Raw genomic sequence first — 288,358 nt, 5'->3', positions numbered from 1 at the left:
AGGCGGTCTCAGAGATATTTTACTTGCCTTAAGCTATCTTTCTGTTCTGGTTGCTGGCGGGAGAAGTCCCAATGAGCTCCAAAGTCGGGCTGGAATCATGGCAGATACAGGGCCGGCGGACAGGGTCTAGCCAGTTGGGCCGAGATGCTGTGACTGAAGGGGCTTCTCCTAATCCCTGTCTGGGGAGATTGTCACCTATGGTGCCACCCAGTTCGCTGATGTGGTTCATTCAGCAACATCTGCTTGGCATGGGCTGGGAATGTCCGGTCGTGCCCTTAAAGACCAGATGGTCTTGTTGTGGTCCCCAACATGTGGGTTTTGCCAAGGTGGCAATGACTTGGGATCATTTTCTGGGAGCTTGACAGTGGTTGTCAAGCCCGTGAGGACCTTTTGGTCCAAACTCTGGGGCCCAAGTATATGTTGATTGGGCTGTACTCCTCTGAGTAGCATAGGCTACCTGTTATCCACTAGAACTGTAATTGGTGAACCTGGAGGGGATTTGGACAGCATCATAAGCACACTGAGCATAGGATTCTGCCCGTGACTCTACAGAGCCGACGGTCCTTGTTTTCAGAAGACGAGATCTAGCAGGGTATTAATGCACCACCCCAGATCAGGTTGACAGGCCATGACTCTACTGAGCCAATGGCATTCTCCTTTAGGGAATGGAATACCACTCTTTCGTTGGGACCTGCAGAGGTTCCTGCATGAGCTGGTGCAGGTTGAGGGGGGAGTTGGGGGGCCAAGATTGAGATCTGACACCCCCCTCCGTGGCACGTTAGGGATGGAAATGGGCAGTAGGAGCAACTGCGCATTCTCCTTTTGGGCATTTTTTCTATTATTATTATTATTATTATTATTATTATTATTATTATTATTATTATTAAATTAAATTTGTATGCTGCCCCTCTCTGTAGACTCGGGATGGGCCACCTCTCCCCACGAACTATAGGTTTGTACAACTTCGGGGATAGGAGGGGGATGTCCATGGGACTCACCTTATCCAATTTCCCAAGGGGATTGGAGAATGAGCTCCTCCCAGCTCTTGTCTCCGCGTTGTTATTCCGCTTCCAACACAATTGCTGCTGCTGCTGCTGCTGCTGCTGCTGCTATTACTACTACTACTACTACTACTACTACTACTACTACTACTACTACTGTATGAGTTTGACCTGGCTTTAGAATCAAGCCCAGTGTCATTTCTATTTTCTATGCCTCACTTTTCATTTCAAAAATATGTCTTTCAATATTTGATTATTTTTATCGCTTTTTGGACTTGTTATTCCATTCATGTGTTGAATGGCTAATTCTGTGTTCAGAATTGGGAAACATAACATTAATTCCACAGGGAAATGGAAATTTAAGGGTTGCACTTTTCCTCCTCCTTCCTTTATAACTATCAAAAATATTATTAACTTTGTTGTTCTCAAAACCCTTATGAACAAAGTATGTTTACTTGGAAAAATGAGCAATCATTGCTAATGACAGTTTAAATTCTTCATATGTTTTGAAAAAAACTTGTTCTTAGACTTCATGAGAAGGTAAGATCATTATAGGCATGACAGATAAGAATGCTATTTTATTTAAAGTTTAGAACAAATGGAAGTTTTATGAGAAACAAAGTATTTATTTTAATCTTAACTATACAGTACTTGGATAATCATAAGCATTACATGGAATAGTAGAAACCTTGTCAGTGGGTCATGATGATATTGATTCTTCTCCTATTATTATTATCATATGTATCTAGTAATGCCCAACCAGTGATATGCAGAATTCAAGACCCCATCCCAATTTTTCACAAATATGTTCAAGCAGGTGATTTCATCGTTGGTGGTATTACATCTTTTGTCTTCATAAGCAGAAATGTAGAAAACTTTGAGGAAGTCCCAAAGCATTTTGATGTTGGTGGATCACAGTAAGATATCATTGTATTATTTACTGGTAGCATTGCATCAATCTAGACAAAAATATTTTATAAATTTATCCTATGAGTCACAATTTTATCAAATATTGCACCTATAAATTTTAAAATATAAATATAAAACTGAAGTAATATTTTTCAATAAATATGTTTTATTGTGTTTTCTAAAGAAAATCAATAGTGTTCCTTAAAGCAAAGCAAATAATAAAAGTAACTATTTAGACCTTCCTTATTCTGAGATTCAATACAAATTGGGAATTACAATTTCAGCTTCTAAAACTGCTTCTCCAAGGAAAAGAAAGTCTTATTTAACCATATGAACAGTACTATAAAGTAAAAAATGCAGTATACTTTATCTCCAATAGACAGAGATGTCTCTGTGTTGATACAGAATGCTGAAACCTTTTGGAGTAGGGAAAAAAAGAAATACATGTTCTCGGGATGATTTAATAGTAAAAGTCTTATTCTATTTTTGTAACTTTCTTTTAAAAGATTGGTTTTACTAATATATAAAGTTCTTATAGCAAAAACAATGAAGGCATTAATGCTAAGTTTTGCTATTGTTCTTCAAATAGAAAAACCTTTAATATTGCTTAAAATTAAACCGACTGGCATATTTTGGGATTTATATAATAAAAATTGTTTAATAAGCCCTTTAGAAAAATTCTACCAATGATTCCATTGAAAACTAAATATTTACTAATTAATCAATTAACAAATCTTATGGAGCTCAATTTCATTGCCATTTTTAGATACAGAATTTCATTTGATGTAGAATCTAATTGCCATTGCAGAGTCCTGATCAAGTATTATCAGCATATTTTGAGTTTGATATTTGCTGTGAAGAAGATCAATGAAGACCTCCAACTCTTATCTAACATCACATTGGGCTTCAGAATATATGATGCTTATGGTGGAGAGTACACATATCATGCCACAATGGAAGTTCTTTGCAATCAAAACCTATTCATTCCCAACTATAAATGTAGCATTCTGAACAAACTTGTATCAGTTGTTGGGACTTTTGATCCTGCAATTTCTTTTGACATGGCAGATATTTTAAGCATTTATAAGGTCCCACAGGTAAGATTCGTTAATAGCAAGTTGTTCATACATTGCTTTATATTTTCAGATGGATTGATTGCAAGACATTCAGATATATTTAATTTAATAGACATTTAACCATGAAGTATATTTAAAAACATAGGTTAGATATATTTTTCATCAATTTTCATCATTTTTCTCCTGTCTGCAGACAAGGACATATGCTCTCTGGTTCTACCTTGTAATATGAATACTTTTCGTAGACAGAATTATTCCTGTTCATGAAGAAGTGGCAGGAATGTGTAAATTAAGTAGAAAGAGAAGGAAAAATCAGAGTCATACAACGCTGCACTTGGTACAACAGTTATGTACTATCTTGTTTCTCAAATATTTCATGCACCTAAATAGCATGAGAGCATATTCTGGGACATTTTAGAATTCTTTATTTACAGAAGATACATATTGCTTTTATTAATAATTTTCCTGGTTTTTTTTTTTTTTAGTTCCTATATGGCCCTCCTCCAAGCATGCATGGTAAAACTGAGATCCCCTTCTACTACCACATGGTTCCAGATGAAGAATTCCATTTCAGGGGGATTCTTCAGCTACTTCTGCACTTTAAATGGACCTGGATTGGGATACTTGTGAAAGGATATGGTGGAGCAAAATTTGAACAACTAATTTTTTCATGGTTGTCTCTACATGGTATATGCATTGCTTTCTTAGAGCAACTCCAAACAATTCATATCAATAATGTGGATGATGGACTGAAATGGCTTGTGGAGACATTTTATGTTTTTACTAACAGCAAAGCTAATGTTGTAATAATTAATGATAAGTATGTTTTACATTTGAGGTGGCTGTTATATCTACCTGAAATGGAAATGGTTTCTATAAAGCCAAAAGGCAAGGTATGGATCATTGCTTCTCAAATGACTCTTGCATCATATTTTTATCAGAAGAGCTGGGACATCCAAGTTCTCCATGGTGCACTGTCCTTTGCAGCTTTTTCAAATGAAGTTGAAGGATTCCAGCATTTTCTCCAGGCAAGAAATCATTTCTTATTCTCTCGTCAAGATGGATTCATAAAAGATATGTGGGAGCAAGCATTTGGCTGTGAATTTGCAGACCAATCTGCAAATGTGGAAACTGAGGGTATCTGCACTGGGAAAGAAAAACTGGAAACCCTTCCTGGGGCTTTTTTTGAAATGCGGATGACCAGTCCCAGTTACAGTATATATAATGCAGTGTATGCTGTGGCACATGCTTTACATAACTTACAAGTGCATCAACAACAATATATAAGAAGGTTGAGTGGCAAGAAACCTAATTTTCAGGATGTACAGCCATGGCAGGTAATTTTATAAGTAATCAAATAAGCTGGGGATGAGACATCAATTCCATGCTTTACATGCCATACAAATGACTCAGCAATCACCTAACAAAAATTTGAGTGGCAAGAAACTTAATCTTCAGCCATGGCAGGTAATTTTCTCAGTACTCAAATATGTTAGAAATAAGATGTGAATTGCAAATCAGAAGATCAGTAAGGTGCAGATAAAAAAATTGAGGAAATTCTTGTGTGTTTTTTCTTTATCCCTCCAAATCTTCCAGTTATGCTAGCCATTGTCACTTCAACTCTGGTCAAAACTTCCAACAAAGACATGTAATCATCATAACTCTCAACCCACAATGAAAGAATAATGCACATTTGTTGTAGTTCAGAAAATATAAACTCTTTTTCTTGTAGCTCTTGCAAAGTCTTTTTCATCAAGAGCTAACATATCACCACCTTTCTTCAAACGGGTTCTGAAAGTTTTCATGTGAGATGGATGTGCGCTCCCAAGCTATCACAAACATAAATCTGTTTCAAAATGTCCCAACAGCTAGCAGCCAGGTTCTCACTACAGATATGAACCAGCTGTTTGTCAATCCATTCAAGCTAAAAGCTTTTTCATTGTCCCATTTAAAGTCATCTATTTTCTTTGCATCTTCATCATTGGCAGGATCCAAGGCTGTTATATCTGGTTAGTTAATTACCACATTTCAGAGTCCTTCACAGAGTAAGAGCATACTGCATTTTGTAGACTAGGAACCATAATTCGTTCCATTCAACTGGGTTGTGGTGAATAAGCAATATCTCACTGTGAATATCACACTGGAAATATCCACACTAAAAAACCTCACACTAGAAACCTAACTCTAGGAACAACAACACTATGAACCTCACACTGGGCCCATAACAAATGTGAAGTGTCAAGGATTGTGCAGAGCAGGGGTGGGCTGCTGCCCAGGGGGGGGATGCAGTGGGGTAGCAAAAATGGAGCTCCATCCCAGAGCACCCAATTTGCATGAAAGATGTTAAAAGAAAATGCATGGCATCCTGCATAAGCCACACCCACAGTGTGGTAGGAAAAAAAATTGGTACCCCTTCACTGGTGCAGAATGACCCTTCTGTTACCAAGGATGAATAGAGGAAACATGGAGGTAGCAGATATCCAGCTGATAGCACAGAGATACAAGTAGTAATTCAGATAACCAGATTCATTAAGTATACAGTATAAACATTATTTACTTTGGCAAATAGCATAGTCAAGAACAATCCTAGTCATACACAATTACATCAGTCAATACTCTCAATACATCTACAATATTATAAACCTCTCTAAATACATGTACAATACTATAAGCCTTACTTACAAACAGTGAAGGGCTACCAGAATTTTTACAACCACACTTGAACACACAGTTCTACAGCATAGTTACACAGGCAAACCAGAAATAACAGGGAGTAATCAGAGAGAGATGGGGAGAGGAAGAGAGAGAGAGAGAGAAACCCTTCTAGCTCCCTCTTATAGATAACCGCAACACTAATTCTTTAAGCTATAGTGTTATAATTTATTTTTTAATAATTTATTCGACTTCTATGCTGCCCAATTCCGAAGGACTCAGGGCTTACAATAATAATATAAGTAGAAATACAAATAGATACAGAACAATAAAAAGAAGTTGAATATAATCTAAAACTATAAAACGCCATATTAAAAAAACCAATTAATTATAAAGCAGTCATAATCCCATAGATACATACCATTCATACAGTGTGGCCTTGTCAGTTGTTAGTTCATGGGACCCAGGCCTGCTGGCAAAGCCATGTCTTTGTGGCCTTATGGATGGCCAGTAGAGTTGGAGCAGTACGGACATCTGGGGGTAGTTGGGTCCATAGAGCCGGGGTGGCCACAGAAAGGCCCTTCCCCGCGGTCCTGCCAACCTGCATTGCTTCGTCATTTAAACATACATTGATAGTTTATTTATATATTGCCAAACCTAACCATTTATGTACATAGTAATAACACTGACCCTCCCTGTGATGGCAAAGTTAGCAAATAAAGTCTCATTAGTAGTTTATAGTGTCCTTATTACCATCTCAGAGTTAATTGATCCAGAGCACCAGAAGGCCGGACAAGGAACAATGGCTGGAAGCTGACCAAGGAGAGTTTCAACCTAGAAGAACTTCCTGATGGTCAGAGCGATCAACCAGTGGAACAATCTGCCTGAGGAGGTTGTGAACTCCCCAACTCTGGACACTTTCAAGAGGAGATTGGACTGCCATTTGGCTGGAGTGCTTTAGGATTCCTGCTCAGGCAGGGGGTTGGACTTGATGACCTGCATGGTCCCTTTCAACTCTAACAATAAATAGATAGATAGATAGATAGATAGATAGATATAGATAGATAGATAGATAGATAGATAGATAGACAGACAGACAGACAGACAGACAGACAGACAGACAGACAGACAGACAGACAAAAGAGATTTCTTAGAGATTACTATATAGGAAAAGCTCCAATACTTCCTTTTGATTTTCCTATAGAGACCAAGTACCCAGTGCTGCTCATAATAAATTGCAAATTAGAATAAATGGCTGCTACATACCTGCCCACTCCATTCTACTCCACTGTCTTCCTTTGGTTGCTAATAATAGCCTGATATTTCACTTTCCTCCCCATTGAATGAGACATAATTAGACATCCCAATCATGGGTAGCTACCACCTCTGCAAAAATTAATCAGGCTCAATTGTTTTGAAAGGCAACTGCTTGACATCCAAATGATCTGCCTAAAGTTATCCCTGAGTTTACGGAGAAGGGTGGCATAGAAATCTAACCAACCAACCAAACAGACAAACAAGCTGGATTTATATCCCATCCCTTTCCAAGGACAAATCCCTCTAACCTGGAAATTTGGTTTGTATTTGCTAGAGATCTCTGCTTTACTGACCTCCTCATTCACCATGACAACACATTGATCCAGGAAAGATGAACTGTGGATGAACTGCTACTTAATGAATTCCAGGGGCATGTTCTAGGGACATGTTCTCTTATGCCAAGACCCTGGAATTTATGTTTAAATCACTTTCCAATCCAGCTCTAGTTAAAATGCTCCATTCAAAATAAATATACCAAGATACATTACCAATCAGTTTACTATGACATCTGCCGTGTCTCTTGGAGAAATATGACTTCCTTACTCAAGAGCTCTACTAGTATGTAACTGTAACAACAATGCATCCTTGAGGCAATAATATTTATGTTATTTATTTATTTATTATTTGGACTTGTATGCCGCCCCTCTCCGAAGACTCGGGGCGGCTCACAACAAGTAAAACAATCATGATAATCCAATTAATTAAAATATTTAAAGATTTAAGAACAACCCCATATACTAACAGACACACACACAAGCATACCATGTATAAATTAAACGTGCCCAGGGGAGATGTAATAGTACTACTACAAGCTTTGATTTGACAAGTTATTTCTGTAAACTGTTTGAGCTGTCATATACTTCTATATCTTAACTATGATAACTCTTTCTGCTTTTTTATTTTTCACAAATATATTAAATTATTTCTCAACTCAGCTTCACTTCTTTCTGAAAAGAATTGCATTTAATAACAGCATTGGGAATGAAATTTCTTTCCACGAGAATGGAGAACTTGTTACAGGACTGGATATTGAGAATTGGGTCACATTTCCCAATCAATCAATTCATCGAGTGAAAGTTGGGAAGCTGGATCCATGGGCTGCTGAAGACCAAATGTTCACCATTCATGAGGAAGTCATCACTTGGCCCAGCACTTTCAATCAAGTGGGTTTTGAATATAGGTAGTTTTCTTTGAAAGACTAGATGATATGTGTAGTCCTCATTTCACTTGAAATTGATCTCGCTAGAATTGGGAAGAATTATAAGCAATATAAAAATTACAAATTTCTTAAAATCTGTAGAATCTAATCCACTACACAAATTATTATTGAATTTCCATGCATATGTTGCAGTAAAATTTAAAATTCATTAGAGATATAAAGTATTTATTCATACATTATTTTAATACATAATTATTCATACATTATTCCAAATTTTTAATTTATTTTTTGCTCAATGTTCTTTCTAAGCCTAATTTATCTCTGTCAAATTCCATCAGAGTCATTTTAGCTGACAGATATTTATTACAAATGGTAATAATGTTCAATATTTATTATTTAGAAACAGAGAATGAGATGACAATTGATTGTGCATCTGACAATTACATAAGCTTACTGTGGTGCCCTAGAAATATGTATTGATTCCATTGGTGGCCATGGAGTCCATACTGAAACCCACTGCTTTAATGGGAAGGATAACAAGTTTAGGCTTTTGCACATGTGCAGGAGCTGAATCTCACACGAAAACACACACGATTTCTTGGTTTTTGCTTCTGTGCAGTTTTGCTCCATCAGCTCGCCCCTCCATCACACTGTGAGCCCCTGCCACTGCCACTAGAGAACTGTCAGCTCTGTTGAGAGAAGCATCACCATCAGCTCGCCCCTCCATCATGCTGCAAGCCTCCGCTGCTGCTACTAGCAGCCGGTTAGCTCTGTTGTGAGTGGCAGCTCCATCGGCTCGCCCCTCAACGGCGCCGCAAACCCCTGCAAGCCCCCGCCATGCTGCCCATACCACGCCACCCTCATTGTGCTGTCCCTGCCGTCCTGTCCCCCTACCCCCTGGTGCTACTGCGAGCGGCAGCTCTGTCTGTTCGCCCCTCCACTGCACCACAGGCCTTACCTTGCTCTCAATCTCCTGCTGGTCGATGGGCCATGGCATGGGTAGCAGGCATGGCAGCCAATGTTCCCTCTATTTTTTTTTCAGTGTGGGTGGAAAAGTATAACGTATGAGCAACACATTTTCATGACTGGGCATGGATCGATTAGAAACTCGGTCGTTAAGCGAATCTGGCTTCTCTGCCCCCTCCCCCATTGTCTTTACTTGTGAAACAGTCACAAAAGGGGGTCATGTGACCTCAAGACACAGCAAAGGTCATAAATATGAAATGGTGGCCAGGCTTTGATCACATGATCGTGGGGCTGCTGTGAAGGTCATGTGTGAAAAAGGGGCATGAGTCACTTTTTTCAAGGCCATTGCAACTTTGCACGGTCAGTAAATGAACTGTTGTGAGTTGAGGACAACCTGCCTTTCCCCCTAGATGTTTTCTGTGGAGCTTCAAAATGGACTCCTGATCTGCTTCTAAAAGAGTGCACTGGTCAGACAGATAATCCTCAACTTCTGTTCTGACATCAATGGAGGCCAACGTTTCTATGTCCTGAGTAAGACAGTTATTAAGTGAATTCTGCCTCACTTTACCATCTTTCTTGCCACAGTTGTTAAGTGAATCCCTGCAGTTGCTTGTCAGAAGATCCCAAAAGATGTTCACATAACGCTGAGACATTGTCACCATCATAACTAACTTGTCAAGTGTACAAAGTTTGATCCCTTTATTTTAACCCCTTTATTTTTCTAACAAAGTCCTTCCTTCCAAGAAGGAAGAATAGAAAGAATAAAATGGAAAAGGGTATTAAAAGTGGATACAAAAAAGAAAAAAGAAAAGGGGTTGGTTCAAAGTTTTGCTCAGATTAAAGAAATTGGAGTTTGAGAAGGGTTGATTAAGCTTGGGGTATTGTTTTCTTTGCTCTTTTTAAAACTTTAATTATTTTTCTATTTAGATATATGAATTTAGGAATTGCTGATCTGTTTTAATAAAGTTAGAAGTATTAATTATAATAAGATATGTAGTAGGTGATGCTGATTTGGATTAACACATAAATGGAATTGAATTTAGAATTGTTGGGGAGATTAATGATGTTAATGACTTTTAATTGATTGAAAAGAGAGAATATTTAGATTTTTCTTCCCTTTTTTCTTTTTCTCAAATTGACTCAAATTTAAGACTAATAATTAAGTAAGAAATGTAGATATGTATTAATTGGCTAAATGTTAGATGGGTTGAAATAATTTTTAAATGTAGGATTAGGTAAATGTGCTATTATCCTTCCCTCCTTCCTTTCTCTCCACTTCTCTTTCCCTCCCTCTCTTTCCCTTTTCTTCCTTTCTCTCTCTCTTTTCCCTCTTTTCCCTCTATTTCTCATTCTTTCCCTCCAGGTCTCTCTCATTTCTGTGTCTCTCCCCCCCTTTTCTCTCTCATTAGTTTCTCCTCCCTTTTTGCTCTCATTTCATTCACCTTAATTTCTGTTTCTCTCTCTCTTTCCTCCCCCTTTTTCTTTATCTCGTCATAATCCAGAAGCTGCAGGACCCAGAGGGAGGCGCGGGAAAAGGCAGGCTCTCTTCGGGGGGGGGGGTGCAGTTGTAGTAGCAGGCAAAGAGCCATTTCCTCCTCTGTGGGGGAGGCTGAGCATGAGCTATAAAAAGTAAGGTGGAAGTAGGGCAAGGCAAGAGCTCCGGTTTGGGCAGCGCCATCACCCGAGCAATGGGAGTGACTGCCCCTTTTCCTGCACAGGATACACACACTCCTGCAGCGCTGCCCAAGCCGGAGCTCTTGCCTTGCCCTCCCTCTGCCTTTCTCTTTAAAGCTCATGGCAGAACACTCAGCTTCCTCCCCCCACTGGCACATGGTGGGGTGCAAAAGTTTGCCCTGAGGCAGAAAGCCCACGGGGGTTTCTCCCTGACCAACTGCTTGGGAGGGGCAGATCAGCTGTTGGGTGGGGAAAAACTGCACTGGCTCTAATGCGTGGGGTAAAAACCCCGTGCAGCATTTGGTTTTTGCCTGTGCGGCTGTGCGCCTGTGCACGCTAGAGAAAACATTGATGGCAGCCCTGAGCTGAAGCCGTGCAGCCTTCTGTGTGTTATCTTGAGTGCGCTGAGCAGGAGAGCAGAAAGCAGGACATACTGCCAGAGATTCGGCTGCTGCGCATGTGTAGCAGCTGAAATCTCATGCGTACATCCTTGTGGCAGCGAGATTTGGGCAAAATTTGCTGATTTCTGTGCTTCTGTGTATGCCCAGAAACAAAAAACCTGGTAATTTTTACTGGAATCATGTCAGTTGTGCCTACACAGTGTGTGCATGCCCAGCGACGATGGAGCAAGTGTACGTGCCCCATGTCCGCCAACGGAATGGCGTTCCTGCCATTCCAGATAGTAGTCCATCCCTGATATATTAGTACATTGTACTTGATTAAATTTATACATAATGGCAAATTATTCTGCAACTTTTAAAAAACGTATTATATTTTACTTCTGAACGTATGCGTACGTCATTGAGTGCAAAGGTATGTATTGAAGTACTATATTACGCTTAAAAGAGCTGATTTAATATAATCCAATCCCTAAAGTAAATTCATAATTAATAATCAATCCCAACTTAGTTGCAGCTAATCAGATCTGTTGGCTGCAAAGTTCTTCACATATTTTATTGTTCTGGTACTTTATCTAGCATTATTAGAATAATTGTTGTATTTCTTATTGAAATTTCACTCTATTTATCAAGAAGGTAGGAGGTGGGTGGTAGACTGGAATTACATGAGGCAAAGCGTTTGCTGAACAATTATAAAAATATTATAACTAATATTTTTCCATTATTATTTTTTTGAATTTGAAATAATAGGTTCTGTAAACAGAAGGAAAAAGTATTCTTTTCCCTTTTTTCACTCAGTCTCTCTTGAAAAGCTTATCTCAGCAATAGCTCCTGATGAAGGAGCAGCACAGTATGAAAGAGTGGCTTCACAGGAGAATGAAGCAGAAGCATTTGTTTGGGTTACATTGTGTGTTGAGAGATGGGATTGAAAATAATTTTGACTATAAAATTCTGGTCTGGGAATGTTTATTATTTAGGTGGCTTAAAATACACTTAAAAGTGCATATCATGCAGTAGAAATAAGGTAGTATAGAAATAAGTATGGGCCACACTGTGCACCAATAGTAAAATGGGAGATGCGCGCGCAGGTTCAGCTTGCTGGCATATGTGTGTGTAGGCATCCCAGTGAGATTTTGCCTCTGCGCATACGCAGGAAGAAAAATCTTGCAAGGAGATGCATCTGTGAGATTTTGACAATTTTTTGCTTCTAACTATGCAGTAAGTATCAACCCCATGTCCATAACTTGTGGCACCACCTTTGGAAGCAATAACTTGAAGTAATTGTTTTCTGTATAATTTTATCTGTCTTTCTCATTATTGAGGAAGAATTTTGTCTCAATTTTTCTTTACAACATTGCTTCTGTTCAATGAGATTTTGGGGCATTTCTTTATGCACAGCTCTCTTGAGGTCCCACCACACCATTTCAATCCAATCAAAGTCTAGACTTTGACTGAGCATTGCAACATCTTGATTCTTTTCTTTTTCACCCATTCTATTATAGATTTGTTAGTGTGCTTGGGATCAGTGTCCTTTTTCATGGCCCAATATTGGTCAAACTTCATCAGTTAGACAGATGGCCACAGTTTTTACCCTAGAATACTTTGATATACAGAAGTTTGTGATTGATTCAATGACTTACAAGATGCCTAGGACTAATGGCTGTGTCATAGTTGTCTCACTACACAGCCTGCTCACAACGAGACAACAGTAATGGGAAGGGAAAGGATTGGAATGTGCAGGTGGTTTGGGAGGGAAACTCTAAAATGCAGGTGAGACAGTTCCACCCAAAGGTCATCAACTCTGAAAATGTCCAAGGTAGACAGATCATTCTCAAAGCACCCCAGGTATAACTGATTGGTGGACAAATGTGTTCCAGGTAGGGAAAGAGAAAGTTTTTTTATGCTTTTTATCAGTAATGGGCAGCCAAAATTTTTACTGCCACATTGTTGGTGTGGCTTATTTTGTTGGTGTGTCTTCATGGTCATGTGATTGGGTAGCAGTGGTTTGCTGGCCATGTGTTCAGGTGGGAGTTGCTTGAACGATCATCATTGTTCAAGGGAACTGTTAAGTCCTCGACTTACAATCTCACCAGTGTCGCTCTCTGGAGTGACAATTTGCTTCATGTTCCCTGCGCTCTCCTTCCCGGGTCTCCCCTTGCCTCAGGCTGGATAGCTAGGCGAATGGGTGCCGATCAGCTGTTGAGAAAAGAGGGGGTAGGAAATGCCCCCCCTGCAACTCCTGCCTGTGCTGGTCTCCTTGCCGCTTTCTGAGGAGGAGGCGGGGCGAGGGGGGGATAGTCAGCTGGAGCTGGACACACAGCTTCATTTCCACCGGTGGAACTGCATTCCACCCAGTCCTGCCTGCTTCCCACCCCTACTTTTTATTCATGAAATGTTATAACCTCTGTATCCATATGTCTTCTTAGTAAAGTATATTCTTGGAAATTTAAAAAAAAGTCTCAGGACTTTCTTTTGCTAGTTAACATATTGGGACAGTTGACAGATTGCAAAACAAACCCAAATAATCACCTCTCCACACCATGCTTCACTGTTAGCATAGTTCCCTCTAAGCTGAGCAGTGAGCAATAGCTCACTTAAAAATCATCATCAACTCAGAGTTTTCCAAACCTGCCCAGAAGCCGAGAGGGAAAGAGTGAGAGGGAAGGAGAGAGAGAGGAAGAGAGAGAAACAGATAGAAAAAAGAGAGGAAGGAAAAGAAAAAGAAAAAGAATGGGAGTAAGGAAGAGAGAAAGAAAATCAAAATCTAGTTTGGAACTAGCTCAACTATTTAAGTGGCATTTTGATATTGATAGAGTTGCCCTATTATGAGCTCACTGTTATAGACGCACAGTACAGTATTTTATTTTGAAATCCTCTGAGGCAAAACAGGGTGGGTTTTTTGTTTGTTTGTTTGTTTGTTTGCTTGCTTGCTTGCTTGCTTGCTTGCTTGCTTGCTTGCTTGCTTGCTTGCTTGCTTGCTTGCTTGCTTGCTTGCTTGCTTGTTGATGATGATCATGGTGGTGATGATAAAGAAAAAGAAACAAAGATGGAATTAGCCTTCATTATTTGCCAAATATTAAAATGCCACAAATTTTCTATTTTTTCCCCAAGTACTTGACAGAATGCTAACATTTCCCTTTTTATTTCACTTATTGGGCAGGGGATTCCTATTTCAATGTGTACTGAGAGCTGCCTGCCTGGATATTTCAAAAGAAAGCAGGAAGGAAAACCGTTTTGCTGTTATGATTGTCATCAATGTCCCAAAGAGACAATGTCCAGCCAGAAAGGTGAGAAGCTTCATGAATTACATTCTGTTATGACTGTACAGGAAGCTGAGTTTTAGTTGTTACAGTTGAATTTTCACATCTCTTAGATTATTGTACTCTTCCAAAAAGAAGAATCACTTTTCCAATTGGAAAACCTCAAATAAACAATAAAGAATTTAAAATTGACGTTTTTGTTTAACAAAAAAAAAATCAAGCAAATAATATAATTGGTAGTGATGGGCAAACCGAACTCGCACAATTCGGGTCCGCACCAAATTTTGCGGTGTTCGGTATGCCGAACCCGAAGTCAAAATTTTTTGAAACTTTGGGCAAAGTTCGGGGTCATGTTCAGCGTTCGGAGCTTTGACATCACTGGCAGGTTGCTAAGGACGCCAAGGTGATCACTTCCTGGATTCCATAGAATCCAGGAAGTGATCACCTTGGCGTCCTTAGCAACCTGCCAGTGACGTCAAAGCTCCACCCCCAAAATCTCTTTGTGGGAGGGATTCCCCAGCTCCTTCAAAGGGAGGTCTTCACATAAAAATAAACATTGTTATTTTTACAAAAAAGGACACCACAGTGGCGCTACAAGCAAAGGGCGGTCCTTTCATGTAAAAATAAACATGTTTATTTTTACATGAAAGGACAGCCCTTTTCTTGCAGCGCTGGCAGGATGGCATCCTTAGGATGTCAAAGATCCACCCCCGGAATCTCTTTGTGGGAGAGATTCTCCAGCTCCTTCAAAGGGAGGTCTTCACGTAAAAATAAAAATTGTTATTTTTACAAAAAAGGATGCCGAAGCGGTGCTGCAAGCAAAGGGCGGTCCTTTCATGTAAAAATAAACATGTTTATTTCCTCCCTACCTCTCTCCCTCCAGCCTCCTCCTCCACCTCCGTCCTCCTCCTCCTCTTTTTCGCCTCCTTCGTTCCCACCCTCAGTCTCTTCTCCTGCGGCTGGCCTTTCTATCTCACTCTGTCTGTTGCTCTCTCTCTTTCTCTGTCTGTCAGCGAAGCGGCTGTGAGAGCGCTTTCTTGGAGCGCTTCAGGAATGCCTGCCCAGCCTTTCCTGCAGCCTCTTCGCTGGCAGTACAGGACAAAAGTGCTCCCAGCAAAGGGGCTGTGGGGGGCCATTCCCGAAGCACTCCGAGAAAGTGCTCTTTCAGCCCCCTCGCTGGGCACGCAGATGATGATGAGGAGAAGCCACCACTGCCTCCACCGCTGCGGGAGGAGCCACACCCCAAGATGGCAGGCGGCAGAGGAGAAAACCGGAGAGAAGGGCGGATTGGGGATCCTTCCTTCCCCGATCTGCCCCTCTCTCCAGTTTTCTCCTCCTCTGCCTGCCGTCTTGGGGTGTGGCTCCTCCTGCAGCGGCGGCGGCTGTGGCTTCTCCTCCTCCTCATCTGCATCCCACTTTCGTCCCGGGCTGTCAGCAAAGAGGCTGCAGGAGTGGCTGGGCAGACATTTCTGAAGCGCTCCGAGAAAGCGCTCTCACAGCCGCTTCTCTGACAGACAGAGAAAGAAAGAGAGCAACAGACAGAGCGAGATAGAAGGGAAGAGAGAGAGAGAGAGAAAGTGAGAAAGAGACAGTGAGAGAAAGAGGGGAAGAGAGAGAGAACAAGAGAGATAGCAAGAGAGAGAGAGAGAAAAAGTGAGAGAGAGAGAGAAGAGAGGAAGGGAGAGAGAGAGAGAAAGCAAGAGGGAGAGAAAGAAAGAAAGAAAGAGAGAGAGAGAAGGGAGAGAGAGAGGAAGAAAGCAAGAGAGAGAGAGAGAAGAGAGGAAGGAAGAGAGAGAGAAATGATAGAAAAAAGGGGAGAAAAAAGAGAAATGTTTAGTTTTAATAGTAATAGATTTTGGTTTTGTTTTATTATTAATTTCTTTTAATAAAAAGAAGGGATTTTCCCATTTATTTATTTATTTATTTATTTATTTATTTATTTATTTATACTTCTATGCCACCCAGTCCAAAAGGGACTGCTGCTCAGACACTATACTTTTCCGCCCACACACAAAAAAAATAGAGGGAACATTGCTGGGGTCAACTTCTCATATCTATATCTATGCATTATTCTCTCATAACATCTCTGCCAATGAATATATGGAAAAGTGTTGATATGTGCATTCCCCAGAAAATTCAATGCAACTTTTAAATTAGAGAAATAGAGCTAAATGCACACAATTAAAAATACTAAATAGAAACCCTTAAAAATCCAACAATAAACAATAAAAAATCAGATTAACAATGTTAATGCCAATCTTACTATTTAGAAAAGCAAATCACATGTTTTTGCTGAATTTCTAAAATTAAGGGACAGTAGGATAGCACTATTTTGGGCTTGTTCTGGCCTCATCAGCTAGCCATACCCTAACTGGAATTTGATACCAGGATGATTCAACACAAAAAACATGTAACCCTTCTGTATGTATTCTGATACATACAGAATATAGTTTGTTGGCTGTGAATAAATTAACTGCCTTGAAATGGCCCTGGGCTGGGCTTAGAGGCAGAAAGGAAATGTGACACACCTTCAATATACCAGTGTGATCTGACAGAAAAAAACATATAGACCTTCCCTGGTACAAAGCTGAAGGTATCAGATCCTGTGGCCTAGAGGTTAATTCTCTGCCTTACAAGGCACAAGCTACAGAATCAAATCCCAGGGTAATCCGACAGAAACACACACACACACATATATATAGGTGATTTTTTTTGTCGAATCCCAGTAAAAAGGATGTGGCTACCTGATGAAGGCTAATAAGCTTGAAATAGATCTATAGTAGTCTCCCTTCCTTTTCATTATTAGCAAAAATATGTTACATTTATATATACATGTTTTTGCTGAATTTGAAAATTAAGGGAAACTGGGATAGATCTATTTCGGCCTTGTTCTGGCCTCATCAGCTAGCCATAGCCTCATTAGGACTTGAACTTGCAGCCTTTGCCTTGTAAAGCAGAGAATTAACATCTAGGCTACAGTATCCAATCCCTTGAGCTCTGTACCAGGGAAGAGTTACATGCTTTTTGTGTTGTATCATCTTTGTATATTGAAAGAGCATCACAGCTTCCTTTTTGCCTCTCGGCAAAATTTATATATATTTAATATATATATATTTAAATTTCAGACATGGATAATTGTATGAAATGCCCAGAAGGTCAATATCCAAATAAGGATCAAGATTCATGTCTTCCCAAAAGAGTATCATTCCTATCCTATGAGGAACCAACAGGAATAAGTCTAGTGATTCTGGCAATTTTCCTTTTTCTCTGCACGTCTGTGGTGCTGGCAACATTTTTGAAGTATCACCATACTCCCATTGTCAAAGCTAACAACCGGAATCTCACCTATGTTCTTCTCACCTCCCTCCTCCTCTGCTTTCTTTGCTCACTGCAGTTTGTTGTCGCACCATGCAATATAATATGTCTCTTCCGACAAATTAGCTTTGGCATCATCTTCTCAGTGGCTGTATCTTGTGTGCTGGCAAAAACTATCACTGTAGTTCTGGCTTTCATGGCCACTAAGCCAGGGTCCAGAATGAGGAACTGGGTGGGAAGAGGACTGGCCACCTCCATTGTTCTTTCTGGGTCTCTGATTCAAGTAGGCATTTGTACAGTGTGGCTGTTCACATATCCCCCTTTTCCTGACATTGACACTCATTCAGAAATAGAGGAAACCATATTGCAATGCAATGAAGGCTCATCTACCATGTTCTATTGTGTCTTGGGCTACATGGGCTTTCTGGCATCTGTCAGTTTCACAGTAGCATTTTTCTCCAGGAATCTCCCCAGCAGTTTCAACGAGGCCAAATGTCTCACATTTAGCATGCTGATCTTCTGTAGTGTATGGCTCTCCTTTGTTCCATCCTACCTGAGCACCAAAGGGAAATACATGGTGGCTGTGGAGGTTTTCTCCATTTTTGCCTCCAGTGCAGGTTTGCTTGTCTGTATATATTTCCCCAAATGTTACATAATTATTTGTAAACCACAACTAAACAATAGGGAGCAACTCATTAAGAGAAAAAGTTCATAAAATATAAACCAAATTTTCCTATAATCATTTCTCTATTTTACAAGTATTTGTTCAAAGCTGTGGTAAATTCACCACTGAATTTGAAGAGATAAAAATGTTTGGGTAAGTTTTCGATGTAGGAGTAAAAGCCAGTCAAATTATTAGTTAAATTATTAATAAGTTTAAATTGTCAGAGTATACCACTTTATGTTTCATTGTTTAAATATAATCATGTAGAAACAGCAATCCCTAAACAGCAGTCCCTAAATTAGCAGTCCCTAAACCTGGGTCATCCAGAAAGCTGAACGATCTGATTTCAGAACTTCACAATGCTCCAGTTTCATACCATCTCAAAGCTTATAGGAAAAGTCTCATCATTCAGCTTTCTGGAAGATCCAGGTATAGAAACTACTAATTCCTATGGAAGGATATCCCAAAGTATAAGGATGAAGTTAAGGACGCTGCTAAATCTAGAAGCAAATGTCAAAGACAATTTTAAAAGTTTTTCCAAGACATAAACAATAAAAAATAACCAAAGAAATAGTCGGTCCATTAAAAAGAGATGATGGCAAAGAAATAACAGACAAAAGAGACAAAGAGAACTACTCAACACATTCTTCACATCTGTCTTCACTCACAAAGAAACTATAAACCAACAAACCTGTTAATACAGCTGCAGGAAATAGAGTTGGAACTCAACTCCACATCAACAAAACACAGTAAGAGACCACCTGTTGGAACTCAATGAGTACAAATTGCCAGGAGAAGATGGACTATATCCAGCAGTGGGCTACCATTTTCACCACTACTGGAATGGGCCATGAGCACGGAAGGTGTGTGCTCCGGGCGCATGCATGCCCCCAACGCAGAAGCCAAATCACATGCGATGATGTGCGTGCATGATTTTCAGGGATGTTTTTGCTTCCGCGCATGCACAGAAGCAAAAAAAGCCCAGAAAATGGTAAATAACAGCCATTCACACACCCCCGCCATTTCCCCCACCTGCTGCACCCCTTGCCCTGCAGGGGCCATTGTATAGGGAGCATGCACAGAAGCAAAAAAACCAGTATTTTTTACTGGAATCGCTCTGGTTGCGAGTGCACGGTGTGTGCATGCCTGACAACAACCACAACTGGAGCGAGCCTACACACTCCATTTTTCCCAGAGGAACAGACATTCCAGACATCCTGCCTGGGGCCCCTGGCTGATTACATCCCATAGATTCAGAAAGCTGTTAAACCTAGCTTTTCTGGCAGGCCTGGAATTAAGATTGTTAGCAAGTATGGTTTTATGATACATGTGATTTTACCGATGTTTTTATTGTTTTTACTTGTATTGTATTTATAACTATTGTTAGCCGCTCAGAGCCCATTTGAAGTGAGCAACATATAAATGCAATGAATGAATGAATGAATGAATGAATGAATGAATGAATGAATAAATAAATAAATAAATAGTCCCAATGACTATCAGAGGTCATTGCCAAAGCACTTTACCACATCTTCCAAAGATCATGGCTCACAGGAGAACTACCAGACAATTGGAAATATGCCAACAGGGCCCACATCTATAAAAAACAGCAACCCCCACCCAAAACTCTGACCCAGGAAACTACAGATCAATCAGCCTAACATCAATACCCGGGAAAATACTAAAAAAATAATAATCAAGGAACAGATCTGCCACAACCTAGAGACAAATAACATAATAACCAACAGCCAACATGGGTGTGTCAGGAACAAATCATGCCAAGCCAATCTCATTTCATTCTTCAATACTGTGACCCAATTGACCAGTGCAATGCAGTGGACATAGTATACCTGGACTTCAGTAAAGCATTCAATAAGGTCAACTACAATCTATTATTCCACAAACTAAAGAAAAGTGGGATAGACAGCAACATCAACAGGTGGATTGACAACTGGCTAAGCAACCACACCCAATGAGTAGTCCTAAATGGATCCATGTCCACATGGAAAGAAGTAAGCAGCGGGGTACCACAAGGATCAATCCTAACCCCAGTACTCTTTAACATATTCATTAATGACTTAGATGAGGGAGTAGATGGAAAACTAATTAAATTTCCAAACGACAGTAAGCTGTGAGGAGTGGCCAACACCCTAGAGAATAGGCTCAAGATACAGAGAGATCTAGACAGACTAGTGCAATGGTCCCAAGCAAATAAAATGAAGTTCAACACAGAGAAAAGTGGAATCCCATACCTAGGTAAGAAAAACCCAAAACATACATACAAACTGGGTGAAAACACATTCAACAGCAGTGAATGTATGAGAGATCTTGGAGTCTTGGTGGACAACCACCTAAACATGAGCCAGTAATGTGCAGCAGAAGCTTTAAAATCCAGAACTGCATAAACAGAGGGATACACTCCAAGGCAAGGGAGGTACTAATGCCACTCTATATTGCCCTAGTTAGATCATACTGAGAGTACTGCATCCAATTTTAGTCACTACACTACAAAAGATACATTGAAACTCTAGAGAAAGTGCAGAAGAGAGTAAGCAGAATGATAAAGATACCAGAAACTAAAATAATGAGGAAAGGTTAGAGGAACTAATCATGGATAGTCTAGCAAAGAGGAGGTCCAGGAGAGACATGATAGCAGTCTTCAAATACTTGAGGGGCTGCCACAGAGAGGAGTGGGTTATTTTCCAAAGCACCAGAGGACCAGACAGGGAGCAATGGATGGAAGTTGACCAAGAAGAGATTCAACCTGGAAATAAGGAATAATTTTTTAACTGTGAGAGCAATCAACCAGTGAAACAGCTTGCCTGCAGAGGTGGTGAATGCTCCAACACTAGAGACTTTCAAGAAAAGATTGGACTGCTATTTGTCTGGGATGATGTAGGGTCTCCTCCACTAGCAGGAAGTTGGACTAGAAGACCTGTAAGGTCCCTTCCAACTCAAACAAACAAACAAACAAACAAACAAACAAACAAACAGACAGGCAAACAAACAAACAAACAGACAGGCAAACAAACAAACAAACAAACAAACAATCTTATGGAAGGGTATCCCAAATGATGAGGCTGCCATTGAAAGGCTTGAACTTTCTAAGACAGGAAAGGACATAACTAGTATAAAATTCACACTGTACAGGGAACAACTGTCACTTGTTTCTCAAGCAGTCACAAATCAAGGAGTATGCCCTCATTATACACCATGTCTGTCTAGGTCAATGATGGCATGGGTGCCACAGGTGGCATATGGAGCCATATCTGCTGGCACATGATCTGTTACCCTAGCTCAGCTCTAATGTGCATGTGCATGTGCATGCCAGTCAGCTGATTTTTGGCTCACCCTGATGCTCTGGGAGGGCATTTTTGGCTTCCAGAGAGTCTCCCAGAAGTGGTGGAGGAAAACATTTCTGCCTTCCCCAGGCTCCAGGGAAAGCCTCTGGAGCCTAGGAAGGGCAAAGGGCCCCTCAGAGATTGGAAAATGGGTTGTTTCAGACCTCCAGAAAGTCTCAGGTTGGGGTGGCAGCAGAGGCCATTTTCGCCATCCCCAGGCATTGAATTATGGGTGCAGGCACTTGCGCATGTGTGATAGCACATGCACATGTGCTTTTGTCACCCAAGGAAATGGGTTGGATTCAGTTTTAATCTGTTTTTCCCTATCTGGATCCCAATTGCCTCTAAATATCAAGAAAGAATAGTTGTAACAGGACTTAACACACATGGGCAGATATGTGCAATAGAAGATAATCGGTGTTGGCGGGGGGTGTGTGTCAGCGGTCAGCTCCTAGGTCCCTCCCTTGTGGGGTTCCTCAGGGGTCAGTCCTCTCTCCCCTGCTTTTTAATAGCTACATTAAAATCATTGGGTGAGATCATCCAATGACACTGAGTGAGTTACCATCAGTACGCAGATGACACCCAGCTATATATCTTCACCTCATATCCACTCCGTGAAGCAGTGGAAGTGATGTCCCAGGGTCTAGAAACTGTGAAGGTCTGGATGGGTGTTAACAGGCTCAAGCTCAATCCTGACATGACAGATGGGCTGTGGGCTTTGCCTCCCAACGACAATTCCACCTGTCCATCAATTATCCTGGGGAGCAGCTCTTGCCCTCCTCAGAGGGGGCCCACAACTTGGGTATCCTCCTCGATCCACAGCTGAGCTAGAACACAATCTTTCAGCTGTGATGAGGGGACGTTTGCACAGGTTTGCCTGGTGCACCAGTTACTGCCCTATTTGGAAAGGGAGTCTCTTCTCACTCATACTTTCATCACCTCGAGGTTCAATTACTGCCAGGCTCCCTACATGGCGCTACCTTTGAAGAACATTTGGAGGCTGCGGGTAGTACAAAATGCAGCCATGTGAGCTATCATGGGCCTTCCAAGAAATGCCCATGTTTAGCCATCACTCGATGAGCTGCATTGGCTGCCTATTGGTATCTGAACACAATTCAAAGTGTTGGTTATGACCTATAAAGCCCTACATGGCTTAGGACCAGATTATGTATGGGACCACTTTCTTTCTCATGTATCCCAGTGATCTATTAGGTCCCAAAGAGTTGGCCTTCTCCAGATTCCGTCAACTAGGCAATGACACTTGATGGGGACTAGGCAAAGAGCCTTCTCTGTGGCAGTCCAGGTCCTCTGGAATCAACTCCCTCCAGGTATTCATACCACCCCTCCCTCTTGGACTTCCGCAAGGCTTTAAAAACTCACATTTGCCAGCAGTTTTGAGGCTATTGAGTGTTACACCTAGCTCTGACCATTGGCTGGAATGTATATGGGATGAACGTGGATTATTGTTTTTAATGTATTGGGGTTTTAGATCTAATTTTAAATTTAGATTTTTATATATTGTATTGTCGTATTTATTTTCTTGTGAGCTGTCCTGAGTCTGCGGAGAAGGGTAGCATAGAAATCTAATAAGTAAGTAAATAAGTAAGTACTGGGTGAGATCATCCAAGGGCATGGGGTGAGGTATCATCAGTATGCTGATAATATCCCACTTTACATCTCCACCCCATGTCCAGTCAGCGAAGCAGTGGAATGATATGCCGGTGCCTGGAGGCTGTTAGGGTCTGGATGGGTGTCAACAGACTCAAACTCAACCCTGACAAGACAGAGTGGCTGTGGGTTTTGCCTCCCAAGGACAATTCCATCTATCCGTCCATTACCCTGGTGGTGGGGAACTATTGACCCCCTCAGAGAGGGTCCGCAACTTGGGCATCCTCCTCGAACCACAGCTAACATTAGACTGCCCACGAGCATTTATCTGGTTTTATGCGGAGACCCGTTTCTTGGAATTTTGTTAACACTTGTCGGATTCTTTCCCATAATTGGGAGGCTGATGTTGCAGAAATAAGTACGTCGTCGAAATATGGCACCACCCCAGGGATTTTGTTTAATAGGCGCTCCATTAGGCTTTAACAAAATTCCAGGAAACGGGTCTCCACATAAAACCAGAGAAATGCTCGTGGGCAGTCCCCAGTGTTGAATTTTTAGGGTTCTCTATAGACAAGAAAGGCATCCATCCAACAGAAGAAAAAGTCCTAGCAATAAAAATGCCCCTGTCCTGACAAACAAGGCTGAACTACAATCATTCCTGGGCTTACTAAACTTCTATTCCATATTTCTCAAACAGAAAGCCATGGTAGTGGAGCCTCTCCATCGTCTACTTAAACAAGGCACAGTCTGGACATGGGGACCCACCAAACACAAACGCCTTTCAAGCCATTAAAAAATTATTATCATCTGACAGTGTTCTTGTACAGTATAATATTACTATGCCTGTAACCTTAACATGCGATGCTTCCCCCTTCAGGATAGGAGCCGTCCTTAGTCATACATTTCCAGACTGCGCCGATGCTCCCATTGCATTCTATTCAAAAACCCTGGCTCTGGCAGAAAGGAACTATTCCCAATTAGACAAAGAAGCGCTAGCATTGGTTGCAGGTGTTAAAAAATTCCATGGATATTTGTTCGGCCGCTCATTTACCTTAATCATGGACCATAAACCCCTATTGGGAATTTTAGCGGGAGATAGACAGACCCCCACATTTCTCTCCCCAAGGATGACCCATTGGACAATTTTCTTAGCGGCTTAGCACAGGGGAGGGAAGGAAATTGGCCATGCGGATGCCCTGAGCAGATGCCCCCAGGAAGACTTGGTAAAGAACCCAGCCCCAGCCTCAGATGTATTACTGATTGAAATGCAGGAAAACCCAATAATAACCGCAGACGAAATAGCCAGAGAAACAAATATAGACCCCGTGTTGTCCCGAGTCAAACAATGGGTTTTAAAGGGGTGGCTGGAAGAAATACCAAAAGAATCTTGTCAGGCATTCAAAAATAGACAAATGGAATAAAGTGTGTTAAGGGATTGCATATTGTGGGGTGACCGGGTAATAGTCCCGAAACAATTACAAAAGAAAGCATTAAAATTGCTACATCAGGGTCACCCAGGCATGGTAAGAATGAAAAGCCTGGCTAGGAGCCATCTATGATGGCTAGGGTTGGATTAGGAAATAGAAACATGGGTAGCAACTTGTAATCCATGCCAACAAACTTGCCCAGACCTGCCCAAGACCAAGCCTACGGAGTGGGAAACGCCAAAAGGACCATGGTCTCGCATCCATATAGACTTTGCAGGCCCATTAGCGGGGCAATCATTCCTAATCATAGTGGACGCGTACTCAAAATGGCTGGAGGTTATTTTAATGACCTCAACTACAATGGCAGCTACAATAAAGGCACTTCAGAAAATCTTCGCAACGCATGGACTGTCAGACGTCCTGGTCTCCGACAATGGCCCACAACTGACTTCCAGACAAATGGAAGTCTTCCTAGCCGAACGGGGGATCCGCCACGCATTAACATCACCCCAATTCGTGGCTACTAACAGCCGGGCTGAACGCATGGTGAGGTCCACTAAAGAAGCCCTTCACCGATCGACACCTGGAGATTGGCAGCAGCAGCTGGACAAGTTCCTGATGGCCCAACACATTACCCCTTCGGCCAGCACCAAGAAAAGTCCAGCAGAGTTTCTTATAGGAAGAAAACTCCGTTCCCAGCTGGACAGACTTCACCCGGAATACACCAAAGAAAAAGACAAACCAATGGGGGAGCCCGAAAGGACTTTTAAAACGGGTGACCCAGTGTATGCCAAAGACTTTGACTCCAACTTCCACTGGAGGGAAGGGACCATAGAACATAGAACCGGTCCCAAATCATATACAATCCTCCTCTACAATGGCAGGATTTGGCGAAGACACGTCGACCAAATCAGAAAGCGACATCCCAGAGAGTTACCCCAAAATAACAGTGACATTCTCCCCACAGATTACACTACAAGAAACCAGCAGGAACAACCGTTCTACTCACCACAACATCTTCAGGGATCCAGCGATGGCTGTACTGGAACCCTGGCGGCTGGCATTGGTGAGGCTGCATCGACGTCCATAGGCCAAGGCAACCTTTACCCGGACGGAGCTGCACAGGAGCCAGCCTTCCAGGAGGACAACTCCCAGCAAACTGGACTGCGCAGGTCTGGGCGAGCAACCAAACCACCAATCAGGTTACAGGATTACGTAACCTACCTAAATGACTGACAGTCATGTTGACCTATGGGGGGAGGGGTGTTATGTTTGCAAGTTGTTAAAATAAATGTGATCACTGATTGGAGCAGGCGCGACCAATGAGAAGCCCGCAAGCGCAACCAATTTGGAAGCCAAGGCGCAACCAATAAGGAATCTCCGGGTGCAACCAATAGGAAACCCCGGCGCGAAGCCTTGAAACATTGTCACCAATCCCCAGCGCTGGTAACAAAGTATAAAAAGTGCGGGTTTGACTGCTTGTCTTTAAGTCACTACCTGCCTGCGAGCTGGTCACTTTTAATGTTCCTGATTATTGAATAAAGAGCTGTTACCCTCTTCCTCAGCCTCCAGCCTCTGATTTAACACTGCCAGCTCACTTCCTTTTTCTTCATTCCTCATTCTCTTCTCTTCCTATCCTCCATTATGTAAAGACGTATATTTGAGTTGTCCCTTGAGACATGTTTTATTTCTGTTTTTTACAATAAATATATCTTGTTTTGAACAAATGACTAAGGCTTTTATCCATCGACTCCATGGAGTTAAGGTCCTAACAGACTTTAATCACTCACAAACCACGACACAAGTACTTGACTCAAATGACCTTTTAATACCTAAAAAAACACTTGCAGAGATTGACCTCAACTTAGACTGGTATCAATATATACAATTACATAATATTTATACTAAACACAAAAAAACCTTTGGATTCCCCAAAAATATTCCAATAGATAAGATCCTATTTGGCCCAAAAAAGAAAATAATATCTAATTTATATACAGTGCTCCCTCGATTTTCGTGGGTTCAAACTTCGCGAATAGCCTATACCACGGTTTTTCAAAAAATATTAATTAAAAAATACTTCACGGTTTTTTTCCTATACCACGGTTTTTCCCACCCAATGACGTCATATGTCATCGCCAAACTAATAATTTTTGCAAATAAATAACAAAAAAAATAATTATTGTTAATAAATAATTATGTTTATAAATATCAGGATCACTAAGTGTCTTATTCCATGGTGAGTACCAGTAATAATGGTGAGTAAATGGTTGTTAATGGAATGGGAAATGGTAATTTAGGGGTTTAAAGTGTTAAGGGAAGGCTTGTGATACTGTCCATAGCCAAAAATGGTGTATTTACTTCCGCATCTCTACTTCGCGGAAATTTGACTTTCGCGGGCGGTCTCGGAACGCATCCCCCGCGGAAATCGAGGGAACACTGTAATATCTTCTTACAACAATATACGATAGAAGAAACAGTTAAAACAACGATGATTGCCTGGGGCCAAAATTTATAACATCTACCTTAACGAATGGGAAAGAATATGGACAAAATATTATAAATGTACAATCGCCACCACCCAGAAAGAAAACCAATATAAAATGTTTTATAGATGGCACCTCCCTCCAGCAAGACTTGCTAAAATCTATCCAAATATGTCTCCAAAATGCTGAAAGTGCAATGAAAAAATTAACAAATATTACCATATGTAGTGGACCTGTGAAACTGCAAAAGCCTATTGGTTAAAAGTAAAAAAAATAATAGATCAAATTACTTCTATAAATATATCCCTAAAACCAGAACTTTTCCTCCTAGGAATAATAAGACAAAAGATTAACAAAGATGATTACTATATTATAATTCAAATCCTTGCCGCAGCGAGAATTCTCTACACCCAATATTGGAAACAGGAATAAACACCCACTATTTTAAACCTCCTAATTAAAATCTGGAGTTTAGTTTAGACATTTCTGGACTACGCAGAGATGTCTAAACTGACCATGGAACTACAAAATCGAGATGACATGGTCTTTTACCAAGGCTGGGGCAAATGGTATGAATGGCTAAGGAAAAAAAATTGCTCAAATAATCCAAAAAGAAAATAACCCAACAAAATAATGCATTAACGAATGATAAATCTTTTAAAAAACACTTCAATCAATATAAGGTATAAGATACAAGCCACTGGAAGAACTTACACTCATAACCCTAAACCAACCAATAGAATCCATCAACTACTCTAAGAAAGGGATAATGTACTAACGATAAATGCGGACTCAATGTAGTATGAAAACGATGTACCAGCCTTTCGCTGGCTCCCTCCTATCTTTCTTCTATTTTACTTTCTCTTTTTTCTCTCTTACTATATTGTTTCATTCTTTTCTTCTTTTCCTTTCTTTCTTATACTTCTTTCCCATTCACCTTTCTCTTTTTTTCTGTTTTCCATCCCTCCTTCTCCTTTCCCTTTCCTTTCTTCGCCTGAACCAAAACTTAACCAAAACTGAATTAAAAAATAGGAAAGTACGATGACTGACTATATAAGATTCATTCAGAGATGAAATTGATATAATTGATTAATCTATTAAGAATCAACCCTACATATGTAATGAGAAAGCTTTAAATGACTAAACTAAACTAAATGTACTTTTATTATGTATTTACTATGCACCGTTATAGAAATTGTACTCCTTTCTTTATTACCTTATTTGAACTGTTAGCGTTTTTCTATTTTGTTTTGATTAATGTTTTTTTTTCCATCCTTTTTAAAAATTTATATTTAATAAAGATTATTTTTCAAAATAAAAAATAAAAACCAAGATATAAAAGTAGTTTTTAATGAATGCAAAAGATACAGGTTGGGCCTGGCTTTAAAATTGATCACACATTTATTTATGGTAATTTATGTCCCTCACTTTTCATCTCACATATTGTGCAATATTTTAGGACTGTTGTCATGTCTGAATCCTGTAGTTTTGATTAATTGATGGAATTGCTAATACTATGTTCAGAATAGAGAAGCATATGCATAGAAGCATAGTCTACGGAGAGGGGCGGCATACAAATCTAATAAATAAATAAATGCTTAATTCTATAGCATAATGGCAATTTCAAGGCTGTACTTTTCTTCATCTTCTCCCCTTATAATTATCAAAAAGATTATTATTGACCTTATTCTTTCAAAAAGTCTTCAAAGATAAACAGTTTAATTATTTCATATGTTTTGAAAAACATGTATTTAGAGTTTGGGGACAGGTAAGATCATTATTGGAATGATGTGACAGAATGATTTTTATTATAAATTCAGAACCTAATGGAAATTATGTGAGGAATAGACAAATTATTTTTTGTTTATTCTTGGAAGTTCTTAAGCAGTACATGAAATGATAGAAAGCTTGTAAACTAGGCCATGGTGATATTGATTCTTTTCCTATTATTGAGACATATGTCTTGCAAACCTCAAACTATAACATGCAGAATCCAAACCACTATCCCAATTGTTCACAAATATTTTCAGGCAGGTGACCTCATCATTGGTGGTATTACTTCATTCATCTTCATAAATAGAGTTGTAGAACACTATGAGGAGGTTCCAAAGCATTCTACTGTGGGTGAACCATTGTAAGACATTATTATCATTATTGTTGTTGTTGTTGTTGTTGTTGTTGTTGTATAGTCAATCAGTTGCTCAGACTGGATTTTGCATTTTTGTACACCTATTAAATCATTCCCAAGGACTGTGATAGACAGATGTTTGATGGTGTTAGAAGCATTGCTTCAGAATGTAAGTTGTTCCAAGTTAATCTTCCTTTTGTTATTATTACTACTATACTATTATTTTCTTTTTATTATTATACCAATATACTTGAAATTATTTTATATGCCTATTCTATGAGTTATAGTTAATCCCAATGTTGCATATACATTTTTAAAAATAAATGAAGTAATACTTTTCAACTCATATATGTTTTCATTTTAAAGTGCTTATTAAATTATTTAGTGTGTGTGTATGTGTATATGTATATGTATATGTATATGTATATGTATATGTATATGTATATGTATATGTATATGCATGTATGTATGTATTTATGTGTACGTGTGTGTGTGTGTGTGTGTGTGTGTGTGTGTATGAAGGTCTTGGCATATTCGGGTTTCTTCCCATATAAGTTTCAGAGATTCCTGGTGATGTTTCAATGAGGTCCCACTCATCCTCTTCAGACTGGTTCTGTATATATATATATTTGTTTATTTCTACCCATACACACACACACACACACACACACACACACACACACACACACACTCAAAATATTACACGGGGTAAAACCCAAACTCAGAACAATCTACATACATACATATATATATATATATATATATATATATATATATATATATATATATATATATATATAATGAACTACAACCTATTTTTTACCTAATAATGTGTTGCTGCTAAAAGAATAATAATTTTTGTAGATTCTGGAACAGGACCTATATACTCTCCTAAGAAAAGGTAACAGAAACCAAAAGCAACATCAACAATGTTTCTTTTTGCTCAGTATCATATAATGAATAGTAACTAATTAATCAGTTAACATTATTCTTATGGAATTCAATTTAACTGCCCTTTTAAGACACCTGACTTTATTTGATACAGCATCAAATTGCCATTGCAGAGTTCTGATCAAGTTTTATCAGCATATTTTGAGCTTGATATTTGCTGTGAAGAAGATCAATAAAGACCTCCAGCTCTTACCTAATAGCACCTTGGGCTTCAGAATATATGATAGTTATGGTGGAGAGTACTCATATCATGCCACAATGGAACTTTTCTCCAGTCAGAAACAATTAATTCCCAACTATAAACGTGGCAACCTGAATAAACTCATATCTGTTGTTGGAACTCTAGAACCTGAATATTCTTTTACCATTCAAGACATTTTAGGCATTTACAAGGTTCCCCAGGTAAGAATCATTAATAATAAGTTATCCATACATTGCTTAATATTTTCAGATGGATTGATTGCAAGACATTCAGATATATTTATTTTAGTAGACATTTAACTATGAAGTATATTTAAGAAAATTTATTTATCAAAGCAGAAAGCAAAGTTAATTTAATTTCAGAATTTGATATGAAAGGTCAATTTCAAAAATTAATAATAATTAAACATTCCCTGCTGCATAGGAGCTTTGGTTTCCCTCTCAGGGAATTTGCTATTGTGATGAATAAAAAAAAAGATTTAAGGTTTCTGGATTGTGTTTATTCATGTTGCATTCAGATGTTCATGGAGTTACACATAGTGTTTTTCCCATATTTCTCTCTAACTACAAGTGTGAAAGAGCATGAAGTGCCCAAAGTTACACAGTAGGATCCTTTAGCTAAGACTAAACTTCATCTATCCATAATTACCATTTCCTGACATTGACTTGAACCTGGGTATTATTTTTATTGTTAAAGGATTAGAAATAATCTGCAAGTTCAATAGAAAAAGGATAGAGAGAATCATTCAGTTGGGCAGATGACAGGGAACTCAACAATCATTTACTGCAAACTTACTCTCAAAATATTTCATACACATAAATAGTGTGAAAGCATATCCTGAAACATATCTTGAACAATTGCAGAAGATGCACATCAGTTTTGTTAACAAGTTTTCTGTCTATTTTTTGTTCCTACAGTTCCTATATGGCCCCCCTCCAAGTATAAATGGTAAAACTGATATCCCCTTCTATTATCACATGGTTCCAGGTGAAGACTTAATTTTTAGGGGAATTCTTCATCTACTTGTCCATTTCAGGTGGACCTGGGTTGGGATTCTTGTGAAAGGAGAAGTTGGAGGAAAATTTGAACAATTGATATTTTCATGGTTTTCTCTCCATGGGATCTGTATTGCCTTCTTAGAGAAGCTCGGGACAATTTATATCAGTAATTTGGAAGCTGGCCTGAAATGGTTTGTGAAGACATTTCATCTTTTTACTAGCAGCAAAGCTAATGTTGTGATCATCAGTGATAAATATGTTGTACATTTAAGATGGTTGTTATATCTACCTGAAATGGAAATTGTTTCTATAAAGCCAAAGGGTACAGTATGGATTATGGCTTCCCAAATTGGTATTGCATCATACTTTTATCAGAAAAGCTGGGACATACAAGTTCTCCATGGTACACTGACCTTTGCAGCTTACTCAAATGAGGTTGAAGGATTCCAACATTTTCTTCAGAGAAGAAACCATTTTTTACTCTCTCATCAAGATGGTTTCATTAAAGATGTATGGGAACATGCATTTGGCTGTGTGTATCCAGACCCATTTGTGAATCAGGAAACTGAGGGTATCTGCACTGGGAAGGAGAAATTGGAGAGCCTTCCTGGATCTTTTTTTGAAATGAGGATGACCAGTCCCAGTTACAGTATATATAATGCAGTTTATGCTGTGGCATATGCTTTACATTCCATGCAGATGGCTCAACAACTATATAGGAGAATGTTGAGAGATAGGAAACCTAATCTTCAGGATGTACAGCCATGGCAGGTAATTTTCTCAAGTGTTAAATAATGAGGGAAATGGGACATGAATTTTAAATTAGAAGTGACATTATGTGAATAGAAAGTTAGGAACTTTCTTGTGTTCTTTATTTAGGGTTTTTTTTTTAATTCTTGGGAAAATTGCTAAACTCAGAGTACTTTGCTCCTGTCCTTCCCACCTCTCTTCTTCTTTAAGTCCATTCCTGAGCAATTTTCTCCTTAGATTTTTATTCTTCATATATACCCTAAAATAGCTTCTGTCAAAAACAGTTAGCTAAGAAAATATTGCTAGTGGATATGAAGAAACCCTTAGCATATCAAAATTGTCTTTTAATTTTCTCATGGAAACCAATTTTCCAGGTCTGCTTCTTCACCATCACTCACCTAATAAATGTTATTCCAATATTTGATCCATTTCACTTCCATCCTTTCAGTGCAAATAACACCATGGTACCCTACTCTCCATCACTTAGAGACACAATTACAATTCCAGCCATAAATTAATGGAAAGCTACCACTCTTGCAAAAATTACCTTTATAGGTCCTGGTATGGATGGCAACTGCTTGAAACTTAAGTAACCAGCAAAAAGTCACCCTTCTAACCTTAAAATCAGGTTGGTGAGAAATATCTATTGGTAGTATTTTTTTAAAAAAAAACCTGATACTTGATGGATTACATTAATATATAGTTGAGATATTACCAGCACTGAAGAGAAAAAAGTGATCTGGAGTTCTGTTCTCCACTATTTGTGTCTGAATGGTCAAACATCTGGCAACATCAAATCTCAATCAATTTTTTTTTCTGTCCTACACATTAGCAAAAGGAATCTCTACATCAAATAGGAGCTGAATAAACAAGACCTCACTCTGTAAAAGACCTTAGAATACTGATATCAAATGACCTAAGTGCCAAAGCCCACTGCAATAACATCACCAAAAAGGCTTTAAGAGTTGTTAACCTAACCCTACATAGCTTCTGGTCCAGTAATCTCGCACTACTAACTAGAGCATACAAAACTTTCGCCAGACCAATCCTTGAATACAGCTCATCTGTCTGGAACCCACACTGCATTTAGGACATAAACACTCTACAAAATGTCCAGAGATACTTTATTGGAAGAGCCTTCCATTCCTGTACTCGCAACAGAATACCCTATGCAACTAGACTTACAATCCTAGGGTTAGAAAGCTTAGAACTATGTCATTTAAACATGATCTAAGCATAGCCCATAAAATCATCTGCTACAATGTCCTTCCTGTCAACAACTATGTCAGCTTTCACCACAACAGCATTTGAGCACACAACATATACAAACTTAAAGTATACCACTCTAAACTCAACTGCAGGAAATACAACTTTAATAATCAAGTAATTGATTCATGGAACTCACTACCAAACTCTGTTGTATCATGACCTAACCCCCAAAACTTTACCCTTAGACTATCCACTGTTGACCTCTCCCAATTCCTAAAAAGTCAGTAAGGGACGTGCATAAGTGCACCAGAGTGCCTTCTGTCCCCTGTCCTAATGATTCTCTTTTACTAGTATCATGTATATAAATATTATTATATCTTTGCATACCACCAATACGCACTTGACAAAATAATTAAAATAAATAAATAAATATTCTATAAGTCATATCTATGTCCCTCTCCTCATTCAAGCTGTATTATGTTAACCCAATCTAACTACTATGCCCTTTTGATAATAAAAGCTTTAATGCTCCCAATGAGGCAGAAATCCCAGATTAGAAGCAGGTGGGAATGAATTGGTAACTTAAGTTCTTAAATTCTTAATGGGGGTCTGAATCCTAATGACCATAATCCTAATGACCATAATCCTCTAGGCATGGCACAAATATCTCCTTCCAGCCCTGAGGCCAAATAATCCCTACTTATCTATTGTCAAAAATCAGAAATCAATAATTGCAAAAGTGTGCCTGGCTACTAACTATGTAATAATCTTCAGAGACCTTCCTTTTGTAAAGATTCTAGTAATATGACATCAATCACCCTCAATCCAATAAAATGGTTCATTCAAGAGACACATACTGATGACTCATTTTCTGCGAAGCCAAGTCATCTAAATCAAATGATAACTGAGCTATTTCAGATCTCTGACATAAGCTAATTCTCCTGATGCACTCATGGAAAATTATATCATCCTTACCCAAGGATGTATCCCATAATAATAATAATGTAGTTTCAGGCAACTATTGCACAGTTCTATTGTGTCACTAGATCAGTGGTGTCAAACTCGCATTCTCATGGCATCATCACATGATGTATCATGACATTTTTGCCCTTCAGGTAAACCATGCATTTGACAGGCTTGCACTAGACATTTGTTAACATCAGAAACACCTTTTGCCACCACTTACCAATTTTAAGTATTTGCTGAAGAAAAAGTATCAACACCTGCTTAAATGCAAGAAAAGGGAAGTAATTTCAAACAGTCAGTTCCAATGATTCAACCTCATTCATAATTCTGACATATCACTAAAATACTTGGTGCTCTTTTTCTTTTAGGGTTATAAAAATTCAGTCAACCACTAGATAGCAGCAAAAAGCCTTTTCCGTGTATCTCTGTTGCCACCAAGTGACTGGTTAGATTTTTTTTCCCAGACATCCAAATATGGAATGCAGCAAATTACAATTATAACTGCCATAATTGTGTCTAATATATTATTTGTAGATCTAGAATTTTGTATCTGAATCATCTCTCATTTGTATATAGCTGGGCAGAATTTCTACTTAGTGCTTACAAAATAATAGTACAAACTTTACCATTTTTATATGATAAATAACATCTGCCTACCAAATTAGGTATACTTCTAAGAATTAAATTCTCCTAGATTTACTGCAGTAAGATGGGATATGGGTGTTAGATTTCTTTTATTATTAAATAGTTGTACTCCAGTGATGAGATTCAAAGGTTTTTTTGCTACCAGGTCCGTGGGCATGGCTTTGTGGGCATGGTGTGGCTTGGTGGCTGTGGCTCCATGGGCGTGGCAAGGGAATGCTAATATAAAATCTCCATTCTCACCTCACTCCAGGGGAAGATTACTGCAAAATAATTGGAGATTTTACAATATCCTTCCCCTGGAGTGGGGTAGGAATGGAGGTTTCATCCTGATCAGCTTGGACTCAGGAGGCAGAGAATAGATAAGGGTGGGCCAGTCAGAGGTGGCATTTATCAATTATCTTAACCACTCAAAATTTTCAGAAGTGGTCATAACCTGCTGAATACCAGCTCTATGGTAGACTACAGTAAAATATATTTTTTATCAATAATGCCATGTAAGCAAATATATCTGGTGGACCACCAGAACATTACACATAATCCCCCTCGTTGTTTTGATCTGTCACAAATATGTACAATTGTTTCTATATACAGCTTCATTTCTTTTTGAAAAGAATTGTATTTAACAACAGTGCTGGGGATGAAATTTCCTTTGATGAAGAAGGAAAACTGGTTACAGGACTGGATATTGAGAACTGGGTCACATTTCCCAATCAGTCATTGCATCGAGTGAAAGTTGGGAAGCTGGATCCCTGGGCTACTGAAGATCAAATATTCAGCATTCATGAGGAAACCATCACTTGGCCCAGTACATTCAACCAAGTAAGTTCTGAATGTAGATGATTTTGTTTGGATGTCTGGGATAATACTTTCTTACCATCCATAATTGGAGCCAGCAATTTTGTCGTCAAGTCATAAAATTACTACACTGATTTACCCTTTCAGTTGCAACTGTGATCATTAGTAAATCACCCATTTTTATCAAGGAGGACATTGCATGACCACAATGAGAAAGAAGATAAAAGTCTGATTCTTTCAGTTGATATGTCTATAACTGCAAAGAATTAAAGGCAATATAAACCTTAGATGCATGAAAAACAGTAAACTTTAATGGTCAGATGGGTCAGATGTTAGTGTGTCAAGTGATGACCTTGTAATATGTTTTGTAATGGGGAGGTTATGTCAGGCGTTCATTACTGGGAGGGGCGGCATACAAATAAATGAATGAATGAATGAATGAATGAATGAATAAATGAATGAATGAATGAATAAATGAATAAATAAATGAATAAATGAATAAATAAATGAATAAATGAATAAATAAATAAATAAATGCTGGTTGGGTGGGCGTTTTTTAAAACCCACCCAACCAGCATTTATTTTTAAGACCCATCACAAGACCCTCTCTTGACACATCCACATCTGATCCATCAAAAGACCTACTGAACACACAAAGCAATTATAAGCAGAAAAATCCAGACATCCTCTCAACTATGCTGCAGATGTTACCAAGCATGGTAATGAAATATTCATAAACCAAATCCATAAGGTCAGAGAATGAACCCCACCCTCATCAAGAGATCTTTGTGAGGGAAGGAGGATTTGTATGATCATTCACAGGACCATTACACCTGATGGATAAAGTCTCTCAGATCCATTCTCAATTTGAGAACAGGCATGGTGCAGAACCATTAGATATGTCCATGGAATGGACTTACCTGATTTTCTGGGAGATGATTTTCATATGAAAAAGAGTTGAAAGGGCCATATGAATTAGAATTCATAGAATTAGAGGTGGCCTTGGACTTCCAAATTTTTATTTATACTATCAAGCAGAGATCTTAAGTATGTTAAGAGACTGGGTGACTCTTAAAAACAGAAGATTGCTAACCATTGAAGGCTTTGACCTTCAATCCAGATGGCATTCATTATTAATGATGGACTCCAATAAAATACCTAAATACTTTAAACACCACTACCTATGAAAAACCCTAATAACAATTTGGCACCTTATAAAGAGAAATCACTACAATTCAGTACTGAAATGGTTATCACCGAATGAACTAATTATCTACCCTAATCTTTTCTCCCCTGCCAAATTACTAACATACCAACATCTACTAGATAATAACAACATTCTTTTATCAAAACATCAATTACAAAACATAGGGATAAATTTAGATTGGCTAACGTATTTACAAATCAATTCAAAATATAATGAAGACACACAAAAATTTGGATTTCAAAAAAATAATGCAATAGATTCAATCTTTTTCGACCCAACATCAAAAATGATTTCTAAATTATATAAATATTTACTAATGTATGACAATTTCGAAGAGCAAGTTAAAGGGTGTATGATTGCCTGGATCCAGAATTTCGGCTATACGATTAATTTAATAGAATGGGACATGGACCACAAATTACAAGATAACTATTCATTCAAGAGACACATACTGATGACTCATTTTCTGCGAAGCCAAGTCATCTAAATCAAATGATAACTGAGCTATTTCAGATCTCTGACATAAGCTAATTCTCCTGATGCACTCATGGAAAATTATATCATCCTTACCCAAGGATGTATCCCATAATATACACACACACATAGAAAAATACATGATGAAGGTTATAGAGGAGATACTCACAGTAAAATATATCTAAGAAAGAATAGAAAAGAAGATATAGTAATAGAACATATCAATGAAAGAATAGAAGAAGAGATATAGGAATAGAAGAAAGGTATAGGAGAGCAATAGGACTGGGGACGGAAGGCACTCTAGTGCACTTGTACTCGCACCTTACTGACCTCTTAGGAATCTGGATAGGTCAACCATAGATAATCTAAGGGTAAATTGTTGGGGGTTTGGGGATGACACTATGGAGTCCGGTAATGAGTTCCACGCTTTGACAACTCGGTTACTGAAGTCATATTTTTTACAGTCAAGTTTGGAGCGGTTAATATTAAGTTTAAATCTGTTATGTGCTCTTGTGTTGTTGTGGTTATTTTTGATGACTATCAGAACTTGGTTCTGCTGTTGTTCTGGGGTTCCAAGTAGAGTGCTCACTACAAGAGATAGTTGATGGGGACAAGACAAACTTCTCTCCTGCCTTGGTTTTGGTGTTCATGTACTTTTTAAAATTTTAACTGATTTTATATTTGTCTTTTATTATTTGCAAGCCACATAGTCACTTTATCAATGAGATGCATTGCCTATGAATGAATGAATGAATGAATGAATGAATGAATTAATTAATTAATATTAAGCGATCATGATTTTTAAAATCTTCTTTTCAAACACCAGAGTGAACAGTAATATTTCCCTTCCCATTTTACTTATTGGGTAGACACTACCTATTTCAGTGTGTACTGAGAGTTGCTCCCCAGGTAATTACAAAAGAAAGCAGGAAGCGAAGCCGTTTTGCTGTTATGATTGTCACCCATGTCCGAAAGAGAAAATATCAAGCCAGAAGGGTAAGAGGCATTATGTTACCACCTGAAAGGAAGACTTAAGGCAAAGAGTTAAGCATTTAACTATCCCTCTGCTTTAAGAAATAAACAATTATCAGAATGATTAACCCTGCTGCTCCGTTCAAAACCACTATATACTTGTACTGTTAAGTGAGTCTGTGTGACTCGCACCAAAAATTTTTTATTTTAAGTGCTTATATTTGGTCAATTTGAAAACTTCTTTACCTTGGAAACTAGGTTGTGCATTTCTGCACACAATGAAATGAAAATTGAAATTAAAAAATAATGCTTATTGGTTTATTTTGCTCATAAAAGCCCACCTTCCATTTTTGTGATTTTTATTTCAATTTATAGATAGTTTTGCCTGCAAACAATGTACAATTTTACTAAATTTGGTGTGGAATTACTAAATTTGGTGTGGAATTTGAACATTTCTGAACATAATGATATGAAAATTGAACTGAAAGAAATGATGCTTATTTGTTTATTTTACTCATAAAAGGGCCACCCCCCCATTTTTTCAAGCATGTCACTTTATAAATTTTTCTAGGCCCCTAATTCCAAATATTTTCAATAACTTTGGTATTGAATTACCAGTTTGAACATTTCTGAACATAATGAAATGAAAATTGAACTGAAAACATTGATGCTTGTTTGTTTATTTTGCACATAATGTCCCCCCTGCTGTGTTCAATTGTTTCAATTTATATAAAAATTAAATACTTGTTTTTAGTAAAATGGATTTCTTTCATAAAATTAGTTGTTTGCTATCATGTGCTTGCTTTTCAAAAGGATATTCCCAATATTTCTAGCCAAATCTATATAAAAAGTGAAAATAATGGCACACAGCAAGGCCGAGGGGGGTGGCCCTTTTGTGACCAAAATAAACAAATAAACATCATTTGTTTCAGTTCATTTCTATTTTTCTTTGATCAGGAATGTTCAATTTAGTATATCAAAGCTTTTGGAGGAAATTTCTTAGAGATTTGTAGCTTAAAAAATATAAACTGACACAAAATGCTCAAAAAATAGGGGGCGGTCTTTTGATCAAAATAAAAATATAAGCATCAATTTGTTTCAGTTCAATTTTCATATCATTATGTTCAGAAATGTTCAAACTAGCTTTCCAGTGAAAAAAGTTTTCAAAAAGACCAAAGTTAAGTCCTTAAAAAAATCTTTTTGTTCCTGGTCATATATGACCAGAAACAGACTCAACGTGAGGTTGATCCAGAAAAAACAAAACCAAAACGAAAAGGATAGTAAAAAATATGAATAATATACAAAAAACAACTCTCGCCAAAAATTAAATTTACAAATAACTAAAAAGATTAAATACTTGGCAACTGCTATGGAGTAGGAACTACAGATTAACTTTGGCAACGTCCTATAAAGAAAATCTAATCAAAATGTTTTACAGATGGCACATCACGCCAATTAAACCAGCAAAAATTAACAAAAAATCATCACCGCTTTGCTGGAAGTGTAAAAAAGAATACGGATCATACTACCACATATGGTGGCAATGTGAAAAAGCCCAGATTTTCTGGAAAAAAATTGGGATGTGGATTGATGAAATATTAGAGATAAATCTAGAAAACTCCACAATGCTCCTTATTAGGGATTATTCATCAACAGTTTAATCAAAATTACATTTATCTGATTATTCATATCACTACTGCGGCAAGACTAGCTTTTGCCCAAATGTGGAAAAAAGAAGAAATCCCACGAGAAGAGTTAGTATTAGAAAAAATAACTCAAAGCGCAGAAATGTCTAAATTGACCCTTGAAATCAAAGGCAAAGAAGAATCACAGTTTTATAATTGTTGGAATTTACTCTACCATTGGTTAGATAATAGAATTTTTTTTTGTTAAATACACCGTGAACACTCAAATATGTAAAAAATTATATCTGATGAAAGCCTAATAGAGCTAATAAGATAAAGTTATGAATTATTAAATTAGACTATTATATGTTTTCCATGTTATATGTTTTGCTTCTATTTTTCTGTGTTATCTAAAAGAGATAAATTGATTTTTGATAATAACTATAACTGGGCTAAAAAAAATTTACACAATTTCGGAAGAATACATAGACTAATTTTGTACTCACCTATATTTTATCATGTGTTTTTGATGTAATGTGTTTTGTGTTTTTTTTCTTTCCTTTCTGTATTATAATTGTAAATAAAACTTTTTCAAAAATTAAAAAAGCACATTTCTATTATGTTTATGTTTATATTATTATTATTCACCATAATAATCAGTAAGCACTTACAAAATTTGACAGTGCTATACAGCCCTGTCTAAACAGTTTACAAAGTCAGCCTATTGGTTCCAACAATCTGGATTCTTATTTTACCCACCTTGGAAGGGTGAAAGGCTGAGTTAATACTGTTAAAAATATATTGTAGCAGGTTGTTTCTCATAAAGTTAAGATACAATTGTGTAACCAGACAAATATATCGCTAATACATACAATAGATAAGAGGCACTAATAACAGTAGAAATATTAAGTACAATCCTTTGGAGATAATTGCCTCAAAATATGACTGGTAAGTCAGATGAATAATGTCAATGCCATTTTTGTTGAAAGACAATTGAATATGTCATAATTATATTTATAGAATAATCACAAAACGCAAGCAGAATTTTCAATATATATACACAAATGAATGTATGCTTACATGTAATATATATTTAAATTCCAGACATGGATGACTGTTCCAAATGTCCAGATGGTCAATATACAAATAAGAACCAAGATTCATGTCTTCCCAAGAGAATTTCATTCTTATCCTTGGAGGAACCAGTGGGAATAACTCTAGTGATTCTGGCACTTATCTTTTCTGCCTGCACAGTTGTGGTTCTGGCAACATTTTTGAAATATCACCATACTCCCATTGTCAAAGCCAATAACAGAAATCTCAGCTATTTTCTACTCATCTCCCTCTTCCTCTGCTTCCTTTGCTCATTGCAGTTTCTCGTTGCACCTGGAAAGATTATATGTCTTCTCCGACAAATTAGTTTTGGCATCATTTTCTCAGTGGCTGTGTCTTCTGTGTTGGCAAAAACTATCACTGTAGTTCTGGCTTTCATGGCCACCAAGCCAGGATCCAGGCTGAGGAACTGGATGGGAAGAGGATTGGCCACCTCCATTGTTCTTTCTGGTTCCCTGATTCAAACAGGAATCTGCGCGGTGTGGCTATTAACATTTCCTCCTTTCCCTGATGTTGACACCAATTCAGAAGTTGAGACAATCATTCTGCAGTGCAACGAAGGCTCAGATATTATGTTCTACTGTGTCTTGGGCTATATGGGCTTACTGGCAGTTGCCAGTTTCACTGTAGCTTTTTTCTCCAGGAATCTTCCCAGCAGTTTCAATGAGGCCAAATGTCTCACATTCAGCATGCTGATCTTTTGCAGTGTATGGCTCTCTTTTGTTCCATCTTATGTAAGCACCAAAGGAAAATATGTGATAGCTGTGGAGGTTTTCTCTATTTTGGCCTCTAGCATTGGGTTGCTGGGTTGCATATATTTCCCAAAATGTTATATAATAATTATTAGGCCAAACCTGAACAACAGAGAACAACTGATTAAGAGAAAATAATAATAGTAAATAACACAAAAACTCATATTTTCAATATTTCTTTTTCTTGACTATTTTGAAACTATGGTTATTTTCAATAATTTATATTTATGCCTTCATATGTAAGAAGTACATAAAGGAGGCATAATGTGCCTATCATGCCTGTCATTGGATTCTTATTTTATTCTTGTTTTTTTTTCTGTTTGACAAATTACAATAAATACAAATAAAATAAATATTTACGCCTTATGAATATTTTTGTGAGGTGAAGAATGAATGGAACATTGTTAAAATCAGAAATATTCCATCTTAGAATATATACAGTACATTCAGAAAGTATTCAGACCCCTTTATCATTTTTTAATGCTAAGCCTAATTCTACAATTCTTGAAATTCATTTTCCCTCATTAATCTACATTCAGTACCCCATAAGGAAAATATGAAAACAGAATTTTACAAAGTTTGTAAATTATTTTTTTAAAAAACATCTTAAAAATCACATTTGTTGCTATATCTTCCTAAAATGTCAGTCCTTTACAATGTACTCCAGTTAAGTTCCTGGTTTTCAGCAATTTGTTTAGGCAAGGAATTATTTCTTATCTGAAGTAAATGGCATTATCAAAGATAGATCGCTACATACCTTTGATTGTGACTTTCTCGGTTCATTGGTGAATGAGAAAAATAGAGTGACATTTTTACTCTAGGACAGAAACTGGAGGACCGTCCAGGGACTTTTTTAAAAAAATAATTAATTGTTGACTGGCGGTTGATTGTTGGACACTGGGTTAAGATGGGTCCTGTCAGTCAAACAATGCCAACTGGCAGGACCATGGTGAAGAGCCTTCTCTGTTGTGGTCCCAATCTCTGGAACCAACTCCCCCCAGAGATTCGTACTGCCCCCACTCTCCCCGGCTTCTGAAAGGCATTGAAAACACACTTATCCAGGAGACCTGGGGCCATTGAGCAATAGTCATTCACTCCGACTAATAGTATAAATGTGTGATGTCTATATGCTGTTATATTGGGTTTCAGTTTTTATATGTTTTCATTCTATTATTGGGTTTTTTAAAATTTCTAATTATTTTATTGTTGCAAGCCGCCCTGAATCTGCTAGGAGAAAAGCAGCCTATAAATTTGAAAGGTTTTTCTGGAAGCAAAACATTTCAAATAAATTGGTGTCCTGTGTAAACAAATAAGAATCCATCTTTCTCCTAAATTTATAGTTTTTTCATGTGTTTGCTATTATGAGAAATTATGCCAATTACTACGATGAAAATTAAAAATGCTGTTTGCTTTTTTTTTTAAGCTGAAATTAGATCGCATTGATCTAATATACATTATCTCCAGGAGACTGCCTTCTTATGAGATTTGGATCATTAGTCATTAGGCAGGCAGGCAGTCAAAATATGCTGATGTTTTGCAGTGTGTGGATCTTTTATGTTTCATCCTATCTAAGCACCAAAGGCAAATATATGATAGCTGTGGAGGTTTTCTCTATTTTGGCCTCTAGCATTGGGTTCTTGGGCTGCATATATTTCCTAAAATGTTATGTTATCATTATTTTGCCAGAGCCTAAGAATAGAGAACAGCTAATTAAGAAAAAATAATAATATACAACTAAACACTTCTTTAATTATTTCTGTCTTTTGACAGCCTTTGTTTAAAGCTGTAATAATTTTTTCACTAATTTTGGAGAAGTAGAAATTATTAGGTGAGTTCTCAGTATGGAAGCAAAGTCTGGTCATATTAGCCCTCTTTTAGTTTTAAATCTGATAAATTTAAAAACAAGCCTGATTCCTGTTAAGTTTACAATTTGCATTCCATAGACAAATTTATTTTATTCAGGTTGTTTAAGTCAACGAAGCAGTGGAAGTGATGTGCCAGTGTCTGGAGGTTGTTGGGGTCTGGATGGGTGTCAACAAGCTCAAACTCAACCCAGACAAGACGGAGTGGCTGTGGGTTTTGCCTCCCGAGGACAATTCCATCTGTCAGTCCATTACCTTGTGGGGGGGATTATTGACCCACTCAGAGACAGTTCGCAACTTGGGCATCCTCCTCGATCCACAGCTAACATTGGAATACTATCTTTCGGCTGTGGCGAGGAGGGCATTTGCCCAGGTTCGCCTGGTGCACCAGTTGCGGCCCTATTTGGACAGGGAGTCATTGCTCACAGTAGCTCATGCCCTCATTACCTTGAGGTTCGATTACTGCAATGCTCCCTACATGGGGCTACCTTTGAAAAGTGTTTGGAAACTTCAGATTGTGCAGATTGCGGCTGCGAGAGCCATCGTGGGGCTTGCCAGATTCGCCCACATTTCTACAACACTTCGTGGCCTGCACTGGTTGCCGATCAGTTTCCGGTCACAATTCAAACTGTTGGTTATGACCTTTAAAGCCCTACATGGCACTGGACCAGAGTACCTCCGGAACTGCCTGCTACTGTACAAATCCCAGCAACCGATAAGGTCCCACAGAGTTGGCCTTCTCCGGGTCCCATCAACTAAACAATGTCGTTTGGCGAGCCACAGGGGAAGAGTCTTCTCTGTGGCGGCCCCGGCCCTCTGGAATCAACTTCCCCCGGAGATTAGAACTGCCCCCACCCTCCTTGTCTTTCGTAAGCTACTCAAGACCCACCTATATTTCCAGGCATGGGGGAACTGAGACACCTTCCCCAGGCTTTTATACTTTATGTTTGGTATGTATGTGTTGTTTGGTTTTAAATGATAGGGTTTTATATGTCTTTTTTTTCTTTTAATATTAGATTTGTTCCACTGTAACATTGTTTTGATTATTATTGTGAGACGCCCCGAGTCTTTGGAGAGGGGCGGCATACAAATCTAATGAATTATTATTATTAATTATTATTATTAAGTGACTAAAATTGAATAGAAAAAAAAAACATACTTTGAATAAATTTCCCATAGCCTATAATATGAAAGCATGGAAATTCCTTGCTTCGTATCAGTTTTTGGAAAGAGGGAATTCTTTTTTCACATTATTTTAAAGTTATTTTTCTATATCTCTCTGTGTTTTTGCCAATACAGAATTCCAGTCCAATTCATCTTGAAAACAAGAATTTTAGAAATTATGTATATAATTGCATATAACTATGCAATTTATATACATAATTTCTAATATTCTTGTTTTCACGATGCATATAACTATGCAATTTAGTAACAACACAACTGAATCAATAAGTACAATAATAAATGATAAATGTTTGGCATTTGAGATCATTATATGTACTTTCCATAAAGCCAAAAGAGTAAGGTATTGCTAATCTCAAAGTACTTTCTTCCTTCGTTTTCAAACTCATTTCTTGCCTAAATCCTTTCCTGAGCATTTTTTTTACTGAAGAACTAAGCAAGTTGAGATCTGGATTTTGCCTGTGTCTGTCCTCCTACACAAACCCAGCATGTGTAATGTAATTAACATTATTTCTATTAGACTCAGAAGAACTACTTGCTCAATTTAGATTCCTACTCTTTTGGATCACACTCAAAAGCATTTCGGTCAAAAACATTATGAGTTCTAAGCAGTAGTGGGATTCAAATTAATTAACAATTGGTTCATCCAGATTCAGTCCAAACCTGACTAAGTCAAGGTTTAACTCAGCTGCCTTATCTTAATACTAAAACAGGAATACTGTTACATTTCAGATTATACTTGTACAGACTTGTAAGAACAAGGTCCAGTTATCTCAGAGATCCAACCTGCAAAGACTTGAATGGGGTTGGATTTGCCAATTTCATGAGCAGGTTCATACGTAGGAGGCATACGATCTAACCTTGTGCAAATATGCCGGCCCATGAGAGACTCAGTGGGACTTCTGTTTGTGATGGGACAGAGAGTTCAATATTGGGCTAGCAGGTAGATATTTATTTTATTCTGTCAATATGACCCCCTTAAACAGCCCAGGACTTCTTTGGCTGACCTCACTGCCTTTCCAGTTGGCCATTGCTGCTGGGGTGCCAGGGGGCTGTTAAAACTTGCCTTATGCTGTAAGATGCTAAAAATAATTGGAATTGGGAGGATGTGAATTGTGGACCATTATCACTGTATTGGGAAGTCCATGGGTTGCGAAATGTCTTTACAAAGTGTTGATTATGTGATTGGTGGTGGTAGACCCTAGGACATCCACCGCAAACCATCCAGAATAGGTGTCTATGAGTACCATAAACTGGTGGCTGTGGAATGGGACTAGGTCAATGTGGACCCTGGACCCTCTCACAACCTCAGGACTGCTGCAGGTGGCATGAGCCTAGAGTTTTGGCAGTCTGGGCAATGATTTACCCAGGTATGGATGGACGGTCTAACCCTGGCCACCAGACATATCTCCAGGCCATGCACAGAATTCCAGGGTGGCATTCATGAAAAAGGCACAAGACTGAGTCTTGGAGTGTGAATCGGACAACTATTCTTGCTCCCCATAGGAAACACCCTCAGTGGGTTGAGAGCTCGCACTGGCAAGCTTTGAATGGAGTTAAATCACTGGATAGAGAACTTGTAGGCCATCCTCTTTTTACTCAGTCAATGACTTGGTAAATAACGTTGTCCTTGGATGAGTGAGCTGCAATGTCAGAAGCAGATAAAGTGTTGTTGACCAAAAAAAAGGATGAGAGAAAAAAAGTGAACAAAAAACCTCAAGAGTCGGAGGATGTAAGAAGGGTGGCGGTGGCTCCAGAAATTGCCGAAGTGGCAGAAACGATGGCGATGGGGCAGGAATGGCAGAGGTGGCCTCAGGAATGGCAGGAGCGGTAGCAACATCGGTGGTCACCCCAGATACAGTAGTGGTGGCAGGAAATGGCAATGGTTGTGACAAAAGAAGCAGCATCAATGCCAGGGTCAGCAACGGTAGTGGCAAAAATGGCGATGGTGGTAGAAGTGGCACTGGCAGCCCCAGAAACAATAGCGGTGGCAGGAAACAGCAGCAGATGTGGCAAGATAGTGGCAGTGAGGGCAAGAATACCAATGACAGTGGCAAAAACGTTGGCGGCAGTCCCAGAAGTGGAGGTGATGGCAGGAATGGCAGCGGCAGTGATAAAATTGTGGCGGTGGTCCCAGAAGGGCAGCGGTGTCACTCGGAAGAAAAAAGAGCAGGAGCAAGCATGAACATGGCAAAACCCTCATAACCAGTGTTAAATTCTCTTGAAGGGAAAAAGACACCAGGCCAATGAAGGAAACCATCTATTTATTGAAGAACAGCAACTGGACAAAGAACACAGGAATCAACTGGTAGCAACAAATAACCCAGGCTACGCCTGGCAGCTATTTATACACCCCACTGCCATATTTTTCCTGCCTGAAAAACCCAGGACATAACATTGTAGATTTTAATTTCCATCATTCTCCAGCCAGCTTTGCTGGCTAAGGCACTCTGATATTTGAAGTCCACAAGTCTTAAAGTTGTCAAGTTTGAAGATCTCTGCTCTAGAGGGTCTCCTTTCCTTCTCCCCATGTTGGGACTCTGCAGATGTCAAAAATGCAAGGTTCACTTTCAGCACTCATCCCCTCCCACCCACCCATTTACAGACTTTCTCTTTCACTGCCAATTGATCCAGGATGCCTGGATCAATCTGTCTAATCTAATCTGATCTGATCTGATCTGATCTGATCTAATCTATCGCCCCTTCTCTCTCCTTCTCCCTCTCCCTGCGTTCTCTGCTTTCTTCCCTCTTCCCTCCAGTGGGGGCAGGTTAAAAAACAAGTGATGGGGGGCCCTCCCTTGTGTTCTTTTAGTTTTCGGATGACTTTGCCCCCCTCCCTTTATCCTTTGTGGCAGGATCAGATTCAACATTATCACTTTTTAATAAAGGAAAAATACTCACTTTTGCTCACCAATCTCTTGTCTTCCTGTGATTGCAAGAATCTCCCTTTTAAAGACTAGCTATCTGAAGGAAACCTGGAATCAGCTGCCCTGGTTTCATCCTTGCTGTTTCTGTTTAATATTTGGTAGTGACTATTTGTCTTGCAGTGCCTTGCAGCTATGCCACAAAGCCAGATCACCTTCTTATTAAACTTGTCATTATACGGCAGAGGTGGAGACAACCCTCCTCCATGGGTGCACATCAAAGCTAAGTTCTGAGACCTCCCCCCACTCCTTCCCAGTGTGCAAATTGGCTGCCTGGATGTCTGTTTTAAATATTCCACACAACTAAATGGCCATGTTCTATCAGATGCTGGCTGGTAGCAGGAGGTGGCCCCTGGCCTGGAAAGCTTCTAGCCAGGCTATCCTCTCCTCCCTGTTCCCACACACTTCAGGAGATGCTGACTGATGGTGGGATGGGTCCACCAGCCTGGAAAGTTTCTAGCTGGGCTGCCCTACCCTCCTCCATCCCTGCAGCCTTTGGGAGATGCTGGCTGATGGTAGAATTGGACTGCTGGCCTGGAAAACTTCTAATCAACACACAAAGATTGCTGGGCTGCCCTGTCCCCCCCATCCCTATCCCCACTGGCCAGGACAGGCTACATTGCTATGAAACTGGCCCAGCTGCCTCCTATCCCCACTGCAACGGCAATGCAGTGGCCTGGCAGGGAAGGGGGATAGGCTAGCACAAATGCTTACCCATGTGGAGGCAGGAGGAGTTAGTTCTGTGGATACACATGGCAAAGGGAAGGCAGGGCAAGCTGTGGGTGGGGCAAAAACAGTGGGCAAGTGGTGTGGGCAAGTGAGTAGCAATGTGGGGGGAATGGTCATGGCATGGCCAGCTGGCCATTGCTGCCAGTTTGGTGACCAAGGGGAAATTCCCACTACCAGTTCTATAGAACCAATCTGAGCCTGCAGGAATTCACCTCTGGAACCTAGATATTGATATAAAATATCTAAAATGTCAGAAATGTCTGACTCCAAGACAAATTGCTTAGGTACTGAGTTTGTTTTCTAGGCTTCAGCCACTGAGAGCAGGAAAAAGAAGAAAGAAAAGCCACATGATTCAAGGAGAATCTAATCTCATTTTTCCAATCGCTGCAAAAAAGAGATTTAAGAAAGTGAAATATGAAAAAAAGAACTGACAGGTGTGGGTGATGGACTGCAAGTTCTCCTTCAAATGTTTTTTTTCCTTCCATGTTGCTTTTTTGTTGCAACAATTATAGAGGACTCACTTATCAGGATTGTTAAAGACAGCATTCAGAAAGTAAACTGATACATAAGAAAGAAACCACTATGTAAAAAATACACTATAGGACACAGATGGCAAACCTTTTTTTCCCCCTTGGATGCCGAAAGAGGGTGCACATATGCTATCATGCATACGTGAGTGCCCACACCCATAATTCAATGCCTGGGGAGGACAGAAACAGCTCCCCACCGGAGACCCTCTGAAGGCTGGAAACAGCATGTTTCCCAACTTCTGGTAGACCCAGGAGGCTCATGTTTCACCTTCTCAGGCTCCAAAAGGTTCCCTGGAGCCAGGGAAGGGTAAAAACACTCTCCCCCATCCCCCAGAGGCTCTTTAGAAGCCAAAAATGCCCTCCCAGAGCCTCTATGTAGGCCCAAAATCAGTTGGCCAGCACAAACGTACACTTTGGAGTTGAGCTAGGGCAACGGCTCGTGTGCCAGCAGATATGGCGCTGTCTGCCACCTGTGGCAGCCATGTCATAGGTTTGCCATCACTGCTATAGGACATGAAAGCATGCAGGGAGGTTTTTACTCAGAAAGTTCATGATTTGCAGATGGATATAAAATTTTCTAATACCCCTTTCCTCAAAAGTTTGGGTTGGTGGGTTTAGGGATTTTTTTGCCTTTTTTTCTTTTTTTTGCAATCTATTGATTTCTATCTCATTGGCTCATTTAAAATTGATGTCATTTTTTGTCATATGTGGTGTATAGGTGAGAAAAAGCTTCCATTATCACAGAGAAATGGAAATGTAATTCACCCTGGGATCTGTAATTATCAAAACTACTGTTATTAATTTTACTGTTGTACTGACATTGCTTTGGCAAACATATAACCAACAAGGATTGGGATGCTTTGAAAAATATCAGTATTACCTGATATGAGAAATATTACCTCCTCACCTATAGCTTGAGAGTAAAAACAGATGAAATCCTATCAGGTTTATTTTAAATAATGTGAATTCATGGTTTCAGAATATTTGTGAATAGTGTGGTGGTGGAGTAGTCAGGCTCCAAAAATAATAGTATATTTTTGGATATTTTTAATCATCAGTAGACAAATTCTGCTGTAGATATACTGTACATTTGACATAATAATCATGATAATCTTCCTTTTGCTTTTATCTCGTATAGTTTGGATATGTGACATGGAAAAATGCAATATCGGTGATCCTCTCCCTATTTCTCACAACTATTTCCAACCTGGTGATTTCATCATTGGTGGCATTACTTCCCTTATGTTCATGCCTACAGAATTAGAAGGCTTTTTGGAAGATCCCCATCTTTCATTTAACGGTGAAGTCATGTAAGTATCTTTAAAAAAAATAATAATTAATTTTTAACAAATTTAATATACACACAACATAAAACAGTGCATAGTGAAATGTGCCCAACACCCCGACACACACAGATACCCCACCACCAATCGGGGTTGTTTCTTATATAATCCACTTTGACCAAAGAGCAATATATCGATTTACATATTATAGAGTGATTCCAATTTATTTCTTATAGCTTGGTCTTGGATTCTACTCATCATATATCATCTTACCTTGTCCCACCATCCCATCAGTTATCTCAATTTAGTTTCATTATCCAAATTTATCCTTTTATCCATAATTTCAAATTATCTCTATTTATTACAAAAAGCACCATGTGATGTAAGAGATTCCAGATTATATCTGGAAATCATAGGTGGACCAAAACTAGCTACAATGACAAAAACATATTATTTGTCTAGTTCAAATATTTCATCCTGTTTAATTTCTATGGAATCCTTAAAAGAATAAGAAAGAATTGCTTCAATTTGTCATAGAAATCAGTGTTCAGTTGTTCAGTGAAGCAACATTTTTAGTAGGGAACAAATAAAATAAAATGATATTTAAAGAATACATATTTCTACAGGAATATTTCTAGGAGATACTGAGATTTTAGGGCATTTTTATTATTGTTATTTTGATTTTCTTTTTAGGTTAATTGATTTCTTCATAGAATGTATATTATTTTTTATCAGTGAAGTCAGAAATCTGTACTTCTTACAACTAGGCGAGATTATGGAGGGGGAGGGAGTATGGTCAGAAGCTGTATTTTCTATTCAGGAAGTATAACAGATTAACACAGTTGGAAGGAACCTTGCAGGTTACTTAGTCCAAAACGCTGCCCAAACAAGGGACCCTATATCTGCCTCTATCTTGGATTGAACTCACAACTGCCTGATTGTGAGGCAAGAGTTCCTCTAGGCCACAGTAGCTGGGCAATCTACAGTATATACCATACCTTGCACATAATACATGACACATGGTTTATTGATTTCAAGAACAACATATTTGGATGAAATGTGTGTGTGTGCGTGCGTGCGTGTGTGTGTTGCAACTTTTTTGTTAAGTATAACAAGTTACTTTTATAACCTATAATTTTTATTCCAGAGTCCAGACTAAGTTTTATCAGCATATTTTGGCTTTGATATTTGCTGTAAAGGAGATAAATGAAAACCCACAGATCTTGCCCAATATAACTTTGGGCATCAATATTTTTGACAATTATGGTAGAAAATGGATTTATCATGCTACAATGGAGCTTTTTTCATCTCTGAAGAGAATGATCCCCAATTATAAATGTGGAATTAAGAACAACTTAGTCTCAGTTATTGGGGCTCTTTATTCTGAAATCTCCATTGATATGGCAGATCTCCTGAGGATCTACAAACTTCCACAGGTATGTTATGTTGTGAGCTGTGATTTCTTATGAGGTCATCATGATTTTAATGAACTTTTTACATCTGTGTAATTTGGAAACATGGTAGTTTGTTTGATATGAGCCTAGCTTGCATTAATTCACTGCATGAAGAAAGCCAATGTATTAAAACTTGAGAAAATATGGATAATGAATTATAAAAATAATAGACTGGTTCTAAGGTTGATAAGAAAGGTTATGCTGAAAGTTAATTTATCAATCTCTAAAGAGCTTTATTTCAAAAAAGTAAAAAATGGAAAATGGAGAACATTATTTAGAGAACACCAGCATACCAAGTTGAAATTCAAGCATGTCTAAAATAAAGTATCATTAATAGCATGTATGTTGTATGAAGAATAGAAAACAAAATTTTTGTTCTTATAAGCCTGCTACAATAAGTTCTAACATAAACCAACATTTGCTAGATGCTTGAGGATTAACTCTCAAATTAAAGCAGCTTTGGTATGGCTGCTATTTTATTAAATATTTTTTTCCATTTCTTCCCCTTCTGTAAGTTACTAATAGTTTTCTTACTCCTGTAGTTTATATATGGGTCCCATCCAGAGATGCTGGATCAAAGTGAGTCATATTCCTTCTACCAGATGGTCCCAGATGAAAACAAGATATATCAAGGTCTTCTTCAGCTGTTTGCTCATTTCAAGTGGTCTTGGATTGGGATCCTTGTGAGAGAGGATGATGATGGAAGATTTGTTAGGATGGCCTTTTCAACTTTTCCTCTTCACGGCATTTGCATTGCCTTTTTTAAAAGAATGAGACCATTTTATATCAGTACATTATTCAAGGAGCTGACATGGCTAGTAGAAACATTTTATGCTTCTATGAACAGCAAAGCCAATGTAGTAATTGTATATGAAAAAACACTTATGCTTCTTAGATTGTTATTACATCTTCCTAAAATGGAAGATTTGTCTATGGAGCCAAAAGGTAAAGTGTGGATCATTCCCTCCCAAATGGATCTTGTATCAGTATTTTACCAAAGGAGCTGGGATATTCAAGATATCCATGGTTCCTTATCCTTTTCACTTCACTCCAATGAAATGCTTGGCTTTCAGTGCTTTGTTGAGGCGAGGGACCATTTCTCATCAAAAGAAGATGGCTTTATCAAAGATGTGTGGGTACATGCATTTGACTGCTCCTTTCCCAGTCCCTTGTTGAATGACAAAGATGATGATGTCTGCACTCTGAAGGAGAAATTGGAAAATGTTCCAGGTGCTTTTTTTGAAATGAGAATGACTGGACATAGTTACAATATATATAATGCAGTTTATGCTGTAGCTCATGCTTTACATGACATGCAGATTGAACAAAAACACAATGGAATGCCTAATGATAGGAAAGTGAGTATCCAGGAACAGCAGCCATGGCAGGTACTGAACCTTTTTTTGTCTCTCAAAATTCAACCACCATGAATAAGCAATGTACCTTTTTCATATAAATCACAGTAAACCAAAATAAAGAAGGGACGAAGATATAATACAAATGAAAAATAGAAGTAAATTGAGTTTACATCTATTGTATGGTCTTTAAAACCAAGCCCATAAATTTCTCTGTTCATGATTTTCTAATTTTCCCTTTTCTCTCATTTCATTCACTACTTAATAAACTTTTCCTGTAATTCAATTCTCATTTGTTCTCAATGGTTCAACTTATCTCTATTTTCATGTCCTAACTGGTATTTCATTCATGTTCTTGATCCTTTATTCTTGACTCTTTCATGTGTTTCACAAATTTTCATTTTTGTATGCTTTTTCTTAATTCAACCATCTGCTCTATTTGTTTATTTATAATTTATACATGACTTGTAACTGTTCATGCCATTTCGTTAGTCAAAGACATGTTTTGCAGCCTTTGTTACATCAGATTTTCTTTATTACATTTTCAGATTCCTATTCTGTTTGCATTTTACAAGCTACATTTCAAATGCAGGAAATCAGGAATCTGGAAAAATCAAAAGTTAGGTGTAATGCATGCTAGAGATCTCTACAAAAATCTGAACACCAATAGCCAAAGCAAATATGTGATAGATAAGAAGCATAGATATAGATCTCTTGTGAAAGGACTTGAGACTGATGGCACATATGACCCATCATTTATTTTTATTTTATTTATTTATTTTGTCCAATACAAATTGAAAGTTAAAGAGAATAAAAACATGTAAGTAGTATATCAGGAAAAGGATAGAAGAAAAGATATGAGAATAGAATACATCAATGAAGAGTAGAGGAAAGGATATATGAATGTGATCAAAGATATATAAAATATAGGAGAGACAACTGGACAGGGGACAGAAGGCACACTAGTGCACTTATGCACTGTTTATTTAAATACAGATGGACAAACTAATTTTCCTGCAAAAAAATATTATTATCCCACTTATTATGTGGGCTCAAACTGTCCACCTCTTATATCATCCACCCCTTCATCTTGGCTTCCTTCTTCTTCCATGATGCTGGTTTTCCCCTACTGCTTTGATTCTTTGAAGTTCCAGTTGTCATAGGAACTTGGCAAAAATAAGGGCAAAATTGACTCTTTTCATACATTTTAAAAACCAAGGATAATCCTACATAGTTTCAGGCTGATTGAATTTGTTCAATTTTAAGTAATATTGACTACTGATAGTAATATTTGCTAGATAAGAAATGTGGTTTTCTCATATGACAGGAAATTATATTCTTTTTTTCATTTAGCCACTCAACTCTATTGGCTTTACAGTTTTATAGTTTGTATTGTTTAGGTTGTTTTTAGACACCATGTTTTAGCTTGAGCAAATTTGGGGCCATGTTGAATTCGTTATCCTTTTAAATTAAACTGGGACATAAAGATGGTGAAGCTTCTGCAGGGAAATTAGTTTGTCCATGTGTATTGAAATTGTATAATGGGATAGAAGTAATGAATTAAATGCTGAGGACAAATAAAATATCTGCAAAAGTTGTTGCAGCAGTTGCAAATAAATTATGTAACTGCTAACAAAAATAGCTCATTAATTATTGATTATATTTTCTTCTGTTTGTGCATTCATTAATATTCAGCTCCACCAGTTTCTAAAAGAGATCTCTTTTAATAACAGTGCTGGGGATAAAATTCAGTTTGATGAGAGGAGGGAAATGATAGTTGGATTTGATATTACAAACTGGGTCACATTCGCAAATCAATCCTTCAATAGAGTAAAAGTGGGGAAGATGGATCCCTGGGTTCAAGAGAAAAAAATTACTATTCATGATGAAGCCATCACCTGGCACAGCTCATTCAATGAAGTAAGTTCTGAACATTTTTGCTTGCATGACTACACGTCATGTCATTTAATATAGAAATAATGTCATTGTCAGGCCAAAAGCCTAAATTACCTGACCAAGCCTAATAGTCTCCATGGGGAAGGTAGAAGGGTCTAAAAGCGATCCTAACCCCTATGTGTTTTATTCTGTTATTTTAGGAGATAGTTCTTTTGCAAAGGGGGGGGGCACCTGTCAGCCCAAAAGTCATCATGTGGAGGCTTTGGCCTGCCACAGTAGCACAGGAGAGGGGAGAATATTCTAGATTTAGTTTTGACGAATGGGAATTGGGTTTCAGAGGAGGTGGAAGAAAATTTAGGTTGCAGTGACCACCTATGTTTGTGGTTTGATGTAAAAACTGATTGTGAGCAGTATTGGATTGTAAGCAGTACTGCAACCAAAGTATTGCATTTCAGAAAAACAAATTTTAATGCAATGGGGGGATATTTAAATAATGAATTAAAGGGGGGGATAAAATGGCAGGAGTGAGCACCCAGTAGACTGTAGTAAAAAAGGCCATCTTAAAAACCACTGGACTGTATGTAAGGCAAATAACTAAAGGTAAAAGGAAGAAGAAACTGCTATGGTTTAGCAATTATGTAAGGGCTATAGTCAATGAAAAAAAGGCTGCCTATAGGAGGCATAAAGAGTCTGGAAGTATAGCTGACAGATAGGTGTATAAAATGGACAGAAGGAGGCAAAACAGATAATATATGCTGCTAAAGCCTCAAAACAGGAAGAAATTGCCAAATCTGTAAAGAAGGGGGATAAAATCTCCTTCAGATATATTAGTGATAGGAAGAAGAAAAACTGCAGCATCACGAAGCTTAGTACCGGGAATAATACATACATTGATGGGAATAAGGAGGTCGCTGACCATTTTAATAGCTACTTCTGTTCAGTTTTCTCAAAAGACACCTTACAATATAATACTATAGATGGATATAGCATTGCTTCCAGCTGTACGGATTCAGCTCCAGTGATCTTAGGGACCCATGTCTTAGAAGAACTTGAACGATTAAAGATAAATAAGGCAATGGGTCCAGATGGCATCTACCCCAGAGTTCTTAAAGAACTCAGATTTGTCATTGCTACCACGGTGACTGATTTGTTTAAACAATCCCTGTTAACAGGAGATGTTCCTGAGGATTGGAGAATGGCCAGTGTTGTGCCTATTCACAAGAAGGGCAGTAGAGAAGAAGCTGGTAACTACAGGCCAGTTAGCTGTAGCTGTAGTTGTAGTTAAAATGATGGAGACTCTACTCACAAAGAGGATAAATCAGCACCTAAAAGCCAATAATGTATTGGACCCAAACCAGTATATCTTTACTGAAGGCAAATCATGTCAGACTAATCTCATTGATTTCTTTGACTATGTCACAAAGGTGTTGGATGAAGGTGGTGCCAATCTGGACTTCACATAAAGAACTGATAAATAAATTAGTGAAGATTGGACTTAACCTCTGGATAGTTCAGTGGATTTGCAGCTGGCTGAAGCATAGACAGGCATGGGGGAATTGATTCTTCGGGCCATTTCATTTTATGTATGGTTTGTTTTTATAGTAAGGGTTTTAAACTGTCCTTTTTAGCCATTAGATTTGTACTACATATTGTTGTTGTAAGCTGCTCGGAGTCTCCGGAGAGGGGCGGCATACAAATCTAATAAATAATAATAAATAATAATAATAATAATGAGGGAAAGTAATTTGTGGTGAAACGTAGTTCTCTCCTCATTCAATAATCCCTCCCAACTCTCCAAATCATAGAAACATAGAATATGGTCCATCTAGTCTGCCCTTATACTATTTCCTGTATTTTATCTTAGGATGGATATATGTTTATCCCAGACATGTTTAAATTCAGTTAGTGTGGATTTACCAGCCACGTCTGCTGGAAGTTTGTTCCAAGCATCTACTACTCTTTCAGTAAAATAATATTTTCTCATGTTGCTTCTGATCTTTCCCCCAACTATTCTCAGATTGTGTCCCCTTGTTCCTGTGTTCATTTTCCTATTAAGAATACTTTCCTCCTGAACCTTATTTAACCCTTTAATATATTTAAATATTTAATATATTTAAATGTTTCTATCATGTCCCCCCTTTTCCTTCTGTCCTCAAAACTATACAGATTGAGATCAGTAAGTCTTTCCTGATAAGTTTTATGCTTAAAACCTTCCACCGTCTTTGGACCCGTTCAATTTTGTCAATATTTTTTTGTAGGTGAGGTCTCCAGAACTGAACACAGTATTCCAAATGTGGTCTCACCAGCGCTCTATATATTGGGATCACAATCTCCCTCTTCCTGCTTGTTATACCTCTAACTCATGCCCTCATCACCTCGAGGCTCGGCTACTGTAATGCTCTCTACATGGGACTATCTTTGAAGAGTGTTCGAAAACTTCAGATTGTGCAAAATGAAGCTGTGAGAGCAATCATGGGCCTCCCTAGGTATGGCCATGTAACACCAACACTCCACAGTCTGCATTGGTTGCCGATCAGTTTCCGGTCACAATTCAAAGTGTTGGTTATGACCTATAAAGCCCTTTATGGCATCGGACCAAAATATCTCCAAGACCACCTTCTGCCGCACAAATCATAGCGACCGGTTACGACTCACAGATTTAGCCTTCTCCGGATCCCGTCGACTAAACAATGTCATCTGGAGGGACCCAGGGGAAGAGCCTTCTCTGTAGTGTCCCCGACCCTCTGGAACCAGCTCCCCCTGGAGATTAGGATTGCCCCCACGCTCCTTGCTTTTCTCAAACTTCTTAAAACTCACCTTTGCCGACAGGCATGGGGAAGCTGAGACATCTCCCCCAGGCCATTATAGTTTATGTATGGTATGCTTGTGCTGTATGTTTCTTTTTTAAAATAATGGGTTTTTAGATATTTTTTAAATATTAGATTTGTTTATTGCATACTGTTTTATTGTTGTTGTAAGCCACCCCGAGCCACCAGCCAGAAGCCTACAGATACTTGGGCATCCTGCAACTGGATAATATCAAGCATGTTCATGTGAAAACTATGATCAGCAAAGAGTACATCCAGAGGACCAGAAAAATTTTGAAGAGCAAACTGAATGGTGGCAACACTATCAAGGCTATAAATACTTGGACCATACCTGTCATTAGATACACAGCTGACATAGTCAACTGGACTGAAGCAGAGCTGGACAACTTGGACAGGAAAATCAGAAAATTAATGACGATCCATCATGCACTACACCCTTGAAGTGATGTTGACAGGCTGTATTTACCAAGGAAAATAGGTGGCAGAGGATTTCTGCAAGTGAAGCAGACAGTAGAAGAAGAGAAGCATGCATTAGCTGACTATGTGAAGGAGAGCAAAGAGTCAGCGTTGATGGAGGTCAACAATAGGAAGCTTCTCAAGGTGAAGCAAACCAAGGACCAGTATAGAAAAACTGTAACTCAATGTCATATGGGCAGTTGGCGGAACAAAGCATTGCATGGCCAGTTCTTGGAGAAGATTGAAGGCAAAGTGGAAAAAGAAAAGACCTGGTCATGGCTTACAAGTGGAACACTCAAAAAGGAGACAGAAGGACTAATACTGGCTGCACAAGAACCAGCCATTAGAACAAATGTTGTCAAATCCAGAACTGAAAAATCAACAAATGATCCAAAGTGCAGACTCTGTAAAGAAACAGATGAAACAATCGATCACATACTCAGCTGCTGCAAAAAAGATCGCACAGACTGATTACAAGTATAGACATGATGCTGTGGCACAGATGATCCACTGGAACTTGTACTGGAACTACCATTTACCAGTGGCAAAGAACTGGTGGGATCATAAGCCTGAAAAAGTGGTGGAAAATGAGCAAGCAAAACTACTGTGGGACTTCCGACTTCAGACTGACCGAATTCTGAAGCATAACACACCAGACATCCTGATTGTGGAGAAAAAGAAAGTATGGATCATCGACATCACAATCCCATGGGACAGCAGAATTGAGGAGAAGCAGCTAGAGAAATTAGTGAAATACGAAGATCTAAAAATCGAGCTGCAACGACTCTGGCATAAGCCAGTGAAAGTGGTCCCAGTGGTACTTGGCATGCTGGGCGCAGTGCCAAAGGATCTCAGCGGACATTTGAAAACCATCTGAATTGACAAAATCTCCATCTGTCAATTGCAAAAGGCCACTTTACTGGAATCGGCAAACATAATTCGCTGCTACATCACGCTGTGTTGTATTGACATAAAAATAATAAAAATAAAAATAAAAATAAAAATAAAAATAAAAATAAAAATAAAAATAAAAATAAAAATAAAAATAAAAATAAAAATAAAAATAAAAACAATAAAAAAATAAAAAAAAAATTAAAAAAAATAAAAATAAAAATAAAAATAAAAATAATAAAAAATAGCCCTACATGGCATCAGACCAGACTACTTATGGGACCGCTTCCTGCTGCATGAGCCCCAGTGACCGATCAGGGTCAGCCCCAGTGACCCACAGAGTCAGCAATCTCCAGGTCCCATAAACTAGTTAAAAACTGAAGTAATCATATATATGGTATAATAAATAGCAGTCATATATAGTATAAGAAATGTTAGTTATAAAAACAACAAAGAAATGTAAAAATGTATAAATTCCTCCAAAATCATCAACAATAACTTCTTATAAAAATGGGCTTGTGACTAATAGCTGTTGTATGTCTGTGTTTGTTTTTCTGTATTATAATAAATAAAAAATCCACCCCCACCCCCACAATATGTTAAGTGACTAGAAAAAATACTTACATTTTTATGAATCCCTCTGAATTAACTTCAACAGGGTTTGAGCCGAATATATTTCCCAGTTTGGAAGAAGAGTACAGAAAAGAGCAACAAAAATGTATAGGGGACAGGACACTAAAACATATGAAGAATGGTTGCTAGAATTGAGTCTATTTAGTCTAGTGAAAAGAAGAACTGGGGTGATATGAAACATTTTTCCTATATTTGAGGGGATGCCACAAAGAAGAGGGGGTCGAACTATTTTCTAAAGCACCTAAAGGCAAGACAAGTAGCAATGGATGGAAACAATGAAAACAATTAACCAGTAAAATGGCTTGCCTTCAGAAATTGTGAGTGCTCCATCACTGGAGGCTTTAGAGCCTGGAGAGCCATTTCTCTAGCATGGTATAGGACAATGACAGGTGGCATGTGGAGCCATATCTGCTGGCATGCAAGCTGTTGCCCTAGCTCAGTTTCAGTGTGCATGTGTGTGCTGGCCAACTGATTTTTGGCTCACACAGAGGCTCTGGGGGAGGCGTTTTTGGCTTCCAGAGAGCCTCTGAGGGGATGGGGGAAAGCATTTTTACCCTCCCCCTGCTCCACGGAAGCCTTTGGATCCTGGGGGAGGGAGGGAGAAACACAAGCCTACTGGGCCCACCAGAAGTTGGGAAACAAACTGTTTCCAGGCTCCAGAGGGCCTTTGGGGGTGCAGGGGAAGCTGTTTTCGCCCTCCCCAGGCATTGAATCATGGGTGTGGGCACTCATGCGTGCATGATAGCATGCATGCATGCTCTTTCAGCACCTGAGGAAAATAAAGTTCGCCATCACTGGTATAAGATCTCCTGTTTGTGCAGGGGGTTGGACTTCAAGACTTCCATGGTCTCTTACAACCCTGTTATTGTGTTCTATTCTACTTATACCTATATGTTTACTATTAGTGAGACAGGGAAACAGCCCATTCTTGGAGAGCTTTGATGATGGCATTGATGAGAAAGAAGAAAATATTAATAATTATCACTCTAATTTGAAAATTATTAATCGATTAAGATATTTAAGTTCTTTTTCAAACACCAGATTGAATGCTAACATTTTCCTTCTTACTTACTGGGTAGACCTTACCTATTTCACTTTGCACTGAGAGTTGCCTTCCTGGTTATTTCAAGAAAAAGCAGGAGGGGAAGCCATTTTGCTGCTATGATTGTTTTCCATGCCCTGAAGAAAAAATTTCAAGCCAGAAGGGTAAGAAGCATTATAATCAGATACTGTAGCCTACATAGTAGAGTACTGTACATATCAAAGTAAGAAGCGTTTACATGATCCATTTAGGTTTGAGCATAAATGTTCCTATATATTAAAATTTATCTTGATCTGGTTTACATAATCCAAGCATTTACAGGATTTGATCAAAATAATACTAATTATTTCAGTCACTCTTAGTTGTGGTCTGCCAGCGGTGTCTGGTAGCAGAGTCAGACAGCGAAGAGGCTGGGGAAGAACATTGGCTAGGCCTGGAGTCTGGAGAAAGCTCTGTGTTGGAGCCAGAGATGTGGCCCAGACCATCTGGAAGTTCTGTGCTGACATGAGCGAGGCAGAGGAACAGAGGGAGCCTGTTTCCAACATGCACATTGGCAGAGTTGCCAGAAGACAAGAAATGTTGAGGAATAAAAGGTCTACTTTGGAGTAAGGCTTGGAGATAATTGGCCCCTCCCATAGAACATAAAAGAGGGGTAAATGGATGTGCTCATTGCAGAAAGCAACTTGGTTCAATTCTGTTCGGTATAATTCAACAACTCCATTCTGACTCTATGTTCTGTTTGGTCTTGCAAAGCTCCTTGGTGTTTCACAGCATGTCAAGAGAGATAAAGCTTGGTGCTTATCAGCCTTCTTCTAAAAGACTGTGGCAGACATCTGTTGGACTAATTAACACTGTTTATTATGGCTATGAATGAACATTATTAACAGCCATTGAAATAAAAAGAGGGTTTGGGGGATTATGTTTGTGCTTTATGATTTATCAGGCAGTCTAGGTCAAAACACACACTCTCTCTTTCCTTTGTTTAACAGTGTATCAAATTATCCACTATAAGATCTGTTGTACTTGTGTCTATGCACATTTATTTAATTTTATCTTATGACATATTTATTTTATTCTATTGTATTAATTTATAAAATTATATGTCAACTATCTTATACAAGAATATTTGTGGCTGAAAGTAATGCTAAATAAAAACAGAATAAATAAAGCAAACAAATAGCAAAACATCATCACATATTCCAAATGGAATGGTATATTACAGATACCCTTTGGCAATAGTATTAATTGAGCTCACTTCTGTCCTAGTCAAAGTGTGATTGAAGAGGTCTTAGAAAATTCACAAAATCAAAAGAAATGAGCTGATAGTAAGAGTCCACTACATTGATTTTTTTTTAATAAGAATGATTTTATTTTCAATAATAGTATCTAGAAAATCACAGTGAACTCTACCTGTATAAAACATGACAAAAAAATAAAAAAATAGGGACATAATAAAACTATGAAAAAAGTCTGTTAAAAGAAAGAAAAATCGCTTAATTTCCTTATTAAATCATAAATGCAACAGGAGAAAGTGAATTGAACAATAGGAATTTGGATATCAAATAATACCACCACTATTTTTTACTTTGTTCTGATATATCATTGTCACATTTTAAAAAGCATTGTCATGCACCTTTATTCATAATATATGTGTAGGAGAAGAGCAGGCACATAAGAAGGTGGAGTTAAAAATGGCATCAGTTTGCAGTCATTGCATTGCCATAAGAGACCCAAGTTTTCCTCTCCTCCAATTTGATTGGCCCTAATTACTCTGTTAGTTGATTCTTATGTACAGGTTGCAATAATAAACTTCTGTGGTTGGATTCAAATGAATGATCCTGATTATTTGCAATTGAAAATATGTATTTCTATCATAATTATTTTTCTGTTATGTTCTCGTTTTCTGTTCTTGTTGTTATTTTGAAAGTAATAAAATAAATACCCGTATATACTCACGTATAAGTTGACCTGATTATAAGCCAAGGCACCTACTTTTGCCAAAAAAACCTGGGAAAATTAATTGACTCGAAAATAAGTCGAGGGTGGAAAATGCAGTGGCTACTGGTAACTTATAAAAATGGAAACTAATAAAACTACATCAATTGAAGCAATTTGCTTAACAACCAAAATTTTGGGCTCAATTGTAGTCATAGATCTTTCTTTCTTTGTTTCTTTCTGTCTGCCTCTCTCCTTCCTTCTTCCCTCCCCCTTTCTTTTTCTGTTTGCCTGTCTTCCTTCCTTTCTTTTTCTTTCCTTCTTCCATCCCTTCCCTCCCTCCTTTCCTTTTTTGTCTGTCTTCCTTGCTTCTTACCTACCATCTTTCTTTGCCTCTCTCTTCCTTCCTACCATCTTTTTCTGCCTGCCTTCCTGCTTGCCTTCCTACCATCTTTCTTTTTCTTTCTTTCTGTCTTCCTTCCTTCCTAACATCTTTCCTTCTTCCTTCCTTCCTTCCTTCCTTTCATTCTCTCTCTCTCCCCCACTTCCTTCCTCCCTTCCTCCCTTCCTTTCTTCCTTTCCTCTCTGTCTTTCTTTCTTTCTTTCTTTCTTTCTTTTCTGTCTGTCTTTCTTTCTTTTTTCCTTCTTCCTTCCTAGCATTTTTCTCTCCCCCTCCTTGGGTAAATTACACAGTCAATACTGTACTGGTTTTTATTTAAGGTTACAAAGCAAATGAAGAATCATTTTGAGTATTCTCTAAAATTTCTTCAGTGGGATCCATAGCTGGCAAAAGATTTTTCACCTGACAGGAGCCTCAGCATGGGGTAGGCAGAAAGTGAAATCTCAGCATATGGGTGGCTGGTGAGGACCACGCACTCCCATCCGCCTTTTGCTCTGGCCATTTCAGAGGACCCCAGCTGGGATTGCAGCAAGGAATCCCAGAGTGGGTGGGGGAGGTGCCTCCACGGACACAGTCGCCTTCCTTTGTGATTGCTGCCTGCTTGGAGCTCCCACCCCCAAAACAGGCAGGTCACGATTTGGCAGTAGTGGTGACGGTGGGAGCCTAGGGTGTGGATGTGACATTCCCTGGAAGAATAAGGTGGCGGCGGCAGCAGCAGCTGCTTAGGCTTTTCTTAGAGAAGCAGCAGCACCGGGAATGTCATGTTCATGTCCCAGGCCCCCACCACCGCCACTGCTGCCGAATTTCGAGGCTGAGGAGGTTCGCCAACAGGCCCTGAAGGGGCAGAGCCATCACCTGCACCAGCATCCTGTTCTTGGGGGTCCCTGTAGCATCAGCTGAAACCGGAGCTGCAGGGTGGAGCTCAGCCAGAGATTCGCCAGGACTGGCTAACTCGGGCTGTGTGCCTAGGAGGAACAAGGTTCTGCCACACACTTCTGTGGCAGTACTCAAACTGGAGGTCTTGCCTTGCACTCTCTCGGCCTTCCTCTTTAAAGCTCGCAGCGGAGCGCTCAGTGACATTTAGAAGAAAAAACCTTCGCAGCTAGAAGATTTCCCTGCACTTTCTTTGCCGCTCCACTCCCCCCAACTCTGGTGCCCGGCTCCATCGGCAAAACAGTTCCATGGCAGGTCCAGCCTATCCCTGCTGCCAGTGCTCGGGACATTACAGCGCCCGTGCGCCATCAGTGACTCGAGTATAAGTCGAGGTCAGATTTTTCAGCACATTTTTGGTGCTGAAAAATTCAACTTATACTCGAGTACATACGGTACATAAAAATAATCAGACAATACAAAAGCATTTCAAATCTCATCACCGGCTCAAGGTTGACTCAGCCTTCCATCCTTCTGAGGTGGGTAAAATGAGGACCTGGATTGTGGGGGCAATATGATGGCTCTGTTAAGAAGTGCTATTGCTAACATGTTGTAAGCCACCCTGAGTCTAAGGAGAAGGGCGGCATAAAAATTGAATAAATAAATAAATAAATTTGCTAAGGATTTTTGTTGGTAACTTTTCAATTCTTTCTTTTTTTGTTATTATTTAAAAATAAAAAATCAATAAAGCTATTAATAATATAATCATAGAAAAATTATATACTTAATTTCCAGACATTTGTTCTGAATATCCCGAAGACCAATATCCAAGCAAGGAAAAAGACTCATGTCTCCCCAAGAAAATATCTTTTTTGTCTTATGAAGAACTAATAGGAATAACACTAGTCATTCTGACATTTTTTCTTTCTTCCTGAACACAATATATACACAAATGCATGTATGCTTATATGTAATATATATTTAAATTCCAGACATGGATGACTGTTCCAAATGTCCAGATGGTCAATATACAAATAAGAACCAAGATTCATGTCTTCCCAAGAGAATTTCATTCTTATCCTTGGAGGAACCAGTGGGAATAACTCTAGTGATTCTGGCACTTATCTTTTCTGCCTGCACAGTTGTGGTTCTGGCAACATTTTTTAAATATCACCATACTCCCATTGTCAAAGCCAATAACAGAAATCTCAGCTATGTTCTACTCATCTCCCTCTTCCTCTGCTTCCTTTGCTCATTGCAGTTTCTCATTGCACCTGGAAAGATTATATGTCTTCTCCGACAAATTAGTTTTGGCATCATTTTCTCAGTGGCTGTGTCTTCTGTGTTGGCAAAAAGTATCACTGTAGTTCTGGCTTTCATGGCCACCAAGCCAGGATCCAGGCTGAGGAACTGGATGGGAAGAGGATTGGCCACCTCCATTGTTCTTTCTGGTTCCCTGATTCAAACAGGCATCTGCATGGTGTGGCTATTAACATTTCCTCCATTCCCTGATATTAACACCAATTCAGAAGTTGAGACTATCATTCTGCAGTGCAATGAAGGCTCAGATATTATGTTCTACTGTGTCTTGGGCTATATGGGCTTACTGGCAGTTGCCAGTTTCACTGTAGCTTTTTTCTCCAGGAATCTTCCCAGCAGTTTCAATGAGGCCAAATGTCTTACACTTAGCATGCTGATCTTTTGCAGTGTATGGCTCTCTTTTGTTCCATCCTATCTAAGCACCAAAGGAAAATATATGATAGCTGTGGAAGTTTTCTCCATTTTGGCCTCTAGCATTGGGTTGCTGGGCTGCATATATTTCCCAAAATGTTATATAATAATTATTAGGCCAGACCTAAACAACAGAGAACAACTGATTAAGAGAAAATAATAATAGTAAATAACACAAAAACTCACATTTTCAATATTTTTTTTTATTGACTCTTTTGAAATTATGGTTGTTTATAAATGTCTTCATATGTAAGAGGTCCATAGTGAAGGCATACATAAGTGCACTAATGTGCCTATCATTCCTATCATTGTATTCTTATTTTATTATTGTTTTTGTTTCTGTTTGACAAATTACAATAAATAATAATAAAATAAACATTTATGCCTTATGAATTTTTTTGTGAGGTGAAGAATGAATGGAACATACTTAAAACCAGAAGTTTTCCATGTTAGAATATATACAGTATATTCAGAAAGTATTCAGACCTCTTTATCATTTTTTAAAAGCTAAGCCTGATTCTACATTTTTCCCTCATTAATCTACATTCAGTATCCCATAAGGAAAATATGAAAACAGAAATCTGTAAATTTATTAAAAAGAAAAAAAAACCTTAAAATCACATTTGTTGCTATGTCTTCCTAAAATGTCAGTCCTTTACAATATATTCCAGTTAAGTTCCTGGTTTTCAGCAATTTGTTTAGGCAAGGGACTATTTTTTATCCAAAGTAAATGGCATTATCAAAGATGCTTCGGTACATACCTTTGATTGTGACTTTCTCAGTTCCTTGGTGAATGAGAAGAATAGTGACATTAATACTCTAGGACAGAAACTGGAGGACCTTCCAAGGACTCAGTTTTCTGGAACCAACTCCCCCCAGAGATTAATACTGCCCCCACTCTCCTCGGCTTCCAAAAGGCATTGAAAACACACTTACGCCAGCCGGCCTGGGGCCATTGAGCGATAGTCCTTTGCTTTGGTCAATAGTATAAATGTATGATGACTATATGTTGTTATGTTGGGTTTTAATTCTTATATGTTTTTATTCTATTACTGGGGTATTTTAAATTTGTAATTATTTTATTGTTGTAAGCTGCCCTGAGTCCGTTAGGAGAAAGATGGTCTATAAATTTGAAAAATAAAACAAAATAAAATAATCACCAAAAGTTTTTCTGGAAGCAAAACATTTCAAATAAATTATTGAACTGTGTAAACAAATAAGAATCCATCCTTTTCCTAAATTGATAGTTTTTTCATGTGATTGCTATTATGAGAAATTATGCCAATTACTATGATGAAAATTTAAAATCCTGTTTTGCTTTTTTTTTTTTTTAGCTCAAATTAGATCACATTGATCTAATATACATTAGCTCCATCTTATGAGATTTGGATCATTAGGCAGTAAGCAGTAAGCCACTTTGCTCTCCCCAAATTACCTTTATCTTCTTTTTCCCAAATTCATAAATTATCTACTATCCTTAATAATAAACAATCAGCATTCCAATGAAAGGAAGATCCAGATGTTAGTAAAATTAATTTTGCTATTTACAAAGGAACCTTAATTAGAAAAAAATATTAACTGTTTTTTACCGTAAGTATTGTTTCCTTCATATAGAGGCAATTATTCCTATCATCTGTAATTATCAAAATACTGTTATTATTTCTGCCTGTTGTTAAAGCCTTTCTGGCAAATTTATATCCAATGAGGACTCAAAGCTTACAATTAGTATAAATATTTCCTAGCTGTCATAATGCATAGATTGAATGATCTGCATTCAAAGTTTCAGAATAATTGTGTGAGAATGGCTTGGTAAGGCAAACAAAGTTAATATATTTTTGAACATTCTAAAATATTATCATGCAAACTGTTCTATAGATATACATTTAGCATAATGACTTTGATTATTTTACTCTTGCTTTTAACTCATATGGTTTGGAAATGTGATTTCAAAAATTGCATCATTAGTGATCCTCTTCCTATTTCTCACAACTATTTCCAACCTGGTGATTTCATCATTGGTGCCATTACTTCTTTCATGTCCATGCCTACAGAAGTAGAAAACTTCATAGAAGATCCCCATCTTTCATTTATTGGTGAACCCATGTAAGTGTCACCACCTTGCAATGTATCATATCCATTTTACATTTATATATGTGACAATATTTTACAGACCAAAATAAATATTAAAGTGATAAAATATATTTTGGTCTAGTTCAAATTTTCCATTCTTCATTAATTTCCTTGGATTCTTAAAGGAATTAAAACAGACTGCTTTAATATACATAGAGAAAATGAAAGGATTCTGACAATGTGACAGAAATCCTGATTGATTTCTGGAGGATTTAAGATTGATTTCAGGAGGATTTAAGACACCATATCCATTATGGTGAACCTATGGCACGTGCACCAGAGTTGGCACAAGAAGTCATATCTGAGGGCATGCAAGCCATTGCCCTATGTCAACACCAGCATGCATGCACATGCTGACCAGCTGATTTTTGGTCTTCTTTTTGGCCATTTTCATTCTCCCCAGGCTTCAGGAATGCCTCCTGAACCCTGAGGATGGTAAAAAATGGCTCAACCAGCCAAACAGAAGTTTGGAAAAGAAATTCTGGCTTGGCTGCTGAGCTGTTCTTTGCCAATCCCAAGTTTCAGGATTCAGGAAAGCCTCCTGAAACCTGGGGATGGCAAAAATGGAAGTCTGGAGGCTTCAGTGCACATGGAGGAGGCAGCGTGGAGGAGTTGTGCACAGGCATGGGGGGACAGTGCATGGGTTGTGCACATATAGGTGGGAGGGCATTGCATTATGAGTATGGGCACATGTGCACCCTATCTCACATGCTCGCACCCTTTTGGCACCAAGCCAAAAAATCTTCGCCTTTACTACACTAGATGCTTGGGGGTTTTGTTGTTGTTCTTGTTCAAAGTTATGTGAAGGTAAACCATATGCCACATTTAATACACAATGCATGACACTGAGGTTATTGCTTTAAGAAGAAAAATATTTATATATATTTGCTGCATTTTTTTCTCTTAAATACGATATGCTCTTTTATCACATACAATTATTATTCCAGAGTCCAGACTAAGTTTTATCAGCATATTTTGGCTTTGATATTTGCTGTAAAAGAAATCAATGAAAGCCCTCACATCTTGCCCAATGTCACCTTGGGCATTCATATTTTTGACAGCTATGGTAGAAAATGTATTTATCATGCCACAATGGAACTTTTTTCATCACTGAAGAGAATGATTCCCAATTATAAGTGTGGCATCCAAACCAATTTAGTATCAGTCATTGGGGCTCTTTATTCTGAAATATCTATTGACCTGGCACATATTTTGGAGATCTACCAACTTCCACAGGTAAGTAATGTGGTGAATTGTGAGAAGCTATGAATCAATTATATTTTTCTTTTTGATCTTTTTGTAAATTGGAAACCTGGTAGTGATCGTTTCAGTTTACATTAATTAATAAAACCTATAAAGAAACCCAATTGAATAATGCTGAGACAATGTGGAAAATATGAATTGGAATAGTGTATTGAATAAACAAGAGAAAATTATAAGTCATATTCAAATAAAGATGATGTTCAGTCACGACAAGCTAGACAGTGATCTCCCAAATCAATAAGCTTTGTTATTGCTTATTTGTACCCTATGACAATCATTAAGTGTTGTACCTCATGATTATTGACAAATGTATTTCTTTTCTTTTATATATACTGGGAGCATATGCACCAAAAGACAAAAAAAATTTGTGTCCAGTCACACTTGACCAATAAAGAATTCTATTCTATTATGAAAGGCTTATCACTTTGCTTTCTTCAAGTTAGGTGATTGAGTGCTGTCCCATGAGATGATTTTCAACTGAAAGCAAGTTAAATTTTAATCTACCAATAAATCATTCAACTTAGACCTCTATTGCAAAAATTCCTGGAAAATTTCCTGGAAAACAATATTCTGAGAAAGCAATTGACTTGATTTAAAATGTAGATTTATAACTAAAATGTGACATTATCAATTACAAGAATACCACAAATCTATCCTCTGAATAGTTGAACAGAAAAGAATATTTGACACTTATAAGGCTGCTAAATTGAATTGAGTTTATTATATTTCAGGATGACTCCTAAATTAGAGGAGATTTGTTGACAGTTGCTAACAATGACAACTATTTCTTCATTTCTTTCCCTTCTGTTTTTTCTATTAATTTTCTTAACCCTGTAGCTAATATATGGGTCACATCCAGAGACAATGGATGAAATTAAATCTTTTTCCTTCTACCACATGGTCCCAGATGAAAATTTTATATACCAAGGACTTCTTCAACTGCTTGTGTATTTCAAATGGATCTGGGTTGGTATCCTTGTGCGTGATGAAAGTGAAAGATTTGTGAGAATGGCCATTTCAACTTTCCCTCTTCATGGGATTTGTATTGCTTTTTTAAAAAGAATTAAACCCATTTATATCAATAACTTATTCGAGGAAATAGAGGGGATGATAGAAATCTTTTATTTCACTATGAATAATAAAGCCAATGTGGTAATTGTCTATGAAAAAACTCTTCTGCATCTGCGGTTGTTGCTATATCTTCCAAAAATGGAAACAGTATCTGTAGAATCAAAAGGTAAAGTATGGGTCGTACCCTCCCAAATGGATGTTGCATCAATATTTTACCAAAGGAGCTGGGATATTCAAGATATCCATGGTTCCCTGTCCTTTTCAGTTCATTCCAATGAAATTCCAGGTTTTCAGCACTTTGTTCAGGCAAGGGACCATTTCTTATCAAAAGAAGATGGCTTTATCAAAGATGTGTGGGCACATGCATTTGAATGTGCCTTTCCCAGTCCCTTGATCAATTTGAAAGAGAGTGACCTCTGCACTTTGGAAGAAAAATTGGAGAAGCTTCCAGGAGCTTTTTTTGAAATGAGAATGACTGGCCACAGTTATAATATATACAATGCCGTTTATGCTATAGCTCATGCTTTACATTACATGCAGTTTGAACAAAAAGACAGTGGAATGCCAAATGGAAGGAAACTGAACATTCAGAAGGAACAGCTATGGCAGGTACTGAACAGACTCAGCATACAAACCATTATGGTGGCACAGTGGTTAGAATGCAGTACTGCAGGCTATTTCTGCCAATCACCAGCTGCCAGCAGTTTGGCAGATCGAATGTCACCAGGTTCAAGGTGGACTCATTCTTCCAAGGTCAACAAAATGAGGACCCAGATTATTGGGGATAATATGCTGATTCTGTAAACCGCTTAGAGAGGGTTGTAAAGCACTGTGAAGTGGTGTATAAGTCTAAGTGCTATTGCTAAATATTATTTGCACCTTCTGTATAACTTTCTATCTTTCAAACCATTCTAGCTTTTCCCAGGATCATGTACTGCTTCATGCACTGCTTGTTTCCCTTCAACTCTCTTTAGCTCTCTTTTTAAGTATCTTACAACTTTCTCCGTAAAATTTTCAGTGTTCACCTGTCCTCTCTATTCAGTCTTCTTTAATACATACATTCTGCAACTTAACTCTCATTTGTCCTAAATCTGTCACATTATCACTGTTTCTGAAAATATATGTAACCCTTCCCTGGTACAGAGCTGGAGGGATTGGATACTGTAGCCTAGAGGTTAATTCTCTGCCTTATAAGGCAAAAGTTGCAGGTTCAAGTCCCAGTGAGGGTATGGCTAGCTGATGAGGCCAAGATAAGGCCAAAATAGATCTATCCTAGTCTCCCTTAATTTTCAAATTCAGCAAAAACATGTGACACACACATATATACAGTATGTGTATATGTATATATGTATATATACACACACATACACACACACACATATGTGTAAGTATTACTTCATTTATTTTTTTAAAAATATATGCAACATTGGGACTAACTATAACTCATAGAATAGGTATATAAAAGAATTTCAGGTATATTGCTATAATAACAAAAAGAGATACTGTATATGTGTATGTTTGTGTGTTGTGTTTGTGTGCATGCATGTGTATATGTATATATGTATTCAATATGTATTTTTTTGCTGAATTTGAAAATTAAGGGAGACTAGGATAGATCTATTTCGCCCTTATTTTGGCCTCATCAGCTAGCCATACCCCCACTGGGAATGAACCTGCAACCTTTGCCTTGAAAGGCAGAGAATTAACCTCTAGGCTACAGTATCCAATCCCTTCAGCTCTGCACCAGGGAAGGGTTACATATTTTTGTGATTGGATACGTGGGGCAAAACCCGAACTCAGAACAATCTACATACATATACCCATGAAAATCTACGAATATATATATATATATATATATATATATATATATATATATATATATATATATTCTGAGAACAAGGACAGAAACACCAGCCTGAAGATGATGAGTGGGACCTCATCGAAACGTCGCCAGAAATTTCCAAATCCTACACGGGAAGAAACCCGAATATACCAAGAGGCAAAAAAGGAGCTGTGATATTCCTTCAATATACCAGGGTGATTCGACACAAAATGTAACCCTTCCCTGGTACAGAGCTGAAGGGATTGGATACTGTAGCCTAGAAGATAATTCTCTGCCTTACAAGGCAAAGGTTGCAGGTTCAAGTCCCAGTGGGTATGGCTAGCTGATGAGGCCAAAATGAGGCCGAAATAGATCTATCCTAGTCTCCCTTAATTTTCAAATTCAGCTTAAACATTTGACACATACAGATAGAAATGTCGGCTATCAATAAAATTAACTGCCTTGAAAATGGCCCTGGGTTGGGCCGAGAGGCAAAAAAGGAGCTGTGATGTTCCTTCAATATACCAGGGTGATTCGACACAAAATGTAACCCTTCCCTGGTACAGAGCTGAAGGGATTGGATACTGTAGCCTAGAGGATAATTCTCTGCCTTACAAGGCAAAGGTTGCAGGTTCAAGTCCCAGTGGGTATGGCTAGCTGATGAGGCCAAAATGAGGCCGAAATAGATCTATCCTAGTCTCCCTTAATTTTCAAATTCAGCTTAAACATTTGACACACACACACACACACACACACACACACACACACATATATATATATATATATATATATGTAGATTGTTCTGAGTTCGGGTTTTGCCCTGTGTAATATTTTGCATGTCTATGCGACGTTTCGGTGAAATCACATTCACCATCATCAGGCTGAAGTTCCAAGCTTATATATATATATATATATATATATATATATATATATATATATATATATATATATATAGCTGAATTTGAAAATTATTCAATATATATATTGAATAACCTGCATAAGTAATATATATATATATTGAATAATTTGCATAAGTAAAATATTTCTAAATTCATTTACCTGGGTTCATTATCCATCCATTTATTATGCACTTTTAAAACTAAAGTTATCCAGTCTAACATACTGTAGTTGCCATGACTATACTAATTTTCAGATTCATATTTTCTTTTCATTTTATAATCTTACCAATATTTTCCACAAATAATTTGGGTTTTTATTAAAAAAAACCCCACAACATTGTGTCCATACAAAATTATCTATTTTTGTAGCATTTTATTAGATTAAGGGCAATTTTTTTCTAGACTGATATGAAAGCGAAGTGTATGGAGAATCCCATAATGTTTGCCAAATGGTGAAAACAATAAGAATAAAGAGAAGAAACAGTCTATAACTATTGCCTGTCATCTCCAACCTAGAAAGTTGAAGTAGGCATCCTGATGTTCATCCTTTGCAAGAGACTTTTGGGGAAATAGTATCTTTGGTCTTGGATGAGAAAACCATCCATGTATAACTTGGAAGTATCATGGACTCAGGGCTCCTGATCAAAAAACATAAGGTGGCTATGGCCAGGATGGTCTTTTTTAAAACTCTATATTATGAGGTTACATACTCAGTCATTCATGCACTGGCCATTTCAGACTTTTGCGATGAGCTCTACATGGAATATATATGAAGGCTTCAGGTGGTGCAGAGTGCAACTACACAAATGTAAGAGTTGCAATAGAAGGGTATATACAGTGATCCCTCGAGTTTCGCGATCTCGAGTATTGCGAAACGCTATATCGCGAGTTTTCAACCCGGAAGTAAACTCCACCATCTGCGCATGCGTGCCCTTCCACGCATGCGTAGATGGTGGAGTTTCCCCGCCGGGCAGAGGCTTCCCTGGGTCTTCCCCCACTTGCCCCGGTAAGACAGCGGTGGTGCGAGCAACGGGGCGGGCGGGCGGCACGCGCGCGGGAAACCCCTGCTCCGCTTTTCAGCAGGGAAGCGGCCCCAGCAACGGTGTGGGCGGGCGGGCGGCGCGCGCGCGCTTTGGGACACCCCCAGCTCCGCTTCTCAGCTGGGAAGCGGAACTGGCAATGGCAGGTGGCGCGCGCGCGGGCGGGGATACCCCAGCTCTGCTTCCCAGCTGAGAAGCGGAGCTAGGGTGTCCGCAAGCGCGCGCGCGCTTCGGGACACCCCCAGCTCCGCTTCTCAGCTGGGAAGCGGAGCTGGCAATGGCGGGCGGCGCGCGCGGGCGCGGGGATACCCCAGCTCTGCTTCCCAGCTGAGAAGCGGAGCTAGGGTGTCCGCAAGCGCGCGCGCGCTTCGGGACACCCCCAGCTCTGCTTCTCAGCTGGGAAGTGGAGCTGGCAATGGCGGGCGGCGCGCGCGCGCGCGCGGTGATACCCCAGCTCTGCTTCCCAGCTGAGAAGTGGAGCTAGGGTGTCCGCAAGCGCGCGCGCGCTTCGGGACACCCCCAGCTCTGCTTCTCAGCTGGGAAGCGGAGCTGGCAATGGCGGGCGGCGCGCACGAGCGCGGGGATACCCCAGCTCTGCTTCCCAGCTGAGAAGCGGAGCTAGGGTGTCCGCAAGCACGCGCGCGCTTCGGGACACCCCCAGCTCTGCTTCTCAGCTGGGAAGCGGAGCTGGTAATGGCGGGCGGCGCGCACGAGCGCGGGGATACCCCAGCTCTGCTTCCCAGCTGAGAAGCGGAGCTAGGGTGTCCGCAAGCGCGCGCGCTCTTCGGGACACCCCCAGCTCCGCTTCTCAGCTGGGAAGCGGAGCTGGCAATGGCGGGCGGCGCGCGCGGGCGCGGGGATACCCCAGCTCTGCTTCCCAGCTGAGAAGCGGAGCTAGGGTGTCCGCAAGCGCGCGCGCGCTTCGGGACACCCCCAGCTCTGCTTCTCAGCTGGGAAGTGGAGCTGGCAATGGCGGGCGGCGCGCGCGCGCGCGCGGTGATACCCCAGCTCTGCTTCCCAGCTGAGAAATGGAGCTAGGGTGTCCGCAAGCGCGCGCGCGCTTCGGGACACCCCCAGCTCTGCTTCTCAGCTGGGAAGCGGAGCTGGCAATGGCGGGCGGCGCGCACGAGCGCGGGGATACCCCAGCTCTGCTTCCCAGCTGAGAAGCGGAGCTAGGGTGTCCGCAAGCACGCGCGCGCTTCGGGACACCCCCAGCTCTGCTTCTCAGCTGGGAAGCGGAGCTGGTAATGGCGGGCGGCGCGCGCGAGCGCGGGGATACCCCAGCTCTGCTTCCCAGCTGAGAAGCGGAGCTAGGGTGTCCGCAAGCGCGCGCGCTCTTCGGGACACCCCCAGCTCCGCTTCTCAGCTGGGAAGCGGAGCTGGCAATGGCGGGCGAAGGGCGGGCGGCGGTGGAAGTAAAAACACCATCTGCGCATGCGCAGATGGTGTTTTTACTTCCGCACCGCTACTTCGCGAGAAATCGATCATCGCGAGGGGTCCTGGAACGGAACCCTCGCGATGATCGAGGGATCACTTTATAACACCCTTGCACTATGAACTGCCTTGGGTACCAGTGTGCTTCTGGGTCCAGTTCAAGCTGTTTCATCATCATCAATAAAATCCTACATGGCATAGTGTCAAATTACATACACAACTGTTTTTACCCCATCTCATCAGCCTGTCTTACTTGATCAAACAGGGAAGATAGCTGAAAACTCAGTCAAATAATTTTGTCTGGAAGGGTGTAAGAAGAGAGCCTTCTTTGCTGTTGTCCCCGCATTAAGCAATGTATTGTCCCTACACGTGAGGAAGCTCTCCACACTCTGGTCTTCTGCAAAGGGATAAAAAACTAGAAGTGCATCCTTATTCAGGGATTATATTAGTCTTCCTCCCTACCTGTAATAATCAACATTAAATGGCCTTTTGGGGATGATTACACTTTTGAATTTTTAATGACATTATTCTATGCTAATTTTTTAAAATTCTAACTTTATTTTAATTATTACGTTAATTGTATACATTGTTTTGTTTATAAATTATATTATATTTAACAGCCCCCTTTTGAGGGAATTGGCAGTTTAGAAATCTGCAATATAAATAATAAATAAAAGTTGCTGCAGCATTTGATTAAAATAGTGAATTAATTACTGATTATTCTCTTACTGTTTACATATTCATTGATAATCAGCTCCACCAGTTTCTAAAAGGGATCTCATTTAATAACAGTGCTGGAGATAGGGTTCAGTTCAATCAGAGGAGAGAATTGATATCCGGATTTGATATTATAAATTGGGTCACCTTCCCAAACCAATCATTCAATCGAGTAAAAGTAGGGAAGCTGGATCTCTGGAATAAAGAGAAAAAATTCACTATTCATGATGAAGTCATTACCTGGCACAGCAGTTTCAACCAAGTAAGATTTTAATTTTCTTCTTCTGTCCCTGGAATGTTGTTCAAAATTAATTCTATGTCAATAAACACAGAAAGAATATGTATGTGTTTATATATAGATATAGTTCTGATACAGGGTATTTGAAATATCCTTATTTATTTGTTTGTTTGTTTATTTTAATTTATTTATTTTATTTATTTTGTCAAATACACAATGAGGCAAAAAAAGGAGCTGTGATGTTCCTTCAATATACCAGGGTGATTCGCCACAAAAATGTAACCCTTCCCTGGTACAGAGCTGAAGGGATTGGATACTGTAGCCTAGAGGATAATTCTCTGCCTTACAAGGCAAAGGTTGCAGGTTCAAGTCCCAGTGGGTATGGCTAGCTGATGAGGCCAAAATAAGGCCGAAATAGATCTATCCTAGTCTCCCTTAATTTTCAAATTCAGCTTAAACATGTGACATATATATATATATATATATATATATATATATATATATATATATATATATATATATGACGGTCTTGGTATATTCGGGTTTCTTCCCGTGTAGGATTTGGAAATTTCTGGCGACGTTTCGATGAGGTCCCACTCATCATCTTCAGGCTGGTGTTTCTGTCCTTGTTCTCAGACGAACACTGCGAGACCTGAGCTGCCTTCCTTCTATAAATACTGGTGGCTGGGTGTGGTTTGATGGCTCAGCAATTGCCTGCTGTGTAGAAACTTCCTGGTGAGTCAGAGGGGTAACAATTGGGGTCGTTGATGTAGCTGAGGTATGCTGATTAGTTAATGGTTGTAGATTAGGCGTGATGTCCTGAGTAGTTAGAACTTGCAGGCTGCTTGATTGCTTTACAATGTGTGTCCTGAGTCTGGTTTCTGTGGCTGGGATATGTTTGAGGGCTGGTTTCCAGATGTCTGGTAAGCGAGAGGTATCATCCCGCTTGTTCATATTTTGGGGACATCCCCAAAATATGAACAAGCGGGATGATACCTCTCGCTTACCAGACATCTGGTTTCCAGATGTCTGGTAAGCGAGAGGTATCATCCCGCTTGTCTGAGAACAAGGACAGAAACACCAGCCTGAAGATGATGAGTGGGACCTCATCGAAACGTCGCCAGAAATTTCCAAATCCTACACGGGAAGAAACCCGAATATCATGATATTTTAATTCTTTTATTTAAAAAAACTGATTGAATGCTAACTTTATTTCACCTTTCGGGCAGACACTACCTGTTTCTGTGTGTACGGAGAGCTGCCTTCCTGGTTATTTCAAGAAAAAACAAGAAGGGAAGCCATTTTGTTGCTATGATTGTTTCCCATGCCCCAAAGAGAAAATTTCAAGAGAGAAGGGTAAGAGACATTGTGTCAAAAATTCATCTTAACATTGTGAAACCACACCAGAATTTAATCTATACTAGGTTATTAATTTATTTAGACTTTACATTGAATCCAGTTTTGGTCACCAAAATATAATATGTTGAGACTCTAGAAGTCTCAGCAGAAGGGACCGCCTTCTGCTGCACAAATTCCAGTGACCGATTAGGTCCCAGAAAGTTGGCCTTCTCGGGACCCAGGGGAAGAGCCTTCTCTGTGGCGGCCCCAACCCTCTGGAATCAACTCCCCATGGAAATTAGGACTGCCCCCACCCTCCTTGCATTTTGCAAACTGTTAAAAACCCACCTCTGCTGCCAAGCATGGGGAAATTGATTCCCCTGGCCTTTTTGTTTTATGTATGGTTTTCGTTTGGGATGTATGACTGTTTTTATACTAAAGGTTTTAACTGTTCTTTTTAACTATTGGATTTGTACTGTGCTTTACTGTTGTGCATCACTCCAAGTCTCCAGAGAGGGGAAGCATACAAATCTAATAGATGGATAGATAGATAGATAGATAGATAGATAGATAGATAGATGGATGGATGGATGGATGGATGGATGGATGGACGGACGGACGGACGGACGGACGGACAGACAGACAGATAGATAGATAAATAGATAAATAAATGTACACACAAGAGTAACAAAGATGATTAGGGAGCTGGAGTCTAAAACATATGAAGAATGGGTTCAGGAACTGGATATATCTAACTTGATGGAAAGCAATACATATGACATGATAGAATATTATTTGCTGGCCAAGTATGATTGGTTACACAAAGAATTTGTCTCTTGGTGCCTAAGCTCTCCGTGATAGCAGTATTCCAATCTCCAAGAGACTGCCACAGAGATGAGATGGTCAACCTATTCTCAAAAGCACTTGAATGGAGAATAAGAAGCAATGGATGGAAACTAATAAATCAAAGAAGATATAAGGATATAAGATGAAAATTTGTGGCAGAATAAATAATTAATTGATAATTAATCACTGAAATGGTTTGCTGTCAGAAATTGTGGGTGCTCCAACACAAGATTTTTAAGAAGAGACCACTTGCCAGAAATATTTGAGGAAAGGGTTGGAATGGAAGACCTCAAAGATTTCTTCCAATTCTGTTAGAAGAATATTTTCCAAGCCCTAAGTCTTTACAGGGTTTTTTTCCATTGCTCTATTTGCTCCGACTGTTTCTTTCCAGGTGCTAATGATGTTCCCAGCTCTTACTGGCTTGCAAGCTCTTGCATTGTTACTCTCTCAGAATAAAGATTTTTTAAAGCCTTTAATCAGGGGATAAAATAATGTGTTGAAGGTGATCAGACTAAGGATGCTACGTGGTAAGCAGATTCTTTCCCCTATTTTCCTCCCCAAAAATTAAGGTGTGTCTTATACTCTGGTTCATCTATGCGCCAAAAAATATGGTAAATACTAATTTGATCTAATTTACAAAATAATGTGAACAATTAATAGATTTGGCCAAAATAACACTAGTGGCTTCTCTTCTTTTTTAAAATTATGGTAGAAATTACCAACTATAAACTCTGTGTCAGGCCGAAGTCTTCATGTGGAGTTAGAGAGTACAGCCTGACACAAGGGGGGATGGGAGGGTAGTGAGTAGTCAGAGGGGAAAGTTACTAGACACAACCAAAGATTCCTTTCTCCATGCCAAGGGCACCGTTTGTTCTGCCTCAACTTAAGAGAAGAGGAAGTTGATAAGCTCCTGCACACAGACTGGCTCTCGTGACGAACAAAGCCCTTCATGGCACCGGACCAGAATATCTTCGGGACCGCCTCCTGCCGCACGAATCCCAGTGACCGGTTAGGTCCCACAGAGTCGGCCTTCTCCGGGTCCCGTCGACCAAACAATGCCGTCTGGCGGGACCCAGGGGAAGAGCCTTCTCTGTGGGGGGCCCGACCCTCTGGAACCAGCTCCCCCCTGAGATTAGGATTGCCCCCACTCCTTAAGACCCACCTCTGCCGTCAGGCATGGGGGAACTAAACATCTCCCCCTTGCCCATGTTGTTTTGCCATTGATTGATTGACTGTGTGTCTGTTTTTATATACATTGGGATTGTTTTATGAATTTATTAATTTTAAACTGTAATTAGATTGGTGGGCATTGGATTTGTTATTATGTACTGTTTTTATTGTTGTTGTGAGCTGCCCCGAGTTTGCGGAGAGGGGCGGCATATAAATCCAATAAATCTAATCTAATCTAATCTTGTGGGTGTGGGAGATGTAAGATGAACCTTAACCTAGGTGGGAATCGGAATGACAATGGCGTAGTTAACATGGTTCTGTTAATAAATCAAGCTCTGATTGAGAGAAATGGACTGGGACTTGTTTTATTTCTCAGATGCTATTTAGAACGCTAACACTCTGTTTTACTTGTGAATATTAATATTCATATGGTTTTATTCTATTTTATTTATTTAGAAGGTTACATGGTCATCTGTCTTATATTAGATAATGCTTTCTGGCACAATGTAATATTAAATTTAAACCAAAAAAGAATAAATAAAGCATTAATCCCTTAACAACCCACATGTATTCCAACCACAGAGATCCAAGATCCATATACTTCCTAAATTAAAATATTAGCTAGGCTCAATGACAATCATGTAGCAAATTTTATGTCAGTTGAATAGAATAAACAATAGGACAGAACACCATAATAACAATGAAACCCCTTTAAAAGAAGAAAAGGCATTTTCTGAACTGTCTCAGTCTAATCTTCTAAGTAAAAATTATCCTTAATTCCATTTGGTGAAAAAGGTATAGCTTACTAGAAGTCAAGAGATTTCTAGTACATTACCCCAGTGCAGGATTTTCAGAACTGAAAGTCATGTAGAAAACCTTTCAAGACAAACAATTCCTTTCCTTAGATGCTTCCCCCACACTGGGTTTCCTATCCAATGGAATTTTTAAAAAAGATGTTTTTAAAATGGACATTTCAAGTAGAGATTGATATGCATCTATTTCCCATACATCCAAATTTGAGAGCTGAGCCTCAGGAGATACATTGAGTTTCATAGCTCTCCCCCCAACTTTATGGCAATTTGGCACAAAGCAATAGTAAAACAAGCATGAAGTGGCAGCTGACAACTATTCTAAATTCTCCTTACTAAGTCATTAATGGCACAGTAGAAAATAAAATACACAATAGCAGTATAGGGTATCAAAGTAAATTGTAATATCATGACTATTTTACCATGTCCTGTTGTTCTTTGTATTTTACTATCATTCTCATTCTTCAAAATAATTTGTTATGTATTTTTGTTGATATTGTATTTCTATTTTGACTGTACAGTGATACCTCATCTTAGGAACCCCTCGTCATATGAACTTTTCAAGATATGAACCCGGGGTTTAAGATTTTTTGCCTCTTCTTCTGAACTATTTTTACCCTACAAACTCAAGCCGCCGCCGCTGGGATGCCCCACCTCCGGACTTCCATTGCCAGCCAAAGGCTCCCTTTGCTGGGAAACCCCACCTCCAGACTTTCATTGCCAGCGAAGCATTCATGTTTGCGCTGCTGGGATTTCCCTGAGACTCCCCTCCACGGGAACCCCCACCTCGGGACTTCTGTGTTTTTGAGATGCTGCAGAGGAATACCAGCAGCGCAAAAATGGGTGCTTTGCTGGCAACAGAAGTCCAGAGTTGGGGTTTCCCAGTGAGGGGAGCCTCAGCAAAATCGCAACATCACAAAAACACGGAAGTCTAGAGGTGGGGTTTCGAGGACTTCTGTGTTTTTACAATGCTGTGATTTTGCTGAGGCTCCCCTCACTGGGAAAACCCATGTCCGGACTTCCATTGCCAGTGAAGCACCCATTTTTGTGCTGCTGGGATTCCCCTGCTGGGGTTCCCTGCAGCATCACAAAAACACGGATGTCCAGAGGTGGGGTTTCCCATGGAGGGGAGCCATCTCAGCTGTGAAAACACGGGTGCTTCGGCTGGCAAAAGGAGTGAATTTTGGGCTTGCATGCATTAATCTTTTTTCCATTGATTCCCATGGGAAACATTGTTTCGTCTTACGAACTTTTCACCTTATGAACCTCGTTCCAGAACCAATTAAATTCGTAAGACAAGGTATCACTGTATTTCTGTTTGGTTCATTTTTTCTTTATTATATTACAAAGATAAAACAATAAATAGATGTGTATATACAGTATATTGATCAATGAAAAATTATATTCTTAAATTTCAGACATGCAGGATTGTTCTAAATGCCCAGAAGAACAGTATCCAAATAAGGACAAAAATTCATGCCTTCCCAAGAAAATATCTTTCTTATCATATGAAGAACCAATGGGGATAACCTTAGTCACTCTGGCACTTTCTCTTTGTTTTGGCACTTTAGGAGTACTGGCAACTTTTTTGAAATATCACCATACTCCCATTGTCAAGGCCAATAACCGAAACCTCACTTATGTTCTACTCATCTCCCTTCTCTTATGCTTCCTTTGCTCACTTCAATTCCTTGTTGTGCCTGGCAATATAATATGTCTCCTCCGACAAATTACCTTTGGAATCATCTTCTCCGTGGCTGTGTCTTCTGTGCTGGCAAAAACTATCACTGTGGTTCTTGCTTTCATGGCCACCAAGCCAGGATCCAAGCTGAAGAAATGGGTTGGAAGAGGCTTGGCCCCCTGCATTGTTCTTACTTGTTCCCTGATTCAGACAGGCATCTGTACAGTATGGCTCATCACATTTCCCCCTTTCCCTGAAATTGACACTCATTCAGAAATTGAAGAGATTTTACTACAATGCAATGAAGGTTCAGCTACCATGTTCTACTGTGTCCTGGGATACATGGGGTTCCTTGCAGCTGCTAGTTTCACAGTAGCTTTTTTCTCCAGGAAGCTCCCCAGCAGTTTCAATGAGGCCAAATGTCTCACATTCAGCACGTTGATCTTCTGCAGTGTATGGCTCTCCTTTGTTCCATCCTACCTGAGCACCAAAGGCAAATACATGGTGGCTGTGGAGGTTTTCTCCATTTTGACCTCAAGTGCTGGGTTTCTGATTTGTATTTATTTTCCAAAATGTTATGTAATCCTTATTAAACCAGAGTTAAATAATAGAGAGCAACTTATTAAGCGAAAAAGATAGTAATAAATGCACAAGATTACTTTTAATATTTCTCTCATTTATTATTCCTTGTTTGATATATGAATTATTTGTATCACTTATATTCATATCTCATGTATTATTTTGTGAGATAATAAATAAATGGAAAATGTGAAAACTGGAATTATTCTGTGATAAAAAATATGCTCATAATCTGTGAATCAGACTTCATTGCGCTGGACAGGGAATGAAAACTCGAACACAAGAGCTGGATGAAAATGGGTCACTTTATTGATTACGGTAATAGACCTGCAGTGGGAGCTAAATGGGGTGGAATACCTGAGCAGAACATACCTGGGCAACCAATGGGCGAACTCCTTGCTTGATAAGAGTGAAGCGTGGCCTGCCTTCACCCAAATGGAACAGCCATGCACAGCGTGTGGGAGGGGCTCACCTCCATGACCCAGAACCGGAAGTGACGTAGATGAGCCCCAAGTGCTCCTCCTTCCTACCGCTCCATCCGTGGAGGAAGCATGAGTTGTGAGACGAAGGAGCCCATAATCTTTTAAAAGATGCCCAAGGGAGAACACACAGTTGCTACTGCCACCCTTTGCGTCCTGTTTTTGCCACAGCTGGGGGTCAGATCTCTATCTTGCCCCCCCGCTCCCCCTTAAGCCTGCACCAGCTCCAGCAGGCCCCTCTGCAGGTCTGTCAAGAAGATGTCATTGCCAATATCTGTCAAGTGTACCCCATCTGGATGGTAGAGATCAGGAATATGAATGTGAATGTCTAGCTGCCTAATTATGAATCCCACTTCGGCCAAAACTAATTTTCCAATTTCTTTGTTAACCTGGATCCTTTGTTTGTCAATTGCTCTTGGATGCTGTGCAAACCTCCAAACCTTGTGAGGCAGGATCCAAGACCACACCAGCCACATGCTGGGCCACCACTTCCTCATGACCCTAAGATCCTCATCGACTTGGGCCACGAGCGCCAAGCCCTTCAGCAGTCCAAGGTCGTTGCCACCCAAGTGCAACACCAACACACTAGGTCCAGCCCTTCCACGGCTCCAGCTTCTCAGCAGTGGGAGGAGTCCATCCCAACACAACCCTCTGCGTCCCAGCCACTTCACCTTTGCATGGCGACTTAATGCCAACTGTGTTCCCCAATGGGATGTTGCAGCTCTTCTGCCAGACCAGAAAATCATTCTGTGTCCACACATCAGTATTGTGGGTGGACTCACCGGCATTTCCTTCACACATCGCACAACACACAGTGGAGCCAGACCAGGACCTAGAACAATGAGAAACAAAGCAGGTTAGTTACTGGGCAAGGCGGGTGTTTCCACTGCTGTCCTTATGTATCCTTTGAAAGCCGAAGATTTGCACCTGCCTATGTCCTGGATCTGGCTCGCCGGGAGCCCCAACCTAGCTGCTGTTGATGCGGCCCCAATCCGGAAGGAGTGTATCCCAAATAGCAGGGGGTCCAAACCAATACCCGATAGGGCCTTCTTGGTGATGGTCCAGAACTGATATCTCATTATCTCTTCTGGTGACAAAAAAGGTAGCCTTCCTTGTCTCTTCTTAAAGCTTATTAAAGTTGAGAGAGGACATATTTCCTTAACTCCGGCCGCCGAGAAGTTGACCACCTTGCCTTTACCCAGTTGGTCCGTTTTGGAGAATCTCAAGTGTAGTGACACCATATTGTTGGAAATAGACAGGTCCTTAGCCTGAAATGTTCTTAAGGATGCATCATTGCAGGAAGAGGCAAGGGCCTTGCTACCTCCAAAAGCCCCGAAAAACAATGTGGAAGCTACTGCCTGAAATAGACGTGCTTTGTAACCTGAGGAACATATCAACCTCCACTGTTCAGAAATCCTCATTAACTGGGCAACAGAAAGTGGATTCCTTTGGTTGACCTTCCTTGGCACCTATTCCCTGGACCATCTTTCTAACTCTGAACTCCCTGATTGTATCTAGGAAGCCACTAGCTTTTGCTAGAAATGCCAAACCAGCCAATTTACCACGTATTGTCCTGGGAGCACACCTTGCTTGGTGCTTCTCGACACAGAATTCCAGCAGGTGTTCTACTGGAATGGGCCAGTTCTATGTGCGTCCTCTGCTATGCCTGAAAGCCCACAACTCCTCACCTGCTTTGAAATATGCTTGTCTGGTGCAGGGAGCCACCGACATGCTTACCGCATTGTTGACCTCAAGTTACCAAGCTGCCATAGGTGAGGTGGGACCTTGTGCGAAGACTGCTGTGCATCCGGTGCCATCTCCTGAAACCTGGCCAGCTCTCCCCATGATAGAGCATCAGCTAGGCCGTTCTCCACACCCAGGACGTGACGGGCCATGAATAAAACATTGATTTCAAGGCACCTGCTAACAAAGTGGCAAACTAGACACATCACGCGTTCACTCTTAGATGACAATGAGTTAATGACGTGCACTACAGCTAGATTGTCACACCAGAACAAGACTGTTTTATTCCTAAACTCTTCCCCCGAAATCTCAACAGCCACGATAATGGGGAAAAACTCCAGAAATGTCAAATCCCTGCAAATGCCTTTCTCCCACCATTCCTGAGGCCAGGAGGCTTGGCACCATCAGTTTGACAGGACCACCCCGAAACTGACACCCCCTGCAGCATCCAAATGGACTTGTAGTTCGGCTTACAACCTGCGTTCCTCCCTCCAAAAAGAAACCCTGTTGTGCTGGTCAAGGAATTTTTCCCACACTCGCAAGTCTCTCTTGGCTCCCCGGCTGAGTCTGGTCCTATGGTGTGGCTTCTTAAGCCCCTTGGCTGCTGAAAAAATTCTCCTGGCGAAGACCCTACTCGGGGCTACCACCCTACATGCGAAATTCAACAAACCCAAGATTTTCTGTAATTGTTTCAATGTCACTTTTCTAGCTGTCAATACTCCAGATATCCTATCCTATAAATTAGTCAATTTATCCCGGGAAAGCCTGCAAGTTTGGGCCACTGAGTCTATTTCAATACCAAGGAAGGTAATAACAGGGAAGGGCCCCTCCGTCTTTTCGTCCGCAAGGGGTACACCCAGATCAGTACACAGAGCCCTAAAAGCATCCATTAACCATTTACATTAGGTGCTCTCAGCCGGGCCGGTCATCATAAAGTCATCTAGGTAGTGGACGATGGAATCAGAGCCCATCCACTGCTTGTACACCCATTCAAAAAATGAACTAAAACACTCAGAGGGAACATGAGATTGAACAGCCCATGGGGAGGGCCCTATCGATATAGTATCCACCTTCGAAGTAAAACCCCAGTAGATCAAAATTGTCAGGGTGGATGGGTAACAGACGAAAAGCGGATTTGATGTCACATTTGCCCATCAAAGTACCTATCCCACAACGACGTTGTATTTTACCAAAGACATTGCTTCTGGAATGAAGTCATTTACTGACTCACCTGGGGGAATGACAGATGATGAATCAGTCTGAACTCGCCTTTGGCTTTCTTGAGCACTACCCCTAGTGGGGACACTCTGAGATTCTTCAATGGGGGACACGGGAATGGGCCAATTACTCGACCCTCTTTTACTTCCTTGCATATTTTATTGCAGACTACGTGTTCCAAACCCCTAACAGACCTTAAATTATCTGCCAGAAAATCTTTCCTGGGGCCCTGGTATGGAATCCTGACCCCCTCTTTAAAACCCAAAATTAACTCGTTTGCATGATCCCTAAAACCGTACCCCTGTAGCCAGAGTGCAAAGCATGACAATTTAATTGGGCTGGGTCCCTTTTCCTTGATTTTGCGGGTTAGCTCTGGGTCCAGCTGACCTGTCCTGATTAAGCTTCCCTGACTTACTTCTGGAACATGCATATGTTACATGCCATCCCCCGCAGTTGGCGCATGCATGGTGATATTTGCACTGGTTCCGGTTTCAAACACCATTGGCACTGAATTCGTAGCAAAGCAGGGGTGTCTGAACCCCCTGCCCCGCCCAGTGGTGGGGTGTTGCCAATATGTTAATTTTTGCCAGCATAAGATGCCTGCTCTCCATGCGCTCACCCTTGCGGGGGGGCATGAATGTGTTACATGGGTCCATCCCAGGTGTTACCCCAATGACTCACCAGGAAGTTTCTACACAGCAGGCAATTGCTGAGCCATCAAACCACACCCAGCCACCAGTATTTATAGAAGGAAGTCAGCTCGGATCTCGCTGTGTTCGCCCCAGAACAAGGACAGAAACACCAGCCTGAAGATGACGAGTGGGACCTCGTAGAAATGTCGCCAGAAATTTCCAAATCCTACACGGGAAGAAACCAAGACCGTCATACCTGTACCTGTGAAAATCTACGAATATATATATATACACACACACATACATACACAGGGTGATTCTTTTTTATTTATTTATTTATTTTATTTTTAAAAATATTTTTATTGATTTTTAACAATTTAACATCACACAACATAAGGTAAGACGATATATGACGAGCAGAATCCGAGACCAAGCTACAAGAAATAAATTGGAATCACTCTATAATATGTAAACAAATATATTGCTCTTGGGTTAAGTGGATTATACAAGAAATACCCCCAATTTGGTGGTGGGGAATGTGTGTATGTCGGGGTGGTGGGCACAATTCACTATACACTGTTTTATGTTGTGTTATGTTACACACCAGGGTGATTCGACCCAAAAATATGTAACCCGTCCCTGGTGCAGAGCTGAAGGGATTGGATACTGTAGCCTAGAGGATAATTCTCTGCCTTACAAGACAAAGGTTGCAGGTTCAAGTCCCAGTGGGTATGGCTAGCTGATGAGGCCAAAATAAGGTCGAAGTAGATCTATCCTAGTCTCCCTTAATTTTCAAATTCAGCAAAAAAAAACCAAACATGTGACACACACACACACATATTTCACATGTTTTTTTACTGAATTTGAAAATTAAGAGAGACTAGGATAGATCTATTTCGGCCTTATTGCGGTAAAAGCACTATGAAGCGGTATATAAGTCTAAATGCTATTGCTATTGCTATCTCAGGGGTTGTCCATATATACTATTATTAATTTAATTTTCTTTTATTTTCTTGTGTTTTCTTTTTTTAAAGTGGAAAATTAAGAAAAACATTTTTTTTAAAAAAGAAGAGGGAGTCAAGCTATTTTCAAAGCACCTGAAGGTAGGATGCGATTCAATGGGTGGAAACTAATGAAGGAGAGAAGCAACCTAGAACTGAGAAGAAAATTCCTGAAAGTTAGAACAATTAACAAGTGGAACAACATTTCTACAGAAGTTGTAAAGTCTCCAACACTGGAAGTTTTCAAGAAGAGATTGGACAAACATTTGTCTGAAATTGTACAAGTGTCAGGGTTCCAAATGGCATAAAAAATTAAATCAGAGACTGAGAGAAAGTATTCCTCAGATTCCCAGTTTATTAATACAGCCATATTAGTACATCTGGGTGAAGTTCTCTGGGTTTCACCACCCAGTTGAAAGTTCAAGTTCTTGCCCCCACACCCATAAATACATTATGTTGTCCAATTTTCATTTGCCATGCTGGCAGAGTCCCCATCTCCTTCTGTGCAGGTACAGAGGAGCAGAGACAAAGGATGACCTTGGTTTTCTACAAAGAATTTTAATGGCTACATGCTAACAACCTCATACAACCCCTCTTCCCATTTTCCCACAGTAGAAAATGTATAGTAGTATAGTATAAAGTGTAGCAAGCCAAAGATCCCAAATAAAATGGCTTCAGCCTAAAATGGTTTCCTGCCTGAGTAGGAAGTTGGACTAGAAGACCTCCAAGGTCCTTTCCAACTCTGTCATTCTATTTTTTTTATATTTAATAATTTTTAAGGTGTTAAATGCCAACAATACATCATTTCATATAAGCATTTCTTTCAATTTGTAAGTCAATGCAAATTATCTATATATTTTCCAATTGGTCTAGCATCCATTTTTCCAAAATATTTCCCCATTTAATCATAGTGTTTAATATATTCATTTTCTTGATTCATTGCCAATGAAAGCTTATATGTTTTAACAATCAGATGTTCATCATAGGTAAATAAATCTTTTTTTTCAAATTTTTAGAACATTGGCTCATTCCAAACTGACATATCCTTTGTTGTTCTATTAACCTGGTAGCAAATATATGTATGTAAACAAGAGAAAACTCATTCTTCACATGACAGAGAGAAATAAAAATCTAAAAAACATTTCTTTCTATTATCTATAATTATAAAAAATGCTGTTATTAACACTAAGGGGTTCCCTAGCAATTTATAGCCAACAAGAATTGAGGGTTTAAGAATAATATCAGTAATCTTTGACCATTCTCATCTGTAACTTGAATCTAAAAACAGATGATGTTTGTAAGGTTTATTCCTGATAAGGAGAAGTCAAGGTTTATGAATACTGTGTACAAACTTCTGATTAATGTGAGGGTACGTAAGGCAAATCATACTAGTATATTTTTAAAGATTTTAAACAATTATTAAACAAACTCTGCTACAGATATACAATTGACATACAGAACATGATTATTTTATTCTTATTTTTATCTCATTTGGTTTGGAAATGTGAAATGATATATTGCATTATTTATGATCCTGTCCCTATTTCTCATAATTATTTCAAATCTGGTGAATTCATCATTGGTGCCATTACTTCTCTTATGTTCATGCCTACAGAATTAGAAAATTTCTTGGACAATCCCCATCTTTCATTTACGGGTGAAGTCATGTAAGTGTCTCTATCTATTCCATCATTTGGTGTAAGAGATTATAAATTATATATTTTTTTTTAGTCCCTTTCTTTGTTTAGAGACTTGACATTCTCTTTTTAAATATTTTTTTAAAAAAAATATTCTTCCCACTTAGGCTAAATTACTAATAACAAATTTTATAATAATATTTATAATAATAATAGCAGAGTTGGAAAGGACGTTGGGCACCTTCTAGTCCAAACCCTTGCTTGGGCAAGAAACCATACACTACTTCAGACAAATACATGTAGTTGTCACAATTTACCACATTGTGATTTTGCAGATTAGGAAATCTTCAAATCTTTATTAAATTGAAAAGCATTTAAGATTTTGAGAAGTTTGTATTTTTTGTTCAAAAGCTATGCACAATACCTAGCACACAATGTATGACACTATATTATTACTTTCAAAGACAAAATAGTTGGATGGGCCATATATTTGTTAGAATATTTCTCTTATGTATATTATGCTTCTTTTATCACCTATAATTGTTATTCCAGTGTCCAGACTAAATTTTATCAGCATATTTTGGCTTTAATATTTGCTGTGAAAGAAATAAATGAAAATCCTCAGATCTTGCCCAATGTTACCCTGGGCATCAATATTTTTGACAATTATGATAGAAGATGGATTTATCATGCAACAATGGAACTTTTCTCACCTCTGAAGAAAATGGTCCCCAATTATGAATGTGGCTTCCAGAACACCCTGGTCGCAATCATTGGGGCCCTTTATTCTGAAATCTCTGTTGACATGGCAGATATCTTGAGGTTATACAAACTTCCACAGGTAGGATGTCTAGTGAATGCTGAGTTCTTATGAAATCAGGTGGATTTTTCTGAATTTATTGCATCTATGTAAATTATACACATGCTAATCTGTACTTGATATTTACTCAGTTTACCTTGATTAATAAGGCATATAAAGAAAACAAATTATTAAAGCTTGAGGCAATGTGAATAATAAATTTGGTTTTATAGAATGATTGTAAGGAAAGGTTAATGATTTTTTGCTAAAGTGCCCCAAGGAAATTAGAAAAAAATGTTTTAGATGGAACCAAATTACATCAGAGCTTTAATAAACATTTAATTTGGAATTCACTTTTGAAAATTTGGAAAGAAATTAGGGAAAAAAGCTATATAAAAATTCCTAAATGCTTATCAATAATGGAGGCAATGATTTATCCTAACTTAATTGAAGTGAGCAAAACATACAAATATAGTATTTTATTAGATTTGACTGGAAAATTGAAAAGGTAAGAAAAATTAGCGGAACAAAATATAATGATTGGTAGTCTTATTATACAAAATTGAGGTATAAGAAAGATATCGAGGATACAGGCATAGAAATGGAAACACAACAATTGGATAAAATTTTGCTTGGCCTAGAACAAAAAATAATATCCAAATTAATTAAATATTTACTTGAATTTGAAAGAATAGAGAATGTAGTTAAAGATCCATGATAGTGTGGGCAAAGAATGTATGTCATAATATACATCTGTCTGACTGGGAGCAGATATGGAATAGAAATTGCAAAATAACAAACTCAGTTGCATTTAAAGAAAATTATAATAAAATGTTTTATAGGTGGCATCTAGCGCCATCAAGATTGGCTAAAATATATTCAAACACAAATTTGACTTGTTGGAAATGTAAAAAGGTCATAGGTACCTTCTTTCATATGTGGTGGTTGTGCCCCAAAGCAAAAAGTTACTGGAAAAAGATTCATGATTAGTTACAACAGAAAGATAAATAGAATATACTTCGGAATTCTTTCTATTAGGATTAATAAGAAAACAACAACCAAGGGATATGCAATATCTATCATTACATATCATCATGGCAGCAAGAATTGCTTATGCTCAATATTGGAAAGATGACAAAACTCTGTTGGAAAATGTATTGATTGATAAAAGGAAAAAACGATTCAGATTATTATAAAGTCTGGACTAAATCATACAACTGGATTAAAAAGAGTGAGAGAAAGACTGTGAGACAATGTGGAAAAAAGACCCAAAAAATGGGACAATGAAAATATATGAAGTATTATAAATAGTATGAGATTTGGATGTAGATCTGTGTAAAAATGATAAAAATAAAAGAAATGTAGATCTGTATTTAAAATGATAACAATAAAATAAAGAAAAAGAAGGTTTTAGTAATAGGGAATTTTATTGCAATATGAATCAGAAAAGATTATGATAAACCATTTGAAGAAACGTGATATTCAATGAAAGAGAGCAATAAAGTCATCTTCTAACTCAGTAAGCTTCACCATATATAGTTTTTCATTTTCCTTTTTCTGAAGTATGTGATTGAGAGCTATCCTTGAAGATGGTTTCCAATTGAAATCAAGTTAAATTTTGATTTCAATTAAACCACTAAAATACTAGATTATAGAGAAAAAAGCCCACTCCTTACTAGCACTGGTGAGATTAGGTAGTCTAGATATTTAAAGGTCAGACAGCACCTGGGATCTCTCTAGTTAAATTTTAATTAACCAATTTTAATTAATTAACCAACCAACTAACCAACAACCAACCAACCAACCAGACAGACATCCAGACACCCTACCAATTCAAATGTATTTCAAAAAGTTGCCAGAAAACATTATTCTGCAAATCCTAATGCACCAATTTGAAATGCAAGCATGTTATTGAAATGTAATACTATCAATTATATAGCATGAGAATATCATAAATCTATCTTCTGCTGAATAAAAAATAATGCTTTTATTCTTATAAAACTGCTAAAACAAGTCATACACAATCTGAAATTTGCTAGATGCTTGAAAAATATCTCCCAAAGTAGAGCAGCATATAGCGCACCTACTATTTTTGCAAACATGTCTTCATTTCTTTCTGTTCTCTAAATTTCTATTAATTTTCTTATTCCTGTAGTTAATCTATGGATCACACCCAGAGATGCCAGATCAAAATGAATCACTTTTTTTCTATCACATGGTGCCAAATGAAAATATTATATACCAAGGATTTCTTCAGTTGCTTGTTTATTTCAAATGGATCTGGGTTGGGATCCTTGTGAGAGATGATGATGATGAACTATTTGTGCGGATGATTTTTTCACGTTTTCCTCTTCATGGTATTTGCATTGCATTTTTAAAGATAATTAAACAACTGAACATCAGTAATGTATTTGTAGAACTGGAGTGGTTTGTGGAAACATTTTATCTCACTATGAAAAGTAAAGCCAATGCAGTAATTGTCTATGAAAAAACTCTTTTGCATCTGAGATTGTTATTAAATCTTCCTAAAATTGAATCCATTTCTATGGCGCCAAAAGGTAAAGTGTGGATCATACCCTGTCAAATGGATCTTGCAACAGTAATTTATCAAAGGACCTGGGATATTCAAGATATCCATGGTGCCCTGTCCTTTTCAGTTTACTCCAAAGAAGTTCCAGGATTTCAACAATTTGTTCAGGGAAGAGACCATTTCTTATCAAAAGAAGATGGCTTTATTAAAGATGTGTGGATGCATGCGTTTCAGTGTAGTTTTCCCAGTTCCTTGGTTAATGGGAGAAAGAGTGACATTTGCACTATGAAGGAGAAATTGGAGGATCTTCCTGGGGCTCTTTTTGAAATGAGCATGACTGGTCATAGCTACAATATATACAATGCAGTGTATGTTGTAAGTCATGCTTTACATGCAATGCACATGGAACAAAACCACAATGGAAAGTTGCATGGTCGAAAACTGAACATTCAGGAGAAAACAACATGGCAGGTACTGAACATTTATGCCTTTTCCTCTTTCTTTACACAAACATGTATGCATCCACAATCTATTTTTCATACAAATCACACAAAACCAAAGAAATAAAATGTTGTGATAAAATATAAATGGGGGACATTGGTAAATCTAATTTATACTCAGTATATTTCTCCATAACTTACTATCCTCCAAATACTCTAGTTTTCACCCTTACCAATGCATTGCTGCTTGTTTTTCAACTACATTAGTTCTCTCTTTTATGGATCTCATTAATTCTCTTCATTAATTTCTCAGTCTTGTTCTTTCTATTACCCAATTCATTTTCTTTAATAAATATGGTCTGTAATTCATTTCTCATTGATTTTCACTGTCAGATTATCCCAAATTTCTTGCTTTGTACTGGTATTTAATAGATATTCATTCATACTGTTCTTCCTTGTCTCTTCCTTATGTTTCAGCATACATATTTCATTCCCCTTTCCAGGTAAAAACCAGGGATGCATTTCTACATACACATTTTGTTTCTCTCAATAAATATTTAGGCTACACATAACAGATTGAAGGGATGTACCAAATGTTGAGGACTAGCAATTGATGTGAAAAGTTTATTTATTACTGATTCTATATTAATATCAATTGTCCGGTCTTCGTTGATATTCAGTTCCACCAATTTCTGAAAGGAATCTCATTTAATAACAGTGCTGGCGATAGAATTCAGTTCAATCAGAGGAGGGAATTGATATCTGGATTTGATATTATAAACTGGGTCACCTTCCCAAACCAATCTTTCCATCGAGTAAAAGTGGGGAAGCTGGATCCTTGGGTGAAAGAGGAAAAATTCACAATGCATGATGAAGCCATTACCTGGCATAACAGTTTCAATCAAGTAAGTTCAGAATTTTTTTGCTTGCATGACTGGGATGATATCCAAAATAATTTGTGTATCATTTAACACTAAAAACAATATTGCAGACTTTATTTTATAAAGACTGTTAGCATTTAGTTGTGATACAGCAATTTGAAATATTCCTCAGAGACAGAATAAAAAAGATCACAGAAACCTCAGAGACAAGTATTTCAGGAATAAATTATTTATCTTTATTAAAAAGTTTTAAAACAATAATGTTTAGAAAAACAAAAATATAAGATTTTTTTAAAAAAATTGACAGACTACCAAAATGAGTTAGTTAGTTAGTTAGTTAGTTAGTTAGTTAGTTAGTTGGTTGGTTGGTTGGTTGGTTGGTTGGTTGGTTGGTTGGTTGGTTAGTTAGCTAGCTAGCTAGCTAGTTAGTTTGTTTGTTCGTTTACATACAGACTGCCCTCATGCAGTTCCCCCTCCCAAATTCCTACAGTAAATAATGCACATTAAAATACTATAAAGTGTGGCAGGCCAAAGATCCCAACAAAAATGGCTTCAGTCTGATATCTTGACTTACAACTGTTCCTTTAGTGACTGTCCGAAATTACAACGGTACTGAAAAAAGTGACTTGTGACCACTTTTCACACTTAAGAACATCACCACGCCCCCGTGGTCATATAATTTGCATTTGGATGCTTGACAACTGGTTCCTGTTTATGGCAAATACAGCGTCCCGGGTTCATATGATAATCTTTTGTGATCTTCTGATAAACAAAGGCAAAGAGAAAGCCTGACATATTTAACAATGATGCTACTTATTTAAAAACTGCAGTGTTCTACAGAAAATTAGTAAAATGAAGCAAAGGTATAAAATTTGAAGTCAATTGTGGTCATAAATTGAGTCTATTTGATAGTGATTATTTGGTTTTGGAGTTTGCTTGGCTTACAATTTAGGACACTTGCATTTTTTTTCACAGTTTACAATTCTTTTTGAGTATAGGTAGTCCCCAATTTATGACTATTTCTTTAAATAACTATTTTGTTTGAAGTTATGATAGTACTGGGAAAAATGACTTATGACTGGATCTCATACTTATGATGGTTGCAATGTCATGTGGTCACATAATTGCCATTTGCTACCTTCCCATCCAACTTCCCAAAAGCAAAGTCAAAGGTGGCAAAAAAAAAGTCATAAATTTGCATGCATCTCAATTAATGACATCTCATTTAGTGATGCAAATCCCAGCCCCAGTTGCAGTTATAAGTCAAGAAGCACCTGTATGTCATTTTTTAGATCTAACATCTTCACCTGTTATAAATTGTTTCATTCCAGTTTGAAAGAAAGAAAGTTACTTATACTGTAGTTTTATCGTATTCCTGATTAAATGTTAACATTTTTCTTCTTTATTTATTTGGAAGACCCCGCCTGTTTCATTCTGTTCTGAGAGCTGTCTCCCTGGTTATTTTAAAAGAAAGCAGGAGGGAAAGCCATTTTGTTGCTATAATTGCCTTCCATGCCCTAAAGAGAAAATTTCAGTTGAAAAAGGTAAGAAGTACCATGTTCATCTTTGTAAAACCACACTACAATTTTGCATGGATAACAGACCACATATTGCAATGAACATTTACTTCTTTATTGATCCATTTAGACTTCAATATACCTCAATTTATCATTACAAAAACTATTGATGTGATTTACAAAATAATTCAATCAATTAATAAATTGGGTGAAAATAACACTATTCTTCAAATGTGTATCAAATTATCTACTATGTACTCTGTTGTGTTTGCAAATATGAACATTCATTTGATTTTATCCTGAGATGTCTCTACTATCCTACCCTACTGTACCCTGCCCTACCCTATCCTATCCTGCCCTACCCTACCTTACCCTCCTACCCTACCCTACTCCACTCCAGTCTGCTCCACTTTACTGCATTCAATTCCACTCTATCTTTCCTTAGTTAGATGCAACAGTAGAAAGTGATATTGCAATAGCAACTTAGAATACCAAAGTATTACTGTATCATGATCATTTTTATTTTTATTTTTTCATTTTTAAAACATTTGTTATACATTTTATTTGATAATTTACTGATTTCTTACATGATTATCCTGCCGTTTTGCTCCTTTTTTTCATTCTTTATTAATTTAAAAATAATAAATACATTATGATAGGTTGCACAGACAGTCAGATATTTACACTGGATTTTACATTTTTTAGCCATAAATAAGCACATAAAAGTGCTTTCCAAGATCCTTGGCTGTGGATATTTATGGTGTTACAGATACATCTTACATCCTGTAAGATTTAAAAAATATCAAATCCAGTCTGATGGCTGACTGTGTAACTGAGCCTAACAATGAAAACACAATGGCCACAGAAAATGATACAGAACAATTATATGCTTAAATTCCAGATATGCAAGTTTGTTCAGAATGTCCAGAGGACCAACATCCAAGCAAAGAAAGGGATTCATGTCTTGCTAAGAAAATATCTTTCTTATCCTATGAAGAACCAATAGGAATGAGTCTGCTTAGTCTGGCACTTTTTTTTTCTTTCTGCACGGTTGGTGTGCTGGCAATATTTCTGAAGTATCATCATACTCCCATTGTCAAGGCCAATAACCGAAATCTCACCTACATTCTACTCATTTCACTTTTTCTCTGCTTCCTTTGCTCACTTCAGTTTCTCATTATACCAGGCAATATAATATGTCTCCTTCGACAAATTAGCTTTGGTGTTATCTTCTCAGTGGCTGTGTCTTCTGTGCTGGCAAAAACCATCACTGTGGTTATGGCTTTCATGGCCACCAAGCCAGGATCCAGGATGAAGAACTGGGTAGGAAAAGGACTGGGCGCTTCCATTGTTCTCTCTGGTTCCTTGATTCAAGCAGGCATCTGTACAGTGTGGCTGTTCACATTTCCCCCTTTCCCTGACATGGACACTCATTCAGAAATAGAGGAAATCATACTCCAGTGCAACGAAGGCTCCCCTACCATGTTCTATTGTGTCTTGGGATACATGGGATTTCTGGCATCTGCCAGTTTCACTGTAGCATTTTTCTCCAGGAAGCTCCCCAGCAGTTTCAATGAAGCCAAATGTCTCACATTCAGCATGCTGATTTTCTGTAGTGTGTGGCTCTCCTTTGTCCCATCATATCTGAGCAGCAAAGGCAAATACATGGTGGCTGTGGAGATTTTCTCTATCTTGGTCTCGAGTGTTGGGTTGCTAGGCTGCCTATATTTTCCCAAATGTTACATAATTATTGTTAGACCAGAACTAAACAATAGGGAACAACTTATTAAGCGAAAAAGATAGTAATATATGCATAAAACATTTCTCTTATTTTTAAATCTGTAATACATTAATCAAACTAGAGTATTTGTTCTACTTAGTGGAATAGGTAATTATTAAATGGAAAAGATTTAGAAACTGATCTGTTTTCACACATAGGTACAGTATGAAATGAATTGTGAAATATTATTTTTACATGTTAGGTTATATTTGAATAAATGTCAATAACATTTCTGGGAGCCACAAATGAATTTGAATAGACTTTTTAATGAATGTAGTTAATGCAACTCATTTTTAAAAATTATTTTCTAACTTTAGTGATGTAAAGCTTTTCCAGTTATTGTAAAATTAAAGCTTTCCTAATGTTGACAAATTGCAAAACACATTGAATTATTATATATAAAAATATGAAAAATGTTTTGATTTTGTAGCTTAAGTTTTCCACATCATACTCATAACTGATTATCCATTTAAACAATGGTAGAATAATATTTATAAGTTCATATGGTAAGGGAAAAAACAAGAATTAGATATAAGCTACTGCAAGATGTTAAGGAAAGAGGTCATTTGTTTACCAGATATGAAACTGTATTTTGAAGCATGCTGTCTGACCTGGTCAAAGGAATGGGTACACCTCCAGAATAAGGTGCTTCTTGAACTAGAGGACATTGACTAAGGTCTGGATGGCATGACTACCTATGATATCATAAATGTAATGTTGAATTTAACAATCATTTTGTTAGATGTACCATACTAAGAGTTTGGAACAAATATAAAACAAGGCTCTCTACGAAGCTGCCTATTTGGATGTCCCACTAGGAAGCTTCCTTTAGAAAAGAAATGGTGACAAAGCCAAACTGGTCGATGTGGTAACTCAGGTCATCCAATATTAAAGCCAAACAAAGAACTTGAATCAGAAGGTTATACTGTGGTACCTCATGATACGAACCCCTCGTCTTACAAACAACCCGAGATACGAACCCGGGGTTCAGAATTTTTTTGCCTCTTCTTACAAACTTTTTCCTTCTTACGAACCTGCCACTGCCGCCACCACCGCTGAGAAGCCCCGCCGCCTGGCTGTCGCTTTTTGAAACAGCCGGGGGGGCTTTTCAGCATCCTCCTGAACCTGAACGCCAAACCCGAACTTCCAGGTTTGGCATTCGGGAGGCCGCTGAGAAGCCCCCCAGCTGTTTCAAAAGGTGACAGCTGGGCGGCGGGGCTTCTCAGCAAAAGTTCGGGTTCGGGAGGCCACTTTGGGTTTTTGACAGGGGGGGGGAGGCAGGAGGTCCGGCCTGACACCCCCACCCCAGCGCTTCACCTTCCCCCCCAGCCACAAACCCAAAGGTCCCCACCACAGCACCCGCTGCAGGTGACCTAGCATCCCGATCCTCCCCACCCCTCACCCGTGGCCTCTTTTGCCCGATGGGAAGCGAAGCGCTGGGGTGGGGGGTGTCCTGACAACTCCCACCCCAGTGCTTTGCCTCCCACTGGGCAAGACCGCTCTTCTGCCGGCCACGGGTGAGGGGCGGGGTGAGGGGCGAGGGAGCCTCCTGCGGCGGAGACATTTGGGTTTTTGGCTGGGGGAAAGGCAGGAGGTCCGGCGCTTCACCTGCCCTCCCAGCCAAAAGGCAAAGCCACGCAGCTCCCCAGCCGCCGAAGGAGACTTAACCCCGCCCCTCTGTCCCACCCATCGCCCGTGGCCGGCAGAAGAGCGGGGGCAGGCAGGAGGCAGTTCTGCCGGATACGGGTGGTGGGTGGGTTTAAGCCTCCTTCAGCAGCTGGGGAGCTGCGCGGCTTTGCCTTTTGGCTGGGAGGGCAGGTGAAGCGTCGGATGGCCTGCCTTTCCCCCAGCCACATTCGCCTTCCTTCACCGCCAGCGGCATCCAGCTCCTCCTCTTCTCGCTTCTTTACAAGATGACAGCTGGGCGGCGGCACGGAGGCTGGTGTGTGTGGAAGAGGTCTGCAGGAGAACTGGGGGGAGCTGCGGTGCCTAGACACCTGCCTGCAGCAAAGGCACCCCGCGACCACCACCTTTGCCCCCAGAGGAAAGACTCCAGCCCACGCCTGCTGCTTGCTCTCCTGGGGCCCCCCGCAAAGATCACCTTTGGGAGCTTCCCAGCCAGGTCCCTTCCATGGGGCAGTGGCCATGGCTCCCCCCAGTTCTCCCACGGACCTCTTCCACACACCCCCACCACCCCCAGCCTCCACACCGCTGCCCAGCTGTCATTTTGTAGAGAAGCAAGAAGAGGAGGAGGAGCTGGATGCTGGTGGTGGCGGAGGAAGGCGAATGTGGCCCAGAGGCTGGGAGGGAGGCGGAATACGGGAGGAGGAGGGAGGCAGCCTCCACGCTTTTCTTTCGAAGGAGCTAAGTGGCCAGAGAAAGGAATCAATGTAAAAGCGCCGCTGGGCTGGGAACGTCTTTGGCCAATTAGCTCCTCCGAAAGAAAAGTGTGGAGGCGGCCTCATCAGGCGAGCCTCTTCCCACGGTCCAGATGAGCCAAGTACACTCAATCACCACACACAGCTGCCCTCACTTGTCCAGGTGGTCATGCCCCCAGCACCAATTGGTATGGGGTTCATGTCTGCTGCCACCTGCAACCAGGTTTGGGCAGTCTCTTCTCCACCCACCTCAGTTGCGGCTCCCAGCGGTATGACACTTACAGGGGCAGATGCCGGACCCCCACAGGAGGTGGTGGTTTCACCTGATTCTCTGGGTGCCATTAGGCCATGCACCATCCCTTGGGGAGTTGTCTTCCATCCCCCTGGGTTTCCACTTACAGCCATCTGTGAGGGAACGAGTGTGGAAGGGAGAGTATGTGGATATACTTTCCCTGCTGAATTGTGAGATTCCCAAAAAGGACAAGGAGGAGGAGGCCAAAGAAAGTCAAGGTAAACCTGTGTTCCAGTTCTTGGCTTTATGCCTTTCTCACATATATGTCAATAGTGATTGAGAAGGGCCTCTGCTATGCTAGAGTATATTGATCTCATTGCCTGGGCTCACTACAAGTATGAGGGCAATTCATGGTCACAGTATGACGAGACCTTTCAAATGAGAGTGGCTTTCAAAGCAATCTGCCATGGGACATGGTAGTACCAGATTTATGGTTTTATGCCATGCAGCTTTCACGGGCTGCTGGTGGTGAAAGGTCCGACAGTGGTCATTTCATGAAGGCCAAGGCTGCCCCTTCTGCAGCCATGTACACTGGGACGGCCACAGGGACAAGGCTGCCTCCTCCTTGTCATGAGTTCGCTGCCAGAGGGATGTGTTTTCGTCCCTTGTGCAAGTTTAAACATGCCTGCGGCAGTTGCAGGGGCATGTATGCCATGCAATTCTGCCCTCGAACCAAAGGTTCTAAAAATGGGAAAGAGGCAGCTGGGCAGTCCAAACATCAGCCCTCCCCTCAGGGAAAAGAGCCCCAGTCCAGTTAACATGGACATGTTGCAATACCTGCTCTTAGATTATCACCTGCGCAGAAGTGCAGCGGCACTCTTATGGGGTTTTCAGGAGGGTTTTAGGATCCCTTATGTAGGGCCTAGGAGGGCCTTCACCTCCAACAATCTCAAATCAGTTATTGGACATTGTGAGGTTAAAGATTCAGAAGGAGCTATAGGAAGGCAGGGTTCGGGGGCCCTTTGCAGCCCCACCTTTCCCCACACTTCGAGTGTCTCCACTGGGAGTGATCCCCAAGAAGGCCAGTGGTGAATTTCATTTGATTCACCATCTGTCTTTTCCCAGGGGCAAATCGGTGAATGATTTCATTCCCGAGGAACTTTGTTCCGTGTGCTATGCGTCCTTTGATGCTGCTGTAGATATAGTGAGGAAGACATCAGTGCGCTGATGGGTAAATGCGACATCAAGTCTGTATTTAGGCTCTTGCCCATTCATCTGGATGATTTCGAGCACCTGGGTTTCCATTTCGAGAGAGGATTTTATTTCAAACGAGTACTGCCGATGGGCTGCTTGGTGTCTTGCGCACTCTTTGAGAGCTTTAGTACCTTCCTCGAGTGGGCATTCAGGAGACAGTCTGGTTCAGGATTGGTCATTCATTACCTGGATGATTTCCTCGTGGCAGGGCCTTCTCATTCTGGGCATTGTTCTGCCCTGATGGCGACTTTTGGCACCTTGTGTGCCCAGTTGGGCATTCCCCTGGCCCCAGAAAAGACCAAGGGCCCTGCCACCAGGATCACTTTTCTCGGTATTGAACTAGACTCAGTGAAGCAATTGTGTCGATTACCAGTAGAGAAGTTGGTTAAGATTAGGGACAAGCTGAAGCAGGTTCAGGCTCACCATAAGGTTACCCTCCACCAGCTCCAGGAGTTGGCGAGGTTACTCAACTTTGTCTGCCATGTGGCACCAGGCAGGGCCTTTCTGCACCATTTATGCACAGCAACGAAGGGGCTTTGGTTACCTCACCAAAGAACATGCCTACGTGTGGGGGGTCAAGAGCGACCTCTGCATGTGGCACAGTTTTTTAGAACACTTTAATGGTCTCTCCTTTTGGAGACAAGAGCTCCTTTTGGAAGTGGAACTGCAACTTTTCTCTGATGCCATGGGGACCCGCAGCTTCGGGGTTATTTTAGGGGATCACTGGTGTTATGCTATGTGGCCTCCAGATTGGGTGGCCTCTTCTGTTGTGAGAGACCTTACCTTTTTAGAACTTTTTCCACTGGTAGTGGCAGTGGAGCTTTGGGGAGACCAATTTAAAGATAAAACCGTGAACTTTTGGTGTGACAACCTGGCTGTTGTGCATGTTGTTAACTCCCTCACCTCTAAAAGTGAGAGAGTCATGCACCTGGTTTGCCATTTTGTGCGAAGGGCATTGACACTGAATACACTGTTCTTGACCCACCATGTTCCGGGGCTCGAGAATGGAATGGCTGATGCCTTGTCGCGTGGTCAGTTGTCCAAGTTCCAGATGCTGGCTCCGGGGGCTCGAGAGGCATCAGATTCATTTCTATAGCATTTATGGAGCCTGGGTGGGCTTCCAAATACTGGAGGATCGAGGCAGGTAGGGCCATGACCCTCTCATTAGCTTCTAGCACTCAATGGGCCTACCAAAACTCAGGGAAAGAGTTTCAGGACTTTCATATCACACAGGGCTATGCCCACACATGGTCCATCCCAGTGGACCACATCATTGAATTCTGCATGCTGTTTAAGCAGTGAGGCCTGTCAGTAAAGACTATTCATAGCAGGTTAGCAGGGTTGTCATTTATCGCCAAATCTCAGGGTTTTCCTGATTCTTCAAGGTATTTCCGCATTAGGAAGATGCTAGATGTTTGGGTGAGAGAGCAATTAGTACCACCCATCAATGGCAGGCAAGCATTACAGCAACTCGCTGACCTTAGTAAGATGTGGGCTGCATTGTGCTCTTCTGAATTTGAGGCTCACTTTTTTCATGCAGCGGCTACAGTTATGTTTTGGGGGGCATTTCGCGTGAGTGAGGCCCTCACATCCTGCCACTCTGATGAGTCATTCTGTGCCCTGCAATTCACTGACATCACATTTGAAGTGGCTAGGGTCTCTCTGTTAGTCAGGCAGTCCAAGACAGATCAGTTAGGCAAAGGAATTAGGCTTGTCTTTGCTGCTGCTGCTGCAGATTGTTCAGTGTGTCCTGTAGCTGCACCCTCTTCTTTCTGTTCCCTGTGGGGTGTGGGTCAGGGATACCTATTTAGTCAGATGGTCCCCCCCTGACTAGATACCAATTTTGGGCTATTACAGCTAGGGCTCTGGCTGTGATCGGGCTAGTTCCATCTTTATATGGAACTCACTCATTCTGAATTGGCGCTGCTACCACAGCGGCTGTATCAGGTTTTAGCATGCCAGAATCCAGGCAATAGGCCGTTGGTGGTCCTCTCTCTTTATAACTTATGTATAGGCCCCTGTTCACAGGGACTCGGGCAATGAGCTGTCTTTGGACCATTGGGTCAACATTTTGCTTGGAAGGAGAGGCCTGCATTGGGAGGGGCTCCTTCCATTTCTCTTGGGCGGGCGCCAAAATGTGGTTGCACCCAAATGGTTGGTCTTGCACATTAGGGCCAATGATCTTTGTATTTTGTGGGGACTGGCATTGATTTGTCAGGGCTGTGAGGACCTGTGGGCTCTCTCGCTTGCTTGGCCATCCACAAAAGTGTTCTGGTCTGATATCCTTCCAAGGATCATTTGGAGGGATGCCATTACCCCAAGGGCTATTCACAGGGTACGTAGGAAGGTGAATAAGGCTATAGCCAAAATTGTTTTAGAGTTGAGTGTTGTAGTTGTACCCCACCCCCATATTTCTGTTGACAAGCCATGGCTTTATCGTGCCAGTGGTGTTCACCTGTCTGAGCAAAGAAACGCCATATTTTTACAGGACCTGCAGAGGTCCCTGCGAGAGCTGGCGCAGGTTGAGGGGGGAGTCAGGGGGTCAAGATAGTCCCCTCCGTGGCAGGTTAGGGGCGGAAATTGGGAGGTGTTTAGCAACTGTGTGTTCTTCTTTGTGCATCTTTGGAGATGAGGAGCAGACTTTCTCCAAGAGCTCATGGTGTCACTACTGGCCTGAGCGATTGGGGAGGGGGTGCCCCAGCCAATTCCCACCCAGGGATTGGACGGCGAGCCTCCCCACATGTGTAGTATGGCTGAGTTCCAGGTGAGGGCATGATCCCTTCACCTGGATCAGCAGTTGCCCAGGAAGTTTATTTAACGTCATTTCCACCCCAAATTGTTAGTGATTTCTGCAGGTCCCTATTATTATTAATGAATGAATGATGCATTTAATTAATTTATGTTAATTAATAAAGTGACCCAATTTTAAACCCAGCTTCTGTCTCTGTGTGATCACTCCGCTTCATTAGTTCACTAACAACTATAACTCTTGAAGAATTTAAGTTTTAATTTATGAATTCTGAGGAAGTGAACAAGTTAAATTTGAAACACTTGTCAAACATAGCTAATATCCATGGCAATATCAAATATGTTGCCGAATATTTGCTTCTAGTCCAAATGTTCATTACTAACTTCTTCTGGGTTACCGCAACACCTTTATGTAGGGCTTCCTTGGCAGGTAATGTGAAAATGTGAAGATCTGATAACATTTCTTTTTTTTTCTGAGGTTATTTGGAGAAACATTATTTTGATAGACAGCTACTTTGCCTGATTGTTAACGTTTTCTATACAGGGATACAAAAACATGTGACAAAACATATGTCCAGAGGTGAGCTACTGCGTGGACGGGGGTGGGTGGGGAATGCAGTGGGGTAGCAAAAATAGAGCTCAACCTCAGAGCACCCAATTTGCACTGAAAGATGTTGAAAGAAAATGCATGGTGTCCTGCATAAGCCACACCCACAATGTGGTAGTAAAATTTTTAGTAGCCCGTCACTGTTTATGTCACATGTTTTTGCTGAATTTGAAAGTTAAGGAATACTAGGATAGGCCTTGTTCTGGCCTCATCAACTAGCCATACCCTCACTGGGATTTGAACTTGCAGCCTTTGCCTTGTAAGGCAGAGAATTAATCTCTAGGCTACACTATCTAATCCCTATAGATTTGTACCAGAGGGAAATGTTATATGTTTTTCTGTCAAATCACCCTGGTATACCCAGAAAAAACATATCTATATCTATATCCAGGAGTGGGCTACTGCCCGGAAGTGGGGAGACAAAGTGGGGTATCAAAAATGGAGCTTCACCCCCGAGTACCCAATTTGCACTAAAAGATGTTGAAAGAAAATGCAGGGTGTCCTGCATAAGCCACACTCACAATGTGGTAGTAAAATTTTGGTAGCCCTTCACTGACTATATCTATATCATCTACATCTATACCTATGTATCTCTGTCTCTCTGCCTCTGCCTCTGCCTCTGCCTCTGCCTCTGCCTCTGCCTCTCCCTCTGCCTCTCCCTCTCCCTCTCCCTCTCCCTACCTACCTACCAACCTACCTACCTATCTATCTATCTATCTATCTTTCTATCTATCTTTCTATCTGCCATGTTGTCAAATGACATTTACCTTTATTATCTGGTGAAAAATTATGTGACTCATTCCAACCTTGCCATTTCATTAATGGATGAAATTGCAAGTATTGTCTTTAGACTAAAGCTTAAACATATGCTTAATTCCACAGAGACATTAAAATTTAAAGATTACAATTTGATCTCCTCTTATAATTATCCAAAAGGCTATTGTTAATTTTGCTGCTTCTTAAAGACAAGATTGCCAATTTATTTCTCAAAGAATGTAGAGGTGGATGGACAGATTAAATATTTCATGGTTTTTTAAAAATACTGTTCTTTAGGTGTTGATAACATCACTATCAACAATTTTATTCTAAAGTTCAGAACAAAATGGGAAGAACCCAGAATGATTCAGTTCAAATTATTTCTATTGAGACTGAAATATTTTGTAGAAATGAGAGAAACTTGATTAACATTATTGTATTGAATATGCTGTTACTTTTTTTGCCACATATGACGTGCCGAATCAGAAATCCTATCCCAATTGTTCATAATTATTTTCAACCAGGTGACTTAATCATTGGTGGCATTAGTTCTTTTATCTTCATGCCTAAAGATGTACAAAACTTTGAAGAAGATCCTCATCATTCAACTGTCGGTGAGCCCCTGTAAGAGATGATGATGATGATAATGATGGCTCTATCATACTAGATACATATTATGATATTTCATGTTTCATATTTCATGTTATGAATCACAAATAGCTGTATTAATACAAATACAGTATTGGTACTGTTCAAATAATTATATTTATGTGCTCTATAAAGGAAACTCACAGCTATTATGCATATTCCTTAAATCAAGAGGGGGAATTCAAAATAAACATTCAACTTTTTATAATAAGTAGATCTTGATAATATAGAAGCTCTCCTCCTCCCTTTGAGGTGAGAGTTATAAAATAATCATACATAATCATAAGAATAAAACTATTAATTTTGAGAAATAATTTGCAAGTACAAGATAACGCTCTCGGGGTGGGTGGGTGATATCTTCTTCTTAGTGTTACTAAGTAAAAACTAAATTCTAAAAAGTAGAATGCATTATTTTCTTCCTAAATTTTCCTTCCAGTAAGTTTAGTAATTTAAACTTGGGAAAGCATATTTATACCACCACAAGCAATTATTCATTCAGTTTGATACACTTGTGATGCTGTAAATTTCAATGTTGCTGTGGCTTCAGCAAGATATAGACAATCTTGGAGGAGATGATAAAAGTAAGATTCTCCTATCTTGTCATGTCCTGATATTGGGGGCAATGCTCATCTCTAATTTTTAGCTGATGGAACCAATACTGCATGGAGACATTTCTGTGCTCATCTGGCTAGCATGGCTATACCACAAGGCACATGGAATGGTATCACCAAAGTGGTACCTATTTAACTTCTAGCATTTTTGTGCTTTTCAATTGCTAGGTGGGAAGAAGCCAGAGCAAGTAATGAGAGCACACCCTATCATGCGACACTTGGATCTTGAATCCAAGCTGTCAGTTTTCCAGATAACAAGCTCAACATCTTTATTCACTAAACGTGCATGCCTCCAGTGGAGAAGCTAAATAAGGCTAAATTCAAAATGACCCCCCCCTTTCCCCAATTCATTCATTAAAATGAAGCTTTCTCCAAAGAAAATAAAACTAATCCAATTGTACTCCTCAATATATGTATTTTACATGTAAGATAATCATTATGTTCAGTTTCATATGTCCAAATTTTTTTAAGATAGTGAATTGCACCCAAAATAATCCAAGAAAGACCCATTACACCTTTGGGACAACCATGTGGTGGATGGCAGAGAATCTCTACAAACTGAAGCCAAGAAAGCTCAGTGATTTTTCCATGGAAAATAATATCTAAACTAAATGACAATGCATTAATTAGTTTATATAAAAGAGTGATTATTTCTGTCTAAGACAATTTTGAGGAAAGTGAGTTTTACTGCCTTTTTTAGGTGTAGAATATAATTTGATATAACTCCCATTGCAGAATCCTTACAAAGTATTATCAGCATATTTTGGCCTTGATATTTGCTGTGGAGAAGATCAATGAAGACTTCCAGCTATTATCTAACATCACTTTGGGCTTCAGAATCTTTGAGAGTTATGGTGGGGAGTACACATATCATGCCACAATGGAACTTTTCTCCAGGCAGAACCAATTCATTCCCAACTACAAGTGTGGCATCATGAACAAACTCATATCAGTTGTTGGGGCTATTGAGCCTGCAATATCTTTCGATATGGCAGATATTTTAGGCATGTACAAAGTTCCACAGGTAAGATGAATTAATGACAAATTGTCCACATTTTGCTTTGTATTTTTGGGAGAGAGGATTTCAAGACCTTTTAAACCAAAATTTCATATACATATCTCTGAAAAGTATATTTAATAACATGTATTTATGAAGCATAAATCAATGTGAATTCAGTTTCAGAAAATGATCGATCAGTTTCAAAACTTAATCATTAGTAAGCCCTGAAATTTGGATTTCTGTAGTTCTCCCATTCAAGTTGGAAAAAAGCTTCAACATTTTGTAATCAATCTTCATTCATAAACATTGCATTTAATTAGGATAACAAATAATTACAGTATATATTTGTTCTAAAATATCTGAAAGGGATTTAAAAAGACACCACCACTGAGTCCTTGGAGAGGGGTGGCATTTAAATCCAATAAATAAATATTGTACAAACTTAAAAACTATTTAATTGTGGTAAAGGAAATAAAATCAGATTGATCTGATAATATCAATTTAAGATTAAAACAAATCTGAATAACCAGGTTATTTAATAAAGATTTCTAGCAAATATTTGCTAAAATGGGGCAATAAAGAATAATATATTCAATTATGACAATTATTCTATTCCTCTATCCCATGGACAAAAGGGGTGTTTTGGTAACTCTCTCCCAATGGTTGTTAGAAGGCATTGAATGAGGATAAGGATAAAGCCCCTACTACATTCTCAGATTCTCATCTCTCTCCACAAAGATCTCACCAAAAAATTGAATGAAAAAAGGACAAATTCAAAAAATGGGAAAGGGATGCATAACTAAGGCAGGTTATCACGAGACAGTCAGAATCTGTAAAGAAAAAATCAGGACAGTAAACAAACAAAGACTTGCAACAGAAGTCAAGGATAATAATTAAAAAAAAGTTTCTTCCAACACATAAACAAGAAGAAAAAAATCAAAGAAACAGTTGGTCCAATAAAGGAAGAAGATGGCAAAAAATCAACAGGAAACACAGAGAAGACAGAGCTGCTTAACTCATTCTTTCCATTGGTCTTCACATGGAAAAACAAAACAAAACTGCAGCCCAACTAAACAGAAACACAACTGCAAAAAAACAGATTGGAAGAAAAGTTAACATAAGCAAAAAAAACAGTAAGAGATCTGAACCCTGTCTGAACTTGAATACAAATTAGCAAGACCGGATGGATTATGTACATCCCAGAGTCCTAAAGGAGTTATCAAATGTCATCTCAGAACCACTGAACCATATCTTCCAAAAATCCTGGAACATAGATGAACTATCTGAGGACTGGAAAAGAGTTGATGTGGTTCCCATCTTCAAAGGAAAAATAGACCCAGGAAACTACAGACCAATCAGCCTAACATCAATACTCGGGAAATACTGGAAAAGATAATGCCATCACCTAGAAACAAGGAAAGTAATAACCAGCAGCCAACCTGGTTTTTTTTAAGAACAAATCATGCCAAACCAATCTCATTTCATTCTTCAATATTATGACTAAATTATTAGATGAGTGAAATACTGTGGACATAATATACTTAGACTTCAGCAAAGCATTTGACAAAGTAGAACACAACCTACTTCTTCATAAACTATAAAAAAGTGGGATAGACATCTACACCACCAGATGGATACAAAACTGGCTGACTAATCATATTCAATGAGTAGTCCTCAAGGGTCTAATTGTACATGGAAAAAAGTAAGCAGTGGGGTACCAGTACTTAGGCCCAGTACTCTTTAATATCTTCATAAATGACCTATATGAGGGAATAGAAGGGGAACCAACCAACTCTATAGATGATACATAAGATGGCAAGATGGCAACGCCCCAAATAGCATCTGAAAAATAAAGAATAGCTAACATTCCAGAGCACAGGCTCAAGATCCAGATGGGTCTTCTTAGACTCGAGTGCTGGGCCTTATTTAATAAAATGAAATTCAATGGAAAGAACAGTAAAGTCCTACACTTAGGTAAGAAAAGCTAAAAATATACATACAAACTGGATGAAACCACACTTAATAGCAGTGACTGTGAGAGGGATCTTGGAGTCTTAGTAGACCAGGGGTACTCAAACTTGGCAACTTTAAGAATTGTGTACTTCAACTCCCAGAATTCTCCAGCCAGCATAGTCTTAAAGTTGCTAAGTTAGAGGAACCTTGTAGTAGACAACCAGCTAAACATGAGTCAGCAGGGTACAGCTGCAGCCAAAAAAGTCAATACAATTCTAAACTGCATTAATAGAGAGATATAATCTACATCTAGGGAGATACTAATATCACTCTATGAAATCCTAGTAAGACCACACCTAGAGTATTGCATCCAGTTTTAGTCACCACACTATGAAAAAGATGTTGAAACTCTAGAAAAAGTGCAGAGGAGAGCAGCCAGGAGGATTGGACTAGATGACCTACAAGTTCCATTCCAATTCTGTTACTGTTACTCTACCAGTTTGGAATTTTTAATGTTCCAAACTTACTAGAAAATATTGAAAACAGAGTACTTTTACAATATATACTTCAGTCTTTCTATATAATCTTATAAAACTTGCTGTGTTGTTTACATAGTTTCTTTTTAAAAAATGATGTCATTATTTATTATTATGCTATATTTCCTTGGGCCATACTGTCAAAGGGAGGAAGGGAGGGAGGGAGGGAAGGAAGGAGCCAAGCTTAAATCTTACTTTTAGGAACTTCATAAAAGCAAGTTAGGAAGATAATACTACACCAAGAAAGCACATTGTTTGATATTTCGTCCTCATTAGAAAGATTCATACAGAAATTGTTCATCAGTGCAGACAAATTTGAAAAAATGAGCTTATAAATTCTATATTGTTAAAAAACATATTTTCACAGAAACATTATTTCCATTATAGAGGAAAGAGGAATATTCAGTTTAAGGGAGAAAGTGATTAGAATTCATAAAATTGTACAATTGTGCAGTAATTAGGAAGCACAAGTACCAGCTAGTTCAGCCCTGATTTCAGAAATATAGTGTGCACAAAATAATGAGATATTTCATAATTCTTATATTTAAGAATAGTAGGAACACATTTTCTTTTGTTAGACAATTTGTTCTCTTTTCCATGTTTTCATCTAATTTTTATTTCTATAGTTCCTATATGGTCCTACTCCAAGTATGGATGGTAAAACTGATATCCCTTTCTATTACCATATGGTTCCAGATGAAGAGTTCAGTTTTAGAGGAATTCTTGAAATACTTTTGCACTTCCAGTGGACTTGGGTTGGGATCCTAGTAAAGGGACATGGTGGACCAAATTTTGAGAAATTAATTTTTTCAGAGTTTTCTCTCCATGGCATCTGCATTGCCTTCTTAGAGCAACTCAGGCAAATTAATATCAACAGTGTGTCTGATGGCATGAAATGGCTTGTGGAAACCTTCTATATTTTTAATAACAGCAAAGCTAATGCTGTGATAATCAATGATAACTATGTTCTACATTTGAGATGGTTGTTATATGTACCTGAAATGGAATCATTATCTATAAAGCCTAAAGGTAAGGTGTGGATTGTGACCAATCAAATGGGTCTTGCCTCATTCTTTTATCAGAGGACCTGGGATATCCAAAACCTCCAAGGTACTCTGTCCTTTGCAACTTCTTCAAATGAAGTTGAAGGATTTCAGCATTTTCTTCAGACAAGAAATCATTCTTTATTCTTTCATCAAGATGGTTTCATAAAAGATATTTGGGAGCATGCCTTTGGCTGTGTATTTTCAAAATCTTCTTTGAATGAGGAAACTGATGGTATCTGTACTGGGAAAGAGAAACTGGAAACCCTTCCTGGGGCTTTTTTTGAAATGAGGATGACTAGTCATAGTTACAGTATATACAATGCAGTGTATGCTGTGGCACATGCTTTACATGCCATACAGCTGGCCCAACAACCATACAGGATAAAATTGAATGGCAGGACACCGCATCTCCATGATTCACAACCATCCCAGGTAACTTTGTTAAACATAGAAAACGTTAGGACTTAATTTCCAATGACATTGAATGTAAACAGATACCTGTTGACCTTTACAGATGGTTATATTTATTTTTTGATATTTGGTGAGCAAACAAAAAAATCAAAGTACATGTATGAATTATTTGTAAGTAATATATGTACTGGGAACCTGGGATTAGGGCTTCTTGAGGATATAGGTGTTTTAGGTACAGCAGAAAATATGAATGTACAGCAGAAAACATGAATACAGCAAAAAGGAAGAGATTTATATCAGCCTAGAGCAGTATTGGTGAATCTATTGCATGGGTGTCACAGATGGCACGTGGAGTCATATCTGATGGCATATGAGCCATTGCCTTAGCTCAGCTCCAATGTGCATGTATGTACCACCCAGCTGATTTTTGGCTCACACAGAGGCTCTGGCAGAGTATTTTTGTCTTCCAGAGAGCCTCCAGGGAATTGAGGGAGGGTGTGTTTACCCCCAGCTCCAGGGAAGCCTTTGGAGCCTGGGGAGGGAGAAAAACGAGCCTACTGGGCAATGTTCCCTCTAATTTTTTTTTTGGTGTGGGCGGAAAAGTATAGTGTCTGAGTGGCAGTCACTTTGGGACTGGGCGGCATAGAAAAATAGATAGATAGATAGATAGATAGATAGATAGATAGATAGATAGATAGATAGATAGATAAATAGGAAAAAAATTCTGGGTACCTCTCCTATCTCTTCCCCTTTTCTCTCTCATTTCTCCCTCTTCCTCGCTTTTTCTCTCATTCCTTCCCTCTCTCCTCTCTTTTTCCATCCCTGTCTCTTCCTTCCTTGTGTGTGTGTGTGTGTGTGTGTGTGTGAACTCTTGAACCATTTCCAAAAACAGGTGAGGGCTGGGGTTTTTTTCCTCTGTTATTATTTGAGTGCTTTTTACCATATGCTTTAAATCAAGAGTCACTTCTCTCTGGAAGCAGTGGAAGTGATGTGCCGGTGCCTGGAGGCTGTTGGGGTCTGGATGGGTGTCAACAGACTCAAGCTCAACCCGGATAAGACGGAGTGGCTGTGGGTTTTGCCTCCCATGGACAATTCCATCTGTCTGTCCATCAGCCTGGGGGGGGGGTCACTAACCCCCTCAGAGAGGGTTCGCAACTTGGGCGTCCTCCTTGATCCACAGTTCACATTAGAGAAACATCTTTCAGCTGTGGCGAGGGGGGCGTTTGCCCAGGTTCGCCTGGTGCACCAGTTGCGGCCCTATTTGGACCGGGAGTCACTGCTCACAGTCACTCATGCCCTCATCACCTCGAGGCTCGACTACTGTAATGCTCTCTACATGGGGCTACCTTTGAAAAGTGTTCGGAAACTTCAGATTGTGCAGAATGCAGCTGCGAGAGCCATCATGGGCTTTCCTAAATATGCCCATGTCACACCAACACTCCGCAGTCTGCATTGGTTGCCGATCAGTTTCCGGTCACAATTCAAAGTGTTGGTTATGACCTATAAAGCCCTTCATGGCACTGGACCAGAATATCTCCGGGACCGCCTTCTGCCGCACGAATCCCAGACCAGTTAGGTCCCACAGAGTTGGCCTTCTCCGGGTCCCGTCAACTAAACAATGTCGTTTGGCGGGACCCAGGGGAAGAGCCTTCTCTGTGGCGGCCCTGACCCTTTGGGACCAACTCCCCCCAGATATCAGAGTTGCCCCCACCCTCCTAGTCTTTCGTAAGCTCCTTAAAACCCACCTCTGTCGTCAGGCATGGGGGAATTGACATGTTCCCTCCCCCGAGGCTTATAAAATTTATGCATGGTACGCTAGTATGTATGATTGGTTTAATTTGCAGGGTTTTTTTTTAAATTAACTTAAATATTAGATTAGATTTGTTTTTACATTGTGTTGTTGTTGCTGTGAGCTGCCCCGAGTCTGCGGAGAGGGGCGGCATACAAATCTGATTAAACTAAACTTAACTAAACTAACTCTCTCTTTTGTTTCTCTCTCTTTCCTCTAATTCTCTGCCTCAATCATTTTCTCATTTCTCTTTTTTCTTCCCTTTTTGCTCTCATTTCTCTCTCTCTCTCTCTCTCTTTCTTCCTTCCTCTCTTCTCTCTCTCTCTTGCTTTCTTTCTCTCTCTCCCCCTTCTTTCTCTCTCCCCCTTCTTGCCCCCTCCTTCTCTTCCCCCCCCTCTTCCTACCTGTTTAATGGTGGCCAGCTCTGTCTTGACGTGGGCTGCCACCGTCTTGTACTGGGATTGGGTGGTAGGGGACCCGTCGGCAGTGGGCAGCTCCCAGCATGGCAGCGGAAGAGGAGATGAAGCTCGTGCTTCTGCCACACCGGGGCCGAGTGGCCCATTGCCCCCAGCTCCAGGGGGCAGCCCCAGCGCAGCAGCGGAGATGGAGGAGGTGAAGCTGGCTGCCTGGGGAAGTAGCGCATTTGAAAAACACTGCTTTTCAAACACGCGACTTTTCAAATGTGCAATTTCCCCAGGCAGCCGGTTTCTCATCCTCCTCCCTTGCTGCCCCAAGTCTACAGAGAGAGTGGCATACAAATCCAATCCAATCAAATCAAATCAATTTAGTAACAATGAATTGAAGAGGAATTATAAAATAACTATATAAGACCAATTATGAAATGTAAAAGTGTTAAACAATATGAATAACTGCATAAGATTTGATAAGAAACAATTAGGATTGGCACATTTAAGAGAGAAATAAGATATTTCTCTCTTTTAAAATGGTATTGTTTCTGTTTTTTGTTTTTGATTTTGTTTGCTTTGTTTTTTTGCCTGTTTTTTTAATTTCTTTTTTTTTACTTGCTTGCCTATTATTACTACCATTATTATGATTATATACTGTATACTGTAAGTTATTTTTGTAAATACATTACATATTACATATACATTATGTAATACATTACAAATGTAATGTAAATACACTACATATTACATATACATATTACACTACATATGTATATATTACATAATTATAGATTAATATGTATACATTACATTTGTAAAATTTATTAAAAATCAAAATAAGAAGAATAAGAATATTCAATCTAGTTACCTTCCCTTTTTATGCAGACCACCAGTGCTCTGTGCCTGCCATGTTTATAAAGTAACACTCACAGGTGAATCAGTGCTGAGTTAGGGAGAGAATCCCTTCTTTCGCCAGATAGCTGCCACCCACCACGGCGATTCCTAGGATGCCTCTCTTCTTCCTGCATAGTCCTTCAGACTTCCCATGCCTCTAAGGATCCGCCAGCCACTGCTCTGTTCTGATTACAAAGACAAGCCCATCATTTGCCTCCTACCTTGCTCGGTGGCAATAATGGAAGTCTCAGTTTCCTTATTTCTTCACAAAATGGGGGGGGAGGCTTTTATCAGCAAAATAAACATATAAGCATTATTTTTTATTTCAATTTTCATTTCATTATGTGCAGAAATGTTCAACCTAGTTTCCAAGGGAAAGAAGTTTTCAAATTGACCAAATATAAGCACTTAAAATAAATAATTTTTGGTTCGAGTCACAAAGACTCGAAAACAGTACAGGTGTGACTTTTTTTGCCCAGCAAAAACTAAGCCCCCCCCACCTCCCAAAACATTCTCATAGAGAGAACCCCTGAAATGATGAAAAGTCATGAAATTTCAAGTTTCAGAAATGCAGACTCGAAACATAACAGCAGTGTTAAGTGAGATATCCAGAAAATCATGTTCAGGCAACTCATATATCACTATAAATTTCTATGCCACTCTGGAGAAGGGCGGCTTAGAAATCTGATTAAACAAACAAACAATTGTTGGTAATTGTTCCTTATTAACCACATAGTTGGTTAGATTAAGTCCTGGTTTGAACCAAAGGAATGCATGCAGTATCAACTGCTTCTATATATTAACTGTAGTCACATTTTTAAAAAAAAATTATTTCCATATTTTTTCTATATTCAGCTTCACTTCTTTTTGAAAAGGCTCTCTTTTAACAATAATGTTGGAGACAAAATTTCTTTTGATCAAAATGGACAATTGATTTCAGGACTGGATATTGAGAACTGGGTTACTTTCCCCAACCAGTCCATTCATCGAGTGAAAGTGGGGAAGTTGGATCCCTGGGCTGCTAAAGGCCAAATGTTCACCATCTATGAGAAAGCCATCACCTGGCACAGCACTTTCAATCAAGTAGGTTCTGAATGTAGATAATTTTGCTTGGTGATATCAAGATAATAGCCATATTTAATTTAACATAGAAATAACATTGTAGACTTTCAGAATTATATAAATTGATGTGCATATCTATAGAAATGCGAATAATTTAGATATATGAGAATATTTGTAGTGCAGGGTTGAAATGAGGTATTCTTGTTTTCTTGCAGATGTTTCATTACCAAACTATATAATATCATAAGTTTTATTTTTATACATACATTGTTGTAATGTTCAGTGTAATTTATCTTATTTATTTTAGTGTTATTAGCATTGATTGAAAATACTGTACATGCTAAGTACATTTGTATCTGATAGCAAATTATTTTGCAAAGTATTATATATTCAATGCATTTTACTTCTTAGGTTACACATATGAGTCTGCGGAGATGGGCGGCATACAAATCTAATAAATAAATAAATAAAAAGATGCAGAGCAAAAATATGTTCATTATCTTAATTTTTATTTCCCTAAAATGTTACATGAAGATTATGAGGATGCAGAGTTTAGAAGGATTGTCTTATCTGATTGAACCTAATTTATGAAATAGAAACAAAACCCCAAACCACAATAAATTCATTAATTTTGTTTATAATATCCATATAAACCAAAAATAAGAAATGTCTGGAGGTTTGGTGAGTTCCACTGAAATATGTATAGAATTGATTCATGGTCTGAATTTAAATTTTTTCATAAACTATAAGTAACCTGTTATTTAAACAAGTTGTTAATCAGCAGATATAATCCAATCTTTCGTGGTTTTGATATTTATGATTATGAAGAACAAGAAAATATCTTTAGAATAAACTTATATTTGCTAAATATCACCATGGCTTTTAAAAAAAATATTGGATTGAATGCTAATACTTTCTTTTGTATTTTTTTTATTGGGCAGACATTACCTATTTCAGTGTGTACTGAGAGTTGCCTCCCTGGTTATTTCAGGAAAAAACAGGAGGGGAAGCCATTTTGCTGCTATGATTGCCTTCCATGCCCTGAAGAGAAAATTTCAAAGCAGAAGGGTAATAGATACATGAAAGCAATTAATCTTATGGTTATGAAGGACATAGCAGGCAGACAGATCCATAAAGTATAAGTATGTTAACTAAATTATATACTTCCATTTTTATCAGAATATCAGTAGAATAAGAAATTCCCAGTTGTATGAAAGGGATTTTTAAACGTAATGAGTTAAGGATTTAAAACCTGATCTCATAAAAATAGAACAAAACCACCTTGATGTTATGTGTGTTTGTGTGTGTATATGTGTATGATGTTATATATACATTCATATTATATGTATGTATGTATGTATGTATGCATGTGTATATATAAAAGAAACCATTAAAACCCAACAAGCATTCATAAAAAGTATTGAATCAAGACTCTCATCCATGGAGAAAAATATTCAAACACTGATTAATCCAAATCCACCTGACAAAATACCACTCACCACTCCACCACCCCAACCTCAACCACTTCCAATACTTCAAAAACCCTCTAATTCTACCACTGATATCTCTACCCTAGTCAAGGATGCCATGGAACGTGAACAAAAACGCCAGAATGCTATCCTCTTTGGTCTTGAAGAAAGCCATGAATCAGATATAACAAGAATAAGAAATATCATCCATGTTCATCACTCATATGCACAAACAATCGCTCAAGAAGACATTTTGGAAGTTACCAGAATTGGACCTGAGCACAAGTATAATGATGGCTCAATAGCCCCCTGCTTCTGCAAAAGTAGTATGCAAAAATGAACAAACAAAACAGCAATTCATCAAGACCATTAACCACATTGCCAGAAATAACAAGTCCTTCAACAAACTCAGATCCAGACCAGATCTTTCTCTCCTCCAGTGTATTCGCTCTCACGAACTATGGGCAGAACTCAAGAGAACTTGGTGAAACAAACCTTTACATAGATTACCGCACGGAAAGCATCAAACCCAAAACCCATAATCCTCCCCACATCTTCCGGTCTAACTTTCAACCTACCATCTCACAACATCAAACTGACACCTGCCAGACCACCATCCCACAACAACAAATGGACACCCTTACCACCTCAAACCAAGAATAGGAAAGCGTGCCCCTTACTTCCTCTAACCACCCCAAAATCAATGCCCAACACAAGACCAATCTCAAATGTAAACTATTAAATGCTAGAAGTTTAGTCAACAAGATATCTGAATTCCTCCTTCTACTTGACACCTCCAACTTTGATATAATTTTTATATGCAAAACATGGCTAAATGCTTCCTACCCAGACTCCATTATCACATAAAAAACTACCATGTTTTCCGCTCAGACCATGAATCCCACAGAGAAGGCGGAGTAGCTATATTCTACAAAAAATCGCTAAACCTAAAAATCCTCAAAGTTGCACAGGATTTATTGGTAGCTGAAACTATTGTCTGTGATTTATCCCTAAATACCATAATTCGCTTCTTACTCTGCTACAGAGCCCCGGACTACGACATTGAACGTGCTAACAAATTATCCACATTACTAATGTGGGCAATCAACTGCCCATACCCGATTATCTTCCCCAGAGACCTCAACCTATCACACATTAACTGGTCCTTAAATGAATGCACCACAGAACCCATCCATTCTACTATATATAATACCGTTACCTATCTGGGACTCGACCAACTAGTAACTAACAATACCAGACTTGATAACTGTCTGGATCTCATCTTCTGCAACAGCAAAAGTGCAATATATGGCTTACAAATAACAGAACCATTTCCCAACAGCGACCACAGCATGATAAACTTCAGTCTCAACCTAAGCCACACTATGATCCACCCAAATAATACAACACCAAAATTCAATTTCAAAAAAGCAAACTATGAACTCATTGAAGCCCACCTCTCAACATTAAACTGGAAAACTCTATTCTTTGAATGCTACACTAATGATGACCTCTGCAACACATTCCTACTCGAAATGAAATTATCATCTCAATAAGAAAATTACAAACAAAGAAAAAAATCTCTCTGGAGGAAAAACAAAAAAGGACAAGTTTCCAACTTCAAAAGCCGATATAAAAGCATTTGCAATCAAATAAAAACAGAACGCCTTAACTACTACAGCAAGCAAGAGGAAAACCTCCTACGCGCAAAATCTAATAGAGCTTTCTACAACTTTGTCAACAATAAACTCAAAGACTCTAGACCTATCCCACCTCTCAAAGGACCCAACAACAAAGAATACCATGATGATTCATCCAAAGCCAACCTCCTCAACTCTTTCTTTGGCTTTGTCTTTGTTAACAGCAATGGCTCATCCCCCAATTTCCTCAATCGCACCTCAAACTCCCTCAACAACTTAACCCAAGTTCAGACTTCACTGAAGACTGAGTTGAAAAAGCATTATGTGACCTTAAACCTTCTCTATCAGTCGGACCAGATGGTCTATGTGCTTACTTCCTAAAAAAGCTCTCTTCTTCCATAGCTGAACCACTAAGCATAATTTTTGAAAAATCCTTCAGAACCAGCACATTTCCTTAGCTATGGTCAAAAGCAATAGTCATCCCCATCTTCAAAAAAGGAGACTCCACTCTTGTCGATAACTACAGACCAATTTCACTATACTGCATTCCATGCAAAGTCATGGAATCAATTATAAACAAATCAATTACTCTCCATCTAGAAACTAATAATTTACTCTTTAACAAACAATTTGGTTTCAGAAAAAAATTATCCTGCAACCTGCAACTCCTCCCCCGCAAAAATATATGGACAATTCATGTAGATCAAGGGAAATCTATAGATGCAATTTATATCGACTTCTGCAAAGTCTTTGATTCAGTGGTCCACGACAAACTACTCCTAAAACTCAAATCCTATGGCATCTCAGGATCCCACCATAGCTGGATTACAGCATTCCTGTCAAACAGACAAGTGGTTAAAATAGGAAGCACTATATCCACCCCGTCCCAGTTAAAAGTTAAATATCTCAAATATGAAATATAAAAAAGAAATATATTATAATTCACATTTTAGTTGCGGCAAGGATCATATTTGTGCAGAAATGGAAAGAAAAGGAAATACCAAAAGATGAAGAAGTATTTTAAAAAATCATGGAATGTGCAGAATTAGACATGATGACAAGACACTTGAACAATCAAGCAGAAACAAAATTTTATAAAATATGGGACAAAGTGTACAAATGGTGGAATTTTAAAAAATAGTTTTAAAAATTATATAAAAATTTGTAATCATTTGAATTTATGAAATTGAGTATATATATGGTAGAGTATTAAGAAATCAAAAGGATAAGGTTTTTTGTTTTTTAAATTGAATAAGTGATTTTAATTATTATAAAATATTGTTATGATAGATATAAAGTAATAGATTAAAAATAGTATAATGATAGAGTATTTTTAATAGTAATAACTTTAAATGCTTTTTTATTATTTGTTTAATTAATTTTAATTAGTTTAATTATATTATCAAAATGATATTTTATAGACAGGAGAACTTATATGAGTTATATGAATTATAACATAAAAATGGAAATACAGAGGTAAATTTAAAAAGAATGTACAAATATTAAAAATTGTATTCCTGTATTGATCTGACCATAGTTAGACTTTTTTTTTGGTATTAGTTAGACTTCTAAGACAAGCGGAGTAATGGTAGCTCCTTTAAATGTTAAATGTTGTCTGTCTTGTGTGTTTAAAGACAATTAATAAAAATATTTTTTTAAAAATAAAAATAAAAGCGGTATTCCACAAGGTAGTGTACTGGGACCAACACTCTTCATTCTCTACATCAATGACGTTTGCGATTACATCACAAGCAACTGTATCCTCTTCGCCGATGATGTAAAACTCTTCAACACCACTGATAACACAACTACTCTCCACAAAGACCTTGACGCTATTTCTGAGTGGTCTAACACATGGCAACTCCAAATCTCAACTAGCAAATGCTCTGTCCTACACATTGGGAAGAAGAATCTAAACTCCAAAAACGAACTGAATAATCAAATTATCACAGATAATCCCCACTCGGTTAAAGACCTTGGTATATTAATAACAAAAGATTTAAATGCCAAAGCCCACTGCAACAATATAGCCAAGAAGGCTTCAAGAGTTATAAACCTAATCCTACGTAGCTTCTGCTCTGGCAATCTCACACTACTTACCAGTGCTTACAAAACTTTTGCCAGACCCATTCTCGAATACAGCTCATCTGTTTGGAACCCATATCACATCTCAGACATTAACACCCTTGAAAATGTCCAAAGATACTTCACCAGAAGAACCTTTCACTCCTCCACTCGAAATAGAATACCCTACGAGACTAGACTTTCATTCCTGGGCCTAGAAAGTTTAGAACTAAGATGCCTTAAACAAGATCTAAGTATTGCCCACAAGATCATATGCTGCAACATCCTGCCTGTCGGCAACTACTTCAGCTTCAACCACAACAACACAAGAGCACACAACAGATTTAAACTTAATATTAACCGCTCCAAACGAGTAAAAAATCATATTTTTTACTGTAAAAAATATGATTTCAGTAACCGAGTTGTCGAAGCGTGGAATTCATAATGTCAACCCCAAACCCCCAATACTTTACCCTTAGATTATCTATGGTTGACCTATCCAGATTCCTAAGAGGTCAGTAAGGGGTGAGTACAAGTGCACTAGAGTGCCTTCCATCCCCTGTCCTATTGCTCTCCTATATCTCCTATACCTTTCTTCTATTCCTATATCTCTTCTTCTATTCTTTCATTGATATGTTCTATTACTATATCTTCTTTTCTATTATTTCTTAGATATATTTTACTATGAGTATCTCTTCTATAACCTTCATCATGTATTTTACTTTGTGTATATAGATATATACCCACTAAAACCCTCATTGTGTATTGGACAAAATAAATAAAAATAAATAAATAAATAAACATATGTACTCAACACAAAGATATGTAGCCCTTCCCTGGTGCAGAGCTGAAGGGATTGGATACTGTAGCCTAGAGGATAATTCTCTGCCTTGCAGGGCAAAGGTTGCAGGTTCCGGTCCTGGTGGGTGTAGCTAGCTGATGAGGCCAAAGTGGGGCCGGGGTAGATCTGTTCTGGTCTCCCTTAATTTTCAAGTTCAGCAAAAAAACATGTGAGATATATATATATATATGTATGTATGTATGCATGTATACACACACACATACATGCATACATACATACATACAAGTAATAGACTTAACTGAAATAAATAAAGTCCTAGTAATTACTCTTTTATCCATTATTTCAATTATTTTCAAACTTGGCAACTTTAGGATATATAGATTTTGTCACCCAGCTTTTCCCAGGCAGCATCCATATATAAGTAATCCTCGACTTACGACCACAACTGAGCCCAAAATTTCTGTTCTAAGCAAGACAGTTAAGTGAATTTTGCCCCATTCTATAATCTTTCTTGCCACAGTTGTTAAGTGAATCACAGCAGCTGTTAAATTAACAACATGGTTAAGTACCAGTAAATCTGGCTTCTCCATTAACTTTGCTTGTTGAAAGTTCTCAGAAGACACCGGGACACTGCAATAATTATAAATATGCATAGTTGTCTAGCATCTGAATTTTGATTATGTGACCATCGGATGCTACAATGGTTGTAAGTATGAAAAACTTTATAACTATGAATGTCATTAAATGCACTGCTGTGAGTTGAAGACTATCTGAACCAACAAATCTAAAGGTTTCTCAACTACATAATATTCATTTGTTAAAGATAAATGTTAGAATGTAAATATTTATTCTTTCAAAAAGTAGATACTTATGAACACAAATATTCAATAGAAAATGAACATAATTAGATATAAATGAAAAGAAAACAACACAATTTATTTCTATTAAAAATATTAATTACACATGATACAGCAGCAAAACCAAATATATATTGTATATGCATATTTATATTACAGACATGGACAGCTGCTCCAAATGCCCAGAAGATAAATATCCAAGTAAGGACCAAGATTCATGTCTTTCCAAAAAAATATCTTTTCTGTCCTATGAAGAACCAATGGGGATAGGTTTAGTCATTCTGGCACTTGTCTTTGTTCTCTGCACAATTGTGGTACTTGCCATATTTTTGAAGTATCATCATACTCCCATTGTCAAAGCCAATAACCAAAACCTCACCTACATTCTACTTGTCTCCCTCCTCCTCTGTTTTCTTTGCTCACTGCAATTCCTCATTGTACCTGGTAATATAATATGTCTCTTCAGACAAATTAGCTTTGGCATCATCTTCTCAGTGGCTGTATCTTGTGTGCTAGCAAAGACCATCACTGTGGTTTTGGCTTTCATGGCCACCAAGCCAGGATCCAGGATGAGGAAATGGGTGGGAAGAAGACTGGCCACTTCCATTATTCTTTCTTGTTCCTTGATTCAAACAAGCATCTGTATGATCTGGTTGCTCACATTTCCCCCTTTTCCTGATGTGGACACCTATTCAGAAATAGAGGAAATCATACTCCAGTGCAACGAAGGTTCATCTACCATGTTCTACTGTGTCCTGGGCTACATAGGCTTTCTTGCAGCTGCCAGTTTCACAGTAGCATTTTTCTCCAGGAATCTCCCCAGCAATTTTAATGAAGCCAAATGTCTGACATTCAGCATGCTGATCTTCTGCAGTGTGTGGCTGTCCTTTGTATCATCCTACCAGAGCACCAAAGGCAAATATATGGTGGCTGTGGAGATTTTCTCTATTTTAGCCTCCAGTGCTGGATTGCTGGGATGCATATATTTCCCCAAATGTTTCATAATTATTTTTAAGCCAATGCTAAACAACAGAGAACAACTTATTAAGAGAAACTCTTAATAAATGAAACCTTTGTTTCTTTTTTCTTCTTTGAAATTTTTAGCAACTTATTCAGTAGAGTAAAATATTTCTGTTTATTTTTCTTAGTGGAATATGTAATATTAAATACTAAATATGAAACACTAAAAGTAATAGGTTTATTTATCGATCTCTGTCATCCTATACAGATAGAGTATAAACAGGTTGTAAAATAGTATTTCTTTAAAAAAAATAGTTTTATTAATGTTTAAAAGTTAAAAAGAAAAACAGACAAACATACAAACAAAAAAAGAGGAAGAAAAAAAGATGCAATATACATCTACAGAACAAAGGAAAGAAAAATATATATAAAAATTGAAATATATTGATCCATTAAACAAATTCTGTCGGTATAAGAAAAAACATTGTTTTGGTTATTGATTTCTATATATACACCTACTATATTTCCTCCAAATAATATAAAGGCTCAAGTGATTCAAATCATCATCAATTTCAATATATAGCTTAAACAAATTATTATTTTAACATTCTTAAATTTCTGGTTATTTGTAATTTGTAAATTGTTATACTGTGTTTTTAGATTTATTTCCTTTTTTAAATCTATCATAAAATGAGTTCCAAATTTTATAGTATTCTGAGTCTTCTTTGTTTCTTAATTTTAATGTTAACATATATGCCTCAGCACAGTCCATGATTTTCTTTATCACTAATATTTCATCTGGTATTTTAATCTGTTTCCAGTGTTGTGCTATTACAATTTTCTTCCATTTTCTGATCTATAATTCCCAATAGGAATGCCTCTGGGGTTTTGTTTTTTTTCCACTTTAGTCTTATCTGTTAACCACCTTTCATTTTGTTCCATTTTTTTTAAATATGTGGACAAGTCCACCATATATGAAAGTAAGTTCAGTATGGTTTTAATTTGGGGTACATCTGTCACCCCATTCCACCTGTAATACATTTTATATAAATTTTCCCTATAAACTACAGATTTAGTCAATTTATAGTTTTTGTGCCAGATTATATCCCATTTATCTAAATTTACATTGTATCCAAAAAAATTATTCCAGCTATGTATATTTCTTTTTACTATATAGTCTCCCATTTTATAGTTCAGAAGATAGTTGTATAATTTAGATATTTTTTTTATCTTGCCCTAAAATTATTTTATCAAGTTCTGATTTTTCCCTTTGTATTCCTCTCTTTCTTTTATCTTCATCAAATCTTGAATTTATTGGCATAAAATCAATCCACCTTTATTCCTTCTTTTCCTAATTGTATGTTTGTCTTTAATTCTCCTCTTTCATTTAATAGTTCATAATATGTCACCATCTTATTAAGATTGGGATGCATCATGGCTTCTACGCTGGAGAACCCTCCAGGAATTTGGGGATAATGACATTTTTAAAATTTTAATCCAGGTCTCGTAAATTGAACTTCTAATTGTGTTTTCTAAAATATTTATGAATTTTATCTTTCTCATCCCAAAGAAACGCATGCCACCCTGACAATAAATCATGTCCCTCCAATAGAAGTAATCTTTTATTCTTTAAATTAATCCAGTCTCTTAACCAATTTATTATTGATGCATAGTAGTGTAGTTCAAAATCAGGAAGCCCAAAACCCCATTGTTTTCTGTTATCTTGAAGATGTTGCAATCTAATTCTGGGTTTTTTCCCCTCCCATATACATTTGGCTACAATCTTATTCATTTTTTGAAAAAAAAAACTTTTTCCGGGTGATTGGAATCGTTTAGAATAAATATAGCACTTGCAGTAAAATTGACATTTTTATAGCCCATATTCTTCCAATGAATGGAATGGGTAATTTGTTCCATTTTTCTAATTTCCCTTCAATTTTTTTTAGAAATTCTATATAATTATCATCTTTAATTGTTATAGATTTTGCAGATAAATTTATACCTAAATACTTGACCTTTTTTTCTATTTGTATTCCTAATTTATTTACCAAATTTTGATTTTCTTTATCTGTTAATTTTTTTGTTAATATTTTTGTCTTTTTATTTGATTGATTTGATTTATTGGATTTGTATGCCGCCCCTCTCCGGAGACTCGGGGCAGCTAACAACAATAATAAAACAACATACAAAATAATCCAATACTAAAAACGATTAAAAACGCATTAATATAAATACCAAACATACATACAGACATACCATACATAAAATTGTAAAGGCCTAGGGGGAAAGAATATCTCAGTTTCCCCATGCCTGATGGCAGAGGTGGGTTTTAAGTAGCTTATGAAAGGCAAGGAGGGTGGGGGCAATTCTCTCTGGGGGGAGTTGGTTCCAGAGGGCTGGGGCCGCCACAGAGAAGGCTCTTCCCCTGGGTCCCGCCAAGCAGCATTGTTTAGTTGACGGGACCCAGAGAAGACTCACTCTGTGGGACCTAATTGGTGGCTGGGATTCGTGCAGCAAAAGGCGGTCCCTGAGATAATCTGGTACGGTGCCTTGAAGGGCTTTATAGGTCATAACCAACACTTTGAATTGTGACCGGAAACTGATCGGCAACCAATGCAGACTGCGGAGTGTTGGTGTAACATGGGCATATTTGGGAAAGCCCATGATGGCTCTCGCAGCTGCATTCTGCACGATCTGAAGTTTCCGAACACTTTTCAAATGTAGCCCCATGTAGAGAGTGTTACAGTAGTCGAGCCTCGAGGTGATGAGGGCATGAGTGACCGTGAGCAGTGACTCCCGGTCCAAATAGGGTTGCAACTGGTGCACCAGGCGAACCTGGGCAAATGCCCCCCTCACCACAGCTGAAAGATGTTTCTCTAATGTGAGCTGTGGATTGAGGAGGACGCCCAAGTTGCGGACCCTCTCTGAGGGGGTCAATGATTCTCCCCCCAGGGTAATGGACGGACAGATGGAATTGTCCTTGGGAGTCAAGACCCACAGCCACTCCGTCTTGTCTGGGTTGAGTTTGAGTTTGTTGACACCCATCCAGGCCCCAACAGCCCCCAGGCACCAGCACATCATTTCCACTGCTTCGTTGACTGGACATGGGGTGGAGATGTATAACTGGGTATCATCGGCATATTGATGATACCTCACTCCATGCCCTTGGATGATCTCCCCCAGCAGTTTCATGTAGATATTAAATAGCAGGGGGGAGAGGACCAACCCCTGAGGTACGCCACATGGGAGAGACCTAGAGGTCGACCTCTGAACCCCCACTAACACCGACTGCGACCGACCAGAGAGGTAGGAGGAGAACCACTGCAGAACAGTGGGTTTTATTATTATTCTGTTTCTTAATCCTGTTTTCTAACTCTGCGATTATTACGTCTTCTTCCATTCTGTCTGTATTTCTGGTATCTTAGATTGATTTAAGTAGGTTTGCATATTTTACTCCTCTATTTCATCCCTCTCATATATTTTTTGAAAAAAAAATTGCAATCTTTTTTTCTCCCCCAATTCAAATTGTTTATTTTCTAATTCATCTTCTAATTGTCATATGTACTTTTTTTCTTTTTCAGACAACCAGCAACCAGGCTTATTAGCCTGCTCAAAGTAATTTTGTCTTGCCATTTTAATCTTTTGAGCAATTTCATCCTATCAAATTTATTTTATGTTTTAATAATTCTTTCTCTTCTTTTACTTTTAAATTATCTGGATCTTTTTGCATTTTACTTTCCAATTCTCCTATTTCATTCTGAATTTTTTTTTCATTTGAATAGTTCTGATCTTATTTTTTTCTACCTGGAGGCTGTTGGGGTCTGGATGGATGTCAACAGACTCAAATTCAACCCTGATAAGACGAAGTGGCCTCCCAAGGACAATTCCCTCTATCCATCCATCACCCTTGGGGGGGAATTATTGACCCCCTCAGAGAAGGTCCGCAACTTGGGGGTCCTCCTCAATCCACAGCTCACATTAGAGAAACATCTTTCAGCTGTGGCGAGGGGGGCGTTTGCCCAGTTGTGGCCCTATCTGGACTGGGAGTCACTGCTCACAGTCACTCATGCCCTCATCACCTCAAGGTTCGACTACTGTAATGCTCTCTACATGGGGCTACCTTTGAAAAGTGTTCGGAAACTTCAGATCGTGCAAAATGCAGCTGCTAGAGCAATCATGGGCTTCCCTAAGTATGCCCATGTTACACCAACACTCCGCAGTCTGCATTGGTTGCCAATCAGTTTCCACAATTCAAAGTGTTGGTTATGACCTATAAAGCCCTTCATGGCATCGGACCAGAATATCTCCGGGACTGCCTTCTACCACACAAATCCCAGTGACCAGTTAGGTCCCACAGAGTTGGCCTTCTCCGGGTCCCGTCAACTAAACAATGTCATTTGGTGGGACCCAGGGGAAGAGCCTTCTCTGTGGTGGCCCCGGCCCTCTGGAACCAAATCCCCCCAGAGATCAGAATTGCCCCCACCCTCCTCGCCTTTCATAAGCTACTTAAAAACCACCTCTGTCGTCAGGTATGGGGGAATTGAGATATTCCTTCCCCCTAGGCCTATACAATTTATGCTTGGTATGTTTGTGTGTATTTTTAGTTTTTAATAAGGGTTTTTAGTTATTTTAAATATTAGATTTGTTATATGCTGTTTTTATTATTGTTGTTAGCCACCCCGAGTCTACGGAGATGGGTGGCATATAAATCTAATAAATAAATAAATAAATAGAGCCGGGGTGGCAACAGAGAAGGCCCAACCCTGTGGCCCCACCAACCTGCATTGTTTAGTCAATGGGACCTGAAGGAGGCCAACTATTTGTGTTCTTATTGGTCTTTGGGAGGTATGCAGCAAAAGGCGGTCCTGTGAATAGTTTGGCCCTGAGCCATGTAGGGCTTTATAGGTAATAACCAACACCTTGAATTGTGCCCAGAGATAATAGGAAGCCAGTGAGCTCACAGAGTGTAGGTGTTATATGGGTGTACCAAGGTACACCCATGATAGCTCACGCAGCTGCCTTCTGGGCAATTTGGAATGTCCAAACATTCTTCAAGGGTAGCCCCATGTAGAGCATGTTGTAATAATCAAGACAGGAGGTGATAAAGGCTTCTGCGACTGTGCATCCAGATAGGACTGCAGCTGGTAAACCAGGCAACCCTGGGCAAAGATCCCCCTGGCCACAGCTGAGAGATGGTGATCAAGGTTCAGCAGTCTGGATTGAGCTTGTGTCTGCTGGCCCCCATCCAGGCCCTTACAGCTTCCAGGCACTGGCACATCACATCCACCGCTAATTACTCCTATCTCCTGGATATCTGCTGGAATCCCATGCATGTCCTTGATAACTTAACTCTTTAACATTCAGGAGTCAATTTTTTTCTGTCAGAATTCTTTGGGATACCACAGGTACCCCAGACATGACTGACATTAAGCTGGTCACACCCACTCTGGCCCTCTGTGGTCAAATACAACCCTGTTGTGGTCCTCAGCGAAATCAAGTTTGACACACCTACTATAAAATAAAAATAGAAATAAAATTATAATCATTGTCATTTTCTCTGTATATGTAATTAGCAGCACTATTATTAATTCTGGATTCTGGTTGCACTTGGAGCCCAGATATTGGCTATTTATGCAATAGCAAGAACAAAATGTAGTATTATTGTGCAGTACATAATATCTTTGGTTGTTTCCATTTGGGGCTAGAGAGGTTATAGTGAAATGCTATCAGAATATTTGCTGGTATTTAGGAGTTTTCAGAGTTTCAAAAGAAATTAAGCATTGTGAGGAGTGCATAATTTCTTCTTATGTAATCTGAAAGATTTTAAATCTTTATCAAAAAAATTCTATTGTGAATGTATTTTTTGCACAATAGTCTTAATTGTTTTGCTTCTATTCTTGACTGATATGGTTTATTAGTCTGCTATGAAAAAATGCAATGTTAATGATCCTCTCCCTATTCTTCATAATTATTTCCAGCCTAGTGATCTCATCATCGGTGCAATTACTTATCTTGTCTTCATTCCTCAAGATCCAGCTATCTTTTTAAACCCCTCTAGCTATAAATTCCAATTACCAGTTTCATCCCACCAATTTTCTGTAATGGCAACTATATCATATCTTCCCTCATTTACTTAAATTTCTAATTCACCTTGTTTATTCCTCATACTCTGTACATTGGTGTATAGGCATTTAAGTCAATTTTGGTTGACCCTGTGTTTAGTGTCTACATAACTGTCTGCAGTCTTGTGCCTGTCTGCCCCATTTTTATTGCCACCTGATTGATCAGTGCACATGGTATGGCACTCTCTATTAAATCCTAGACTTTGCTTGACAGCAGGGCTGATAAAATTACCCTTATATTTATTGTGTGCCCTGTTAACCCTATCAATATTAGATTGCTGGGAACAGAAATGATCTGAATCAATAAATTCTCTGTCTCCACTGTTCAGTTTAAATGTTTATCCAGGAAATCTGTAAATTTAATACCAAGTGACTCAGTCCTTTTCTTTGATGGATGCAAACCATCTCTTATGTATAGTTTTTCATTGGACCAGCTGCAGACATCATGACTAATATAGTCAAAGCCTTCCCTTTTACACCACTATTTTAGCCACACATTAAACTTTGCTACACATTGGCCTTTCCCTTTTTGTTCCTTATATATTGGTAATATTTCTGAAAAGATAAGCCTACAACTTATACTACTAAGTTCATACCCCAAGCTTGGGAAGTCATTCTGCACACAGAGTACATCTTTTTAGGACAGATTGTTTGTGCTAAAATATATAATAGCATCAACATCACTGGCAATCTTGACTATCTTAAGAATACAGTATATCTCTTGTCTCTGCTGGCAGTAGCACCTGGCAGACATCTGATTTCTTTCAAAACCTTGTTGTCCTTTCCTACAATTGAATCACCAACCAGAAGGTGTCTTCTCTTTTTGTATGCCTTGCTGCTCTTGTGTGACTGATGTGTAATAGATGATTCGCACTTTCTAATTTCCAAGATGCGTTCTTCATCTTGGACCATGATCCCCTGCTTATTTGAGTCATCGGTATCACAACTACTTTGACCTGTTGCTTTAGTGTCCCTATTAAGGTCAGCCAGCACATTATATCTATTATACTGGGACACCACATAAGCATTGTGTTTGTGTTTCACAGCTCTCACCCTGCCCAATCCCACAGTTGTCCATGCTGCTCTTCTCCTGCAGGATCTTTGTGGTACAGTGTTGGCTTGTCTCGGATAGCTATGCTATGAAACCTTCGACAATACCGAGCAGAGAATTTTAATAGAGCGTGGATGTGTGATAAAGCCAAGACACAGACTTAGTTAAATAAGTATTATTTAAATATAAACAAAATATAAACAGTTCAAAATATACACGTAGCAAATACAGAACAAAACAGAATATAGATAACAAGTACAAAGCTAAATATAATATAGATAAAGCATGAAGCTAAAATACAATACAGATAAAGCACGCAGCTTATACAGGCACAGAGCCTGGACACGACTCCCCCGTTTCAGGCAAAAGAAAAAGTAACAAGGAAGTGACCGGGCAGAATCATGAGCTTTTATAACTTCAATGACGACATAGCCTTGAACATTTACTCTGCAATTAAATGTTAACTCTTTGAGTGCACATTAACCCTTTCATTAACAGTTTACACTATGCAGTTTATAATGGCAACCCCTAACACACATGTACCCTGTACTAACATACAGGATGCTGGTAATGTGGCTCATTAGAATGGAATGACTGAATTTTACACCTGATTTCTGCTTGCAAAGCAGAGATTAGGGATTCTAGATAGGTAATATGTCCACGTAGACTAGTACTTTATTTTCAAAAGAGGACAGTATCCAAATTTGAAAGAGTACTTTGAAACACAGCTATAAAACAAGTATAATACTGAACTATTTTTGGTGAATAGAATAGAATAGAATAGAATAGAATTTTTTTGGCCAAGTGTGATTTGTCTCGGTGCATGTGCTCTCAGCGTACATAAAAGAATCATAGTTATATAATTCTAGCTTTCTCTCCTCCTTGTCTCATTAAGTCTCAAAGTCCCAGCCAGGAGCTATTCCCCTACCCTTTGTGAATTGAAAGTGCAATGGTGGATGGCTTTTTCCCTCCTTTCTTTTCCTTCTCAGCCAGTAGTTCCTCCCCCAGCCTAATCTGTGAATGGTCTTGTTTGAATTCAAAGTGCAATGGAATTCAAACAGCAAATGAAAATGGCCCTTTCCCTCCTTTCTCCTCCTTCCAAACAGTAGCTTCTCCCCAATCTCCTTGAATTCAAGCAATAGAAAGTGGCTATCACTGTTTTGGTTGACTTTACATCAATTCTTCTTGCTGTGTGGCCAGCCCATTTCCATTTCAATTCTTTTGCTCACTTTTGCTTCAATTCTTTTGATGATATTACAGTATATACTTTTGTTTGATACCTATACTCACACATACATACAGAATGCAGACATAAAATGGAGAAAAACTAGCCTTAAATAGCAATTGTTATAAAAAGGAAATGCACTTTTGTATTGATTTAGGGAACTCATGTGACTTCTTTTAGTATGTAATGTTGCTCTAAATGTGCCAAGTTGATTATCTAAGTCTATAAACTAAGTCTATAAACTTGGCAACTTTAAAACTTGTGGAACTCTACTCCCAGAATTCTCCATTTAATCTAGAAATCATAACTGTTTATAATGACTACCTGCCTAGCATCTTAAAACTTAGAATTGTTTTTAAGCACATGTGCACATTGAAGGATCCTAAACCTCTACATGCATCAACTTTATTCTGAAATTGCACCCTAATTAAGACAAAGCCATTGCCTTACTTAGAATATTCTGACCTAATACTCAGTATACCAAATGTGCTAATAAGGAAGAAAAGCTTCCTCTTTCCCTAAAAAAAAATGTTCTTTCATTCATAAATTGATTTCTTTAAAGTTGGTTCATTTGAAAATCCCATTTATTAGCCAGATTGTAATAATTATTATTTACACATGAGAATTTTTTTTTCACAATACTATAGAGAAATAAAAATATAATTATTGCCATTTTCTCTCCATATATAATTAGCAGCACTATTATAAATTTTCTATTCTGATTGCACTTAGAGTCCAGATATTGAATATTTATACAATAGTAAGAACAAAATTTAGTGTTTAGTGTATATTGCTCAATAATAATAAGATGGCATAACTCTCTCTCTATAAAAACATAAAATTTCTGGCTGTTCCTATTTTGAGCAGGTGAACTTACAGTGAAATGCTATCAGAATAGTTCTTGGTAATTAGGACTTGTTTTCAGAGTTTCAGAAGAAAATAAGCATATGAGGAATAGATGACTGCATAATTCCTTCATATGTAACCTTGAAGATTCTAAAGCTTTATCCAACAAATTCTATTGTGGACATATATTTGGCATGGTGATATTGATTGATTTGCTCCTACTCTTGACTGATATGGTTTACATGAAAAATTGCAAGGTTGATGATCCTCTCCCTATTCTTCACAATTATTTCCAGTTTGGTGACCTCACCATTGGTGCTATTACTTCTCTTGTCTTTATGCCTCCAGATCCAGCTACCTTTTGTGAAGATCCCCACCATTCATTTATAAGAGAACCCATGTAAGATTTTTATATAATTATGTCTAGTATTCCAGATTGTATTCTGGAAAATAAACCCTAAAGTGATAGATTTAGGTATGGAGTGAAATAAGTAAATTTTCCAGGTTAATCATTAAAGAGATGGTGATTTTTGTTTTAATTTTTTTTTCATTTCCACTGGATTTCTGGGAAGAATTAAATTAGCTGATTTATTATTTCTAACACAGAAATAGATTAAACCATGAGTATTTCTCATTTAACTAAATGATTGGATCTGGGATAGGAATAATGATGTTTAAGAAAACAGTCAGCAATTTTTATCATGGAAAAAGAATTCAAAAGAACCTTGTTTTTCCACAAGGAAGATTGAAGATGTTCTGAAACTTGGGAGGGAAAAACTTGATTAGTTCTAAACATTAAAATCAAGTGGAATTTTTTTCAATTTACACTGTAAACCATCTTGAAAGGCATCTTAGAGATTAAAATATTTATATTTTGTTAAAAATTAAAGTATATTTTTAATATCCTAAGATATATATTCCTTGTCAGATTAATTTAGATTCATATATAGCTCAATAACAATAAGGTGGCATAACTCTCTCTCTATAAAAACATAGGTTAATGATATTATTTGGTATCTTCACATGGCAAAAAAATTTAATTATGTCTCTACCTTTCAAAGCCTTCTCAAAAGTCTTGCAGCCAGCCTTTAACCATTTCAGCGTGCTGAAATCAAAATGACAGAATAGGCAGAAAATCCTTTGGTCATCGAAATGTCTCCCCAGCAACACGGAATGTTCTGACCTGCTGCCACCCCAGAGATTGATGCCTCCTCCCCTCCCGCCTCTCTCTCGTCAGATGGGCCATGCAAATCATTCATATCGTACATATTTACCCCATCCATACCATAATATTAGAATTAAAAAGTTAAATTTTTTAAAAATAATTTAAAAATAATTTAAAAAATCATTAATCAGTAATAGTCAATTTGTCTAAAATCAGTAATAGTCAATTTGTCTAAAATCAGTAATAGTCAATTTGTCTAAAATCAGTAATAGTCAATTTGTCTAAAATCAGTAATAGTCAATTTGTCTAAAATCAGTTCTATATAAAAATATAATCAAACAATTAGTCATTCTAGGTCAGTGATGGCGAACCTATGACATGCGTGTCAGCACTGACATGCGTAGCCATTTTCAGTGACACGCGGGAACCGGTGAGCAAGAGTAGTTGCAATGGTTACCATGGTGATAACACACACACACACATCCCCACAGCACTATTCATCCCCCTCCTCCACTCGAACGCAACTCCCCGTTGCTATGACAGCACCACTGCCAATGGAAAGTCGCATTAGAAGTCCGCCTTGTGGGGCCCACGAGCTGACAAGGGAAGGGTTTCACTGTGCACTAGAGACGGAAGTGGATTCCGTCGAGCTTGGGCCATGGCCGGAAGTGAGGGTGGGAGGGTAGGAAAAATGGAGGCATCGACTGAGAGGCTTGCCAGCTGGTTAGTCAAGCACCTGCCCACCTTGGCTCTGCACGAGTCAGGGGAGGCGACAGCAGCCTTCAACGTGGAGGCGGGGCAGGTCGAGCGGCTCTCGCAAGAATTCCTTTCCCCCAGTCAGGAGGCGGAGAGAGGAACTGGTCCTCCTCCCCTCGCTGCTACCCCTTCCCCCCTCCTCCCCCCTCCTCCCTCTCCAGGAAGAACCTGGGCCCAATACGGGAAGGTGGCGGCGGCCAGAGGCGGCTGCGGCTCCCAGGCTGCAGAAGGGCCCGAGCTGTAGACCCCGATGCGAGGCCGGCGTAGACTGGCGGGCAGCGAGAGGCGGCGGCGGAGGATGAGCCTGCTTTGCGCTCAGTATCTCTGGTGAGGAGGATGGGGGAAATCCTGTTGAGGATGAGAAGCACGCTAAAGAGAGAAAGGGGGGGGAGAGAAAGTGTGTTGTGTGTGCGTGTTGGGGAGGTGGGGTGTGCGGATAAATTCCCATTTTGGGAAAGCTGTATGGGCTGGAGGAGCCGCTAACCCAGGGGTAGGGAACGTTGGCTCTTCTATGACCTTGTGGACTTCAATTCCCAGAGTTCCTGAGCCAATCATGCTAGCTCAGGAATTCTGGGGATTGAAGTCCACATGTCATAGAAGAGCCAACATTCCCTACCTCTGCGCTAACCCAACAGGAAACGAAGGAATAATCCAAAGTCAGCTTTACAAGAGATTTGGAAGAGTCTCCAGTGTGTGAGTGGGATGCTGGGCTGGTCTTTGGAAAGGAAGGTTTCCTGGTGAAGAAGATGAAGGAGCGAGTGACAGGAGGAAAAGAAACATGTTCTCCTGTAGGTTTCTTTTTTTAACACCCCCCCAATTCTCAATTCTAGCATTCATAGTATTAGTTACCTGACGCTTAGCAGCTGTGCATCCAGAGCATGTGTGTGTGTGAAAATCTACCTACCTCCCCCCCCCATTGGTCTTTTTATTTAACGTGAGACATTACAATAATATCGGGTCTGGGATTTGTCTGGTATGTTCTCCTGATTGGTTTTCTTTCGAGCACTATAAATATCACAAAATTATGTGTTTTTTCTCATGGTGACACACCACCCGAGTTATGCTCGTTTTTTTGGCAAATTTTGACACACCAAGCTCAAAAGGTTGCCCATCACTGTTCTAGGTTGATAGATAAACAGTGTCTTCCATAAATCTTTCTTTAGATCTTTAAATCTGCTATATATCAGATCATCCACCAGGGGCACAGTTCCTCAATAATATTCTTCAAAAAGAGTGAGAAGGTGGATGTGGGTGGATTTCTTTCCACATCTTTTAGTGCAAATTGGATGCTCTGGGGTGGAGTTGCATTTTTGCTACCCCACTGTGTTCTGGGCAGCAGCCCACCCCTGTGTAGAACCCAAAAATAGCATGAACCAGAAAATGGGAGTCAGACTTAGAAACAAGACAACATTATAAGAAATGTGAATTGATCTGGAGCCAGTTCACAATGTCACTCACTCTTCGAGTGACATTATTCTGATTTTGTGATCAAGGTTATTCCATTGGCATGATAGATCAAACATTGCATTGAAGAACAGAGTGATTTGCTGAATCACATTTGCTGCAATACTTTTTGTTAGATGCAGAATATCTCATATAATGCTTTTTAATTGCAGGGTCCAGACTAAGTTTTATCAGCATATTTTAGCTTTCATATTTGCTGTAAAGGAGATCAATGAAAATCCTCAGCTCTTGCCCAATATCACCTTGGGCTTCAATATTTTTGACAGCTACGATGGAACATGGACTTATCACGCCACAATGAAACTTTTTTCACCATTGAAGAAACTGATCCCAAGTTATAAATGTGGCTTCCAGAACAACCTGGTGGCAGTCATTGGAGCTCTTTATTCTGAAACTTCTCTTTTAATGGGAGATATCTTGAAAGCCTACAAAGTTCCACAGGTAAGATGTGTGATGAGTCATGAGATTATATTATGCCATATTTGATCTTTTTACATTTCTGTAACTTGGAAACATTATATAGCTATCCTTCATAAAGTAAATAAAGTATATAATTTAATAAAAAATAAAAATTAAATGGTACAGTAGTGCAATCTTAAAAGATAGATTGAATTAAGGATATTTATTTGAAAGTGGAATTATTTACAGTATGCAAGATCAATGAAAAAAGGTTGCAATATCATTTACTTTGCACAGATATAATAAAAAAATTAGAGAGAAGCTAATAAAAAAAATATTTCTTAAACCATAACACCTACAATATTTATCTCATTTTTCCCTTCAAGTTAAAGAATTTTACCTAAAAGTTTAGCCTTCTGTGAATTTTTTATTACAAAAAAGAAGGCTAAAATGCCTATAAAATAGCACAAAATGCTATTTTAATTTTTCTATAAAATGACAACCTTTATATATTTTTGTTTAAATTTTACCACTTTTTAATTATTATTTTCATGGAAAACCACAGTAATTTCTTTCCATTCTCTAAAATTCAAATTATTATTCTTGTAGATTATATATGGGTCATATCCAGAGATGCCAGATCAAAGTGAATCTTTTTCCTTCTATCAAATGATTCCTGATGAAAGTTATGAATACAAAGGTTTGTGTGATCTGCTTTTGCACTTTGGATGGACCTGGGTTGGAATTCTTGTAAAAGAAGATGATGATGATGGAAGATTTGTGAGAAGGACATTTTCAATGTTTCCTCTTCATGGCATTTGTATTGCCTTCCTAAAAAAGATAAGACCAATTTATATCAGCAGCTTTTCTGATGATCTAGAATGGCTAGAAGAAACATATTATCTTTCAATGAACAGCAAAGCCAAGGCAGTGATTGTCTATGAAAGAACACTTCTGCATTTAAGGTTACTACTGCAGCTTCCTAAAATGGAACTAGTGTCCTTAGAGCCCAAAGGTAAGGTTTGGATCATGGCCTCCCAGATGGATCTTGCATCGGTGTTTTACCAAAGGAGTTGGGATATTCAAATTATCCATGGTTCCTTGTCGTTTTCAGTTCACTCCAATGAAATTCCTGGATTTCAGCACTTTGTTCAGGCAAGGGATCATTTCTCATCAAAAGAAGATGGCTTTATCAAAGATGTGTGGGTACATGCATTTGACTGTTCCTTTCCCAGTCATTCCCAGGTGAATGACAAAGATGGTGACATTTGTACTCTGAGAGAGAAACTGGAGGACATCCCAGATGCTTTTTTTGAAATGAGCATGACAGGACACAGTTACAATATATACAATGCAGTGTATGTTGTAGCTCATGCTTTACATGCCCTGCAGATTGAATCAAAACAGGAAAGAAACCTGTGCAGAGGAACACTAAATCTTCAGATTCAACATCCATGGCAGGTATAGACTTGAACATGCATCCTTTAATCTATTAAATATCTTTATATATGCATATAGATTGTCTCATTTAATCAATAAATTAGTATTAGATTTATTATATTTCTGACTTCCAGTACAATTTCCTAGACATACAAATTCACCAAGAATATACCTATAAGAAAAACAGAATAGAATAGAATAGAATAGAATAGAATTCTTCATTAGCCAAGTGTGATTGGACACACAAGGAATTTGTCTTTGGTGCACATGCTCTCACTGTACATAAAAGAAAATATACATTTGTCAAGAATCATAAGGTGCAACAATTAATGATTGTCATAGGGGTCAAATAAGCAATCAGGAAACAATTAATATTAATCTTAAGGATACAAGCAACAAGTTACACTTATACAGTCATAAGTGGGAGGAGATGGGTGATAGGAATGATGAGAAAAAACTAGTAGTATTTTTATTTTATTTATTTATTTATTTTGTCCAATACACAATGAGGGTTTTAGTGCGTTTATATATATATATATATATATATATATATATATATATATATATATATATATATATATACATACACACACACACACACACACACACACACACACACACACACACAGTAAAATACATGATGAAGGTTATAGAGGAGATACTCATAGTAAAATATAACTAAGAAAGAATAGAAAAGAAGATACAGTAATAGAACATATCAACGAAAGAATAGAAGAAGAGATATAGGAATAGAAGAAAGGTATAGGAGATATAGGAGAGCAATAGGACAGGGGACGGAAGGCACTCTAGTGCACTTGTACTCGCCCCTTACTGACCTCTTAGGAGTCTGGATAGGTCAACTGTAGATAATCTAAGGGTAAATTGTTGGGGGTTTGGGGATGACACTATGGAGTACGGTAATGAGTTTCAGGCTTTGATAACTCGGTTACTGAAGTCATATGTTTTACAGTAAAGTTTGGAGCGATTAATATTAAGTTTAAATCTGTTGTGTGCTCTTGAGTTGTTGAGGTTGAAGCTGAAGTAGTCGCCAACAGGCAGGACGTTGCAGCATATGATCTTGTGGGCAATACTTAGATCTTGTTTAAGGCATCATAGTTCTAAGCTTTCTAGGCCCAGGATTGAAAGACTAGTCTCGTAGGGTATTCTATTGCGAGTGGAGGAGTGAAGGGCTCTTCTGGTGAAGTATCTTTCGACATTTTCAAGGGTGTTAATGTCTGAGATGTGATATGGGTTCCAACCAGGTGAGCTGTATTCGAGGATGTGTCTGGCAAAAGTTTTGTAAGGTCTGGTAAGTAGTGTGAGATTGCCAAAGCAGAAGCTATATAGGCTTAGGTTTACAATTCTTGAAGCCTTCTTGGCTATGTTGTTGCAGTGGGCTTTGGCACTTAAATCTTTTGTTATTAGTATACCAAGGTCTTTAACTGAGTGGGGATTATCTGTGATAATTTGATTATACAGTTCGTATTTGGAGTTCAGATTCTTCTTCCAAATGTGTAGGACAGAGCATTTGCTAGTTGAGATTTGGAGTTGCCATGTGTTAGACCACTCAGAAAGAGAGTTTAGGTCTTTTTGGAGGGTAGTTGTGTTATCGGTGATGTTGAAGAGTTTTACATTGTCGGCGAAAAGGACACAGTTGCTTGTGATGTAATCGCAAATGTCATTGATGTAGAGAATGAAGAGCATTGGTCCCAGTACACTACCTTGGGGAACACCACTTTTAACTGGGACGGGGGTGGATATGGAGCTTCCTATTTTGACCACTTGTTGTCTGTTTGACAGGAATGCTGTAATCTATCTATGGAGGGATCCTGAGATGCCATAGAATTTGAGTTTTAGGAGTAGTTTGTCGTGGACCACTGAATCAAAGGCTTTGCAGAAGTCGATATAAATTGCATCGATAGATTTCCCTTAATCTAGATGAGTTGTCCATATATTTTTTCCGGTGGAGGAGCTGCAGGTTGCAGGATATTTTTTTCCTGAAACCAATTTTTTTGTTAGAGAGCAAATTATTAATTTCTAGATGGAGAGTAATTGATTTGTTTATAATTGATTCCATGACTTTGCATGGGACACAGCATAGTGAAGTTGGTCTGTAGTTATCAATAAGAGAGGGGTCTCCTTTTTTGAAGATGGGGATGAACATTGCTTTCGACTATAGCTTAGGAAGTGTGCTGGTTCTGAAGGATTTTTTGAAAATTATGCTTAGTTGTTCAGCTATGGCAGAAGAGATGAATCATCATGGTATTTTTAAAAGATTTCCAACATATTTTACACTTGATGCATTCAAAGATCAGCCAAAAAACTTTTTGGGAATACCCAAGCTAAAACCGTAACCCATTCCCTATATTTATGAATATCTCAGAATTCCATGATGATAGTTCATTCATAATATTAAATTTTTCTAATAGGTATTCATGAAAGGTAAGATCTAATGTATTCTTGATATGCATCGAATTTCCTTAAGCTTCTTCTAATCTTCCATGAAGCTTCTTAGAAAATGGGAAGCCCTTTCAATCCAAGCCCTCCATGCTTTCAGAAATTATTCCAGATAAATGTTTCATTTGATCTTCATTAAATAAAAAGTGGTAGGGAACTATACGAAAATTGCAATGTATTCATTGGAAAATATAAGACTATCAGAATATTTGAAGTTTCTTAATGAGAAGTTTAATTTTATATTTTATTCATTAATGATATTGTGACTAATTTTTTTGTATTATTTGGTATTTAGCTACACCAGTTTCTAAAAAGCATTTCATTTAATAACAGTGTTGGAGATGAGATTTTGTTTGATCAGCAGAGAGAACTGATAGTTGGATTTGATGTTATAAACTGGGTTGCATTCCCCAACCAGTCCTTCCATCGAGTGAAAGTTGGGAAACTGGATCCTCAGACCTCTGAGGGCAAAAAGCTCATCATTTATGATGAAGCAATCACCTGGCACAGAAATTTCAACCAAGTAGGTTCTGAATGCATATAATTACATTTGGATTTTATTCTCTTGCTTAGGTTCCAGTTGTGGTCATAAGACACTTGTATAAATAAATCTTAAAATCTTAAAAATACTCTTAGTGTGTTTTTGCTGATCTGATAAATTTGTGTGTGTGTATGGGAAATGTAAGCAATGTCACTAAGGGAAGAAGAGGCAAGCTCCAAGAGCACTACGGACTCTACAAAACAGAGAGATTTGAACTTATTTAAAATTGTCTGGTTGTGAATTTTATATATATCAAGAATAAAACATGGGTCTTGAGGTTCTCTTTTCCTTTTTCATACAAAGACCCCACTTTATCAGGGTACCTTAATAAACTGCTTTTAAATGATCTTCTGACCCAGTTGCTTATTGGGAAAATAAATGGAGGCAGAACTAGGGCCAGATTTGGCTCTCCGTTGTGGTACTACATGCACCAAGATTGCAAACTCCTGACTGTATTGTTAATTAAAATAAGTTTTTATTTTATTTTATTTTTTATTTTATCACAGAAAATTCCAATTTCAATTGAACAGTGTATTCTCTGGGTTCATCATTGTTTACAACAATATCCATTGCATTAGTTTTAGTTATACAGTAGTCCCTCACCTATCACTGGTGTTACGTTCCCGACCTGGCCGCGATAGGTGAAATCCGCGATGGGGAATTTATCGACTGATAGTAATTATTTAAGTATTTATATTGTAATTGTTTGGTAAGTTTTCATTGTTTTAAGTGTTTATAAATCCTTCCCACACAGTATTTATTTTAGATACAGTATTTAAATACAGTATTTATAATTTTAGATATTATTTTTTTAAAAAAAACCTGCCGATCGAGTTCGGCGGGCTGTTTAAATCTGCCGATCGACTTCCTCAGAAACCCGCGATGAAGTGAAGTCGCAGTAGGTGAAGTGCGGTATAGCGAGGGACTACTGTAATACTATTACTAATCATAGAAACATAGAAACTTAGAAGACTGACGGCAGAAAAAGACCTCATGGTCCATCTAGTCTGCCCTTATACTATTTCCTGTATTTTATCTTACAATGGATATATGTTTATCCCAGGCATGTTTAACTTCGGTTACTGTGGATTTACCAACCACGTCTGCTGGAAGTTTGTTCCAAGGATCTACTACTCTTTCAGTAAAATAATATTTTCTCATGTTGCCTTTGATCTTTCCCCCAAACTAACTTCCGATTGTGTCCCCTTGTTCTTGTGTTCACTTTCCTATTAAAAACACTTCCCTTCTGATCCCTATTTAACCCTTTAACATATTTAAATGTTTCGATCATGTCCCCCCTTTTCCTTCTGTCTTCCAGACTATACAGATTGAGTTCATTAAGTCTTTCCTGATACGTTTTATACTTAAGACCTTCCACCATTCTTGTAGCCCATCTTTGGACCCATTCAATTTTGTCAATATCTTTTTGTAGGTGAGGTCTCCAGAACTGAACACAGTACTCCAAATGTGGTCTCACCAGCACTCTATATAAGTAGCAATAATAATATTGGTTTAACCAATTTAATATACTTTCCTTATATCAATGGTCTTTCCATATATTTCACTGTTTCTAACGCCTATTTTTGTCAGCTGATAAATATAAGTCCCAAGTTTTAAAAAAATCAGGTTCTTTCTTTCCTTAATTGTAAGTGTTAGCCTTTCTGCACATTCTAGTATTTTTAATCACCGTTTCATCTGTTGGGAACTCTTCACAGTAACTGAATTTAAATATGCCTGGAATAAACATATATCCATCCTAAAATAAAATACAGAAAATAGTACAAGGGCAGACTAGATGGACTATGAGATCTTTTTCTGCCATCAGACTTCTATGTTTCTATGTTTCACTTTTCCACTGCTGCACAAATACTATTCTAGCTGCAGTCAGGTACATGCAAAATCAAATATACATTCCCTTTATTATACTTGTTTAGTAAAAGGCATAACGAAAATTAGACAGGTTATTTTACTTATTTAATGGTTTTTAATATTTTTATTGTTTTAAAATGTTTTTAAATTTTAATTGTAATATCCTGTTTTTCCAAAAAGAAAACAACCCCTGATATTAAGCCTAATTGGGCTTTTGAGTGCATGGCAATAAGGTCAAACAGTTATTTCAGGATTCAAAAAATATAAGACAGGATCTTATATTGGGGAAAACATGGATATATGTTATATGAAAAAATGAGTTATTATCTAATTGCAGAGGTGGGTTGCTGTTGGTTTTGACTGGTTCATCCAAACTGATTGTTCCAATTATTCATGATTTGGAGAACTGGCTCCACCCCTACCCAATTTCCAGACCATTTTTGGGTCATTCTCAGGCTACTTTGGGTCATTTCTGGGCATATTTTGGCTGGAAAAACAGCCTGAAAATGATCTGAAAACAGCCCAAAAGCTGGTCAGAAACTGTCCATTTTAAGGTTATTTTGGGGCTCTTTTCATGTGTTTTTTTTCAGCTAAAACCAGCCCCCAAAATGGCCTGAAAATGGTACAAAATGTTCCAAAAATAGCCTGAAGATGCCCCCCCAAAAGGCAGAAAATGGCCCAAAAAGCTGGCTGCGAGAGGAAGAGAAGCCAGATGAGTTGAACTCAGATGTATCCTGGGTTCCTTTATCCCAGAAGCAGCAACCCTGCACTCTTCCTCTCTCTGCTAGCCCCCTTCTTTGCATGGGATCACCCAGCAATGGAGATGGAAACGGAGAAGGGGGCAGCGTTTCTTGGTGCTCCTGTTTCTTTGTAGCACTCTCCTCTCAATGCTACATTGCTGCTTACACTTACAGCAAGATTTCCCAGGTTAGCTTGATGCAGTCTCAGTCTTTCTCTCTCTCCCCCCTCTCTCACGCACTCACAATATGCATACAGATATACAAACAAGTTGGATCTTTCTTTCCTCCCACTCCACCCCCCCACGGGAGACCCCTAGATTCCCTCCCCAACCCTGCCTGTTCCATACAGGTACCACCCAAACAAGTGACACAGAGTTGGCCATGCCCACTTAGTCACATGACCCACCCAGCCACCCAGCCACACCAACCAAACCAGTCATTAGGGCAGAGAATCGGTTGTTAAACAATTTGGAACCCACCACTGCCTAACTGAGTATGTAAATAACTCTAAGAATACAACCAAGTTCCAAGAGCACCATGGACTCCACATTGCAGAAAGATTTGAACTTATTTAAAAGTTGCTTGCTATTGCTTATGAATTTCAGATATATCAATTGCTTGGTAAACTCTTAATTATAGAATCAAGAGCCATGTAATTTCTTTTTTATATGTATTTTTTTTGTATACAAATAAGTCGTAAGAATGCTAATAGATATATTTTTCCCTATTTCTGGTCCAGACATTACCTATTTCTCTATGTACCATGAGATGCCTCCCTGGTAATTTCAGGAGAAAGCAGGAGGGAAAACAATTTTGTTGCTATGATTGTCTTCCATGTCCTAAAAAGAAAATGTCAAGCCTGATTGGTAAGAGACATTATGAAATAAGATATTGTAATTTTGTAGTATGTACCAAGCAGATAATTCAATAAGTAAGTATGAAAATTGGATTATATTCTTTTACAGGTAATCCTTGATTTAGAACCACAATTGAACCCAGCATTTCTGTTGCTCAGTGAGACAGTTGTTAAATTGCACCATGTAACAATTTTCAAAACTTTTTTGTTCCCAGTTGTTAAGTGTGTTTTCCTGATTGTTTGTACTTTAAAATTAAATGAATAGAAAAAAGTTATTATTCCGTATAAACTTTGCTTTTGTGGTCAGCACAATGATATTTTGAAAATGATCTATTTTTAAGGATATTCGCAATATTTCAAGATACTTAAGAAGCTTCTGGAATTGTGAGAACTAGGAAGAAGTTTCTAGAACTGTCCAGAATTATCTAGAACTTTCTGTGACTGTACAGAATTGTAGGTAGCTGTATAACTACAGTTATATAGGGCCACTATAGCCCTTCCCGAGAGAAGGAGAGACAGGATCTAATTGATTGGGATTGCATAGTAAGTGGGCAATGGCCATCACAGACAAAAGGGAATTGATCTAGACAGACAGGTGTGAATTCAATATCTATTCAGATTCTAATAAAAACAGTATTTACACTTCACCCCACACCCATTACAGGAGGAGCTTAGGAATGTAAATGTATATATTGTGTGTTACTCTCGTACCGGGTGATTAATCTTGCTCTACTGAATCCTCAGTAAACTCTTGTACTTTAATACTGCATGGAATAAAGGCCATTTTTATCAGGTTTGGAGAGACATCCTTTTTCCTTACAGCGACTTAGTCAATTTAGATGGCATCAAGAGGTTGCATAAATCCAGCAGACGCATTTTGCTACGTATGTGGCCAGTTTATAAAGACAAGAGCAAAAACGTATTGTGTGGAAGCATCTGCAAAGATGTGTGAGGCCTACAAAGCATACTTTGGCATGCCAGTTGGTGACCAAGACAAACCATGGGCTCCTCATTTCACATGAGAGCACTGCAAGAAAACTCTTAAAGGTAAGTGAATAAATGCTATTCTCTTAAATAGCAGATTAACTGTGTTAATATTGTATTGTTAATGTTGTAAATATCACTAGTCATTAATGTGAAATAGGCCTAAATCAAATTCTCAATCCAAATTTTATTTTTGTTTGCTTATAGATTAGTACAGGGGAGAGAAGAGAGCCATACATTTTGCTATCCCAAGAATTTGGCGTCAACCGACTGATCATTCAACAAATTGCTACTTCTGCATGGTGGACCCTTCCAAACATTGCAGTGGCAAAAATGCACTGCCTGTAACGTATCCTGACATTCCTTCATCTATTGCCCTAGTACCACACTGCCCTGAACCTTCTGTACCAACACCTCCAGACAGAGTTACACCACCTTCAAAAGAAAGCAGCATGTCAGACATCAAGGAAGATGTTGAAGATCACGATTTCTCTTCATATGCAGATGAGGAGCAGAAGCCATACTACCCTAACCAAAAAGACCACAACGATCTGATCAGAGACCTTGGTCTCACCAAGTCCAACACTGAGCTTCTGGCATCAAGGCTCAAGCAATGGAACTTATTAGATGAAAGAGTCCAAGTCACAGATCACAGGAAGCGTTACCAAGCTTTTTCTATCTTCTTCAGTCATCAAGATGGACTGTGTTTCTGCAACAATGCGGCCAGTCTATTTGAGGCTATAGGTATCACCTGTAACCCGAATAAGTGGCGCCTCTTCATAGCTCATGCAAGAGCCTCAAAGCCATGCTGCTTCACAATGGGAACAAGTCCGTCTCTTCCTGTAGCTCACTCAGTGCACCTGAAAGAGGAATACACCAGTGTCAAGATGTTGCTAGGTGCCTTGAAGTATGATGAGTACGGCTGGGAAGTTATCGGAGATTTCAAAATGGTGTCATTCCTGATGGGCCTCCAAGGTGGTTTTAATAAGTATCCTTGCTTTATTTGCCTTTGGGACAGCTGGGATACTGAAGCGCACTACCACAGGTGGGACTGGCCTCAACAGACAGAGCTCACTGTGGGGAAGAACAATGTAAAGTGGGAGCCACTGGTGGACCCACGCAAGGTGCTGATGCCACCACTATACATCAAGTTGGGGCTCATAAAACAATTTGTCAGGGCTCTAAATAAGGAGTCGAGAACTTTCAATTACCTCCAAGATCTTTTCCCTAAGCTATCTGAAGCAAAGATCAAAGCTGGTGTCTTCGTCGGACCACAAATCAAGAAGATCATAGAGTGCAGTGAATTTCCCAAGAAGCTGAATAGGAAGGAGAGAACAGCTTGGAACATTTTTGTCGCAGTGGTTCACGGCTTCCTAGGCAATCATAAAGATGAAAACTATGTACAACTGCCTCAGACTCTGATAAAGAACTATGCTGCAATGGTCAGTAACTACAGGCCAGTTAGCTTGACATCAGTTGTAGTTAAAATGATGGAGACTCTACTCAAAAAGAGGATAAATCAGCACCTAAAAAACAATAACTTATTGGACCCAAATCAGCATGGCTTTACTGAAGGCAAATCATGTCAGACTAATCTCATTGATTTCTTTGACTATGTCACAAAGGTGTTGGATCAAGGTGGTGCCGTGGATATTGCCTATCTGGACTTCAGCAAAGCCTTTGATACGGTTCCACATAAAGAGCTGATAGATAAATTAGTGAAGATTGGACTTAATCCCTGGATAGTTCAGTGGATTTCAAGCTGGCTGAAGCATAGACATCAGAGAGTTATTGTTAATGGCGAGTATTCTGAGCAGAGACAGGTTACAAGTGGTGTGCCACAAGGGTCTGTTCTGGGTCCTATTCTTTTTAATATGTTTGTGAGTGACATAGGGGAAGGTCTGGTAGGGAAGGTTTGCCTATTTGCCAATGACTCTAAAGTGTGCAATAGGGTTGATATTCCTGGAGGGGTCTGTAATATGGTAAATGATTTAGCTTTACTAGATAAATGGTCAAATCAATGGAAACTGCAGTTTAATGTTTCCAAATGTAAAATAATGCACTTGGGGAAAAGGAATCCTCAATCTGAGTATTGCATTGGCAATTCTGTGTTAGCAAAAACTTCAGAAGAGAAGGATTTAGGGGTAGTGATTTCTGACAGTCTCAAAATGGGTGAGCAGTGTGGTCGGGCGGTAGGAAAAGCAAGTAGGATGCTTGGCTGCATAGCTAGAGGTATAACAAGCAGGAAGAGGGAGATTGTGATCCCCTTATATAGAGCGCTGGTGAGACCACATTTGGAGTACTGTGTTCAGTTCTGGAGACCTCACCTACAAAAAGATATTGACAAAATTGAATGGGTCCAAAGACGGGCTACAAGAATGGTTGAAGGTCTTAAGTATAAAACGTATCAGGAAAGACTTAATGAACTCAATCTGTATAGTCTGGAAGACAGAAGGAAAAGGGGGGACATGATCGAAACATTTAAATATGTTAAAGGGTTAAATAGGGTTCAGGAGGGTAGTGCTTTTAATAGGAAAGTGAACACAAGAACAAGGGGACACAATCTGAAGTTAGTTGGGGGAAAGATCAAAGGCAACATGAGAAAATATTACTTTACTGAAAGAGTAGTAGATCCTTGGAACAAACTTCCAGCAGACATGGTTGGTAAATCCACAGTAACTGAATTTAAACATGCCTGGGATAAACATATATCCATCCTAAGATAAAATACAGAAAATAGTATAAGGGCAGACTAGATGGACCATGAGGTCTTTTTCTGCCGTCAGTCTTCTATGTTTCTATGTTTCTATGGTCTGCTCAAAATCCATATCCTTGATGCTCATCTTGATAAGTTCAAAGTGAACATGGGAGCTTATTCAGAGGAGCAAGGCGAGTGCTTTCACCAGGACATTATAAACTTTGAACGCCATTACCAAGGATAATATAACGAAAACATGATGGGTGACTATATTTGGGGATTGATTCATGAAACTGATTTGCAGTATAGTTGTAAATCTCAGAAAACCGCACACTCTGAACAGTTTTTGGTAATCTGTGTAAATTTGCAATTCATATAGTGTTCTTAGTCTGATTGTATAAATGAGAAGATGAAACATTGTCTGTTTCTATAGTAAAAATGCATAATTTTCATTGCTGTGGTCACAAAAGCAAAGTTTATTATGAATATAAGCAATTTTTAATTTGTTTTAGACATAAGCAATTGGAATATAACATTTAAAAGCTGGGAACAAAATTTGTGTTACATAGTGTTATTTTTGTTCCATATTATGAACTTTCTTGCCACAATTGTTAAGAGAATGACTGCATTGTTCAGTTAGTAATCTGGCTTGCAAATTGACTTTACTGCTGCAAAAGTGGATCACATGGCCCTGGAAAATTGCAAGCCATAAATATGAACCAGGAGCCAGGCATCAGAATTTTAATCATGTGTCCATGCAGATGCTGTTACAGTGGTATGTGTGAAAAATGCTCAAATATCACTTTTTTTCAGGGCCATTATAACTTTGAATGGTCACTAAATAAATGGTTGTCAAGGATTACCTACATTTATCAGCAGAATTTCCCCATTGATTTTCTCTTAAAAGGAAAGGAGAAAGAATTTTTAACAGAAATTTAATTTAATTGGATTGTGTTAGCTAAATTGGGCATCTAGGTTTTCTCAATATGTTAACTGATAAAACAGAGCACATCAATTTACCTTTACAACATTTGCTTTAAGGGACTGGAAACACTTCATAGATTTTTCTTTTCAGTAGTTTAATGACAAACCAGTCTTTTTCCTACAGAAAAAAAAATAGTTATTTCTTTGTTTGATTTAGAAAATTTATTTAGAAAATCTACTCTGTATGGCTTAGCAAGACAAAAAATCCAATAAACAATAATAATGTCATCTCCTTGGTGACATCAATCAATCAAATAACTTGATGAAAGCGATTCTCAGGCCAATTGGCAAAACCAATCTCAAAAGGTCCATGCTCCGGACCTAATTGAGTAGTAACAACTCCAGTTGTATGGGTGGGTGATAACTGGGTTTGTTTATTGAGCTAGAGTCAGGCATATAAAAGAAATCCAAAATGCACTGGTCATGAAACAGATGCAATCCAGAAATAAAGTCAGTGCTGAGAGCATGTGTCTCCCAGCACATTTATATAGGCAAGCCACACCCTCTACCTGCACAAGCCTTGCCTGGAAGTCGGCTGTGGCTCTGATCAGTTCTGTGAGACTTCACAGCTTTTTGATGCCTTCACACACACACCAGCTGGTTGTTGGGCATTCCAGTTGCCTCGTGTTGGCCACCACACAGTTGACTGGTGCTTCATATTCGCCGCCTCCCTGTGACAGCTGCCACAAACCTTCCCTCAATCCCAAGGTTTGACAGGTGGCTTCCCTCTCATCGGGGCTGCATCTGGAAGATAATAAGCACATGTAGTGAGGTTACATAGCAAAAGGGTACTATACTTGACCTCTCATATTCTCCCCTGATTTGTGAGGATATGCCCTATGGCAGTGATTTTCAACCTTTTTTGAGCCGCGGCACATTTTTTACATTTACAAAACCATGGGGCACATTGAGTGGGGGGGGGGGGGGCGCTAAAAATAGTTTGGACAAAAAAATTCTCTCTTCCTGCCTTTTGCTCTATTTCTCCCTTCCTCTTTCTCTCCCTTTCTCTTTTTTCTCTCTCTCCATCCCTCTTTCTTTCTCTCTTCCTTTCTTCTTTTTTGCTCTCTTTCTCTCTCCCTCCCTACCTCCCTCTATGTCTTTCTCTCTCCCACCTTCCCTCCCTCTCTTTCTCTCTTGCTTGCTTTCTTTCTCTCTTGTTCTCTTTCTCTCTCTCTTGCTTTCTTTCTCTTGCTTTCTTTCTCTTGCTTTCTTTCTGTCTCTCTTGCTTTCTTTCTGTCTCTCTTGCTTTCTTTCTCTGAGCTTCGCGGCACACCTGACCATGTCTCACGGCACACTAGTGTGCCCCGGCACACTGGTTGAAAAACACTGCCCTATGGTACTTCCTGAAGAGAGGGGCTACCCATATATTTCTACCTGCCACCCAAACATTTCTGTCTTAGAATAGAACAGAACAGAATTCTTTACTGGTCAAGTGTGATTGAACGCACAAGGAATTTGTCTTTGCATATGCTCTCAGTGACATAAAAGAAAATATATATTTGTCAAGGATCATGAGGTACAAAAACAACACCTGATGAGTGTCATAGAGTTCAAATAAGAAAGCAGGAAACAATATTAATATAAATCATAGGGATACAAGCAATACACTCATACAATCATAAGTGAGAGGAGACTGGATTATAGGAATTATAAGAAAAACTAATAGTAATGCAACCTTAGCAATAGTTTGACAAAGGTGAGGGAAAAATTTGTAATATGGCATTCGGGGGGAAAAATGTTCTTGTGTCTAGTTTAGGATAGGAGTTCGAACAATTTATGTTAAATTGTTAATTTTGTTAATAATTTAGGTTAAATCCTAATAAATTACTATTAGGATATCCCTTCCTTTGAACCAAGTACTGCAATTAACCCCTATGCAGTCAGGGGTCTAATATCTGGTCAATCTTGTAATGGGTCTCTTCTCCCATGTCCATGGGACCAGGTAAAGGTAATGGTTGTGGTTGTATGGACTCACTTATAAGCTTAAGCAGGCTACAGTAAAAAAAAAAAGGTAGTTTTATTCTCCATGGTAGGAGGAATTAGCCTGCAAGGATGGATTGACCTTGTGTGTTAGCCAATCAGGATTGAGTATAGAAAAATATAAATAGAACCATCCATCTTAGATTTTCCTCTCTTTCAACTCAGTCTGAGTCCAGGATGTGTGCTGTTGCTTCCCGCGATCCTGTCAAAGAGTCTTGACATCTGTCATTCATCCATCATTCATCCATTCATCTGTCATTCATTGCTGATCATGAGTGTCCTTTCCTTTGTGAGCTGCCCAACATCTGGATTAGCACAGCTGTCAATCGTGTCTCCACCCACAGGCTCGAAATTACCTTAAATGCCAGCATTCAGTTGTGAGAGGGGGAGAGTGGGATAAGGCTATTATAAGCCAGAGGATTCCTAAAGTGGCTGGCAAACTCTTAATGAGGCAGATATTATTTGGGCAGGCTGTTGTGCCTTGCCGCTATTGTCTAGTAGGTTGTAAGCCAGAGGTCCTCTCTTATGATGGCAAGCATTGACATTGAGCTCGAGGAAATGAGGTAATGAGGAGTGCTGGCCAGTGGCAGCTGCCGGCACGAAAGAGATCGCCATACTCAGTGACTTGAATACTCTTACTGACTCTGACTCTGACTTTCTGGAACTTAGCCAACTTAGAGTCTGGCACTATTTTGCTGCTAATTTGCTTAAAGAACTGCTTGTCAATTGTGTTTTTCCCTACATTTTATATATTTTTAACTTTATTAGTGAGTTTTTAACTATTAATTTAATTTAACTTTTAAACTAAATTATTGGGGTTTTTTAATTGATGAATAATTGGGGTGGATGGAGTAATGTGTATGAATGAATGATTGGTATGGGTGGGATGGGAGGGGTGGGTGGGATTATGGTATGGATGAGGTGAATGGGAATGGTATGAATGACTTCCTTGGCCCACCTGCTGGGGAGAGGCAGATATGGAGGGAGCCACGGAGCTAGCCATTCCAGATGAACGAGATATCGCTGCTTAATAGTGATACCCTGTTCCGGCTCCATGAGCTCAACCCAGGGCACTGGTGACAAGTGTAATTCTGGCCCTGGGCTCAGGCTGCTGCTACTCAATGCCAGGTCGGTGGTAAATAAAGCTCTCCTCATCCGGGATTTACTCCTGGAGGAGGAGGCCAACCTGGCATGTGTAACTGAATCCTGGCAGGGCCCAGAGGAAGGAATTCCTCTTTCTGAAATTTGCCCAGACGGGTTTCAGATATGGCATCAGCCTCGACCCCAGGGAAGGGAGGGGAGTGGCTATTATATGCTTACGTAGACTCATTGCTCCAGAGATTGTGGGTTGTGAGTCCCTCCTGGTGAAGTTGGACTTAGGGGTTCAGGTGGGCTTGTTGCTCACGTACCTGCCTCCCAGCTGTGTGTCAACAGCCCTGCCTGTGCTGCTCGAGGAAGTAGCCAGGCTTGCGGTGGGGTTCCCCAGATTTATTGTCTTGGGGGACTCCATGACAGCCATGGTCCTGACTCAAGTAGTACAGGGTCCAACAAATGAGGGAGGGCACGCACACGACATGGAATTCCTCTCTGAGCAACTGAGTAATGGTCTGAGACTAAGGGGCTGGGTGGTTCCACCCCAGATGCCTGATGGACCCAGAGGGCTTTCAAAGGGCACTTGGGGTTATACCAGATGCACTCATCCTCAGTTCGGCAGAGTCTCTTGCCATGGCCTGGAATAAGGCTGCGATGGAGGCTCTTGACCAGATTGCACCATTGTGACACCTGATGAAGTGGACAAAGCCATTGGAGCTTTGAGTTCCACCACCTGTTTACCGGATCTGTGTCCCTCCTGGCTGGTTTCGGCCAGCAGGGAGGTGACACGGAGCTGGTTCCAGGAGATTGTCAATGCTTCTTTGGGGAAGGGGTCCTTCCTGGCTCCCTACAAGGAGGCACTTGTGCATCTACTCCTCAAGAAGCCTTCCCTGGACCCAGCCATTCTCAAAAACTATCGTCCAGTCTCCAACCTTCCCTTTATGGGGAAGGTTGTTGAGAAGGTGGTGGTGCTCCAGCTCCAGTGGTCCTTGGAAGAAGCCAATTATCTAGGCCCTCAATAGTCGGGTTTCAGGCCCGGCTACAGCACGGAAACTGCTTTGGTCGGGTTGATGGATGATCTCTGGCAGGCCTGGGACAGGGGTTTATCCTCTGTCCTGGTGCTTTTTGACCTCTCAGCAGCTTTCGATACCATCGACCATGGTATCCTTCTGCGCCAGCTGGAGGGGTTGGGACTGGGAGTGGAACTCACAGCTCCAATGGCCTTGTCCACTTCATCAGGTGTCACCAGATCAAACTCTTCCCAGACAGGTGGACAAGGACGGGCTCCAGTCACCTCGAATGACTCGTTGTTAGTCGACTCTTTTAGCCAAGGTCGAGGTCCACCTGGATCCGACTGACTTTATCAGCGAAAAATGTGTTAAAATCCTTGGCACTGCTCAGCAAGGGCTCCACATCTCCCCCCCTTGTTGAGTAGAGAGCGGGTCAATCTAAACAGAGTGGCCAGGTGAGATTCTGCTGATGCAATCAAGGTGGCATGATACACACATCTTGCCACCTTGAGCACCACTTTGTAAGACTTAATATGAGCTCTTACAAGTATTCGGTCGGATTCGGACTTACTCTTCCTCCATTGCTTCTCTAGACATCTCTTCTGGTGTTTCAACTCCCAGAGCTCTTCAGTAAACCAAGGAGCTCTTCGGGGTCTAGTGCCACAGAGAGGTTGCTATGGCGCAATCTGGTCAAGAGCCTCCGTTGCAGCCTTATTCCAGGCCACAGCAAGAGACTCTAGTGAACTGTGGATGAGTGCATCTGGTATAACCCCAAACACCCTTTAAAAACCCTCTGGGTTCATCAAGCATCTGCGGGGGAGGATTGGATCCAGGAAGTCAAGCCGCAGTAGAAAATGTAGAAAACTAGGTCTTTCAACAGGCTACTATAGGCCAAGGTGGTCCCAGCCAAATTTAATTGACTGTCTTTGGCATGTCCCATCCTTGGAGATTAACTCCTCCTGCAATGGAGAATGGGCGTTGGTACTCAACTGATATGCCCACTCTCATGTAGGGGAGTTAGCCTCCAAATCCCACTCTTCTTGGGATCTGGTTGGGGGCAATTATTGTATATATATTGTCCTATTTCTCTTTATATATATGTTGTTTTGCTTTTTTCCTTGTGTGTGTGTCTGTGTGTGTGTGTGTATGTATAAACTATACTCAGAGCAGCACAAAGCCAATAACTTCAGCCTGAAAATGGCAAAATGTGATTTCACCAAAACATCTCAAAGACACTCAAAATATTACATAGGAAAAAACCCAAACTCACAACAATCTACATACATATACCCGTGAAAATCTACAAATACATACACACACACACACACATGTGTGTGCATGTATATGTATATGTATATGTATATGTGTGTGTGTGTGTATATATATATATATATATAATCTCTACACTGAGATGCTGTTACTATCAATCTTATTATATAAAGTTCTATTTTTCTGACCAGGAAGTTTGTTTTCATCGTTCATTGAAAGAGGGGTAATCTAAGATGGCGGGCGTTATTTATACTTTTCTAGATTCAGTCCTGATTGGCTAACGGACAAGGTCAAACCATCCTTGGAGGCTAATTCCCCTACATAAGAATGAGCATATCAAGTGAGTACCAGTGCCCTTTTTCACAATTACAGGATTAATTATCCATAGAATGGAAAATGGGCCCACAAATTTTGGACTCAGTGTCTGGCAGGGGACCATTAACTTTATGTATTTAGTCGATAGATATACCATGTCTCTCACCTGAAATGGCTTCTGGAGAGCCCATTTTCACTTTGTCTGTATCATCTGGGTTTCTGCGGGTTTCTGTTGGGCCTTCTTCATGGCTCCCCACACCCTGGCAAAGGTATCTGTTCTGCTTTGAGCCCACCAGATTTAAACAAAGAAGCAAAGGATTCAATTCAAACACTTTTATATATAATTAAAGATGCTTTTTACAGACAAGAGCAGATCATTTAGTTCATGTTGGCAGAGGCCCCACTTAAATTGTCCAAGAGGTAACAAATGGTCTGCAACCAAGAGCCAGAGCCAATTAACATTCTTTCTTGAGATAAGGTCCATAAATCACACACATACCCTCACGATTTTCACTATTTACCCTCATGGTCTCCACTGGGAACAGACCAGATCAAGCTTGCAATGTGGTTTCTCTGAGGACAAATACTTGATGGATAACCAAACTGACAGCCAATGGTGGGGTCTCTTGATGTGAGCAGTCTGCAAATCTCTTGTAGTCATATTTCACTTTATTCAGGTACTGTTTGACCATCTCATGGATGGACTGGAGCTCAGAGAGGAAGTCTTCTGTGATTGGGATGCTGTAGGAGCGTGAGCAGAAAGAATCTGGGATGGCAGCCATAGTTGGCAAAGAACGGAGTGGTCTGAGTGGAAGTGTATTGGGAGTTATTAAACGCAAACTTGCCCATGGAGAGGCATGTTTGTTTGTTTGTTTGCTTGCTTGTTTGTTTGTTTATTAACTAACTACCTATCTACCTACCCAATTTTCATTTATTAAACAGTATCCCAAATATTGAAAGGGCAATAAGAAAATACAAAGACAGGCTGACAGGGAAAAACCATATACAACAAAAAGTATAATGGAATTATAATACATATTTTTTTTAAAAAAAAATCTCTTACAGATTTGGATGATTGTTCTGAATGTCCAGAAGACCAATATCCAAGCAAGAACCAAGATTCATGTATTCCAAAGATAATATCATTCTTATCTTATGAAGAACCAATAGGAAAGAGTTTAGTTATTCTGTCTCTATGTTTTTCTTTTTGCACAATAGTGGTGCTGTCAACATTTTTGAAATATCATCATACTCCCATTGTCAAGGCCAACAACCGAAACCTCACCTACATTCTGCTCATCTCTCTCCTCCTCTGCTTCCTTTGCTCATTGCAGTTCCTTGTTGCACCAAGTCATATAATATGTCTTCTACAACAAATTAGCTTTGGCATCATCTTCTCAGTGGCTGTGTCTTCTGTGCTGGCAAAAACCATCACTGTGGTTCTCGCTTTCATGGCCACCAAGCCAGGATCCAGAATGAGGAATTGGTTGGGGAAAGGACTGGCCATCTCCATTGTTCTTTCTGGTTCCCTGATTCAAACAACCATCTGTATGGTGTGGCTCTTTACATATCCCCCTTTCCCTGAGGTTGATAACCATTCAGAAACTGAAGAAATAATAATGCAATGCAATGAAGGTTCAGCTACCATGTTCTACTGTGTTCTTAGCTATATGGGCTTTCTGGCAGTTGCCAGTTTCATAGTAGCTTTTTTCTCAAGGAAACTTCCTAGCAGTTTCAATGAAACCAAATGTCTCACATTCAGCATGCTAATCTTCTGCAGTGTATGGCTCTCTTTTGTTCCATCCTACCTGAGCACTAAAGGCAAATACATGGTGGCTGTGGAGGTTTTCTCTATTTTGGCTTCTAGTGCTGGATTGCTGGGCTGCATATATTTCCCCAAATGTTACATAATTATTTTTAAGCCACAGTTAAACAACAGGGAACAACTTATGAAGAAAAACTCTTATTAAATGAAACTTTACTTTAATTTTTTTCTTCTCCTTTGATTTGTTTTATTTTTTTAAATAGTTTTTATTGAAAAAAGTAATTCTTATTGGTTTATTTTGCTGATATAATGCATGCCCCCCCCCCCCCGTTTTTGTGAAAGTTTTTTCAATTTATGGATAGTTTTGCTTGTAAAATGCATTCTATTTTACTGGAGTTGGTGTGGGATTGGTAGCTTGAACATTTCTGAATATAAGAAAAATATAAAGGAACTGAAAAAAAAATGATTCTTACTGGGTTTTTAACATCAGAAATAAGGCCTCCCCCCCCAGCTGCTTGCAACCATTTTCACTTTTTATTTTTTTATGCTCCAAATCCGAAATATTCTTTAAAATCTTAGGCATTCATTTACTCAATTTAACAATGCTGATCATCAAAAAATATTTTTGGGGTGGTGGCTAATTGTTTTCTGGGCAAAAAAAAATCATCACTTCGAGTCTGTTTCTGTTCGTATGTGACCGGACCAAAAATAATTTTTTTAGGTACTTGAATTTGATCTTTTTGAAACCTTTTTCAACTGGAAAACTAGTTTGAACATTTATGAACATAATGATATGAAAATTGAACTGGAAAAATTGAGACTTATATTTTTATTTTGATCAAGAAGCCCCTCCCCCCATCCTTTCTGAATTTCGTGTCAATTTCTATTTTTTAAGGCTACAAATTCCTAAGGAATTTCCCCCCAAAAGATTTGATATACTAAATTGAACATTTCTGAATATAAGAAAAATATAAATGAACTGGAAAAAATTGTTCTTATTGGTTTATTTTTGCCACAAAAGGGCTACCCCCCCTCGGCCTTGCTGTGTGCCATTATTGTCACTTTTTATACATATTTGGCTAGAAATATTTGGAATATCCTTTTGAAAATCAACCACATTGTAGCCAGATAACTAATTTTATGAAAGAAATCAATTTTACTAAAAAAAAGTATGTAAGTTTGAAATTAACAGCATAATTGTTATATAAATTGAAATAATTGAGGCATACTTTATGTGCAAAATAAACCAATATGCATCAATTTTTCCAGTTCAATTTTCATATCATTATGTTCAGAAATGTTCAAGCTACCAATCCCACACCAACTTTAGTAAAATAGAATGTATTTTGCTAGCAAAACTATCCATAAAGTGAAGACTATTTAAAAAAAACGGGGGGCGTGCATTTCATCAACAAAATAAACCAATATGCATCAATTTTTCCAGTTCAATTTTCATATCATTATGTTCAGAAATGTTCAAGCTACCAATCCCACACCAAATTTAGTAAAATAGAATGCATTTTGCAGGCATAATTATCAATAAACCTAAAAAAATTTCACAAAAACGGGGGGGAGGCATATTTATGTGCAAAATAAACCAATAAGGATTAATTTCTTCAGTTCAATTTTCATATCATTGTGTGCAGAAATGTTCAGACTACTTTCCAAAGGGAAAAAAGTATTCAAATTGACCAAACATAAGCACTGCAAATGAAGAGTTTTCGGTCCGGGTCAGGGTGACCCGCGAACAGAAGATTTTTAACTTTTTTTAAACAGAACAGCAGGGTTAAAATTAAATCACAAAAACTAGTTGTTTTACATTCCAGAAGCCTGAAAAGAGCTTGTAGGTGTGATCTCTGAACTAAATCTTTCAGAGCTCTTGGAGCATGGGGAAAATGTCAGAGGACTGGAAAAGAGCTGATATGGTTCCAAAAAAGAGAAAAACAGGAGTATTGTGAAATTACAGATCTATCAGCTTGACATCAATACTAGGAAGATCTTTGAAAAGATAATCAAGATAATCAAGAAGCAGATTTGTGAGCTCCTAGAAATGAACAAAACAGTTAATAGAAGCCGGCATGGGTTTGTTAAAACCAGATAATGCCAAACAAGCAAACACTGATTTATATACAACCCCTCTTTCTTGGAGACATCATCTCTGTGCTGGATGCCTCTGAGTTAAATTATTGTAATGGAAGTTACCAATACAAGTCAAACATTGTGTGACTTTATTTATTTTGAAGTAAGTATTCAGGCAATGCCAAATTAACTTCCCATGATTGTCAAGGTAAAATCCAAAATGCTTGTGTTGGCATACAAATGTCTAAATGTGATGAGCCCTATCTATCAAAAAGAATGTTTTTCCTAGGCTAGGCATTGGCTTGTTTCTAATTTTGGTTCCTCTTCAGCAGATCTTTACAGATATTTTGAAAGTGTTAAAATGTGGCAGCTTTAACATATACAGTGTTCCCTCAATTTTCGCGGGTTCGAACTTCGCGGATAGCCTATACCACGGTTTTTCAAAAAATATTAATTAAAAAATACTTGACGGTTTTTTTTCCTATACCACAGTTTTTTCCATCTGATGATGTCATATGTCATCACCAAACTAATAATTTTTGCAAATAAATAACAAAGAAAATAATTATTGTTAATAAATAATTATGTTTATAAATATCAGGATCACTATTCAATGGTGAGTACCGGTAATAATGGTGAGTAAATGGTTGTTAAGGGAATGGGAAATGGTAATTTAGGGGTTTAAAGTGTTAAGGGATGGCTTGGGATATTGTCCATAGCCAAAAATGGTGTATTTACTTCCGCATCTCTACTTCGCGGAAATTCGCCTTTCGTGGGCGGTCTCGGAACGCATCCCCCACGGAAATCGAGGGAACACTGTATTCTACTACTTTTTGGTAAACATACCTTTTAAGGCTTATTAGAGGACAATACCTAAAATCAAAAGACTACCTTATCATCCACATAATAACCGTAGCTAGACTAGTATAAGCACAAATCTGGAAAGATAAAAATTCCTTCCCTTTTTTTTTCTTCCTTCTTCCTCTTTTCTCTTTTCTTTTCTTTCCCCTTACACTTCTTTCCCTTTTTACTTGTATGTTTGCATTGTTTTTTAATGTTTTCTGAATTGTATTGTTGTTTTATTAATGTTCTACTACTAATAGCCTGCTAATTCAATGTAGCTAGTAGCTAAATAGGTGGTATCTATTACTACAATATAGTATCTACATTTTATGGATTAGTCCAAAATAGGTTTCTGGTCTCAGTTTAAAGTGCTAGAGCATCTCATGGCAAACAAGCAAACCCAATATGATTGTATTAATTGCAAACCCTTTTATTCTCCTGGTGAGATTTATTCCTTCTTAATTTCTACAATTTACATCCCTCCCCAAGCATCTGTAAAAAAAGGCATTAAAAACCCTAGCTGATCAGATTATGGAGGCTGAAGCCAAATACCCTGATTCACTGGCCATTATTTTGGGAGATTTAAATAAGGCAAACTTAAGAGATGAGCTACCAAAATACTTTCAACATGTAAATTGTCCCACCAGAGGCAATAATATCTTAGACCATTGTTACACAACTGTAAAAAATGCTTACCGGGCCCTACCAAGAGCAGCTGTGGGCCACTCTGATCATTGCATGATTCACCTTGTACCTGCTTACAAACAAAGATTTAAACCCACAAAACCCACAATTAAATCAGTGAGGACTTGGACGGACGAAGCAAAGTTAAAGCTACAGGCTTGCTTTGACTGCACAGACTGGAATATTTTTAAAGACACCTCTGCAGACCTAGATGAACTCACAGATACTGTAACATCATATGTCAGCTTCTGTGAAGACCTATGTGTACCAACCAGGAACTTGCAAGTATACAGTAACAATAAACCTTGGTTCACAGCCAAACTCAAGCAGTTACGTCATTCCAAAGAGGAAGCCTACAGAAAAGGTGATAGAATGCTGTACAATCAGGCTAGAAATATATTAGCAAGGGAGATCAGAGCAGCAAAAAGGAACTACTCTGAAAAGCTAAAGAATCAATTCTCAACAAATGAACCAGCAAACATGTGGAAAACTCTGAAAAACATCACCTGTTACAGCAAACCACCTTCCCAAGCTGAAGGAGATCAGCAATTGGCAGATGACCTGAATGTGTTCTACTGCAGGTTTGAAAAGAAACCTCAACCACTTATCTGCACAATCTCCATCCCAGACACACCAACAACAGCTAAATCTTCTACAACTGAACCCATCCCATTGGGTTTACAACCCCTAGTGATCACAGAAAAGGAAGTGAAAGATCTATTTCTCAGACAGAAGCCTGGAAAAGCACCAGGCCCAGACAAGATAACTGCTTCTTGCTTAAAAGTCTGCGCTGACCAATTGGCCCACATCTTCACCCAAATCTTCAACAAATCATTAGAGTTGTGCTATGTTCCTTCCTGCTTCAAATGCTCAACTATCATCCCAGTGCCGAAGAAGCCCTCCATCAAGGAACTGAATGACTACAGACCAGTTGCTCTAACATCTGTAGTTATGAAAACCTTTGAAAGGCTAGTGATGTTCCACTTGAAAACCATCACGGATCCACTGTTAGACCCCCTGCAATTTGCATACTGAGCAAATAGACCAACAGATGATGCTGTTAATATGGCTCTACACTACATCCTTCAACATCTTGAATCTCCAATGACTTATGCTAGGGTCATCTTTGTGGACTTCAGTTCAGCATTCAATACCATCGTACCTGACATTCGCTTAACCAAACTAAATCAGCTAGCGGTACCTGAACACACTTGTAAGTGGATCACAAGCTTCCTAACAGCAGGTGAAGCTAGCAAAAATCACATCAGATACATGTACAAATAGCACAGGTGCCCCCCAAGGCTGTGTACTCTCACCACTTCTCTTCTCTCTATACACTAATGACTGCATCTCAAATGATCCATCTGTTAAACTACTGAAGTTTGCAGATGATACAACAGTGATTGGACTCATTCGAGACAATTATGAATCTGCATACAAATGGGAAGTTGAACAACTATCCTTGTGGTGTGACCAGAACAATCTAGATCTGAACAAACTCAAAAACGTAGAAATGGTGGTAGACTTTAGGAGAAATCCTTCCACTCTTCCACCTCTCACAATACTAGACAACACAGTATCAACAGTAGAGACCTTCAAATTTCTAGGTTCTATCATATCTCAAGACCTAAAATGGTCACCTAACATCAAAAACATCATCAAAAAAGCACAACAAAGAATGTTCTTTCTGCACCAGCTCAGGAAGCTCAAACTGCCCAAGGAGCTGCTGATACAGTTCTACAGAGGAATCATTGAGTCTGTCATCTGCACCTCTATAACTGTCTGGTTTGGTGCTGCAACCCAACAGGACCGACACAGACTTCAGAGGACAATCAGAACTGCAGAAAAAGCAATTGCTGCCAACCTGCCTTCCACTGAGGACCTGTATACTGCACGAGTAAAAAAGAGGGCTGGTAAAATATTTACTGACCCCTCACATCCTGGACACAAACTGTTTCAACTCCTACCCTCAAAATGTCGCTACAGAGCACTGCACACCAAGACAATTAGACACAAGAACAGTTTTTTCCCGAACGCATCACTCTACTAAACCAATAATTCCTCAACACTGTCAGACTTTCTACTAAATCTGCACTTCTATTCTACTAGTTTTTCTCATCATTCCTATCACCCATTTCCTCCCATGTTGACTGTATGACTGTAACTTGTTGCTTGTATCATATGATTTTTTTTAATATTGCTTCTTCATTGCTTATTTGACCCCTATGACAATCATTAAGTGTTGTACCACATGATTCTTGACAAATGCATATTTTATTTTATATACGCTGAGAGCATATGCACCAAGACAAATTCCTTGTGTGTCAAATCACACTTGGCCAATAAAATTCTATTCTGTTCTATTCTATTATCTAGTGAGATATTTTATAGAGCCCAAACTTAGTGTTCCACTCCCATTTTGAAGTAAGAGGAAAATGGTCTACAGAATAGATAATTTTGGCCTTTTTGCTATTGTCAAGACCTCATTTTAAATAGGCCATTATGGTCTTCATGTCCAGGGAAGAAATTGGGTTACTTTTATTATTTCTATTTGTATTGATATTTTTTTTATTGTAGTGTTTTTTTCTTATCCTTTCTTGAGACATTAGACTGGGAAGTTATATGAGTGTAGATTTTATATAAGTAAATATTTATAGTCATATTGGCAATACTTATTAGAAAAAAAATGAACAGTATCAATTAATGTTATGCATCTTTACTTCAGATAAATTTTAACTGCAGATTGTACAATTCAAGTTTCAACAATGGGAAGGCTCCTTATTTCAGTCATTGATTAACAAAATCAAGTTTTGAATAAAGGAATACAGCTATGTTTTTGAAAGACCAATATAATCTATTGTCAGGAACAATAACAGCCTCTCATGAACATTCAAGGTCAATAACTGTATTGCATGTTTCACTGTACAAGAATTTCACCATATTGTTTATTTTCCCTTTGGAAATTACCAGATATGTCTTCATGAATCTAGTAAAATTAAACTTATGCCACTTGTAGCTGCACAATTACTGCACATTAGACTCTTGCTTGACCCCATCATCAATAAAAACACATATACTGTAAATAGAATGCATAGATATAATATATGCATGTGAGACTATAGACACACATAGAGCTCTGTTTCCCCTTTCTACTTTATAACCTTTTTTAAAAAATCGAATAAGAGGGTTTTGTCAATTAGTTGGGGAGCTTTCTTATACACATGTGCTTTGTTTTATTACTAGGTGTGATGAAAATATTATTTAACTTTTAGTTTAAATTTATTGGATTTACAGTATATGCCACTCCTCTCTGAGGACTCAGGGCATCTTACAACATATAAAAAAGACAATATATATCGAAATCCAAATAATTAAAATTCAGTTACAACTAAAAAACTTAAAAAAACAATTAAAATACATACATAACCATTCAATCAACAAATACATTATACATTCATCGGCCAGGGGGGAGAATCTAATAACCCTAACCTGGCAGCATAGGTGTGTCTTTAGACTCTTATGAAAGGCGAAGAGGTTGGGGACAGTACGAATCTCAGGGGAGCTGATTCCAGAGGGTTGGGGCCTTCGCAAAGAAGGCTTTTCCCCTAGGTCCCACCAAAAGACATTGGCTAGTTGATGGGACCTGGAGAAGCCCGACTCTGTGGGACCTAACTGGTGATTAGATTAGGTTATTAAAATTTATTGATAAAATGGTCCTCGTAGCATAGAAATAAATTGGAATTTTAAAAATACCTATATTATCTGACTGGTAATTATTTTAAAAGACTGTGATTAATTCTGCTTCCAAAAAACTCTCCTGAAGCTTGGTAAACGTTAGCAAATCTAAGAATTGAGGCAACATAAAATACAGAAGTGTTTACAACTTAGTGGAAAAGTGGTTGGCTGAAAGAAAGTAGTGAATATTTAAATCACATTTGAGCCATAGTGGATAAACATCAGAATAAGAAGAAAACTACATCATTTAGAGATAACTGGGAGCTGAAAAACAATGTTTGTCATCTTGTTCTTACCATGGACAGTATGTATGACTGAAATGACAAAATGTACAAGCAATGAACCACTTGCTATTGTGCATAATTATTTTCAAGCCAGTGATTTGATCATTGGTGGTATAACATCTCTTATCACTATCCCTACAGTTCCTCCTACCTTTGATGAAAATCCTCACTATTCATTTAATGATGACTTTCTGTGAGTAATCTTCTTTTTTCCCCTTCCCTTCTTTTTCTATCGGTATGCATATGTGCAAGTGCTGATATACAGTACTTGATTATTTACTTATTTATTTTATTTATTTATTTATTTTGTCTGAGGGTTTTAGTGGGTATATATATACACACACATAGTAAAATACATGATGAAGGTTATAGAGGAGATACTCATAGTAAAATATATCTAAGAAAGAATAGAAAAGAAGATATAGTAATAGAACATATCAATGAAAGAATAGAAGAAGAGATATAGGAATAGAAGAAAGGTACAGGAGATATAGGAGAGCAATAGGACAGGGGACAGAAGGCACACTAGTACACTTGTACTTGCCCCTTACTGACCTCTTAGAAATCTGGAGTCCAGTAATGAGTTCCACGCTTCGACAACTCAGTTACTGAAGTCATATTTTTTACAGTCAAGTTTGGAGTGGTTAATATTAAGTTTAAATATGTTATGTGCTCTTGTGTTGTGGTTGAAGCTGAAGTAGTCGCCGACAGGCAGGACATTGCAGCATATGATCTTGTGGGCAATACTTAGATCTTGTTTAAGGCATCTTAGTTCTAAGCTTTCTAGGCCCAGGATTGAAAGTCTAGTCTCGTAGGGTATTCTGTTTCGAGTGGAGGAATGAAGGGCTCTTCTGGTGAAGTATCTTTGGACATTTTAAAGGGTGTTGATGTCTGAGATGCGATATGGGTTCCAAATGGATAAGCTGTATTCGAGGATGGATCTGGCAAAAGTTTTGTAAGCTCTGGTAAGTAGTGTGAAATTGCCAGAGCAGAAGCTACGTAGGATTAGGTTTACAACTCTCGAAGCCTTCTTGGCTATGTTGTTGCAGTGGGCTTTGGCACTTAAATCTTTTGTTGTTAGTATACCAAGGTTTTTAACCGAGTGGGGGATTATCTGTGATAATTTGATTATTCAGTTCGTATTTGGAGTTCAGATTCTTTTTCCCAATGTGTAGGACAGAGCATTTGCTAGTTGAGATTTGGAGTTGCCATGTGTTGGACCACTCAGAAACAGAGTTCAGGTCTTTTTGGAGAGTAGTTGTGTTATCGGTGATGTTAACGAGTTTTACATCATCGGAGAAGAGGACACAGTTGCTTGTGATGTAATCGCAAAGGTCATTGATGTAGAAAATGAAGTAGTGGGATAGTTCCCCACTACCTTGGGGAACACCGCTTTTAACTGGGATGGGGGTGGATGTGGTGCTTCCTATTTTGACAACTTGTTGTCTGTTTGACAGGAATGCTGTAATCCAGCTGTTGAGGAATCCTGAGATGCCATAGGATTTGAGTTTTAGGAGTAGTTTGTTGTGGACCACTGAATCAAAGGCTTTGCAGAAGTCGATATAAATTGCATCTATAGATTTCCCTTGATCTAGATGAGTTGTCCATATATTTTTGCAGTGGAGGAGCTGCAGGTTGCAGAATAGTTTTTTATTATATTTTATTTTATATTTTATTATATTAGAACTGCCCCCACCCTCCCTGTCTTTCGTAAATCAGGCATGGGGTAGTTGAGATAGCTCTTCCCCCTAGGCCATTACAAGTTATGCATGGTATGTTTGTGTGTATGTTTGGTTTTATAATAGGGGTTTTTAGTTGTTTTTTATTATTGGATTGTACATGTTGTGTTTATTATTGTTGTTAGCCGCCCCGAGTCTACGGAGCGGGGCGGCATACAAATCCAATAAATTATTATTATTATTATTATTATTATTATTATTATTATTATTATTATTATATTTTGTAGTTTTTTATTATATTTATCATAATTATTGAAAGTAATTCATATTGAAATTATGTACATGAAGTAAATGGTTTTTTTGTATTTCATATGATAGTTGATGGATGAGCTAAAGAAAGAAAACAGTCTAGTAAATCAGTCAATAGTAGTAATTAGGTACTGATTAGTTAAGATTAAATGTGGTTAATGTGGTACTAGACTAAACTTTTTTTGATGTGATTTTTTTAATCATAGGAGTACAAGATAGAAGTATAACTTATTTTCTATTTTAAAAAGGGACAGAGCATTTCCCTTTAACAAAAAATAACTTCAAACTAGCTAAAGGATAACTTGAAGGATTACTTTCAAAATATAGTTAAGATGATGAAAATCTCCTTGCTTTTATTTCACTGAGAATCTTATACAGGTAGATTTACAGCATTTCATTTGGTGGCCATTAAAAGTTACAGTGGCCCTGGAAAAAGTGTCTTATAACAATTTTTCACACTTACAAGTTACAGCCCCATGATCATGTGATCAAAATTCAGATGCTTGGCAACTGGTTCATACTTATGACCATTGCTGTATTGAAAGGTCATATGAGCACCTTTTAAAACCTTTTAGCAAGAAAAAATCAATGGGAAAACCAGATTCAATTAACAATCATGTTTCTAACTCATCAACTGCAATGATTAACTTAGCAACTATGGCAAGAAAGGTTGTAAACTGAGACAAAATTCACTTAATAAATGTCTTAGTTAACAACATAAATTTTGGATTTAATTTGTAGTAATAAATCAAGGAATATCTGTAAAAATAGTCTAAGAAAAGACAATTATAATCCCGCTGAAAAATTATTCTGAGGGTATTCAACATACTCCATATGTGCACCATTTAAATAATGCATGAAATAAAATTTTAAAATAGTTTTGATTGCAATAAAATGATATAATATGGTAAAGCAAGTGTTCAATTCTAAGAATTTCAATGAAGCATACAAATGTTAAAATAACTTTCTTAGATGAAGAACTTTCCTCAATGAATATTTAATTCTATTAACAGTATTCTTACCAAGTACTATCAACATATTTTAGCTCTGGTATTTGCTGTAAAGGAGATCAATGAAACCCCCCATATCTTACCAAACATCACTTTAGGATTCAGAATGTATGATAACTATGCTGGGACATACGCATCATATGCCACAATGAAACTTTTCTCCAGACAGAATAAATTTATCCCCAATTTTAAGTGTGAAATCCAGAACAAACTCATTTCAGTCATTGGAGCACTTTATTCTGGAATCTCTTTCAAGATGGCACGTATTTTGAGCATCTACAAAGTTCCACAGGTGGGAATTTAAGGAAACTTACAGGGATTTAATTATTTGAGTTTTGTAAATCTAGCTATTTTTTTTATGAAGCACAATGAATATAGTCAATTTATTAAAATAAGTAATATATAAAGAAATCCATCTCTAATTATAAATGTGACATCAGAACGAACTCATTTCTCCAATGATGTAAAACTTTTCAACACCACCGCAACAGCACTGCTACCTTTCAAAGAGAGCTTGAATGGTCAGAATATCAGAATGGTCAAACAACTGGCAAATCTCAATCAACAAATGCTCTGTCCTTCACATTGGCAAAAAGAATCAGAACACCAAATACAAGCTGTATAAATAAGACCTTGCAGAAGACCCTGACCCTGACTCTGACAAAGATCTTGGAATACTCATATCAAATGACCTACGTGCCAAAACTTAATTCTGGAATCTCTTTCACTTTGTCATTTATTTTTTGGATCTACAAAGTTTCATTTCTTTTGTGTATCTACAAAATTTCACAGGTAAGAACTATAGGTATCTCACATAATTTGACGATATACTGTTTTAAAACGTATTAACTATCTCACATAAATTGATGAAATACTGCTTTTAAACTTATTAAACTTAATATAGTGACTAGAAGCCAATAAGGTTTTATCTTTCTCTAACCTGTGCCTCTGCTTGTAAATGCCTATGATCCAAATGAAGGTATGCAATTTGTATTCTTATCTCAATTTTTTGACTTTTCTTTGAACAGATCACATATGGTTCTCCTCTACATAAGAATGATAGATCTGAAGAACATTATTTCTATCAGATGTCCCCAAATGAGGCCCACCAATACAAAGCAATCATCCAGCTCCTTGTACACTTCAGGTGGACATGGATTGGAATATTATTTAAAGATGAAGATGGAGAAAAATTTGTGCGTACTATTTCCTCCATGTTTTCTCCTTATAGAATCTGTGTTGCTTTCTTGAAAAGACTTAAGCCGTTTTATCTAAGTACTATTCTTGATGACCTGGATTGGCTAGGGGAAATGTATCTTTTCTTGATGAGAAGTAATGCCAATGTTGTGATAGTTTATGAAAGAAATATGGTGATTTTGAGAGTATTGCTTTATCTGCCACAAATGGAATTAGTGGCTAAAGAACCAAAAGGGAAAGTGTGGATCATGGTGGCTCAGAGTGATCTTGCATCATATTACTACCAAAGGAAGTGGGATATCCAAGTATTTTATGGTGCTCTGTCTTTCACTGTTCATTCAAATGAGGTTCCTGGTTTCCAACAGTTTCTTCAGAATGTAAACCCTTTATCAAGAGATGATGGTTTTATCAAAAATGTGTGGGCACATGCATTTGATTGTGTGTTTCCCAAACTGCCTCCAGCTGAGAAAACCAATGGCCCCTGTAGTGGGCGGGAAAAGCTGGAGACACTTCCTGCAGCTTTTTTTGAAATGACTATGAGTAGTTATAGCTATGGTGTATATAATGCAGTCTATGCAGTAGCACATGCTATACAAGCCATGTGGTCATGCCATTTCAGACAGAGAAAAATTGTAAACAGAGAAAAAGCATTTCTTCAAGATCTTCAGCCATGGAAGGTAATGTAGTATATTGCTCAATTATTTTAGATCTCTCAAAACTCATAACTTTTTATTGGCGTTTCTTGATTAAGATATCTTCAGCTTACTGTGTCCTCTACATAACTATATTTTAATTCTTTTAATTCTTTAATTGCTTATATTAGCATTATTGCATTTAATGAAACCCAGTGGAGAAACTGTTGTTTACTTTTCTGCCATCTATCTTTATGACATATCAAAAGTTTCCTACTAGTGTTGGGTGAACCAAACTTGCATAGTTCAGGTCCATGCAGAACTTTGCGGTGTTCGGCATACCGAATTTGAACTCGGACTTTTAAAAAAGTCCATGGTCAGGTTTGGCACGCACTCAAACACCACGGTGGGCAGGAGGGCTCTTACTCAACGAAGCTGGCTGAGGAACTCTGGGAGTTGAAGTCCACAAAGTCTTAAAGTGAGGTTGGCTGGCTGAGAAACTCTGGGAGTTGAAGTCCACCCGGCACTCTTTGGAAAGGGGAGGGGGTGGTGGCAGGCAGAGGGAAATTGCCCCCCAACTCTCCCAGCCTCCGTGGTGGTGCCTGGCTGTCATTTTCTGAGAAGAGGAGGAGGAGCTGGGTGCCAGTGGTGGCAGAGGAAGGCAAATGCCAGGGAGCTGTTGGCCGGTCGGGAGGTTGGGAGGGAGGTGGGAGATGGGAGGAGGAGGAGGAGGAGAATGGCTTTAAAAGGACAGGGAAAATCCAGACCATTGCAGCACAAGGAGGGAGGGGAGGCGTGGATTTAACACAGATGGTTTTTTTTCCCAAACTGGTGGTTTTCAAATGTGTGTGTGTGTGTGTGAGAGAGAGAGTGTGTGTTGTGTAAATATATGTGTGAAAGTGTGTGTGTGTGTGTGAGAGAGAGAGAGAGAGGGAGAGAAAGTTTTGTGTGAGAGAGGGTGCATGTGTGTTTGTGTGTAGGTGTGTGGTGTGTGTGTGGGAGAGAGACCACGCAGGGAAGGAAGGCTGGCAGGTGACGGGCATCACCCCCCTCTTTTTCCATCTGCTGTGTGCTCCTCACTGGGGAAAGGAGGCAGAGAAAGGGGGGCAGGACCTGTGATGTCAAAGCCCCGCCCCTGGAATCCCATTGTGTGTGGCAAGCAAATGGGATTCCCCACCTCCTTGTGCTTGCAGCGCCATTCCTGAGGCAGGGAAATTTTGGGCTCGGAGGCGGCTCATTGCCCAGGGCAGCCTTAGTCACCCTGGCATTCTTTGGAGTGCAACAGGGGGGAGAGCTGCACCGCCTCCGAGCCCAAAATTTCCCCACCTCGGAATGGCGCTGCAAGCAAAAGGAGTTGGGGAATCCCATTTGCTTGCCGCCCAAAATGGGATTCTGGGGGCAGGGCTTTGACATCATGAAAACCCCTTCTTGGCTGGGGCTGAAACAGGGGAGTTGAGGAAATAAAGCCACAGGCCAAGAAGGAGTCTCCGTGATGTCAAAACCCCACCCCTGGAATCCCATCGTGGGTGGCAAGCAAATAGGATTCCCTGCTTCCTTTTGCTTCCAGCGCCATTCCCGTGGCATGGAAATTTTGAGCTCGGAGGTGGCGCGGCTCTCCCCCCTGTTGTGCCCATTGCCCAGGGCAGCCCGCAGCCACCTGTCTTCTTTTATTTCTTACGGAAAAGGCTCAGCTTGCGGAAGAGACGCGGCTGCAGCGTCTGACCCTTTTCCGTAAGAAATAAAAGGAGACAGGTGGCTGCGGGCTGCTTTGGCGGAAGATGAGAGGGCAGGGCCAGAAGTGTTGGGGTTGGGGTTGGGGTTCGGCGAACTTACCCAAACTCTGCCACAAGTTCGGCTGAACCCGCTGAACCCGAACTTCGATGGGTTCGCCCAACAACATTTCCTACTTCTGTTCTTGACTTTGTTATTGCAGTGGGGATTACTTAGTTATTGCAATGTTATTACTTAGTGATTTGTCCACATGGGAAAGTGTTGAATAGATAATTTAAAATAGCTTATCTTCGATAAAATTTGACAAACATAAGTATCATTAACTGGTGATGCTTTTTTAGCCCATTTCATCTCTTAAATTAAAATAGGTCTTTTTTTTAATTGTGAAATATTCTGCAATCCACTTCAAACAAATGAGGAAAAAACATACATTCTGTGATTTAAGAATTATCTCTGAAATACTTGTATAAACTTTCTTGTTCTTTGACTTGCAGCTCCACTCTTTCTTGAAAAAAATCATATTTAACAATTGTGCAAGTGATCAGATTTCTTTTGATCACAATGGAGAATTGGCAAGTGGATTTGATATTGTAAACTGGGTCACATTCCCAAACCAATCTATTCATCATGACAAAGTTGGAAAGCTAATGTCTTGCTTTTTTTCAAGCAAGATTTTTACTATCAAGGATGATGCCTTTACCTGGCACAGCAGTTTTAACCAGGTGGGCTTAGTAGATGCACATTTTGTACATATTTTTAAATAATTATTTTATATAAATATGTGTACATATGCATACATTTTATTTATCTTTCATACTTTTTTGCATGACTAAAATTCCAATGAATATAAATGAATTTAATATTTCTCAAGCATTATGCATCTTCACTTATTCCAAATATGAGTATTAAATAATCAAGTATATGTTAATGGGATTTTTAAAAACCAAGTAAAACTAAAATAACAGATTTATATATACAGTATCTGATCAATGATCAATTAAGATTTTTATATTTATTCTTGTGATAATACACTTATCCATGCAAGAAGAGAGTGAGGATCTATTTATTGAAACTATTTATAAGGATTTAATACTGAGTAAACCTAAGTGCAATAGTTTTTAGATATGGTTTTTTAAAATTTATTTTGCCAAAGAGCAATTTTAATATACATTTTGTGATATGATCACAGGAGCTGGCAGATATTATCTCAGCACCATTGTCTACGGAGAGGGGCGGCATACAAATCCAATAAATCATTATTATTATTATTATTATTATTATTTCAAAAATCATGGTGCACTGGGAGTATTACTATTGGAAAAGAGCTTATTTGGTTTCTTTCTTCAAAAAAAGTGGGGGAGAACTGATCCGGAAAACTACAGACCATTTGGTATAACAGTTGTATGAACAGAGGCATTGTTTATGAAGTATTAGAATTGCTTTATAAATCCTTAGTAAAATAACTCCTGATAAACTGCATCCAGTTTTGGTTATCACACTACAAAAAATTTGTTGAAACTTTTGTGCAAAGAAGAGAAACTAAGATGATTAAAAATCTGGAGGCAAAAACAAATGATGAATGGTCACAGGAATTGGGTATGGCTAGCCTAGAGAAAAGAAGGACTGGGTGGGTGTGGGGACATGATGGCATTACAATAATCTCACGTTACTTCACGGTTCATCTTTTGTGGATTCACTACTTCAAAGGTTTTCAGAGGAGGCTTAAACCCATTAAATCCATTAAAAATTCATAAAAAACCCGACTGAAAAGGATTTAGATAATCCAAGGACTGCTGGAGTTGGAATGCCACCACTTTCTCAACAAGCTTGCCCAGAAAGGGCAAGTTGGCGACTGGCCTGAAGTTCTTCAATTTGGCTGGATCCAGTGATGGTTTCTTGAGGAGGGGTCGCACAATCACCTCTTTCAGCAGCTATGGAAAAGACCCCTCCCTCAAGAAATCGCTAATCAATGCCTGGTTCCAGCTATGTGTCACCTCCCAGCTGGCTGAAACCACCAGGAGGGGCACCAGTCCAGTATACAGGTGGAGGAACTGACGACTCCCATGGCCTTGTTCACTTCATCAGGAGTTACTAGGTCAAACTTTTCCCAAACAGGACTAAGACCTGACCCTGTCACCTCGGTTTGAATTGCCAAATTAGACTCCAGATCATTCTGAATATGAGCAACTTTATCTGCAGGAAATTAAACAAATTCCTCAGCCCAACTCTGCAAGATCTCCACCATTAACTCCTTATTCGGGAGGGAATGGGTCACCCTAAATAGGGTGGCTGGGCAAGAATCTGCAGATGCAATAAGGGCAGTAACATACACTGACTTTGCCGCATCTATCGCCACAAAGTATGTCCAAATATAGGCTCTTATCCTTGTTTGGTCAGACTCAGAGTTTCTGTCCCTTCATGCTTGCTCAGGCATCTCTTTTGGTGTTTCATCCCCCAGAGTTCCTCAGTAAACCAAGAAGAACCCCAAGGTCTACTGCTTCGTAAAGGTCACATAGGTGCAATCTGGTCCAGGGCCCCCAGTGCGGCCTTATTCCATACTGTCACAAGGGACTTGACCGAGCTGTTGACAGACGAGTTAGGAATTTCCCCTAGCTCCCTCTGCCTCCCTGCGGTGGGAGATTGGCCTGTCAAAGTCCATCCTCAGCAAGGAGTGATCTGACCATGACAAAGGTGTTATGACTATAGCCCTTAAAATCAGATCACTTTTCCACTGCCCTGAGAGAAATACTAGGCCAAGTGTATGTCCTCCCCTATGAATCAAACCCTGAATTACTTGGGTCAGGTCCATGGTGGCCATGGAAGCCATGAACTCATGCGCTGCATCTGAGGAACTGCTGAGTGATAGCAAATTGAAGTCTCCCAGGACCATAAGCCTGGGGAACTCCATTGCCAGCCTGGCAACTGCCTCAAGCAATGCAGGCAGGGCTATTGCAACATAGCTGGGAGGCATGTATGTTAACAGCAAGCCCAACTGAAGCACTAAGTCCAGTCTCAAGAGCTGGGACTCACACCCAATAATCTCAGGGACAGGGATCTGCAAGGGCTTAGAGCCTCTCAGACAATGATAGCCACTCTGCCACCTCTTCCCAGGGGTCACAGCTGATACAAGACCAAAAACCCATCTGGGCACATTTCCAAGAGAGGAACACCTCCCTTGGAACCCAGCCAGGCTTCGGTCACACAAGCCAGGTCAGCCCCTTCATCCAAGAGTAAATCCTGGACCAAGAGGGCTTTGGTGACAACTGATCTGGTATAGAGAATCTTCAGCCTGAGACCAGGGCCCTGATTTCATCTGACACCTGCTATACAGGATGAGTCCAAGAGGCCAGAATGAGGAATCATTTTCAAGCAGAGAATCCTAATTCCCCAAAAGTAGCCTACCCTTCAGCTCTCCCAGTAAGGACTCCCAGTAAGGACCATGATACCCTGGCTCTCCACTCTAACCAAAGCCGGTTTCCCACCTCCACTGGCCTCTTTAGTTCTTGGCAGGCCTGCCCTTCCATACACACCAATTTGTGGGTTTTGGCCAGGACCCCACACACTGTTGTTAACACATTTTCCAAAGCACCAGAAAGCAAGACAAGAAACAAGGCAACTAATAAATGAATCCAATATTGGAAGGACTAGAAGACCTCCAAGGTCTCTTCCTGTTCTATTCTGATTAATCATGTGAATGAAATTGAACAATTTTGAATTTAGTCCAGAATATGTCCAGAATATTTTTACAGATCGTTCTCCTTTTTTTTAAAAAAAATAAGTTTTTATTCACAAATAGAAAAATAATACAATTCAAAAAAAATAGTAAATGACTATTGCAAACATGTAATTAAGAGAAAGAAAAGAAAGGGTAGGGAGAAGAAAAAGAAGGAAAAACCTAGCAAAAGAGAAGAAAGAGAAACAAGAAAGATGGACAAAAGAGGAGTGCAGTCAGCCATGCTGATTGCTTCAGTACTGTGTCAGCCCCAGTAACAGTGGAAGAAGCGAGATTTTTACATTCCTGAATGAATCAGCAAGTAAACAACACAATCTATAGACGTGATTGAAGGTAACTCTGACTGAAAACTCTGAATCTCTTAAAGAGGTGCGTGAACAGTGCTCAAAACAGAGGGGGAAACCCCACATTGCTAATAGCCAATAAGTGGTGAGAGAAACAGAGATAAGATGTCACCGTGTCAGGAAGCGTGAGAATTGTGGCTGGAGGGAGAGAGCTTACCTATTAAAAACTACTTTACACGAAAGTGATTTGAGTGATTTGAGCCTGGAAACGACTGCGGCTCTCAATTTTCTTGCTGGAGAGATTGATCGGAGACATTAAAGTGAGAGGCGACATAAGGATTAAGGAAAGTGTGTATTGCGAGTGAAGCAGAAAAGTGTGTATTGCAAGCAGAGAATAAAGGAATCCCTGGAGGGCGAGTGGAGTGGAGCAGAGCGAAGTAGGAATAGTTTTGGCAGACCAGCGGATGGCTGTGGAGATGGCAGAGACAGAGAAGATAGAGATGGGTGCGATTGGAGAGGTGATGAGGAAGGAGGTGCATAATTGCACTAGTGTGCCTTCCATCCCCTGTCCAATTGTCTCTCCTATATTTTATATATCTTTTCTCCCATCGATATATACTTCCTCTACTCTTCATTGATGTATTCTATTCTCATATCTCTTCTTCTATCCCTTCCCTGATATTTACTGCTACACGTTTTTATTCTCCTTAACTTTCAATTTGTATTGAACAAAATAAATAAATAAATAAATATTGTTAAATCTAACAGCTACAATAACTGAGAATGAGTGGAGCAGAGCGGAGTAAAAGGAAGACCTTTATCAGGCAAGACAGAATAAACCAGAGTAAAAGCAGGGAAGGTGGACAGAGACTGAACTGTTTTGGCTGGTAAAAGGGGATCTTAAACTGTGAAAGTTAAGACTGAGAGAAAGTGGAGAAGAAGAAAGTACTCCCCCTCTCTAAAAGAACATCAGATCCGGCTGATGCAACAGACTCAGTTTGAAACATAATAGAGCATAAGTGTTAAATTGTAACATAAATTAACTAGACTTGTTTAAGCATTCAAATTTCTCTTACTTCTAAAGAAGAATAACAACTGGAAGAAGAATTTAATGGACTACTAAGACTTTGATCCACATATATTAACTAGACTTGTTTAAGCATTTAAACTTTTCCTACTTTTGCTACTACTAAGACTTTGATCTACATAAATTAACTAGACTTGTTTAAGCACTTAAACTTCTCCCCCTTCCAAAGAAGAACAACAACTGGAAGAAGAATTTTGTGGATTATTAAGATTTGATTCCTGGACTAAATAGCATATAAGTATATGAATACCTCAATTGCATAATTATATTAATTTATATTTGAACACATTTAATAGAGAGCTTTGAAATCCTACTATTTGACTTTTTCCTCTTATTCTATTTTCCTCTCTCTGATAGATATTATCTAAATATTATTATAGAATAAGACCATATAGAAAATATAGTAATAATAGTATATTAATGTTATTATTAGAAGTATTAGTAAGGCAAACTTTATATAAGATAATTATATTAATAGATATTATAGAGTTACACAGAGGCATTTGGAGATAAATTGTTGATATTAATTGTTGATATTGTTTTCATTTAAGAAATGCATATCCCCTTTGGATAACCTATTGTATTACTATTAAGTTTTGTACAAACATAACATCATAACCAATTTTTTTCCAAAGAAAGACAAACTTAAGTAGACCTTGCTATAGAAAAGAACAATTTTTATTGTAAATTGAATGGTAGAATTGAGTGACCTCTTTAATATCTTCAAGATGTCTAAAACAGCAACCATTCAAAAACTATCCAAGAAAACAACATCAAACCCAGTTTTATCAACAGCTTCCCCCTCAACCCAAACAAATTTTGGAAAAAAATGAACAAAGGATAGAAGTAGTGGAGAAAAAGACACAACAGACTGAAAAGGCAGTAATAGCAGTAGACCAAAAAATGATGATGCTAAACCACGAACTGGATCTGGAATTAGATTGAGCGGCATTATATCTACGTTTTCAGAACATAATGGAGAACAAAGAAGAAAATTTGGGTGAAATAATGAATGAGATAATAGCAAACATATTAGAGAAGGACAAACAAGAGGTAATGAATGGGCTGGATGAAGTGTGCCGAGTATACACACACTATGCACTAAGAAACAAATTACCAAGGGAGGTACATGTAAGATGCATGAGAAAAGAATTTTGTAATGAAATACTTAAGGCAACAAAAGAAGAGACTATAACCTATAAAAGAAAGGAAATAAGGATTCTGAAGCAAATACCTAAAAGATTGAGAGATAACAGGAGGGACTACCACCCATTGCCTTCCGTCCCCTGTCCAATTGCCTCTCCTTATCTCATTTATCTTTTCTTCCTTTCATATATGTTCTCCTATACTTTTATATCTTTTCTTCTATCCTTTTCTTTATTTATATTACTACATATCTATTCTCTTCAATGTGTATTATGTATTGGACAAAATAAGTAAATAAATAAAAATAAATAAAAATAAATAAAAATAAACCAACTTAACAAATGAAAAATCCTGTTCAGATGGTTGATTCCTGAAGGAATGATGATTACATGGTAGGGAAAGAGATTTAAGATTGAAAACTTAGAAATGGCAAAAGACTTTTATGAACAGCTTATGTCAGAGGAGGGGGAAGAATTGGAAAGTAAAAGTCAAGAAGAACAAATTTTAGAGGACACCGAAACAGAGAAAAGGGAAACTATTGAGGAAAAGGAACAAGAGATAGAAGGCATTAGAACAAGAGCTCAAACAGAAAACAGAATAAATAGTAGGCAGCTACACAAGTAATAACACAAACAATGGATCAATCCAAAAATGGAAAAATGTATTTGCCAAACTTTTGAAACAAAATTTGGACATTGTTTGTTTACAGGAAGTCCATATAAATCACCAAAATGAGAAAATTTTGAAACAAGAAAAATTGGGCCAATTGTTTACTGCCCTGGACAAAAACAAAAAAAAGAGAGGTATTGCTACCTAAATTAAGAGAGAGATAGAAGCAGAAAAAAATTATGTGGATGATAAAGGTAGGATTTTGATTATTTCAATAAGGATTCATTTCACACAGATACTTCTGGTAATAATAAATGCTCCAAATAAAGAACAGGAAATTTTTTTTCAAAACCTTCAGCCAAAAATAATGGAAACAAATTACCAGGATGTGTGCCTAATTGGAGATTTCAATGGGATTGTGTCTTCCAAAAAAAGACTATAAAACAGATAATAAAAAATTACTTTTAAAAAGGACAACTTTATCAAAAACTTTCCATGAAATGTGTTATGAGCTTAATTTAGATGATTGCTGGTGGGAGCATAATCCAGAGGCACAAGAATATACTTTTTTTCTCTTGTCCACAGATCCTGGTCAAGAATTGGCATGGTGTGGGCTAATAAAAAATTACTAAACTTGATAACTACAATAGAAATAGGGACATATGAATGGGCTGACCATAATCCTCTGAAAGTAACTTGGAAAGGAGAAAGAAAAAAAATTTAGAAATTGGACTTTGAATACTAAAATATTAAAAAAACAGAACTACATGAATCAGATTAAAAAAGAAATGGAAATGTTTATCAGAAAAAAACAAAAATCAGGATACAAGTATTCAGAACCTATGGGATATGGCAAAAGCCTTCCAAAGAGGGGTGACAATCTCCTATCTAGCAAAAAGGACCAAAGAGAAAGGACTGCAGTGAAAGAATTTATTAGATAAATTAAAACAAATAGAAAAGAATTACAAAAGTGCCCACAAAATTCAAAATTTATAGCAGAAAAAAATTTGATGAGACATAGACTAAATTTAATGGAGCAAGAAGAAATTGCCAAAAATATTAGATTAATAAAACAGGATTATTTTGAAAATGCAAACAAACCGGATAGTTGGCTGTCCTATAAAATAAAAAAAGACAAAGAGAAAAAAAAATGATACAGCAACTTGAGGATCAGAATAAAAAAATATACCACCAAACGGAAAAGAAGAAAGAAATTATATTAAATTATTTTAGAGATTTATATGCAAAGGATGAAATTAAGATAGAAGAAGTAACAAAATACTTGCAAGACAAGAACCTAAATACAATAGAAAAAGATGACAGTGATATGTTGAATAATATAATAACTAAAGAAGAACTATTATTTGCAGTGTCAAAGCAGAAAAATAATAAAACACCTGGACCGGATGGTTTTCCCGGTGAATTTTATAAGGCCACAATTGATATTATAGGAGATTTGATGTTGGAAGTTTATAATGAAATCCTACAAACAGCAATCTGCCCAATATCCTAGGAAGAAACCTACATCACATTAATTCATAAAAATGATACAGACCCAAATCAAATTAAAAATTATAGACCAATTTCACTATTAAATGTGGATTACAAAATTTTTACGACAATTATTGCAGAAAGGATAAAAAAAATCTTACACAAAGCTATTCATTCTGATCAAAATGGATTTCTACCCACACGACAAATCAGAAATAATGCTAGAATAGTTCTAAACATATTAGAATTTTACGAAGGTAACAGTGATATAGAATTGGCCATGCTTTTTCCAGATGCACAAAAAGCCTTTGACAACTTAAATTGGGACTTTTTAAAACAACAAATTAAAATTATGAAATTTGGTCCTAAATTTGAAAAAGTTATCGATGCAATGTATACTAATCAAAGGATGAGGGTAAATGGTGACTTGACTGATGAACTTAAATTTTGTAAAGTCATAAGAAAAGGCTGCCCTTTATCACCCCTATTATTTATATTATCACTTGAAGTATTACTTAACCAAATTAGAAACAACCCAAATATTAAAGTCACCAAAATTAATAAAGACATTTATAAGTTTATTGATAGTTCTCCTTTTACAACTGTTCATTTAGTGACTTTTCAAATTTACCGTGATCTTGAAAAAAGTAACTTAAAACCATTTTTAACACTTAAACCATTGCAGAATTCCATTAGTTGCATGATTTACATGCAGATGCTTGACAATTGACTCACATTTATGACAGTTGTAATGTCATAATTTAACAAGGGTTTCACTTAGCAACATAAATGCTGAGCTCAATTGTAGTCAAAAGTTGAGGACTACTTGTATATCTAAACCCAAAATGGCAGTGGTTAACTCTCCTTCCTATTCATTTACTAGACCATGCCCATTTCATCATGTACAGAGAGCTGTCTTCCTGGTTATTTCAAACAAAAGCAGGAAGGAAAGCAATTTTGCTGCTATGATTGCTTCTTGTGTCCTGAAGGGAGAATTTCAAGCCAGCATGGTAAGACCTTTAGGTACAAGTGACATTTTTTTAATCTTAATTTGATGTTTCACGTTCTTGATAATTATTGATCAACAAGGAATAATTTCTTAGCTCATAATCATTGCTGAATAAATCATTTCCTCTTTAGTCATTAAAGAGCCGAATGCTGAATAAATCATTTCCTCTCTGTACATTATATAATGCATATAATATGTATACACATTATGCATTATATATATACCTTTCATTATTTAGATGGAATACATTAAATATTTATGCATAGTAGGCAAATACCACAACAGTGGTAATGCATCGGGTATTCTCTCTCCCTATCATTTCCATCTCTATTTTGTTTGTTTGTTTCTTTTGTCAAAACATTTAGAAAATATCAAGGTATTGATATGAACATAAATTTGGTATATTTGGACAATAGGACAGTAAGACAGGCCCAGTAGGCACAATGGTGTGTTGTGCACGCTTCTTACAGACCTCTTAGATCATCTCTAAATCTATCTCTATCATCTCTATATCTCCGTTCTCTATCTCCATCATCTCTATTTCTCTATATAATCTATAACTGTTTATGAATTACATGAGGGATTGGGTTGTTGATAATTACTAATTAAACTGGAATAAATCCTGAGTTGCTAATCAATTTTTCCAGCTGAATCAACCTTTTTTTTAACCTTTAGACATGGATGGCTGCTCTGAATGTCCACAAGATCAATATGCAAGCAAGAAGCGTGACTCATGCATTAGGAAGACAATGACTTTCCTGTCCTATGATGAGCCTTTGGGAATGAGCTTAGCTATATTGGCCATTTCCTTTTCTCTCCTCACTCTTTTAGTATTGGTAACATTTCTGAAACATCACAACACTCCCATTGTCAAAGTCAACAACCGGGATCTCACCTACATGCTCCTTTTCTCTCTATTACTCTGCTTTCTCTGTATATTTCTGTTCCTCATTCCACCTGGGAATATCATTTGTCTCTTCCGACAAATCAGCTTTGCCATTGTTTTCTCTATGGCTGTATCTTGTGTGTTGGCCAAAACCATCATTGTGCTTTTAGCATTCATGGCCACCAAACCAGGATCCAGGGTACGGAAGTGGGTGGGGAGGAAGCTGGCCATCTCCATTGTCTTTTTTTGTTCTCTTATTCAGGCAGCTATTTGTATAATTTGGTTGGCAATATTTCCTCCCTACCCAGAAATGGATCTACATTCAGAAACTACAGAAGTTATATTACAGTGCAATGAAGGTTCAGCTACTATGTTCTACTCTCTCCTTGGTTATATGGGCTTTCTTGCAGTTTTCAGTTTTACAGTGGCTTTTCTTTCTAGGAATCTCCCCAGCAGTTTCAATGAAGCAAAATTTATCACTTTCAGCATGTTGATCTTTTGCAGTGTTTGGATATCTTTTGTTCCAAGCTATTTGAGCACCAAGGGGAAATACATGGTGGCCGTGGAAATATTTTCCATCTTGACCTCAAGTAGTGCACTATTGGGTTGTATCTTTTTCCCAAAATGTTTCTTAATTTTGCTGAGGCCACACTTAAATGTCAGGGAAGAGTTAATAAGAAAAAAACTTTGAAAGAAGATATATTGATTGTTCTCTCTTCTTTCCTAATTATATATTACTTGTAATTATTTCTGGCTGGAATAGCCTTTAAAATCAAACAATTAATCAATACAGGTTTTAAATATTTTGAACTCTGAATACAGTAGAACCTCGACATACGAGCTGCTCTATATACGAGCATTTCGAGATGTGAGCTAGGAGGGGAGAGATATTTTAATTCTACTTATGAGCCCAAATTCGGGGTACGAGCGTTATTTCCGCCGCCGCCAGGCTCCGCCCGGCTGTCATTTTGTAGAGAAGCAAGAAGCGGAGGAAGAGCTGGTGCTGGCAGCGGCGGAGGAAGGCAAATGCGGCTTGGAAGCTGGGAGGGGGGCGGAATATGGGAGGAGAGAGGCAGCCTCCATGCTTTCCTTTCGGAGGTAGAGCTAAGTGGCCAAAGACGTTCCGCCCCCCTCCCAGCTTCCAAGCCGCATCCGCCTTCCTCCGCCGCCGCCAGCCGGAGCGAGCTGCTGGGCTGCACGTGGCGGGAGAAGCCCAGACAACGCCGGAGCGCTGGGCAGCACTACCGCCGCCGCCGCGGGGAGAGGCGGGCATGTGGGCTGGCGGCATTGGGCTTGGTGGAAAGTCCGGGGGCAGCTCCAGCGACTCCCCTCCCGTGGCTGCTGTTGAGGTGGCAGTGAGAAGCCCGGACAACGCTGGAGCACTGGGCAGCACTACCGCCGCCACCACCACCGCGGGGAGAGGCGGGCATGTGGGCTGGCGGCATTGGGCTTGGTGGAAAGTCCGGGGGCAGCTCCAGCGACTCTCCTCCCGTGGCTGCTGTTGAGGCGGCAGCGGCGTCTGCCTCCGGCACGTGGCTTTCTCTCCATTCTTCTCTTTCCCCCTCTCGGGCTCCGAATGCGGCGGCGGGAAGAGGAAACGTGGCGCAAGGCAGCGCATCTGCAGGAACGGGTGGTGTGGCGCCGGTGTTGTCCTCACGGTGCAAAGCCACACAGTCCCAGATCGCTTGCTTACCTGGCCAGCAAGCCGGCTGCCTGGGAAAGCAGCACATTTGAAAAACGCTTTCCCAGGCAGCCGGCTTGCTGGCTGGGGAAGCAAGCGATCCGGGACTGTGTGGCTTTGCACCGTGAGGACAACAACGGCGCCCCACCACCTGCCTTGCGCCTCGTTTCCTTTTCCCGCCGCCGCATTCGGAGCTCGAGAGGGGGAAAGAGAAGAATGGAGAGAGAGCCGTGTGCCGGAGGCGGACGCCGCTGCCGCTTCAACAGCAGCCATGGGAGGGGAGTTGCTGGAGCTGCCCCCGGACTTTCCACCAAGCCCAATGCCACCAGCCCACATACCCGCCTCTCCCCGCAGCGGCGGCGGCGGCGGTAGTGCTGCCCATTTTTTTTGAGGGGAAAAGACATTGGCTGAGGGGTGCCCGGTGCTTCCCGGCGAGGAGGAGGAGGAGCTGGCCTGCTGCGTCAATGGCTTCCCTCGCAAAAGGCTGCGCCCGGTGCTGGCTGTTTGCCCCGCTTAAGCAGCACGCGAGGCTGCGGCAAGAAACAACAGCAGCAGGAAAGGAGAAGGCGGTGGCTCAAGCCCTTCCCCGTGCGCCCCTCCAGAGCCCAGCTCCTCCTCCTCCTCACCGGGAAGCACCGGGCACCCCTCAGCCGACGTCTTTTCCCCTCAAAAAAATGAGGCTTTCCGCCTTACGCCCTGCCTGATCCCACACTTTCCACCCGCAAAGATCAGCCTAGAGGCTTCGCCCTTCCCGCCCGCTCCCCCGGGAAAGAAAAAGCAGCCTGGCTCCCTTTTCCCTGGCCCTTACCTTCACAGCTCAGGCAGCGCTGGACTCCCCGCAGCCGCCGCCGCCACTACCGCCGCCTCAGCCCTCGGGCTTGCACACATTAATCGCTTTTCCATTGTTTCCTATGGGAAACAATGTTTCGTCATACGAGCTTTTCGACGTACGAGCCTCCTTCTGGCACCAATTAATCTTGTAAGTCGGGGTTCTACTGTATAGTCTTTTTGTGTTACTTGAGCTAAAAAAAATTCAATCATTCAAAATGTAACAATATAAAACAATATATTAAACAATATTTGTTTACTTTTGATTTTAGAATTTCTAGGCTATTATTATTTACCAACATTTTAAACTTAGTTAAACTTAGTTGCCATTTATTGATGGATTTTTTATCATCAATCCCTTGACAACTTCTTGACAACTTCAAAGATGGCTTTCCTCTCTGACAATCTGTGCCTAACCTGGCTCTTCATACATTCCTTGTGCATCAATTCTGTCCTCTAGATTAGGAGGCCCCATTTAGTTAGTCAATCATTATTTACTTTATGGTTGTCTATTTCAATAGTTGCAATGTGTGACTGGAGTCGGGACAGAATTCTGTGATGTGAATGAGAACACCTTGTTTCTAGCCAGTGCACTAGGTAGCCCCAAAACTGATTGTGGTGCAAGTGGTACAAAATAAAAATAATCCTAGATTCTAAACTATGCAAAGGGAGAAGACAATACCTGGTGCAATGGGAGGGATATTCAATTCAATTCAATTCAATTTATTAGATTTGTATGCCGCCCCTCTCCGAAGACTCAGGGTAGCTCACAACAATAAAAACAGTATAACAATGGAACAAATCTAATAATGACATTACATTAAAAAAAACCAACAATTTAAAAACCATACAACAGAAACATACCAAACATAAAATATAAGAAAGCCTGGGGGAGAGATATCCATTGTCCAAGGACACCTGAGTAAAATGTTGGGATATAAAACCAGTTAGATTGACTAAGAAATTTCATGATAAATATCCTCAAAGGCAAAAAGCACCTCTTAGGGGAGAGAGAGGTGGTTGAGTGAAGACTAACTTATTTTCCCTTTGAATTCTTCTTACCTTTTCTCAAGATAAGGGGGGAGGGTCCAATTGTCAACTCTGAAGTGAACCTGGCTGAAGCCATCATTTGTTGCCTCATAATTGCCACAATCCCTGAGAGGAGGAAGGGAGAAGGAAAGTAGATAGGCTGGCTAACAGCCAAAACAAAAAGGTTTTCTTGCAGGAACCAAGGTCATCTGAATACATGGTAGTTGAAGGAGGAGAGGACTAACCAAACAAACTGCCAGCTACTTTCATTGGACAATATGACATCTGGGTGGGGAACTATTTGCTCTTTAATAAGGTGCAAGAACTTTTAGAGTTGGTTTTCACCAGCTATGCTGATATGATGTATCCAATAAACATTTTCTTTGAAGAATATACCTGCTTTGGTTGCTGCTTTATTCAGAACACTGACACTAGCAGATAGAGGTTATGAATATATATATATGTAGATTGTTCTGAGTTCGGGTTTTGCCCCGTGTAATATTTTGAGTGTCTATGCGATTTTTCGGTGAAATCACATTCACCATCATCAGGCTGAAGTTTCAAGCTTCGTGCTGTTGTAAATATATATATGAGATGGTCTTGGTATATTTGAGTTTCTTCCCATGTAGGATTTGGAAATTTCTGGTGACGTTTCGACGAGGTCCCACTCGTATTTATAGAAGAAAGGCAGTTCAGTATTTATAGAAGGAAGGCAGCACCAGTATTTATAGAAGGAAGGCAGCTCAGGTCTCTGACAGAAACACCAGCCTGAAGATGACGAGTGGGACTTCGTCGAAATGTCGCCAGAAATTTCCAAATCCTACACGGGAAAAAAACCGAATATACCAAGACCGTCATACCTGTACCCGTGAAAATCTACAAAAAGAAATATATATATCCTGAGTGGCTGGAGCTTGCAGGCTAGTTGGTTGTTTTGCAATGTGTGTTCTGAGTCTGGTTTCAGTTTCTATGGCTGGGATATCTTTGTTAATGAGGGCTGGTTTCCAGATGTATGGTAGGCAGGAGGTATCATCCCACTTGTTCATATTTTGGGGATGTTTTTCTATCTCGATGGCTTCCATGATTATTCTTTTGCTGTAGTGTTCTGTTTTGGAAATTAATTTAGTACTGTCAAAATCAATTTCATGTCCTGTAGTTTTGAAGTGTTGGAAAAGGGAGGAGGTTTTTTCTTTTTTTCTTAATGCATTCTTATGTTTTGCAACACGTGCATTTACTCTCCTGTTAGTTTGTCCAATATATGTGGCTGGGCAGATTTTACATGGTATTTGATAAACTCCCTGATAACTCCCTCCCAGATTTTGATAAATCTGCCCAGCCACTGAGAGGTCAAGAAGCCCCAGGACAGGTATCCTTCTGTGCCGGCTGGTGGGGTTGGCAGTGGGAGGCACTATCCTTCAGTAGTTCTTCTCCGACCTCTCTGGTTGGTCGCAGTGGGTGTTAGTGGGGGGTCAGAGGTCGATCTCTAGATCTCTGCCTTGTGGGGTGCCTCAGGGGTTGGTCCTCTCCCCCCTGCTATTTAATATATACATGAAACCGCTGGGTGAGACCATCCAAGGGCAGGGGGTGAGGTATCATCAATATGCCGATGATACCCAGCTGTACATGTCCACCCCATGTGCAGTCAACAAAGCAGTAGAAGTGATGTGCCAGTGCCTGGAGGATGTTGGGGTCTGGATGGGTGTCAACAGACTCAAACTCAACCCTGATAAGATGGAGTGGCTGTTGGTTTTGGCTCCCAAGGACAATTCCATCTGTCCGTCCATCACCATGATGGGAGAATTATTGACCCCCTTGGAGAGGATTCGCAACTTGGGCATACTCCTCGATCCACAGCTCACATTGGAGAAACATCTTTCATCTGTGGCGAGGGGGGCGCTTGCCCAGGTTCGCCTGGTGCACCAGTTGCGGCCCTATTTGGACCGGGAGTCACTGCTCACAGTCACTCATGCCCTCATCACCTCGAGGTTCGACTACTGTAACGCTCTCTACATGGGGCTATCTTTGAAGAGTGTTCGGAAACTCCAGACCATGCAGAATGCAGCTGCAACCACAATCATGGGCTTCCCTAGGTATGCCCATGTTACACCAACACTCCGCAGTCTGCATTTGTTGCTGATCAGTTTCCGGTCACAATTCAAAGTGTTGGTTATGACCTATAAAGCCCTTCATGGCACCGGACCACAATATCTGCGAGACCGCCTTCTGCCGCACGAATCCCAGTGGCTGGTTAGGTCCCACAGAGTAGGCCTTCTCTGGGTCCCATTGACTAAACAATGTCGGCTGGCGGGACCCAGGGGAAGAGCCGTCTCTGTGGTGGCCCCAACCCTCTGGAACCAGCTCCCCCCAGAGATTAGGATTGCCCCCACCCTCCTTGCCTTTCGTAAACTCCTTAAAACCCACCTCTGCCATCAGGGATGGGGGAACTGAGATATCTCCCCTTGCCTGTGAAGTTTTATGTATGGTATGTTGTATGTATTAGTTTTAAATAATGGGGTTTTTGGACTTTTAATGTTAGATTTATTATTATAGACTTTTAATATTAATATTAATATTAGATTTGTTATTGTATATTGTTTTATCACTGTTGTTAGCCGCCCTGAGTCTGCAGAGAGGGGCGGCATACAAATCTAATAAATAAATAAATAAATAAATAAATTTGAAACCAATTGCCAGCCAATGCAGGCTGCGGAGTGTTGGAGAAACATGGGCATACCTGGGAAGGTGCATGACCGCTCATGCAGCTGCATTCTGAATGATATGTAGCTTTTGAAGCCCCGTGTGGAGAGCATTACAGTAATCGAATCTTGAGGTGATAAGGGCATGGCCAACTGTGAGTAGTGACTCCCTGTCCAGATAGGGCTGCAACTGGTGCACCGGGAAAACATGGTTGAACGCCTCTCTCACCACAGCTGAAAGATGTTTGTCTAATGTCAACGCCCAAGTTGCATACCCTCTCTGAGGGGGTCAGAAGTCCCCCCCCCCAGGGTAACAGGTAGAAAGATGGAATTGTTTTTGGAAGGCAAAACCCATAGACACTCCATCTTGTTGGGGTTAAGTCTAAGCTTGTTAACATCCATCCAAACCCTAACAGCCTCCAAACACCCACACATTACTTTCCCTACTTCACTGAGTAGACATGGGGTGGAAATGTATAGCTGAGTATCATCAGCATACTGATGGTAACTCACCCCATGCCCTTGGATGATCTCACCCAGTAGTTTCATGTAGATAGTAAACAGCAGGGGGGAGAGAACCAACTCATGAGGAACCCCACAAAGGAGAGACCTAGGAGTCAACCTCTGACTCCCTGCTAACATCAACTGCAACCAACCGCAGAGGTCTTATCTCCTCCAGCTGGCACAGAAGGATATCATGGTCGATGGTATCAGTGGTATCGAAAGCCACTGAGAGGTCAAGAAACACTAGGATAGAGAATTGATCCCCATCCCAGGCCCCCTAGGCATACTCGATCAGCATGACCAAATCAATTTCCATACTGTACCTGGGCCTGAATCCTGACTGTTGAGGGCCCAGATAATTGGCTTCATTCAAGGACCATTGGAGCTGGAGCCACTCCACCTTCTCAACCCTATAAAGGAACGTTGGAGACAGGACAATAGTTGTTTAAAACAGCTTTTTGAGGATGGGGCACACATGTGCCTCTTTGGAGGGAGCTGGAAAAGACCCCTCCCTCAAGGAAGCATTGACAATCTCCTGGACCTAGCCCATGTCACTCCCAACTGGCCAAAACCAACTAGGAGGCACACATGTCCAATAAACAGGTAGTGGAGCTCACAGCTCCCATGGTCTTCTCTACTTTATCAGGTGTCACCTTGATTGACTCATTGTCAGTCAACCCTGCATTCCATTTGGAGTCAAGTTCTGTCTGGATCTGGGTGATTTTATCTGCAAAAAACCTTATTAAAATCCTCAGCACTACCCTGTAAGGGTTCGTCAACTACCCCCCCCCCCCCAAATTAAGGAGAGACCAAGTCACCCTGAACAGGGCAGCTGGGTGGGATTCCACAGATGCAATCAGTGTGACAAAATACATGCATTGTGTCACCCCGAGCCCCACTTTGTATGTCTCCATATGAACTCTTAAAAGTGTTCAGTCAGATTCAGCCAGATTTTCCTCCAACACTTCTCTAGACATCTCTTCTGGTGTTTCATTTCCTGGAGTTCCTCAGTAAATCAAGATCTCTGGGGTCTACTGCCACAAAGAGATTGCAATGGTGCAATCTGGTCCAGAGCCCCTACCGCATCCCTATCCCAGGAAGGAAAGGGTCACAAAGGAAGGAAAGGAAAGAAAGGGTCACCTGGGGATGGAGTTTAAAGGAGATGCAGTTGTGAGAGGCATTTGTCAGAAACAAATTCTGAATTCATCTAGTGTTGAAAATTGTGGCCTGCATTCCTTCCTCATAGTGACCCTTAGCTTTCCTCAGTTCAAATAGCTTTGGCTATTTGCTGATATTCTGCTTTAGTTATTTCCCTCTCTTTCTACTTTTTATACTTGCCCTTTTTGTCTTTCAATTTGTAAAAGAGTTCTTCATGCAGCTGTGCTGGTTTCTTTTGAGAGCTAGTATTTTTCTTTTTCATTGATATTGCACTCAGGACCCTTTTATAATCTCACTTTTATAATCTCACTTTTCAAAATTTCCCAACCTTCTTGAGTTGTTCCCTTGAGGATTCTTGTCCATAGACTCCTTCTCAAGCTCTCTCTATGCACAAATGCCCAGCTGGCGACTTACCTCTGGCCCGGATTTGCAGCAGGGCCAGGGAAACGCGGCCCCCAGTGTAGCTGCCATCTTGAATGGCCAGGATCTCATGAGATTTCGGGAGATCCGGGCCATGCCTGTCATTGGTGCCGACCGATGATGTTGTCAGGGCGAGGCCTGCTAGCCCTTTATAAAGGGCTGCGCAGGCTCGGGGCTTCCTTTTTGCCCAAGACAATGAGCACGCGAACATCTGTCCTCCCTCCCTATCTTTCAGTGTACTACAGGGGTCGCCCTTAAGGGGCCGAATAGGAATTTTTGGCGGTCTCGGCATTTTCCTGCAACTGTTTTTTCGCATATTCCACACTGCGGTGCGGTGCAGATGGTTAGGGGGTGTTTCGTTCCCCGATTAGTTCTAATTGGCTTACCTCTGGTCATTGGGTTGGCAGGTTAGGGGCGGAAATTGGGAGGGGTTAGCAACTGTGTGCTCTCCGTTGGGCATCCTTGGGGATGATTGGCAGATTTCTATCCAAGGCCTCATGATGGCTTTTAAACCGGCCTGAGCAATTGGGGAGAACTTGCCTCTGGGTCTCGCCCATTTCAATTCCCTTTCAGCGATTGGACGGCGAGACCCCCCACATTCCTGGCATGGCTGGGATTCAGGTGAGGGTATGGCCCCTTCACCTGGATCAGCATGGAGCTATGCCCCAAGTTGCCCAGGAAGTTTTTATTATGTTATTTCCGCCCAGGATGTTTTCAATTGACCTCTGTGGGTCCATGTTAGGTTGAATTAAATTAATTTTAATTAATTAATAAAAATGACCCAGTTTAAATCCAGCTCTGTGTCCACGTTGTTATTCCACCTCTGCTGCAATGATTTTTTTCAGTGGCCAGAAAGAAAACATTGCAATTAAGGTGGGAAGCTTTATTGAATAAAATAAGAGTAATCATCCCTACAAAATAAATCTGTTTTCTCAGGACAAGGATAGTATGGAAAAATAGATGAATTGATACAATCTATATTCAGGATACTGAATCCAATATTTAAAATTGATGACATTATTTCTACACAACCTTATAAAGTTTCAGGTTATCACTTTGGGTTCAAGTTACTCTTGATTCCTGGGGACTGACTGGACTAGTTCTTGCAGTTTAGTTGGCAAAAATTATACAAAATCCAAAAGAGGTTTGTCTTTGCTTTCTTCTTAGAGCTAAGAGAACTCAAGAATCAAAATCACCAGCTGGCTTTATGTTTAAGGCTGTATTAGAACTCATAACCTCTAATCTGATACCTTAACTGCTACATCAAAGTGACTCAACAAATTTATTCTCTCTATCACCCTCCACAAAATATAGATATTTAAAAGTTTTCCTTTTCTTTCATAAAAAATACCTCTATTATATTTTTACCACTAGTGGATTTCAAGTTGGCATGTTTCTTAATATTAAACTAATTATAGGCAAATTATTTTCCTCATGATATAAGGCAGACAACAAAATATATGCCGCCCCGAGTATTCGGAGAGGGGCAGCATACAAATCTAATAAACTATAATCTATAATCTATAACTATAGCTATAACTATAGCTATAACTATAACTATAACTATAACTATAACTATAACTATAACTATAACTATAACTATAACTATAACTATAACTATAACTATAACTATAACTAACTATAACTATAACTATAACTATAACTAACTATAACTGTATATGTATATGTATATGTATATGTATATGTATATGTATATGTATATGTATATGTATATGTATATATGTCACATGTTTAAGCTGAATTTGAAAATTAAGGGAGACTAGGATAGATCTATTTCGGCCTTATTTTGGCCTCATCAGCTAGCCATATCCACTGGGACTTGAACCTGCAACCTTTGCCTTGTAAGGCAGAGAATTATCCTCTAGGCTACAGTATCCAATCCCTTCAGCTCTGTACCAGGGAAGGGTTACATTTTTGTGTCGAATCACCCTGGTATATTGAAGGAACATCACAGCTCCTTTTTTGCCTCTCGGCCCAACCCAGGACCATTTCCAAGGCAGTTAATTTTATTGATAGCCGACAATTCTATCTATATGTGTCACATGTTTAAGCTGAATTTGAAAATTAAGGGAGACTAGGATAGATCTATTTCGGCCTTATTTTGGCCTCATCAGCTAGCCATACCCACTGGGACTTGAACCTGCAACCTTTGCCTTGTAAGGCAGAGAATTATCCTCTAGGCTACAGTATCCAATCCCTTCAGCTCTGTACCAGGGAAGGGTTACATTTTTGTGTCGAATCACCCTGGTATATTGAAGGAACATCACAGCTCCTTTTTTGCCTCTCGGCCCAACCCAGGACCATTTCCAAGGCAGTTAATTTTATTGATAGCCGACAATTCTATCTATATGTGTCACATGTTTAAGCTGAATTTGAAAATTAAGGGAGACTAGGATAGATCTATTTCGGCCTTATTTTGGCCTCATCAGCTAGCCATACCCACTGGGACTTGAACCTGCAACCTTTGCCTTGTAAGGCAGAGAATTATCCTCTAGGCTACAGTATCCAATCCCTTCATATATATAATCCCGACATATATATAATGTCGGATCACCCTGGTATATTGAAGGAACGTCACAGCTCCTTTTTAAAAAAATTTAAAATTCCAGCTAAAAACATTTGATGCATATATATATATATATATATATATATATATATATATATATATATATAATTATATATTATATATAATTATATATATACTATATATAATTATTATATATTATAATTATTTTTCCTTCCCTGTAATTATTATGAATAATAACAATTCTGCTTCATGGCACAGCCATTCTGGAGAAATACTGATTAGTTTTATTGGGAATTGGGATTTGGTAGATAATATAAATACTCCCAGTAAATTAACATTTTGCATTAGAAACAAAGGAGAGGCAATGAAGTGTAAATGGCCATCTCAAGGATGCTTCAGAGTTGAATAAGACCAACTATTTCAGCACTTAATATAATTTGAGAATGATATTAATTCTTCTTTTGGTGTTGTTTCCTCACATGGCATGCCACAAAGAGATAATACAATGTACTTTAAGTGATCTTCCTATTGCTCATCACAGGTACTTCCAAACTGAAGATGTCATCATTGGTGCCATTACTTCACTTTTTGTAATGGCTACAGATAAGCTTAATTTCGAAGGAAATCCCATTCTTGAATCTTTTGAGGAACCTCTGTAAGTAATAAAGCATTTTCTCATAAATGCATGCTTATTAAAGTTATTTTTGAGCAATTGATAAACTAGATTCAGTAATGAAATTTTTCATTTCCAAAATTTCTATGTGAGATGGGTGGCATGCAAGCCTAATAAATAAATAAAAATTAGAAATATTTCAATGATTGCACAGCAAATACAAATATATTTATTGATAAAATTCTAATTGACAACATTGCTTGTATTAAATCACATCCCAAAGATAGAGCATGGGTTTATATAATAACGTAGGTGCACATTTGAGTTCTGCATTTTTAAATGAATGGATTTTCCTGTTGTATATAATACTGATATTTTTATTTTCATTGTTCTTCCATATTATTTTAATTTTAAATGCTAGACTATTATCGCTAAGAAAAAGAATTAAAATATTTTGCTAACATAAGAGAAAGAATTGCACATGGGATATAATGTTTTGTTAAGGTGGGGATGGGGAATCAAATGTAATTAATTTAAATATAAAAGTGCATTTTTAAATTATTCATTTTTCTATGAACATACCATACCCATGTGCACTAACAAATAATAGAACACAAATTTGCTTCATATAATTGTTGCATTCTCAAAAATGCTGAGAGATATTATTTAAATTATGAATCAATGGTTGACTTCCAAAAAGGAATTTATTTATGAATCACATCTTGTTTGTAATACCTTTTTCAAATGTCTTTTTATAATACACTAATTCTTACAGGGTTCTCGCTAAGCATTACCAACATGTATTGGCATTCATATTTGCTGTGAAAGACATTAATGAAAACCCACAGGTTTTACCTAATATCACTTTGGGCTTCAAAATTCAAGACAAATATAGTGGTAAATGGACCTATCATACCACCATGGAACTTTTTTCCCCTGTAAACAGATTAGTTCCCAATTATAAGTATGGTAGCAAGAACAACCTTATTTCTGTCATTGGGGCTCTGTATCCTGAAATCTCGCTTGATATGTCACATATTTTGGCAATGTACAAAGTTCCACAGGTAGGATATTTTCATGATTTATGAAACTTTGGGGTCACTTATATTCTTCAACATTTTTTATTTCATTACAAAAGTACTGAAGTTTCTATTTATATTTTATTTGGAATAATATTTTAGTAGATAAATGCAGTTTCTTATAGACTGAAGTACTTTAAGTAAAAGTTTTAGTTGAGATAATGACATCTGAATGTCAGCTTTTATTTATTTATTTATTTTATTTTATTTATTTATTTATTTTGTACAATACACAATGAGGGTTTTAGTGGGTATATATCTATATACACATAGCAAAATACATGATGAAGGTTATAGAGGAGATACTCATAGTAAAATATATCTAAGAAATAATAGAAAAGAAGATATAGTAATAGAACATATCAATGAAAGAATAGAAGAAGAGATATACGAATAGAAGAAAGGTATAGGAGATATAGGAGAGCAGTAGGACAGGGGACAGAAGGCACTCTAAATGACCTCTTTACTGACCCGTTAGGAATCTGGATAGGTCAACCATAGATAATATAAGGGTAAAGTGTTGGGGGTTTGGGGATGACACTATGTCATCCCCAATTTTAAATTTTATAATTGAAACAGTTTAAGCATCAGATTTTGTGAGTCAAACAGTATCCCTTTTAATCCTTTCTTCGTAGGCAACTGTCCAAAACAGCCCTAGAACTATGATATAAGCTGAGTCTTCAAATGACATGAGTAGCCTCCTTGACATAAACAATTTCAAGGGAAGAAGAATAGAGTTTTCATTTTTCAAAAAGGCAAAAAGCGATTGTTTTTCTTCTCTCAAGGATTCATGCTGATGTTCTCTAAATTAGCAATTCTGGTCAGAAATCTTCATTGTTTCTCAATTATAATTTATACTTATACTCCAATGGTGTCATTAGAAGGTTCTCAAACATTATTGTTTTCTTTTTCCTTTTCTTTTTTTAATGTAAACATAAAACACATACATAAACAAGACAGACAAACATATATTGGTACAATTCCTCATGTTTACAGTAAGCATCTCTCACTTTGTATCCAACAATATATTTTCCCCTGTACAAATGCACTGCTCAAAAAAATAAAGGGAACACCCAGAAAATATATCCTAGATCTGAATGAATGAAATATTCTCATTGAATAATTAGTTCTGTACAAAGTTGAATGTGCTGACAGCAAAATGAAATTGATTGTCAATCAGTTTGGCTTCCAAAGTGGACAGTTTGATTTCACAGAATTTTGATTTACTTGGAGTTATATTCTGTTGTTTAAGTGTTCCCTTTATTTTTTTCAGTAGTATATATTTATATTTTTATAAATTACTTACTTATTCTTTCTCTCTTCTTTTTTCTTTTACATTATTTTATACAATGATCCATAAAGATTTGATGTTATTCTTGCAAGTATTAATAGTTCTAGTTCATCTTTATCCTTCCTTCCTCCCTCCCTCCCTCTCTCTCTTTCTCTCTTTCTTTCTTTCTTTCTTTCTTTCTTTCTTTCTGCTATTCATATAATTTATTCCATATTGACTAGTATTTGAGTTATTATTATTATTATTATTATTATTATTATTATTATTATTAATTAGATTTGTATGCCGCCCCCTCATTGTCCTAATTAATTAGTCCATTTCAGTGCAATCCAATAATTATTATTATATTTATAATTATATAATAATTATTAATTATATCCTCATATTTTGATGTTTCCTTTTTGTTAAAAAATAGTATGCATATGTGTATAGTCAAGTGGTTTATTTTCTTTTTATATTTTTTGTCAATTATGCCCAATAGAAATAATTCAGGCTTCCACTCTATATCTTCTTTTATTATTTCCATCAACCAGGATCTGATTTTACTCCAATACATTTTTGCCTTTGAGCAAGTCCATCTTAAATGTAATAGGTTCCTGTTTCCTTCTTACATTTCTAGCATACTGAGAATGAATTTGGAAACATCCTGGCATTTCCTAAAGGTGGTAATTGCCACCTATAGAACATCTTATACTGGTTTTCCTTGTGTGCCACCGACACTGTTAATTTCCAATTAGTTGCCCTAATTTTTTCACCATTTCTCCAAATAATCATTGTGAATCTCCTCTTTCATTTTATATCTTATTAGAAATCTATAGATATTGCCTATTAATTTTTAATATTCTATCGTTTACCAATCCCTGTTAACAGGAGATGTTCCTGATGATTGGGGAATGTCCAATGTTGTGCCTATCCATAAGAAAGGCAGTAGAGAAGAAGCTGGTAACTATAGATTAGTTAGCTTGACATCAGTTATAGTTAAAACGATGGAGACTCTACTCAAAAAGAGGATAAATCAGTACCTAAAAGCCAAAAACGTATTGGACCAAAACCAGCATGGCTTTACTGAAGGCAAATCATGAAAGACTAATCTTATTGATTTCTTTGACTATGTCACAAAGGTGTTGGATGAAGGATCTGGTTCCACATAAAGAGCTGATAGATAACCTTTGATATGGTTCTTAATCCCTGGATAGTTCAGTGGATTTGCAGCTGGCTGAAGCATAGATATCAGTGGGTGGTTGTTAATTCTGAGCAGAGACTGGTTACAAGCAGTGTGCCACTAGAGTCTATTCTGGGTCCTATTCTTTATATGTTTGTGAGTGACATAAGGAAAGATTTGGTAGGGAAGGTTTGCCTATTTGCCGATACTCTAAAGTGTGCAATAGGGTTGATATTCCTGGAGGCGTCTGTAATATGGCAAATGATTTAGCTTTACTAGATAAGTGGTCAAAGCAATGAAAATTGCAGTTTAATGTTTCCAAATGTAAAATAATACACTTCAGGGAAAGGAATCCTCAATCTGAGTTTGTATTGACAGTTCTGTGTTAGCAAAAACATCAGAGGAGAAGGATTTAAAGGTAGTGTTTTTTTGCAGTCTCAAAATGGGTGAACAGTGCGGTCAGGCGGTAGGGAAAGCGAGTAGAATGCTTGGCTGCTTATCTAGAGGTATAACAAGCAGGAAGAGGGAGATAACGACCTCGCTGTATAGAGCTCTGGTGTTCAGTTCTGGAGACCTCACCTACAAAAAGATATTGATAAAATTGAATGGATCCAAAGATGGGCTACAAAAATGGTGGAAGGTCTTAAACATAAAACCTATCAGGAAAGACTTAATGAACTCAATCTGTATAGTCTGGAGGACGGAAGGGAAAGGGGGCACATGCTCAAAACATTTAAATATGTTAAAGGGTTAAATAATTTAATAGGAAAGTGAACACAAGAACAAGGGGGAACAATCTGAGGTTAGTTGGGGGAAAGATTAGAAGCAACGTGAGAAAATATTATTTCACTGAAAGAGTAGTAGATTCTTGGAACAAACTTCCAGCAGACGTGGTTGGTAAATCCACAGTAACTGAATTTAAACATGCCTGGGATAAACATATATCCATCCTAAGATAAAACACAGGAAATAGTATAAGGGCAGTCTAGATGGACCATGAGGTCTTTTTCTGCCGTCAGTCTTCTATGTTTCTATGTTTCTATGTTCCATTGTTCCATGCATCGTTGCTCTCAATGTCTCACCACCATCAGCTGGTACCTGGTCATCAAAGTGCTCCATTGTTCTGAGCATCATCACTTTCACAATCTGCATTGTTCCCAGTGTCACAATGCCTATCTGCTCTATCTGTCACCAGCTGCTAGCATTTAGCTGTCATTTTTCGCAGCTCTCCACACTCGAATCTCCAGTCCCTGAGCATTCAATAGCTCTATCTGGGCACCAAGCATCTCTCATGAACAAGCAGGTGAAACCTGGAACAATTACTGGCATGGGCTTAGTGGTATCTTTTGCAGTTTCAGCTGTACTTTGATGTTAAACTAGACAATGTCATTTGGTGGGACCTAGGGGAAGAGCGGGGACCCTGGGGGGTCCTGGCCCTATGGAATTAGCTCCCCCCAGAGATTCACACTGCACCCTACCCTCCACAAAAGTTTAAAGACCTATTTGTGCCACCAGGCTTGGGGCCATTAGACTCTAGCTCCCTAGCCGATGAATGTAGTATGTCTTGCTTGATTTTAGCCACAATCAAAGCCTGCATGCCTATGGCAGGCATTGCAATGGGAAATGGGCAGCAAGTCCAGTGACCATCAGAGATTTGTGAAGCTAAAGTTCAGAGAAGTCATAATGGGGCAGAGCCCCCCAAGTAAACTTATCAGCAATGAACAGGTTTGGATTACCCAAGGGCATGGATTCCAATGGGTGAGTAGATGCCACCTCAGCCTGGCTACTCTCCAGATCATTACTAATTGCTGAGGCAGGCCCCTCTGAGCAACCTTGGCTAGAAGCCTGAAGATCGTGAGAGGAACTGGCAAAAATCTTGTCCACTGCTTTGGCTCTGCACTCTTCATCCCTCTGAGTGGCCTTGGAGAGCTTAACAGAGACAGTAGAGGCCAAAGAATGTTGATGATGGGATTACCCCCTATGGGAGGAAGGTCAAGATGAGGTAGGAGTAGACTCTGAGACCAGGGCTACTGGTAGGTCATATTGGCTCTTGTTAAGGTGCCTTTTATGTTTGCTCTTGCCTGCGCTTGCCATATCTAGACTGGAAGAAGGAACTGGCTGGATTTTCCTTTTTGGATTGTTTGTTTATTTGTCTAATCAAATGGCCATCACTATAATCAATGGGCCAGAGAGGCCTAAAATAATTGCCACATCATTTAAAATGGCCATTGCTAGTGGACTAGGTAATTAAAATGTCTTAAAATGGATTTTAAAAAGGATGTAAAAAGCCACATACCCAAAATGGCTACCGCTGCAACCCAACTGTCAGGGAAATGTAAAGTGGTCATCTTGCAGCCAAGATGTCTGCTGTCCCTCAGAATGGCTATATGAAGATAAATGTGGCCACCATGCCATCTCATTATATGGCCAACAGATGAAGCTTGCTGGTCATGTTGCATTGCATGTCGAGAAAGTATGCTGAGGAGACAGATTGAAACTTATAGTAGGTTCTTACCATGAGGCCAGACAAATGTGACAGCAAAGGAGCAGCCTGAAGGGCTAAACACCTATGCTTGAGTGTCGGTGACAGCTAACCTGGGTCTCCAGAGTAGGGCAGCATAGAAATACAAACAAACAAACAAACAAAAGTGAGAGAGTGCAAATACTCTCCTGGCTGTTGGTCACATGAGCTCAGTCACTCCAGTGGCAGTTGGGAAATTGAGATAGTGAATCAAGAAAATGCTGTCCAGGCCAGGCTGCAACATCTCATTTTGAGCTGGAATAATCAAGTAGAGCAAATATCCTGAGGCTGAAATTGAAGGAAATTCCCCCTTGTTGTTAAAGGCCCTCAGCTCGGTAGGTGGAGATAGCTAAAGCCCTCACTGCACTCAACCTAGCAATTCTGATGACAAGCAAGTCAGCTGGGAAGAACTCACATTTCAAAATCAACGATAGATGAATCAAAGTCACCTCAAAGAATGGGAGCAAGAAACACACGTCCTATTCAGGCCATGGACTGAGTCAAAGATGGGGAATAGAGGTGAAGATAGTAATTAGTCAGACTCAGTCCTCATTGGCTGAAGAGAGGGTATTATTCCACCCACTATGGAGAATGTCCCTGAGAAAATTCTTAATTGTAGTATTCCAAGGCCTTCAAGGTACTCTTTCCTTTGCTGCTAACTCCAATGAATTTATAGGATTTAAACATTTTCAAAGGACTTTGTTATGCCGAATTAATATTTATGTATAGTATATTTTTGACTGTTCTTTTTTTAACTGATGATAGTCAGTACTAAAGGGCAGAAGTTTATCTGCCACTTCAATAGCTTGATTGTCATTTCTAATTTTTTTCTTAGGAATACTGAATTCTATCTCAATAATCACAGATTAAGAGAAGGTACCCTTGCTCCATCTATAAACTTATCTAATATGAATTGTATGAAAAGTAATTGGTAGCAATTTAATATTTTGAACCCTCACAATGTTTTAATTACATTCCTGTCTCTCATTTTTAACCTCCCCTCTAATTGCTATATTTTTAGTTTGTGTATAGCTCCCTTCCAAAAATGGAGAAGAAAATCCAGATAATTTCTCTTTATGAAATGGTCCCAAATCAGGAACACCAGTACAAAGGTATTCGTCTGCTATTGTTGCATTTCAGATGGATCTGGATTGGGATTCTGGTTAAAGAAGATGAGATAGAAGGATTTCAGAAAAACATACTTTCCATGTTTGCTAAATCTGATATTTGTGTTGAATTCTTAAAAAAACTTAAGCCTTTTTTCATGAACACCATTTTTGATGATATGGAACAATTGTTGGAATTGTATGAGATTGTCATGAACAGCAAAACTAATACAGTGATAGTTTATGAACAAAATGTTTTACTTTTGAGGGTGTTGTTATATTTACCTAATATGGAAGAAGTACTTACAAAGCCTAAAGCTAAAGTGTGGATTCTGATTTCTGAACTGGATCTTGCTTCCTTCATATTTCAAAAGGGATGGGATATGCAAGGCCTCCATGGTGCTCTTTCCTTTGCTGCTTACTCCAATGAAGTTCCAGGATTTAAAACTTTCCTTCAAAATAGGAATCATTTATTCATAAAAGAAGATTTATTTGTGAGAGAAGTGTGGGAACAAGCATTTGGTTGTGTTTATTCCACCTCATCTGTGATTGAAGATAGTATTTGCACTGGGAAAGAAAGATTGGAGAGCCTTCCATCATCTCTTTTTGAAATGAGCATGACTGGCCATAGTTACAGTATATACAATTCAGTCTGTACTGTTGCATATGCTCTACATGACATGCAGTCAAGTCTACATAAAATGCGAAAGAAGGGAGGGAAATTGCACCTTCAAAATCAGCAGCCATGGCAGGTAAAGTAGTTTATTTAAAAATAATTAAAAGTATCATGTTTAGGTTAGTTAATTTAAATGTTTAATTATATGTGGCATGAATATATGTACAGCCAAAATTTTATCAATTCATTTTTCTACCTGTCTTTTTTCTCCATTGGGTTAAAAAAATTAGAATGTTATCCAATTTTAATATCTAGACATTAAACAGTTAAATAGTACATCTCTCACCCTTTCCCTCTACCTCCCTCCCCCACTCATTCTTCCTTTTATTTATTTATTTGTTAAATTTATTTGCTTTCCATCTGATTGTGAGACTATTCAGGGTGGCTTACAACAGTGAAAGAAATATAAAATGGAAGCATAAAATAATAAAGCAATAAAATAAAAATACACAAAGTATAAGAATATGAATTAAAAGATTTCTTCATAATAAGGAAATTTTGTTTTTTTTAATAAGCATTCATTCATTCATTCATTCATTCATTCATTCATTCATTCATTCATTCATGTATTTGATGGGCCACCTTTTCTTCGGAAGTTCAAACAGACATGATTAAGAAACTATTTTTGTTTCCATCACAAAATACTAGTGAATACTGGACAGATCTTTAAATAAAATTAAGGCAATGGGATTGAGAATCAATTTGATATAGAATCAGGTTATGGCATCAGGCTAGATACTGGAAAACAGTGAGTTCCAATCCTGATTTAGGCACAAAGCCTAAATAATGTATATTAATGAGGTTGAGAACCAGTTAGGCATAATGATTAAAGAAGCAATCTGAAAATGGAGAGATAGTGAATTCCAGTCTTGCTATAGGTACAAAACCAATTAGGTGATCTGGTCCAGTCATTCTGTCTTTTAGCCTTAGGAAGCAGGTGTATTTCTGAGATCTGGCCAAGAAAGCTCCTGGCAGTTAGCAGGAGTACACAAAGAGACTGAAAAGATTATTCTACTCACATAAGAAAAATTGACATAACATAAAGCAGTTCCTCCAACACCTCTTTTGTGGTGTCCAGAAACTTACAGAAAGTTTCAGTCAATTGAATGGATATTAAAGAGATTAGTCGCTGAATTATAACTGTAATTATAATTGAAGGCAATGATGAAGGCTTTGGGAGGTATTTTATGTTTTTAATAACCCGTCCCATTTATTTGTTGTTTTATCTTTCATGTCCAGCTCCACTCTTTTCTGAAAAGAATCTCATTTAATAACAGCGCTGGAGATGTAATTTCTTTTGATATGAATGGGAAATTGTTAGTTGGATTTGACATTATAAACTGGATAACATTTCCAAACCAATCCTTTAATCGAAGGAAAGTTGGGAAACTCGATCCTTGGGCTTCTGAAGAGAAAATGCTTATGATTAATGATAATGCCATCACTTGGCCTAATAGCACTAACCTGGTAGACTCACATTTTTATCTTCTATGATTTTCAATTGGCAATATTAAATCCCTTGTCATACAACTGTGCACAACTATAAAGATACAAAGATGGCTGACAAAGACTACAGAAAAGCTTTAAAAGAAAGCATTGTTCTTTAAAACTATGATTGAGCTTTTGTATAAAATGAGACCTGTCAGAAAGCTTGTTTACCTACCAGTTCTTATCAACTCAGTTTAAATTCAATATTGACCTGAACTGTTTTGAATATTTGTATATTTAACATTATGTGTTTGTGTATGTGTGTGTATATATGTGTATATATGTCTCATGTTTTTTTTTGCTGAATTTGAAAATTAAGGGAGACTAGGATAGATCTATTTCGGCCTTATTTTGGCCTCATCAGCTAGCCATACCCACTGGGTCTTGAACCTGCAACCTTTGCCTTGTAAGGCTGAGAATTATCCTCTAGGCTACAGTATCCAATCCCTTCAGCTCTGCACCAGGGAAGGGTTACATATTTTTGTGTCAAATCACCCTGGTATATTGAAGGAACATCACAGCTCCTTATTTGCCTCCTGGCCCAACCTAGGGCCATTTCCAAGGCAGTTAATTTTATTGATAGCCGACAATTTTATCTATATGTGTCACATGGGTTTTTTTTGCTGAATTTGAAAATTAAGGGAGACTAGGATAGATCTATTTCAGCCTTATTTTGTCCTCATCAGCTAGCCATACCCACTGGGACTTGAACCTGCAACCTTTGCCTTGTAAGGCAGAGAATATGTGTATATATGTATATATATGTCGGATCACCCTGGTATATTGAAGGAACGTCACAGTTCCTTTTTGCCTCTAGGCCCAATTCTTTACTGGCCAAGTGTGATTGGATACACAAGGAATTTGTCTTTGGTGCATATATATAGAGCTGGGGTGGCACAGCAGGTAGAGTGCTGTACTGCAGGCCACTGAAGCTGACTGTAGATCTGAAGGTCAGCGGTTCAAATCTCATCACCGGCTCAAGGTTGACTCAGCCTTCTATCCTTCCGAGGTGGGTAAAATGAGGACCCAGATTGTGGGGGCAATATGCTGGCTCTGTTAAAAAGTGCTATTGCTAACATGTTGTAAGTCGCCCTGAGTCTAAGGAGAAGGGTGGCATAAAAATTGAATGAATGAATGAATGAATGAATGAAACAAACAAACAAACAAACAAACAAACAAACAAACAAACAAACAAACAAACAAATATGCTCTCAGTGTCAGGGGAGGGCTGCTGCTCGGGCGGGATAGGACATAGTGGGATAATGAAAATGAAGTCCCACCCAAGAGCACCCAAATTGCACTGAAATATGTTGAAGGAAAATGCAGAGCGTCCTGCATAATCCACACCCACAGTGTGGTAGTAAAAAAATTGGCAGCTCTTCACTGCTCAGTGTACATAAAAGAAAATATACATTTGTCAAGAATAATGAGATACAACACTTAATGATTGCCATAAGGCTCAAATAAGCAATCAAGAAACAATCAATAGTAATAAAAATCTTAAGGATACAAGCAACAAGTAACAGTCATACAGTCATAACTGGGGAGAGATGGGAAGAGATGGGTGTTAGGAATGATGTAGTAGCAATAGTAGTGCAGACCTAGTAAATAGTTTGACAGTGTTGGGGAAATTATTTGTTTAGCAGAGTTATGGCATTCTGGAAAAAACTGTTATTGTGTCTAGTTGTCTTGGTGTCCTCTTTAGCGACATTTTGAGAGTAGGAGTTGCAACAGTTTATGTCCAGGATGTGAGGGTCAGTAAACATTTTCACCGCCCACTTTTTGACTCGTGCAGTATACAGGTCCTCAATGGAAGGCAGGTTGACAGCAATTGTTTATGTCATAAGTATGTCCATATCATATTCCAGCTTATATCGAAATGGGCAATTCAGACATTTCTGTAGACTTATCAGTCTTTAAAAATAAAAAATTGTGCTCTTAATGTATTCAAATATTTTTTCCTGATTTGTGAAGCTTTACTTTTTCCCCCTTATGAATTAGACTATACCCATATCTGTTTGTTCTGATAGCTGCCATCCTGGTTATTTCAAGCAACAGAAAGAGGAGAAACCACCATGCTGCTACAACTGTATCATGTGCCCAGAAGGGAAATTTTCAGACAAGATTGGTAAGAGCTCAAAAAGGGTTACTTTGCTTTCCTTCTGTATGGTGATAATAACCATGCATGTACAGTAAGTTGATTTCAGAAATGGAGTGCAATAATTCAAATATTATTTTAATTCAATTCAACTTTTTGGTTTAATATATTCCATTTAATATATTTCATCACAGAATTTTGGAACAAACTTCGTGGTTGGTAAATCCACCGTAACTCAGTTTAAACATGCCAGGGATAGAAACATAGAAGATTGACAGCAGAAAAAGACCTCATGGTTCATTAGTCTGCTCTTATACAAATTTCCTGTATTTTATCTTAGGATGGATATATGTTTATGCCAGGCATGCAGTTACTGTGGCTTTACCAACCACTTCTGCTGGAAGTTTGTTCCAAGCATTTACTACTCTTTCAGTAAAATAATATTTTTTCATGTTGCTTCTGATCTTCCCCCAACTAACATCAGATTATTCTTGTGTTCACTTTCCTATTAAAAACACTTCCCTCCTGAACCTTTAACATATTTAAATGTTTTGATCATGTCCACCCTTTCCCTTCTGTCCTCCAGACTATACAGATTGAGTTCATTAAGTCTTTCCTGATAGGTTTTATGCTTAAGTCCTTCTACCATTTTTGTAGCCTGTCCTTGGACCCATTCAATTTTATCAATATCTTTTTGTAGGCGAGGTCTCCAGAACTGAACACATTATTCCAAATATGGTCTCACCAGCGCTCCATACAGCCAGATCACAATCTCCCTTTTCCTGCGTGTTATACCTCTAGCTATGCAGCCAAGCAGTCTACTCACTTTCCCTACCGCCTGATCGCACTGTTCACCCATTTTGAGACTGTCAGAAATCACTACCCCTAAATCCTTCTCTTCTGAAGTTTTTGCTAGCACAGAACTGCCAATACAATACTCTGATTGAGGATTCCTTTTCCCCAAGTGCATTATTTTACATTTGGAAACATTAAACTGTAGTTTCCATTGCTTTGACCACTTACCTACTAAAGCTAAATCATTTGTCATATTACAGATGCCTCCAGGAATATCAACCCTATTACACACTTTAGAGTCATCAGCAAATAGACAAACCTTCCCTACCAAGCCTTCCACTATGTCAGTCACAAACATATTAAAAAGAATAGGACCCAGAACAAACCCTTGTTGCACACCACTTGTAAGCAGGTTCTGCTCAGAATTAACAACAACCCTCTGATGTCTAAGCTTTAGCCAGCTACAAATCCACTGAATTATCCAGGGATTAAGTCCACTCTTCACTAAATCTATCAGTTCTTTATGTGGAACCATATCAAAGGCTTTGCTAAAGTGCAGATAGACAATATCCATGGCACCACCTTCATCCAACACCTTTGTGACATAGTCAAATAAATCAATAAGATTAGTCTGACATGATTTGCCTTCAGTAAAGCCATGCTGGTTTGGATCCAATAAGTTATTGGGTTTTAGGTTCTGATTTATCCCCTTTTTGAATAGAGTATCCATCATTTTAACTCTAAATGAAGTCAAGCTAACCAGCCTGTAGTTACCAGCTTCTTCTCTACTGTCCTTCTTGTGGATAGGCACAACACTGGCCATTCTCCAATCATCAGGAGCATCTCCTGTTAACAGGGATTGGTTAAATAAATCTGTCAGGGGATTAGCAATCACAGATCTGAGTTGTTTAAGAACTCTGTGGTGGAGGCATCTGGACCCATTGTCTTATTTATCTTTAATCATTCAAGTTCTTCTAAAACATCATCCTCTGAGATCACTGGAGCTGAATCCCAACAGCTGGAAGCAATGCTATAACCATCTATCATATTATATTGTAAGCTGCCTTCTAAAAAAAACTGAACAGAAGTAGTTATTCATCGTCAGCGACCTCTTTATTCCCATCAATGCATGTATTTTCCCCAGTACTAAGGTTTGTGATGCTGCAGTTTTTCTTCTTTCTATCAGTAATATATCTGAAGAAAGTTTTATTCCCCTTCTTTACAGATTTGGCAATTTCTTTCTCTTTTCAGGCTTTAGCAGCATATATTATATGTTTTGCCTCTTTCTGTCTCATTTTATATACCTCTCTGTCAGCTATACTTCCAGACTCTTTATACCACCAATAGACAGACTTTTTTTCATTTACTATAGCCCTTACATCATTATTAAACCATAGCAGTTTCTTCTTCCTTTTCCCTTTAGTTATTGCCTTACATACAGTGGCTTTTAAGATGGCCTTTTTTAATACAGTCCACTGGGCGCTCGCCCTCCCCTTTAATTCATTATTTAAATATTCCCCCATTTCATTGAATTTTTTTTCCTGAAATCCAATACTTTGGTTGTAGTAGGATTGCTCACAATCAGTTTTTACATCAAACCAAAAACATAGGTGGTCATTGCAACCTAAATTTTCTCCCACCTTAACTTCTGAAACCCGATTCCCATTCGTAAAAACTGAATATCTCTAGATATTATGGCCATTAACTCACAGAGCTTGTTGCTCAAGTTTCGAGCATTTGTGCACATTACACAAATAACATTATTATCATTATTGGATAAAGCTATATCCACCCTAAGATAAAATACAGGAAATAGTATAAAAGCAGACTAGATGGACCATGAGATCTTTTCCTGCCACCAATCTTCTGTTTCTACGTTTCTATTTTATTTTGAATGTGAGTGAAACTTTCTACTGATTTTATATCTGATATTCTTATTTAAATATTCTAAAGTATGGATTAAATATAAGAAAGAAAAGTTTAGATTACTTGACATTTTTTTCTCATGATCAAATTATTACAACTGTTAGTATGGTATCATAAATAATTGAATAATTGATCATATGTCATTAAGGAAGAGTCAGCTTCAGCGACCACATAGCTAGGTTTTCTCCAGATTGAACAGTAATAAACTGGATTTAAAACTAAAATATAAATACAATTTTGTACTATTGGGGATAGTGATATCTGTGTAAAAACAATAACAGAATGAGACTCCTCCCCCCCTTCTTTTTAGATGCTAAATACTGTTCAGGATGCCCAGAAGATCAATATGCAAGCAAAGACAAAGTTTCATGTATTCCTAAGACAGTAACTGCCTTGACTTATGAAGAACCTTTGGGACTTGCTTTAACTATTGTGGCCATCTCCTTTTTTTTATTTACAGCTGTGATTTTTGGAATTTTTTTGAAACATCACCACACCCCTATCGTCAAAGCAAACAACCGAGATCTCACTTACACTCTTCTCATTTCTCTCCAGCTCTGCTTCCTTTGTGCATTGCAATTCCTTTTTAGACCTGGGGTTATAATATGCCTCTTTCGACAAATCACTTTTGGACTTATCTTCTCAGTGGCTGTATCATGTGTCTTGGCCAAAACCATAATTGTGGTTTTAGCTTTCCTCGCCACCAAGCCAGGATCCAGGATGAAACAATGGGTTGGGAAACAATTGGCGACCTCCATTGTCTTTTCTTGCTCTCTTCTCCAAGCAGCCATTGGTATATTGTGGCTAGCAAAGGCTCCCCCCTTCCCCGAAGCTGATATGATTTCAGTCACTGAAGAAATTATACTAGAATGCAATGAAGGATCAGTATGCATGTTTTATTGCATCCTGGGCTATATGGGTTTCCTGGCGGTGGCCAGTTTTATAGTGGCTTTTCTGGCCAGAAAACTCCCCAGCACTTTCAATGAAGCCAAACTAATCACCTTCAGCATGTTGGTCTTTTGCAGTGTGTGGTTAGCTTTCATTCCAGCCTATTTGAGCACAAAAGGAAAATATGTGGTAGCTGTGGAGATTTTTTCTATCTTGGCTTCTAGTGCTGGGTTATTGAGTTGCATATTTTTCCCAAAATGCTACATAATTCTCTTGAAACCTGAGTTAAACCACAGGGAACTACTCACGCAGAGAAAACATTAAAAACTATATATTTCATTTAAGATACTGACTATTATTACTTAAACTGTGTCTTATTAGCATGGTTGCAATTACAAAATGTAGATATGATTATTTAAAAAGAATTTCTAGAAATGTTTACTTCTACCAGAGTGATGGCATTAAATGGTGTCAATTATTCATAAGAATATAGTGAAAAATAGGATCTTTAATCCCATGGTATCATACATATTACTTGAGTATAATTTTGAGGATATATTTATTTAATCATACATTGCATTGTTACTCTGTGCAGCCTTTCTCTGTGCATCATAATAAATAAATCAGGTCTTGCTTTTCTAATTAACTCCAGGACATGAGGTGGCAGAGGAGAGTATAGTTGGATGAAGAAAAGAATCTTTCTAAATACAAGTTAAAATTTGTATTCTTGTATACATCATGGTGATAAGAATGCTAAAATATCACACTATTTTTCTGTGCCCATTATGCCATCTCCTAAACAACTGGTGGTCTTGTTTAAATTCAATTAAATGTGATCTAAGTACAGTGATACTTTGTCTTACGAACTTAATTGGTTCTGGGATGAGGTTTGTAAAGTGAAAAGTTTGTAAGATGAAACAATGCTTCCCATAGGAATCAATGGAAAAACGATTAATGCGTGCAAGCCCAAAACTCACCCCATTTGCCAGCCAAAGCGCCTGTTTTTGCACTGCTGATATTCCCCTGAGGCTCCCCTCCATGGGAAACCCACCTCCAGACTTCCATGTTTTTGTGATGCTGCAGGGGAATCCCAGCAGGGGAATCCTAGCAGTGCAAAAACAAGTGCTTCGCTGGCAATGGAAATCCAGAGGTGGGGTTTCCCAGCAAGGGGAGCCTCAGCGAAATTGCAGCATCGCAAAAAACAAGTCCTCAAAACCTCACCTCCAGACTTCCGTGTTTTTGTGATGCTGCGATTTTGCTGAGCCTCCCCTCGCTGGGAAACCCCACATCCGGACTTCCATTGCCAGTGAAGCACCCATTTTTGTGCTTCTGGGATTCCTCTGCAGCATCTCAAAAACACGGAAGTCCGGAGGTGGTGTTTCCCATGGAGGGGAGCCTCAGGGGAATCCCAGCAGTGCAAAAATGGGCACTTCACTGGCAACAGAAGTCCAGAGGCAGGGCATCCCAGTGGCGGCGGCTTCGGTTTGTAAGATGAAAATAGTTTGGAAGAAGAGGCAAAAAAAATCTTAAACCCTGGGTTTGTATCTAGAAAAGTTTGTATGACGAGGGGTTTGTAAGACGAGGTATCACTGTATTCCCCACAAGATTATATGCTGCAATGTCCTGCCTATCAACAACTACTTCAGCTTCAATCACAACAACAAAAGAGCACATAACAGATTCAAGCTCAATATTAACCACTCCAAACTTGACTGTAAAAAATACGACTTTAGTTAATAGAGTTGTTGAAGCATGGAACTCATTACCGGACTCCCTAACCCCCAACATTTTACCCTTAGACTGTTTATGGTTGACCTCTCCAGATTCCTAAGGGGCGTGCATAAGTGCACTAGAGTGCCTTCTGATCCCTGTTCTATTGTCTCTCCTATATCCCATATATCTTCTCTTCTATCTCTATCTCTTTCTTCTATTCTTTCATTGATTATTTTATCTTATACTCTCTCTTCTATTCTTTCTCTAATTCTATTTCCTCGAAGGTGTCCTCTATTAACTTCATTGTGTATTATTGTGTATTGGACAAAATAAATAAATAAAATAAATAAATAAATAAATTGACCCTTTCTTTGCTGTAGAAGGCTTGGCCACAACCTCTTCAGGACTACAGGAAAAATTATGCTCAGATTTAACTTTGGACAGGTCCAGATGAGTGATCTATGCAATTACTTTATCGCAGTGATGGCAAATCTATGGCATGGTGTCACAGATGGCACACAGAGCCATATCTGCTGGCACCTGAGCCACTGCCCTGGTACAGCTCCAATGTGCATGTGTGTGCCAACCACTCATTTTTGGCTCACACAGATGCTCTGGGAGGGTGTTTTGGCTTCCAGGGAGCCTCTGGTGAGATGGGGGGGGGACATTTTTATCCTCCCCTGGCTCCAGGGAAGCCTTTGGAGCCTGAGGATGACAAAGTACGAGGCTACTTGGCCCATCAGAATTTGGGAAATAGGCCATTTCTGGCCTTCAGAGGGCTTCTGGGGAGTGGGGAAAACTATTTCCATCCTCCCCAGGCATTGAATTATGAGTGTGTGGGCACTCACACATGTATGATAGCACACACCCACACTCTTTCGGCACCAGAGGGAAAAAAAAGGTTCACTATCACTGCCTTATGTTAATTATCTTAATGAAGTGAAATATCTTGTAAGATATATCAGGAATCAATGCCTTCATCATGCCTTATCAACACTGATGTTTAGATCATCCTTATTTAAGGGTTTGCATCATTAGCATATGAATGATACCCACAATTGTTCTTTTCAACTCCAAGCTGTGTAGTTGATTCTCTCAACACATCAACTCAGTGTCAAGTGACTATTCAGGTTTGAGTGATTGTAGGCAAGACTTTCTTTCAGACAGCAAGCCCTCATTTCCTGGGAGTAGCCTACCCCATGTCTCTAGTGATATCTGCCTTTCCCCAGCAAGACTGGAATATTCTGGCCCTCTGCCACCCCAGAGATGGGCTCCCCCATTAATCTTGCCTCTGCATCTCCACGTAAACTGAGCCGCGGTGGTGCAGCAGGTAGAGTGCAGGCCACTGAAGCTGACTTGTAGATCTGAAGGTCAGTGGTTCAAATCTCATCACCGGCTCAAGGTTGACTCAGCCTTCCATCCTTCTGAGGTGGGTAAAATGAGGACCCGGATTGTGGGGGCAATACACTGGCTCTGTTAAAAAAGTGCTATTGCTAACATGTTGTAAGCCGCCCCGAGTCTGAGGAGAAGAGCAGCATAAAAATTGAATGAATAAATAAATAAACTGACCCTTCCATTCATAGAATTTACCTCATTCATTTCATATATACCCTCCATCCAGTCCCAGACATCCATCTCTAAAATAACCCCTCTATAAATTAATTAAAAATACAACAGCAAAAAGCACCATACTATAAACAACCAGGCACTTACTCCATTCTCACCATTCTTATTCCTCATCCCATCATAAAAATCCCACCCCAGTTAAACTAACTAAAACCCACCTAATTTAAACTAATCTGAAATTCATTAATTAATTAATTAATTCACTCACTCACTCACTCACTCACTCACTCACTCACTCACTCACTTCTATGCCACCCAATCCTGAAGGACTCAGGGTGGCTTACAATATAAACACAATATAATAAAAAAGAAGTGGAATATAAAATCTAAAACAATAAAACTCTCATTGAAAAACTCATGATAGAACAGTCACAACAACATGCATACATACCATTCATATGATTTGGCCATAATTGTTCTTAGTTTATGGCTGCCAGGCCTGCTGGCAAGGTCTTCATGACCTTATGGAGGGGGGGGGGGGCTTGATTCCATATAGACAAGTTGCATTTATTGTAGAACAAGATGCTCTTCAGATGGTACAATTCAAAGTTCTAGTCACCACTTATAAGGATGTCATGGTATATAACCTGTTTAGTTTCCACTATTTCTGTCAGTCCACTGTGTTCAGAGTTGGTGCACTTCAATTACTCTTAATTAAATGTCCTCTGGTGAGAATGAGGAAAAGAAGCTCTCAGGTGTCTGTATTCCAGCCAACAAAAATTAGGAAACAAGATTATTAATAATAATTTAATATGATAATAATTTATTAGATTTGTGTGCCACCCCTCTCCAAAGACTCAGGGAAGCTAACAAGATAGCTTGTTGCAAGTTTAATGAAGCCTCAATCTGGCACAGATGACTTCCAATAGTTTCAAAACAGTTTCAAAATCAACGCTGGGAGCTACTGCATACCAGCACTGTAAATAGTCATTGCCATAACCATGCCCATGGCCCACCACATCTGGCCTCTCCAGTTTTCCAGTCTCTCTTCTGGATCATTCCAATTGCTTTGATGTGAATAGTGCCGATCATATGTTCTGGCTGTCACATGAGTGAGCTAAACAACTGGTATCCATGCCAGCAAGGCCATTCTGGCCAGCATGCCCTTATTGCAAATCAGCTGTCCATGCTGGTGTGGAGGAAGTAGGTGCCACCAGCCAAGACATATGACACTATCCGCTGGACTTACACCAGTGATGGTGAACCTATGGCACGGGTGCCACAGTTGGCACGTGGAGCCATATCCACTGGCACGTGAGCCATTGCTCTAGTTCAGCTCCAACATGCATGTGTGTTCCAGCCAGCTGATTTTTAGTTCACACAGAGGCTCTGGGGGGGCTTTTTGGCTTCCAGACAGTCTCTGGGGGATGTGGGGGGGGGGGCGTGTTTACCCTCCCATGGCTCCAAAACAGGGCTAAATATGAACCTACTGAGTCCACCAGAAGTTGGGAAACAGACCATTTCTGGCCTCCAGAGAGTTTTGCCCTCCCCAGGCATTGAATTGTGGATGTGGGGACGCAGGCATGCGCGATAAAGCGCACCCATGCTCTTTCGGCACCCAAGGGAAAAAGGTTCGCCATTACTGACCTACACCATTATGCCTTCCCACCTCATCCCTCATGTATGGCAAGCCAACAGGGGCTTGACAGAAACTTTCGTTTTAAATCTCTGCTCTCTGATACAGCATCCCTTTTCCCCAGAGATATCCCTTATTCCCATTCTCCCTGTTACCTGGAAATTGCTTAAGACTAAGTTCTTTTCTGAGATCTAGAGTTGGACTGTTTGTTTCATCAGGCTGGAGAACTATTGTTTTGTTTCAATCAACTATGTGATTTTAGTCTGTTTTTAATCTATGTATTAGAGTTATTGTTAGCTTTCCTGACACTCTTGGTTGGTATTGAATGACTTTAATAAATCAAGTGAATTAGATCAATCAAATAAATTAATAAAATTGAATTGGTATAAATCTTGTTATCATTCAAAGAATCAGCTAAGAATACACAAATGACTGCTAAACAAGTCTTAAATTTTCCAGCAATGTAATGTCATCAGAATAAAGTATAAAGCATTTTTAATTAAAATTTAAAATTTAAAAACTTAGAAACTTTAAAACTTAGAATGTAAAAGTATTTCAGAATGTCATTTATAAGGAATAATATCACAATATCTTGTCTTCAAATCACAGATTGGCAAGGTTTGAAGGATTATGTTTTATGGAGATTCTCAATCATCCAGGTCAGAGTTGTCCCAAAGTTCTGGACTTTCTTGTTTTTTCTTTCCTTTAAAAATGTTTAAATTTTCATTCAAGAAACTGAAGAACTAAACTGAAGAAACTTCTTGAGTGAGAAGCAAAATGCTTTCAGTAGAAAAAAAAAGTAAGAAAATACATTGTTTTTTGGATTTGAAAGACATCTGACTCTGCAAATGATTTCTTAAAAAGGACTATTTGAAGAGCAATGTAAAAGTGCTGGATCATGATATAATATGTTTTAGGTCTGAAACTAAACTTTTATAATACTATGAAATTACATTATTATTGAATAATATAAGTATCTATAATACTAGACAGCACAGTATCAACAGACTTCAAATTTCTAGGTTCTGTCATATCTCAAGACCTAAAATGGTCACCTAACATCAAAAACATCATCAAAAAAGCACAACAAAGAATGTTCTTTCTGTGCCAACTCAGGAACTCAAACTGCCCAAGAAGCTACTGATACAGTTCTACAGAGGAATCATTGAGTCTGTCATCTGCACCTCTATAACTGTCTGGTTCAGTTCTGCAAATTAACAAGACAGACACAGACCTCAGAGGATAATAAGAATTGCAGAAAAAACAATTACTGCCAACCTGCCTTCCATTGTGGACTTCTATACTGCTAGAATTAAAAAAACTCAATGAAAATATTTAATGACCCCTCGCATCCTGGACATAAATTGTTTCAACTCCTACCCTCAAAATGACATTATAGAGCACTGCACACCAAGACAACTAGACAAAAGAACAGATTCTTTCCCGAACGCCATCATTCTGCTAAATAAATAATTCCATCAACATTCAAACTATTCACTAAGGCTGCATTACTATTACTGTATGAACTTGTTGCTTGTATCCTTATGATTTATATTAATATTGATGGTATCCTGATTGCTTATTTGTACCCTGTGACAATCATTAAATGTTGTATCTCATGATTCTTGACCAATGTATCTTTTCTGTACACTGAGAGTATATGCACAACTGACAAATTCCTCATGTGTCCAATCTGACAAACTGTCCAAACTGTCCAAACTGACAAATTCCTTGTGTGTCCAATCATTTTTGGCCAATAAAGAATTCTATTCAATTCAATTTCATTCTGTTAGGGATTTCTTCTTGTTAATTGTTCCCGTGTGTTTAGCTTAGGTTTTAGCAAAATAATGTAACATTTGGGGAAAAAGATACAGCCCAACAGCCCTGCACTGGAGGCTAAAATTGAAAAGATCTCCACCGCCACCATGTATTTCCCTTTGGTGCTCAGATAGGTTGGGACAAAGGATAGCCAAACACTGCAGAAAACCAACATGCTGAAAGTGATAAATTTGGCTTCATTGAAACTATCAGGTAATTTCCGGGCAAGGAAAGCTACCGTGAAACTTGCGCATGCCAAGAAACTCAAGTAACCAAAAACATAGTAAAGCATTCCATATGAACCTTGATTACACTGCAAGATAATTTTATTAGGTGCTGAATGTGTATCAGCAGAAGGAAATGGGGGAGAGGTTACTACCCACGTAGCACAAATACTTGCCTGAATAAGGGAACAGCAAAGAACAATGGAATTGGCTAGTTTTCTCCCTACCCATTTTTTCATCCTTGATGCTGGATTGGTGGCCATAAAAGCCAAAACAACAGTCATGGTTTTGACCAACAGACAAGAAACAGCCACTGAAAATGTAATGGCAAAAATAGTTTGTTGGAGCGGACAAGTCATCTGGGTAGGTTTGCCAATAAAGAGTAATGAACAAAGAAAGCAGAGTAAGAGTGAGACAAGGAGAATGTATGTGAGATTCCGGTTGTTTGCTTTGACAATAGGGGTATTGTGGTGCTTCAGAAATATTCCTAGAACCAGAATGGTTATCAAGGAACATGAAAGAATCCCAAGAATTAAACCAATTCCCAGAAGCTCTTCATAGGACAAAAAATCTATGCCCTTGGGAATGCATAAATTATGATCTTTATTTGGGTAATGATTTTCTTGGCAATGAAAGCATTCAGCTGCATCTAGAGAAAAAAAGAAGAAAAACTGTGATTTCTCTCAAGTCCTCTTTAACTGAATGCTGGAATGGGGATAACAAATGCTGATGAATTCATGGTTATTCTGCAAAAATTTCACAGGTGCTGGACTGCTTACATTATCTTTGGGATTCCATTGGCATGCTCCTTATACTCCACTTTGAATTACAAAATGCTTAGAGAATCAAGAAAAAAATCTAAGTTTAACATTCTCAGAAATGAGACATCAATAAAAAATTATTTTGAGATCTTACTCAAAAATAAATATATTTATATTTTATTTGTAAGCTGCAGTTGCTTTCTATTGGTCTCCAGTCACAATTCAATGTATTGGTTATTACCTTTGAAGCCCAAATGACTCAGGATCAGAGTATCTCTGAGACCACCTTCTACCACATGCCTCCCAGTGACTGGTAAGAACCCACAGGACTGGCCTTCTTCAGATCCCTTCAGCTAAACAATTTCAGCTGGCAGGTCAGCAGGGGAGAGCCTTCTCTGTAGTGGCCCTGCCTCTCTTGAATCAGTTACCTCCTAGGATACACACTACCTCCACCTTATTGGCCTTCCAGAAAACTGTAAAGACCTGGCTTTTCTGACAGGCCTGGGACCACTGACCTCAAGCAGATGATTAACGAGGTCAGCCCATGAATGTATGGATGACTGTAACTATTTTAAATTGAAATGTCTTTTATACTGATCTATACTTGTTTTTATTGTGAACCACCCTGAGTCCTTAGGGAGTTGGGTGACATAGATATTTAATTAAATAAATAAATATAAAATTCTGTCTATTAGGGAAATGTATGAGCATTAATATCCAGGAACATCATTGACTAAAATAATGTACTATAGAAATAATAAATACAAAATGCCCTTTAGCCAAAAGCACCAGCCTGGAGATAAATTACTTACACTGGAAAAAGCCCAAATATACCAAGGCCTTCATACCTGTACCTGTAAAAAAGGAAGTGACTAAAATTTCACATGATTATGACATTTTGTCCTCATGCTGGAGACTAGTATGCATTTTTCTTTAAAAATGTAATCCTCCTTTTCGATAACCAGTATACAACTCTCACCCTTTGTTGTAGATATCTTCTCTTCTGAACATGGAATGCAATCATAACAGCAGAATTGCTTCCCTTCCTTCTTTTGCTTTCTATATCCAGAATGACAATTGTCATTACAAACAGAAAGTGGCTGTGTCTAACACATCAATAAATGTAATAAAAAATGGTTAGATTCTTTAGTATCATAGACAAAATGATTTTTTATTTTGTGGCAAAAAACACGGCATGATGAATATAAAAAAAATAATTTAATTAAAAATAAAACAAACAAAACAAAAGGAAATAAAACAACAACAACAACAACAACAGAGTTGGAAGGAACCTTGGAGGTCTTCTAGTCCAACCCCCTGCTTAGGCCGGAAACCCTACACCACTTCAGACAAATGGTTATCCAACATCTTAAAAACTTTCAATGTTGGAGCATTCACAATTTCTGGAGACAAGCTGTTCCTGATTAATTGTTCTAATTGTCAGGAAATTTCTCCTTAGTTCTAAGTTGCTTCTCTCCTTAAGGGGTTTCCACCCATTGCTTTTTATTCTACCCTCAGGTGCTTTGGAGAATAGTTTGATTCCCTCTTCTTTGCGGCAACCCCTGAGATATTGGGACACTGCTATTTTATCCCCCCTAGTCCTTCTTTTCATTAAACTAGACATACCCAGTTCTTGCAGCCCTTCTTCGTATGTTTTAGCCTCCAGTCCCCTAATCATGTTTGCTGTTCTTCTCTACACCCATTCTAGAGGCTCAACATCCTTTTTACATCCTGGCAACCAAAACTGAATTCAGTATTCCAAGCGTGGCCTTACCAAGCATTCTAAAGTGGTTTTAACACTTCTTAATTCTATATCTCTCTTTATGGAGCCTAGAATTGTGTTGGTTCTTTTGGCAGCTGCTGCACACTGTTGGCTTATATTTAAATGGCTATCCACTAGGACTCCAAGATCCCTCACACAGTTACTATTATTGAGCAAGGTACCACATATGCTCTACCTGTGCATTTTGTTTCTCTTGGTTTTTCTTGCTTCTATTTTTCTTACTTTTTCTTGCTTCCAATTTTGTTTTTCTTATTAAATTGACTTGGAGAATTCATCTGCATCTCTTCAAAGTTGGTTATATCAGAAGTCATAACAAAATCATTCCAAGATAAAAAAATAAACTGTTCTAGCTCTAGAGAACAATTCTTTTATGTTTCTCAAAATTAAAACACACTGAAAACATTTGGATTCCCTTCTTCAAAGTTTCAATTTCTTTACATTATTTAAAAATGTAGATACAGTCCTAGATATGCATTTAAGTCATACCTGATTAAACCAGCTGTGCCACACAATAGCATCATGGTTGATTGTAAATGCTTGGTTAAGATCAGCTTTTGGGGGATCCAATCTTCCAATCTTTACTCTAGCAAAGGACTGATTTGGGAATGTAATCCAATTAATGACATCAAATCCTGCTACCACCACTCCATTCTGATCAAAAAATATATAATCTCCTACAGTGTTGTTAAATGGAACTTGCTTCATACAGGAGTGAAGCTAGGATGAAGAGACCCATATTTAGTTTTGTCTATATCACTTCTAAAATCTATAAATCTCTTAGTTGCTATATTATCATTATCAAATAAAATATTTTGCAATTTAAATTTAATAGAGTGAGTTGATGGATACACATAGAACACAGTTTAAAAGAATGCTGAATTGATATCAGTTCTGCATTCAAGAGAGAAGAAATATTTCTTTACAACTGGCACCATGGGAAAGAAGTCTTATCTCCATACTGTGGCTAGGTGGCAAATCTTCTGGCCTATGAGGGCCAGAAGTAACAGGATGGCTGTGAAATGAAGAGTTGATATAAATAGTAAAGTAATAGAATCCTATGATGTTCAAATATTTTTATACTTATAAACATTCCTGAAATTGGCTTGGTAACAAATTGGCTTTCTATGCAGAATTTTTAGCATTAGTGGAAATAAATGCAGGGTAAAACTGAGTGGTGAGCAATTTAGACTTCTGAATTTTCCCCTTCCAAATAGAAGCTACCATCTAGAAAGCAGTTGCAGTAGTCCAGGTTTGACATAACAAGCACATGACTGAGAAAGGCTAAACAGATAGCAACTTTACCAATATGATAATGCATATCATTAGCCACTGAAGGATGGAACTAATAGTTTCTCAGATTACAGATCTGTTTCTTGGGGTGAATTTAATCTATTAAATTCATCCCAAGAACCATACACTGCAACGTCCTCCTGTCAACAACTACTTTAGCTTCAACCACAACAACTGTAACTTGTTGCTTGTATACTAAGATTTTTATTAATATTGTTTCTTCATTGCTTATTTGTCCCTTATGCAATCATTAAGTGTTGTACCACATGATTCTTGACAAATGTATCTTTTTCTTTTATGTACGCTGAGACCAAGGCAAATTGTTTGTGTGTCCAATCACTCTTGGCCAATAAAATTCTATTCTATTCTAACAACAGAAGAGCACGCAACAGATACAAACTTAATATTAACAGTTCCAAACTGGACTGTAAAAAATATGACTTTAGCAATCGAGTTGTCAAAGTGTGGAACTCACTACCGGACTCCATAGTAGCAACCACTAACCCTCAACATTTTTCCCTTAGATTATCCACGATTGACCTCTCCAGATTTCTAAGAGGTCAGTAAGGGGCATGCATAAGTGCACCAGGGTGCCTTCAGTCCCCTGTCCAATTGTCTCTCCTATATCTCATATTTCTTTTCTTCCACTCATATATCTCTTCCTCTATCCTCCATTGATGTATTGCATTTTATTCATATATCTTCACTTCTATACTTTCTTTCTTTCCTTTCTTTGATATATATTCTACATGGTTAATCTCATTAACCTTCATTATGTATTGGACAAAATAAACAAACAAACAAACAAATAAATAAAATAATCTGTTTTTAATTTTAAAAGCTGGAAATACAATAACTGATCTGTAGTTTCTTCATCTTTCTTGGTCAATCTTTCTCTAGGAAGTTAAATACCTACTTTTTGGGGATATAACTTTAACATTTCCTGGGCATAGTAATACTTTGTCTTATACAAAGTAATTTCAATCATGTTGTAAATTTCAATCTGTTTTATGGTAAAAGACTAGCATACTTATGAAACTACCACATCCTCCCTTCCACAAATGATGTGAGGCAGGTGTAAGGTATTGTTGGCAGTGTTGCTATACACTGTGTATTTATTACAAACTCTTATATTGTTTTTCATGACTTGGAAGTATACTATTGGTATATGCTTACAGTTCTATAGCTGTAGATTATGTGGTAGCAGTTCTCACAGGACTTACCTGCCATGGTTGATAATTCAGTTTTATTGCCTTCTCTTCTTTCATCATTGTTCTAGGTTTGGAGTTTAATATGAACAGTGCATCCAAGGCATGGGCCACTACATATACAGCGTTATAGATGCTGTAGCTGTGACCAGTCATGCTTATTTCAAAAAAGGGCCCCAAAAGATTTTCCAGTTTTTCTTCTCCACTACAAATAGCACCCTCAATTTGACCTGAAAAAGTATTGGGGAAAACACAGCGAAAGGCTTGTTCCCAAAAATCTGTGATTAAACCATCTCCTGTTGCAATGGAAGGTTTCTTTCCCTGAATAAACATTTTAAATTGCTGCATATTTTTAGAATGAATTGCAAAAGATAAAGCACCATGAAGGACCTGAATATCCCAAACCCATTGATAAACAAGGGATTTTATCTCCATTTGGGCAGTAAAAATCCAGACTTTACCCTTAGGTTTACATATAATGACCTCTATTTCGGGAAAGTATAATACCCATCTCAAAAATATGATGGAATCAGCTTCTCCGTAGAAGATCAAAGCATTAGCTGCACTGCTCATGATTTTTTCATACATTTCAGACCCTTTCCTTATTATATCTTCCTTATAATCCTCAAAACTTACATTCTCAGGGCATGTTTCTATGAAAGCTAAACAGATTCCCTTCTCAGAAAATAATGGAAGAATGAGCTTCAGAAACATTTCTCCATTATCTTTATCATCAGCGATGAATCCAATCCATATCCATTTGAAATGGAGGAGTAACTGAAGAATTCCTAGATACTGAAGGGTGTCATCTGGAACCATCCGGTAAGGGGAAAGGAATTCAGTTTTACTTTTCCTCTTTAGAGTAGAACCATACAGGAGCTACAAACAAATTTAGAAATGGGGTGATATGAAGTATAGATATATCAAATAAATGTTCGTTTCTGTGGAATATTGTGAATCTGCATGATAATGATTATTTGTCCCAATCTAGTGATTTACTATGGGAACTAATACCTATAAAATCCATGCTTCATCGTCTGATATATCAATATAAACAATGACAATTTCTTTTATTTTGTTACAGAAATGAATATTTTTAGAAAAGATGAATATTTATTAATTGTACTATTGAAGGGCATTTTTATTTACAGTAACAATAATATTGGGAATAAATGCAATCTAATGGTAGAGTGGGGATGATAATAGCTATTGAAAGCTTGGTGAAAATAAAAATTGAATTATTAAGCCCATTACTCCAAATAAATGGTAAAGCAAAGCAACATATCAGGAAAGTATTTGTCTAATGATACATTTTTTAAAAAAATTAAAATTAAAAATCTCGGTGTAAATCTTTAATTGTAAACATTATAAAAATAATGATTCTTATAAATATTGTCCTATGCTGTTTCAGTTTAAAATTTAATTATTCCATGTTTAACATACAAGTTTCTCAAACATTATGTTTTGTCCCTCTATCACAACTTAAAGGTACACAATTTTGTACCCAATTTTAAACTGAGAAATTATTTTAGGATGGTAGTAATCTCCCATTTGCCTATTCATGAAGATCACATAATATGATTTGAACCAAGTTGAAACAATTTCATAAAATCACATATGACATTAATTGCAAAATATCTCTGCCTGCATAAAACGTATTGCTTTTCGGAATGTAAATATAAATATAAACCAAGAACACTCCATTTTTTTAAAAATTCTACATTCTGTACATGCCTCCTACCTGTGGAGTCTTATAGATACCTAAAATGTTTGATATTAGGTGAGATGTGTCTGAGCGAAGACCCCCTATGATTGCACTTAGTTTATCCTTGAAGCCACACTCAAAATTGGGAATAAATTTGTTTTTTGTAGAAATAAGTTGCATTGTGGCTTGGTAGGTCAATCTGGCATCAGAGTAGATATCATACATGTGGAATCCCAGGGTGACATTGGGTAAAATGAAGGGATTTTCATTGATTTGTTTTATTGCAAATTCCAAAGCCAAGACATGCTGATAGTTCTTAGTCACCACACTACAAAAAGATTTTCATGGGTTGTAAGCATATATCTTGCTTCATAAATTAGGACATTTTTTAAAAAATTCACATATTACATTATTTTAAAAATATGCTACATTTCCTGAGGTAATCCTCATGTTGATCTCTTACAGCACTTTTTAAAGAGAGGTGTAAATACATGTATTGCTTTTTCTAATAAAAAATAAAATTCTTTTAAAAGTGTGCAAAAATGTATGATTTTAAGCAATATTTTCTGATTTAAAATGCATTGTTAAGTGAGATTTCTTTCTTCCATTTAATTATATTACAAAGTTGAATATTTCAAAGAATTTTTTTCAAAAAAACATGAATAAAATTAAAATGAAAAATTAAGGGAAAATAATGGAACAAAAAAGTGTTTTATAAAATTAATGTATTCTGAAATGGTATTCTGAAATGGGTTTTTTCCTCAAAGAAAGATAATCATTTCTTGAATTTCCTTTACAGTATATAAATGGCATTTACAATGGAATCTTTAAGATAAATAAAGATTTCTTCAATGAGGTTATATCTTTTGATCTGAAACAAAATATTTGCTCCATTTTTAAAAATTCAAATAATTCTGTTGCTTTCTTCACTTTCACTTAGAATAAATCAACAATGTTGACTCTAGATAAGGACAATGCTGTGTTCTCTTCCGGAAGTGTTTTAAACACATGGAATGGATACGCAGCAGTAAAAGGATCTGAATCTTTAACAAATACAAGTCCTGCTTCAGTTCTTGCATCAGTCTTTTAGACATACAAATGATCATTTCAAATGTACACATCTGCTGAAAAGTATTGTGGGGCAAATCTTACATAATTTCTTCTGATGATATTGGAAGAGGTTGATGGCTGAAATCGGCTGGAATAGATAAGATGAAGCTTTGAGAAACGATGCCACCAATTATAATGTCTCCTGGCTGATAATATTGATGAAGAATTGGAGGAAGGTTTTGGAATCCACACTTAGCAGCTTTACATGATATCCAGAAAAGTAGCGTCACTAGTAATATCACTGATAATCCATATTCAGAGCAAATTTTCATTTTCAGACATAAAATTTTTATTTGAGGACATAGTTTGGTAATGAACATTTGCTAATAATAAAGTCCTATCATTCCTAATATCTCATATTCCATATCTGAAAAGCAACACATTTTAGCAATTGAACTAATATATACTAGAATTTCTCCTTCTTGAATTGTTGAATGATAAGCATTTATAATACCATTTATAATGGATGTTTTGTTATTCTCTATTTTAAATCCAGAGCCAATTTATAAAGTGGAAATATTAATTGAAATAATTACACTGTCATTTTAGGTTCTGCTATAAATATTTCCTTTTGGAATAGAAGTATTTTCTCTCTACTTTGGGGACAACTGAAAGTTTAAAAAATAAATAAGGTAAAAAGATCGAAGCTTTCTCTGATTCCAAAGAGAGAGATGCAAATGTTTCATCACACAAGTGTGAGGAATAAAATTCTAGAGAAAGTCTTGCATCATAATTGATGTATTTTATATTAATTGATTTTTTCTTCTGTAAGTAAAATATATCATCATGGTATGGGGAAGTGTAGGGAGGGGAGGACAGAAGAAAGAATTATAGACATTCCAGAAAAAAAGAAGACAATGTCTGTGTTATGTTAAGGAAAAAAGATTTAATTCATATTTTTACCAAAATGTATCAATAACCAAAACTGAAATAAATAATAAATGAATTCATTCTCCTATATTAGGATCGTTAGTTTCCATGAAGGCTGAGTCAGAAATGTCCATCTTTATATCATTCTTTTTTGTTTGAATCTGACTAAATACACGATATGCAAAGCATGAGTCATAGCAAAGAAAGAACTATACTTACACGATATAGCTTTGATCAGAAATGATTTTACACATCAGTTTTGTAACCTCCAGTCTCTCCAATCCAGTGCAAGTAGTCTCCTGTTTCACGTATCCTAGCAGTCGCCCAACACTGCTTGGGGGGCCTGATTCATTTGAACCAGATCAGAACCTCTTGGAGGGGTAGTGCAGAAGGTAAACACCATCAGATTTCCTGGGAGGGGTGGCTTCCCCCTCCCCAGGGAGCCGACAAGAGCTCCTGACCAGCAGCAGCTAGGAAATTACCTGTCATCCTAGTCATGGCAGCCACAAATGGAAGGATTTTTACTTGAAGATTGAAGTCACCTGGGAAGGAAAATATTAATATTATTTGCTGGAGAGGATAGAAAATAGAGAACTGGTGAGTATTTATTGCCAATAGAAGCATGAAATGGACTGTTGGGAAACCTTTAAAGGGGAACAAAAGGACAGGAAATTTGGAAAGTGACTATCTAGCGAATTGGGAATTGTAGGGAAAATAAAAAAAGAAAGTGGAATTGAAATCCATGCCCATCTTTTGGAGACTCATAACTTTGCTAAATTTGTGGTGGCTATTTAAAAACTTTGAAAAGAAGATGAAATAAGGATACCTTTTGGACAGAATGAATATTGGAATAGGGAAACAAAATTGAAGAGCACTTAGTGATTGATATCCACTGGTTGGAGGACTTAATATTTTAATGGACTTCTTGACAGCTGTTGGCCTTGAATAAGAAAAATATCTTTGATATTTGCAAAACACAGAACTATGACTAATTTGTTATTATAATAAAAGACATTCTGGACCTACTCAACTTCAATATTTATTTATTTATTTATTTATTCAATTTTTATGCCGCCCTTCTCCTTAGACTCAGGGTGGCTTACAACATGTTAGCAATAGCACTGTTTAACAGAGCCAGCATATTGCCCCCACAATCCGGGTCCTCATTTTACCCACCTCGGAAGGATGGAAGGCTGAGTCAACCTTGAGCCGGTGATGAGATTTGAACCACTGACCTTCAGATCTACAGTCAGCTTCAGTGGTCTGCAGTACAGCACTCTACTGCTGCACCACCCCGGCTCCATTGATTAAGATCAGAGCGATTTGGAGCTTGAACAACCTAAGTGCTGTAACAGGTAGCATTTCTTTTAAAAGAAGACAACTGAAAAGTCTATGAAATAACAATTGTTAGTAGTTGAATCAATTGAAAAAAATGATGAATCTTAATACTGAGGATATGTAGACAAATGACTGAAGAATTGATGGCAATTTTGAAAGAGTTATTTTGAAAGAGTTATTTTAGTTATAACAGGTGTTCAAGAGGATCTGAAAAGAAGCTTTTTGGGACTTGGAGTGGACAGAGAAAAGAAAAAAGATCTAGATGACAACAATGATGATAATGAGGAATTAGAGAAAAATAACAACAATAAAGAAGAAATTAATGAGAAAGAAGACAAGGAAAAGATAAGGAACTAGAAAAGAGCAATCAGATTGATGAAAATATTTGGACTTACAGTGGCAGAAAAAAAGGCATTCTGAATAAACAAATGGATGAGCATGATGAAACTTATGATGATTACACTGGGTTTGGCAGAGAAAATGGGGAAATATTGCTAATAGGAGAAACAATTTAAAATAGAAGTGGGAAATAGAGAAATGAGATTAAGAAGAGGTAAAGATAGAATTAGGAAAAAATTTGGAGGGGAAAAAGCTGGGGTTTTAAGGGTAAAAGGAAGGGGGGAAAGCTTAAGAAAAGGAGAATGGAAAATTACAGAAAATGATTGATTGAAGGTAAATGAAACAGATTTCTCTCATCATCTCTTTCATTTTTTCAATTTTTAAGTATAGAGTATAGATTGTGATTATTCAATTTTTTAAAACGTTATTTTAGTAGCATTGTACTTTTTATTAAGTTGATGTAAAACTGGTTATATTAAATGAATTATTAGAATAAATTATTATTTCTTTATATAAGATATGTTCGATATACAAGGTTTGCCCAGAAAGTAATGCACCACATTTTTTCTCAGCTTACAGTAATGGTACGAATGTGAAACTTTACATTATTTGAATTGTCAGGAGTGCATGTGTAAATTTTGCATTTTTCCAGACAAATAGCGTGGCTGCAGCAGTGTTTCAAAATGGTGTCTGTAAGTGATGTATGTTACAAACAGTGTGTTGTCATTGAATTTCTCACTGCAGAGAAAGAAACTGTTGGCAACATTCACAAACTTTTTGTACATCTGCAGTTGACAGAAATATGGTTAGTCACAGGGCAGAGTGGGTAATGCCCAGTGATGGGCTACGAGCTGGAAGGTTTTACCTGTAGCTCCATGTGCGATTTTGCTACCTCCACAGGTGTAGCAGCAAAATCGTGCTGATCCCGCAAGAACTTACAAGCTGTGGAGGCGAGTGCAATTTAGCATTCCATCTCATAGCCCACCACTGGTGAGGCCATTAGAGGTGATTCGCACAGTGCAGAAATGGCTTTGTGACCAGAACAATGAATGGTATTGACTGAGCATACACATTCTTGTGTCTCACTGGAGGAAAGCCATAGAAGAAGATGGAGATTATGTGGAAAAATAGGGAATGTATAAGAAACATAATTCTTTCTAGTGTGTACATTTCATGGTGTTCAATAAATAATTGTTGAAGAAAAAAATGTGGTGCATCACTTTCTGGGTAACCCTTGTATGATGAGAACACTTTGTAAGGGGGCCAATATAATGAAGGAATTTGAAGATTATTGATGCCATTGAAGGAAATATGATGTAAAAATGAATTAGCTTGAAATTTTACGACAAGCCAAAAAATACAACGTGGATTACTCATTGGGCATTTGGAATCGGTTGTAATGGGGGGAAAAAGATAAGTAAAGAGGAACAATAAGGCCTAAAATTAAGGGGCATAAGAAATAATGTTATCTAGTAAAATTAAACCATATAAATATTTCAAGATTAAAAAGTGAAATAATTGGTGATTGACCCAGGAGACAAAACTAGGGGGTTAGGTGGCATTAGAGTGGTGTAACATATGCCAAGTTTACAGAAATTACAAACATAGAACAAAAGTAATTATTTGAGAAGTGGCATAAAAATAAGGAATCAGTCTGCCAAATATAAGTTGAGTGAGGATGAGAGTGTTAGCAGACCAAATAAATTGAGAAATAAATCAATTCCACACTTGCGCTTCTCGCTGGGTCAGATTTATTAACAGCCATGTCGGGATTCGACTGGAATCATTCCAACTCTGAGTCCCTTAGATTACATCTGGGTCAAAACCCCATCTCACATCCCCACACCCACAAGTACAGTCATGAGGACCAATCATATGCAGGATTCCTGATTACTTCCTGTGTTTGTTACTATGGCATCTGCAGAAAGGAATGTGTGGTGGCATATCTCTCTCTTTCACTCCCAAACTGTGTCAGGACCACCTTGGACTTCACATAATGACTTTGGTCCTGGCAGGCGGCCTCCCTTCCCACAAAACCCATTTCCTGGAATGATAGAATAAGTATAGGGGTTAGTACCGTTCCAAACCATCCTACCTTACCCCTCCGGGACCCTTTGGCTTGTTCAGATAATTCTCATGGAACTGCTTGACTAACCGATCAGCACTGACATCTTGACTCTTTACCCAGGTAGCCTCCGACAGAGGGTACCCCTTCCAATGAATTAGGTACTGCAAATTTCTCTGGAAAATGCAGGAGTCCAAAATCTTTTTCACTTCATACTGGGGTTCCCCCTGAATTACTACAGGGGAAGGGGGTGACTGTGCATGTGGCTGTATGTTGCACCTGATCACCGACTTAAGCAGGCTGCAGTGAAATACAGGGTGCATCCTCCCTAGGATTCTAGGCAGCGAAACCTGCACCGTGACCAGGTTGATTACTTTCACTATTGGGAAAGGGCCCAGGAATTTTGGGCCTAGCTTTTTGCTAGGCAGCCTTGACTAAATGTATTTGGTAGACAGGAAAACTTTATCTCCCACTCGAAAAGGGGGTTGGGGAGATCGGTGCTTATCTGCTTGTTTCTTGTAGGCTTACCCTGCCTGCGTCAGTACCTTCTTGGTATTCTCCCATCCTCTCTTCAGCTTCTCCATCCACTCCACCTATGTGATAGATGAGGGAGATTCTGTAGGTAGTTCCGGCATGGTAACAAAATCCTGACCACTGGTAACCTGGAAAGGGGTTAGTCCCATGCTGCTGTGTATAGAATGATTGTACGCTACTTCTGCAAAAGGCAGCAATTCAGTCAATTGTTCTGCTGGTAACTCACATAACATCTAAGGTACTGTTCCACTAGGGTGTTAGCTCTTTCTACTGCTCCATTTGTGGAAGGGTGAAATGCAGTATTGAATCCTTGGGTGGAACCAATGGTGCAGACAAATTCTTTCCAGAATCTGGCTGTGAATTGGATCCCCCGATCTGATATTCTCCACTAAGATTTTGCTAACAAGGCATCTCGAGCACCCTGTATCTATCAGTGCCCCTATTTCTTCATCTTTCCCTGTGGTCATTGCTTTAATCCTTGCCTTAATGATGAATGGATGGATGGACTCACTCACCATTGGGTTGTCCTCTCTACCGGGCTTCTCATTCCAATTGGGCATGGTTCCTGAAGGAATAGAGTTTTCACCTTTAGCAAAATCTTCAGGAGGGCACAGCTCTGTAGTTTGAAAGGCCCAGAGACTCTGCATAGGGGCTTCTTCAGATCCTCTTTCTGCTACCGGGCATGGCTTGGGGTTAGGGGGAGAGAGGGGTGTCAAACAGTCTGTCCCCTTATGGCCAATATGGTCACATCTGTAGCAATTTGTTCCCCTTATAACCCCTGAGCAAGGGGAGCCCAGCTGACAAGGGAAAAGGAAGCCTCTTGAAAAATCGTATGTTGCATGGGGTGACAAAGCAACTGTGGTGGCACACCAGTCACCCAGCTATCTCCCACCTGCAGTTCACACACCTCTCTCAACTTTGGATTAAAGGCACTTTTGAAAATATGGACCAAACAGTCCTCTGGCCACCCTTTCAGGCTACAGGAAATCATTTGAAATTCTTCTATGAAATTCTTCACAGGCTTGCCCGCCTTTTTCATTTGGAAAATTCTGGTCTCAGCTTTTAAATGTCTTGTTGCACTATTTGGCTCATAAGCCCTTTAAATTATGCAATTTAGGAAGCAGGCTGCCATTTGCAATCAGAGGAGCAGGAGAAGGGGGGCCGAGCAGGTTTTGAAATCCCCCCACAAAGGAATCCCTTTGATATGCATTTGGCTTGGTTCTATCTTGCAATTCACTTAGGGAATCAGTGGTGGGAAGGAGGTCTACATTATTCATTTTTGCTGTGTAGAAAGGCAACTTCAGGGGGCCATGGGGATCTTCAGAAACCCATGGGCATCTCAGCCACCCCCCACTCAGGAAGATAGATTGTTTCCGGCTTGTTCATTTCAGCCCCAAGCCTGTTCCTCCCCTCTTTACCTTTGCAATGTTGAATGCTGTCCGGCTCCTACTGCAGAGAGGGTGTGTGGGTGTAGGAAATTCCAAGCCCTTCCACCTTCAGATTCTTGGTTAACTCCCTTTGTTCCATTATTTGGATTGGGGAGAGTTGGAATTGAAATGTTAGCAAACCAAATAGCTCGAGAAATAAATCAATTCCATGCCTGTGCTTCTCACTGGGTCAGATTTATTAACAGCCATGTCTGGATTCAACTGGAATCATTCCAACTCTGAGTCCTTTAGATTACATCCAGGGCAAAACCCCATCTCACATCCCCACACCCACAAGTACAGTCATGAGGGCCAATCATATGCAGGATTCCTGATTCCTTCCTGTGTTTGTTACTATGGCATCTGCAGAAAGGAATGTGTGGTGGCATATCTCTCTCACTCCCAAACTGTGTCAGGCCCACCTTGGACTTCACATAATAACTTTGGGCCTGACAGATAGAAACTCAGGGAACTGTATCAGAGGGAAGAAGAGGACGTAGAGGGGTGAGGTAGAGGAATGGAAAGAAGTAGAAAATATAGAGAGTTAATAGAGAGATGATGATGGAGGAAAGGAGAGAGGGGAGAGGAGTAAGAACGTAGGAAGAGGGGAGATTGAGATTGAAGAGACTGAAGTTGAGAAAGGTGCAAAATAAGATATTGGTTTATGAACTATTGAAAATGTATTTGCATCATATTGATATATTTTAAGGCATATGTGTCATGTTATAAAAATGGAATTTATGGAGAAAAAAATGGGGGTGGGGTAGGAAAACAAAATCTGGTCCAAAGTTCAAACATCATCAAAAGGGTGAAAAAGATTTGCTGCCCTGGTCATGATTCTATTCCATACATTAAATACAGTGGTAGGCTGCTTCCTGGTCAGAACCGTTCAGACAAACTGGTAATTGTGATCACAAGTCCCTGGCACTATCCTTTCCATTTATAACTAACTTTCTTGCTCATTCCCTTGGCCCACGCTGTCCCACTGAGTTCCACATCATGCCAGTTGTACTCACCAGAGGTGCCTGGCCTCATAGCTTCATATTTGTATCTCTGTTCTATTTGTGTTAAGTCATTGTGAGTGTTTGGGGTGCAATGAGGTTTTCTGGTTGTGAGAGCGCATGCATGCACACACACTTTGCTTGCACACACCCTTAATAATACAATGTTGAAAAGGCACTATGTGACCTTAAACCTTCCCTATCAATTGGGCCTCATGGTCTATGTGCATACAAAATACATGTAAAGATCTGGAGACTCTCTGGGTTTGTGTGCCAAATAAAGAAGGTTCGGTCATTAGAATTGGGGTGATCTATAGGCCTCCAGGGCAATCTGGGGAATATGACAACAAGATGGTGGATGAAATTACCTAAATGGCAGTAAAGGGAGATATTGTGGTTATAGGTTATTTCAACATGCCTGATATTGACTGGTATATCCCCAGTACCCTTACATGCAAAAGTAAGAATATAGTATAGGCCTTTACAGCAGCAGTTTGGCACAGCTGGTTAAGACACCGACTAGAGGGGTGAATATTCTAGATTTAGTTTTTATGAATGGGAATTGGGTTTCAGAGGTTAAGGTGGGAGAAAATTTAGGTTGCAGTAGCCATCTATGTTTGTGGTTTGATGTAAAAACTGATTGTGAGCAGTCCTATACTGCAACCAAAGTATTGGATTTCAGAAAAACAAATGTTAATGCAATGGGGGAATATTTAAATAATGAATTAAAGGGGATGGATAAAATGGCAGGAGTGAGCACCCAGTGGACTGTATTTAAAATGGCCATCTTAAAAGCCACTGGACTGTATGTAAGGCAAATAACTAAAGGTAAAAGGAAGAAGAAAAAGCTATGGTTTAGCATTGATGTAAGGGATATAGCCAATGAAAAAAGGCTGCCTATAGGAGGTATAAAGAGTCTGGAAGTATAGCTGATAGAGAGGTGTATAAAATGAGACAGAAGGAGGCAAAACAGATAATATATGCTGCTAAAGCTTCAAAAGAGGAAGAAATTGCCAAATCTGTAAAGAAGGGGGATAAAACCTTCTTCAGATATATTAATAATAGGAAGAAGAAAAACTGCAGCACCACGAAGCTTAGTACCGGCAATAATACATGCATTGATGGGAATAAGGAGATTGCTGACCATTTCAATAGCTACTTCTGTTCAGTTTTCTCAAAAGACACCTTACAAAATAATACTATAGAGGGGTATAGCATTGCTTCCAGCTGTACAGATTCAGCTCCAGTGATCTTAGAAGCCAATGTCTTAGAAGAACCTGAACAATTAACAATAAATAACGCAATGGGTCCAGATGGCATCCACCCCAGAGTTCTTAAAGAACTCAGATCTGTCATTGCTACCCCCCTGACTGATTTGTTTAACCAATCCCTGTTAACAGGAGATGTTCCTGAGGATTGGAGAATGGCCAGTGTTGTGCCTATCCAAAAGAAGGGCAGTAGAGAAGAAGTTGGTAACTACAGGCCAGTTAGCTTGACATCAGTTATAGTTAAAATGATGGAGACTACTCAAAAAGAGGATAAATCAGCATCTAAAAAATAATAACTTATTGGACCCAAATCAGCATGGTTTTACTGAAGGCAAATCATGTCAGACTAATCTCATTGATTTATTTGACTATGTCACAAAGGTGTTGGATCAAGGTGGTGCCATGGATATTGCCTATCTGGACTTCAGCAAAGCCTTTGATACGATTCCACATAAAGAGCTGATAGATAAATTAGTGAAGATTAGACTTAATCCCTGGATAGTTCAATGGATTTTCAGCTGGCTGAAGCGTAGACATCAGAGAGTTATTGGTATGGATATTTCCCATTCATTAGAATCCTTAAACCGTGTTTCATTTATGGCAACCAGATCCAAATTGTCTAGATATTATGGCCATTAACTCACAGAGCTTGTTGGTCAAGCTTCAAGCATTCGTGCACATTGCACAAAGAACATTATTATCGTTATTGAATAAACATATATCCATCCTAAGATAAAATACAGGAAATAGTATAAGGGCAGACTAGATGGACCATGAGATCTTTTTCTGCCATCAGTCTTCTATGTTTCTATACTTCCTAAAATCCCCATCTTCAAAAAAGGAGGTGCACGATTTACATGTGAATTACACAATTATTTTCCTATATTGAATTTAGAAGATGTTTGCTCAATTTTTAAATAATCTTATGAGAAGAGATAAAGAAAAAACAAAAAGAAATATAGTTCTTGATTTTATTTAAATGCACTGTTATAAAGAAAGTGAAGAAATACACAATTGATTTATTTTATCAAGATTAAAATAGATATGTTATTATCTCTGATAATCCTTAGTGGATTTGGCTGTATTAAGTCTGGAATGAAGATGCTTCTGATGATGAAAATAACTTTTTTATACATTTCTATTCAAATTTTTATTATATTCTTATTTTCCTTTTTAATTTTTATTTCTCTTTTTTCATTATTTCTTTTTATGTAGCTTATACTTTTTTCTTTTTTTAGTTCATATTAATTTTTATTATTGTAAGTATAACTTTTTTTTACATACTACCACCAGAATCAGCCAATATTATTTCAAATGATGCAACATTGACATTTTTAAAAGCATTTTGTCATTTTTATCCCCCTGCATTGTAAAGATGTGACTTGCTGAGACAGTTGCCTTGCTTTTTCATTGGTTTCTCCACTTAAGCTGATTCCTGTTGTTCAGTTCAGGCCTCACAACAATAATGTACCATTTGGGAAAAAATATGAAACTCAACAATCCAGCACCGGAAGCTAAAATAGAGAAAATCTCCAAAGCAACCATGTATTTTCCTTTGGTACTCAGGTAGGTTGGGACAAATAACAACCACACACTGGAGAACATTAACATGCTGAATGTAATAGATTTGGCTTCATTGAAAGTATTGGGTAAATTCCTGGCAAAGAAAGCTACAATGAAGCTGGCAATGGCTAAGGAGCCTATGTACCCAATCATACTGTAAAACATAGCAGGGGATGCCTCATTGCATTGCAGGGTAATTTCACCCATTCCTGAATTCATATCAGCATCCAGGAATGGGGGACTGATTGATAGCCACAATGTACAAATACCTACCTGAATAAGAGAACAAGAAATAACAACGGAGCCGGCCAGCCCTTTCCCTATCCACCTAGTCCTATTTGTCCCTGGTTGGGTAGCCATGAATGCCAAAACCACAGTGATGGTTTTGGCCAACACTGAAGAAATAGCTATTGAGAAGACTATGCCAAAAACAGATTGTTGCAGGATACACGTGATCTTCTGAGGCTTTCCAATAAAAAGCAATGTAGAAAGAAAGCAGAGTAGAAGAGAGATGAGAAGAATGTAAGTGAGGTCCCGATTATTGGCTTTCACAATGGGAGTGTTGTGATGCACTATAAATGTTGTTAATAAGGCAGCTGTTACGAGGGAAAAGAAAAGAGCACTGATCGCTAAACCCATTCCCATTGTTTCATTATAAGACAAAAAGGTTACAATTTTAGGAATGCAGATATTATGCTGCTTGTTTGAATAATGATCTTCTTTGCATTCAACACAGTCAGACATATCTGCAAAACAGAAGCTTATCCTTAGATACACAATGTTTGATACTGATGTAATTCATACCCATGCTAATTTTAAAATGTTAAAATCAATTATTTACAAGAAAACTTTTCACATAAAGAATGACTCATTTCTACAAAAACTCAATTTTGGATGCCTTATCTGAAATTCATTGTCTTATGACTGGTTCTGCTAATTTCTCTGGTTCTGTCTATCTAACTAGCTTTTTAGCTATGTACCTGTCTAGCTGTCTATCTAGCTATCATTTATTTAAGACAAACTATACAGCACCTATCTATCATATCTTTAGGTTAATAAAACACTGTAACAAAAAACTAATGTCAAAGAATTCCAACCATCTGATTTACTTTTGGAGTTTCTTTTCCTGAGTAAATAACAAAATTAAAACTGAAAATTCTCATATTTAAGAAAATAACGTATTTTTCAGCCTCCCATTTTCAATAAGAATCAGTTAATTAAAAATGGGAAGATTGAGTACATTATAAATCTGAGAAACTTTAATTTAGGGAAGCAAGTTATACATCCAATGCGTTTCTCAAAGACATGAGCCACTACTCGTTAATAGTGTCTCACGTCATTGAGAAAAGTACTTTATCTCTTACCTTCCAATTCAGAAATCTTGCCTTCTGGACAAGGAATGCAATCATAGCAGCAGAATGGCTCCCCTTCTCTTTTTTGTTTTCTGTAACCAGGTCGGCACTTTTCATTACAAACAGAAATAGGTTGCACCTAATTCATCAGAGTAGACAACATAAACCAACATAAACCTTCAAAAGGATAACTTTAGAATCTTTACAGTCCAAAGCACACATATTACTAGATAAATTATTTAAGAAAATATTAATCTAAAGTTTTCTTCTTCTGATTTGGAGGCAGCTTATCTGAGCTGATTGGAAAAATCTGAAACTAGAAGCAGTCTAATCCAACCTTCTATATTTGGAAATTCACTTATATTAAAAGAGTTCTTTAACATTGGATCCAATCTATGCCTCCAATCAATGAATTGCTTTTAGAATAAGTTGCTTGCAAATATATGAAACCCATTTTTAAAATTACTTAATATTTCCACATCACTAACAATAGTATTTTATAAAATGGGTCTTATTTGTTTGTTTAAACACACCTTTTTATATATCTAAAAAAGAGCTAATTCTTATAACTGACATAAAATAACAACAAAATAGAAAACTGGACCAAAATTTAAAAATGAACATAAATATCTTTTTCTATTAAACTTTTAATAAATAAAAAATAGATAAATACCGTAGATAAATAAATGTAATCTTCCAAATACCTGAAACCAGCCAACTTAATTTCAAAAAAGTTTGGAAGATGGGATATTAGTGTTGAGTATTATATTTACCAATTGTTAGCTGACAATGCAGTGCTTCTTAACAGCAATAAAACATTTTTCCCATAGACTGTCTGGAAAAGTTTCACAAACAGAAACGTCTTGTAAATGTTTGCATACCATTCACTTAATTTAAAGGTACCTCAGAACAGGAAAAAGGACAGAAGGAGAGTATAATATTGACAGTTAAGGAAGTAAGAATATAGTGTCTTAGTTCTGAGTTCTGTCATGAGAAAAAGGGAAGTTTGAAAAAGGTTTCTGTTGATGTACTTCAGTTTCAAAACCTGAAACCCAACTGGAAATTAATTTACTTTTCTATATTAAAATAATGGTAAAAGAATATATTAACTTTTTTAAAAAAATGCAAATCATGCAGGTTTCATTATAAAAAAACGATTTGCAGAAATGTGCATTTTAGAAAAGCATGTCTATATATTTGGAAGTATCCAGATGACAATGTTTTTATGTGTACAACATCAAACCCAAAATGTTATATGATTTGAAAAAAAATATTTATTTTATTTTATTTATTTATTGGATTTGTATGCCACCCCTCTCTGAGGACATGGGGCAGCTCATAACATATCAAACAATATACAATGTACATATCCAAAAATCCAATTAATATCGTTAAAAACTTTAAAAACTCTAGTAACATTTAAAATCATTAAGGGGGGGCAAAATATGTGGCAGATTCATTATGTTTGGCATATTCCGAGCAATGGCACATTTTAGGACAAGTAATCACATCTTTTTAAAAAATAATTAGGCAAGTACCCAAAGTGTAAAAGTTATGTCTTACGTGATTAAACCAACTGTTCCAAACAATGAGATTTTCATTCATAATCAATTTGGGTTCCCTTGATTCTTCGGAGTTGATCATTCCAACCTTTATTCCAATAAAAGACTTGTTTGGAAACAAAACCCAATTGATAACATCAAAGGCTGATAGAAGCACACCATTTTGGTCAAAGGAAACTTTGTTCCCTATGGTATTGTTAAACGATACTTGCTTCAGGAAAGAAAGAAGCTGAGGATGAAATGGGGGGAAAATACTTAAGAAAGTATTCCAACCCAGGGAACTGAATAAATATATCAATATTTGTTTCACCTATCTACTTCCAGACATATGTATACAATATGTCCTTAGAGGGTGGAATAATTTCATATAAGAGTCAGCTCCAAATGTGTCTCACTATTAAATTCTATCTCCTTTGAACTGATTTTAACCCAATAATTCAGATTGTCTTAAGATTTAAGATTTAATTAGATTTGTATGCCGCCCCTCTCTGAGGACTCGGGGCGGCTCACAGCATGTACAGAAAAAACAAGAAACATTAACAACAATCCAATTAATAATATATTAAAAACAATCTATAAAATTTTGATTAAAAAAGTTTGAAGTTTGAAGTTTGAAGTTTAATCAGATTTGTATGCCGCCCCTCTCCGCAGACTCGGGGCGGCTCACAGCAATAGCAATACAATGTAAGACAAATCCAATATTTAAATTAATTTTAAAAAAACACCACAAGTTAAAACCAATCATACACACTAGCATACCATACATAAATTTTATAAGCCTAGGGGGAAGGAACATGTCAATTCCCCCATGCCTGACGACAGAGGTGGGTTTTAAGGAGCTTACGAAAGGCTAGGAGGGTGGGGGCAACTCTGATATCTGGGGGGAGTTGATTCTAAAGGGTCGGGGCCGCCACAGAGAAGGCTCTTCCCCTGGGTCCCGCCAAATGACATTGTTTAGTTGACGGGACCCGGAGAAGGCCAACTCTGTGGGACCTAACTGGTCGCTGGGATTCGTGCGGCAGAAGGCGGTCCCGGAGATATTCTGGTCCGGTGCCATGAAGGGCTTTATAGGTCATAACCAACACTTTGAATTGTGACCGGAAACTGATCGGCAACCAATGCAGACTGCGGAGTGTTGGTGTGACATGGGCAAATTTAGCAAAGCCCATGATAGCTCTCGCAGCTGCATTCTGCACGATCTGAAGTTTCCGAACACTTTTCAAAGGTATCCCCATGTAGAGAGCATTACAGTAGTCGAGCCTCGAGGTGATGAGGGCATGAGTGACTGTGAGCAGTGAGTCCCGGTCCAAATAGGGCCGCAACTGGTGCACCAGGTGAACCTGGGCAAACGCCCCCCTCGCCACTGCGGAAAATTGTTTCTCTAATGTGAGCTGTGGATCGAGGAGGACGCCCAAGTTGCGAACCCTCTCTGAGGGGGTTAGTGACTCCCCCCCCAGGGTGATGGACGGACAGATGGAATTGTCCTTGGGAGGCAGAACCCACAGCCACTCCGTCTTATCCGGGTTGAGTTTGAGTCTGTTGACACCCATCCAGACCCCAACAGCCTCCAGGCATCGGCACATCACTTCCACTGCTTCGCCGACCTATCAATACCATTCATTCAAACTAAACATTCATTGGTCAGGGGGGGAGATCTACGGAACTCCAGGCCTGATGGCAAATATGAGTTTTAAAACAGCGCGCTGGGGCGCAGGGAAAAACCAAGCTCAGCCCAGAGTTTTCCACGCCAGCACGATGGAGCTGGCGCCCCGTGGGCTCTAAGCCTCGCCCGGCTTCTCCAGCTCTGTCGTTGCGTGCTGCTTCCCCAGGTCCTTGAGGTCAGCGGGCCCCTGTGCTGCAGGGGGGGGTGCGTGCAAGCCTCCATCGCCTCCTCTTCCACCGCCCCACTGCCTGAGCCCATTTACAAGGGGCTGGTGGAAGATCTGATGTAGCTTTTACTCTTTTCCCCCCCTACCTTTAGCAAAAGCAACATCGGGTCTTCCACCAGACCCTTGTAAACTCCCCCCTGATTAAGAAGGGAGTGAGTCACCCTGAACAGGGCAGCCTGGCGGGATTCCACAGACGCAATCAGGCTGACATTGTATGCACGTCTTGTTGACCTGGTCACCACTTTGTAAATCTTAATATGAGCTTTTACAAGTGTTCGGTCAGATTCAGATCTGGTCTTTCTCCAATGCTTCCCTAGACTTCTCTTCTGGTGTTTCATTCCCCAGAGCTCCTCGGTAAACCAAGGAGACCTCCACGGTCAGTTTCCAGAGAGAGAGGTCGCAAAGGAGCAATTCAGTCTAGAGCCTCCATTGTAGCCCTATTCCAGGCTGCAGCAAGCGACTCTGCCGAACTGTGTACAAGTGAATTTGGCAAGACCCCAAGCGCCCTTTGAAAACCTTCTGGATCCATCAGGCGTCTGGGGTGAAACCTCATAATGGGTTTCGCCTCCCTGTCGGGAAATATTGGAGCCTTAAAATCAAGCCGTAATAGAAAATGATCTGACCATGACAAAGGCAATGTCTCTAAGCCCCTTAATATCAGATCATAACTCAACTGCTCCAAGAGGAATACCATGTCAAGAGTGTTCCCCCTCTCATGGGTTGGGCCCTGAACTTCTTGGGTCAGGTCCATGGTTGCCATGTTTGCCATGAACTCCTGCACCAACCTAGAGGATTCACTGAGTGACAGCAGATTAAAATCCCCCAAGACAATAAGTCTGGGAGAATTCACCGCCAGCCCAGCCACCTCCTTGAGTAGTGCAGGCAGGGCTGTTGACATCTCTTTGCCAGTCCCAACCTGCCTCGACTTGCTCAAATACTTGGGTGCTGGATGATTGCATCAGCACCCTCTCATTCTCCCTCGTCAATTTGGGGTTAGGCAAATGGCAATGGGCATTGGTGTCAGTCCCTCTCATCTGCCTGTGTCCAGTGAAACTAGGTGTTGGCGATGGTCCCTCTCGCCGGGCTCCACATGGTGAGGTGTCATCGTTGGACATTGGCGCTGGTGTCAGCCTCTCTCACCGGCCTCTGTGTCATATGGTGAGCATCAGATGTTGTCATCCGTCTCTCACACTGACCCTGCATCATATGATATCAAACTATTGTCAGGAAAGTTGGCAATCTTTCCCGCTGGCCTCCACATTGGCCTCCACATTATAAAAACATTGAGTATTGGCATCAGCCCCTCTCACTAGCTTCCAGGTCTCATGTGTGTGGGGGAGGTTGATGCTAGCGTCGGCTTCTCTCACCAGCCATCATTTCCACATCTCATGGTGAATTAGGGCATTGGCTAGCTTCCAGGTTTTATGTGTGGGGCGGGGAGGCCAATGCCAGTGTTGGCCTCTCTCACAGCCACTACTTCTGCGTTTCGTGGTGAATTAGGGCATTGGTGCCAATTCCTTTCCCTAACCTCAGTGTTTCAGATATTAAAAATACAAACAGCCCCTCTCACCAGCCTCAACGCCCCTTTTGCCAGTTTCAGTATCAATGTCAACTCAATTGCTCATTCACATATTCGCTCGCCAGCAGCTCTCTCTATCTATAGTCCGGCTTCTTTGTTTAACTCCCCCGTCAAATTTGGCTTGTTAAAACAGCTCGCTCTGCTGACATTCGCTTGCTTCTTCTTCAGCTCATAGATAGTCATGGGTGGGCATCAATATTCCTAGTGGCAATTCCCAGAAGGTCCCAAAAAGATCTTTAAAAGGGTCTTCAGCAGTCAGAGATTCTGATAGTTAATTTAGTAGCTCATAGACACTATTGAAGCCTCAGTAGCTGGTAAAAACTGTAGTCCTGGCAGAGAGTGTTCTTCTCCTCCACCTCCTCCATCACCAACTGGAACCAGAATCAGAATTAAGGAGCAATGGTGGAGCAGTAGCTAGATAGTGAAACATTACTTCCTTGCTGATTTTCTCTTTGTAAACTTACTACAGCAAATTAAAAGAGGAATTCAGGAGGGAAAGAAAGATGAAGGAAATGAGGAAGGAAAAACAATTAAAAAGGAAGGGAAAGAAGTGAGAGATGAAGGAGGGAAGATTTTTGATGCTCACAGCTCCCTATAAGGAAACTCAATGAAGAAATCAGAAGTCAATATACTACCCACTGCTTTTTTGCTGACTCATGATCATTCTGTTCTCTGCTTAGGTAAGAAAATATCTCTGAAATGAGATCCACATGGGGCACAGTTTATCGATCATATCATTGGTGAACGTCAATCTTGAAAGATTATGGTGTTATCTTACCATAGTAATTAGGATTATACTAAAGGTATTTTTTGATGATTATGTTATACTAACCTTATCTAATATTTACATCGTATTCAAGATTTGTAAAACTTTAACTCAAATTTACTAAAAAAAAATTAATAGTTAACATATATTCAATTATGTATTCTTTTTCTATATTTGAATGTATACTTTCAAAAGAAGCGGGGGAAATACACCCCCACTTTATGTTTATTGTTTGTATGTGTGTCTGTTTGTTTTATGAAAATTAATAAAAAATTGTAAAAAAAAAAAAAGAAAGACTATGGTATCGTGCTCTGGAAAGAGTTCCTAAAATAACATCTAGTGTGGCTAAAAAGGCCAATCTGAGAATGGCAATCCCTTCCACACTGAGAGCAGATCCATTCTGTCCTTGCCTGATCCCTGGATTTCACTGGTTTCAGGATTGCCTCTTTAGCTCAGCCTGCCAAACAAGTGTCTCCTCAAAATGGAGAAGGCCATACTGATCTTCAGCTTCCTAGCTGAACCATCAGAGATCAGTTTTCCAACTGTTAAAATCCATTCCTAATGCCTTTGGATCCCTCTTGCATATATTCTTATATCACAGTTATGGTCTCCCTCTGGGGTGTTTTCCCTATACTAATTCTCCATAAAGAGATCTTTCGGAATCCGACCATCATTTATTCTCATGGCATGATTATTTATAATCATTGAGAAATCTAGTAAATGGCTCTCAAAGGAAGTTGTACTTGAGAACTAATGCAAAGTTGAATACAATAATACTGGCCTTTCAGAAAACAATTAAAGACCTGGCTTTTCTGGAAGGCTTGGGGCTGTTGACCTGATGGTGGTAACCATCGAGATCCAGCCATAAATGGTATCAGCTTAAATTGTTTTTAAACTGTTTTTAGAGGTTTTAGTATTATTTTGATGTTTTATATTTTTGGTTGTGAGCCGCCTAGAACCCCTAGGGAGTTGAGCGGCATATAAATTGAATAAATAAATACAAATTGTCTAAATAAATGAGGAATTTATCTTCCTTGGATCTAAAATTGTTCAATGAAGTTTTTCTTCTAAAATTAAATTTAGGACTCATCACAATGTTTAGCATAAATAAGATCTGGAAAAACAAGCATATTGGTATAAATATAAAAGCAGACTTGTTAGAGCAATAGTCTTCCTTATAATGATGTATGAGAATTAGCTGCTAAGAATGGCTGAACAAAAAGGAATCAATGCTTTTGAGTTGTGGTACTGTAAATTGTTGTGTATATCATGGGCTGCCATAGTAATTGGCAGAAATGATAAATGTAACTGGCAGAAATAATAACTGGAAGAAATGTTAAATTATACAAACCCAAATAGATCACTAGAAGCTGAAATCATGACTATATTTGATTTATTTTAGCCAGGTAATTAATTCAAATTCATTGGAAGACTCAATGACGGTATGAATGGTTAGTAATACAGGATGAAAAGGGAAGCAAAGAACAAAATGGCTTGATAACATCAAATACGATACAACGATGAACACCCAACTACTGAAAAAAGCTGACAGGTCAGAATGGAGAGCACTTACCTCTAAAGTCACCAAGAGTAGGACATGACTGAATAGTTAAAATAACAAAAATGTGAAGTTTTTAGAGAATTTCATGAAGTGTACTCTTCATTGAAGAAAAAGATTCATTCCAACTAAAACCTAAATACTTCATGTGAGATTCATTTAGTGGCTAAGACACCAGACTAGGAATCAAGAGACTGAGTTCTAATTCTGCCTTAGGTATTAAATGAATTGGGTGAACTTTGGCCAAACTCTCCGTTCCAGATTTAAGAAGGCAAATCTGGCCATGAAAAAATCTGGCCAAGAAAACTTCAGTACCACAGAGACATGACTAATTAGACGGCATATACACAAAGAAATCCACATGCACACAAACCTTAAATATTTAAATGAAATTTTGTAGGACTATGTTTCCTAAATACCAATGAATAAGTGGGAAATAAATTTTAAATTTAAATTAACCAATTAGGTACTTTCTTTGAGCTAACTATATTAAATTTAATTGAATTACTACTTACTTAGGATTAAGCTCTATTTAACTCAATAGGAAATAATCGTGAGTAAACCATTTACTATTATAGCAAGCATGAAAAGAGGAGAGAATATATCACAAATTCTGTTTTTTAAAGAAAAGAAAATTATATCTTGTATAACATTAATGATGTCACAATTTTTTAAATTGGCTACTCAAAAATTTTATGTCAAAGAATGGATTATGATCTTAAGGAAATAATTGCTTCTTATGCAAAATTTTCTAGAATTGTTTGTTACACAATAATAAGAGTAATAAATAGTGATCAAATTCATGGTCAGCGGTTCAAATCTCATCACCGGCTCAAGGTTGACTCAGCCTTCTATCCTTCCAAAGTGGATAAAATGAGGACCTGGATTGTGGGGGCAATATGCTGGCTCTGTTAAAAAAGTGCTATTGCTAATATGTTGTAAGCCGCTCTGAATCTAAGGAGAAGGGCGGCATAAAAATCAATCAATCAATCAAACAAACAAACAAACAAACAAACCCACAGTGTGAAATGAAGCATTAAACTAATACATGGATTCTTAGTAACAGGTTTGCCCATTTTAGTTTACTTAAAGAATTACTAGTATGCTTTTACAATATTAGCTCCACCATTGAGAAAAAAGATCCAGAGGGCCTCTCAAATATATATTACCTCCCATGACTGGGGAGTCAGAGATGTCCATTTCTTCTTTTCCATCATTTTTTTGTACTTGAATCTAGAGGAATACATGGCATGCAAAGCATGAGCCACAACAAAGACAGCATTATAGATGCTGTAGCTATGTCCAGTAATGGTTTTCTCCAAAATGTTTTCAGAAATGTTCTCTAAGTTCTCCAGTCCACTGCAGAGATTTCTATATCTATGGTTCAGAATCCAGTTGGGGAAGTTACAGCCAAAAGCAGAAGACCAAAAGTCCCTCATTAAAAAATCTTCTTTCACATTGGAAGGCTTTCTGCCCCGAATAAATTCCCGAAATCCTTGTAGTCCACTGGAATGGATAGCCAATGATAAAGCACCATTGTAGATTAGTTCAGACATTTTTTGACCCCGTTTATTACTATAGAATTTAAGTTCTAGCTGAGCAGTCAAAATCCACACTTTACCATTGATCTTATTTGTTCCTTCATTATTCCTTCCTGGATGTAATAACTTGTCCAAAAATGTTGGAGTGCGAATATCACCAAAGAGGAGAAATATATTAGCTTTGCTGGTCATGATTTGATTCCATACTTTAAATTTCCATTTTTTAATATTCCCATACTCAATTTTCATTCCTATATTGTAGACTGTATCTATAAAAGCAAAGCAAATGCCACAAGTAACAAATTCCGGAACCATAATTTGAAATATCCATTCAGAATTAATTCCAGTTGCAGTGAAAAATCCAATCCACGTCCACCTGAAATAGAGAAGCAATTTGAGAATTTTCCTGTACTGATGGGCTTCATTTGGAACCATCTGATAGAAGTAAGTGGTTTGGGTATGATCCATTGTCAATGGAGCAGAGCCATAGGACAACTAAAAAGATTGGTAATTGGAGAAGAGGCAAAGAATGAAATGGAGTGGAACAAGATTAATGTGTATATCTGGGGTTTTTTTTATTGTTTCAGTCTACGGGGAGGGGCGGCATACAAATCTAATTATTAATAATAATAATAATAATAATAATAATAATAATAATAATAATAATAATAATAATAATATTTCATTGAGGAGTTCAGGAGAAATATCAACAGTGCTTTCTCCTCCATTTTCCCATTAGAAAAAATGCTTTATTAAATTCTTCAGAAAATGTTTTTAAAATGTTTTTAAAAGTTTAGAAAAAATTATTCAGAGTTTAGCTTTTTGTTAGAGCCAACTTTGTTAAGATGCTAAAGAGATAAACTCTATATTTTCTAAAAATATTGAAAATACTTTTGGATTAAAAAATACCTCGTGGTAAGAATATATCCTTCCCAAGCAGTATAAAGATTTCATAGTATTTCATAAAATATCATTTTAAATATTACGAAGTCATCTCTTATTTAGAAGTTTAGAAGAAATTTCTAATTTAGAAGAAATCCTCTAAATTTTTAGAGCAGCACTGAACATCTTTTTAATATTGGAATAGTCTGGGCTGATACTTCTCAGATGAGCTATGTTGCCACATCAATAAATTTGATATGATTAAAGAAAATAAATTCAAATCTGTCCATAGAATGCATTAATATATGATAAGAAAAAAAGATAATAGGATCACTTCTAAATGCATATAATCTATACATATATCCTACCTGAGGAATTTTGTAGATGCTAAAAATATTTGGGATCTGATAGGAAGATTCAATGCCAAGTCCTTCAATGATTGCAAGAAGATTGTCTTTACTAGCACAATGGTAATTTGGGAGAAATTGTTTCTTTGGAGAAATAAGTTGCATTGCAGAACGAAAGGCCCACCTGGTATTGATATGGCTATCATAGATATGGAATCCGAGGGTCATGTTGGGCAAGACCTGGGGATCTTCATTGATTTTCTTTATTGCAAAGTCCAAGGCCAGAATATGCTGGTAGTTCTGAGTCATAACCCTACAGTGGGATTTCCATTATGTGTCAGACTAATTCAGTAATATCTCGCCACTTCTCTTCTCTCTATATACCAATGAATGCATTTCAAACTATCCATCTGTTAAACTATTGAAGATGATATAACACTGCATTGGTTTCATTTGAGACAATGATGAATCCGCATACAGATGGGAGCTTGAACAACTAGCCTCGGGGTGCGACTGAAACAATCTGGAACTGAACACACTCAAAACTATAGAAATGGTGGTACACTTTAGAAGAAACCCTCCCATGCTACCACCTCTTACAATACCAGACGACATAGTATCAACAGTAGAGGTGTTCAAGTTTCTAATTTCTATCATATCTCAAGACCTAAAATGGACACCTAACATCAAAAATGTCATTTAAAAAGCACAACAAAGACTGTTTTTCTGTGCAACTCAGGAAGTTCTAACTGCCCAAGAACCTGCTGACACAGTTCTACAGAGGAATTACTGAGAAATTACTACAAACCAGAAAAACAGATTACAGAGGATAATTAGATCTGCAGAAAAACAATTACTACTAACCTGCCTTCCATTGAGGACCTATATACTGCATGAGTAAAAGATCCTTACATTGAGGACCTGTATACTACATGAGTCAAAGGACCTGTATATTGCACGAGTCAAAGCGCTACAGAGGGCCTTTGCATCCTGGAAATAAATTGTTTTGACTCTTAGACACAAAATGATGCGGTGCTGTAGAGCACTTCACACCAGGACAAGTAGACACAACAACAGTTTTTTAAAAATTGATTAATTTAAATAATTTCCTCACTACTGACAAGCAATTCACTAAATAGGTTGACTCAGCCTTCCATCCTTCCGAGATGGGTAAAATGAGGACCCAGATTGTGGGGGCAATCTGTTGATGTATCTCTATTCAGAACACCATCTTATTTTGTCGAATCACCCCAAAGTGCAACTTTCATGGGAATCCAAATATTATAGGTAGAGAAAGGCAAAGGTATACATAATTTTCTGCCAATAAAGTTATATTAAATTTATGTAAAATCTTGATCTTCATAAAATTTATATTGCCTGTTTACATTATGTGTATTTGTATATAAAGACTTTTTCTGCTTGATTTAAGATTGTTACATATTTTAGGTTCATGTAGATGGATTCAAAAACAATTGTACAGAATAGAAGTCTAATTTGAAACCCCTGTTGAATTCAAAGAATCTTGGTATAAATGAATGAAAATGTGTTCCTTAGTAAGAAGATAAATATTCATGTTTCCCTTTTATGTATTTTCCTACTTATGTTTAGTAATCTTAACAAACTGTTTTCAAATGTAACTAAACATTAATCAATCTGTAATATTTTGACTTCATTAAAATATCTTAAACACTGGCTATATAATTAATATTTCCTTGGAGAAGCAAGGGAGTAAAATCAGATTTGCAATCTTATTGGATTTCTACCAAAAGAATGTATTATATCCCTTGCTGTAATAAATCATACCAATAAAATTGATCTGCTGCATATAACCTATGCAAAAGTATACTGAAGGCAAACCCAATTCCTTACTGGTACTTTTCAGAATATGTTGGAGGTGGTGGTTTATCAAAAGCTTTTGGAGTGGAGAAAAAGAAGGTGTGACGAACAAGGCCACCAAGAAGAAGATCCCCTGGCTTAAGATATGTGTGCAAAATGTGATGGTGATCCACAATTCGACAGTTTATATTCATCTGGTATGTCATGCGAGGCAGCAGCAGAACAAACAATGCTACTACTATCAACATACTAAGTACAAATTGACCCTCTAAACTGAAACACAAATGCATGTATAGCTACATCTATGAAAAGAATAGCTAGATTTAAATGAAAGTTGAAATATAATGACTAAACTGCAAAGAACATATATTTGGAACAATCTGACTCAAAACCTATCTGTAAATCATTTTTAGTCCTGTGTTTATATATACTCGCCACAAACATGCATATGCACACGCGCACATGTACACACATACACACACACACACACAAAACCACATAAGGATATGCTGTAATACTTGTAAACAAGTTGTGATATAACCAACAGGAACATTGGAAACAATAGAAATAATTATAGTTATTTTATAATTGCTTAAAATTGATAATTCCCCTATTGCTTTGCTGAGAATTAGGTTTGTTATCTTTCATGATCTTTTATTATATTCTTGTGGTTCGGCAATTTTTAAAAAATTATTGCTTGGAACAAACTTTCAGCAGGCATGGTTGGTAAATTCACAGTAACTAAATATAAACATTCCTGGGATAAAAATATATCCATCCTAAGATAAGATAAGGTGGTCAGTTCGATGCTAGGTAGAAACAGATGTAGAGTCTCCTGCTTGGACAGGTGGTTATACTAGATGACTTGCAAGGTCCCTTCCAACTCTGTTAAATATTGTAGCCATGATATTTATAAACCTAGACCAGGGGTCAGCAACCTGTGGCTCTGGAGCTGCATGTGGCTTTTTCATAGGGGCAGGCAGCTGCCCAGATGGGAGGTGATGCAGTGGGGTAGCAAAAATGGAGCTCCACCCCAATTTGCACTGAAAGATGTTGAAAGAAAATGCAGGGTGTCCTGCATAAACCACACCCACAGTGTGGTAGTAAAAAGTTTGGTAGCCCTTCACTGCTTTTTCATCCCTCTGCTGCAGCTCCTTGCTGCCAATTAGTAAAAGGAAATGATGCTAGGAGAAGACTCTATGGTGGGAGAACTGGATTTACAGTTGACAGAGGAAAAAGGACACAGTGCTAGGAGAAGACTCTATGGTGGGGAACCAGACTTTCTGTTGATAGAGGAAAATGGATGCCATGCTAGGAGGAAACTCCATGGTAGGGGGAATGGGCATTCTGGGCAGCTCCAGAATTGAACAGAATTGTACAGAGGTGGGTTATGGTTAATCTCACTGCTGTTTCACTCCTTGAAGTGCAGTGTGGACATGAGCATGCATGTCTATGTGCAGTGCTAAAAAACCAGCTTCTGCACATGTACACAGGCAAAAAACAGAAGATGGTGGTGCTGTAGGTGAAATGATTTGGGGTCGTGAAAGGCCTGGGTTGGTGCTGGTTCCAGCGATCCAGGCCGCTAAGTTACTACCGGTTCCATAGAACCGGTCTGAACCAGGAGGAATCTATCTCTGCATTTGTACAACAATTTATTAAAAATAACAATATGATAAATAAGCATTGATAAAATAGATTGGATTCCAAAAATATAGAATTCCAGTATATTTTACTGGAAGGCAATTCATTTCTAGAAATATACTTTTGGAAGATAGTGTGATAAAGCTAGCTTGTTTCCCAGATTTTGAGTGCAGGGCCTTTGTTCTGTTTATTTAATATTTAATTTAACGTTTATAAACTCATAATGGAGAAAAATCAGGCAAAGAAAAATACATGGTTTCAGGTTTTTAATAAATTTTGAATTAAATATACTCTGCATGTCAATTCAGTTATAATCACTATACCAGTGAGAATGATCTTCTGTAAAAGTAATTTCAACACATTTTCTTGAGAAACAGCTGAGAAAATGCAGGATCAGGTTCCTGGATTATTTATTTTATTCTAAAGTTACTTTAATTTGCATTTACTTAGTTTTATTGCTTTCTGAGTTATACCAAAAAAGGAAAAGAATAAAGCACAAAGATAATAATGGTCCAAATTCAATGCAAATATTATTCAAGTATGTATATTTTTCTAATAACTATCATTTTTATTTTATTTTATTTTAATCTGCAGTATATTGTATAAATTACACATTTCCTTATATTTTTCATACAAAGTTTACATCTATAGGTATTCCACTGATAAGTGGCAAGTGCAATCAGATCTTCAATCTATTGAATAAATGAAGCCATATGTTTATCTTTCCAATGCTGGAACATCAGTCTTTTGTCCATAGTAAACTTACAGAGAAGGCATTTACATTATCTGATTATCATAGTTCATGTACTACATAGTTTCAAATAACATTATCCTATAAATTTTGCAATTATAATTACATAATCCACCATTTTTCCTGAAACAGTTTTATAGCTGCTAGTTTCTAACTTTATATCCATAGGTTTGTACCTATGGAGAAGGGTGACATATAAATAAGATAGATAGATAGATAGATAGATAGATAGATAGATAGATAGATAGATAGATAGATAGATAGATAGATAGATAGAGATAGATATATAGAAAGGTAGATAGATAGATAGATAGATAGATAGATAGATAGATAGATAGATAGATGGATAGAGATAGATAGATAGATAGATAGATAGATAGATAGATAGATGATAGATGGATAGAGATAGATAGAAAGGTAGATAGATAGATAGATAGATAGATAGATAGATAGATAGATAGATAGATAGTTGTTTTTAAGCAGAAAATTGGGAAAATATAGCAGTAGTATATTTGTCAAATAAAAGGACATTGCAAACTGAGATATGGATCGAATAATCTTGCAAAATACTTGCAAAATATCTCATCCAACAAGCCCAAATGCTTTGGAAGCAATTCAGCAAAATCAATTGATAGGATTACATTAGGGATATACAGTGAAAATTTTTGTTAATGATGAAAAATCTTTCCACATCAGTACAGACTGTCAAATTACTAATTTACATGATTACTGAAATAACTTATAGCTCTTAGAAGAAAGTGAGGGAGTTCTATTGCAACTGTGCTAAATTGTCTAACAACTAAAACCTAGAATTAAGTAAATTATCACTTTCCATTTCAATGTCTGTCCATTGATTTTAATCACTTGTATTTTGTTTTGTTTTAGCTGGAAAAGAATAAATTAAAATGGATATACAATAATAAACCAAGCATGACCTGGATAATTTTCCTTTATTGGGGTTTCAAAAGAAACTTGCTAAAGATTATAATTATTGCGCGATAAGAGACAAAGAAAATAAATGTAAGGAAATAAAGTTCAAAAAAATTATTTGAATGGACTAAAGTTAAGATTATTACACATAAAAGGAATGAATATAAATTTGGTTTATTTGATCAAAGTTAAAATAGATATGCTCCATTTCTGATAATATTTAATGGAATTTTACTGATAACATGACTATAACAACAACATTTTATCTACATATTTCTATATAGGATGTGGGAAGAAGAAGTAATTTGTTGTATTTTAAGAGGGGCTGATAAATTTCTAAAATTATATTTGCAAAGTAAGTGGGAAATAAATTGTTTATATATTTATTTTCATTTTTACTATATTATTACTTTTCTGTTTCAATCTCTCTCGTTTTTTTCTTAACTTCTACTCTTTTCTTTTCTTCTTTTCTCAGTTTGAATTGTTTGTATTGCTATGTATGCCTTTTGTAATTAAAAACTAATCTTTGCTGCCAGGCATGGGGAAATTAATACACACACCAATTGTCAAGGTTGGTGTATGATTTGATTTGATTGTGTGATTACTTTACTATAAGGGTTTTAAATTAAATTTTTAAAAAATTGGATTTGTACACTGTTTATGTTGTTGTAAGCCGCCCCGAGTCTTCGGAGAGGGGCGGCATACAAATCTAATAAATTATTATTATTATTATTATTATTATTATTATTATTATTATGATGATGATGATGATGATGTGTATAATTTTTAATAAATGCTACCATACCAAAAGTAAACATACAAATCACATCAGCCAAGATAGTTTCAAATAGTTCATCAGTAGATACTTTTTAAAAAGAATTGCCATATTATCTTCTACATGTAAGAGATGTTGTAGATTTTTCTTCTTCTTCATTGCTTTCTCCACTTCACCTGATTCCGGTTGTTCAGTTCAGGCCTCACAACAATAATGAACCATTTGGGGAAAAATATAAAACTCAGCAATCCAGAACTGGAAGCTAAAATAGAGAAAATCTCTACAGCAACCATGTATTTTCCTTTAGTGCTCAGGTAAGTTGGGACAAATGACAACCACACACTGCAAAACACTAACATGCTGAATGTAATAGATTTGGCTTCGTTGAAACTGTCAGGTAAATTTCTGGCAAAGAAAGCCACAATAAAGCTGGCAATAAATGGCAATAACCCATGTACCCAATCATACTGTAAAACATGACAGGTGATGCCTCATTACACTGCAGAGTAATTTCACCTATGCCTGAGTGCATATCAGCATCCAGGAACGGCGGACTGGTTGATAGCCACGAAGTACAAATGCCTACTTGAATAAAAGTACAAGAAATCACAATGGAACTGGCCAATCCTTTCCCCATCCCCTTAGTGCTCATTGTCCCTGGTTGTGTGGCCATGAATGCCAGAACCACAGTGACAGTTTTAGCCAATACTGAAGAGACAGCCACTGAAAAGACAATGCCAAAAACTGATTGTTGGAGGAAACACATCTCCTTGTGAGGCTGTCCAATAAAAAGCAAAGTACAGAGGAAGCAGAGAAGAAGAGAGACAAGAAGAATATAAGTGAGATCCCGATTATTAGCTTTGACAATTGGAGTATTGTGATGCATTCTAAATGTTTTTAACAAAGCAATAGTTATTAGTGAAAGGAAAAGAGCCCCAGTGGTTAAACCCATTCCCATAGGCTCATTGTAGGATAAAAAGGTTACAATTTTAGGAATGCAGGCATTCTGATGATTGTTTGGGTAAAGATCTTGTTTGCACTCAACACAGTCAGGCATATCTGTAAAACAGAAGCTTAGTCTTAGATTCACTTATGTACTATGCTGAGATAGTGTTAATGAGGAAGAACAGCATTCTTTATAGACACTTTTCTCCTGGGAGATGGTTCATTGCTGATAGAAGTTACTTTCCTTATGTGCATCCGTCTAAAATTCATTCAGTCCAATACAGGTTCTACTAATTTACCCTTTTCTTCATTTATTACCCCCATGGAAAGTGCTGCAGGAGGGAATAACCTCCACATTAATTGATAGAAAGCATTACTTTATGATACTTCTTTTCCATGAAGCAAATATTGGTAATATTCAGAACTTCTATCTACCAAAATCTAGATCAAATCTCTTCAAATTGCAGCATCTTTATATCCTGTTAATAGCTTTTTTCCTCCAGTCAGATATTTTTTTCTCCAGTGAATACCCAGATTTCCAGTGAGATGACACCAAGATTTCCCTTGTATTATTTCCATCTGCCCTCCTTCATTGTTACAACTTTCTCCCTAACATCTGTATAGATTACAATACTTCAAACAGGCACAAATATTTTAAAAATATATAGATTGCTGTTGGAGACTTCAGACAGTGAGGGGGAAGGAGAGATGGAAGCTGAAGATGCTGGAGAGATAAAGGTGGAGGCCCCTGCAGTGCCTCTGGACCTTCCAGTTAGAGCCTTGTCTGGGTCAGATCAGGAGGGGGTGATTAGTGACCCCATCCTCAATGTGCTAGTGTGCAGGATTATGGGATAACAGGAGCAGTTGCACAGACTCAGAAGAAGATCCTAATCACAGCTGGGAGTAATTAGGGAATTCTGCAGCAGGCTTAAAAGGGGAGGTTTTATGGGAGAGCTCATTGCAGGAGTTATGGTTCGTGGTTTAACAGAGACAAAGAAACAGATCCAGAGTTTAGTCTCTAAATCAACATCTTGCATCCTTGGAAAAACCCAGCTTTTGGGCAATTGTGCTTTGAAAGACAGTAACTCTTGAACATTAGAGTGAGTACCTTTGCTGCAGCCCAGTTTAGAGGCATTCTTTACAAACCTTGGGGATTTGAGATATCCTTTATTGGCTTGGCAGATGACCCCGACCTTTTGGTCATAAACAGACATTCCTCTGCCAAAGTTGGGGCTCTCTGCCAATTTGTAAAGCAATATATTTTCTGTTTTGGAAACCTCCAGTCTCTCTGTGTGATTTGGTCTCGCCTTGCTGTTCATCAGGCCTGTCAGGCAGAACATTTAGGATGCTAACTAACTTAACTATTTGCGTCATTGCCTGCCTACCTACCTTTTTATTATGTAGTAGTATATGTTATTAGAGAACAATTAAATTTGTTTGTCTCTACAACATTTTCTTTCTACAATATTTATCCCTCTGTGGCTTATCTATTTTTCTTATGCTAAGAAAATGACTGAAACCTAAAACCAACATGAAAGATTTCAAATGATGCAACCTGCTTTTTTGGGGTGGAGGAACTAACACAATTAAAACAGTAAATTAAACATAATGAAACACGTAAATGGGTAGAATTTTGTTTAAGCCCATAAGAAAAAGGTCTAATATTTAAACTGTAGAATAATAAATTAGAGCAAAAAATAATATAAATCAAGTGTGATCTTTGTGGTAGCTCATGTATTTTGAGAAAGCACGGTATCTCTTACCTTCCCACTCAGAAATCTTGCCTTCTGGACAGGGAATGCAATCATAGCAGCAAAATGGTTCCCCTTCTTTCTTTTGCTTGCTGTAACCAGGTTTGCACTTGTTACTACATGCTGAGAGAGGTTGCACCTAGTTCACCATGTAAGTAGAAATCAGAAATTAATAAAAATATGCACAAGAATATTTATAGAATATTTACCCCCCACTAACACCAACTGCAACCGACTGGAGAGGTAGGAGAACCACTGAAGAACAGTGCCTCCCACTCCCAAACCCTCCAGCCGGCGCAGAAGGATACCATGGTCAATGGTATTGAAAGCTGCTGAGAGGTCAAGGAGCACCAGGACAGAGGATAAACCTCTGTCCCTGGCCCGCTAGAGATCATCCATCAACATGACCAAAGCAGTTTCTGTGCTGTAACCGGGCCTGAAACCCGACTGTTGAGGACCTAGATAATTGGCTTCTTCCAGCTCCACTGGAGCTGGAGTGCCACCACCTTCTCGACAACCTCCCCCATAAAGGGAAGTATGGCTGGGTCCAAGGAAGGCTTCTTGAGGAAGGGGTGCACTATCGTCCAGTCTCTAACCTTCCGTTTATGGGGAAGGTTGTTAAGAATATGGTGGCACTCCAGCTCCAGCAGTCCTTGGAAGAGGTCAATTATCTAGGCCCTCAGCAGTCAGGATTCAAGCCTGGCTACAGCACGGAAGCTGCTTTGGTCATGTTGCTGTTGTTATCCTCTGCCCTGTTGCTTCTTGACCTCTCAACGGCTTTTCATACTATTGACCATAGTATCCTTCTGTGCCGACTGGAGGGATTGGGAGCAATGTACCCTCTAATTTTTTTCGGTGTGGGCAGAAAAGTATAGTGTCTGAGCAACAGTCCCTTTGGGACTGGGCGGCATAGAATAATAAATAAATAAATAAATAAATAAATAAGAAAAAAAATCCCTTCTTTTTTATTAAAAGAAATTAATAATTAAAAAAACCCAAAATCCATTACTATTAAAACTAAATCAACCAGTAAAACCAAAAACATAACTATTAATAAAAACAGGTGAGGGCTGGGTTTTTTTTCTCTGTTATTATTTAAGTGCTTCTACCATATGCTTTAAATCAAGAGTCACTTCTCTCTCTGTTTCTCTCTCTCTTTCCTGTCATTCTCTGCCTCAATCATTTTCTCATTTCTCTTTTCTCCCCTTTTTTCTATTATTTCTCTCTCTCTCTCCCTTCCACTCTTCTCTCTCTCTTGTTTTCTCTGTCTCTCTCTTTCTTGCTTTCTTCCTCTCTCTCACTCTCTTCCTTCCTCTCTCATCTCTCTCTCTTTCTCTCTCTTCTTCTCATTTTCTCTCTCTTGTTTTTTTCTCTCTCTCTTGCTTTCTCTCTCACTCTTTCTCTCTTGTTTTCTTTCTCACACTCTCTCTCTCTCTTGTTCTCTCTCTCTTGCTATCTCTTTCTCTCCCCCTTTCTCTCTCTCTCTCTTTCTCACTTTCTCTCTATCTTGCTGTCTGTTGCTCTCACTCACTCTTGTTCTCTCTCCGTTCTTCTCAGCGGTGACGCGCGCACGCCCTGCCTGTCTCACCTTTGCCGAGAGCACTTTCGTCCCGGGCTCTCAGCAAGGGGGTTGCAGGAGAGACGGGGCAGGTGTTCTCTCAGCGGAGGCCGGCGAAGGTGATATTCAATGTCGGGGGCGCACGGGTGGTTGCGTGCGCTCCCTATCCCCCTGCTAGCCCACTCGGAATATTCAAAATAAGAAAAGCCTTTGCCGGCAAAGGTTTTTCTTATTTTGAATATTCCAAGTGGGCTAGCAGGGAGATAGGGAGCACGCGCAACCGCCCGCACGCCCCCGACATTGAATATCACCTTCGCCGGCCTCCGCTGAGAGAATGGCTGCCCCCCTTGCTGAGAGCCAGGGACGAAAGTGCTCTCGGCAAAGGTGAGACGGGCAGGGCGTGCATTCCAGGTGCGGGAGGAGCTGCGCTGAAAGGCAGGAGGTGGCAGAGGAGCAGAGGGGGCAGATCGGGCAGGCAGTGGGCAGCGCGGAAAGGCCAAGGGGGGCCGGAGGCACCGTGTGGAGGCAGGGGTGGCCGCGGCTCTCTTCCCTTCTGCTGCCGGTGCCTCCCCGCCCCCGCCCCCCCACGGGCTGGCAGGGGGATGGGGACTGCGCGCCCATGGAAAAGGGCACGCAGGGGGGTATTTTGGGGTGCGCGGGCACGCAGCCTACAGGGAACGGTGGTTGGGAGTGGGAGGCACTGTTCTCCAGTGGCTCTCCTCCTACCTCTCCAGTTGATCGCAGTCAGTGTTAGTGGGGGGTCAGAGGTTGACCTCTAGGCTTCTCCCTTCTGAGCAAGAAATATATCCTGAATCATATTTTAAAACAATTATGTCCTACCTCATTAAACCAACCATGCCAAACAATGGGATTTTTGTTCATCATCAACTTGTGGTCTTTTGTTACTTGTGAGTTGATTATTCCAACTTTTATTCCAATTAAAGACTCATTTGGAAACAAAACCCAGTTTATAACATCAAATGTTGTTAGAAGTACACCATTCTGGTCAAAGGTAACCTTTTCCCCTATGGTATTATTAAAAGACACTTGCTTCAGAAAATAGAGCAGCTGAGAATAAAAGGAAAATAAATGCTTAAGAAAATGTCCCAACACATAAAACTGAACAAAGATGTGAACAATTGTGTCAGATCTCCAAACTAGGAAAGTGATCTGATAATTTCTTGTAAGAGCAGTTCTTAAGTGTAGCACACTTATAGCCCGAATTTTGCCAAATGGGGTACTCTACTATAGTCTTGAGAACTGTTAGGGAGGGTTTTTATTTATCTATCTATCTATCTATCTATCTATCTATCTATCTATCTTATCCAATACACAATGAGAGTTTCAGTGGGTATATATATATATATATATATATATATATATATATATATATATATATATATATATATATATACACACACACACACACACACACACACACACACACAGTAAAATACATGATGAAGGTTTTAGAGGAGATACTCATAGTAAAATATATCTAAGAAAGAATAGAAAAGAAGATATAGTAATAGAACATATCAATGAAAGAATAGAAGAAGAGATATAGGAATAGAAGAAAGGTATAGGAGATATAGGAGAGCAATAGGACAGGGGACGGAAGGCACTCTAGTGCACTTGTACTCGCGCCTTACTGACCTCTTAGAAATCTGGATAGGTCAACCATAGATAATCTAAGGGTAAAGTGTTGGGGGTTTGGGGATGACACTATGGAGTCCAGTAATGAGTTCCATGCTTTCAGTAACTTTTGTTACTGAAGTCATATTTTTTACAATCAAGTTTGGAACGCTTAATATTAAGTTTAAATCTGTTGTGTGCTCTTGTGTTGTTGTGGTTGAAGCTGAAGTAGTTGCCGACAGGCAGGACATTGCAGCATATGATCTTGTGGGCAATACTTAGATCATGTTTAAGGCATCTTAGTTCTAAGCTTTCTAGGTCCAGGATTGAAAGTCTAGTCTCGTAGGGTATTCTATTTTGAGTGGAGGAGTGAAGGGCTCTTTGTCTGAAGTATCTTTGGACATTTTCAAGGGTGTTAATGTCTGAGATGCAATATGGGTTTCAAACAGATGAGCTGTATTCGAGGATGGGTCTGGCAAAAGTTTTGTAACCTCTGGTAAGTAGTGTGAGATTGCCAGAGCAGAAGCTATGTAGGATTAGGTTTACAACTCTTGAAGCCTTCTTGGCAATGTTGTTGCAGAGGGCTTTGGCACTTAAATCTTTTGTTATTAGTATACCGAGGTCTTTAACCAAGTGGGGATTATCTGTTATAATTTGATTATTCAGTTCGCATTTGGAGTTCAGATTCTTCTCCCAAATGCGTAGGACAGAGCATTTGCTAGTTGAGATTTGGAGTTGCCATGTGTTAGACCACTTAGAAACAGAGTTCAGGTCTTTTTGGAGAGTAGTTATGTTATTGGTGATGTTGAAGAGTTTTACATCGTCGACGAAGAGGACACAGTTGCTTGTAATGTAATTGCAAAGGTCATTGATGTAGAGAATGAAGAGCATTGGTCCCAGTACACTACCTTGGGGAACACCGCTTTTAACTGGGATGGGGGTGGATATGGTGCTTCCTATTTTGACCACTTGTCTGTTTGAAAGGAATGCTGTAATCCAGCTATGGAGGGATTCTGAGATGCCATAGTATTTGAGTTTTAGGAGTAGTTTGTCGTGGATCACTGAATCAAAGGCCAGATAGGTGACTGTATTATATATAGTAGAATGGACGGGTTCCGTGCTGCATTCATTAATGTGTGGTAGGTTAAGGTCTCCGAGGAAGATCATTATGGGCAGTTGGTTGCCCATGTTAGTAATGTTTGTTAGCATGTTTGATGTCGCAGGCCGGGGCTGTGTAGCAGAGTAAGAAGCAAATTGTGGTATTTAGGGATAAATCACAGACAACAGTTTCAGGTACCGATAAATCCTGTGCAACTTTGAGGATTTTTAGGTTCAGCAATTTTTTGTAGAATATAGCTACTCTGCCTCTTCTGTGGGATTCACAGTCTGAGCGAAAAATATGGTGGTTTTTTGATGTGATAATGGAATCTGGGTAGGAAGCATTTAGACATGTTTCGCATATAAAAGTTATATCAAAGTTGGAGATGTCAATTAGAAGGAGGAATTCAGACATCTTGTTGACTAAACTTCTAGCATTTAATAGTTTAAATATTAAACTATTTAATAGTTTGAGATTGGTCTTGTGTTGGGCATTGGTTTTGGGGTGGTTAGAGGAAGTAAGGGGCACACTTTCCTGTTCTTTGTTTGAGGTGGTAGGGATGTCCATTTGTTGTTGTGGGATGGTGTTCTGGCAGGTGTCAGTTTGATGTTGTGAGATGGTAGTTTGGAAGAAGTTAGACCGGAAGATGTAGGGAGTATTATGGGTTTTGGTTTTCATGCATTCCGTGCGGTAATCTATGTAAAGGTTTGTTTCACCAAGTTCATAGCGTCTCTTGTGTTCTGCCCATAGTTCGTGAGAGCGAATACATTGGAGGAGAGAAAGATCTTGTCTGGATCTGAGTTTGTTGAAAGACTTGTTATTTCTGGCAATGTGGTTAATGGTCTTGATGAATTGCTGTTTTATTTGTTCATTTGTGCATACCACTTTGCAGAAGTGGGGGGCTACTGAGCCATCATTATACTTGTGGTCAGATCCAATTCTGGTAACTTTCAAAATGTCTTCTTGGGCGATTGTTTGTGCATGTGAGTGATGGAGGTGTATGATATTTCTTATTTTTGTTACATCTGATTCATGGTTTTCTTCAAGATCAATGAGTATAGCATTCTGGCCTTTTTGTTCACGTTCAATGGCATCCTTGACTAGGGTAGAGATATTAATGGTAGATTTAGTGAGGTTTTGGAGTATTGGAAGTGGTTGAGGTTGAGATTGAGGTTGGAGTGGTGAAGTGGTGAGTGGTATTTTGTCGGGTGGATTTGGATTAGAAAGGTGGCAATATGTTTAGAAATATTAAGGCAATTGTAGTGTGCAGACTGATTGCAGGTTTGGCATTTTATGAAACCATCATGATAATTGATAATGTCATTGCATTGATAGTTGTGATTATCAATTTTTGCTTGTTGTTGTATATTCTTTTTGACTGGCATGTCTGCTTTGAGATTCAGTGTATGAAGGGAGAGGCAATGGAATGGAGTAGGAAGTGTGATGTTTTCCAGATGCTTGAGGATGCTTGAGAAGTAAGACTTCTTCTTTGATGCAATCAGAAGGGAGAGGTGTGGTTTGGGAAAGGCTTTGCAGATCTGAAGATAGGGTGTTGGGATGCTTTGTGTTGTTCTGTAACAACGGCTGCCTCCTGGATGTGGGGGGGGGGGAGGCTTTAGTGCTTCAGGAAAAGTCTTTTAGTTACCAGTTGAATCCAGGTTAATTAAGGCTATTTCCTTATTTCTGGGTTCAGCTGAGAATGGGCTTGCTGGCTTTGGGGATTACTGTGGGAATCCCAGCATAGTTTACACTTAGTGAAGGAAAAATCTTGGCTTTTAAACAATACCCTGCCTGGGATTCCTGCTCTGTGGGCCTCTTTATGACCTGGTTGTCATGTCTTAACAACTTCACTTAAGCAGTTTGTAACTTTAAGAGAGAGGCAAATAGTTGAAACAGGTAAGAACAATGACTTCCCCCCCTTCCTTCACAGCCAGCACTTTGAAATTTTAAGCAGTTTTGATCAGTCCTCTTGAGGTTGATGGCAAAGCTGTATCCAAATGGTCTCTACCCGTCCTGCACTAACATCTCAATTGTCCCTGCTTACCCTTTGGTTAGGATAGCTGAAGGATCTGAAGGCTTTCCTCTTAGCTGAGCCCTGTAGATGCTTTCCACTAGAAGTCCTTTAGCTCTCTTCCAGCTGAGCTCTGTGGAGGCTTTCTGCTAGAAGGTAGGAGTCCATGGGCACCTTTTCAGTAGTTGTTTTAGTATTTTTTCATTGTTTTAGGTACTTTGGGGATGTCTTTTCCACTTCAAAAGGAGCAGCTCTGCCTCTCTGCTGCCTGCGTCTCTCTCTGCTGCCTGCCTTTTCACACTACCTGCCTTTTCACACTTTTCCCATCATACAAAATATCTGCACTGACCTGCTTCTTATTCCTCTTAAATGCACCCACTCCAGGTTGGAAATCGTGTCTACTACATTTTATCACAATTTAATTTAATTCTAAACTATTTATCAAACATATACACAATAACATATATTTAATTCATGTTAAGGAAAAATAAGAGACAACTGGAAATGCCTCTCACAGTACTGAGTTCTGTAATTTCTAAGGTAACTATATTTTTACAAAATCATGTTAATGAGCAATAATGAACATTTGTCCTGTCCACCATGGCAATAATAATTTAAGTCGAAACAACAACAAACAGCAATAGCAACAACAACAACAAACAACATATAAGTAAATAGATGTAAATTAGAACTTCAGAGTTTATGTGAACATTGTGATGGAGAACTTCATGAAATTAGCTTTCATTCAAAAATTCTTCCAAATGAAATCTAAATAATTTTTGTGAGAACCAGTCTGGTGTAATCATTAAAATAACAGGCTGGAAATTAGAGCATAAGTTCTGGTTCTGCCTTAGCCTTAGGGGGGAAAGAAGCAGTGATGTATCATATCAAGCATATAGCCAAGAAAAATGCAAGATCCAGTTGTTATGAGTCAAAGGTACATAAATAACATGAATGTGTTTGTGACATTAAAGTGTTTCTTGAACACCAGTTACATAGGACTCTCAACAGTGTTATATCAAAAGATGTAGCAAGATCTCTACAAAAGTGTTTCAACTTAGCAAAATATTTCAAGTGTCTTTTCTACTGATAATTACAATAAAATGGATGAAAATATTATATGCACAGTATTATAGGCATGATTATACTGATAAATGGATTATTATAACAAATTGACCCACAATAGCAATAACAACAACAGAGTTGGAAGGGACCTTTAAGGTCTTCTAGTCCAACTTCCTACAGTACTTCAAACAAATGGTTATCCAACATCTTCTTCCAGTGCTTTTTTGTTTGTTTGTTTGTTTGTTTGTTTGTTTGTTTGTTTGTTTGTTTAATTGATATGCCACCCCTCTCCGGGGACATTGTTATTGTAGTAGTGGCCCACCAATGAAAATGATGCATTAGCAGACTTTTTTGATTTACATTACCTTCCATGACTGTTGAGTCAAAGATGTCCATCTCTCCCTCTTCACCATTCTGTTGTGCTTGAATCTGGATGAGTACATGGCATGGAAAGCATGAGCCACAGTAAAGGCAGCATTATAGATACTATAGCTGTGCCCAGTAATGGTCTTTTCCAAAAGGTTTTCAGAAATGTCCCTCATGCTCTCTAGCCCAGTGCAGAGATCATTGTTTGTATGGTTCAAAATCCAGTTCGGGAAGGTACAACCAAAAGCAGAAGACCAAAAGTCTCTTATTAAAAAATCTTCTTTTGCATTGGAAGGCTTTCTCTCCAGAATAAATTGCAGAAATCCTGGCAGCCCATTAGAGTGGACAACCAATGATAAAGCTCCAGAGTAGATAAGTTTAGCAGATTTCTGACCCTGTTTATTACTATAGGACTTAAGTTCTAGCTGAGCAGTCAAAATCCACACTTTACCTTTTGTTGTGTTTGTTCCCTCACTGCCTCTTCCTTGGACTAGCAACCAGTCCAAAAACAATGGAGTTTGAAGATTACCAAAGAGGAGAAATATATTGGCTGTGCTTGTCTTGAATTTATTCCATAGTTTAAATGCCCATTTTGTAATATCACCATATTCAAATGTCATGCCTACGTTATGGACTGTATCTATAAAAGCAAAACAAATCCCATGAGTAGCAAATTCTGGAATCATAACTTGAAGTACCCATTCAAAATTAATTCCAGTTGCAATGAAAAATCCAACCCAAGTCCACCTGAAATAAAGAAATAATTCAAGAATCTCTCTGTACTGATATACTTCATTTGGGACCATTTGGTAGAAGTAAGGGAATTGGATGTGATCCATCATCACTGGAGCAGAGCCATAGGAGAACTAAAGAGATGATATTTGAAGAATTAACAAATAATAAAATATAATGGAACAAGGTGTGTGTGTGTGTGTGTGTGTGTGTGTGTGTGTGTGTGTGTGTATGTGTTTGAGGCTCAAGGCCTAGGGGCTGGACCTGGCCTGCAGGGTGGTTAGAGTTGACCTGTGGGGGCCACCCTGGAAACAGCAAAGGACTGGTCTGTGGTGCCTCTATCAGCAAAAATGGAAACTCTGTTTTCATTGGCAGAGACTTGCAGGAACTCATCACAGCTGAAAACAGAGCTTGAGAGCCTGTTTTTTGCTGGCAGAGCTCATGGGCTACCACAGGTAACTCTGATTGAGTGACATCGAGCTGGACATGCACAATCTGGCCCCCCAAGTCAAACACAAGCCTAATGCAGCCCTCAATGAAATTAAGTTTTATACCTCTGGTGTATAAATTTATACCTCTGGTGTATATATTTTCAAGGGAATTCAATGAAAATATCTATATTATTATCTCTCATGTGTTCCACAAAGAGAACACTGTAGTAAATTATGTAGAAAGGAAATGACTAACCCAATCTCACCTAGAAAGCTGAGAATAGACTAAAGCAGGACATTTTAGCAATGGATAATCTCTGTTTATCTCATTACATAAAATATAGCAATGTGTCATATTCTCTATTCTCTATTCTCTATTCTCTATTCTCTATTCTCTATTCTCTTTTCCCTATTCCCTATTCCCTATTCCCTATTCTCTATTCTATAAATATTGCAATGTATCCCTTTCTATATTCTTTCTATATTTAAACAAGAGACCTTATCATTTTTAGAACCTAAACTTCATCAATACACTAAAATAAATTATTTACTATAATTTATAGTTTAATGTACTTATGGAAAAGAAAACATTTCTACTTTTTTGTGAAATCTATCATTTAACATTACTCAGTAAAAACATCATTTAAAGAAAACAAATTCTATTCTTATAACTCATTCACAATTTTTCATACATACACATGTATAGAAATATATTTTATAAAGGGAAGATAATTTATGTTTGGTAATGACTCAATTGTTGTGACACAGAGGTGGAGTTCTTGCCTCACAATCATAAAGTTGTGAGTTCGATCCTAGGTAGAGGCAAATGTAGAGTCTCTTGCTTGTCAGGGGGTTGGATTAGATGACCTGCAAGGTCCTTTCCAACTCTATTAATCTATTAAAATGTTATACCACACCTTTCAAAATATTAAAGAATTTCATAATGGATATTTCTGGAAATATATTTAATATGAAAACAATTAACCTGATATCAACTGGGAGACTGACCCTGCAGCAAGTGGAAGATCAATTAGATTCCTAACTAACAACTTTGTCAGTCAAAAAGTATAGGGGGGAACTAGAGGGAAAGTTATACTATACCTAATTCATATTAATAGAAAAGATGAGATAGTTGAAGTCACCAGAACTTTGGGCAAAAATGACCACAACATATTAAAATTCAATATAATGCAATCACAAGCAATAGAACATAATCCTGCCAGTGTCTTAAACTTTAGAAGAGCTAATTTAACATGCCCAGAGAGTGTATAAGAAAAAATCCATGTCAAAAATTTATCTATCTAACTATCTATCTATCTATCTATCTATCTATCTATCTATCTATCTATCTATCTATCTACCTACCTACCTACCTACCTACCTATCTATCTATCTATCTATCTATTTATTGGATTTGTATGCCGCCTCTCTCTGTATCCAAAACCGCTCAATATGCATAGGAAACTCTGAAAAAGTCCAGTCTTGCACAATACCACTGAAAAAGAAAATCAAGAATGCAAGAAGAAACCAACATGCTATCTCTCTGATAAACTGAAAAACCAAAAAGATAAGTACAATAAATGTAAATAGAAACATATAACTAAGGCAGTGTCAGCATATAGTCCAAATCTACACAGATGAAATCAAGAAAGCAAAGGGTCAGATTGAACAAAGCAATTGAAGTCAACTATAATTAAAAAGTTTCTTTCAACCTATAAATAACAAGAAAAAAAGTTAAGGAAACTGTAGGTCCACTTAAAAGAAAAGATCGTAATGAAGTAAAAGGAAGCAGGGAGAAAGCAGAACTGTTTAAATCATTGTTTGCATCAATCTTTATGATCTTTGCATCAATCTCCCTTAATTTTAAAAATTCAGCAAAAACATGTGACATATATATATTAAAATGTTATACCACACTATAGATCTATTTCGGGCTTATTTGCCTTAATCAGGTAACCACACCCTTTTAGTGGGATTTAAACCCCGGGCCTCTGCCTTATATATGCATATATATATACTGTATGTAGCTCAGCCTAAAAAAGCCCTAACTGTAAAAAACATACTTTAAATAAAAATAAAAAAATATTTATTTATTTGTTTGTTTGTTTGTTTGTTTGTTTGATTGATTTTTATGCCACCCTTCTCCTTAGGCTCATGGTGGCTTACAACATGTTAACAATAGCACTTCTTAACAGAGCCAGCCTATTGCCCCCACAATCCGGGTCCTCATTTTTACCCACCTCGGAAGGATGGAAGACTGAGTCAACCTTGAGCCAGTGATGAGATTTGAACCGCTGACCTGCAGATCTACAGTCAGCTTCAATGGCCTACAGTACAGCACTCTACCTGCTGCACCACCCCTGGAACAGGGAATTACCAGAGAAGGGAAAAAAGCTAATGTGGTTCTCATCTTTGAAAAGGAAGAAAAAACAAAACAAAACCCAGGAAACTACAGACCAATAAGCCTAAAACCAATATCTGGGAAGATATGGAAAAAAGAATAAAAAAACAAATCTGCAAACATCTAGGAATAAATAAAGTTCTAACTAAAAGTCAGCATGAGTTTGTTAAAAACAGATCATGCTAAATCATTCTTATTTTTAATTGACAAAATGACAAAATTAGTAGATCAGCGAAATGTTGTGGACATAGTATATTTAAACTTCAGCAAGGCTCATTTGACAAAGTAGACCATAACATACTTCTTGGCAAGCTAGAAAAATGTGGGATAGACAACATCACCGCCAGGTGGATTTGTAACTGGCTGACAAACCATATTCAAAAATGATACTACATTTACCTGGGGGGAAGTAAGCAATGGGATAGCATTGTCTTAAGCTCGATACTCTTTGATATCTTCTTAAATGATTTAAATGAGGGAATAGAAGAGGCACTCATCAAATTTGCGAATGACACTAAACTCGCAGGAATAGCCAATACCCCAGAAGACAACCTCAGGATCTGAAAAGATCTTGATAGAATTGAACAATTGGTCCTATCAATTAAATGAAATTTAATGTGGATAAAACCAAGTTTTTACATTTAGGCAAGACAAACCAAAGTTAGCCCGCATATCAGACTGCATATCAGACATGAATCCCAATGACTGATTAGGTCCAACAGAGTCGGCCTTTTCCGGGTCCCATCAATTAGACAATGTTGTTTGGTGGGACCTAGGGGAAGAGCCTGGGGGGGGGGCTCTGGAATCAGCTCCCCCCGGAGATTCATACCACCTCCAACCTTCCTCTCCTTTCATAAAAGTCTTATGTTTTATGTTGCCAGGCTTGGATGATTAGATCTTAGTTCCTGGCCAACAAATGATTGTAAGATTGCTGTATCAATGGGTGTGATTGATTTTAATGTAATGAGGGATTTTAGTTAGTTATGAAATTTTTGTTTATAGAGGAAAGGAAAGGAAAGATAAGGATTCCAAAACAAAAGTTAAAAATTTCAAATTCCAAAAGGCGAATTTCAAAGAGATCCAATTAGGTAGTTGAAAATAATCCAAATGATGGGCAATTTCGCTATTTTAAAATCTTTCGCTGAAATGCCACATTGCACAATTAGCTGCCTTCTTCAATCTCAGGCCATTTTAACCCCATCCAGCAACCAAGCGAGAAACAAAGGTCTAAAATCCCATTCAGACTGTCTCCACTTACCATCATAGACAGAAAAAATCTGCCCCCTCTCTGCAAGTAAGTCTTTCAATTCTCTTTCCAGATGGAATCATTCAGTTATCCTCCCAGCAATGGCTGCCTGTCCGACTTCCCCGCAGCCGGGGCGAGACAAGCCAGTTCACCCGGCGGAGCATGGTGGGCCATGCCAAGCCTCTGGCAGTGTCCCAAGCATCACTCTCCCTGCAGGAGAGATCTGGTCTGGTCCAAAAGGACCAGAACCCCCACGCAATGGGACTTGGGGACATTTCCCAGGAGAGAGGTCATGAGACCCTGCCCCCTCTCAGTTAGTTATGAAATTAATTTAAAATTTCAGTTAGTTATGAAATTTTAATTTAATTGGATTTAATCTTATTGTAACCTACTGTTTTTACATGTTGTAAGCCGCCCCAAATATAGATAGATAGATAGATGGATGGATGGATGGATGGATGGATGGATGGATGGATGGATGGATGGATAGATAGATAGATAGATAGATAGATAGATAGATAGATAGACAATGCAATGCAATGCAATGCACAACAGAATACCTTATTCCACCAAACTTGAAATACTGGGATTAGACAATTTGCAACTGCATCGCCTCCGATCTGATCTAAATGTAGTTCATAAAAGCATATACCAAAATGTCCCTCTGTTAATGATTACTTCAACTTCAACCCCAGCAATACGCGAGCATGTAATAGTTTCAAACTTAATGTAAACTGCTCCAAACACAACTGCAGAAAATATGATTTCAGCAATGGAGGGATCAATGCCCGGAACTCACTACCTGATCCTATGGTTTCTTCCCCAACCCCCCAAAACATTAACCTTAAACTGTCTACAGTTGACCTCTTGAGGTCTGTAAGGGGTGTGCATAAACGCATCACTGTACCTACCATCCCTGTCCTATTGTTCTCTTTTATTGTTTATACAAACAACTGTTACCTTATACATGTTTGACAAACAAACAAACAAACAAAATACTTGCAACCTGGCTTAAAAACAGTAATCTTGGAGTCCTAATGGACAATCACTTAAACATGAATTAGCAGTATGTAGTAGGAGCCAAAAGCTAATAATATCATTGGTTGTATAAACATAGGCATAGAGTCAACATCATGTGAAGAACTAATACTGATCTATAAAGACTTAGTAATGCCACACCTGGAATACTGCAACCAGTTTTGGTCACCACCTTATAAAAAAGATGTTGAGACTTTGGAAAAAGTGCAAATATATTATTTGATATTTTAGGGGGGGGGAGAAAGTTTGAGGGGTCATGATAGCATTATCCAGTATCTGAGAGGTTGCCACAAAAAGGAGGAGGTGAATTTATTTTCCAAAGCACCAGAAAGCAAGAAACTACAGATGGAAACTACTCAAGAAGAGAAGCAACCTAGAATTAAGGAGGAATTTCCTTCACTATTGGAACCCCTTGCCATCAGAAGTTGTGAGTGCTTTATCACTGGAAGTTTTTAATAAGAGACTGGAAAGTTTCTTATCTGAAATGATGATATGTGGTACCCTGTTTGAGCAGGGGGTTAGACTAGAAGACCTCTAAGGTCCCTTCCACCTCTGTTTGACTTAATGGGTCTGCTGTGGCATCCTTTCCTGAACGAAACATGACAAGAATTCATCCTTCACAGATAACTTATGCCAGACCCATTCTCGAATACAGCTCATCTGTCTGGAACCCACACAACATCTCAGGCATTAACACTCTCAAAAACGTCCAAAGGTATTTCACCAGAAGAGCCCTTCTCCACTCGAAACAGAATACCTTACAAAAATAGACTAACTATCCTGGATCTTGAAAGCTTAGAACTGCAACGCCTAAAACACAATTTAAGTATTGCCCACAAGATCATATGCTGCAACGTCCTTCCGGTCAATGACTACTTCAACCTCAACAGCAACAACACAAGAGCACGCAACAGATTCAAACTTAACATCAACCGCTCCAAACTTGACTGTAAAAAATATGACTTTAACAATCGAGTTGTCGAAGCGTGGAACTCATTGCCAGACTCAGTGGTGTCAGCCCCCAGCCCCCAACATTTGTCCCTAAGACTCTCCACGATTGACCTCTCCGGGTTCCTAAGAGGCCAGTAAGGGGCGTACATAAGTGCATTGATGTGCCTATCGTCCCCCTGTCCAATCTTCTTTCCTTATCTCATATATCATACATTTTCTCTCCTTTCCTCCTAATTCTCTTCTTTCTTACTTTCTATCATTATATATATTACTTAATGTCTATTCTCTTTCATATGTATTGTATATTGGACAAAGAATAAATAAATAGATAGATAGATAGATAGTATGAAGGTATTTGACACTTATTACTACTAAATACTTATAATCCATATAACTTACCTGAGGAATCTTATAGATGCTAAAAATATTTGGTATTTGATAGGAAGATTCAATATCAAGTCCTTCAATGATAGCAAGAAGATTGTCTTTACTATCACAATGGTAATTGGGAAGAAATTGCTCTTTTGGAGAAATAAGTTGCATTGCAGAACGAAAGGCCCACCTGGTATTCATAAGTGTATCATAGACATGAAATCCAAGAGTGAAGTTGAATAAGATCTGGGGATCTTTATTGATTTCCCTTATTGCAAAGGCCAAGGCCAAGATATGCTGATAGTTCTGAGTCATAATCCTAGAGTGGGATTTTCAACATGTATCAGACTAATTCATTAAAAAAATATGTCATAGTTTAAAAGGGATAATTGGTACAAAAACTTGACCAGTCACCCCAAAAGATAATTTATAGCTTAGAGAAAGGCAGGTACAACCTTTTATTTTGTGATAAACAAAATTATAACATTTATAGCATTTAGATTTATATATCGCTTCACAGTGCTTTACAGCCCCCACTAACTGGTTTACAGAGAGTAAGCATATTGCCCCCAACAATCTGTGTCCTCATTTTACCGACCTTGAAAGGATGGAAGACTGAGTCAACCTTGAGCCTATTGAGATTTGATCTGCTGGCAGCAGGTGATCAGTAGAAGTAGCTTGCAATATTGAACTCTAACCACTGCACCACCGAGGCTCTTATATTAAATACAATGTGAAATTTCTGGAGTTGATTTAGAGCTATATTTTATGTCTTTATATATATTTATATACATAAATTTTCTGATAGATTTTAAATCATTATATAGTTCTGATTCATCAGGGGAACAAATTCAGAATGCCATGAAGAAGAGTTGTAATTTCAAGCAAGAATTAAAAGAAACAGTATAAATGAATAATAATGCATTTCCTATTAGAAACTTAAACATTGTAATTGCAATTTTTAACCAAGAAAATCTTGAATTAAGAAAATATTAGTCTAAATGAATGAAAATATATTTGCTAGTTGAGAGTTTAATATTTAATCATTATTTTTAATGTACTTATTTAGCTAAATATGGACATCGTAGTTAAGTTGATAGCTTTATGGTTTCATTAAAATTGCTTAAAATACTAGTATATAATTAATATTTCCTTGGAGAAGTAGAGGAGCAAAATAGATTTCCAATCTGTCCTTTATTTCTCAAAATAATCTACTTGATTACTTTTTATTGTAAACAATTGCACTCATAAATTTGGTCTGCTATATATAATCTTCATAGAAGCATACAGAAGTCAAGCGCAATTCCTTACAGATGTTTTTCAAAGTTTCTGGGAGATGGTGGTTGAACAAAAGGATTTGGTCTCGAGACAAAGAAAGTGTGAGAAACAAGGCCACCAAAAAGTAGATCCCCTGGCTGAAGGTACTTGTGAAAAATGTGGTGGTGATCTACAATTCGGCACTTTACATGTCTCTGTCCTGTCATATGAGGCAGTAACAGAAAGAGCAATGCTGCTACTATCAACATGTTAAATATAAACTGACCCTCTAAACTAAAGCACCAATGCATCTACAGTACATCTGTGATAACAACAACTAGATATATATGAAAATGGAGAAATAATGACTAAATGACAAAGAGTATATGCCTGTAACAATCTGGCTAAAATGTGTAAATTTTACTCCTGACTTTATATACATACAATATGTGCACGCAAGCCACACATACAGACACAAAGATATAATCACAAGGATTACCTGATTGTACTTGCAATACTATTTTTGATAAAAACAAGATGGAAATAGGAAAACAATATAATTATAGCTGTTTGATAGTTAGCTAGAATTGGTGAATACTCTATAGCATTGCCAAGACTTGTGTTATATTTCCCTTGAAACTTTATTGTATTCATGCTGTTTTGTAAATTTTTTTTAAAAAGTTTTTAGAAACACATTATTTCTAATAAAAAGCATCACTCCAAAAATCCCTCACCCTTCTTTTTGGAGTCAAATTAAAGTACAGTATAAGGCACACAGAAAAAGGAAAATTTTCAGGTCAGGAAGTTCTTAAATACTAAAGTAGCTGGATGATGCACATAATATCTATATGGGAAAAGTCTACTTTGGGGAGAACCATTGCTCCATTTCTTTTCATCAGCCTTTTCAGATCTCCTCCTCTTCCTCCTACTGAGCTGCTTTTATTCTCTGATCTAACACCATGACAAAAACATCTGTCATGTCTGAAATCCTCCTGCAATAGTCTGGAAAGGATTCAGGGTACTTAGAGAATTAACATATCACTCCATTTGGCGATTCTATGGACAATTCTAAAATAATATTTGGCTCCACCCTTGGAGGTCATCAAAACATACATCTCACATATATTTCTGGCAAGGTGTTATATGTTCATGATGTGGACGTGATTCATCACTTTATTGACATGATCAAATTGCCATATTTTTCAGACTATAAGATGCACTCCCCCTCCCCAAGAAAGTGGGTAGAAATGTCTGTGCATTAGATTAATAACTCTTAGTGCCTGTTTGGCAATGTTGTTATGGTGAGCTCTGGCACTTAGGTCATTAGATATGAGTACTCCAATGTCCTTGGCAAATAAGGTTGTGTCCTTCAAGTTTGTATTTTGTGTTCTGATTCTTTTTGGCGATGTGTAAGATAGAGCATTTATTGTTTGAAATTTGAAGTTGCCAGTTGTTTGATCATTCTGACACATGGCCAAATTATTTCTGTAGGATAGCAGTATTGTCAGTGGTATTAAATAATTTAACATAATCAGCAAAGAGTATACAGTTTCTTGTAATATGATCACAGAGGTGGTTTATGTAAAGTATGAATAGTGTTGATCCTAGAACACTGCCTTGAGGGACACCACTGTTGACAGGTGCAGAATTTGATAGGGCACTCCCTATTTTAACCAATTGTTGTCTGTTTGACAAGAACTCAGTTATCCAATCATGAAGGAGATCTGAATGCCATAGTTTGTCATGTACCACTGAGTCAAAGGCTTTACAGAAGTCTATGTAAATTGTTTCTATTGTTTTACCCTGATCGGGATGTGTAGTACATATGTTTTTGCAGTGTAGGAGTTGCAGGTTACAGGATATTTTTTTCTAAAACCGAAATGTTTGTTATAGAGTAGGTTGTTGGTTTCTAGTTGGAAGGTAATGGATTGGCTTATGATTGATTCCATGACTTTGCAGATGATGCAACATAAAGAGATCTCTAATTTTCAACATTACTTGGATCTCCCTTTCTGAAGGCAGGGATGACTGTAGCTAGTGACCATAAGTTAGGTAAGAAGCTAGTCCTGAAGAATTAATTTTTCAAAAATTATATTTAGAGGTTCAGCTATGGATGAAAGCTTTTTAAAGAAGTATGCACATAGTCCATCAGGTCCAATAGATAGGGATGTTTTTAGGTTGTGTAAAGCCTTTCCAACATTATCTTCTGTAAAATCTGTTTGCTATTTACAAAGACCGAGCCAAATAGTGTATTAAAGAGATTGGCTTTAATAGCTTCATTATTATATTCCTTACCATTTGGTCCTTTTAGGGGTGGAATGGATCTCGAGTCTTTGAGTTGGTTGTTTTACAAAGTTATAGAAAGCATGTGTGAGTGAGTGAATAGAGCTGTATGTTTTTAAATTTAGGGTTTTAAAGATTGTTTTAAATATTGGACTTTTGAACTGGTTTTTATATTTTTAGATATTATGAGCTGCCCTGAGTCTCCAGAGAAGGGCGGCATATAAGTCCAATAAATAAATAAATAAATAAAGGAATGAATGAATGAATGAATGAATGAATGAATAAATAAATAAATAAATTTTGTGTGCAGAAGGTTTTCCTCTTGATCGATTGGTGCATTCAGTCTTTATTTGGTGGCATAAATTTTTGAGCAGTTTTTAAAGTTTATAACCTAGTCAGTCAGAGCTTTCTTATTTTTATGGATAATTTGTTTTTCTTGGTTTTGGTTATTGGTAATACTCCTGTACAGACAGAACTGAGCTCACATAGTTTTGAATGTCCTCATGACCCTGTTTTCCCCCTTCTCACTGGACATGTTGTTAATTATATTATCCAATTAACCACATTGGCAGACTGTAAACTCCACACTCCTCTTTCAGACTCCAGTAACCTAGGACACAATCAGTAAAATAAACATTTGTTGAATGTAGTTTCAGTTAGTACAATCAGCCACTCCATAGTTCCACCCTCCTTCTTATGGCAAAATGAAAGCTCTACAAGTTGACCCCAGGCCTGGCTGAAACCCCAATCACTGAACCTGCCAACTCCCAGCTGCCTCAGCAATAAAAAAGAACAGACTAGAAAGGAGGGTTCTGGAAGCTGGCCTCCCCAAACTACTCCCCTAACACATCATGGTGTAACTTCTGGGGACTGTGGAAAAACTTCACTTATCATCATTATTGTCAGTAAATTTCCTTTCTCTCCACGTTGACTGCCTAACACCATGGACCACTGGAGTAGGTGGCTGACAAGCAGTACCCCCCTCCCATGACTGCAAAGTTGTGCCATCAGCCTCTGGCAGAGCTAGACTCTAGTATCATCTCCAAAGCTGGCCAGCCTTCAATGGGTTGTGGCAGGGGTCCCCAAACTTTTTACACAGGGGGCCAGTTCACCATCCCTCAAACTGTTGGAGGGCCGGACTATTAAAAAAATGTGTGAACAAATCCCTATGCACACTGCACATACATTATTTAAAGTAAAAAACAAAATGGGAACAAATACAATATTTAATATTTATTCTTCCTCTCTCTCTCTCTCTCTCTCCCTTTCTCTCTGTCCTTCTGTCTTTCTAGTTCTCTCTCTTTCTCTCTGTCCTCTCTCTTTCTTTCTCTCTCTTCTCTCTTTCTCTCACTCACTCTCTTTGTATCTCTCCCTCTTTCTCTCTCCCTCTCTCTGTCTCCTCCTTTCTATCTCTCCTCTTCCTTTCTCTCTCCCTCTCTATCTTTCCCTCTTTCTCTCCACCCTCTCTCTTTCTCTCTCCCTCTTTCTCTCTACCTTTCTTTCTCTTTCTCTCTCTCCCTTTCTCTGTCCCTCTTTCTTTCTCTCTGTCCCTCTTTCTTTCTCTCTGTACCTCTCTTTCTTACTCTCTGTCCCTCTTTCTTTCTCTCTGTCCCTCTCTTTCTTTCTCTCTGTCCCTCTCTTTCTTTCTCTCTGTCCCTCTCTTTCTTTCTCTCTGTCCCTCTTTCTTTCTCTCTGTCCCTCTCTTTCTTTCTCTCTCTTATCTCTGTGGGGGGGGGAGGCGGCTGCTTGAAAACCCCTGACCTCCATCGCCTCCCCCCCCCACGGCACAAGGCGAGCACACCTCGCCGCTGACACAGGCGGCGGGGACTGCCCTGTCCCCCTGTCCCCCCTGCGCAAAACTACGCAGCCCCAGATCGCTCGCTTCTCCAGCCAGCAAAGCCAACTGCCTGGCTTTGCTGGCTGATGCAGGAAAGGAAAGCGTCACATTTAAAAAGCACGCCACTTTCTGGGACTCCGGCGCCGTGGTGGCCTTCAAGCGCGGCCCTTCGCGGCGCCCCACCACCCGTTCCTGCAGGAAGAGATCGGGCACTTTACCGGGAGGTGGAGGCGGCGTGGGGCCGGACGTGGGTGCCGGGGAGGGCGAAGGAGTGGACGCGCCTCTCAGTTGCAGAGCCGAACGGGGGAAGAGATCCGCGGCGGAGTCCAGCGCTGGGGGCCTGGGGCCATGCGGGACCGCTCATCCAGGCTTGCCGGTCCATGCGCGCCTGGATGAGCGGTCCCGCATGGCCCCAGCGCCGGACTCCGCCGCGGATCTCTTCCCCCGTTCAGCTCTGCAGCTGAGAGGCGCGTCCACTCCTTCGCCCTCCCCGGCACCCAGCGTCCGGCCCCACACCTCCTCCACCTCCCGGTAAAGTGCCCGATCTCTTCCTGCAGGAACGGGTGGTGGGGCGCCGCGAAGGGCCGCGCTTGAAGGCCACCACGGCGCCGGAGTCCCAGAAAGTGGCGTGCTTTTTAAATGTGACGCTTTCCTTTCCTGCATCAGCCAGCAAAGCCGGGCAGTCGGCTTTGCTGGCTGGAGAAGCGAGCGATCTGGGGCTGCGTAGTTTTGCGCAGGGGGGACAGGGGGACAGGGCAGTCCCCGCCGCCTGTGTCAGCGGCGAGGTGTGCTTGCCTTGTGCCGTGGGGGGGAGGTGATGGAGGTCAGGGGTTTTCAAGCAGCCGCCTCCCCCCCCCCACAAACTTAGCCATGGTGCACTTAGCTGTGACTTTCAGTGGACAGTTTTTCCATTGCCAATCGCCTTTTCATGAATTTCGCGTCCACTCACCACGGATGAGGAGGGGAGGAGGAGGTGGAGAGGCAAGGGGGCGGGGAGGAAAGCGGGCCTGCAATTGGCCAATTTCTTTCTCGTCTTTAGGGAGAGGAACTGTTGCTGCTCTGCCATAGGGCAGCAACAGTTTCTCTCCCTAAAGGCGACAAAGGAAGGGGCCAATTGCAGGCCCGCTTTCCTCCCCATCCCCTTGCCTCTCCACCTTCTCCTCGCTGAGCAGCCGACCGCGGTGAGTTGACAGGTGATTCGGGAGCTTATTTTATCGACCAGTAAAATCTCGTGAGCTGCCGCGGGCCGGTTAAAAGACCTCGTTGGGCCGCATCCGGCCCGCGGGCCGGAGTTTGGGGACCGCTGGGTTGTGGGGTGGCCTGTGCATCCCGTACCTTAGGCCATACCACAACCTGTATATTGTCTTCCCAATCTCTTGCACATGACATTTCCATGGCAACATCTGACCCCTCTGCCATTCCCAGTAACCTGTGTTCATCCAAGGACTCCCAGCAGACCAGTAGAAATTGTGAACAGAAGGAGTGCTGAGTTCCTCTCAGATATTTGTATCCCAGCCAAGAAAATGTGAAAACAAAGTTTAGTGAAGCTGCAGTCTGGTGCAAATGAGTTCAAACAGATTTCAAATCAGCATTGGAAGTTACTGCCTATCAGAACTGTAAATAATCATTGCCATAGCCACACCCATGGCCTAGGCATCCAACATCCAGTCCCTCTTCCAATATCCTCCCAGTTACTCCACTGCAATCAGTAACAATCATCTGTTCTGCCTGCTGCGTAATGGTGACTATCAGCTGGAATCCATGCAGGCAAGGTCATTCCACCCACCATGTGATTAGCACCAAGCAGATGGAGCCATGCTGGTGAGGATAAGCAAGCCACTGTTAGCCACGGCATGGGATAAACCAGGATGCCATCTGCTGGACACACACCATTCCACTCTTCTCCTTGGGCTCCCCAGTTATGGCAAGTCAGCAGGGGCTTGACAATTTGTGTATGAAATGTCTTGATGTCTGACTTTTTTCCTTTCTATTAGAGGTTTGTATTTGCAACATTCTTTGTTGATCCGTTTCTTGTTACTAATTCTTTGATACCAGAGTGAGCTGAGGTGGTGCAGTGGATAGAGTGCAGTAATTCAGGCCACTAAAGCTGACTACTAGATCTGCAGGTCAGCAATTCAAATCTCTGCACCAGCTCAAGGTTGATTCAGCCTTCCATCCTTCCGAGGTGGGTAAAATGAAGACTTGGATTGTGGGGGCAATGTGCTGGTTCTGATAAAAAGTGCTATTGCTAACATGTTGTAAGCCGCCCTGAGTCTAATAAATAAATAAATCTTTATGATTGATTAATATTCTTAATATAAATACTGAAACTATAAACTCCTATTAAGCATAAAATATTTAAAATAATTTGATGTAGTTTGGTTTACATATTGGTTGTGAAATCTGACATATTTCCTTACTAAGAGATCAAATGAATTCAATTACTTTCTTTATTATTTTGGATCCTTCAAGCCAAGATTCGTTGATTAATTGATTATGTGCCATTATGTCATTATTGACTTTTTAGTGACCACATAGATACATTTTCTCCATGACAATCTCTCCCTCATTTGAATGTCTATGAAGATTCTCAATCATTCAAGTCATAGTTGTATCAAAAATGGTTTTTATTTTGAATAAGCAACTGACTGATTATTTTATTTTATTTTATTTATTTTTGAGGAAGATGAAGACATTTTGCTTTCTTTCCTGGAGCTTCACCAGTTGAATTGGATGGTATTGGAAATGGTAGGATAGTTATTGACAGTTGAGATTAATTAGTTGTGATAGTAGTAGGAATGGAAAGACTCCTATTAGGAATGGCAGGCAAACTTTCAGTCCAGTGTTGTAAAATTCTGGACATTCCCATTTTGTGTTGCAATGGACAGTAAGAATTAAAATTCAAATACTGATCAGTGTGTCTTGGTTTTTAGGGCTTGGTTTCTACCTTTTCCTTATAGAAATTTGTCACAATGTGGGAAATAGATAAACCCAAAACACAGCTGTGTTTTTTTCTGTAAACATCTTCATTGTATTTAAGATAAGTAGGGTCAATATGGCACAAATATGTCCTGACTGAGATTAGTTCTAATACCTAATGGGTATTTTGTAGGAAATGTTTCTGCATGTTATAGCATCTTTTTCTGTTACTTGCTGTTTCTTACATCAAATTAACAAAGATTTCTAATATAGTAAATTCATTAATATTTAATCTGGCACATTGTTGTTCTTCAACAGACTAATACAGGTGTCCTATGCAATATTAGTACCTAAATATTTAAAGATAAATATTAACTATATAAATTATATTTCCAATATATCGGTAGTTTCCTTAAATGGTAGATTGTAGCTAAATGCAGGAATGGTATTTTTTGACCTAAAAGAAAAAAAAACAATGTGCAGAACTATCTTTTTCAATAAATAGTTATGAATCATGTACAAATTTTATAAAACACTCAAAAGTTAAACCACATATTTGCCACATAGTTTTTATTGTAAATTCCATTTGTCAGTAATGGATAACTAATATAATTCCCATGCTAGTACATTGAACTGTTTTAAATTTTAAAGAATACTTCATTTATGTATTCATTGAAGGAAAGACCATATAATTATTTGTATAACTTTAGATTTTGCTTTTCTTTCAAAAATGGTAAAGGTTAACATACCCAATTCTGGTATTTTCCTATCCTGTGTGTGGGGGTGGGTGGGGGTGGTCTGAGGATAAATCTCAAGGAATTACAAAGATCTGTGATGTTTGATTTGGGCAATTGGTATGAGGCTGCCCACAACAGAGTAATATCATAATAAAGGACAGACTGAGTATGTATTATCTCTAGGTTCTATATAACAACAAAATAGACATTTAGTCTTTAGCACTTCCTTCTAATTAGTTGTTCTCTCTTGTTCAGCTCTGGCCTCAGGAGAATAATATAACTTTTGGGGAAAAAAATAAATCCCAGCAAACCAGCACTGGAAGCAAAGATGGAGAAGATTTCCACAGCAACCATGTACTTTCCTTTGGTGCTCAAATAGGTTGGAACAAAAGACAACCACACACTGCAAAACACCAACATACTGAATGTGATGAATTTGGCTTCATTGAAAGTGTCAGGTAACTTTCTGGCAAGAAAAGCTACAGAGAAGCTGATAATAGCCAGAAAGCCCAAGTAACCCAGGACACAATAAAACATAATCACCGACCCCTCATTGCACTGCAGTATTATTTCTTCATTCACTGAATGAGTATCAGTCTCTACAAAAGGTGGAGAAGTCCATAGCCATGAAATGCAAATGCATGCCTGAATCAGGAAGCAGAAAAAAAGTACAGAGTTGGTCAGTCTTGTCCCCACCCATCTTCTCATCTTGGAGCCAGGTTTGGTCACTAAGAATGCCAAAATTACTGTGATAGTCTTTGCCAATACACAAGAAACTACAACTGAAAAGATGGTGCCAAAAGCAGTCTGTCGGATAAGACAGGTCACCTGCTCAGGACGGCCAAGGAACAAGAACACACAGAGGAAGCAGAACATGAGGGACACCAGAAGTGTGTAAGTGAGGTTTCGATTATTGGCAACAACGATTGGACTGTTGTGATGCTTTAGGAATATTCCCAGCACCAGAGCTGTAACCAAAGAAAAGAAAAGAGCAGAGAAAGAAAAACTAATCCCAAGAGGTTCTCCATAAGATAAGAAACTTACATATCTAGGCAGACAGAAATTTTTGTTTTTATTGGGATAGAATTCATTTCTGCAGTTATAACAATCTCTCATATCTGAAAAAGAAAAATACATGGTTTTAATTCCTATATCAAACCTATGTACCAAATTGATGCCACAAACATCATTTCTAGGACTTACTCTTTGCCCCAATAAGTGATCAAAATGGGTCATTTTCAACCAATCTTTTTTCTGTCAAGGAGATCATAAAAATGTAATTTTATTACACTTCTTTATTGCAAAAAGTGATAATTGATTCCTGCTATTATAAATTCTAATTACAGAACCATTCAATTATTAATAATGAAAATCTGCTCTGTGAATGATGATGATGATGACCACCTAAGGATCTGTAGAGTTGTCTTTTTTCCACTTTTCCTCCCAGAGTTTTCTTTTTTGTTTTGTTTTCTATCATTTCATAGGAGAACATTAATGTATGCATCATTTATAAAGGAAGGTCCTAAGATACTCTTTCTATTCAATATATAAAATTATATCCTACCTTTCCTTTAACAGCTAAAGGTGATATACACTAAATCTCTCATTTGACCTGTATAACCTGTATAACAATGGAGACCCAATGGATAGGTCTATTTGAGAGAGACTACAGTAATCTTTGACTTGCAACAGTTTGTTTAGTGACATTTTGAATTTGCAATGGCACTGAAAAGTTACTTACAACCATTTTTCCACACTTATGACCGTTGAAGCATTCTGATGGTCACATGATCAAAATTTAGATTTGATCAAGTGATATTTATAACTGTTGCAATGTCCCCATAAACTGCAACCATCATCCTACATATCAACATGTGATCAACTCTTGCAACTTTCTGACAAGAAAAGTCAAGGAGGAGTTCAGACTCACTTAACAATGTGTTACTAATTTAATAACTGCAGTGATTCATTTATTAAAGGAAACTCATGAAATGGGACAAAACGTACAACAAATATCTCACTTAGCAACAGAAAATTCTGGGCTCAATAGTGATAATAATTCGAGAACCACCTGTAATTTAAAAATCACTTTATAACCTCTATGATTGAATAAAAATTTAAAACATATTTACAGAGGTCCACACCACATCCAACATCTTCAAGATATACTTTTCTGTGCATAGCAGTTCATTTATTTATCTTAATTTTTACCTTCCTTCTCTGAAATCTTTCCATCTGGACATGGAATACAGTCATAGCAACAGAATGGCTTTCCTTCCTTCCTTTTTTTGCTACTACCAGGTTGGCAATGTTCAGTACATATTGAAATTGGCTGGACCTAGAAATTAGAAATGTAAGAAGAGAGTAAATTTGAGAAAAATCATAGATTCAAAATCCAATTGATTCTTGTACTTTTCTTTTTGTTATTAGTGTTTCAGAACAATAAAATTGTAAATAATTTATGCAATCCTGTAGGTAGGATACACTGCTGATAATCTGATTGCTACATAAAGATAAATAAATACATGAATTTAAAAGCATTTTTATGTTTTAAAAGATTTTTCACTCACTTCCAGTATATTTTTGTTTATTAGGTTTGTTGGGCTGTTACATGTACTGTATTTTATTCAATGGACAACATTATATCATTCTTTGACAAAGTGACAAAATTAGTGAACCAGAGAAATGCTGTTGATGTGGTTTACGTGGACTTCAGTAAGGCTTTTGACAAAGGAGACCATAACCTACTACTAAATAAAGTAGAAAAATGTGGGTTAAACAGCAACACCACCAGATGGATTCAAAACTGGCTAACCAACTGAACTCAAAGTGTAGTGCTCAATGGAACTACATCTACATGGAGGGATGTATGCAGTGGAGTACCCCAAGGCTTTGCTTTAGACCCAGTACTCTTCAACATCTTCATCAATGACTTGGACGAGGGGGTACATGGGGAACTTATCAAATTTGCAGACTGACAGTAATAGTCAACACTCCCAAAGATAGGTGCAAAATACAGAAGGATCTTGACAAACTTGAACAATGAGTTCTAGCTAACAAAATGAAATTCAATGGTGAAAAAAGTAAAGTTCTACATTTAGGCAAGAAAAACAAAATGCACAGATAAGTATATATAGTACATTGCTCAAAAGTAATAACTGAGAGAGGGATCTGATTTTGGAGTCTTAGAGGGCAACCATTTAAATATGAGTCAGCAGTGTGCAGCAGCTGCCAAAAAAGCCAACACAGTCCTAGGCTGCATTAACAAGAGGGATAGAATCAAGATCACATGAAGCATTAATACCATTTTATAAGGCCTTGGTAAGGCCACACTTGGAATACAGCATTCAGTTTTGGTTGTCGCAATGCAAAAAGGATATTGAGACTGTAGAAAAAATGCAGAGAGGAGCGACAAAAATGATTAGGGGACTAGAGGCTAAAACATATGAAGAACAGTTGCAAGAACTGGGCATGACAAGTTTAATGAAAAGAAGGACCAGGGGAGATATGATAGCAATGTTCCAATATCCCACAAAAAAAAGGAGTTAACCTATCCTCTAAAGCACCTGAGGGTAAAACAAGAAGCAATAGGTAGAAGCTGAACAAGAAGAGAAGCAACTAAAACTCAGGAGAAATTTCCTGACAGTTAGAACAATTAATCAGCTTTCCCCCAGAAGTTGTGAATGCTCCAACACTGGAAGTTTTTAAGCAGATGTTAGATAATCATCTATTTGAAGTATGTAGGGTTTCCTGCCTAATCAGGGAGTTGGACTAGAAGACCTCCAAGGTCCCTTCCAGCTTTGTTGTTGTTGTTATTGTTATTGTTGTTGTTGTTATTGTTGTTGTTATTATTATTATTATTATTATTATTATTATTATTATTATTATACGAATAATCAGTCAGGTGTAATAAGGTGAATAGGGTTAATATTTAAGAAAAAAAGAGCAGATCCAAGTCAATAGACATGGGTAAAATCAGTTCTTATACAATCAAATTATACAATAAAAGCTATTATGAGGGGTGCATGATCCATGCTTTGGAGAAATCCCATTGCTGTTCGACTAACTCCTGACAGCTTAATATAATTTGTTTTTGGAATTATTTATTTTTGTTCTTAGGCATTTTGATTAAAAACTTTTACTAAATATGAGCATGCATTAGATTAAGAGTTAGAAGATAAGTCTGATGCTGAAGTTCAAGGCAAACATGCATGTGTGCTTATTATTACTAAATACTGTATGTACACCTGAAAAGTTAATAACCAGAAGTGGAATTCTGCCTGTTTGGACCAGTAGTATCAACTGAGGATGGGCCCAAGTGAGCCTACTAACACCCCCCTTCCCGGACATAATGCCATCATATTTTCAGGGCTGAGCACATGTGTGGAAAGCACACACATGAGAAAAGCAAATGCATGAGTGTCTGTGTGCATGTGTACAGGAGGCATGTATGAGTGAATCATATTCACATTTGTGAACCAGCAGGGAAGATAACAAAAAAACACCCTAGATCATAACCTAAACCCTAAATTTCTGTGTTAAGTTTTGAGCAGGAAAAATTGTTCCTATTATTCTTAGTAGCTTGGTTGAAAATTGGAGCAAAATACTTTGTTCTCAAAAATAATTTGATGTACTGTATATTCTGCTCCACATTTCCATCAATACATTTTTAGTCAATTTAAAGACATGATCCAGATATTATTTCAGGAGACCTTCATTTGTAATACCAGTTAGTTTATGTTATTTTTTCAATTATTTTCAATCAAATGGTATTAGAATTAATCATTAAACTGAAAGACCATGAAACTTACATGGTTAAACCAACTGTGCCATATTATGGCATCTTTATCGATGGTCAACATTTCTCCTAGAGAAGTTTCATGAGCCATTCTCCCAATTTTCTTTCTATGAAAAGATAGATTTGAGGAAGTAATCCAGTTGTTAATGTCCATTCCAACTAATAACCTCCTGTTCTCATCAAAAGAGATATAGTCTCCGGCACTGTTGTTAAATGAGACACTGCTGAGAAAGTGATGAAGCTGGTTTGAAAAGGAAAATTCAGTTGAAATTAAGGGGTTTTCCTTCCTTTTCTTTTCTCTGGCATTCTAGCTTAAAGGGTAGCCATAATGAAGGGAGCACTTCCTATCAGACTTTTTCATTTGTGTTGCTTAATGGGGAGAAATCCTATTGAATAATTTATCATTGCTTTATCTAGATTTGCAAATGTTGACCACTCAGTTTCTCTGCTCACAGATTAGATGTTTTTTTTGTTTTTAAGATAAACTTTTACATCTTGATCAAGTATTAAGTTACTTAAACAGGGTCAACATTTTTTCTCTCTCCACTACATTTGTAATATAAAATTGCCTATATTCAATGGAAGCCATTACCGCATCGTTATATTTATGCTGGTGAATTTTACAACATTTTATTTTATTTATTTATTTGATGTGCATTAGATATTAGTAATAAGCATGAACTTTCTCTAAAATTCAAGTTTATGTTCGCTGTATCTGCATAATTCCGGAGTAAAGATGGAAGAGCTAGGGCTAAATTTTCTATCAAGTACTTTTTACCTGCAGAGAGTGCATCATTTTGGATTGATCCATTCACTGTATCTGCATAATTCCGTAGTAAAGATGGAAAAGCTAGGGCTAAATTTTCTATCAAGTTCCTTTTACCTGCAGAGAGTGCATCATTTTGGATTGATCCATTCTTGCTTTTTGACTTGATGCAGCCATGGCTTGTAAGGCATAGGCCACGCTATAGACGGCATTGTATATACTATAGCTATGGCCAATCATATTCATTTCAAAAAAAGGGCCAGGAACATTCTGCAACTTTTCCTTGCCTGTACAAATAAGTCCTACAACTTCATCCTGAATTCTATTTGGAAATGCACAATTAAAGACATGTTGCCAGAAGTCCATCAAAAAGCCATCCTCTTTGTTTCTTAATGGTGTCTGACTCTGAATGAAATCCTGAAATCCATGAAGTTCTTTGGTGTGAATTGTAAAGGACAGAGCACCATGTAACAATTTTAAACTCCAGGTCCTTTGATAATTCAAAATACTGAGTTCCATCTGAGTAGTTATAACCCATACTTTACCTTTTAATTGATTTCTATATGATTTTTCCACTCCAAATTCAGAAAAGTGGGGAAACCATATCAAAAACAAAACAGAATAAGATACTCCATAGAATACTACTATGTTGGCTTTGCTGGCTGTGATAACTTCATACATTTTTGCTCCTTGATATAACATGTCTTCATGACCAGCAGCGTAATTTATTCTAGGGAACATTTCTAGGAAGGCAAAACAGATGCCTTGATTAGAAAACGCTGGAATAATATCATGCACAAATCTTGCTCCTCTGTCATCATCCATAGTAAGGATCCCAATCCATGACCATGAAAAATAGAGAAGTAAAGAGAGGATTCCCACATGCTGAAGATCCTCATTAGGGGCCATTTGGTACAGAGACAGACCTGAAGATTTATCATTTATCTCTGGAGCTGATCCATAAATGATCTGAATATAATTCATTAAAGGAAACAGATTACTGATAGCATTTTCTGGATTATATATAGTATAATGCATAGCAAATTCTGGATTGCTATACTTTCAAATTTACTACACTTTATACATATTTACAGAAATACTATGTACAATGGTTTAAGATGATGGAGAATCTCAGTATCTTCAGACAATTTTAAAATACAGTTCAAATCACTTGTCAACATTGGCACTATTAATTTGATCCAGATACTGATATGTTAAAAAATGTGTCAATGATCTATGACCATCTCACTCAGAATCGTAACATCAGTTCCAGCTTTACTCCGATAATCAGCTTGCAATGATTATGAGATTAGAAGTGAGCCTTCCATTTTTTTTCTTTTGTTTTTATTGTGTCTGATTCTCAGAGACTGACTGGACTACAGTTTTCTTGCCAATTTTTTTTTAGAAGTAGTTTGCCATCCCTTCCTTCCTAGGACTGAGAGAAAATGACTAGCCCAAGGTTTTCCTGTCAGCTTTATGCCTAAGGCAGAACTGGAATTCACAATCTCACAGTTTCTAGTTGAATGCTTTAAACTGGATGCCTCACTACACAAAACTGTCTCTTCTACCAATTTGCCTAATGGTAAAGAAAGCAGTAAATTTGTATTATTGGAGATACATTCTTGTAGCAGACATTTATTTCATAAAATAATGCCTCCTCTCACAATTTAACAGCAGTGGATGGATGGAAACTAGGATTTAACACATAACCTCTGTAACCATTACAAAAATCCATTAAGGAAATAATTATATTTGTCTCCTGTAAATTCCATTAAAACAAGAGCACAAACTATATCATAGCATTGCTAGGTTCAAGAAATAAGTTAAGATATACATTCAGAAGGATTACATGTAAAAGAACATTCTACAAAATATTAGTTGCACTCCTATCTAAATATACTTAAATGAAACAGAAGGAAAACAATATTAAATAATTCACTCTAATTGACTACAACCCTGGCATACTGATTCACATGTAAATGCACAAAACCTAAATGCGTATATATGTGTGTATGATAGCAGTCAGTCCCAATTTGATATTAAACTAAAGTTTTTGGGAGTCAACAATTTCCAACATTTATAAATACAGTTTAGAGACTATTGATTCCACGTATAAGGAAGGAGATGGGAAGGATTGTTTTGCAGTGTATTTCTTGTTATGCTGTAGAATTCACTCTGTGAACTTTATCCTGTTTGGCTCTTCAATCCCATCGTAAACTCCCACTTCCCTCTAACATCTTGTGAATTTTTTGACAGGATAGCAATGTTCCAATATCTAAACAATGCCACAAATCTATTTTCCGAAGCTGAAGTCAGAACAAGAATCAATGAATGGAAACTAATCAAAGAGAGAACCAACCTAGAAATAAGGAGAAATTTCATTTGAATAATGATAATTTCCACAATTAATCAGTGGAAAAGCTTAAACACTGGAAGTTTTTAAGAAGAGATTGCACAACTATTTAACTAAAATAGTATTAGTCTTCTACTTGTGCAGGGAGTGGAACTAGAAGATCTCCAAGGTCCTTTCCAATTTTGTTAGTCTGCTATTTCTCAACCTAGTGTAAAAACATTAGTAAATTTTCTTGAACCCATTTATCCAATCAAAGAGTTCCCATCTCATAATGTCACAATGAATCACCATCAAATTGATTATGGAAAGCTTTATATATGCCAAAAAAAATAACATTTAACAGATAATTTCCAGGTTGCAAGTGATTCTAAGAGGAAAGAGACATTTGAAGCATTGTTTAAAAAGAAAAAATGTAATGCCTTGGATCAACGCATGAAAAAATGAAATTTAGTAAGTGCTATTAACTGTCAATATTTTCCCAACTAGCAATTGTTCCACATTGAATATGTACAGTATGCCTTGCTGAAAATGTTACTTCTGTATGATGAAAGGATAGATGAATATTAAATTGTCTGCCAGACCATGACCTCTAGATTTTAAGATCTTGTGATTACACATTGAATCATAAAATTGCTTAAAATTAATGTTTTTAAGAGGAAAGATGGTAAAGATGTTTTTCTTTCTGTTGATTCTAAATAAAAGAAGGATATATGAGCCTAATATATTGTTTCATTCCTTTATTGAAACATTTTCAGAATAATTCATGATTCACATGTATTGGATGAATTCTGATAGAAATATGGCACTATAAAATCTTAGTTAGCTCACGATGTATACATTTGCAACAGTATTTTAATTTAATGCTCAGGTAGGGTGGGTCACCTAGTCAATGGAATCTCTAAAACATAAGCAAAAAACAATTTGGTTAATACAGCAATGAAAGCTATCCGGAATCCTAGGGTTATATACTAGAACTGAGAAATGAGCAGCAATTGGAGAGAGGCAAAACAAACCATTTTTATATTTGAATTTTCATGAATATTACACAGGTAATTTCATAAGGTCACCAGGAATTGAGCTTCATCTGGAAGAGATTTTATCATTCTTCAAGTAATTGAGTATGATATGTAGATTTTCAGAGGATTAAATACTCTGTCTGATACTAATTTCTTCACACCAATGTTTTTTCAAGCTAGAATAGTTTGTTAAGTAATTCTATTTTAAAATATTTATTTATAAATATATTAATACACAATCCTAGTTATTCGTGTGTATCTCATTTACACAAAATTTAAGACCTGCCAGGCTACTCCTGATTCACTTATTTTTAAATAGAAAAAAAAAATAGATATTTCATATTAGGAAATATTAGAATGAAATGAAGCCCCATGAAAGGCTAAAAATATTGTATAATATATAAGAGGAATGAGAGACAATAACACTGTAATTTCCTTCCTTCCTTCCTTCCTTCCTTCCTTCCCGCCTGCCTGTCTGCCTGCCTGCGTGCCTTCCTGCCTTTCATTTGATTTGTCTTTTATTCTAGGAAAAAAACAATATTAATATAAATAAATTAACAACAAAAATGAAGCCTAATTCCAATGTTATGGTATAAGAGAAAATCATTATCTTACCTGCGGAATTTTATAGATATTCAAAATATTTGCAATATGAAGGGATGTTTGGGCATCAAGTCCTCCAATAACTACCATTAAGTTATTTTGTATACCACATTTATAATTGGGCATGAATCTATCTGATGTAGACATCAGCTGTATTGTGGCATGATATGTTCTTTTTGCATTGAAATAGCTGTCATAGATGTGGAAACCCAAGGAAAAATTATGTAGCAACTGGGAATTTTTATTTATTTCCTTTACCGCAAATGCCAAAGCCAGAATGTGCTGGTAATGCTTAGTCAGGATGCTAGAACAAGAGTGTATTATAAATCAGCAGGATAAATTATAGCCCACTTCTTTCTAAATATTTCACATAAAATTTATGTTGTTGTTGTTAATGTTGTTATTATTATCATTATAGCAAAACTTTACCTTTACAGTTACATCATGATAAAAGATAACCTTTACCAATGTAAGTTATTAACTTTATAGTAGATAACTTCCTATGAAATATAAGTACTAGATGGAAAGCCATTTTTTATAGTCATTAACCAGGCTAGAAACAATGACAATGAATTCCAGTCTGTGAATTCTAGTCTTGCCTTGGGTACAAAGCCAACTGGATGACCTTGGATTATGCCCTCTCCTCCCCAAAAAGGAGGCAATGGCAAACCACTTCTGAAAAAATTTAAGAAGAAAACTGCAGGGACATGACTAGGCAGTTTCTGAAGAATGGACACAATTGAATGGAAAAGAGTTATAGATAGAGAGAGATCACAATCACTGCTAATTTATGGGGTTTTTTTTTTACAAGAGATCTTGGAAGCATCTGATTATGATTTCAAAATAACTGGATGACTTGGAAAGATCCCTTCTTCTGATCATGTACAATGGAAATCTACAGTGTTTGGTGGAGTAAGCAATGAAGCTAATTATCCCTAGAACAGATATACCTGTGATTTGATGGCAATGAAAATAGAACAGGCAGGGTATAGGAGAAGAAGCTGTAGAATGATAAACATTTAAAAATGCTAAAAAAAAAACACCAGACATTTAAAGGTGTTTAAAATCAAGAAGCTAATTTACTACCAAATCAATATTTGATATATTGTAGCAACTTACTTCTTCATAGGTATGCATCAGATTATTGAAAATAGTCTTAAACTGAAGATTTAAGTGAGGTGGTGGACAATTCCTTACCTAAGATCCTGGTATACCACTGGTGGAGGTTCTACATCAAAAACCAGAGGATTGGAAACAATAAAAGTTAGAGAAACAACAGCACCAATGATAAGATCTCCAAGCTCATAATACATATGAACTGGAGGTTGTGGATCATAGACATAATATCCGAGTACATGAGCATGGCAGGCTATTTGAGAAAGTAGCAGCATCAATAATACCATCATTTTGAGTACAAATATAAATAATCCAAATCAGACCCCTTTTTTCACACTACAATGCCTTAATTAAAATCATGATAAAAATAATTTTGATGAATAGACATCTCACATTTTTCAAATTATTTAACTGGAATATATAAAGTAAGAAATCTGAAAGCAAAGAAAAGCAACTTCGTTTGTTTCAAATCTTTAATTCTGCTAAATGTTATGGTTCCTTTGTTAAGGTTATAATGAAATTTCACAAGAGAATTTGACAAACAGTAGAATAAATTAGTGATTAACTCATTGTAAGCACTTTACACTTGGGAAATCCTTATAATCAATTTGTTTATCACAAA

At 38.5% G+C, this 288,358-nt stretch overlaps 12 protein-coding genes and 1 pseudogene across 12 annotated transcripts; 9 read left to right on the top strand and 4 right to left on the bottom strand.

The window, feature by feature from the left end:
* The first annotated feature begins 1,706 nt into the window (after window positions 1-1,706).
* Window positions 1,707-18,442, top strand: LOC139155304 (vomeronasal type-2 receptor 26-like). The gene is made up of 6 exons (XM_070730424.1): window positions 1,707-1,918; window positions 2,677-3,007; window positions 3,472-4,323; window positions 7,891-8,118; window positions 14,313-14,439; window positions 17,538-18,442. The coding sequence occupies exons 1-6, from the start codon at window positions 1,707-1,709 to the stop codon at window positions 18,440-18,442; spliced, it is 2,655 nt and encodes an 884-aa protein (XP_070586525.1).
* Window positions 18,443-28,998: 10,556 nt separating this feature from the next.
* Window positions 28,999-42,178, top strand: LOC139155301 (vomeronasal type-2 receptor 26-like). The gene is made up of 6 exons (XM_070730423.1): window positions 28,999-29,021; window positions 30,404-30,734; window positions 31,452-32,303; window positions 35,694-35,921; window positions 38,448-38,574; window positions 41,280-42,178. Exons 1-6 carry the CDS (start codon window positions 28,999-29,001, stop codon window positions 42,176-42,178), a joined length of 2,460 nt encoding a protein of 819 aa, XP_070586524.1.
* Window positions 42,179-46,881: 4,703 nt separating this feature from the next.
* Window positions 46,882-66,201, top strand: LOC139155300 (vomeronasal type-2 receptor 26-like). The gene is made up of 7 exons (XM_070730422.1): window positions 46,882-47,170; window positions 50,406-50,577; window positions 51,698-51,986; window positions 52,547-53,392; window positions 55,055-55,279; window positions 61,143-61,269; window positions 65,303-66,201. Exons 1-7 carry the CDS (start codon window positions 46,882-46,884, stop codon window positions 66,199-66,201), a joined length of 2,847 nt encoding a protein of 948 aa, XP_070586523.1.
* A 1,731-nt stretch (window positions 66,202-67,932) lies between these two features.
* Window positions 67,933-83,138, top strand: LOC139155299 (vomeronasal type-2 receptor 26-like). Its single transcript, XM_070730421.1, has 6 exons — window positions 67,933-68,144; window positions 69,119-69,407; window positions 70,272-71,114; window positions 76,455-76,679; window positions 77,885-78,011; window positions 82,237-83,138. Exons 1-6 carry the CDS (start codon window positions 67,933-67,935, stop codon window positions 83,136-83,138), a joined length of 2,598 nt encoding a protein of 865 aa, XP_070586522.1.
* Window positions 83,139-89,660: 6,522 nt separating this feature from the next.
* Window positions 89,661-97,758, top strand: LOC139155298 (vomeronasal type-2 receptor 26-like). The gene is made up of 6 exons (XM_070730420.1): window positions 89,661-89,818; window positions 90,341-90,629; window positions 92,743-93,588; window positions 94,238-94,462; window positions 95,856-95,982; window positions 96,857-97,758. The coding sequence occupies exons 1-6, from the start codon at window positions 89,661-89,663 to the stop codon at window positions 97,756-97,758; spliced, it is 2,547 nt and encodes an 848-aa protein (XP_070586521.1).
* Window positions 97,759-102,080: 4,322 nt separating this feature from the next.
* LOC139155297 (vomeronasal type-2 receptor 26-like) lies at window positions 102,081-123,960 on the top strand. The gene is made up of 8 exons (XM_070730419.1): window positions 102,081-102,630; window positions 106,235-106,324; window positions 107,138-107,207; window positions 107,705-107,993; window positions 111,085-111,936; window positions 115,861-116,088; window positions 117,009-117,135; window positions 123,059-123,960. The coding sequence occupies exons 1-8, from the start codon at window positions 102,081-102,083 to the stop codon at window positions 123,958-123,960; spliced, it is 3,108 nt and encodes a 1,035-aa protein (XP_070586520.1).
* Window positions 123,961-133,336: 9,376 nt separating this feature from the next.
* Window positions 133,337-157,092, top strand: LOC139155296 (vomeronasal type-2 receptor 26-like). Its single transcript, XM_070730418.1, has 6 exons — window positions 133,337-133,503; window positions 136,641-136,929; window positions 137,497-138,348; window positions 141,080-141,307; window positions 144,674-144,800; window positions 156,188-157,092. The coding sequence occupies exons 1-6, from the start codon at window positions 133,337-133,339 to the stop codon at window positions 157,090-157,092; spliced, it is 2,568 nt and encodes an 855-aa protein (XP_070586519.1).
* A 4,466-nt stretch (window positions 157,093-161,558) lies between these two features.
* On the top strand, window positions 161,559-182,006 carry LOC139155295 (vomeronasal type-2 receptor 26-like). Its single transcript, XM_070730417.1, has 7 exons — window positions 161,559-161,706; window positions 164,534-164,705; window positions 167,514-167,802; window positions 168,539-169,384; window positions 171,565-171,792; window positions 180,304-180,430; window positions 181,105-182,006. Exons 1-7 carry the CDS (start codon window positions 161,559-161,561, stop codon window positions 182,004-182,006), a joined length of 2,712 nt encoding a protein of 903 aa, XP_070586518.1.
* A 17,884-nt stretch (window positions 182,007-199,890) lies between these two features.
* LOC139155294 (vomeronasal type-2 receptor 26-like) lies at window positions 199,891-208,146 on the top strand. Its single transcript, XM_070730415.1, has 4 exons — window positions 199,891-200,703; window positions 201,867-202,094; window positions 204,117-204,243; window positions 207,245-208,146. Exons 1-4 carry the CDS (start codon window positions 199,891-199,893, stop codon window positions 208,144-208,146), a joined length of 2,070 nt encoding a protein of 689 aa, XP_070586516.1.
* Window positions 208,147-214,526: 6,380 nt separating this feature from the next.
* LOC139155293 (vomeronasal type-2 receptor 26-like) lies at window positions 214,527-222,908 on the bottom strand. Its single transcript, XM_070730414.1, has 6 exons — window positions 222,679-222,908; window positions 221,563-221,854; window positions 219,837-220,700; window positions 217,810-218,040; window positions 216,520-216,646; window positions 214,527-215,428 (listed from the first exon to the last, which is right to left on the bottom strand). Exons 1-6 carry the CDS (start codon window positions 222,906-222,908, stop codon window positions 214,527-214,529), a joined length of 2,646 nt encoding a protein of 881 aa, XP_070586515.1.
* A 9,977-nt stretch (window positions 222,909-232,885) lies between these two features.
* On the bottom strand, window positions 232,886-246,559 carry LOC139155292 (vomeronasal type-2 receptor 26-like). Its single transcript, XM_070730413.1, has 6 exons — window positions 246,387-246,559; window positions 244,539-244,830; window positions 242,917-243,783; window positions 235,957-236,184; window positions 234,406-234,532; window positions 232,886-233,787 (listed from the first exon to the last, which is right to left on the bottom strand). Exons 1-6 carry the CDS (start codon window positions 246,557-246,559, stop codon window positions 232,886-232,888), a joined length of 2,589 nt encoding a protein of 862 aa, XP_070586514.1.
* Window positions 246,560-250,605: 4,046 nt separating this feature from the next.
* LOC139155291 (vomeronasal type-2 receptor 26-like) lies at window positions 250,606-268,366 on the bottom strand (annotated as a pseudogene).
* An 8,934-nt stretch (window positions 268,367-277,300) lies between these two features.
* Window positions 277,301-288,026, bottom strand: LOC139155290 (vomeronasal type-2 receptor 26-like). The gene is made up of 6 exons (XM_070730412.1): window positions 287,818-288,026; window positions 286,633-286,924; window positions 282,766-283,617; window positions 281,896-282,123; window positions 279,296-279,422; window positions 277,301-278,202 (listed from the first exon to the last, which is right to left on the bottom strand). The coding sequence occupies exons 1-6, from the start codon at window positions 288,024-288,026 to the stop codon at window positions 277,301-277,303; spliced, it is 2,610 nt and encodes an 869-aa protein (XP_070586513.1).
* Between the last annotated feature and the right edge of the window lie 332 nt (window positions 288,027-288,358).

This window comes from Erythrolamprus reginae, unplaced genomic scaffold (assembly GCF_031021105.1).
Source record: "Erythrolamprus reginae isolate rEryReg1 unplaced genomic scaffold, rEryReg1.hap1 H_1, whole genome shotgun sequence".
Lineage (NCBI taxonomy): Eukaryota > Metazoa > Chordata > Lepidosauria > Squamata > Dipsadidae > Erythrolamprus > Erythrolamprus reginae.
The sequence above is the reverse complement of the archived record's forward strand: the minus strand, read 5'-3'. Positions and strand labels throughout refer to the sequence as shown.

What these genes read in the sequence shown, in the direction of transcription:
- LOC139155304 (XM_070730424.1), top strand. Translation starts at nt 1,707, where the DNA reads ATGATATTGATTCTTCTCCTATTATTATTATCATATGTATCTAGTAAT. An exon ending in GCATTTATAAGGTCCCACAG is followed by an intron (nt 3,008 to 3,471) that starts GTAAGATTCGTT and finishes TTTTTTTTTTAG; the next exon opens with TTCCTATATGGCCCTCCTCC. An exon ending in GGCCCAGCACTTTCAATCAA is followed by an intron (nt 8,119 to 14,312) that starts GTGGGTTTTGAA and finishes CTTATTGGGCAG; the next exon opens with GGGATTCCTATTTCAATGTG.
- LOC139155294 (XM_070730415.1), top strand. Translation starts at nt 199,891, where the DNA reads ATGGAGAAGAAAATCCAGATAATTTCTCTTTATGAAATGGTCCCAAAT. An exon ending in AAAATCAGCAGCCATGGCAG is followed by an intron (nt 200,704 to 201,866) that starts GTAAAGTAGTTT and finishes TTTCATGTCCAG; the next exon opens with CTCCACTCTTTTCTGAAAAG. An exon ending in GAAATTTTCAGACAAGATTG is followed by an intron (nt 204,244 to 207,244) that starts GTAAGAGCTCAA and finishes CCTTCTTTTTAG; the next exon opens with ATGCTAAATACTGTTCAGGA.
- LOC139155290 (XM_070730412.1), bottom strand. Translation starts at nt 288,026, where the DNA reads ATGATGGTATTATTGATGCTGCTACTTTCTCAAATAGCCTGCCATGCT. An exon ending in GGCACAGTTGGTTTAACCAT is followed by an intron (nt 279,423 to 281,895) that starts GTAAGTTTCATG and finishes TCTAATTTCTAG; the next exon opens with GTCCAGCCAATTTCAATATG. An exon ending in AAAGATTTCAGAGAAGGAAG is followed by an intron (nt 278,203 to 279,295) that starts GTAAAAATTAAG and finishes TTTCTTTTTCAG; the next exon opens with ATATGAGAGATTGTTATAAC.
- LOC139155299 (XM_070730421.1), top strand. Translation starts at nt 67,933, where the DNA reads ATGACTTTGATTATTTTACTCTTGCTTTTAACTCATATGGTTTGGAAA. An exon ending in AGATCTACCAACTTCCACAG is followed by an intron (nt 69,408 to 70,271) that starts GTAAGTAATGTG and finishes TTAACCCTGTAG; the next exon opens with CTAATATATGGGTCACATCC. An exon ending in AGAAGGAACAGCTATGGCAG is followed by an intron (nt 71,115 to 76,454) that starts GTACTGAACAGA and finishes ATTGATAATCAG; the next exon opens with CTCCACCAGTTTCTAAAAGG.
- LOC139155300 (XM_070730422.1), top strand. Translation starts at nt 46,882, where the DNA reads ATGGCAGAGGTGGCCTCAGGAATGGCAGGAGCGGTAGCAACATCGGTG. An exon ending in GGATCTACAAACTTCCACAG is followed by an intron (nt 51,987 to 52,546) that starts GTATGTTATGTT and finishes TTACTCCTGTAG; the next exon opens with TTTATATATGGGTCCCATCC. An exon ending in GGCACAGCTCATTCAATGAA is followed by an intron (nt 55,280 to 61,142) that starts GTAAGTTCTGAA and finishes CTTACTGGGTAG; the next exon opens with ACCTTACCTATTTCACTTTG.
- LOC139155295 (XM_070730417.1), top strand. Translation starts at nt 161,559, where the DNA reads ATGGCTCTACACTACATCCTTCAACATCTTGAATCTCCAATGACTTAT. An exon ending in AAGATCTTCAGCCATGGAAG is followed by an intron (nt 169,385 to 171,564) that starts GTAATGTAGTAT and finishes TTTGACTTGCAG; the next exon opens with CTCCACTCTTTCTTGAAAAA. An exon ending in GAGAATTTCAAGCCAGCATG is followed by an intron (nt 180,431 to 181,104) that starts GTAAGACCTTTA and finishes TTTAACCTTTAG; the next exon opens with ACATGGATGGCTGCTCTGAA.
- LOC139155301 (XM_070730423.1), top strand. Translation starts at nt 28,999, where the DNA reads ATGTATTTAGAGTTTGGGGACAG. An exon ending in TATTTAGAGTTTGGGGACAG is followed by an intron (nt 29,022 to 30,403) that starts GTAAGATCATTA and finishes TGCCCTTTTAAG; the next exon opens with ACACCTGACTTTATTTGATA. An exon ending in AGGATGTACAGCCATGGCAG is followed by an intron (nt 32,304 to 35,693) that starts GTAATTTTCTCA and finishes TTCTATATACAG; the next exon opens with CTTCATTTCTTTTTGAAAAG.
- LOC139155292 (XM_070730413.1), bottom strand. Translation starts at nt 246,559, where the DNA reads ATGACATACCAGATGAATATAAACTGTCGAATTGTGGATCACCATCAC. An exon ending in GGAACAGTTGGTTTAATCAC is followed by an intron (nt 234,533 to 235,956) that starts GTAAGACATAAC and finishes CTGATGAATTAG; the next exon opens with GTGCAACCTATTTCTGTTTG. An exon ending in CAAGATTTCTGAATTGGAAG is followed by an intron (nt 233,788 to 234,405) that starts GTAAGAGATAAA and finishes TCTGTTTTGCAG; the next exon opens with ATATGTCTGACTGTGTTGAA.
- LOC139155293 (XM_070730414.1), bottom strand. Translation starts at nt 222,908, where the DNA reads ATGAAAATTTGCTCTGAATATGGATTATCAGTGATATTACTAGTGACG. An exon ending in GGCACAGCTGGTTTAATCAG is followed by an intron (nt 216,647 to 217,809) that starts GTATGACTTAAA and finishes TTGATGTGTTAG; the next exon opens with ACACAGCCACTTTCTGTTTG. An exon ending in GAAGATATCTACAACAAAGG is followed by an intron (nt 215,429 to 216,519) that starts GTGAGAGTTGTA and finishes TTTTTTCTCTAG; the next exon opens with ATGCAGCTGAATGCTTTCAT.
- LOC139155297 (XM_070730419.1), top strand. Translation starts at nt 102,081, where the DNA reads ATGTGGCACCAGGCAGGGCCTTTCTGCACCATTTATGCACAGCAACGA. An exon ending in GGCTGATGCCTTGTCGCGTG is followed by an intron (nt 102,631 to 106,234) that starts GTCAGTTGTCCA and finishes ATTTTCAACCAG; the next exon opens with GTGACTTAATCATTGGTGGC. An exon ending in ATGATTCACAACCATCCCAG is followed by an intron (nt 111,937 to 115,860) that starts GTAACTTTGTTA and finishes TTCTATATTCAG; the next exon opens with CTTCACTTCTTTTTGAAAAG.
- LOC139155296 (XM_070730418.1), top strand. Translation starts at nt 133,337, where the DNA reads ATGGTTTACATGAAAAATTGCAAGGTTGATGATCCTCTCCCTATTCTT. An exon ending in AGATTCAACATCCATGGCAG is followed by an intron (nt 138,349 to 141,079) that starts GTATAGACTTGA and finishes TTTGGTATTTAG; the next exon opens with CTACACCAGTTTCTAAAAAG. An exon ending in GAAAATGTCAAGCCTGATTG is followed by an intron (nt 144,801 to 156,187) that starts GTAAGAGACATT and finishes AATCTCTTACAG; the next exon opens with ATTTGGATGATTGTTCTGAA.
- LOC139155298 (XM_070730420.1), top strand. Translation starts at nt 89,661, where the DNA reads ATGATATATTGCATTATTTATGATCCTGTCCCTATTTCTCATAATTAT. An exon ending in AGGAGAAAACAACATGGCAG is followed by an intron (nt 93,589 to 94,237) that starts GTACTGAACATT and finishes GTTGATATTCAG; the next exon opens with TTCCACCAATTTCTGAAAGG. An exon ending in GGCATAACAGTTTCAATCAA is followed by an intron (nt 94,463 to 95,855) that starts GTAAGTTCAGAA and finishes TTTATTTGGAAG; the next exon opens with ACCCCGCCTGTTTCATTCTG.